Genomic DNA, 288358 nt, shown 5'->3' with positions numbered 1-288358 from the left:
TATCCAAAATAGATTTATATACTTATATATATTAATTATTTTTAGATTTAATATATATAAAAACATCCAGAATATATATGATACTTTTAAGTTCACATAAATGCTCGAAAATATATACAAATAGTTAAATGTAAATATCTTAAATAGTTAAAAAATACTAAAAACTCAAAAAATACTTAAATAATTATTAATTATCTATCCAAATATTTAAACCAAACTTATTTAAATTGGTTATCCAAATCCGAACCAAATCCTCAAAGATCTGAACTGAATACGAAATCCCAAAAAGACCCGAAAACGAACCCGAACGCCCACCCCTAATCACTATTATATATCCTATATGTGTCATCATAGGTTACAAAATATGTGTTATCATATAATTAATTGTATTTTATACGTACCATCAAATAAGTTTTCTTATAATTAATAATATTTTATACGTACAATCATATAAATAATCACATATATTATATTTTAAAATTTAATGTGAAATATAAAAACTATAATTTAAGTTGGTGTTTGAAGTTGAACTTTGTATTGTATTTTTATTATATATATTGAAAACATTTTTATAATAGTTATTGGAAAATATGTTAGTAAAAATCAAATTTTGAATATATATATATATATATATATTTTGAATGAATTTTTTATATAAATTAATTTTAAATTATTATTTTGATTTGAATATATATATCAAGTAACATAGACCCATTACTTTTTAATATAATGGACTTCCAATTTTTTTAGTAGCATAAGCCCATTTTTTTTTCTAACTTAGTGCTATCAATGTTTCTAAATAGTACTATTTTTAGCTACTATTCATATTACCAAACAATCCCAATGTGTACTTCAACTTCAACTTTAATGTTAGCAGGCGCGCGGGTGTATATTTTGAAAAATATGTTGATATTTGTTTTTCATGTAATTATTAGGGTTTTACAAAATGAATCCAAGGAACAGAATCGATACCAATCTGAAAATATAGTACCAAACCCGAACATAAATTGATTAAATATTCAAATTATTCGAAATTTTGTTATTTAGAAAACCAAATCTGATCCGAACCAAAGTATTCGGGTACCCGAATTTATCTAAAAATAGATTTATATACTTATATATATATTAATTATTTTTAGATTTAACGTATATAAAACATTAAGAATGATACTTTTAAATTGGTTTAAAGACTTGAATATATATATATATATAGTAAAAAGTAAATATCTGCAATAGTTAAAGTATACTCAAATCACCAAAAATACTTAAAATAATTATTGATTTCGTATCCAAAATTTTAAATCAAGCCAATTGATATGTTAAGCTTAGGTATTCTGACATATGTTATTCAAATTTATAGGTAATATATTATTTTATTTATAGATTTTGAGAAATTTAAAATAGATAATGATTTAAAACTTTAAAAATAATTTAAATGGGTTATCCAAATGCGAATCAAACCCGCAAAGATCCGTATCAAACTCAAACCAAAATTTATAAACATCCTAACAGGGCTTAAATCTTTGACCCTGAAAACCCTTAACACAAACCGATCAGAACCAAACCCGTATTGGTGCCCGAAATCCCATCCCTATTCATTATTATATATCGTATACTGTCATCATATAATTAATCGTATTTTATACGTACCATCATATAAGTAATCATATAATTAATAGTATTTTATACGTACCATCATATAAATAATTACATTTATCTATCTTATTAAAACTTAATATGAAATATAAAAACCATAATTTGAGTTGGTATTTCAAATTGGGCTTTGTATTGTATTTTTATTATATATACTGACAACATTTTTTTATAATGGTTATTGAAAAATAGTTTAGTAAAAATCCATTTTTGAATTTATGTATTATTTTTTAATCAATTTTTGATATAAATCAAATTTAAATTATTATTTTGATTTGAAATATGTTTATAAATTTTAAATTTTGTTTTATGGTTAGTTTAGAAAAGAAAAAGTTTTAGGCAATTAGATTGATCCGTTTTCGTATATTTTAAATCTGAGCCAGATAGATAGTTTCTTATAATATGATGGACTTTTAATTTTTCTTAATAACATAAGCCCATTGTTTTTTTTCTTAATACTACTATCCTTGTTTTCAAACAAAATTAATTTTTTAAAAGACTACAATTCATGTTTCCAAATACTCCAATTTTTTTTAATAGTCTTATTCAAGTCTCCAAACACTCTAATTTTGTACTTGAGTTTTAATAAGATACTTAAATAGAGATTACCTAGGGGGTTTTAAAAGAGTTACTTCTTTTTTGGTACTAGTGAAATTTGAGAGACTAAAGTTTTCCTCCCACACAGAGCGGTAGCAAAATATAGTGGTAGGATAACTTAATGGTTATTTCATTAAAAATCCTAAAATATTATTATGGTAGGATAGTGGTAATTTTAAAAAATATAACATCAAAATTACATTTTATGAAATTTTAAATAAAAGAAAACAGACAATGATTTTTAAAAAGACCACCCCAAAATAATTTATTTTGAATCTTTGAAGTAATAGCTGAAAACCAATCCATGACAAAACTTACAATAAATTAGTACTGCATTGCATATCATTATAACAAAACTTCTTAAAAATGGTTGAGAAAAGAAAGGTACTTTTTTTAAACAACATACACCATAGCCTTTTTACTTTGAAAGCCTTATTTGATGATTCTCACTTGTGTTTATACCGTCAATCATCTTATTCTCTACATTTTACAGTATTAACTTACATAGACCCATATATGAGTATGTGTAAATGTAGTTGCTCAGTAGTATAAATGTCTCCTCCGAACCCTCTTCTTGCTCATGATTGGCGCCTCACCCCTCCCCGGGAATTCCCATTTAACAAGATCTCCGTCCCATGACGAGCTTATAAGCGTAGGGTAATTTGGATGCCAGTTACAGTCTCTTACAGGTGAACTATGGTGCTTTAGCACTGCCACTTTATCACCACTTACCTAAGAACAGATCAATTGATTCCAAGATTGGTCAAAAAGGATAAAATGCTACATTTTTATGTGATTGTGTTTCTTGAATGTGTTAATGAGGAGGATAAAGCCATTACCAAGTCGTATATGTAGACAGAACTGTCGTTGGATCCTGTGTATATGTACTTTTGGCCAGTACTGGAAAAAGAAAGAATCAGACATGTGTAAAGAAAGTTGTTCTATGTCAAGCTTGCAACATTAGGAAACTTGAGAAGACTGACCTATGTGATGGAGAGAAGTAGCAACGGATCAGAGTACGCAACACTGAGTGGCCTTTATACGTGGCCACTGACTGATCAAAAGGGTGCTTTAGATCTCTTGCCTCTGGAGGGTAATCCATCCATCTATAATCCCATTCATAGTTTCTGATAACGTCATGCCTGTTTAAGAAAATAGAAAAATACAACTTCCATTCTAATAATGAACAAGATGCAACCAAAATAATGTAGAAGATTGTTGTTACTTTGCAGGTGGGGTTGAGGACATTTTTCTAATATCCCATAACTTGATGGTCTGGTCTTTGCCATTAGATATGAAATAGCGACCATCTCCACGGCTATCGATAAATGTAACACCTTCGAGGTGTCCTACTAGAACACCAGCTGCCTTATCTCTCCCAATGAAACAACGCCTATCCCACACCTATTTGAACAAGATACTGTTACAACTTTGCTAATAAACACAAAATAAATGATGTTTTGGAACGTTTTTGATGTTTCAAAAAGCATGGTGTTTCGATATTTTATTATTAATTTCAGTTTTATTGAAATTGTGTGAACAAAGATGTTTTATAATTTTTTTATGATTGGTTGAATTAGTTTTGGTTTATATATTTAATGATACTTTTTAGGAAAATGTATGTTTTAATTCTTGTACCTTCATCCAAAACATCATATAATTTGAAATGAGCAAGTATCATACTTTCTGCAGAAAATTTTACCTTGCAGAGGTTATCATCACCTCCAGATAAAATCAGGTTTCCACTTTCATCGGCGAAACACACAGTATTTACATCAGACTGCAGCAATGGAGGAGTATATGCTATCAGTATTCAAATAGAAGCATGAATGTAGAGCTACAAAACCAAACAAGAAATGGTTTTTACCGTGTGTGCAACAGTCCGGAGTGAAACTTTATTAGCTTCAAGATCATAAACATAAATAGATTCATCACTGCTCCCAGCAACAAGTTCTCGTCCATCTGTTGAAAATTTAACAGAGAATATTCCAAAAGAGTACCCTCCATCTTCATCAGAAGAGAAGTCTAAACCATCATGTATCTCCTGCAAGAGACAAGGACCTCAAATTAATTAAGAAGCAGAGATCACATCTCATTCTAATATTATGGGTCCATACCGTAACATTTGCATGAGACTCGGTTGTACCAGACCCAACATCGACGATGTGAACCATAGGTGACATGCTTGCATACACCTGCCAATATCAAAAATGAGGCAAAAAAAATAGCACTTTAAAATTATATTTGAAACTGTCCTAATCAAACATGAACACAGTAGTTTAAGATACAACAATCTTACCAGGTTTCGCTGATCAGGGGACAGAGAAGTATCAGTAACAGTCCAACGCAAGCTTTTTGCAAGAATATCCTTTTGAACTTTCCAACCCTTCTCAACATTATAAATCCGGATATGGCTTCCCTGAAAGCAACATTTAAACCAAAGTCAATGCAAAAGCATGAAGACACAAGCCTAGAGATGAAGAAATTACCTGAAACCCAGCAATGAAGAGAGATCCATCAGTTGAAAACTGAGAGACATAAGCTCGGCTGTTCATTTGATCTACAAGCCAAGGACCCTTAACAGGCAAATATCTGCTAAGCATATGGCAACAATCAGCTGCGGAGAATCTCCCTCCTCTTCCAGAGAAGTTACTTTCTCGACCAGCTATCATCCTCACAGTGGAAACAGGTAGCTCATGTCTCCCAGGGACTACACGGCTATACCGTTGGTGAGGACTAGACTTCAACTTAGTGATCTGGTTGATCTCATCATGGTCTAAATGCTCACTTGATATGTGACTACCACTACTACTACTACTACCAACTCCAGAAAAGTCTTTTCCAGCATCGGGTTCAGTCTCAAGTCTACTCATTGCATAACCCATGTCATCAACATCAAACTCACTTGGTCCAAAAAACATTACAGCAGGTAACCACCATGGACATTCAGACAGTGGGCGAAACACTCTTGTTAAGAACTAAATCAAAAGATGCCAAAAAAAACCAAAAATAAATCAAATAAAACAATTAGTGATTACTGATTACGATACTAACAATCATCAATTTAACAATCAATCTACTGGAGATAGAGATAGAGAGCAAAACCCTAGTTCAAAATCAATCAAAGTAGTCGTCTTTTATAGCATCAGGACCGTAATTGTTGCAGTATCGAAAGAACCCAGAGACAGAATCACTCAGAGTTGAGAACTTTTGAACAGAAACAAGGTAAGGTCAGATCTTTAGATGATTACGAAGGAGACAACTCGTAACAGTACGCAAAAAGCTTTTCTCTTTTGCCGTTGGATATGTTTTTTTCGCTGACGTGTGTGTGTGGTTGAAGCGTTCAAAGCTGTGTTGCCACGTTTGACTTTGTTACACAACAAATGTCGTGGTCATTCCAAATCATCATGTATTAATAAGTGTATATACATGATTAAGGCTTTGATTAAAAAAAAACATGATTAAGGCTTTGAATTTTTATTTTTGACTCAAAGCTTTTGAATTAAAACATAAACTATTACGAGATAAAACAAAAAGTCTTATAGTTTAAAAAAGTTAGCATGAAACAATGAAAAATAAATCTATGAAGCAACAAAGATAGGTATTAGAAGAACCAACAAAGCAATAAAAGAGATATCTAGCGATAAGAACCACGACCACGTCGGCTATATTTTCCTCTTTCTCGAACCGTCTTCCACTCAATGTCTTGGTATTTGATAGAAAGTTTTGCTTCTCTCCCGCCCCTTATCAAACTAAGAGAGTTACTAAGCTTTGTCTCAATTTCATCCACAACTCATAGCAGTGTGAATCGAGATGGACTCTCAAATCCACTAATTTTAGGTGATGTGATTAAGAGATCAACAACTAACGATCCTTGGACCTCATTGTAGATAATGTTTGATGGAGAAAACTCCATAGCTGGTGTTATAGTGGGAGTAGAATGAGAATCTACTAATATGGGTAAAGTGTTCAATGAATTAGGCGATGCAGCTTGATTCTTCTTTTGGACATGAGATGAAGAAGAGATAGATGTGAACATTGTTACTGGTGTCCCCTGGCAATCCATAGAAGCATTTGAAAGAGTCGAAGGAAGCTCGGGAACAGCCTCCGAAACAGGTTGCAAGCAGCTTCTAAAGGAGAAAGCAAGAGGTTCATGAGCTTTTTGTTCTTTTTGAAGGAGAGCCAGTGGTGATGAGGCAGCATTATCACTTTGTTGTAGGATAAGATCAATATCCACAACAGGGATCACATCACTGGTATCTTTTGTGCAAGGTTGTATCCTGCAAAGGCTTAGAAGATAGGAGACATCTCTTCGCTTTGTGGCCTAGGTTACCACATCTCTCACACGTAGATGGAATCCACGTGTATTCAACATTAACAAGGAATATGCTACCATGTTTATCATCAAGAGCAATAAGCTTTGAAAAATATCTATCCAGTTCCTTCTCAACTAACACCTTTGCTTCTCCCATATTGGTAGGATGAAGTCGAAGCTTATGCGTTAGTATAGGTTCTCCAGGACCTGAGGCAACGCGACTGATTCCTAATTTTGAGTAGAAACAATCATGAATATTCTTCTAATTGACCCAAACCAGAAGCGTATAGATTTCATGAACTTTGAAAGATCCTTTCGGAGTCCACGACAATACAAAGAGTAAACAATCATCAATATGCCATATTCCTCGCTGAATAACCCATTGATGAGTAGGTTGGTGAAGGATATGAAACATAAATGAAGAATCACCAAGCTTCTTGCAAGCAATTTTACAGCTTCTTCCCCAAATTCTATTAACCACAACATGCACAAGACCACATGGAGGTAGAGAACATTTATGGAATTTTCCTACGGTATATTCATCCTTATTCTCAGGGCCAAGTCAAAGCACTTTAGAGGAGACATATACCTCAGGTGTACCATCAAGTATGTAAGTCAGAGTAGCTGCCCGGCAGAGATTCCGTGATTGCGAACCTAACCTTGCAGCCCATCAGAATCGGAGACTTCCATCAGCTTTTAATTAATTCTGGAAGAGGAAGTTTATCAATCAGAGGCTGAAGAGTGCGAGTCGGGTGCTTGCTCTTAGGTTGCTTGTTTAAAATCTCATCATTTAGCGATGGCCAGAGAGTTGATTTCTCACAAACGCAGCAGGATCATAGTCTCGAGGAGTACTCGATTCAGAAGGAGTGACAGGAGGTTTGAAGAAGAGTGGTTTTGCCCATGAACCCAAAGAAGGAACAAATTTGGGTGAAGCTTGAGGAGCATTATCGGATTAGAGAGATGTTGTTTTGTTGACCTCAATATTCATTGTCTCCTGCAACTTAAAGGATTGAAGTAAAGCATTCGGGTCAGATGGTGCGACGTTGACGACAGACGTTGAAACCCTCACAACTCTGTTGCTGCAAGTTATGTACTAATAAGTGTATATAACAATTGTACCAATCTCAATTTGAGATGGCGTATGCTCATTACAGAATACCATTACCATCACATTACATTTAAAATATCAACCTACAAATACTACTAATATATTCAACTTCTTGTCAGTAGCACAAGCATACGATTAATCTAAATATTATTTGTGATTGTTTGTTTCTCCTTTAAGTGTTTTCAGAAAAAAATACAATTTTGCAATTTTGGGGAAAATCTGAGTTGTAACTATTTATTGTCTAAGACTTAGATTAAATGTTTTTTTGGATAACGATAGATTAATCATTTATGATTCTAGACATGTTCATCTTCATCCATCCATATGCACCATTATTGGATGGATTTATTTTAGGCTAAAATTTTAAAACCCATATGTATGAATCATCGGGATGATACTCGTTTTTAACATAAACGAAAATCAATTCTCATTTCTGTCGGACGGTCCATTGGATGGACAAACTAATATACTCTTACTTGTATGAGTTCAAATCTGATTGAAGATAATATGGATGAGGATGTAGGTTATTGGGTCTTAATTGAGCTTTTATGTTTACTTGTGCAAGAAGGATAACAAACAATCAAATACATGAAAAAAAATTGAGTTTAGATGATGCTTTTGGATGAGAAGTTTCACTCGCTGATTTAATACAGTTCGCTCTGAGGCCTTCCTTCTAAGTCTGTAAAATTTATCATAAGCATTTTTAATTATATATATAGGTTAAAAATAGACTATTCTTGTTTTCAACAATAAGTTTTACAAGTAAAGATTTAATATTTGGATTTTTGAAAATTTTTAAAGATTGAAAGAAATATCTATGACCTTTTAGCAAATTCACTGTAATTAAACTTATAAATTTGTAAATTGAGTAGAGGTATACAAACATCTTAATTTCCAAAATAGGTTGTTACTATAGCAAATCACTATTTAAATTACAATTTCCAAAATTTAACTTGATGTAATCAAATAACTAATAACTTCTACTGTTATCAGAAATTAGTTATATTTTAATTAATAAAAAATACTTAAATTTTAAAATGAAAAATTTAAAAGCAAATAAAAAAGTATTTTCGAACTTTAGTATAATTTTTTTGACAAATCGAAAAGTAGTTTCGAGAAAAAATATAAAAAGTTTAAATTTAAAAACGTATAATTTCAAATATACAAAAAATGATTATGTTTATTAAATAATTATTTATATTTATATATCTATAGAATACTAGTAATATTATCTTTTATCCCTTTAATGAAACCTCAAACTTTAAATATTTATAAAAATATCTTTTTAACGAAGGCAAGCATGAATAGTGGTACAAAAATGAGGTAAAAGTAAAATTCCCGCAAATATTTTCATGAAAACTGTAAAACGATCTTTTATTAGATATTCTTTGATTTTAAGCATTATAAATATATTTTGATTCCAAAACTATTATTCAGTTGGTTTTTATTTTTTAGAAGCAATGTAATAATTATAGATATTTTAGAGAATTTTATTTTTGTTTATAAATCAAAAATATTTTTTTTTAATTTCTAATGATATTTTATGAGAATTAAAATTTAATTAAATAATTTTGGAAATAAATTTTAAAAAGATGCCCAAAATATTTTGTTAGATTGTTTTTTTTTATGTTCATTTGTATTTCAAATAAAAAGATAAATATATTGGAAGATATTTTAATTAAATTATGTAAATTTGGATAGAATTTTTTTTTTAAAGGTACAAATGAAAAAATCACACATACAATAATTCAGGACTTCTATTTGAATAGTATAGTTGAGATAATAATTTTTAGACAAAATCATAATGACAAAAAATTAATATTTCAAGAAAGAGTAGGGATAGATCAAAAAAGGATTTCGTTTTAATTGTACTGATTTAGTTTTTAATAATAGAGAATATTCTTAAAGACTGTGTGTGTTCAAAAAATAATATTTTATCAAGAATAGAAACATTATTTATCAAAAATATGTAAACATTTAACAATGACTCCCCAGGAAATAAAAATAAATACATAAAATAGTTTCTTTGCATCAAATTCGATAAACAGTTATAATGGTGCATGTGATATATATATATATATATATATATATATATATATGTGGTGAGGAAGATGAGGTTGTTCAAAAAAAGAAAAAGAATAATATTGAAGAGAGGGGGGAGGGGGGTTCAGCAAAGAGAAAAATGTTACATAAATATGCAGTAGATAAGTTACACATTTAATTTTGTTGTGAAATTAATTCTAGAAATTTATTTATTAATTTCAGAAAAGACATCACTATAAGAAAACAGCGATATACCGAGGGAAAAAATCGTCGGTATACCAACGAAACAAGTCTTCGGAAATAACTCCTCGGAAATTCATTTTTCCTCGGAAATTTCCGACGGAATTCTGAGGAGATGAATTTCCGAGGAAACTCCGAGGACCACCAGTTCGTCAGAAAGGTCCTCGGAATATACCGAAGGAGAACTTCCTCGGGATATTTCGATGGAGTTTCCGATGGTCCAATCTTCGGAAGTTCCGACGAAATGTTCCTCGAAATTTTCATTAGGAATTTCCGAGGAACAGAGCCCTCGGAAAATTTCGAGGAATGAGTCCCTCGGTATATTCCGAGGAAGGAGTCACTCGGTATATTACGAAGAAATGTTCGTCGGAAATTTCCGAGGGTTCATTTCCTCGGAATTTCAAATTTTTTTTTTTTTTAAAAGTAAAATTTTTGAAATTTAAATTCGAAAATATAAAATTAAAATTAAAATTGAAAACATATTAGATAATTTCAAAGTTGTACAAATAAAAATAAAACATTCCGTGTTTTTGAAAAAAAAAACTACGGGTCTTGCACGTTCGGGAACACCTCGTTCGGGTACATCCTCTGCATCATCTCCATCATTTGTTGGTTCAGCCTCTTCTGTGCCTCATAGCCCGCCTGTTGAGCCGCCATCTGGGTCTCCAACAAAGATATGCGATCATCCTTGTCCTTCAACTGAGCCGTAAGTACTTCTGGATCAACAAAGGGCGGTGGTGCAGAAGAAGGAGGAACCGACAGGGTGCGACGACCCAAACCGACCAAACGTCCCTTCTTCTTTGGAACCGACTGAAATAGAAAATAGTCAAATTTAAATAATATAAAAAGATGATAAAATAAAAATCAAGAAATAAATGAATTGAACTTTAAAAAAAGAACTTACCGATTCAAAGATTTTTTTGATTCGAAACCGGGACAAGTTGGTCGAAGCCGTCGAATCGTCATCCTCAGTTTGAAGCTGAGACACTTCATCTTGCACCTGAGTTTAGACCAGGGTGACCACTTCCCTCACAAGACCGTCATCAATCTGACCGGTCTTCTTGTTGGTATACGCCCTCTTCATTAGGGCGAGATCATCAACCGGCTCGCCATCATTTTCTTCCGCCTTGAAAAAAACATAAATTAAACAAACATTAGAAATTAGAAGAAATGCACAAAAAATAAAATTTCAAAACTCAAATAATTGAAGAAAAAGCGGCTGAACTTATCGTGCGATCCCCCAGAAATGCAATAGATTGAGCCACCCAAGTTATGCTTGAAGACGCCATTCCCTTTACGGTCGCTCCTGCGGTTGATGGAGTTGGTGGAAGAAGTTTTTCGTCTCTTCCTTACCCCAATGCGCACACAACTCCGTCCAGACCGTGTTGTTTATCGACTTTGGGACCTTTTAATAAAAAAAAAAGAAAATAGTTTAATAATTAAAAAAATAGTTTAATAAATTAAAAAATTGTTTAATAAATTAAAAAATTGTTTAATAAATTAAAAACAACCTTGTTGATTTCCCACTTCTTCTTCCACTCGTGGATCTGCTTCTCATAGTTGTCCATAACTTTAAGGACGAAGTGGTGATAGATAAAGAGCGTCTCATCGGAATTCTAGTTGAATTCTTACTGAAAAACAAAACACAATTAGTAGAAAATTTATATTAAAAATTAAAAATATAAGTAAAAAATTAGAATACTTACCGCAAACTGACGAAACCACGATGCTGCTTGTCGATAGGGAAGTCAGTGAAAGTCGGATGTCCCTTGTCGACGGCCGAGTACATCATACGGTTGATCCATGCGTTGATCCCGTTCCCGGATCGGTTGAACCTAATAAAAAGAACAAATTATTAATAATGAATCAAATTTTAATGGAAAAAAAAATGTTTAATTACCATGTTTGACCCCATCCATGTGAATACGGAGTGAGATAGGGAAGATGGTCACGACTGGGCTGTCAAACCAACTCCGCAACACTCATCACTCTCGGAGGACCCGGAGGAGCAGGAGCGGATGCAGCAGCGGGAGCGAGAGGAGCAGGAGCGGGTGCAGCAGAGGGAGATGTATGGTAGGAGTTGTGAGGCGAAGAGGAATCCTGAAAATGGCTGGAATCCCGAGACTGGCTCCCCGTACCACCACGACCACGACGATGTCGAGGCCAGGTCTGATCATCATTAGACCTGTAAATTAAATTATTTTTATTAATAAATATAGAAATATATAAATTAAAAAAAATATATATAGAAATATATAAATTAAAAATAAAATAAAAATAAAATAAAATAAAACAAATCACATGTGTCTCTCATAGTTTTTACATAGTTTTTTCAAAGAATTTTTTTTTTTTTACATTTTTTCTTTCTTTCCCACATTTTCTCTTTCTATTTTTATTCTTTTGACTATTTTAATGTTGAGAAATTCTGCGGAATTTTTGATGTTAATGTTTTAAGAGAATTTTTTATAATATAATTTTTAAAAAATAACAATGAATTTTTACTCAAATGCGTTCATCTTTAGTATATGGATGCTATATTTTCTCTACAATAAGGAAATGCTATTTCTTATTTTTAAATATAGAGATAAAAACAGTATTTCTAAAGTATGAAAATATAGCATTTTTTATTATAGAAAAATATATTAGAGTAAAAATTTGTTTCTATTTTTAAAAAAAAAATAGAGATACGTTGAAGATAGTTTTAATTGTTATATGTTTGGTTGGTCTCCTGGCCCCTGTGAATGAGAATAAACATGAGCACGTAAAAGTATGAAATCATAAAATATTAGTTCGTAGAGAAAGAGTGAACGTGAATTTAAATAATATTTTTCTTTTTTTTTTCTTCCACTAATTTAGTTACATTCCATTACTAGAATACTTTCTCTATCCGTAATTCAGTTAGTTTAGATAATCTATATTTTTTTTTTGAAGGCTAGATTCAATGTTCGTGCACAATTATAGCAAAACGTTAAAACTTTTGGACAGATCACAAATCATCAATGTTTTTTTTTTTTTGTCGGCAATCATCAATGTTTAGAAAGCAAATAACATCAAAATCGATAAGGTGTATTTACTTTTGTAACTATGTGCATATCAATTAATATCTGTATGTATAGGCTCTGAATTTCAATAGTTTTCAAATAATACTACATGACAGTAAAAAAGATTTGGCTTGATTAATTTAGAATATTAAAGGGTAAATTATTCCATATAAGTATGTCATAAAATCTTGATTAATATGATGAGTTAATATTTTATGCATGCATGCCATTTAAAAAGGAGTTACCTTACATATAGAGAATCTCCAGCGATAACAACGAAAGAGTTATGAGATGGTTTCAATCTGATCCACTTTTCATCTTTGGTTAACACCTCCAAACCTTCAATCTCATGTTGATAAAGTACTGTCAAAAGGTTTTTATCAGTATGAGAAGGTAAGCCTAATTTCTTCTCCTCAAGATGAGCGCCAACATTAGCATTAGTATCACCATCACCATTCGTACCAACACTGGCATTAGCATTAACATTATCAACGTCGGCGTTAGACTTAACACTAGCACAATCATTAGTATTAGCATCAACACCAGCACCAACGTCGCCATTAGCTTTAGCAACATCATTAGCATCATCATCAATATGAACGTTAGCAATACCAACAACAATATCATTAGTATCAGCACCAGCATTAGCATCATCACTAGCAACAACCTTGTCATTGTCACCAGTACTGGCTGAATCGCCAGCACCAGCATCCGCACCAGTATTACCATTGTTATTCGTATTAGCACCATCACCAGCATCATTAGCACCTGCCGCAACATTAGTATCAACATCACGTGGTGCTGTATACTTCATCAGTCGTAGACGGTAATTCATTGACTTGAGGTTCTCATCAAAGTAATCCTCTATCCCAAAGCTCTCAAATACCATTCTTCTCACCATTACATCCAATTCTGCTAACTTCTCTGAAAACTTATGTATCCTTTCGCTGTTTTCAAGACAGAAATTTCTTTAAGCAATTTTAATAGATACAAGAGAAGAAAACTACAAAACAAAAACGCAAGAACGTATACTAAGAAATTAAAAAAATCAAGTCATTGGTTTCATATCTGAAAACTAGCATTTTATGCATGCATGCCATTTTCTCTACGGAACAATATATAAAAATCAAGTTTTCTATGTAGACAGAAAAAAAAAATTGTCACTTGTCTGAATTACACAAATAATACTATTTTGAGCGGAAAAATATATAACATGCTCTAGCTAGAAGAAATTAACGAAATCTTAGGAACAATATATTCGATAATACAAACAAGAATTTATGTACATTTTACTTTCCAGAAATACCCAAAGATATCACTAAAACATCTTTTTGATAGAAAATAGTAAGGGAGAATTTTTTCAAAATATCATTAATTAAAAGTTTTAGTTTTTTTTATTTTATATTTGTGTTTGGGTTTAGTGATTAGAATTTACAGTTTAGAGTTTAGTTGATTATAGTTTAAGGTTTAATATTTAGAAAATTTGATTAGAGTAAGGGTTTAGGGTGTGGAGTAATTTAGTTATTTTATCTCTTAGTTAGTGCTAGTTTAAGGTTCTCAATGGGTGTTTTTTTGTTACAAACTTTTTTTTTGTTATCTAAGAGATTAATTTTCCCTTTTACTTTATGAAGTAATATTGGGGTTTTTTCACATAACAATACGGACCTGGTACTCTTGTTACCCTCACAATCAGGGCGTAGCAGTTGAGTAAATTCGTTAACTTTCTCCAAAACATTGGCATCCTGGATCCCCAGACTCTCGGAAACACCATTATGAGTCATATATCCAGTGTAGGGTTTGGGAGACACGTTTCTTCTTTTGGCCTCAACAGGTAGCTGGAAAAGCTCTTTCATGGTTTCCAAAACCGATTCCTTAAGCTCCTCTGACACTCTATCATATGACACCTCGAAAGCGCCGTAGTCTTCAAGAGCTTTACGGACATCACTCCTCACTTCAACCCACTTCTCACTTCCTGGTTTTAGGGTTTGGTCCGAGAGATAGATGACTGGAAGTTGAGGAGTACTGTCTGAACCCATTCTTCTTTCCTTTGGTGCAAATCCAAAAAATACATTTACAAATGTAAATTAGCTTTTAATTTAACTCAATTTTTAGTTAGCTCTTTTATATGTAACAACAAATGAAAGCATTCAAAACTTATAAGAGTATTATCGTTGGAGTTTTCTTTATTCTAGGAGACCAAGTTGGTTTTCTTTGCTTAAGGGTTTTTTTGCTTTCCTGGTGAGAAAGTAAGTGATGGAGTGACCCATTTATACTGAAAATTTATATACATTTAAACAAACACATGTTACTTTTCATTTTCTTAGCGTTGTCTTTTGAGAAACGCACGTGGGTTTATTATGAATATACAACGGGAGGAAAGTTGGTGAATTAATTATCACAAAAAAATATCTTTCTAAACGTTGGTGAATGGTTTCCGTCCTTTATAGCGTCTCAACACATGGCGTTTTTTTTTTTGAAAACTAACACATTGCGATATATATATTAAAAGTGAACCATTAGCATTGTCATTTAATGCTTTTCCGTTACATTGGACATGTGGCGGCCTCACTTTACTTTAAAAATAAGGACGCTGATGTGTCGCCTTATAGAGCTTTCACAATAATGTTTCCTATTTTGTTTCCAATTAAACACATCCACGTTTTATCATTTAGATCATGCCGATGGATATGATGGAAAGCTCATTTTGCTCATACCAAGTCACAGATCCGCTTGTGCAAATTGAACTAATTTTTTTTAAGACTTTATTAATTTATTATTGTAAAGGAGACATCTCAATATCGACAAAAATAACGAGAGATGAGAGAAAGTGAGTCTTAAAAAGAGTCTAAACAAAAAGAAACCAGCAACAAATATAAAGTGCTCAAAACAAGAGTGCTCTAAACAAAATAAAATAGAGGCCATTACACTTCAAGACACTTCAAGAGAGTCTGCTACTTTGAAAGGCTTCGAAGAGTTTAGTCTGGTCCACGACTAACAATGCTTCTTCTTGGATTAATTGGTTCAACTACGACGGACCAGCACACACTATATAAGACTGATAACGTTGGTCACGAATAACGCTGAGAGAGATCTCATTAACGCAGCGATTCCCTTCACTATGAAAGAAATCAATGCTCCAGAGTTTGAATCTTTGAAGTTGTCTTCGAATGGAAGTTAGTAGAGCTTCAAACTGAGGAAAAGCTTCTAACGGCAGAATCGCATCACCTATGTCAAGGCGATTCAAAGACCACTTTCTAAATATGGAGTGTTGCGAAGCACTCAACTGCCTAGAAAAAAAACTTAGAAGGTCTGCTAATTAGTAACTAAAGGCAGATAAGAAATCAAGTTCTCGAAAACTATGTGGGATGAGATTTCATCGATGTTATAGCTTATGATCCTACGTGCAAGATTTTGTCAGCTAAGAAATCAATTTCTCGACACAGGGCACAACTTTTGTTTCAGTCATAGCTTGTGATCCTACATGCAAAATTTTGTTGATGTTATAAATTTTGGAGTTCGTTATGTGAGGCTGATTATTAATGCATGCAAGACTTTGTATTTAGGAGACTGAAAATGATCTATTATCGAAGACGAAATTTATATTATTATAGTTAAGACTATTAAACCGAAATAGAAAATTGTTGGTTGTAATACCGAAAGGAACAGCTGTGTGTGTGTTTGGACAATATTTTGCTACATTGAGTGATTGGCAAAGTTGATTAATGATAGGGGATTTGCCTATATTTCACATCTATGGTTTATGGCAATATATAAATCGAATTGTAATGAGCAAGGTACAAATATATGACATTTAATACATCGTGACTTAAATTAGGTTTATCCCACCTATATAAGACTCACTTCGCCCATTCTTTTTAGTCATAACCTAAACGCAAAACCTAAGCAAACTTACCTCATTCATCTATAATGGATGTGATAACTGCTGTGTCTGATTTGAAACCATTCAAGTATATGTGGAAGATTAGAGTGTAGATCATATGTTTGTGGAAGCAGTATTCTGCTACTAGTGGCCTAAATATTGAGATGGTTGTAATCAACTCTAACGTATGCATCTTTTACTCTTCATGTTACTAAACTTACGTATGCTTTATATGTCATTATCTAATATTCATCAGTTTTTATTGGGTTTTTTAGGGTGTTAAGATTAACGCGTCTGTCAAAAAGGATCTGGTGGATCAGTTTGATTTATTTCTTTCACAAGGCATTTCTAAGATTCTTATCAACTTTTCAAACTTAGAAGGTGGTTCTGAAATTCTATTTGATACTGACATCCAGGAGATTCAGTTCTTCAAATTGCAGTAAGCATACCATAATAAGTTTTTCAAATTGCATTTCATATGAATAGTATATATAAAAAAGTTGGTTCTGCCTAATAAATTGAACTTCTCTTATGCAGGATTTCCAACCACCAATTTCTGAAGTCTTGATGAAATATTATCATATTTTTTAGTTTAAAGTTGGTTTTTATAATACCTATTTCTATTTAGATCATTCTTTGTATTAGAAAGGATGAGACATGCATCGTTTTTGTAATGAAATTTAGTTTTCATATTGTTTAAACTACACAAAACCACTATTTCTGATCGTATTCAAGATTTATACATTTGGATACTACTGAATCAAATTGTAAAAAAGAAATATGAGTCGAGAACACTAACCTTAACACACTGTTGTTGATATTTTTCGAATGGTTAAGCTCAGGCCCGGCCCTGAAAAGCTCTACAAAAACAAAGGCTGGAAGCCCAAAAATAAAAAATCGGCCGCCTGGTGGTGTCGAACCCGTCACCTTGTGGGGATTTTCTACCTAGCTTGACCATCTAACCTACTGAGATATTTTATAAATATGCTGAACTTTCTATTAATTATCAAGGGCCGGAATCGGATGCTTCTGATGCTTATGCCCAGGGCCGCTACTGGTTAAGCTTTCGAGGACCTTCCTTTCCGAAATCTCTGTTTCGAGTTTAGAGTATTTGTACTCTAGATGTCTTTTTGAAAGAGGAAATCGAAGCTCCGTTATAACTCGCCACTTGCTGTTTGTACATGAAAAGCAAGAGGCAAAAAGGATAGTCAGAAAATTATTGCAAAAGTTAAAATTTTGAAATAAAAACGAAACAGTATGAATTATAAGTAAACTTATATAATACTAGAAACAAACATATATGAAAATGAAATACTAATTGAGATGAAACCTTTTGTGAAGACTGCATGGTCGAGATTTCTGAAACTTCTCTTAGCTAATCAATCCAATCAAGGTTTTTGGGAGAAATTTCGGTGATGTAGTCGAACGGATCGAGTGAAGAACAATCGGTGATGGAATCGATTGGATCGTCTGATGAGATCGAATTTTGTAACCCTCTTCTCCAAACAAATGATGGAGTGAAGTAATGTATGAACCAGGATAAGACATGCGACTTGCGCAGGGTGAGTTTATTTGTATATATTATCGACAATTTTTTTATATATATTTGATCATTTTATTTATACATATACAATATTTTTGTTGTTATTATATAATTTCTTTTTGATGGACTGGATCAATTTTCATTAAAATTTTTATTAAAAATTGTGGAACTAAACTATAATTAATATATCATGGGTTGATCGGATTAGACATTAAACAAATTATGACACAAAAACCTATTTTTTTCACCGAACACGTTCTTGAAAAAGAGTGACCAGTATTGTTTCCACAGTTAGATTATTTTGACATTTATCTTTCATATGGTTTTCAAAGGTTTCAGATAAACCATCAAATTGATACATGTCATTTTAATATTTTTAGTCGTATGCTTAAGGAAAACTTACATTTTTATAATTAAAAGTCGTTTTAAAAAATTCAAAATATAACATATAAGAAAAAATCTAACATATAAGAAAACTGTAACATATAAGGTTTCCTCATTTTTAATTTAAAGTCATTTTAAAAAATTCAAAATATAACATATAAAAAAATCTAATTTTTTTATTATATGGTTAATGTGATTGTTTAATTTTTTTTTAATAATATAAAATTAAACAAAAATGAAGAAGAATGCAAAAAATGTTATCAATTATTTATTATTCATAGTCATTAATTGTCATATATATGTTAATCATATTAGGTAATTTCGTAACTTTTATTTAATGAAAAATACACGTTTCTTATATTTTGGGTTAATATAATGTTCCCTAGTAATTGATTTGGACCAACATTTTTTCAATTGATTTTTAAACTGCCACATAAGCTAAATTGATATTTTAATTAAATGACACCCAAGCAGAGTCTCTTTTTTTAGTTAGTACAAACTTAAGGTTATAACTTTTTAAATGATTTTCAATTAATATATAGGGGATGTTAAAAATTGATTGGGCCAATGTATAACACAATATAAAAATAAAATTCAACAGGCCCAATTTGTAGATGTGTTAATTTTATTAATTATGTATACAATTTAATTTTCATTATATATAAAAAAAATTTGTAATGACTAAGTCTATTTTATTTTTAGTTATTTTTTTTTAAGAATTTTATCTTTCATTTGTTATATTGAACAAACATTTCTTTTTTTTGAGCAAACATTTCTTTATATTAATTAACGGTATCTTTATATATTTATGAAAAAACTTTTAATTTTTTTTACATACACATACATATGCACTTTGAAGTGAGTACCTATATAACAAAATATTCATCGCAAGTGAGGATTCTAATTCAGATATAATATAGAATATTTTAATTTTTAAATCTTCATTTCACTATTAACTAAATTATAATGAAATGATTTATCTTTATAATTTTCTTTTGTTTTTTTCAACAATGATCTAAATTTGATTTTATTATGAATTCGTTTAGAAATTAAATATGAAACTATTAGTTGACATTAGGATTTTCTAAAATTCATATAACATGAAACCAAACAAATACTAATAGTCTTTGGTTTATCACCAAAAACCTCAACCATTTATCGAACAAAAAAAATATGGATTTAGAATGTAGTTATATAATAGGATATTAAAGCCCGAAAAATCAACTAAAACTGAACTGATATCCAAAGTAAACATAACTAATATTTTGGTATCTTAAAAATAACGAAATTAATAATCTCATTATCATGTGCAAGACGCGGATTACTACAACAACTCAAAAGACTAACTTAACCTGTCTCTTTTAAGATGAAGTTTAGAAACAAGTGTCAAGTTAAATTATTTTAGTTATGGCTTTAGATGGAGTTAAAAGAAAAGTAAATAACAATTATATTTTCATATAATCTCAGAGCATGTTTATCACTAGGATCCCACATAGTTTCTTAAGTACACTTTAGTGATTATTAAATTAATAAATTGTAGTTAAGGATCTTAGTTAAGAATCTCATAATTTTAGAGCTACAATGGTAGTTTCTTAATTTGGGTTTCTTAAGAAAATTAATTTTTTTTTTTAAAGATAAAATTTATTTATAAAATAAAACATAATAAAGATAACATTTTAAACATACATTTTAAAATTAAAACATAAAAACAAGGACTGTGTTTCAAATAATTTGTATAAGGAGAATGAGATAAGAAGACTTGGTGAATACAATGCTTGGTGAATAAAAATTTATAGAGCAAGAGAGAAGAAGACTTGGTGAATGTGACTTCAATAAAACTTCTAAAGCAAGAGAGAAGAAGACTCAGATATTTTTGATCGAGAGGAGTATTTTAAATCTTGTGACTTGAATAAGTTTATATATAGTAAGAGAGAAGACCCAAAACCAACTTGAGACTTACATATACAATCCCATCTCGTGTCACAAACATAAAAAACCAAAACCATCTCGTGACACAAACATGCATAACTAATCATGTTTAATGTTCATAGAAGATTGAAACTCAGGCTGAGAAAAAAAAAGAGTAAGTAACACTCACAATGTCAAAGATGTTGAAGAGAAACACGAAAAACGCATAGACTGAGTAGTAAACCCATGGCGGTGCCTCAACTGTGCTTTCAGGGTTTAATATATCCTTCACGTGTAACAAGAACGGTGAACCCACAATGCTAAAAAACAATAAAATCATCTTATTAGACAACCTTAAGATGGTAAATACACCATACGAAGCAATAATGTTTCAAACATAACGGGTTCTTTACCTTGCAAGAATGCTGGGAAATGCCAAGAGGTAAGTGGTTGTAAGAACAGGCTGCATCCCTGCTGGGTTAATGTTAAAAGGTATGTATGGCTCTACCTCTGTTATTGGAGAACCTTCTCTGCTCTTAAAATTCAGTTCATTGCAAAGCACCTCCATGGAGTGAGCAACCACAGACTGTATAGGTTTACTGGCAGATGGAGAACGCAGATCCCATATAAGAAGGTACTGATCATCTCCAACGGATCCAAACAGGTGTACGGTAAACACATGAATCACACTTAATATCTGTCTATAAACTTTACAATTGCTTCTCCACGAATCAAAGCATTACCTTAAAGATCTGCTGAGCATCAATGACCTTGTTTTTAGGAGTAGCGTTAATATCCCCGCCTTGAACTTACTCAAAGAGAAGCCATACCCCTCAGAGCTGTGACCTCTCAGCCTCAAATCAGGGTTACAAGCTCCATCAAGCGGCGGCTTAGACGGATGCTTGCTGTAATCAAACACATACACCTCCGCGTTAACCGTCTTGGTAGCAATCACAAAAGGGTTCTGAGGCATGTACCGAGCTCGGTTCACCTCCCCTTCGTGGTTTATCTGCTGAATAATTTGCACCTACACACAAAGTAATCGACTTTAAATATTCATTCAACTCAATGGAACAAAGTAATCGACTTTAATATTCACTCAACTCAGCGGAACTCTAAAACTCAATAAAGATCGAACCTTTCCGGTGGCGCAGCCAAACCCACCGAACTCGGACCGTTCGTCGTCGTACTGACGAGCTTCGCTCTCGGTGTCGTCAAGGGGAAGCTGGACCTGAGCTATCATGAGGTAATTGGGTTCATTCTCTGAAGTGTGGGTGCCGAGGATCATCTTCTGGACAGAGTAGTCTTTACCAGGAGGCTCGTCGCAAGCTCCGGCTTCAGCTCCGCGAATCCAGAACCGGTAAACCCACCTGATGATGATGATCAAAGAAGGAGGAGACGAGGGAACGGCGAAGACGAGCGAAGAAGGAGAAAAAAAAACAGGAGTATTTGTGTGCTGACACGTGCAATAAAACCAACCTAAAAACCGATCCCCAAAACTTCTTACTTAAGGATCGATAATTGCTTTTTTATTTTGTTTACATTTAATTAAATCAGTTTATTACCTTAAAAATCCTGTTAAGGATCTGCGATAAACATGGTCTCAATGACAATATAAGAACATGATTCTTGAGGGGTTTTTATGGTGGAGTTCTTAGCGGAATATAATAACCCGTTTCTTAACTTTTTAACTAAAAAATATAAGAACCGGTTCTTAAATAAGAATTTTAAGGGGGGGCACGATTTTGGAATAAACCGTATACAAAGTGTGCACAATAAGAAACGTATGCTGTGTGTTTTTTGTACTGTTCGCGGGCCTCACCGACACGTGGCGGCCCGCGATTAGTGCGCTTTTTATTTATTTTTTTTTTATTTTTAATCAGAAAAAAAAATAAAATAAAAAATAAGAGACTTAGAGATGGAGATGCTCTAATGCTCAAAGTGTTTTATGTTTTTCTTTTCGTCACTTTTTGGAAGTAACACAGAAAAAATTGCCGATATCCCACGAAAGCTTTCTTTTAAAATGGGCCTTGTTCCTTTTTCTCTTCATCAGTCATCATCTTCGACCTCCAATCTTATCTACAGAGAAATCTCCAGAAACATTCCGGAGTCTGTGTGTGGATGCAGTTAAAACGAGAACTTTCTACTCCATACTACCTAAATGAACAGTTGGGTCCAACCAAAATCAATCAATAATAAGATCCTTCTTTAAAAATGGGCCTTGTTCCTTTTTCTCTCCATTATTGCTTTGCTTTACAAAAACCAATCTCTGGCCTCAGAATTCAAATAGTAATAATAGCACGGAATCACGTCAAATATTTTAAACTGGTTAGAATGTAACAGGGCTACGTGATTAGTTAGCTAGCTAAGGTATAAGACTTTGAATGTTTTTAGTTTAGAAGGTAAATTCTTTTTTTTTGGGAAAAAAAATCAATTTTATCAGTTTCCTAAAGATATATTTTGTAACCAATAATTTTTTTTGTCAAGATTGTGAATACGTTACTTAAGTAATGTAAAAGTGATACGAGGAACTTGAATCAAAGACTGCTATCACATAGCAAATTGGTATCTACCAATGCTATACATATATACCAACACATCACAAATGGATTATCAAAAGCTATTTTCTCATTTGAAAAACTCTCTTCTCTTCTTTTTTTCTAAACTCCCTTTTTTCTTTATCTAATTGATGATTGGATATCTATTACAAATATGAATCCATTCTCAGAAGGTTTTATGCATGTCAACGGCCTTGGTTTTATGCTAATTCTCCAGCTTATGATTTTCTATGAAACAGCCGCCCATTGTTTAATAATTTAGTTTTTTTTTCTTTTGGTGAAAGCATTGTTTAATAAGTTGCAAGAAAGATTTGTTCCACGTTAAAGATGTAATGGCCGGTGCTATTAACAAAGGCTGAGATTCTAGAGGATGTCATAAAAATATTTTGCTTCTTTAATAATATTTTGTAATAAATTGAAAAGGATCAAATTTTTGGATGCTATCTTTATTACATTAGTTAAAACTTATTTGTTCTTTTTCATTTCTATCGCAACCAGATGGACTTTACCTAGGCTAAAAATGGATCAACTATTATATATATCTTGGATGGAAATTTCTTTTACTGATTTCCTATGGTAATCTATTATTAACAACTTCTTTCCAACTCTTTTCACTCTAAATTGAAAATCAATCCAAGATATTCATTACTTGTTTTAAACAAGAAAAAGAAACAAAGATCAAATTATTCATAGATAATTACAATATGCTTTCTATGATAATCGGGTTCATGAATTATGGTCAACATACACTACAAGCTGCAAGGTATATTGGTCAGGGCTTCATAATTACCTTATCCCACACAAATCGTTTACATGACCAGTGGTTGTAGTCTATCGGCCCCAAAACTTTTATTTTATTTATTTTATAAACTACATTCATTTTCTATATTAGTTTACTTTCAAAATTTTGTTTTACATTTTTATTATCGTTGTAAAATTATATATTTAAAGTGTCTTTTATATTCATCATTTATAGTTTTAAGTTACACATTAACTCTAACTAATAACCGGTGACTATTAAAAATAAATAAAATGAACAATAAAAGTAAATAAAACATTGTGCAATGAATACTATTTTTCTGAACAAAAAAAATTGAAGTGTTTTGTGACTTAACATGAATATCTTTTAAAAAATTACAAAAAATTAAAATGGTTTTTTGAAAATAATATATAATATAAAATAACTTAAATTATTTGACAGTAAAATCAAATTTAATGGTTTTCTATCTCTTGTAAAAGAATAAATTAAGAAGAATATAATGTAAAATTTCCAAATATTAAACCAAATTTTCTCTTTTTTTTTTGAACACAAAACTGATTTTTTTCTAAACAAGATAAATATTTATATTTTTAATTTTTTAAAAAATTTTTTACAGAAATTGAGGTCCCCATGATTGATGGTATATATAGAATAATTAAAGAAAAATAGCAAAAAAATCTTTATTTAACTAGTAAGGGTTTTATATCCGATTCAGATTTGCGGTCGAATCGACAAACATGCTAACCCAATATATAATCTATTTTGGATTTAAAGAACAATTATTAATTATTAATTCTTAAATATTTTTGTTTTTTAAATTATCAGTTCAGTAACTATGTGACGAAGTAAAATGACTGTTTACCTTTACTAGTTCTATATATTTACTAACCCATCATATATAGAACTAAATCCAATGGTTTAACCCGATCCAAAATTTGACCTGACCCATATTTTAACCTAAATCTTTTTTAGTCTTTTTCTCCATTGAAGCTTCTCCTATTTTTTTTTAATCTCAAACTGAAATTTAAAATAACCTTCAAATCTTTCTCTTTCATATAAGTTGATGACAAAAAAAAATCTTTCTCTTTCTTTCTCTCATCACAAATCGATCAATCTATCATCATTCTTGATCCATTTTCATTCACCAGGAATCAAGTTTCATCATATACATACGAGATTTACAATAAAGAAGAAAACAAAGTATAACTAGTACAACTAGGCTGTATAACTATTATAACTAGTTCAACTATAAATCGTATAACCGATACAATGAAAACTAGTATAAGTGGTACAACTAGAAAAAATATAATGAGTGCTAGTTTGCGTCCACATGCATGGATATGTTGTTTTCTATAATATTTTATTTGGAAAAGATTTTTCTTACTAGTTTTACTATTTTCGAAAAATGCATCTTGGCACCAAGGAAGATTTAGAAGAATATTTTGAAAAGATGATGCATGAACCATCACGAGTCCAATCACGAGTCCAGAAAGAAGGCATAAGCATTCATGGTTGGTGTTTCGGCTACGACAATAATAGTCCAACTTGTATAAATGGTTTAACTACGGTAGTAACATTGGGTGATAGTCTTCTTGCTCCAATGTCCATTTTCTTGATATAGATATGAAAATAAGATAAGAGATAAAAACAAAATTTAAAATTTAAGTGTTAAAAACCATTGTGGTATATGGATTATCTATTTTGAAGTAAGAACAACATTGTCAAGCCAGAATTAGACAGAGATCCTTATCCCTGGATAATCTAGTATTTTTGGAAGGTCCGAAATGACAAGCTCTTTAGGGGGATAGACAGAGATCTGTTAGAACTAGTTAGTTATTCAGAAAATGAGTGTCAAGCCTGGTTTAATGCGAACGAGTTGGTGCCACCTATTCCACCAAATAGCAATATTGAGGAACGGGTAATATCTGCGATTATTACACACAAACATAAAATTAGAATAATTTTTAGGGGGATTTATATTTAAAATCAAAAGCTTAGAAAGTGTAATGAGGTTAATAAAAAAATCATAGTTAGTTGCACACAAAAATATTTTTAATAAATATATTGACTAAAGTATCAAATTTCAAACAAGTTGATTATGAATTTTTTTGAGTTTTTAAAGTTTTATATCTTAAAGTTTTTGAGGCCAACAAACATAACTATAAATAATTTTAAATTGGTTTAATTTTTGTTTTACAAAAACAATTAATACAAAAGTAAACTTTATTAAATTATAAATATTTTAAGAGGTATTATTGGTTATATAAGTTGAAATCAACTTTACTAGATTTAAAATAGAGTAGATTTTAAAAATATTTATTCGTTATACAATCTAAGATATATGACTTATTTATATTTAACTCTGTATCAATGTATTTATAAATTCAACATAATATCATTTGATTTCTATAACAGAATTATAATTTATTTTACGTAGATTTTAATTCGAATTGTAATTTCAGACTATAAAAATCTAAGATTAAATTATATCACACAAAGTTATTTAAGAAAATATAGACATAATTCATATACTCTTCGCTTTAGTCTCCTCCAAATTTGTATGTATGTGAATTTTTTTTTTTTTGATTAAAATAGCTAAAATGTATTCTTATCGAAGCATGAAAAGCTTGTCTTATATGTTGTCGTCATGACCCATTTTGCTTAAAATTAAAAACCCTTTCAACACACACTCTGTTATAGAAGACATGTAAGCAAATGTGGTTTATGGGGAAGCGCCTCTCCCATCATTCCTCACCATCTTCGCCTTCTGCGTCATCGTCTTCATCAGAATCACCTTCTTCCCTCTCATCATCTTCGTCATCAAAATCCTCTTCATCAGCCTCATTGTTGAAGTAGGTGAGAGGGTTAGCCCATAAATCTTCCTTGATGATATCAGCAACCTCGTCGTGTATCTCTACTTCAACGTCTTCTTCCTTGTTTTTCCTTGTATGTGAAAAACAATATTATCAGAATCACCATTAATAGAAAATAAAAAAATATTTTATATTATTATTATGAAAAATGAAAAAGTTGATTTAAGCATATGTAAAGTACCAAAATAAAATAAAATTTGAATTTGGTCAATGTAATGCAAAGAAAATTTGGGTTTGGTCAAAGGATGAAAGTTATTTTCTAGGTTAATTTGATCAAATGACAAATACAAAATTAAAGATGAAAATACGAGATGCTAACTTTATAAAGAAAATAGAAAACACTAATGGGGAGTGACCGGAATGAACTGTAACTTTATATTTTTAACTATAGAAACTATGCTGTAAATTTTGTTGTTGTAAATTGTATTGATGTGCCTTTGTAAAGAACTATTTAATTGCTCTGAAAATAAAGTTTTCTACAGCTATTTTTAATTTTCTTAAAATATTTTTATTGCAAATTTTGTAAAGAAATAAAAGTTTGATTTGTTGACATATATGGTTATAAACTAAATTTTGGCTGTCTAGAACATCTACAACTATTATCAATCGCCCTTATATAACAAAAACTGAATATGATTGAAGTCATAAATTTTACCACTAGATGAACATTCTTTCATTAAATTATATTTTTCCGTTGATTATTGGTTTTAACAGAAACTGATTATAAAATCATAAAGTAATATGTTAAATTTTGACGTATATATTTTACGCATAAAATTGTATCTAAATCCATCAAAATATTTAAATTAAAATGAATTGTAAAACTTTTCAAATATGAATAAAACAAAATATAAAATTTGTATTTAAACACTACAAGAAAACATGCCCATAACAACGAACATTAACGACGAAAATATTTCGTCGTAAATTTACATGGTGTTTACAACGAAATTACGCGGAATCTAACTTTCGTCGTAAACGCCATGTAAATTTACGACGAATCAATTTCGTCGTAAACTCCATGTAAGTTTACGACGAATGTACGTGGAATGAGAAATACGTCGTAATCATTACATCGACATTACAACGAAGCATGTTACCGTTATATTTAGGTGAAAACGTGTATTCAATGTGCTTTAACTTACCTAATTTCGTCGTAAAGTCGTTGTAAATAATATGTTAAAACCATGTAAAATCCATGTAAAATATTCCTTGTAAAATCGTTGTTATATTTCAACTACCCAACTCGAAAATTTCTCTATATATATGTCATTTCCCACAACTCTCTTCCTCACAACACACAAACGGGAGAAAAAAAAATCCGAAAAAATCAGAAAAAAAAGATTTCAAAACAAAATCTAAGGAAAAAATGGCCGGTGGCGGTAGTATTTACGAGTTACGTAGTTGGATGTATTTGCACAAAGATTCCGACGGGAGGGTGACGAACGCATTTCTGAGCGGGCTAGAGACATTCATGCACCAGGCGGGCTGTACACCGATCACACAGGAAAGCGGTAAGATGTTCTGCCCCTGTCGGAAATGCAAGAATTCAAAATTTGCACGTAGTGAAACTGTATGGAAGCATTTAGTAAACAGAGGATTTACACCACAGTACTACATTTGGTATCAACATGGAGAGGGTTATGGGGGAAATGAAGCTAGTAGTAGTAATAATAATTTTGAGGATGGTCATCATAGTGAAGAACCGAATCATTTGCATAATGAATATAATTATCATCAAGATCATGAGCAGATGGTAGATCATGATAGGGTTCAAGATATGATTAGTGATGCATTTTTAGAAACAACTACAACAATAGCTGATGGAACTGGAAATGTAGAAGAACCTAATTTGGATGCAAAAAGGTTTTATGAAATGCTAGATGCTGCAAATCAACCAATCTACACTGGTTGTAGAGAAGGTCTCTCTAAATTGTCTGTAGCAGCTAGGATGATGAATATTAAAACGGATCATAATTTACCTGAGAATTGCATGGATGCATGGGCGGAGTTGTTTAAAGAGTATTTGCCAGAAGACAACGTGTCTGCTGAATCTTATTATGAGATTCAGAAATTGGTTTATATTCTTGGGTTGCCTTCGGAGATGATTGATGTTTGCATCGACAACTGCATGATCTACTGGAAAGAAGATGACAAGTTAGAAGAGTGTCGATTCTGCAAAAAACCACGATTCAAACCGCAAGGCCGTGGGAGGAATAGGGTACCGTACCAAAGGATGTGGTACCTACCAATTACAGAAAGATTGAAAAGATTATATCAATCTGAGAGGACTGCTGCGTCGATGAGGTGGCATGCGGAACATGTCCAGAGAGATGGTGAGGTTGCACATCCATCAGACGCAAGAGCGTGGAAACATTTCAACAAGGTACACACAGATTTTGCTACAAATATTCGGAATGTCTATCTTGGGTTATGCACCGATATGTGCATGGAACAAGAATTTCTATTTTTGACGATATTAATCCCTGGGCCGAAGCATCCAAAACGGTCTCTTGATGTTTTTCTTCAACCGTTGATAGAAGAGCTAAAGCAATTGTGGTCAGAAGGGGTGAGGACGTACGATTGTTCCTTGAAAAACAATTTTACGATGCGAGCAGTTCTGCTGTGGACGATAAGTGATTTCCCTGCTTATGGGATGTTGTCTGGCTGGACAACACATGGAAGATTATCTTGTCCATATTGTCTTGGATCGACGGATGCTTTTCAACTGAAGAATGGTAGTAAAAGTTGTTGGTTTGACTGTCATCGTCGCTTTTTTCCACTTGCCCATCCGTACAGAAGAAATAAGACATTGTTTCGGCACAAAAAAATTGTCAGAGACGGTCCTCCTCCATATCTCACCGGCCAGCAGATCGAAGCAGACATTGATTATTATGGAGCTCAGGAAACAGTTAAAGTTGGAGGAAATTGGCATGTTCCTGGAAATATGCCTGATGGGTATGGTGTGTCTCACAATTGGCATAAGAAGAGTATATTTTGGGAGCTACCCTATTGGAAGGATCTTCTCTTACGCCACAATCTGGATGTCATGCATATTGAGAAGAACTTGTTTGAGAACATCATGAATACATTACTTAACGTCCCGGAGAAGACAAAAGATAACAAAAAGTCAAGGATGGACTTACCTGATATTTGCTCAAGAAGTGAGTTACATATCAAGAGCAATGGAAACGTTCCTGTTCCCATCTTCCGGTTGTCATCAGAAGCCAAAACAACCTTGTTTGACTAGGTTGCATCAGAAGTTAAGTTTCCTGATGGTTATGTTTCAAATATGTCAAGATGTGTTGAACGAGGTCAAAAGTTCTCCGGAATGAAGAGTCATGATTGTCATGTGTTTATGCAACGACTACTTCCATTTGCTTTTGCCGAGCTCCTTCCAGCAAATGTCCATGAAGCACTTGCATGTAATTATAAAACGTTAATATATATACATATGTTATGAAATGTTATTAATTTGATTACTTTTGCAATATACAGCCGTCGGCGTTTTTTTCAGAGATCTCAGCACACGTACGTTCAAGGAAGAAGTCATCGAACAACTTCATCATAACATTCCGATCATATTGTGCAACCTGGAGAAAATATTTCCTCCTTCATTTTTTGACGTCATGGAGCATCTAGTTGTCCACCTACCATATGAAGCATTGCTTCGTGGACCTGTTCACAACGGATGGATGTATCCGTATGAGCGACAGATGAAACATTTGAAGGGGAAAGCAAGAAATCTTGCAAAGGTGGAAGGTTCAATAGTTGCGGAAAGTTTGACAGCCGAAACATCTAACTTCACATCATACTACTTTGCTCCAACTGTTCGTACGAGGAAAAGAGTTCCTAGAAGATATGATGATGGTGGAGTACCGACATCATATCCAATTGATGGTGTTCCTGACATTTTCTTTGAAATTGCACGGTTTGGTGGTAAAACGAAAGAAGTATGGTGGTCATGTGAAGAGGATAAACATAGTGCCCACACTTATATTGTGCTCAACTGCGAGGATGCAGTGACCCGTTACTTTGAAAGGTAAATATTTTTGTGAATGTTAATTATATGAATTGCAGTTAATTATGTATGACTTGATTATTTGTTTAATTTGCAGCATGTTTGTATCTTGCAGAAGATTATTGAAGTGGAATTTCCGGGGTTATTGAAGCTAAAATGCGTCCTCTTCAAATGTGAATGGTTCGATCCTGTTGTGAACCGAGGGATTCGGTATAACAAATTTGGTGTTGTGGATGTCAATTTTGGGAGAAGATACAACAAATTTGAGCCTTTCATTTTAGCTTCACAAGCCGAGCAAGTAAGCTTCCTTCCTTGTCCTCGGCTTCGAACTTCCGGGATAAACTGGTTAGCTGCTATCAAAATTACACCTCGTGGACGCATTGTCGCTGGAGAAGAACCGCCCTTGCAAGAAGAAGACGCTATCAATGAAGTTGAGGTACCAGAACAACCAACTGATGAAATCCTTTTGATTGACCCGCAAAACTTTCAATATGAAGATATTCCCGAAGATGCGACAGATGAAGCACGTGAAGACGAGTTCGAGAGAAGCGACGATGATGATTGTAATGATAGTGATGAGAACGAGATCTTGGAAGGCCACCACGAGATCCCCAAGAGTCCGATCCAACCCGTCAACAGCCGAGCAACCCCACCAACTACTTCGACAATATGTAGTTTTTTTTTATTTTTCTGTTTGTATTTTGAATTTAAATATTATTGTATGACTTTTTAAAATATGTTTTCCAATTTCATATTCGTTTTAAAATTTAAATTATTTTAAATTCTGAATATTAAATATAAATTAAAATCTATTATATACTAATGAATAATAATATAATAAGAAACGATGTAAACTCCTCGTAAACATTACATGGAGTTTACATCGAATGTTTACGAGTGATTAACATCGAAATATTTATGACGGTTTTACATCGAAATGTTTACGAGTGATTTACAACGAAAGTATTTACGTGTGCTTTACATCGAAATAATTACGTGGGCTTTACGACGAAGACTTACATGGCGTTTACGACGAATCCTTTGCGCTTTACGAGGAATATATTTCGTCGTAAACGTAACGAGTCGTTTACGACGAAACCTCCGTTACGACGGACGTTTAACAACGAAACGTCTTTCGACGTTAATTTGTCGTAACACCCCGTTTACGACGAATTTATAACGAATACTGCCCTAGTAAAAAATATGTTTTCTTGTAGTAAAATCTTTAATTGAATAACAATGGATTTCAAATTATTTTAATAAAGAGATTGTAAATACAAGAAACAATAATATTAGATTTCAAAATCTTTTAAATACAATAATCAATAACATAATAATATTAGCGATAACATTTTGACTAATAAAACATAAGGATTAATTAATTACATACATTCACAACCAAGCAGACAGCGTAACAGCTGTCATTATATTTGTCATTACTCATTACTGCCAGCAAACACAATTATTACATAAGTTTTTAATTAATACTCTATTGTGTAAAATGCACACTAACTACTAGTTACAGAACTCGATTCCACGGAAAAAGTTGGTATTAAGAGCATCTTAAAAATTTTATTCCGAGATCGTGGTTAAATTTTATTCGGGTACCCGATTATATCCGAAATTGATTTATATACCTATATATATTAATTATTTTTAGATTTAATATATATTAATAACATCAAAATATATAAGATACTTTTAACTTATCCAAAATACTTATAAATATATACAAATAGTCAAAAGTAACATGGCTAAAATAGCTAAAGTATACTCAAAACACCAACAATACTTATTGATTCTCAATCCAAATATTCAAACCAAACCAATTTATATGTTAATTTTAGGTACTCTGACATATGCTATTCAAATTTATATGTAATATATTGTTTTGTTTATAGATTTTGAGAAATTTAAAGTATATAATGAATTTTAAAAATTTTAAAATAATTTAAATGGGTTATCCGAACCCGAACCGAACCCACAAAGATCCGAACCGAACCCGAACCGAAATTTAGAAATACCCGAATGGGGCTGAAATCTTTGAACCCGAAAATCCGAAACCCGAATAGACCCGAACCGAACCCGAATGGGTACCCGAACGCCCACCCCTAGGTCAAACATTGGTTATCACGGAAAATTTCCATGTAAGTCATCTACCAGAAAACTTACATGTAAGTCGACTAGTTAAAACTAAATATTTAGGTTTTATTTTTCAACTGCAAAAATAATCTTAGACGACTTACATGAAAGTCTTCTAGAAAGATCAAAAATTTAAGTTTTATTTTTCTGGTGGAAGACTTTCATGTAAGTCTTTTAGAAAAAGTCAAATTTCTGACGCAATTCAGTCAATTGCAAAACTGACATGTTTATCCTACAAGACTTTCCTGGAAGTCTTCTGTGTTTTTTCGAGATTTTTCAAAAATAAAATTAAGCCAATATTTACAAAGAAAGACATCCATAGAAGTCTTCTGTTGAGTAGACTTCTCTGGAAGTCTTCCTTTGTAAATTTGTAATTGCAAAAATAATCCATACGGAAGACTTCCTGGAGGTCTTCTGTAGACAACTTACACGGATGTCAATAGAAGACTTCCATGTAAGTTTTCTAGGTAAATTTTTAATAAACTTTCATTTTTTCTAATATTATAAAGAATTTGTAATAATTTCTTGTTAATTCATGTATATTAATCAATATTTGAGATACTTAATGAAACATATAACTTAATTGGTATTAATTACGAGGTTACCAACATTCATGGTTATTAAACTTTCTAGGTAATGCCATAAGACTTCCAGGAAGTCTTTTACGGTTAAGATTTTGAAGTTCATGTTCTATGTTTGCTAATGTGTTTAAATTTTATTTTTTGCAGATGATTCGCCAGTTATCTGTATTCTACGGAGAATGGTTGGTGAAAGATGAATTTTGAAGTTTTGTGGTTGATAATGTCAAGGGAGTGAGAATGTTCTACACATGTCAAACTTGTTGAAATGGCTTAAGAAGATTATAACATGGACATCAATACAAAGGTTGTGGAGTTAACCTACACATTACCAGAAGCAATGATGCAACAGATAGCTCAAGACACTCCTCATATTCATGTTACAAGTGATAGACAAGTTCGGAACTTGATCGAGATAATTAAATCACAAGAAGTACGTCTTTGTGTATCAAGCCGAGGCAATATGAGAACGGTTAATGATGGAATCAAAGAAGCCGAAGATGCTAATGAAGTTTCGGATGAAGGGGAAGAAGATGATGAAGGGGGAGAAAAGATGATAACTTGCCTCAAGATGAAAATGATAATGGGGAGGAGGGAGCTGATTTCCCTGATGTTGCTGAAGAGGTTGATGATGGTGAAGATAACATTGAGTATGGGAAAGTCAAAGAGGAGGATGAAGAAGAAGATGATATATGTTTTGAGGATTTGAAATAGATAAATAGTAGTCAAGGAGGAAGCTCGAATGGCATCATAGTCTTCGTTGTCTTTGCCTTCCAAGCTGAGGGTCTCTTCAAATATATCTACCGCCAGCTTCTCCCTAATAGCCTTCCCATTCTTATCTGAAAAGGCTGCAGGGAATGACATCTCAAGCATATGACATTCAATGTACTTCAAGGCGAACACACTACAGTCACCACATCGTGCCTGAGGTACTCAAGATTTCACCCTTTCATATGTGAATGGCTGTAGTATGTATTTCACACGCACTTCGTTGGAGCCAGCGCACTCAATAAGCAAGTAAGGGATCATGTGAGAAAAGGCTCCATTACCTCATCGAGTACTGCAGGTTTAATATGTTTAAGAATGTTGTCCCACACGATTATGTGTTTGTTGGGGATCAATATCCATATAGCAATCCAGTGATCGTTGTTGTAGTTCACTGGCGCATATAAAACATCCACATCCACATCGCCCCCCCCCCCAAACTTTTTAGATTAGCAAAATGTTTGTACGAGACCTGCATAAAGATCCCACAAACCGCCAGAGAGCCTTCTTCCTAACCCGTTGCTATCTGGTTCTGAGCTCTTAAACTCCCAGTATTTGGCACGCCATACCCGGGAAAATGCATGATCTAGAAAACACATTCTCTCGCTCCTAAAAAGTTGGGGCTTCTTGTCATACCACTGCCTCAGTACATTAATAAAAGCATCCATATGTTACATATAAACAATACAAGTCAGACAGACTAAACAATAGAAGTCAGAAGACTTTCCATTATATATGGGGTTTCCAGAAGACGTACCGAGTCTGTGAGCCATGCTAGGAGGCTTCGGAGGATGTAATACCACAAACTTGGACAAGCTGGAGGTTTTTTTGCAACAGCTGTTTTATAATAATTGCGAACACCAAAAGTAGATCAGTAACCAAAAGTATATTAGTAATAACTGCAATCTTTTTATATCACTTACAGATCAAGTTTCAGCCAGTCAACAAGCACATTCGTCCTCTTCTTGTCAATTGGTGCAAAAGGATCATAGCCATGAACAATCTTCGTGTTTGGAATGATCACTTTGGCTATGCTGCTTCCCTGAAAAGAAGATTGTTGTGAGGCAGCAAGTTTCCTTTCTTGTTCACTCTTTACCCGGAAAAAAACCAAAGCAATATCCTTTTTTGTATGTTTTCTATCTTCCTGCTGTTGTATATTTTACTTGGTTGGTATTCCTTTGTCCAGTAAGACAACACTCGGATCAACAGTCGGTTCAGTCACTTTCGCCTCAGTCATCTTGGGGTCATTCACATTTGCTATTACAAGACTCAACTCTTTGGAAGAACTCGATGTTGTAGACCCACTTTGTTCTTGAGCGTCTTTCTGTCCTGGTTTCGCCCCATTAACACTTTCACTCTGCAATTTTTATGTACAATATGCTGTCAAATCCACACTTATATTTAATAAATAATTTACCAAAGATCCAAGCATCACATGAAACAAAATCCACACATAAACAAAATCCAAGCACACACAAGAAACCAATAAGCAAGCACACATGTTCTGACATACAAACGGAAATCATCCAAGTTTCAGTTTTGTTTCCTAATACTTTTCCTAATGACACGACGTCCAGTGATTTTGGTAGAGGTTTCATTACTAACCCCGGTTTCATGCCCACGTTTATGCTGAGCTGAAGAAGTGAGTTGAAGATCATTAGATGCAGTCGTTTTTTTGGAGATTCCCACCTTCTTTTCCACATCTTCCAGCCTATCTCCAATAAGCTTTATCTCCTAAAGGCACATCTGAAACCCATCCCTCATGGAATCAGCCAGGTCCTTGAAGCCTTGTTCAATCTGTGATTTGCTCATCCCATCCACACCAATAGAAGACTTTGAACGATCCTCAGCCGGAGCTTCTTTACGCTCATCTATCAGAGCCTCTTTACGCTCATCTGCCGGAGGCTCTTTACTAGCTTTCATCTGAGGTCTTCTATTTTATTGTTTCACAGCACTCTCTTACTTCTTCACATACAAAACGGTTTTCAGTGGATTGGTCAACGCCTTAGTACCGGCAGCTTCCCAGCAATCCATGGTCCACTTCCAATTTTTTGGCGCATTAAACATTATTTTAATTATGTTGTCAGCGGCTGTATCTTCTGCTTCATCATCACATTTTGGAAACATTTCATCAAAGTCCTTCTCAATATAGTGGACCACGTGACTCTGCAGTAAATGAAAGATACCAAATTAGATATTTAACGGATTCACAAAGATGTACGACGACTATTCAAGACTTCACAGAAGACGTAACTTTAAGTATTGCAGAAGACTTATACCTAAGCCAATACCATGTTATTTGGGAATAATCCAAATTACATATCTTCTGATAGCCTCTTGAAAACATTTACGTCCTTTGCCACCCCTGTAAGCCAGCAAAGGTGGAGACGGTCTGTTTGGTAAGGGCCTCCCACTATTAACACCCAATTATGGCATTGCAAAGTAGACCCACACCTGGAGAACTTGTATAACCCCATCAACAGTATAGGACCTTGTCAAATCTTTTTTCCACAGAGAGTACATCAACACCTTAAATGCTACTCTCCCCCATGGATAATTCTCAAATACTTCTAAATCCATCACTAGCCTTGCAAGACAAGCCCTTGTAGCGGTTGAGTAATTTCTCCCTTCAATGAATCCAGTGAATATAGCTAGGTATCCCAGCCGCATGCGATCATCCCGAGACCACTCTCCGCATCTCTCACATGATGCTATTATCTGTTCAGTAGTTGGACCAACATCAAAATCAACACCCATCAGCTCCCAGAAGACTTCCATCTCCTTTGTAACCACACACCTCAGATTCTCAATGTCCTCAAAGTAATTGCAGTTCAGACCAGTGAGGTGTTCAAACTTTATCAGTGAAAACCTCACCGGTTCTGGACCAACAAGACACCAAAGCTCATACTTCTTCTTGATGTCCAGCTGGAAACCGAGCATATAATAAGCCAGCATTGATGCCCAATCAAAATTCATCTCCTTGAACTTGATGAAAATTCCCAACTTTGACTCCTTCAACTCTTCATATTCATCGTCATTTAGAGCCTCCCTTAGAGCAGGAAGCAACTTCGAATTATCAGTATATAGGCAATGCTTTTGGCTGCAAATGGCTCTTCCCCTAAGGTATATACCCTCTACGGGAGTTCTAGTAAATCCATTTCAGTCTGCAAAACAATCAAAAAATGAAAACCTCAAACACAAACCAAACAGACGAGGAGTGCTATACTAAATTCATGTACTTGATACTTCACAGAAAAATTCCCGAAAGTCTTCCGAAAGTCTTTTAGTGAATCTTCTGAAGAAGATACACTGGAAGATTTCCCGAAAGTCTTCTTTGAAGTATCCACTGAATCTTCTCGAAGAAGATTCACTGAAAGACTTCCAGAAGACTTCGAGGAAGTCTTCCAGTGAATCTTCGAGAAGATTCAGTGAAGATTCAGTCAGATCTGTAGGCTTAACCCTAATACAACGAACGGTTACAGGTAAGAAGAAAGATTTAAATAAATCGGTGAAGATGATAAACTTACAGTCGGAAGATGAGATGTTATGGTCACCAACGATAACAGCGGTTTCAGATCTGCAAAACTAGACGAGAAATAACAAATCAGACTACGAACTCGGTTTGCCTTAAGTATAACACTGAACTCGACAGCAAAGAGGAAGAAATTACCGGCGAAGGAGTTCGACGAAACAAAACGGTTTCAGATCTGACCAAAAAAAGAAGAAGGTTAGTTTACTACTCAGCCGCAATGAAGGAGAAACGAGATTCGACGTATGGACCGGATTACCAGCGGTGGAACGACGGAAACACACAGATTCACCGGAAAATCGTCTTCTAAATCGCCTCAGAGAAAAATGGGTAGAGTTCGGCGGTTTTAAGAGAAAATAGTGAAAAAAAACTATTTATATGGCCGGCAAAAGATCCGGTTAGGTTAAATGTAACTTGGTAAAATTGAAGGTTCGGTAAGTTTTGGAAGTCTTCCTCAAAGTCTTCTGATATAAAAAAAAATACAAGCAGACATCCAGGAAGTCTTCTACCGCTAAATATACTACTCGCACAGAAGACTTCCAGAAGTCTTATAAACCCTAAATTTATACCCTAAACTCAAATAACTAACAAAATTAAAAAAAAAACACTTCATTAAACTTAAAATAGACTTTAAAAGTGTGATATACACAACACTAAAAACATAGGGGTCAAATTTTAATTTTCCAAAAACAATATTTAGCTCCTAAAATCTAACCCTAAAAATACAAACAATACTACAACATATATTACCAAACCCAAAACCAAAGAATACAATGTCTCACTACATTCACTCATCTGTGTTGAAAACTTTTCAAATTTACTATATCTTAATTTAAATGATTTACAAATATTAATAATTACATGATTTCAATTTTTTCACTATCAAAATATTTTTTAAAAAATTTATAAATTATTTTTAAGATCTAGAGTATGAGAAAACTTCCTCTAAGTCTTCACTCAGAAAACTTCTTGGAAGTCTTATCTCAGAAGACGTCGAGAAGACTTCTAAAAGATTTATAGGGGTATATTCGTAAAAATACATTTTGTTTTTGTTTGGTCAGAAAGAGCTACTTGTAATTTCACTAGTCTTTTGAGTTAGTTTTACATTTGATTCAAGTTGGGGTATACCTTTGTGTTTAAAACCAAATTTTAGATCATATTTGGTAATTTTCCCAAACTTCAAATTTGAAGTTAAAATTTTTTTTTTTTTCAAAGCAAAATTTCAAATTAACTTTCAAAAGCATTTTTATTTTATACTATAGTTTTTTATTTGTTATAATTAACTTACAGCTATTAAATTCTATAAATAATTAGCATAAATATAAAAATAATACAGAATGTTAATTAATAAAAATGTTACACTAAAATATAAAATCTGATATGGCAAGTTATGAGACCGCCAAAGCTGGAGGTGGAATTCTCAATTATTTTGAAATCTTATCTAATAAAATATTTCTATTTTATTTATTGTATATATGATATTGGTGGTGGAGCCAGCTAAATCTTTTAGAGGAGTCAATTTCATTATAAACATATATAAAATGGGTCAACTAGTATTATTATTTTTTTTTTTTTCCAAATACAAGTAAAGAACTGTATTTTGTTTATAAAATTCACATGGGGCATCCGAGTCGCGACCTCCTGTCAAATAATTTACACCACTGTGAGATTTCACTTGAGAAAGGTATTCTAAAAAGGTAATAACGTACGCTTGAGTTTCTCAACTCTCGAAAATCCTTCCAGCCATATGATCGTAAATAGTTTTATTTTCTTAAAAGAATAAAATATAAACATTTAATCAAATATATTAAATAATAAAATTTAAAAATTGAGATAATAAGTTCGCTGCGCTGGATATGCTCTACTACGTACAAATACCACACACACAAGATCTGCAAGAGAATATATGAATCTGATCACTAGGTTTTTTTCTTCCTTTTCTGGGAGTAGCAAAAGTAGGAAGAAACAAAAAAAGAGCACTATACCATTCTTAACTATTGGTAATCACAAACATAATCACCAACTAAGATTGACTTAACCAAAAAAGTTTGGTCGAGTAGTAAGGCAAGCTTGTAAATGTGATAAACAACCGGGTTCAAAACTTGCCATATCAGATACCACATGTGTGGTTATGCAACATAGGTATCTAATTTTTATTGCGAAGATACTAGATCTGCCCGGCGAAGGTAAACAAGTTTCTAGATGATTAGTCCGTTACATTTCGGCCCGCTAGACATCCCCAGTTATTTAAAAGGAATAAAAACTAAGATTGACTTATGAAATATTTACAGACATAGTTCTAGTGTGTTCATGGTAGAAAAATGTTTTTACTTATTCCAGAACTACACGTGTTTTGTGGTTTAGACTCAAAGACAGACACAAATGTTTTTGCTTGCATCCAACTCCAAGCGTCGTCTCCAGAATGTTGTGGAGATAAGAAAGAAGGTGGAAGAGCCGAAGAGGATGAATCAGCTTGGAAACAATCACTAATCCTCTCCCAATCGCCAATATAGCTAGCTTCCGCATTAATTGTTTGCGGTTCTTGTTAGAAAAGTATCACCAAAACGTTTCTATTTGGTTACCTCAAGGCTCAAGCCTATCCAAGCATACAAACATAGATACAAGAAGATGTTTTGACTGATTTTTGTTTCTCCTGACGACAGTAATTTGTGGCCGAAAAAGCGAATTAACTACCCTTGTGCAAATCTTTCGAATCCAGCCATTACACATTTATGGGCCCTTATTATTAGTTTTAATTTATTCTTCTTTCAGAGTTCTGGAACTCTATCAAGCTGCAATATCAAAGCTTATGACCTCAGTGTGGCCCTCAAATAATATCTTTAGAAATTCTAAGATATTCTTTTAATTATTTAAAGCAATAATACAATTTTTGGAGGTACATACACGTGTCGTAATGATTTTAAGCTAAAATTGTTATATTTTGTAGGATTTGTTTTTGAAAGAAAATTGCTTTGGGCCTCTAAAATTACCGGATGTGCATGCATAGGAAAATAAAATGATTCAAATTAATACTGCTCTGCTCTTACTCTTCTTCAGCTAAAAGTGGGTTGAGCGAGGAGCGATGTTCGTGATCTTTAAAAGACTTTATATGGCTGTTTTGAGGCCTCTTTCGGTATATATGCAGAGCCGGTCCTAAAGTTTAGGAGGCTAGAAGTAAAACAAAAAGTGGATACTTTTTCAAAAAAAAAATATATATATGGGTCTCTAAAATTGCTTTGGGCCTCTGAAATGACAGGATGTGCATGCATAGGAAAATAAAATGAATCTTTAAAAGAATCTATATGGCTGTTTTGAGGCTTCTTTTGGTATCTATTATCTATGGAGGAGGTTAAGGAGTCATCGGTTTCCGAAGCCATTGCAGAGCTTTTCAACTATGCCAATTTAGACCAAACAGAGAAACATGTTCTCAAAGGTCAAAACCCTTCCATGGTTTTACCAAAAAGAAAACCTTCCATGGATATATTAATCATAATCAGTCATCGGTTTCCGAAGCCATTGCAGAGCTTTTCAACTATGCCAATTTAGACCAAACAGAGAAACATGTTCTCAAAGGTCAAAACCCTTCCATGGTTTTACCAAAAAGAAAACCTTCCATGGATATATTAATCATAATCAGTCATCGGTTTCCGAAGCCATTGCAGAGCTTTTCAACTATGCCAATTTAGACCAAACAGAGAAACATGTTCTCAAAGGTCACAACCCTTCCATGGTTTTACCAAAAAGAAAACCTTCCATGGATATATTAATCATAATCTCGTCGAGAATTTGGGGATTGATGATGCAGATGATGTTGAGAAAGTCGAAGACTACACCCTACGTACAGCTATGGCCTGAATGCATGATCATGGTAACAAAAGTAGCATGTACTTATTTAGTGGGGATGTTTGTATTACCAAATGCATATCTCGAAAAGGTCAATGGAAACGCAAAATAATATCACTCGGTATTTGAAGATTGCACGTTACTTAATTAACAATAGTATTATTTTGACTAATAAACCAAAAATCAGCAAAGATATTCACGTTTAAAAACATTTTAAATGGGGCCATTACTGTCTCAACAAACACAATTACTACATAATTTTTTAATTCGTAAACAGCTACCATGTGTAAAACGATCATACTACCTAAAAACGACTCCAGAAATCAAATAACAAATTAGTATTTAAGCTAGAATCAAGAAAGGGAAAACACCATCAAAATTCTCAGAATCAAGAAATGGATTCAAACTCTCTTCCTCCTCTTTCAGACTCTATTCAACTCCCAGTTATTGATTTCTCGGATCAAAACCTGACACCAGGAACCTCAAAGTGGGACAAAGTGAAGGCTGATGTCCGTAAAGCTTTAGAAGACTATGGCTGTTTTGAAGCTTTCTTTCACAAAGTGTCTTCTGAGCTTGATAAGTCTGTTTTTGAAGCCATAGAAGAGCTTTTCGGTTTACCGATTCAGACCAAAGAGAGAAACGTGTCGGCAAAACCCTATCATGGATATCTAAACCGAAATCTTTACGAGAGTTTGGGGATAGATGATGCTAATCTTGCGGAGAAAGTCAAGGACTTTACCCAGCAGCTATGGCCTGACCATGGAAACAAGAGAATTAGGTATGATCGTGAAGTCAATAATTTATTAGATTATTTGTATGAATATTTTTTTTGGGACTATATTAAACACTTTGTTTGATCAACGCAACTATTTGTGTTTGAAATTTTTCTTTAAAACCTTCCAAGAAATTCAACTCATATATATTTGATTGATCAGTACAACTATTTGCATTTGAAACGTTCCTTAAAACCTTTCATATATATATATATTTTGTGTTGCAATAGTGAAACGATGCATGGGGTTTCTGAGAAATTAGCAGAACTGGATGTGATGGTGAGAAGAATGATACTGGAGAGTTTCGGGATAAAGAAATACATTAACGAACATCTTGATTCGACAAATTACCTTTTCCGGATGATGAAGTATACACCACCTCCTCCTGTTGTTGATGATGTAGAGACCAAAGTCGGTTTACCTTCTCATACCGACAAGAACATCATGACAATACTTCATCAGTATCAAGTTGAGGGTTTAGAAATTCAGACCAAAGACGAAAAATGGTTCAAAGTGAAACCATCTCATCAATATTCTTTCATCGTCATGGTTGGAGATTCTATGTGTGTAAGTTCTTACAACTTCCTTCTAATGTGTAACATTTTCGATACACACCACATACACTATATGTATAAAACTATCGTCTTCATATATCTCGTTGATGTTACAGGCATTTTTGAATGGTCGATTGTCTTCTACATATCACCGAGTCCTGATGACAGCAAAGAAGACAAGGTATTCGACTGCACTGTTCTCGACTCCAAAAACAGGAGTTATCGTAGATTCACCTCAAGAACTTATCGATGAAGAACATCCACGTGTGTTCAAACCCTTTGAATTCAATGATTACCGTGACTTCTATAACACGGAAGCTGGGTTTGCAGCTCAGTCTACTCTCCATGCTTTCTGTGCTCTCTGAAGCATCATTTAATATATCCGCAGCAAGGAATGTATAATTATGTTTGATTGTTTAAATCCATCCAATAATATTTTTGTGTGTTTAGGTTTGATGTATTTTTCTTTTCGTGTAGCGACCAATCAACTGCTTTTGTTATTTGATATGTTTTCACATAATACATGGTTAATCTGAGGAGTGCTGTTCAAACAAAACCCTCCCATGCAGGACCCAGAATATATTTTAAACGGAGTCATATTTTAAATAAAATATTATGTTATATTTTATATATAACATTAATATATGTATATATATTACCATGTACAGTTTAATATTTTGTTTTCACACTTTAAATGATAGTATAATAACAAAATAAAATACAAAAATAAATTGTCTAAAAGTATTAAAATATATATTTAGTTGTTATTATATAAAATTTTTGTACCCAAAAATGAAAAGAAAATGAAAAATGATAGCTAGTGATAATTAAGAAATAATAAGTTTTTGGATTTTGGTTAGGAGAAAATAAAACAAGATGAAAACAATTATTTATAGAAACATATCTGTAAGAAGTAAAACAGATAACAAGAACAAGAAACAATTGTAAGGGCTTTGTATAAAGGAAAGAGGAAATGCTTGCAAACGGAAATTATATTAATTATTAAAAAGTCATTTATAAACAATGGATATATTAATCTTAATCTCTTCGAGAGTTGCAAAATGACCTATATATGCCCACTAATTCAATTTATTTTACCCTGGGTCAGCTGATCCACCTTAATTTTCTGCATGTGTCTGTCCCTGCTTCCATGGATATATTAATAATCTCTTCGAGAGTTTCGGATTGATGATGCGGATGTTGTTGAGAAAGTCGAAGACTACGGGCTAGCTACAGCTTGGCGTGAATGCTTGGTCACGGCAGTACGTTCATAGGTTAATTTTTTTTAAAATTGTTACAATTTCAATAGTGGATAATTTTAAATATTTATTTATTTTTATTAGTACCAAAATAAAAAATAATTCTACAATCAATTATCTGCAATTTATAGATTTGAATAATGAATACATTATTCATATGTATATAAAAAAAGTTATTTTAATCATATCCAAAAATTTGTTTTTGTCAATTCCTATGAAAAAAACACATAAAGAACAACCAATTTTTTTAAATAAATTTAAAATAAATTAAAAAATCAAAAAATTTAAATAAGACAAATCAACAAATCTGATGTTGTAGGTTATAAAAATCTCCGTTCATTGTCTTGAAATTATAAAAAAAACATTTTTATGGCTAGGATACTTTCGTTATTCACATATTAAAATAAAATAAAAAATAATTCTACAACCAATTATCTGAACCAATTATATTATTGATTCCACGTAAAAAAAATATTTTTAGTGATTTAGATTATATTGTTAAATTATTTTAAATTTGACAGTTTTTCTAAAAAGATATATTGAAATTTTTGATTATCAAATTATCTGAAGTTAAAAATAAAAATTTTAATATTTTTAATTATTAAAAAGTTATAATATAGTACTAGCCTTTGACCCGCGCGCCCGCGCAGGTAATATATTTTTTTCACGTTCACTTTTTATTTGGTTCTTGTTATATATTTTAGATGTTTCAAGTTTCAATATAATATGAATTGCATATTATTATATTTACAAAACATATTTTACAATGTAAATGGTCATATTATTTTGTGTTTATAATTGGCGGTTATATCATATATTCCGCATAATCTATTAGTTATATTGAAAATTTTAATATATAGTATTAAATAATAATATGCAAAAAATTACTGATTTTCAGTGACAAAATCTATATTACTTTAGTGAATTAAATTTTTTTACAGAATTTAAGAAAAAGTGTTTTATTAACAATATGTAATATAAATTCTTAAACGATTTTATAAACGCAAGAAGAAATTCTCAACAAAAAAAAATTAAGATTACAATTATAATTTGGGTTTATGTTGATATCTTGTTTGACAATATGATTCGTATATAAAATATAAAGTTCTGACCATAAGATTACAATTAAAAGTTTAGAAATGATTCACATATAACTGAAATCATAGTATTTTATAAATATGAGACTAATCAAGTTACTCAAAGCTATATGTATGTGTTCTTAGTTGGATATGATTGTTTTCGACTATTATTATTTTTTTAAATGTTGTTGATCTTTTTATACAATCCTCATATAATGATATTATCCTTTTAAAAAAATTTACATGATATTGGACGTTGTGGGAACTAAGTTCCAGTCATTGAACTGCAAAAGAATACAACAACCTTGACAAATAACAAACTTATAAAACGGTTAGTAATTACTTATCTACCATAACAATTTTGTAAGATGAAAGCAAAGTAGGATCATATCTATAATAAGTTATAAGATTGAAAGAACCATGATTTAAGTTTAGATGTTTGGTTTTTACTTGCATGAGTGATGCATAACTTGAACTCGTCAATTTGATTTAAAAGTTATGAGTTTTGAGAGAGGAGTAAAAGTCATCATCTTAGACATTTTAGGATGTTCTGCATCCAATGATATTGTTTATATGTTAGTCTAAATATCAATCATAAATTTTTTTTTTTGTCATCAACAAACAGACTCATATATACTAACCATGATATAAAACCGAGTAACCAATACATACAAGCTTTCTTAATAAAGATATATAATTGATGGGAATTATGTGGTATTGTATTTACACAATATATATTAATCGGGGATTAGTTAAGAATATTATGTATCTACTGATATAAATATTGGTGTCGCGTAGGAACTACAATGTTACGTGATGTCCCAGTTGGTAAATGTCCTATCTGCCTTGTTGTGAGAAAGCAGGTTGACTACCCATCAGTGTTTTTATTTTTTTTATTTTTTCCTTTTAAAGAAGGGCAAAATTGTACTTTTCAATCATCTTCTTCCTAACCTAAAATCTGCAAAAACGACGCCTCCATTTTTTCAAAGCTTTTTTCACCCTTTACACACAACTTTATCCTTTTATTACTTAAGCTTATCAAAGTTATACAGTTCCTACTAAAATACACAGGTTGTTAACACAAAACGAAACAAAAACGATTTTTTTTTGAAAAATTCAATTTTATCAATGATTAGGGCCATTTTGGGTGATTGGCCGCCAACGTAGAACATGGATGTATCTATCAACATCAAATTTACTTAGACGGTTTAGTGATGTATGGTTTAGAAATGGTTCGGTAATAATATGGTTCAGTTATTTCACAAACGGCGGTATTTTAACCCAGTGGCATGAATTGGTAATTATTTAGCAAAAATCAGGGTTAATTACAAAATGTAATTCAATTTTAATAGTGTAGATACATTTTTTCGCTACACAATTACTATAGGTGAAATCACGAACAAACACCTATCAATATTATTTTAACTAATTAAGGATCAATTACAGATATGCACATGCAAGCAGCGGCATAACAGCTGTCACTAAATGGACCATTACTGTCAACAAACACAATTATTACATAATTTTATAATTTATAAACAGCCATGCATGTCAGCCAAGTTACGGCAGCCAAGTTACGCTACCATGTGCGAAACTCGTGCCAAACTCATACTACCTATACCGACAGCCAACGAAAGCGCTAAGAGCTAGTGGGGCGGTCGGGTTGGGTCTAGTGTCTAAAGAGAAAATCGAGAATTAATAAAAAATTATGCGGAGCAGAATTTTTAGATTTTTTACTATGTTATTAAACATGCTAATCTTTAATTATGTATAACATTAATACATTTTCATGTTTAAAATTGTATAAAACACACATATAGAATATATAAATTTAATATAGTGTAATTTTCATCAAAATTATGAATATAAATGATATTTATAAAATTTTAGATCAAATAAATAAATAAAAATATTATTAAAAATAAAATAAAAAATAAAAAAATAATTAAAAAAATAGATTAGACGGCCGCCTAGGCGGTCATTTAGGCGGTCTAGGCGGAGAAAATCGGATATCCGATTTTTTAAACCGATTTGGCATAAATTGGGACGGAAGAGTGATGCGTAGCGTCCAGGCGACCGCCTAGGCGACTATGCGGCCGATTTTTAGAACATGACCTATACCAGTTATAAGAAAATCGACTCCAGAAATAAATAAAAAATTAATATTTACAGTCCGGTAACTACGCTTTTGATAATATAAGCAGACAGCAGCGCAAAATTAAAAAAATGTTATGGTCCAACTGCAATCCAACTGCAATTCATGCAGTTTGCAGGATAATGATGGATTTAATTCGGTTTTGAAAAATGTAAAATAAACATATTAATACAGTTAGAAATTAAATTTATTTGCTTTGTGAAAATGTCATAATAATTTTCTTTTTATAGTTTTAAACATTAAAACTAATTTAAAATTAGAATTCCAATATGTATATATGTATATATATAGGTATATATATATATATAATCTTAAATTAAATATAACTAAAATATTTAGTACATAGTTTATATTTTAAATATTATTTATTAGGTATCTATTAAATTTTTGATTCGGTTAAACAAGTGTGGTATTCATTAATAACTAAATTTATAATACAACACAACATGTAAATTTTAAATTACCTTCAAAATTAATAATCCAAAAATACTAGTATATAAATAGATGAATATATACAAAAATATACATTAAATTAAATATGAGTTATTTATTAATGTCTTACATATTAATTTTAGGTATTCTTGAATTCTTTGAATATTTTAGATGCTTATTTGTGGTATTTATTTTAGGTATTTATTTTACATACTTATTTGTGGTATTTATTTTAGGTATTTATTTTATGTATTTATTTGTGGTATTTATTTAAATATTTTTTTATTTTTTTTTTTGTTTTAATATCCGTTCATGAAATAAAACAAGTGCGGTATTTGAAAAGAAAGAAAAAACAAAAAAACAAACTTTTTTTTTAAAGATTTGACAAATGCTTTATTGCATCTGAAACGCCCGCTAATTCATTTTTTCTGAATGGTGTAAGTTATTTAATTCCGCTCTTACCACTCCAAATAGGCAAATACGCACGCCCTCTGTCTCCAATCATAACTTTAAGCTAGAATCAATAGAGGGAAAACACCATCAAAATTCTCAGAATCAAGAATGGATACAAACTCTCTCGTTCTTCCTCTTTCCGATTCAGTCCAACTCCCAGTTCTTTTTTTTTTTTTGGGATTCAGTTCAACTCCCAGTTATCTATTTCTTGGATGAAACCCTGACACCAGGAACCTCAAAGTGGGACAAAGTAAATGCTGATGTCCGTGAAGCTTTAGAACAGTTTGGCTGTTTTGAAGTTTCTTTGACAAAGTCATGTCAATGGAGCTTGATAAGTCTGTTTTCAAAGCCATGGAAGAGCTTTTCGATTTTCCCATTGAGACCAAACAGAGAAACGTGTTGTGGAAACCCTATCATGAATGTCTAAGCCAAAATATTATTTTAGTTTATTTGTATTGAACAAAAGATTTTTTTTTGTGAAGTTAATAATATAAGCTTAAGTTTATTTGTATTGAACAAATAAATTTAAGTTTAAGTTTATTTGTATCTAACCCTATAAGAGAATCAGGTATGAATGTGGAGTTAATAATTTAAGTTTATTTGTATTGAACAAAAGATTTTTTTTTGTCTATAAAAGCATTTACAGTCTTAGAACAACCTTATCAGTTAGGTTCTTAAACTTAATTTCTCTGACATAAAATAGTTTTATTTTATTACTTTTATTCAATACTTTAATTTTATTTATTTATAGAAAAGAAAAACCAGTTGCAATTTGACAAATGGACAATATAGGTTCTAAGAGTATCGGTGCATAAAACTCATGACACTACCTCTCTTGTACTTTTTTCTATTTTCTCTTTATTTTTCATTTATAATACCATGTTAGAACTCCTTAGAGCATCTACAAAAAAAACTTATATAATTTCGAATATAAAGTTTTTTGCTTTCCAAAAAAAAACTTCAAAACTTCAAATTTAGAGTTTTGAAGACTGAAGTTTCACTATTCAAAACTCTAAATTTGAAGTTTCATCTTTTTATTTGCATTTATCATTTTAATCTTTAAAACTTTTTATATTTTCTCAATTATCATTTATCATTTTAATCTTTAATCTTAAGTATTTTTTCATTTATCATTTTAATCTTTAAAAATTTTGTATATCATATATTTTTCAAATTTATTTTTATAAACTCAAATTTTACACATAAAATTAAATAAAAATTTTAAAATAAGATTTATAATATTTTAAAACTAAAACTGGACAACAAGAATATTTCAAAAGAAAGTTAATAAAAAAACTTTTTAAAAAGATACATGAAGACATAATTATTACACAAATTTAAATATTACAACAACACTAATAGTCTAGTAAATTTGCACCGGAACCTCTAAAATATTGTCCAAAAAACTTTTGTATAACCGAAAATGGAACATTACGGAAATAATTTTATGGAGTAATGTGGTATTTTGCTTGTAGTTTAGTATTTAATTATGTATTTCTATTTATAATTTTTTTTTGGTGTAAAGTTTTATGAATTAATATTACTGTTATGTTTTTACGTATGAGCTAGTTATTTATAATTTTTTTGTCGATTTACATTAATTATGACAAATATAAGGACCATAGCGTAAATTATAAATATTTTTGAAGTTGGATTTGAAGTTTTGCTTACGGAGAAGAACACATTGAAATTTTAAATATAAATTTTTGCAAACTCTAAATTCGAGAGTTTTTTTGAAGATGCTCTCAGTAGAAGTGCTCTTAGATACTGTAAATATCTATGTGGCTATGTGGCATCTAAGTAAATATAATACTATTATCTGTATAATAATTTGATTAGCTAATTAAATTTGAAATAACAAAAAAAGAGATATTTGAAAATTATTTTGAAAATGTTTCTGGGTATCTCATCTTGATCTGAAACATATTAGCTCAATCTCTTTATTCTTTTCTTAATATATTTTTATTTTTTTACTAGGGCCGGCCCGCCCTACGGGCGGAAAGTTAGAAAAAAACTATTTTATATGAATTTACATTAATTTTATAAAGCATTTTTTTAAAAAAATTGTAGATTGAAAACGATATTATAAACAAAAATAAATAAATAGAATTCGGAGATCATGTTGTTATTTTTAATAAATATTTTGGACTGAATTAAAATGACTATAACTTTCATTATTCTATGAAAGAAAAAACTAATATATTAAGATTAATGATGTTCACATACAATTATGAAATGATCATCCGAGAGAAATATGTTAAGGAAAAACTTATATTATCTAAGTCAAAAAGACTTTTTGTTAGTGTGAGTAGCTTGGTCTATATATGTTTTAATTAAAATATGATAGTTTTCTATTAATGAAAGACATACTTCAATTTCCTTGTTACTCTTTAAATTGAATACGGTCTATCGTTATTAAATAAGTTTAGAATTTATTGGATATGTTTTACTATTAATTTAGAAGTTATTAATATTGTAGAAACTTGCGTTATAAATTAAAAATATATTTTAATTAAATGATAATATTGCATGGACGTTTTTTTAATAGAATCTTATGTAATAAAGAGCTTATGCTTCAGATGCGTGTAATTATCTTTCAAAATATATTTTTGCATTGATGTATTAATACTTTGAAATAAAACCGTTTACCGTACAAAAGGAATCATTCAAAATTTTCAAATATCAAAGTGTTCGTTTATTCAAATAACTAAGTAGGAGTAATATATAATAATATGTTTGCGCTATTGTATGGAAAAAAAAGTTAAGAGCACTATTTATCGTGAAATCATGGACCTTAAAAAATAAATTGTTGTAAATGGGCAAAACAAATAATTATAGGAGCACTATTTATCGATTATGGACCTTAAAAAATAAATTGATGTAAATGGGTAAAGCAAATAATTATTCCTATGTTTTTTTTTTGTTAAAACATTATTCATATGTTAAATGCTCAGTATATATATATATATCAATTTAGTAAATTCAATTTAGCATTCACTATATAATATTATACATTTTATATGTACGTTCACTAATATACTATAAACCTATTTGTTCATCTAGTTTTTTTTTTGTTTTTATGGGCTATTTTACAAATTAAAATAAATAAAAACATTTTATTGTATTTTCGACACATGTAAATCTAATTAAAATCATTGTACTCGGTTCTGTTGATTTACATTAATTTGTCATACCGATATGATCAGATTGAATATCAACAATATCGTAAGAGCTGTTTATTGACATATTCATAAGACGAAGAACACGACATTATTTGTTTACTAAAATATAAAAGTATATTGTTAAAAGTATTATTTTTAATTTGATCTAAGACCCACACGACAATATTCCCGCATGTTTATGAGTTATACCAAAAGCCCACACGATCTCCAACTCCAAGTTAATGAACGCCGCGTTTTGAATGCGGACACGTGTCGGTTTCTCAAGACTCGAATTAGTGATGTATCCACCTATGTGGACAGCCTAGGAGTGAAGCAAACTCAATTTTATATATAAAGAGTTATATAAAAAGATATATTGTTGGTTTAGAATGATTTTTTAATATAATTTTACAATTATTTTTATAACTGCTTACAATTGTTTATATAATCTTCTTCAAAAATTATATTTGTAAACCACTGTTTTCATATTTTTTACTATTAAGATTTTATTTATTTTTTAAAAAAATTATAATATTGTTAGAGATATCTTAAGGGTCTTGACTATAAGAATGATATGTTGTTGATTTATTTTTAAGAGGAGTTAAACAATGTAAATTATTGTTCTGATATTTTTAAAATTTAATTTTATGTATGGGTAGATATTCAGGTACCCGACCGAGTTCAGTTTATGTTTTTTCAGATTATGGGTTTTAGGATCTAGAGATTTAAATTTTATTTTGATATTTATTAGTTTTGGTTCGGATTCAGTTCAACGTGCTTGGCTACCCATTTAAATTATGTTTATTTTATTCAAATCCAAATATATTTTAAGATTTTCAAATTCCAAAATAAAAGTAATATACATATATATGTTATAATTATGTATAACTAAATGCATAAAACTATCATGAAAAATGGTTCGTTTGAATATTTGAGTGGGAAACCGTTAAATATTTTAGTGTTTTGAGTTTTTTACTGCTTCAAACATTTTAAACATTTTAAACATTTTAAAATGTTTTAACAGCTCCGAGTATTTTTGAGTATTTTGAATATTATATTTTAAATTAATTATTATATTTAAATATATAATTATAATTTAAAAAAAACTTTAGGTACCTAAAATATTTTATTTGTGTCAGATTCAGTTCCAGTTCTTCGGATAAAAATTCCGAAACCATTCCAATATTTTACTATTTTCGTTCGAGTTCGGTAGATATTTTTTAGGTCGGATGTCGGATATTTTACTAAGCCCTAGTTTAGTGTATACTTTTTATGTTGCTTTTCTCATGACTTATTCTCTTATTTCTTTTAATATTATTCCATCGTAAGCAAAAATATATTAGTGCGCAAAATATTTTGGTATTAGTATAGATTACTTTTCCGATCCGGAGCATTTTGATTTTGTTTACCATCATTGGAGTATCAACAAACCAATACAAAGGTAAAACACCTCAAAAATGAAATTGTAGTCATTGCACTTATAGAAAACAAAGCATATTTTTGTAGATAAAAGAGAGTATCATTTGGTAAAAAAAAAATCCTACATGTTTTGGTATGAGTTTGTGGTCAGAGATTTTTAAGGTTGAAACCAAAATGTGTAATCTTAAATCTCAAACGGAGACAAATATTCTTACAACTATGATAAAAAATACGAAAATCAAATCCTGAAATTTGTTGATACCAATGGCGCATGCTCTTTTTTTTAAACACTGAATGATACCTTTTGATAAATTCAACTGTTTCCATCCAAAATAAAAATAAAGAAAAACGAATTAGGCAATGGCATAAGGGACATGAAAATGGAAATTCACCCTTAATCCCTTGAGCTTCAGTAAGCAGATGATATTGTAGCCAACTTGGGCCAAACCTTGCAATATAAGCTTGGAATCTGTGCTCTCTCGTCATACACTACCTGCAATGTCCATCGCTACTCTGTTTTTGGATACCGGAGTTTGAGCACAGGACCAACTCCGAATGTTACCAAGGTTCCATGACACTTGAATGACACATGCTCTAGTTAAATAGAATAGCGGTGATCCTTAGAATAGTCCCAGATCCATCGACGAACCATTCCACATCTTTTCGATCCCTCGCATTCTTCTTCTTCTCCATGCCGACATGGTCTTCATGACCACCACCACCGCGACCCCCTCCTCTGCCACCGTGATCACCACCGCTTCTGGAAATACTATTTAACTTTTTAGCGAGTAAAACTATCTGCACAATATCATTGGCGAAAGTGTATTTTGTTAATACATAATAAACTCCAGATGTTTCATATGTTTGGAATTTTGTTATCATGTCAACCAATTTATTTGAGCATGATAAAGGCATAGACATACTTGTGAATAAAATCAGACCAATGAATTCAAGAAAGCAGATGAGTTAGAGTAAGACAAAAACTTATTATTTCCAATATTCTCTTTATTATTTCTGTGCGGAAGACAAAAACTTTTGACCAAGATCAAGAGAAATATTTTTCAAGAGACTATCGCTTATGCTTTTTGCGACAATATAGAAGACATAAGGAAAAAACAGGAATGAATAAAAGGAATAGCTTTACTTGGAAGAGCAGTAGCAGTAACCTCTGTTCCAAACAACTAAATATTGTAGGAAGTAGATTGATTGATACTGAAGCAATGAAGTAATGGCTCAAAAGGGATTTGATGAAAACTTACAGTTTTAACATCAGTGATGCGAATGAGCAATATGGCTATCACAACAACACTGGGACCAGCGAAGAAAAAGAAACCAAAGCCATGAGCACAGCCAGTGGAAACTCTGAAAGTACTCTCGATATTCAGTGGTCTTCCAAGATAGCCTGACCGACTAACAGCTTAGATGATTTCATTATATTCCTGCAAAAGCAATTGTTCCCAGAGTATATATACATCTAGTTAACATCTCAATCAGACTGAAAACATCATCTATATTAATAGAAAAAACAGAATCATCTATTCCAGAAATCTGATGGAGAGAATTAGATAGACCCAACCTTTATGGGAACAATTGGATGTACAGATGAATATGAACATTTTGGGTCTTGATGGATCATGTGAACCTATAGAGCTACGATCCTGGATTCCTGCGAACAACAAAAACCCATAAGAGAAAGAGAGAAAATAGCTCACAGCCTTCAAATCAGTAAGAAAGATCGATGAATAAGCCATTAAACAGAAAAATAAGATTCTAGGTTTTTTTAATGAATTGAGAAGATGACGTTTGGGAGATGAGGTCTGACCTTTATATAGGAGGATAAACACCCTGAAGAGGAATACGAACCATTGAATGTTTGATTGTGGTAGTTGTGGGTCAAAGGAGTAAATTGCTTCTTAATGGCGATGAACTGATGAATCCGTAGTTTTGGAGGAAACAAATCTAAGACGAACCGGCTCGAACGAAACTTAATCCAGGCCGTTTCAGTTGAGAGGGAAGAATCGCAGGCGTCACGCGTCGCCGCTGTAGAGAAGAGAGACGAAATGTTTCACGCGTAAGCAAAATTAGGGTTCGAGGCTGCACAACGGCTGTCGGGCCAGCCCAATACGCGAGGAACGAAGTAAGCCCATCAGATTTCTTGGTTTAATGAAACGCTGCGTTGCCACGTGTCGTGCTGTCGATGCTCGACTTATCTATGTGGCATGCCTACGTGGCGCAAGGAGAAGAGATAAAACAGGCCTTTATATATAAAGATTCTGTAGATACACCCCTTCTAGATACTAATGAGCATGCCCTAAAAACATTATGATTAACTTGCGTCTGAACTTTTTTTAAAAGGACTTTCAAAATTTCAACTCATATATTCGATTGATGAAAGCAACTAGTTTTGTTTGGAACATTCTCTAAAAATCGTTCACAAATTCAGTTTAGGTTTAAAAAGCTAGACGATGCATGTGGTTTTGGAAAAATTAACAGAATTGGACATGATGGTGAGAAGAATGATACATGAGTTTAGACCCCAAAAAAAAAAAATCAAAAAAAAAAAAAAAAAAGAATGGTACATGAGAGTTTTGGAATAGAGAAATACATTGAGGAACGTCTTATGTCTACAAATTACCTTTTTCTAATGATTATGTATATAGCACCTCCTGCTGATGATGAAGAGACAACGTTGGGTTTACCTTCTCATACCGATAAGAACATCGTGACAAATTCATCAGTATCAAGTTGATGGTTTGGAAAATAAGACCAAACACGAAAAACGGATCAAAGTGAAACTATCTCATCATCATTATTCTTTCATCGCCGTGGTTGGAGATTCTATGTGTGTAAGTCCTTCCAACTTCCTTCTAATTAATCTCCACCTGTCGTGAAACTTAGGAGAATAGTTTCTTATTCTTCTTAATCATAAACATAAGGAGCCCTTTATATATAGGGAATTACACCGTCATAGAATAATGGAAAGATTAGAAAAGGAAATATAAATATGGAAATAGTACAAATCATAAACCAATAAAAAAAATGGAAACTTGGGTTTGCTGTCTCTCTCTCTAGGCGCCGTCTCTCTCTCTCTCTCATAGTCGCCGGCTGTCTCTCTCTAGTATGGGCTGGTTATGGACATCCACAATATGATTTATAACACTCCCTCTTGGATGTTATAACCATACAGAGTTTGTAATACGCTTTGGATGTTGCCTCATTAAAACTTTACCAGGAAAACCCAGTGGGACAAAACCATGGTGAAGAAAAAAGAGTACAACACGTATTACTCCCCCTGTTCTGAACATCACTGAAGGTCTTTCAACCTACGCATCCCAATCTGATGCGTGAGCTTCCTGAACGTGCAGGTCGGAAGTGATTTGTGAACAGGTCTGCTGAGTTGTCGCTGGAACGCACTTGGACTACTTGGACCTCGCCGATTTTCTGTAGCTCATGCGTGAAGAAGAACTTCGGTAAGATGTGCTTCGTCCGGTCTCCTTTGATGTAGCCATCCTTGAGCTGAGCAATGCATGTTGCATTGTCCTCATACATGATCGTTGGTGTGTCATTCCCTTCGGTCATCACACAATCGACTCGGATATGGTTGGTCATGGACCGTAACCATACACATTCGCGGCTGGCCTCATGAATGGCCAAGATTTCCGAATGATTTTATGAAGTGGCCGCGATCGTCTGCTTCATGGAACGCCATGATATGGCCATTCCACCATGTGTAAACACATAGCCTGTCTGTGATCGTGCATTGTGTGGATCCAAAAGATAACCTGCATCAGCAAAACCAACTAAACCTTCTTTGTTTTGGTTAGTATAAAATAGACCCAAGTCTTTCGTTCCTTGCAGGTAACGAAGAACATGTTTAATCATGTTCCAGTGCTTTTGGGTTGGACAAGAGCTAAATCTAGACAATAGATTCACGGCAAAACATATATATGGTCGTGTGTGACTAGCCAGATACATCAAAGCTCCTATGGCACTGAGATATGGCACTTTGGGACCTAGGACATCTTCATCGTCCATCTTAGGACGGAACGGATCAGTATCCATGCCGAGGGATCTCACGACCATGAGGATCGACAACGGGTGAGACTCGGCCATATTAAATCTCTTGAGTACCTTTTCTGTATATGCCATTTGATGCACAAGGATTCCATCTTTAATGTACTCAAGCTGTAATCTGATATATCGTGTTTTTGGCATCTTGTATATATGTTTTCTAATTGGTTTTCAAGTCTTTATCGAGTCTTCCTAGTCCTTTTCGAGTCATTACAGGTCTGGAGTTGCATTGGATGGGAGATAAACCAGTTGGAGGAAAAGAGGAGAAAAAGAATGCAATTTGGAGTTTTTCACGCAGAGCAGTCTGACGGAGCAATCCGAGTGCCTGCTCCAGCGGCAGAGATTTTTAAGGAAGTTTCCAAATATTTCGAGATTTTACCTAGGGCTTCCCCCTTTTTCTCCTGCAGCCGGCAGAGACCTGCAATATATATTCTCTTATTATTCTCGACATTCTACGTTACTTTAGAGAGATTTTGGAGAGAGAAAACTTGTACTCTTGTTAAGGGAGAAGAATCTCAACATCTTTTGGAGAAGATTTCTAAACCCTCTTTGCTTTTTATTATTAATTCAGACATGTTTTCTTCACCTGTTATCTCTGTGATTTCTCTGTCCATGGCTGAGTAATCCACTTGCTTAGTCTAGGGTGTTAGGGTGTTAGATCCGTGAGTTAAACATAGATAAGTGAATCCCTTGATTGTCTTCATTCATAACTATTTTTAATGCTTGCATTAAACTGGCCACTTAATGTTAGATCCTAGGTTTAACCTGTTTATTAACCGTGTAATAGGTTGCTAGATCTGTTATGAATGAGCATTGCATCCCTAGTCAGCGAGAGTAGATATTAGGGTGTATTGTGAACACATCGGACTCGATTTCTAAAGCTTGCAATCGCGTCTTGATCCAAATGAGAGTTTAGGCATCAAGACCGACTTGCAAAGGAATCAATACCACGAGAGTGGGTTGATTCAACCTGAGTGATCCGAGTTCTGGACTTACTCTTAATTGAACTTGAATAATTGTTTGGCTCACACTTGTTTAACACCCGATCAAACCACCCTAGACTAGCATTCTTAATCATCTGAAAAACCTTAAATCAATCTCTTACTTGCTTGTTACGAAATCAACTTTAAAACCTCCATATTTGTTTAGCTTGATATACATCCTATAGAAATAAAGTGTAATCATTGGTCTCTGTGGATTCGATCCTAAAGTGCTACATCGACATACTATTCGATTATGGTAGTGTGCACATTAGGTTAATTGGTGTGCGTATACACGTAATATCAATTTGGCACCGTTGCCGGGGACCATCTTTTTACCTTTATTTTTCGGTTATTTATTTAGTCTAAGACCTCTAACTTGCTCTATCCTTTTTGTTGCAGCTAATTTTTCAGGTGCATGACCAGTAGACATACTCGGAGAAACGCACAAGGAGAGTTATATTTACCAACCAGGAGCTAGCAAGGTTAGAAAGAACAAATCGTCAAAAGCCAAGGCAAACCGACACCACTATGGGTGATCAAGCCAATCAGGATGATCTTATTGCTGCAATGGCACTCATGCAGCAGCAGATGCAACAGTTGCAGCAGACCATTCAAGCGCAGGAACAAGCTGCTCAGCAGCAGCAGGAACATCAGGCACAAACTGCTTCAATCGGGCAGAGAAACCTTCCTTGCAACATCCCTACTACTCGTTCTGCCATAGTTCCTCCACCCTGCACCAGGCAGGACTTCGAGATCAAGCCTACTTTGATCGGTCTAGTACAGAGAAAGGTGTTCTCTGGTATCTCTACAGAAATTCCAATGGAGCATATTGAGAGCTTCGAAAAAGTCAGCAGTTTCACTCGCGCGAATGGCGTATCACCAGACTACATCAAGTGCATGATATTCCTATTCTCTCTTGATGGAAAAGCTGCACAGTGGTTGAACTCCCTCCCTATTGGCTCTCTCACTTAATGGGAACAAGTCCGATCAGCGTTTCTCAACCATTTCTACTCTAAGGCGAGAACAGCTGCATTGAGGAACAAGATCACCTCTTTCAGACAGCTCACTGATGAGCCTTTCTGCGACGCATGGGAGCGCTTCAATGACTATCGCAGAGAATGTCCTCACCATGGATTTGATGATGACTACCTCTTGGGAATTTTCTATGATGGAGTTGACTGGGAATTTCAGAGTGCTATGAACTCTGCAAGCAATGGAGACTTCATGACTCAGACCACTGATGGAGCGTTTGAGCTGATTGAGAACATGGCTGCCACCTCAGCCAATAAGAACGAGGAGAGTGATTGCTCCAAGAAAGAGAACAGTTCTGACACCCAGAAGATAGATGAGCTGACTGCCAAGGTTGATCAGCTACTGAAAAACAACCAAGGGCACGTCTTCAGCATGGAGCAAGCTACGGCCGGGCAGATTCAGAACCAGAACCAGCGACAACCGCAGAGCAATCGGCAAGCTGTTTCAGCTACCGGGAACAGTCAACCAGATGAGCTGAAGGGTCTGGGTATGATGATGCAACAACTATTGCAGGGCATGCAAATTCAGGGCAAGGCATTGAATCAGGTTTCTACAGACATCAACACTAGGATGGACAACATGTTAAGTGAACTGAATACAAAGTATGATACTGTGAGCAACCACATAAAGAGGATTGATGTTCAACTTGCCCAAACAGCTGAGAGTGTCAAGAGTCAGCAAGCTACCCTTCCTGGAAATAATGTGATGAATCCTAGGGTTAAGCACTGTAATGCAGCAGAGCTGAGATGTGAGAAATCTGAGGGAAAGGAACTGGAGCAACTGTCTGTTAAGACTGTTCTAGACGCAGAAGAGAGAACAGAGCCCTCTGCTAGTTCTAAAGTGACTGCTCCCGACGAACTTGTTGAGACTCCTCCAGTTCGAGTCTATGTTCCTAAGGTTCCATATCCAATTCCACCTAGACATTTGATGGATCCTATTAGTGCAAAGCAGCTAGCTGGGTTTAGGAAGATGGTGGGAAGGCTTCCTCAAAATATCTCATTTGAACATGCTTGGAAGATTTGGCCATTGCATATGTTCTTCAAAAATTGCAGAGAATCCCAGGAGGATATCAATGCACTCTTTACTGAAGCACTGACACCATCGCTGAAGGTACTGCCTAAGGTTGATGACCCTGGAAAGTTTATTTTGCCTTGTTCCATTGCTGGAGTGGAGTTCAAGGAAGATCTTTGTGATTCTGGGTCTAGTGTGAACCTTGTCTCCAAAGCGATTCTAGACGAGCTGGGCATTGTTGATGTTGAGCCTTCTCTGGTGACTCTGGCTTTTGCAAACTCTTCCACGACAGTCCCTTATGGCACAATTCGCAACCTTCCTATCCAAGTTGGAAGCTGTATTCTCCATACCAAATTTCAGGTTGTTGAGATGAGCAAGGATCATGAGATGCCTTTAATATTTGGAAGGTCATTTATGGCTACAGTAGGAGTAGTCGTCAACATGCCTAATAAGAGAGTCTACTTCTCCTACATCAACAAGAAGGTTTTCTACAAGGCTGTCCCAACCAGATCACAAATCCGCTATGCCTCTTGCATCTCAGTGGTTAGTGGAGAACATCTGTAAATTGTTCCTAAGAAGGAACTTGGTAAAAAGGGTGATATCAAAGAAGTCCTGGATGGAGATCCTCACACTGATACCAAGAAACTCAGTGGGAATGCAAGGGTGAAAGAAAAATTCCAGAAGAAAAGGGTCAAGGGTGACCCTATGATGACTTTGATACCTCGCTTGTGTGATGAGAAATCCATTGAGTATGAGGTAAAGTGCAAGGGTACCTCTAAACATTTCTCTAAAGTCAGAGTAATTCTCACACATGAGCTGAAAGAGAAAGGAGAAGCTGCTGTGAAGGGGTTGCTGACCAGAGTTTTGAAGCTGAACATGTCTGATTGTGGAGCTTGTTTTGGAACAAGACCTCATGCTTAACCCGACTAATCCATGTCACTAAGTCAAGCTAGTGACTTAAACCAAACGCTTAGTGGGAGACAACCCACTGGTAAGTGTAAATATAAGTTGGTTTTGCTTTTGTTTACTTATTTTTCGTTTTAGTTTATTGAGTCTCAGGTCAAAAAGCAGAAAAATCCGAGATACTTCAAAAATTCTAGGTTGCAGCAACGGAACAACCTGCCCTCTGGAAAGAGCGGCTGTCCCAGGGGACCATATGACGATAGAACACCCATAATTTTTGTGGAGTGCCCGCTCAACTCAGGTAAGTATCTCAACCAAAAAAAAAATATTTATTCTTGTTTTCACCTTTTCTCTGATTTATTTTCACATCAGGGACGTTGTGAAGTAAGTCTGGGGGAGGGTTTTCGTCGTTTACTAACTTGTTTCTTTCTTTTGTTTTTCTTTTGAGTCAGTTTTTATGATCGAGTCAGTCAAAAATTTGTGGGAATTAGGACCTTATTCCGTGTTGATCACTAACCACCTCGTGCTTTAGTTATCTTATTCAGTGACCTTAGCGGTGGCGAAAGACACACATGTGGACCTGGAACACCCTGACATATCTCACTTGATTCTCCAGAAGTTCTCAGCCGATCAGGTTACACTGGGTAGACTTAAGTCCACCTAACTTGAACTAATCTTGACTGAAATTCTTCTTGTTATGGGCATTAGATAAGGGAAACGAGAACACACTCATGACTTCTTATCCTTTTATCCATCTTGTTGATCCTGAGTGGCTAGCTCATTTTTAGCTAGTTCCCACCCTGCACCTTAGCCTTTATTCCACCTTCATGCATTTGTTTTTCAGTGTCATATGTGCAGATATGTGCAGAAAGGTCAGAAAGGAAAGGATCGACGCAGCCTCTTACTCGTTACTGCTGCAGAAATTCAGTCAAAAAAGAGAATAAGAAAACTAAGGGAGCAACCGCTCCATAACCAATGAACTGCGCAAGAGCAGGCGTGGAGAACCAGAATGGTTGCAAAATCAGAACCACCAGTGACACTCAGAACCATCATGTATTACCTCTTTCTTCGTCACATCACCATATCATTCTTCAAAAAAAAAAAAAAACGAAAATAAGGTGATGGAGAATGGGAAGAAATCAAAGAAACATGAGCCACTGGGAAGGTCAAACAAAAGAGTGGGTACCAAGTTGAAAGATTGGAGAGCAGGCAGATGATATGAGCAGCCAGATTGCTGATCCAAAATGGAGCAGTCGCACCAGATAGAGCAAAAACGAGTAGAGGCTGTGGACATCAATGGATCTATCCTCTCTTTCCATTTTGTGCGATATCCTGCATCCTCTACAATGAAATGGTAGCCCCTAAACACTTTTAACTCCACCATTAAATAGCCTGTTTAACACCTAGCCCGTCTACCCTGAATAGTGCCTGTGACGAGAAGCTCACGCTACTCTTAAATGAATGTAGGGAGTTTTGTCTCGATAGTGTTGCTTTTTCAGGTTTGAGATGTAGAGTATGGAGCTGATTATTGAACAGCAGTCAGTGGGGTTCCGGTAAGGGTGTGTTGTCCTAGTTTTACTGCTTATATGGTTCAGAGATTCGTGGTTAAAGTATAGTTGCTGAGAATAGGAGAGTTCCCACACTTTCAAACCTTTCTCCCTGTTCTTGATACTTGACATTATTTGAGGACAAACAAGGATCTAAGTCTGGGGGAATTGATATATGGTGTTTTTGGCATCTTGTATATATGTTTTCTAATTGGTTTTCAAGTCTTTATCGAGTCTTCCTAGTCCTTTTCGAGTCATTACAGGTCTGGAGTTGCATTGGATGGGAGATAAACCAGTTGGAGGAAAAGAGGAGAAAAAGAGTGCAATTTGGAGTTTTTCACGCAGAGCAGTCTGACGGAGCAACCCGAGTGTCTGCTCCAACGGCAGAGATTTTTAAGGAAGTTTCCAAATATTTCGGGATTTTACCTAGGGCTTCCCCCTTTTTCTCCTGCAGCCGCCAGAGACCTGCAATATATATTCTCTTATTATTCTAGACATTCTACGTTACTTTAGAGAGATTTTGGAGAGAGAAAACTTGTACTCTTGTTAAGGGAGAAGAATCTCAACATCCATTGGAGAAGATTTCTAAACCCTCTTTGCTTTTTATTATTAATTCAGACATGTTTTCTTCATTTGTTATCTCTGTGATTTCTCTGTTCATGACTGAGTAATCCACTTGCTTAGTCTAGGGTGTTAGATCCGTGAGTTAAACATAGATAAGTGAATCCCTTGATTGTCTTCATTCATAACTATTTTTAATGCTTGCATTAAACTGGCCGCTTAATGTTAGATCCTAGGTTTAACCTGTTCATTAACCGTGTAATAGGTTGCTAGATCTGTTATGAATGAGCATTGCATCCCTAGTCAGTGAGAGTAGATATTAGGGTGTATTGTGAACATATCGGACTCGATCTCTAAAGCTTGCTAGCGCGTCTTGATCCAAACGAGAGTTTAGGCATCAAGACCGACTTGCAAATGAATCAATACCACGAGAGTGGGTTGATTTAACCTGAGTGATCCGAGTTCTGGACTTACTCTTAATTAAAATTGAATAATTGTTTGTCTCACATTTGTTTAACACCCGATCAAACCACCCTAGGCTAGCATTCTTAATCATCTGAAAAACCTTAAATCAATCTCTTACTTGCTTGTTACGAAATCAACTTTAAAACCCCCATATTATTTTAGCTTGATATTGATCCTATAGAAATAAAGTGTAATCATTGGTCTCTGTGGATTCGATCCTAAAGTGCTACATCGACATACCATTCGATTGTGGTAGTGTGCACATTAGGTTAATTGGTGTGCGTATACACGTAATATCATAATCCCAAACAGAATTTTGTTTTTCCTAGATCTTTCATCTCGAATTGTTTCTTAAGATATTCAACTGTTTGAGAAATCTCTCCAGAGGTTCATAGGATATTCAGATCATCAACATACACTGCTATGATAACAAATCCTTTATTTTCGAATTTCTTTATGAAAATACATGGACTGATCGGGTCATTCTTATAGCCCTCTTTCACTAGGTACTCACTTAGTCTATTGTACCACATTCGAGCTGATTGTTTCAGTCCATAAAGTGACTTATTCAACTTTATAAAATGTTGTTCTCGAGAATTCGATTTGTCTTTTAATTCAATACCCTCTGGTACTTTCATATATATTTCATTATCCAGTGGACCATATAAGTATGCAGTTACTACATCCATTAACCGAAAGTCTAAGTTCTCTCTTATAGCCAGACTTATAAGGAATCTAAAAGTAGTAGCATCCACCACAGGGGAATATGTTTCCTCATAATCGATTCCTGGTCTCTGTGAGAATATTTGTGCAACAAGCCTTGCTTTATATCTCACGACTTCACCATGTTCGTTTCTTTTCCTCACAAAAACCCATTTGTATCCAACTGGTTTAACATCATATGGTTTTCGGATTATAGGACCGAAAACACCTCTTTTCTTTAAAGAATTTAACTCCACGTTTATAGCTTGTTTCCATTTGATCCAATATGATCGTTGAGTGCACTCATAAATAGACGTGGGTTCATGATCCTCGTTTAAATCCATAAGTTCAAGTGCTACCTTGTATGCAAATATATCATCAATGTCGACATTCTTTCTGTTCCATTGTATTTCAGACAAGACATAATTTATTGAGATCTCATTATTATCAGGACCATCAGTACCATGAAGCTTGGCGTCCCAAGCATCAGTGTTTGGTACATCAGGACCATCGGCCATGTCTAAAGCCTTATGGTCGGACGCGGCCACATCTCGGGTAGGATCGGCCGCGGCCATGTCTGGGGTTCCAACCTCGGATTCAACACCTTTTTTTGTTTTCCGAGGGTTCTTATCTTTGCAACCTATTGGTCTACCACGTTTCAAACGTTGTCTAGACTCTGTAGCGACTTGATTGTGTCCCTCTTGAACATCTATTCTAATTGGTGCATTAGCAGCTGGTATATATGACTTTGTCACTCTTTTCGGGTCAGCAAAGGAATCTGGCAATTGATTAACTAGTTTTTGTAAATGTATTATCTTTTGGACTTCTAAATCACATTCTTGAGTCCGAGGATCTTGCCAAGATAAAGATGTTTGATTCCATGTAATTTCTTTTACCAGCTTATTATTATCTCCCCCTAATGTTGGATTTTCGGATTCATCGAAATGACAATCCGCATACCTGGCCTTAAATAAATCACCCGTAGTTGGCTCAGGGTACTTAATAATCGTGGGAGAATCATATCCAACATATATCTCCATCCTCCTTTGAGGTCCCATCTTTGTTCTCTGTGGTGGAGCAATTGGAACATAAACGGCACAGCCAAATGTCTTAAGATGGGATATGTCTGGATCATGACCCGTAAGCAATTGTGATGGGGAATATTTATGTTCACTAGATGGCCTGATGCGTATGAGTTCATCCGCGTGTAGCACAGCGTGTCCCCAAGCAGAAACCGAAAGTCTCGACCTCATAAGCAATGGTCGAGCTATTAGTTGTATGCGTTTTATAAATGATTCGGCTAAGCCGTTCTGTGTATGTACATGTGCCACGGAGTGTTCCACAGTTACCCCCATGGACGTACACTAATCATTAAACGCTTGAGACGTGAATTCACTAGCATTATCAAGACGTATAGTCTTTAAAGGAAAATCTGGAAAATGAGCTCGTAATCAAATTATCTGAGAAAGCAACCTCGCAAATGCCAAGTTGCGGGTCGACAGGAGACAGACATACGAGCATCTTGTGGACGCATCAATGATGACCATGAAATATCTAAACGTCCCACAAGGTGGGTGTATTGGTCCACAAATGTCTCCTTGTATTCTTTCCAGAAAGTTTATCGTTTCCTTAGTCACTTTAACTGGTGATGGCCTAACAATAAGTTTCCCTTGTGAACATGCTACACACGTTAGGTTCTTAGGAACAACTCGTTTCTCTTTTAATGTATGGTCATTAGTGTTCGAGATCAATTTACGCATCATGGTCGAACCGGGATGGCCAAGCCGGTCATGCCATAGAGTGAAATTTTTGATGGCTATTTTATTAAATGTGGCATTTGCCTCAATCATACTGACTTTGGTATGGTAAAGACCAGTACAGAGTGCATGTATAGATTCTAAAACTTTCTTATTGCCTTGGGCGATTTCAATGATCTGAAGGAACTCTTTGTTTTCTTCGCCCTTAGTCTCAATATGAAAACCATTCATTCGAATGTCTTTAAAACTCAATAGGCTTCTCTTTGAGCTGGGTGAATATAATGCATCTGATATTTCAAGATGTGTACCCATAGGCAACAGAATGTTAGCCTGGCCGTAGCCCTCTATGAGACTGGCTATACCCGCAATAGTGTTTATATTGGCGTTTTTAAGAGTTAGGTTTATGAAATATCTTTTGTCTTTTATGATCGTGTGGCTGACCCACTGTCCACAACGAATACATCCTTGTTTTCGTTCATTACTAAAACAAGATTCATAGGATGATATTTTAGAGACTTCATATAAAATCATTCATTTATTAAGTTTAATAACACAAGTTTAAAGAAATAAAACATAGAAAGCACATAAGTAAATAACACAAAAGTTTAGAACACAAATGTCGAAATCAACTTCAATCTTTTAGACAATCTGAAGTTTCATATTCCATAAGATCGTCTTGGTCATGATTGAAATCATCTTCACCATCTTGATATGTCATGTGGGCTTCAGAATTCTTCCCTTTCAAACTCTCTTGATAGAGATCAACTAGATGTTTGGGAGTCCTACATGTCTTAGCCCAATGATTGCCCATACCACATCTATGGCACACTGCTTTGGTCGAGTGTTGCGGTTTGAATGATGTCCCACGGCCTCGGCCATGACCTCGGCCAAACGAGTGTCCTTGGCCACGGTCTCGACCATGATCTCGACCATACTGATTTCCTCGTCTGCGGCCAAAATAATTTCGACCACGGCCACGTCCATGCCATTTTCCACGACCAGGGCCGTGTTGGCCATTTCCTTGGACGTGGTTAGCTTCTTTCTTGGCCTCTGTGGCCACATGTGCCTCAGGTAATGGGGTTGATACAGGAGGTCTCATTTCACTGTTTCTCATCAATAGTTCATTGTTTTGCTCAGCGAGCAATAGACAAGAAATCAGATTAGCATAAGTCGTGAAGCCTTTTCTCACGGTACTGTTGTTGTAACAACACATTGCTTGTGTGAAAGGTGGAAAAGGTTTTCTCAAGCATATCATTATTCGTTATATCCTCACCACACAGTTTCAATTTCGAAACAATCTTAAATAGTGCTGAGTTATACTCGTCCACGGACTTATAGTCCTGGATCCTAAGATTCCTCCAATCATACATAGCCTTTGGTAAGATCACCGTTCGCTGGTGATCATATCTTGCTTTCAATTCTATCCAAAGGTCTAATGGATTCTCAATGGTCAGATACTGATCTTTGAGACTCTCAGTTAGATGATGGCGAATGATCAAGATGGCTCTGTATCGATCTTTCTCACTAGCATCATTGTCCTCGGTGATACACTCACCGAGTCCCTTGGATTTCAGGATGATCTTAGCATCAAGTGCCCATTGCAAGTAATTATCTCCAGAGAGATTTAGGGCAGCAAAATCCAAGTTGTTGATTTTCGACATCTGAAATCATATGTTTTATAATTTAGATCTTTAAAGATTATAATGTTCTTAGTGTTCTTATGATTATACAAGATAATCAGGTATGTAATGCGAATTGGTCACACGACCAAACGGATATGATGCATTCAGTTCATACGAGTATGATGCAAGATAAGCCGCACGGCCAAGACAAGGTATGAACAATCTTATCAAACGGTTTCTATATGATCTTAATGCAATCGGTTCATACCTCTTAGCAATCGATTTCTAAGTTATCAAGCAATCAAGCAATGCATCAAGGTGTTAATTACTATCAACTTAACGGATCATATTCAATGCGATTAGGGTTTTAAATATATGAACAAAGCCGGTCAGGTTAAGTCTTAAACAAGATGAGAACAATTAACCTAGGCTATTCCTTAATCTCAAAACATTCAATAGGTTCATCAATTCAATCAACCAAATTCAAGTATGGGTTTAGCAATCCTAGCAAACGATTTCTATGTGATCATATTCAATCAATCAAAACAATCAATTTCGATTTCAAAGATTAATTAGGGTTTGGATCGATTAATTAGGGTTTCGATTTTGATCATTAAATCATCGGGGTTTTAGGAAATCGATTTTGATCATTAGATCATTAAGGTTTCGATTCAAAACCATTAAGGTTTCGAATTAGGGTTTATGGTTTCGATTTCAACACATTAAGATTTCGATTTGCTTATTAGTTTCGATTAGGGTTTACGGTTTTATGGTTTCAATTCATATCAAGCAATCAAAATTCGATTTTGGGTTCAATGATTGATCATTAGGGTTTCGAGTTACCTTAACCTCAGATGTGTTGAATGGACCACCAATGAGAAGATACGCGAGCTGGATGTTGCTGATTGGGAACACGAACTAGCTGGAACGAGCTGAGACGTCGTCTGTTGGATCGGGAACGCGATCTGTCCTTCGGGAACGCGAGCTGGCTGAGATCGTCTATCGGACAAGAGAAGGCCGTGAGCTGTTCTTGCTTAGATCAGGACGGGAACATGTTGAAGCTGATATCCGGAACGTTAGCTGTCCAAACCAAGATCGCCGTGAGCTGGAACTGATCGGGACGCGAAGAAGCTTGGATCGGGAAGGTTCGCGATCGGGATGGTTCTCGCGATCGGGATTAGGGTTCGTTGGCTAGGGTTTTAGGGTTTTTCGATTTTGGATTTTTAGCTTAGGGTTCTTAGAGTAATCGTGCTGATAACGTGTTGTGAAACTTAGGAGAATAGTTTCTTATTCTTCTTAATCATAAACATAAGGCACTCTCTATATATAGGGAATTACACCGTCATAGAATATTGTAAAGACTAGAAAAGGAAATACAAATATGGAAAGAGTACAAATCATAAACCAATAAGGAAAATGGAAACTTGGGTTTGCTGTCTCTCTCTCTAGGCGCCGGCTCTCTCTCTCTCTCTCATGGTCGCCGGCTCTCTCTCTCTAGTATGGGCTGGTTATGGACATCCACAATATGATTTATAACACCACCCATTTTTTTGTTGTTTTACACTTATACACAAGAATTAAAAAAAAAACAATTAATTTTGTGTATTTACTAAACAAAACCTCATTAACTATGCATCTAATCATATCTCAACCAACAAAAAATAAACTGCAAAATGTATAAAAAGTAATATAACATATAAAATTAATAAATTTTACTTTAAAATGTGAAAACATTATCTAATTTGAATCAGAAAAAATCTTTAGAACGTCTTCTATTAAAAACAGATAGAGTATGTAACATTTCCGATACACACCCACTGTGTATATATTCTAAGCTAGAGAATACAACTATCTTCATCATGTATTTGCTGGTGTGCTACAAGAATTTTTGAATGGTCGATTATATTCTGCATATCACCGAGTCGTGATGATAGCAAATAAGACAAGGTATTCGAATGCATCGTTCTAAATTCTTAAGTCAAGAGTTACCATATATTCACAATAAGAATTTATAGATGAAGAACATCCATGTGTCAGAGTATGCATATTTCATGGGGGAAAAAAGCACGGTGTGGTACATATTTCATAGGGGAGAAAAGCACATTTTGTGTGGAAGTTTCTAGGTGAGGAGCGTGGTATCTGAACCAGAAGATTGCTGTGCTTGATCGGTACACAAAGCTAAAAGGAGGAGATTGAAGATGTAAGATGTCCGTCCTGAATTAGTCGCTGATGTAGTTGCTGAAGCAGACGTCGTGTTGAGTGGTGAAGACCATGTGGAGTCAAAGTGCTGAGCTGGAATCGTTAGACTTGGAGAGCAAGAGATTATCTAGGATATATGGAAAGATGAATATTATGACTTAAGGAAAGAAGAATAAGTGCATTCCAAGAAAATGAAAGTTGCACTTAATGTTATGGAAGATGTTCATATCCATATTGCCTTGGAGACTAGGGTTTCAGAAACGTGGAGAATAATATAAAATAGCTATGAGTCGTCTGTAGAGAGACAGAGACACATAGGCTGATCTTATAGAGATAAAAAAAGTTCTTGAGAGTGTCTTGATCGTGATGAAACAGTTGCCGAAGTATTTGACGAAAGAGATACATGATTTACCAAATTAGAAATCCTTCAGTAGCAACTGTTAGGGTGTTAACAGACTAAACTGATAAGCAAGTCTTGTAATAGATTGTTTAGACGATTTCTAATAAAGCATAATTGGTTGTTTGTATCTGATTGCCTTTTTAATTTATCTTCTGCGTTACTTTATTGTAGTGTCATATTTGCACTGACACAAAAAATTACCCAATAAAAATACTTCAATTGCACGATAAAGACGATGATATGACTTAGAACGACGTTCTCATCTAAGCCCGATACATGTCATTTAAAGAAAAAATATTTTGATTTTTATTTTTAGCTTTTCATTGGAAATAAAATTAACTATCATAAACTATACTAATAAACAATATCCTTAGATTTTTATTAAACTTACCTCAAACATGCAAAATTTCGTGATAACAAATACAAAATTATTTAAACAAACATGTTAACTTAACTCTTAACATTTTTCACCAAAAAAACATGTTAACTTAATCATATTGTAAAATCACTAACACAATAGTTAACCAATACAACATATGTATTACTCAGTTTCAACTTTAAATTATTAAAAATAAGAAAAAGTCAATCAGAACTGGTTAAGTAAACAAATTATTCTATTTAAATTATTATATATATATATTTATAGATTTACATGAAAATAAAATTTAGTTGTAGAATATTAAATAGTTTATTCAGTTTTATGTATTATAAAAAAAGTATATGAGAAGCTTAATAAAAAAGTTAGAAATATTATCAGATTTTGTTTGGGTCAGGTCACGGATTAATGGTACGTTTTTGGGTGTATCAAAATTTTAATTACCAGGGGTTTTCATTAATCTTAGCAGGATTATATATGGATCATTCGGTTTACCAGTTCGACCGTCAAATATGAAAACAATGCTTATGTCTTACTTCGACTATAAACCGCATATGTAAATGAGTTAAATCATTTGTACAAATATAAACCGCATATGTAAATGAGTTAAATCATTTGTAGATACACTATTACTTAACATTCAGTTTTAGTTCAGGTATTTGATTTTTTTTTGGTTTTTTTTTGTTCTAGAAACTTAGGATCCGTTTACAAATTTTTATTTGGTTTCAGTTCGGTTATTTTGTTTTTTAGTTCGGTTCATGTAATATAGTTGAGAACCGGCAAATATCCAAGAAAAATGGGTTTAATTTGGTCGCGGCTTGATTTTCGGATATTTTGGATAATTTAGGTAAAAACATTATATAATTCAAGTTTTAGGTTTAAATATCATGTAATTTGGATTGTTTGAATAAAAATAATAGATAATTCGTATAATTTTTAAAGTTTCAGCTAAAATATTCGGGTAATTCATTTTTTGGGTAACTCAGTTTATAAATAGTATTTTAGGATATTTGGTTATTTAGAAATTAAATATAATTAATATTTTTTGGTACATAATTTTATTTTAAAAATTTGGATACCTATCCGATCCGCGATATGGTTCCAGTTCGGTTTCGTTTCTTCAGCTCCGTAAATGCATAATTCACTTGGTTATTTATGAATTCGGTTTGGTTTGATTTTGTTTTTGTTCAGATTAATTAATGTTTCCAGATCTATACACTATATAGAAATTTATATTAAAATTTTATTTATTTTAAAAGTAAACCGCGTCTTTGAAACTAATCTTCTATTGACGCATTTGAGCGGTGTCTCATTTTTGCAGTCAATCTCTTTGGAGAATTTATCTACTTTAACTTATGTTATCTTTAAAGTTCAAAAAAAAAAACTTATGTTGTCTTTAAAGTTCTATGTTGTAGTCAAAGAGATTAGATAATTCCCTTTGTTTCTTATAAGTTTGAAGTTTAAGATAACGAAATGAAAGGTTCCTATCAAAAAAAAAAATTCAACAAGCTTACGATTTATACGTTTTGAATCAAAATTTGTGAATTATCAGACTGAAGTAATAGGCGCCGTTTTTTTAAACTCTGAAAAATGGATTCATGGCTATGATTACCCCCTTTTCGACATAGTATTACCACATGACCATTGGACCAGTGGTTATCTGATCAAAAATTAGTCTAATCGGACTAGTTTTCCACCATGATATTAATTATGAGATATTATATTAAATATTTTGAACAAAAATTCTTTAATTAGCAGAAAGAAGACTGGCTTGGTGGACTGATGGCATTTCTAACTACTAGTCAAGAAGAATAGATAGGAAACCATATTTTTTAAATGGGAAAAACTACAAACAAAGATCCCACTAACACATAACTTACATTTTGTACAGACGAGTCATTGTCTCTCATTTTCACTACAGAGATTTTTCTTCAAAAAGTGCAAATTTTTTACGGCAAATTAATTCTCCAATACTTTATTTATGGTTTGTCTCTTGTATCTAACACGTAGTTAATTAAGTTAGATATCCGAGCAATTTTAAGCTATTGCATAGCAGCCTAGCTATACCATCTGTAAAAGCATACTAACTACAAGTTTTCTTTTTCTTTTGAACAACTCATACTAACTACAAGTTATCGAACTCAATTCCACCGAAACAGACTTATCAAGAAAGAAAGAAAAACGCCATCAAGAAATGGATTCAAACTCTCTTCTTCCTCTTTCTGATTGTATTCAACTCCCAGTTATAGATCTCTCGGATCAAACCCTGACACTAGGAACCTCAAAGTGAGAGAAAGTGAAGACTGATGTCCATAAAGCTTTAGAAGACTATGGCTGTTTTGAAGCTTTCTTTGATAAAGTGTCAGTGGAGCTTGATAAGTCTGTTTTTGAATCCATGGAAGAGCTTTTCGACTTACCGATTCAGACCAAACAGAGAAACGTGTCGTCCAAACCCTTTCATGGATATCTAAACCACAATCTTTACCAGAGTTTTGGAATCGATGAGGCTAATCTTGCGGAGAAAGTCAAGGACTTTACTCAACAGCTATGGCCCCGACCATGGAAACCAGGAAATTAGGTATGAATTCGAAGCTATTTGTATTAAACATTTTGATTAATAACGCAACTATATGCGTTTGAAACATTCTTTAAAACCAAACCTTTCAAGAATTCAACTCATACATATGTGTGTTGAAAAAGTGAGACGATGCATGTCTTCTTGAAGTATTTATTGGAACTGGATGTGATGGTGAGAAAAATGATACTGGAGAGTTTTGGGATAGAGAAATATATTGACGAACATCTTAATTCTACAAATTACCTTTTTCGAATGAAGAAGTATTCACCACCTCCTGATAATGATGGTGATGACGAAGAGACAAAGTTAGGTCTACGTTCCCATTCCGATAAGAACATCATCACAATACTTCATCATCTCGTGTTGGAGTAGGCGGTCTCTGGATATTCAGCTCCTGCACACAAATACTTTGGTTTCAGTGTCTAATTCTTAACTACAACAAAACATAATGGCTACATAAACTCTACTAGATCGTCTTGTTCCAGGACCACTAACTAAGATTGATTTGTGAAACAAACACATAATGCTAGTGTACATGGTAGGAAAATGTCTCTCGTCTTGTTCCAGAACTATACATGTCCTGCATCCAAGCGTCGTCTCCAGAATGTTCTGGAGATAAGATAGGAGGTGGAAGAGGATGAATCAGCTTAGGAACAATCACCAATCCTCTGCCAACAACCAATATAGCTCCCGCATTGTTTGCCATTCCTGTTAGAAAAGTATCACCAAAATGTTTTCATTTTGTTACCTCGAAAGCCTATCCAAGAATACAAACATAGATACAAGAAGATATTTTTCACCGCAGTAATTTGTAGCGGAAAATAACGTTATCAACTGTCCTTGCGCAAATCTATCGAGTTCATCCATTACACATTCATGAGCCCTAATATTTGGCTGTAGTTTATTCTTCTTACAGAACTCTGTAACTCTATCAGGCTGGAATACCAAGACTTATGCCCTCAGTGACTGGCCCCCAAAAAGATTATATTAATGAAAAGAGAAGATAAGAGAATGTGATTTTACCCCAAACGTGACAAGACCGGATCCTCTAGCGTTTGGTCTCAAACCTTATGTACTATTGTTCTCTATAGGATCAGTTCTGTACTTCAAAATATTAGTGATGTAAGATATTACCATAATAAATCCATAAGAACAAGGAGGATCCAGCATCCATTGTATAGGCCTTTCGATTTTTTCAATCTGTTCCACTGAACTGATTCACCTCCCAATCCCACCATGCATACATATAATTTTGTTCTCTATGAGTGCAGCGAGAGGAAGATGATTGAATCTTGTCCATGCCCATATCCCATCACTCTCTCCCTGGTAAAAGTAAAAAGCAGGCTTAGTCCAAGCTGATAAGCTAGAGATAAATGTATATTTGCAGAGACAAAGTTACCATTCTTTCTATGCACTCAAGACGGAAACCAAATAGGGCATTGATATCAGCAGCCTCGTGATTTCCACGAAACAAGTGAACATTCTCCGGATATTCAATCTGCAAAGGAACAATCTCAGGACCATAAAGTGATAAAGGATAATACTCCTTTATGATCGATCTAGTGTTCAAGAAACACCAAATCGTAGCGCAAGAGTAATAGATCTATGAAGAAGAAATATCTAAATCCTCAATGAACAAATGAAGAACTTTTTATAGGAATTCCAAATGGATAAGAAGTTTTACAACTCAATTTCTGAATGAATCAATAGAGAGATACACACGCTCTGTTTATACTCTGTTTCTAACCGAAACTAGAACTTCTCCAATGAATTGATGACACCTGTCACACGCGAGTCCGTTGTAACAACTCTCAACGGCTTCCCTTGCTCCTCTAATCGTCTCACACGTGTCACTCATTTCTTCTGTATCAAATCCTTCCCTCCGAAACAACCTTGTCCACAAGGTTAAGTTGAAACTGTGGGAAACGCTTCTGTAGATCATAAAGAAACTCTCAAGTTGCATTCTCTTCACTGTCATCAACCCATTTCATCAAAATCATTGTTGCTGCTATACCCTGGCGTTTCACCATCTTACGGCCAAGACAAGCTTCTGGAACTTTTACTTCCGTTTCCTGAAGAATTGTAGGCAGCTGAGTAGAAGTAGCCGCTTCTCCTACCAACTTCTTGAGCTGAGAGTCATGAAACACAGGATGGATCCTTGAATACTCCGGTAACTCAAGTTTATAAGCGACCTTCCCATGTTTGTCTAGCACCTTACAGGGACCAAAGAACTTTGTTGAAATCTTTTGTGACCCTCTTATCACCACCGATTGTTGTCGGTAAGGTTGAAGCTTCACAAATATCCAATCTCCCACCTCCAAGCTTCTCTCACTCCTGTGTTTATCTGCTTCTTGTTTTATTTGATGTTGAGCTCGTAACAAATGAAATTTAAGAAGTAGAAGCATCTTCTCTCTGTCCTCCAAGCACTTAGCAACAACCTGTACCTTAGACTCGCCTGGTAAGTAAGGTAAGTGAACTGGTGGTGGTTGTCCATACACAATCTCATAAGGAGTAGATTGCGTCGCCGAGTGGAAGTTGGTGTTATACCAATACTCTGCCAACGGTAACCATTTGCTCCACATATGAGGCTTATCACTTGTCATACACCTCAAGTACGTTTCCAAACACCTGTTGACTACTTCAGTCTGTCCGTCACTCTGCGGATGATACGCTGTTGACACGTTAAGAGAACAACCTTCAAGAGCAAATCATTCCTGCCAAAACTTACTGAGGAACACTGAATCTCTATTGCTCACAATTGATCTTGGAAAGCCATGCTGCCTGTAAACTTAATCCAAGAACATCTGAGCCACAGACATAGCGGTATAAGGGTGTTTCAACACCATGAAATGAGACGCTTTGCTTAGACGATCCACTACTACAAAGATGACTGATTTCCCAAAAGAAGTTGGCAAACCATCAATGAAATCCTGTCGATCCATACTGCCTCAGGTATTGGTAAAGGTTGTAATAAACCTGGAGAAGCTGCATTATCATACTTGCATTGTTGACAAATCAAACAACTCCGCAAGTAGGATTGTATGTCCTTAGTTAAACCCTTCTAGTAGAACAAACTTTTCACTCTTTGTACTGTGACATCTCGTCCCAAATGACCTCCTTGACCCGAACAATGAAGCCAATCCAGTATAGAATTTCTCAATGGAACACTCTGAGGGATCACAATCATTCTCCAGAGTACTAGATGACTTCTCGTCTTCAGGTCGCGTATTCTTCCTGCCTCCGGATAAAATGTAAAACTTCTACTAAAAGAGATATTTTTATATTTCAGGATATGAAATTATTTAACCTGAATTCCAACTATAATGGCCTGTAAAAAGAACTCTTAAACCCTAGAAAAAAGAGAGCGACTATTCTACACTTCGAATATAGAAGCAGGCAACTAGAACTAAAGTTTATGGACTAATATGTTGTACTCATGTGCACTATTGATCAATAAAACATTACTTTTGATCTATCCTTATTGGTTTACTGCATAACCTCATGCTGTCGTAGTATCATGAAAACCCATATTTTATTTTATTCCGGTAATAATAACATTTTAATAAAATATTGATTGACTATTAAATTTTAGACATGTGAATTATGGAACTTTTGTGAGTTTTTAAAGTTTTATATCCGAGATTCGGAGAATATATTCTCTCTTACCGTCATCAACAAACACAACTGTACATTATTTATATAGTCAATAAACAACTTTGCACAACAGCAAGTCGAGCTACCCTCTAGAAACGTATGCTAAAACATTTTCATTGGAAGTTCTCATATGAGTTAATTTTTGTAATAGGCACAATTAAGCAAAAAAAATGTTTTAGTTTTTAAATAAGAAAACAAATTCATTGAAATTTTATAACACTTAAAATGTATATATTAGTTTAATTCTTATTTTAAATGAATTTTTAATTATATAATTAAATTTCATTAGATTATTAATACTTTTATTTGAACAAATTTTAAGACCTTTTTTAGTGGATATGCTCTAACTACTAGCTGTAGAACCCAAAATAAATGGTATGTATGCCAAAATCAAGAAAGCAATAAGAACATCATGATAATATATACTTCACGAGTATATATAATGTTGATGGTTTGGAAATCAAGACCAAAGAGGAAAATGGAACTAAGTGGAACATCTTATCAACATTTTTCCTCATCAAGATGGAGTTTTTCTGTGTGCGTGTTCTTCCAACTTTATTTTAATATATAGCATTTCCTATACACACATTATATATATTATTACATTATATTTTTTACACACTAAACTCTAACCCGCATCATGACCATATTTTTTTGTTTGAGAATTCAAAAATTAGATAAAAATAATATATTAAACATGTGATTTTTAGTTTTATTATATTTGTAGTATACTGATTTGTGATCTTTAACTTGTGAATATAAACTAGTCTTATTTGTAGATGTTAAATATAGTCAACATTCGTGCAATAACGTAAATATCTTATTTTCTATTTCTTACAGCACGACATGTATTATATATATATTAAGTAATATATATTTTTAATTATTTTCATAATCAAATTTATAAATTTTTATATAATTAATTATATTGCTGAAAACATATAATATCTGACCTCTCAAGTTCATATTAATGCACTTACAATTAAAATATGTTATCACATCTTTTAAACAATTTTACAGTGGTCTACATTCATTTAAAAAAATTATAATGAAAATAAAACAATTCATTAGCAATATTATCTTGACTGATGCTGTCAAAAAAAAAAAAAATCTTGACTGATAAAGACATTAGGATTTGTCATTACTGTCAACAAACGCTAAATTTGTCATTACTGTCAACAAACGCTAAATTTGTCATTACTGTCAACAAACGCAATTATTGCATAATTGTTAAATTTATAAACAGCTACGCGTAGCAACTACGTCAGCCTACCATGTGTAAAACGCATCTAGTTGCTATAGAACTCGATTTCCACACAAAAAAAGTTGGTATTTAAGCCAGAGACAAGAAACCGAAACACACCATCAAAATTCTATGAATCTTTTTCTAAAAAATAAAAAAAAACATCTAATTAAGAATCAAGAAATGGATTCAGTCTCTCTTCATCTTCTTTCCGATTCTATTCAACTTCCAGTTATCGATTTCTCCGACCAATGCCTAACACCAGGAACCTCAAAGTGGGACAAAGTGAAGACTGATGTCCGCAAAGCTTTAGAAGACTATGGCTGTTTCGAAGCTTTCTTTGACAAAGTGTCAGTGGAGCTTGATAAGTCTGTTTTCGAAGCCATGGAAGAGCTTTTTGATTTGCCCACTCAGACCAAAGAGAGAAACGTGTCTTCAAAACCCTATCATGGATACCTAAGCCAAAATATTTACGAGAGTTTCGGGATCGATGATGCTAATCTTGCGGAGAAAGTCAACGAGTTTACTCAACAGCTATGGCCTGACCATGGAAACAAGAGAATTAGGTATGATCTAGATTAGCTAAAGGACACATTCATTGGAAAAAATGATTTTTATTCAAATAAATTTAACATTTATTCAAAAAATAAAATCTACGTTTATTTGTATTAAAACAAAATATTTTTGTTGGTCTATATAAAACATTTTTTGATTGACCAATCTAACTATTTGCCTTTTAAAAAATCTTTATTGACTCTCAAGAACTCAACTCATATATCTTGATTCTAAACCTGCCTTGGAAACATTCTTTAAAACATTTCAACTATTCAACTCATATTTTGATTGATGAATCATCAACGCATACTATTTGCGTTTTAAACATTCTTCAAAACCTTTCAAGAATTCAACTCACATATATTGTGCGTTGAAAAAGTGAGACGATGCATGGGATTTCGGGGAAATTAGCGGAACTGGACGTGATGGTGAGGAGAATGATAATGGAGAGTTTTGGGATAGAGAAATACATTGACGAACATCTTGATTCTACAAATTACCTTTTTCGCATGATGAAGTATACACCACCTCCTCCTCATGAAGAGAAAAAGTTAGGTTTACCTTCTCATACAGATAAGAACATCATGACAATACTTCATCAGTATCAAGTTGAAGGTTTGGAAATTCAGAACAAAGACAAAAAATGGTTCAAAGTGAAACCATCTCATCAATATTCTTTCATCGTCATGGTTGGAGATTCTATGTGTGTAAGTTCTTCCCACTTCCTTCTAATGTGTAACATTTTTGATAAACACACCACATACACTATATGCATAAAACAATCGTGTTATCTAACTGTTTATGTTACAGGCATTTTTGAATGGTCGATTGGCATCTACATATCACCGAGTCCTAGTGACAGCAAAGAAGACAAGGTATTCGACTGCACTGTTCTCAACTCCAAAAACAGGAGTTATCCTAGATTCACCTGAAGAACTTATCGATGAAGAACATCCACGTGTGTTCAAACCCTTTGAATTCAATGATTACCGTGACTTCTATAACACGGAAGCTGGGTTTGCAGCGCAGTCTACTCTCCATGCTTTCTGTGCTCTCTGAAGCTTCATTTAATCTTTTCGCAGCAAGGAATGTAATAATGGCTTTATGTTTGATTGTTTAAATCCATCCAATAATATGTTGTGTGTTTATGTTTGGTGTTTTTTTCTCGTGTAGCCACCAATTAACTGCTTTTGTTATTGATATATTTTCACATAATACGTAGTTAATCTGACGAGTTCTGTTCAAACCAAACCCTAAAACCAGAAAGCTAAACACTACAAGAAAATAAGTTATTTCTACGGTCAAATCTGTCAGAAATCCGTTGGAGCATTTGGATTTCTGACGGATTTTTGATGGTCAGAAATTTTTTGTTGTCAATCGCAAGAAAGTTTAGACCGTTTTCCGAATAAACCGAACTGTCAAAAACTTCCAACGATGTTTTAAGTGAAAATTTATAATTGGTTGATTTGTCAGAAATATCTGAAGGAATAATTAAACTCTTAGAAATTAAAAAAAAAATATTAAAAAATTGTTATTATTTTAATTCTGTGGCTATTTATAAAAAAATTAAAGAAAATCACTTTTATATAAAAATATATATAAAAAATATATCCATATATACATACATATGTATACATATATGTGCACTGGGAAGGAGCCAGAATCCCTCCGCCTTTCTGGTGCTAACTCCTCCGTGCCTCGGAGCTTTACCGAGTTTCGCATCCTCCAGCACCACACTCGCCTCATGGTCTGCACTCCGGTCCCGCTCTTTTCTCTCTCTTTTAGTTGCCTCTGATGACTCCGTGTTTCTCCGATACTGTCTGCATAAAAGGCGAGCCATACCCTCGTCTCTAGCCCAACTCTGTCTCCTCCCTCCCCTTCTCGCTCAAGCTTCAAACAGATCTGAAAAAAAAAAAAAAATACTGGATTATCTAGCCCTGGGTATCAAATCAAAAACAAAACTAAATCTGAGAGAGAGTGACAGATGAAGACTCGTTTCAGAGACAACATGGCATAAAGAAGAGAAACAGACAAGGTTCGTAGGGGGAGGGGAGAGAGAGAGAGAGAAAAAAAAAGAGTTAATTCTTTCCCATTGGAAGGAATGATATTAAGAGTAGATATCAATTCATATGTGATCCATGCCCTTCAACATTAACAAAGTCTGTTTTATATTATTTTATTGTAGTTTAATTTTATTGAAGTGTATAATTTTATAAAAAGGGTATGATTAACAATTTAATTTCATTTACTTTGATATCTTATTTTACAAAAACTGATTTAGGGTTTAGAGTTTAGAAAATCAAAATGAATAGAGAGTGAGGTTTAAATATAAGGTATGAGATTAAATTTTTAAAAGAAGTTTAAAATTTTATAAATAAGTGTTAAGCGTTGGTTTTATAGATTGAATTTTCAAAAATCAAAAAGAAAAAATTAGAGTTTATGTTTAAGATTTGGAGTTGAAGTTTAAAAATGTGATAGTTGAAGTTTGTAATTAAGATATAGGGTTTGACGTCTGTATTTTAGGGTTTAGATTTAAGATTTAGAATGAAGTTTAAAGAAACCTAAAATTGGAATTTGGGTTTGATATTGGTGTTTAGATTTATAATTTGGTATAGGGTTTAGTTTCAGAGTTTAGAGTTTTGAGTATAGTGTTTGGGATTTATGTTTAAAATTTTGGATTAAGTTTTGACAATAAAATTTCAGTTTAAGATTTGAAGTTATATATGAAAAGTGTTAGATTTTTTCATGGATATAGGGTTTAACTTGTAAATGGTTTTAAAAGGTTGGAAAACCAAAGGAAAGAATTGGTCGGAAATTTCAGACGATTTTTCAACATTTTATCTATTCCTATATTCGGTTGGAAGCCCGTCAATAATTCTCAACGGAGAAAATCAGTTAGAAATTTCTAATGATTTTTCAACGATTTTTTTTTTTTGGATATTCAGTTGGAAACCGTCCAAAAAATTTGACTAATTTTTTTATTAAGGATAATTTAGTCTCTTTTTGTAATGAAGATTATTATTATTTTTTAATCTATTCTATCAAAATAAATTCACTATATTTATTTATTTTTGCCAAGTCATAATATGTCTGTTTAATTAAGACTAAATGTGACATATTTGATTATTTACACTAACCAATCAAATATAACATTTCTACAAAATCTTAATAATCAATAAGTATATTAATAATAAATAAATTTTAACTATAAATTTGAATTCTCTTTTTGGTTATAACAAAATATGTTGGAAAAATCTAACAAAATCCTACTAAAAATTTTAAATATTTTTCTAAAATAATGTATTAATTAATTTCGTGACTAATAATATCAGACATGGCGCGAGAAGAAACACCTTCTCCATTGATTGTGCAAGAAAAGATCATTGATAAGATGGTGAGTAGGCTTTCAACCCTTGGCGCAGTCAAGAAAATTAGTACGAGGAAGGAATACGGAGGAGGTGGCTCTCAACTAATCTTTGACAAGGCTTTTGGCAAAAGTTTACTTTTTAATTTTTTTGTAAAGAAAAAATAAACAGAAGTCACACTCTGATGTAACCCAGTTTTTTTTTTTTTGTCTTTTAATTAATTTCACATTTAATTTAAAAAAAGAAGAAGGAAAAACACCATCAAGAAATGGATTCATACTCTCTTGGATCCAATCTACGTTGACAAGATTATGGTGGGACTCTGAACCTGATAAGCATAAATGTCTTTGGATCTCTTGGAAAAAAAGGTAAAACCAAAATAAAAATGGAGGTCTGGTTTTAAAGATATCATCTTCTCCAATGATGTTCTACTAGAAAAGATAGGATGGTGTATTCTGAAGAACCCAACATGCCTCCTAGCTCGCTACCTCCTAGCTCATTTGGAATCCTTCTTAAAAGTTAAGACAGCCTCATCTTCATCTCTTGGTTGGAGAAGCGTCTTGATAGGCAGGTATCTCCTTGTTGAACAACTAGGCTGGATGGTTGGAACTGGAAACTCGATTAATGTCTGGGATGATTCATGGCTCTCTCACTGTGAACAACTCCGACCCTTTAGACCAGCACCTGAAGCCTATCTATCTCTCAAAGTCTCAGACCTCCTCCTGCCGGGATAATCGGAATGGAATGTAAAATTGAGCTCATTCTCCCCTTCCACAAGGAAAAAAAATACTAAGATTAAATTCGAGCAAACTTCGAGCTCCAGACGAGCTTGTTTGGCTCAAAAATCCATCGGGAGAATGCTCTACAAGATCAGGGTACCTGACTCTAATGGAAGATAAACTCAATGCAACTCCCACAGAATCATCTATCACCCCTGAACATCAAAACATCTGAAAATGCTAAAATCTTCATCTGGAAATCTCTACATGGCGTCCTACCAGTAGGAGAACAGTTTCCTATCCGTAACATCCCAGTTACTACCCTCTGCTTGCGACGTAATGCAGTAGAATCAGTTACGCACCTTCTATTCAACTGCCCCTATGCTACAAAAATCTGGGAGCTAGCACTGGTGACAAGCGCAATCAGAGCCAACGCCTTCACGTCTACTCGAGAAGGCTGGGAAACAGTCAGGAAACTCCACTTGCTACCTCCAGCCGAATCAGGAACCCTAGCAGCTTCGATCTGTTGGACTCTCTGGCTCTCAAGGAATTAACTTATCTTCCAGAAGAGAGATTTCACACCTGAAGAGAATCTACAAAAGGCAATCTCTGACGCTAGAGAATGGGTGTTGGCTCAAGCCCCTCCAAGTACACAGATGCAGCATGGAACTCCTCAACGGGGTTTGCAGGATTTGGTTCGATCATTGATGATCTGGTTTCCTCCTCCCAGCACTCATCGACTTCATAATTTTTTCTGTTGTCCCTTACGGCAGAAGCCTTGGCCGTTTGTACAGCCATAAAATTTTCCCTCTCTCGTGGAATCGATACCATCTGATCTCAGTTCTTTCGGACTCTCAAATTCTCATCAATACCATCAACCAACAAAAGATGAAGCTAGAGCTATAGCATTCTTTGTGATATCTACCTCCTTTCAATTTCATTTAAGTCAATTAAGTTTATCTTTATTCCAAGATCGGCTAATGAATAAGCCGACTCTATTGCCAAACAGGCCATGTGAGCCATGAACCCGGTTTAAGCTCTATTTAATGAAATTTTGTTTTAACAAAAAAAAACTATGTTCTTCCTCTTTCTGATTCTGTTCAACCCAGTTATCGATTTCTCTTATCAAACCCTGAAACCAGGAACCTCAAAGTGGGACAAAGTAAAGGCTGATGTCCGCAAAGCTTTAGAAGACTATGGCTGTTTTGAAGCTTTCTTTGACAGAGTGTCATTGGAGCTTGATAAGTCAGTTTTTGAAGCCATGGATAACCTTTTCGAGTTGCCGATTCAGACCAGACAGAGAAATTGTAACATCCCGAGTTGTGATATATGGAAAGCTTAAGAGAATTGATTTGGCTACCTATGTCACCAAAGTTGACTTACCTTTTCCGTCACATATCCGTTTGAAACTTCAGAGTTAAGTGTGCTTGAGCTGGAGTAGTAAAAGAATGGGTGACCTATCGGGAAGTGATTCGCGATACCGTGCGAGTGAGGCCAAAGCATGGAAAATGTTGGGTGGTGATTGCAGGGTCAGTAAACAATAATTTTGATCCTTCGGAAAATTTACGCACTGACTGTTGGAACAGGATGGGGCCCACGGGCCGAGAGAACGGGCATGGGTGGCCTATTAGCCGTGGGCTGTCGAGGCGTTACAAGTGGTATCAGAGCCAGGTTATCCATCTCGGTTCTGACCCGAGAGGCATCTTGAGACCTCTCGTGAGGCGCAACGAGGACGTTGCGTTCTTTGAGAGAGGGTGAATTGTAACATTCCGAGTTGTGATATATGGAAGGCTTAAGAGAATTGATTTGGCTACCTATGTCACCAAAGTTGACTTATCTTTTCCGTCATACATCCGTTTAGAACTCCAGAGTTAAGCGTGCTTGGGCTGGAGTAGTGAAAAGATGGGTGACCTATCGGAAAGTGATTTGTGATACCGTGTAAGTGAAGCCAAAACACGGAGAAATGTCATGTGGTGATTACATGGTCAGTAAACATGATTTTCGGGGTCACAGCTAATGGGGCCATCCACGCATGTTCTCTCGGTCAGTGGGCCTCATCCCGTTTTAACGGTGGGTGCGTTACAAAACCTGTCGTTCAAACCTTTCATGGATATCTAAACCACAATCTTTACCAGAGTTTTGGGATCGATGATACTAATCTTGCAGGTAAAGTCAAGGACTTTACTCAAAAGCTATGGCCTGACCATGGAATTAAAAGAGTTAGGTTTGAAATAAGGTTTTATTTATACTAAATTGTTAAAAAAAAAATTATCCTATAAAAAGGTTGTTTTTTTTTTTGCGTTATGAAACATTCTTTAAAGCGTTTCAAGAATTCAGCTCATATATATTTTTGTGTTGAAAAAGTGGGTCGATGCATGGGTTCTCGAAGCAATTACCAAAACTGGATGTGATGGTGAGAAGAATGATAACGGAGAGTTTTGGGATAGAAAAATACATTGAGGAACATCTTAATTCTACAAATTATCTTCTTCGAATGATAAGTATTCGCTGCTGACATAAAAAAAGAAAAGAATGATGGAAGTATTCACCACCTCCTGATAATGATGATGGTGATGATGAAGAGACAAAGTTAGGTCTATGTTCTCATACCGATAAGAACACCATCACAGTAGTTCATCAGTATCAAGTTGATGGTTTGGAAATTAAAACAAAAGACGAAAAATGGCTCAAAGTGACACCATCTCATCATTCTTTCATCATCATGGATGGAGATTCTTTGTGTGTAGGTTCTTCAACTTTCTAATATCCTCTGCCTTTATAAAATAAATATTGTGTTTTAGGCCTATTAAAAACTTATTGAATTTGATAATAAATACATTATCTTTTGGGATTAACTATTTTATAGTTTAAATCAATAGTAAACATAAACATGTTTTCATGTAGCAACCAATCAGTTGTTTTTGTCATTTGATATTGTTTTCACATGTATATGCTTAAACATAAACATAATGCGTACACCATCTCACTAGAGCAGCAAAAGAGGGAAGAACAGAACAAACAAAGGTAAGTATTATACCATTCTCATTCTCATTCTCTGGTACAGAATGTGCGTTATTATATTACACATGTCCGGCAGAGTTTATGAACAATGCAAAATTTTAAACATAGATCTTGCTATACTTGTATAGAGTTATACCAAACTTTCAATGTCTTTTGCTTCTACCTTGATGAAGCCAATAAAACACCAATGCAATTTAGATTTAGATGTATGCAAGCGAGCTTCTGTCAAAATCTGGCTGTGGCCTCCCTCGTGTTGGAGTAGGTGGTCTCTGGATATTCAGCTCCTGCATACAGATACTTTGGTTTCAGTGTTCAATTCTTATCTACAACAGAACTTATGGCTACATAAACTCTACTAGATCATCTTATTCCAGGACTATCCTTTTTCTCCAAGCAAGTGAATTGGTATGCACACACATAACTACTAACTAAGATTGACTTGCGAAACAAAGACATGATGCTCCATTGTACACGGTAGGAAAATGTCTCGCTTGTTACAGAACTATATACATGTATTGCGGTTTAGACACGAGTGGTATTACCTGCATCCAAGCGTCATCTCCAGAATGTTCTGGAGAATTCTCTGGAGATAAGATAGGAGGTGGAAGAGGATGAATCAGCTTAGGAACAATCACCAATCCTCTCCCAACAACCAATATAGCTCCCGCATTGTTCGCCGTTCCTGTTAGAAAAGTATCACCAAACATTTTGTTACCTCAAGCCAACCCAAGAAGCTGTTTTTGACTGATTCTTGTTTCTCCTTACCGCAGTAATTTGTAGCCGAAAATAGCGTAATCAACTGTCCTTGCGCAAATCTTTCGAATCCATCCATTACACATTCATGGGCCCTAATAATTAGCTGTAATTTATTCTTCTTACAGAACTCTGTAACTCTATCAGGCTGCAATATCAACATTTGTGCCCTCAGTGTGGCCCCCAAAAAAGATTATAGTAATGAAAAGGGACGATAAGAGAATGTGTTTTTACCCCAAACGTGACAAGACCGGGTCCTCTAGCGTTTGGTCTCAAACCCTCTATACTATCGTTCTCTGTAGGATCAGACCTGTACTTCAAAATATTAGTGATCAATATTTATAGCAGGAGCAGAAAGGACGAATTACCATAATAAATCCATAAGAACAAGGGATCCAGCATCCATTGTTATGGGCCTTTCGATTTTTTCGATCTGTTCCACTGTACTGATTGACCTCCCAATCCCACCATGCATACATATAATTTTATTCTCGATGAGTGCAGCGAGGGGAAGATGATTGAAGAGTTGATTGAATCTTGTCCATGCCCATATCCCATCACTCTCTCCCTTGTATAAGTAAAGAGCAGGCTTAGTCCAAGCAGATAAGCTAAAGATAAAGACAAATAATTGACAGAGACAAAGTTACCATTCTTTCTATGCACTCCAGACGGAAGCCAAATAGGGCATTGATATCAGCAGCCTCGTGATTTCCACGAATCAAGTGAAAATTCTCCGGATATTCTATCTGCAAAGGAACATCTCAGGATCATAAACCCATGACGCAGAATCCAAGTGACACTAGTAATATGAAACCGTCTTGCCTTCAATGCAAGCAGCAAAGTTATAGTCTCCAGGCTGTGTTGCCCACGGTCGACATAATCTCCCAAAAATAAATAATCAATGTACCTGAGGATAATAAGTTTAATGGATTAGTGATTATTTTTTTACTCAAATTATTCAATCGTGTGTTCAGACTTACGTGATATCTCCAGCTGTTGAGGGAAACCCATACTCATCAAACAACCGCATCAAATCTCCGAATTGCCCATGGAGATCACCAAAGACTTTGATAGGAGCTTTTAGCTGAAGAACCGTTTGTTCATGCATAAATATTTGTTCAGCAGCATAACAGAGTTCCCCAACTTCGTACGAATCCAAGAAAAACTTCCTGTTGCCAGGAGGTTTCCAGTTTCTTGGTCTCAACAAAGCAGAAATGACCTGCAAGCAACAAGATATTAGTAGATGTTAGCTGATCATTGTGTCAGAGGTGGACCGCTGGGACGAAACTAATATTACATGGTAACCATACCTTTTTATGCAGGCCTTGAGGAGACTTCTGTCTCGTGAACTTCTTGGTGGGTTGTGGCACATCGCTATTATTCATGGGAACCATCCGCCGGCTCTCATTCTGAAACTGATCCAAGCTTAGCTGTCTTACCATGCCGCCCAGACTTCCGACCGTCTCCTTTGCTACCACAACCTATAAAATGAGGTAGTAAGGCCATTTTGGTGAGCAAATAGATATAACATCCATTTGAATTTTGAAGTAAACAATATGTTGAGAAGTACACCAAACGAAGCAACCAAAGATAATCAAAGGTATGAGAGCAAAATTCTATTTAAAAAAGTATAATAGAACCAATAGAGATATTTAACATACAGCTCTTGGATGAAGCCGGACATCTCCTTCAGTTTCAGGACCGTCACTAGTGGTTTCTACTGTTGGCGAGCTGCCATCAGATGCGGAGGGTTCTTCATCTAGAGAAGTAGAATCTAATTGCGCAGCTCGCCAAACAGAACTAGCCACCTCTGCTTCCGCTGCAGAAGCCTCCGTCAATTTCTCCATGGAATTTTCATCCAATCTGATATTGTCAAAGGAGAAAAGAAAGACATGAAATGATAGAGTTAATCACAAAACCAAAAATAGTATGTGAAACGGGATAAACCTCAGTCCTTCGGATAAGGAAAGTGCTGGTTCAGAGCCTGAAGGAGGTCGTGCGGCATAAGAAAACCTGGGAGTGGAGCTTTGTTGGGTTGCTGACAAAGGAGAACTGATGTCTGACTGGAATGTTGAGTTTTCAGCCACTAGAAAATCGTCAAGCAACACATCTGCCAGGAAATAAAATTACGGCAATTTAGTCATACAAAGAAAGGCATTAACCAAACCTTAGAACTAACATGTATTGCAATAAACATATATGCATCTTGTGTTACCTCCTCTAAGACCACCATGTACATAGATTCGGATGCCAACTGATGCAGCACCATGGCGACAGCGACGCATAAGTTCAAAAGAAGGATCTTGATCGACTTGTCCTTTACTGCCACGAGCAGAAGTCACTTGCCCATTTCTATCCAACCATACACCAGCAGCAGTATCAAGCACTGCAAGAAGAAATATTTCTTAATAATTACCATTACTGAAAATGGCTGCGATTGAGTAAAATCCATACCGCAAAAAAAAAAAAGTTAACCCCATCAAACACAAAATAAAATAAAGAAAAACAGCCGTTGAATACCTGCAACAGTTGCTTCAGCATCTATCATGCGGCCTCCTCTTAGAACACCACCGCTGACATGCAATCTTGCACCTACAAATACCTGATGAGAGAGAAATAAAACAATTAAAGAACGCAGTAATAACGGCTAGGATTAGAGAACTGTGTTGTAATTGAAGTTTAACGCCTAACTAATCCTTTTTTATCTTAAAGCCACGCAAGTGTTGACTTGGTTTCTAAGGCTACAATGTGCAGTCTACTATTAGCCTAAGCTTAAGAACTTATTTTCTATACGTTTCGAAACTTGAGTAAGATTTAGTTTACCGCCGCATGTTGGTATCTTGGAGAAGGAGCTACTCCTGGAGCAAGAGTCCATTCCCACTGACCATTTCTATGCATGAGTAAACCGTAAGCATCTCCCAGTGGCTGCAGATATATTAGGGAATATATAATTGAGATCATATAGCAAAATAAGCCAAGAACCAGTAAGGTAGATGTTCGTAATTATATATCCATATCCTCAAAAGAGAAGTCTACTACTTCCTACACATAAACAAATGCAGTGGATTAAAATAATTATACCGCCCCCAAGGTGTCTCTTCCACCGCAGAGTAAGAACATGCCGTCAGAACGAGCGCTGCCAGAAGCATACCTACACAAAATAATATCAAAATGTGAAAGTTCAGTTGAAGAAACATTTTTTTTTTTACAGTATTCAATTCAAATAAACTAAATTCACTAACATTCTAGCACTTGGTCGGTCCCCATCAGGGTTCAGTCTCTGCCATACATACGGTTTCTGAGCTGTATCCAATGCCCAAGCGTCAGAGAGAGCTCGTTTCCCTGGTTCCAAACACAGATGGAGAAACGATTTCAGGATCTTTAAGAAATAAACAGAGTAACTAATTTCCATGCAAGAACTTGAGTTATTTAGGGGCACGGAAGGTTCTCATAACCATACAATAATATATAAAGTCAGAAAGCAAAATGCATATACATATCTAAGTAGCATTGGCTATTAAATAATGGTCTATCACTAGGATTTTGACTAAGATAGGTACCCTAGTTGTTGATGCCTGTTAGGGTAAGCTAGGCACATGAAATGTCGGATAATAAAGATTTGTTCTTACCATCATTTCCGGTGACTGTAACAAGATACCTCTGAGAAACTAAATCCATAACATGACCATAGCGAGGGCCTGGACCTTCCCCTTGAACCACCACCCTAAACAACACGAATTAAACGCAAGCATATTGACATCCAATTCAACAAATAGCTAAGAGACACAAAACTGAGCAAAATCGAAAAAGAAATCTCTTACCTATGCCACTTGTACTTATCATTAGTCATGTCAAGAACGTAAAGATCATCAGTAGAATGCCCGGCCGGGCCAATGCCACCCTGTTAATCAACCAAAACATAACTACGTGTCAAAAAATATGGACCGTTGCAATTGACTAAAAGCCTGACTAATGTACCTGAAAAACGACCATGGTGCCAACAGCGGCTGCGGCGTGAGCAGCCCTAGGAGACGGAGGCTCACCAGCCGGTTTAAGCCTACACAATTCCGGTTAAAATTCGCAATTCAAGAAAACAAACAAAACCCTAAACCGTAAATTCATTTTACCTTGTCCACTTCCTAGTGAGAACATCATAAGAATGCACCGTGTTGGTCACACCAGCTAACCCTAGAATAACAACAACCCCCAGCAGCACATCAGATCAAAACCCTAGATTCAAGTCTAAATCGAGGGATACTTACTGATCCCAGGTACGGAGGAGTTGCCGCCCTCGATAGCGGTGGCGCCGCCGAAGAGTATGAGACGAGGGCCGTGAGTCTTGGTAGCTGCAACGGCGGTAAGCGTGTGAGCGCATCGAGGACCAGGAGCGTCGTCTTCGTCGTCCCAGAAGGTTTCTAGGGTTTTGTACTGAGGAGCTGGATGTAGCCACGGTTTCGCTGCCATGGCACTTGGTGATATGAACTTTGGTGGAAGGTTCGGATCGGAGGAGTAAGACTTCGCGGGGGCAGTTCACGGCGGACTATGTCGTCTCCCTCTCTGGTCTCTACCTTTCCCAAGTAAACCTCTTTCTTTTATTTTCCGAGACGATTTAGAAAAATGAGAAAAAATAAAACGAAAATGTTGGTCCGGCGGATTTTCGAGGACACGGTTCTGTGAGGGTAGAAAAGGCGTTTGTGTTGAGCTGTACTTTTAGTCCTCTTTCAAAGTCAACGGCTTTTATTGGTTCGTGTAATGTCGATTATAGCCCCCTCAACTTCGGAGATGTAAAACGTAGCATTTGTAATTAAATTACTTATCAGATAGGGTTAATATTAGAAAAGAGAAAAATTAAAGTTGATAAAACTTTTACCTTTATTTGATTGGCATAAATACATTGAATAATTTATTTATGGGAAAATTATGAAAAATGTTATCAACTGAGATTATATTTTGAAAACTACACCATAATTTTGATTTTTTGAAAATTATACTTATTTATAAGTGAAGTCAACGCCAAGAGATTTCAATACTTATTTAGTACTTAAATAAAAATTAATAGAAATAGAACTAATAAAATAAATGGTTTCTTTGTTTTGTTTTAAGTTATACGCCAATAGATTATGGAAGTTGATATTTTTTTGCTTAAGACTTCTAAGTTTTCGTACTTTTTAATCGCTGTACTTTTTCTTTTTGTATATGAGGAGGAAGATACAATCTTGCCAACATGTAACTTTGGAATGATTTTTGTTATAAACTGTACTCTTAAATCCTCTATACGTTATTTGTGAAACATTACAATTTCTTTTTGTAACCACGTGTCTTCACTAGGATGATTCTTAGAATTATTAGAGAAATATGTTGGTACATCTAATTATATAATAAACTTTTTATTAAACTAATCATAAATTCATTATTAATGTCATTTATTATTTCCTTAAATAAAGATTACGGAATTGTCTAATGTGGCTAAAGTATATATGACAATTAATAATTTTGAATAATAAAGATCTAATAAAAAAATAATGTATCTTCTATCAAATTTGTTTAATTTTAAACTATTAAAATAATTTGAAAAAATCACAATAATCATATTATAAAATTTTAGATTTTTCTTTATATGTTATATTTTGGATTTTAAAACACGACTATAAATTACTAAAACTGTTAAAAGTCTCACATTCAAATTTTGCGATCCATAGTTTAAAATTTTTGTTATGACAAAATACAAATGATTACAAAATCATATAAATAAAATTTTAATTTAATTAATCATTAAGATTTAAAATATATATGTATATATATCATTCTAAATTAAACTATAAACCATATTGAATAAATAAATATTTTAATTTCAAAATTTACTTTGAATAATTATTTTTTGATAAAAGTTTTAAACTAACATTGATAAATTTTTTAAAATTATAAATTACTAAAATTATTAATCGCATAGTGAAAATTGTGTTATCAGTAATTTAAAGTTTTTGCTATTAAAGATACACATGATCAAAAAAACATATGAGTAGAAATCATCATTTAAAATATTAAAAATATACTATGTATGTTAATATCATTTAAATTTAATTACATATCCTATCAAATTTTTTAAAAAATTGTTTGGATTAATAAAATTGATTTATACGTTCGCACCAATTTAATTATATATGTAATAGTTACTGACTTTTAATTATTCAATATATATTTATTATTTCATAATATGTAAAAACATATAATACATAAAATAATTTTTATATATAATGTTTATCCCGCGCAAGACGCGGATCTTAATCTAGTAATTCTTATAATCAACATAATTTTCTTATTCATCCGACAAAATAGTTTCCCTTTATGATTCTATGACAAAATTGGCTATATTAAATCTAACATGAGTATAAAGAATTTGGAATACATGTAGCAATAATTATGTTCTCGGCTAGTTATTTTACACCCAACTCTCTTAAACTTCATAATTAAACAACAGGTTTTATAGTTCAAAAGCACTTAATAACAAATACGATACAAGGGGTTTACGAATACTCTTTATATAAAATTATGTTTCAGAGATAAAGTTGAAAATATCAATAGTTATCCATTTATAATTTTATAATTCATTAAATTTATTAAAGTATTATAACTCAATAAAATTATCTATAATTTTTTATATACTAAAACAAAAGTCACATGATCAATAAAATTTTGACATATGGATTAACAGTTTAAAGAAAAGAAATACAAATGTAAAAAAAAAAATACAAAAAATAACAGTTACGTTTAGTAACTGATACATAAAAAAAATTAGATAAAACAAAAGTTCATAATATATCTCCCACTACTTTATGATCACACAATTTTGGAAACTGTTATATGCAAAGGAATTTTGACTCACGATGAGATTTTTATCCCTGCCTGCATTCAAATTCATTTTCTAATTTCTTTGACATGATTCTATTGACTCTCTCTTTGAAAGTGTAATGCAATGCAATTTTAATTTACAAATCAATGACTTGGATTCTCCAAGAAAATTATTTTCAATGGCTAAGAAAAACACAAGTTTTCTATATATGGTGAAGATTAATGCAAAGTTAACCAATGAAGATTAAACTCCAGGTTAGTAAAACTAAATACGCTTAAATTACTCAAATCATAATTTGCATCATGTTAATCTTTACTTCTTCTAACCTATTTATAATATTTACCTTTTAACGTAATACATTTGATCAATATTATTCTAAATAGACTAAATTATTCTCGATTTGCTAGAAATTTTTTATTGGATGTGATGGTAATAATTCGAGGAAAGAAAGTAACAAATTCGCCTTAAAGGTACAAGCCTGCGATAAACTTGAAAAGCACTGCAAGTTAAAAAATGAAGCTTAAGAAACAAGGGCGGATGTTTATTCTCTATATCAAAACTAGGGCGTTCGGGTTCGGTTCGGTTCGGGTCTGTTCAGGTTTCGAGTTTTCGGGTTCAAAGATTTCAGCCTCATCCGGATATTTCTAAATTTCGGTTCAGGTTCGGTTTGGATCTTTACGGGTACGGTTCGGGTTCGGATAACCAATTTAAATTATTTTAAAAATTTTAAAATTCATTATATACTTTAAATTTCTCAAAATCTATAAACAAAACAATATATTACATATAAATTTGAATAGCATATGTCAAAGTACCTAAAATTAACATATAAATTGGTTTGGTTTGAATATTTGGATTGAGAATCAATAGATATTTTAAGTATTGTTGGTGTTTTGAGTATATTTTAGCTATTTTAGACATGTAGTTTTGACTATTTGTATATATTTATAAGTGTTTTGGACAACTTAAAAGTATCTTATATATTTTGATGTTCTTAATATATATTAAATCTAAAATTATTTAATATATATAGGTATATAAATCAATTTCGGATATAATCGGGTATCTGAAATACTTTGGTTCGGATGGGTTCGGTTTCGGTTCTCTAAATACCAAAATTTTGAACCCATTCGAATATTTAATCAATTTTGGTTCGGTTCGATACTACTTTTTTGAATCGGGTTCGGTTTGGTTTTTTGGATCCGGGTTTTTTTGCCCAGCCCTAATCAAAACCAAATCTTAAATTAGTATTCTCTATACTCAACTGGTTTTGTTTGGGTAATCGGTTTAAAATTATTTGGTTAGCATTAAACTAGGGCTGCGCATGAATACTCGTTACTTGCCTTATACCTGCTACTTGAACCGTACTCGCCTCATTTTTTCAAGTACTCGTCGTTGCCAAGTCAAGTATCAAGTCGTTAAGTTTTGCTACTTGCAAGTACAAGGCAAGTAACAAGTATCACAAAAAAGTTACGACTCGCCTTGATATTATTCATTACTTGTTTTACGACTAAAAAATGATAACTAAACCATAAAAACTAAAGCCCTAAACAAATATTTCTTTGTTGTAAGAAGTAAACAATACTTTCTAATTGAATTTCATCTTCTTCTCTTTTTATATTAGGTGCAAATATTTTATTTAAAATAACTCTCGTATTTTTACCAAGTCATGTAAATAAAACAAACTTTCATAACCTTCTCTCTTAAAATATTAAGTTATTTTTAGAAAGTTGGAAATATATCCAAGTAATTTATAAATACTTGTAAGTAGTAAGTAATCGAACAAGGCAAGTAACTTGCAAGTAACATATTTTTGGACAAGTACTCGAAATAACAAGTACTCGTTTCTGATAAGTCAAGTACAAGTCGGAAAATTCATTACTCGTTCAAGGCAAACCAAGTATCAAGTATACATAAAAAAGCAAATACCCGCCTTGCGCCCACCCTTACATTAAACCAGTTTAAACCATGATGTATGTGTGATTAAGTTTTAAATTATTAATTTAGGGAGAAATAAATTTGAAACTTTCAATTCATGGCTAAATAGATTTGAAACTTTTATTCCAGAGAGATCTGACACAAGGTCATAGTTTGGTGGGATCTGATGTTATATCATACTTTTCGTGAGGAAATTGATCGTTCACCTAAATATTTATATGTTTACTTTCATATCAACATACACTTTTGTTTTTTATTTTTCTTACAATCTTAATATTTTAGTAGTATTTGACCAAAAAAAATATTTTAGTTGTATTTTTCAAGAGATATTTTTCCCCTAAACTTTCATATCTAATAATTTTCCATTGTTTAGGAAAGAAAAATCAATATTTTATGTTCATTTTACTTCTATATTGAACATTACATGTCTGTGCAAAGCAGAGGAGATATACTAGTATTAATAATTTTGAGTTTATATTATTAAAAAGTTTTGTTCAAAATTTAAATAAGGGTAAAAATAAGTGTAGTTTTCAAAATATTATTAAAACAGTATATTTTTCAAGTTCACAATCTTAAATAGGGCAGTCTACAAATAATCCCTCTAATTATCTTATTTAAAGAAGTTAGTTATAAATTTGATGATTAAAACTTGAATAGTATTTTATTAAAAATATTGTTGTATAATTTATATTTGTTTGTTAGTTTAAGTTTTATTTATTTTTCTTTTACAATAATATCATACTATTAATTGATAATAATTTTAATTGAAAACGTTATAAACTGATTGTTTAAAATATGATATGGCTAAATGATGTATATTGGTGAGTTAAATGTGACTCAATTCCATATAGAATTTTAATGGTGATTGGACTTATTATAAGACAAAAATGGATTTAAATAAAATATAATACAACTATTTAACTTATTTCATAAATAAACAAATTTATTCATCAAATACTTTAGAATACTCAAATCACTCAACTATTATTATATACAAATCTTATTGCTATTCTTATAACATTTTTAACTTGTATGTATAGTCAAATAACTAAGATATATGATTATATACAATTTAACACATTATAAAATGCATACATGATAAATATAGTAAATTTATATGAACTATGTAGTTTTATGTCAATTTTTTAATCAATAAATTTATATTATAAAGTTTAGTATTACTAATTTATCAATATTTATCATATAATTAATTATATTCTAAATTGCATATAATATATATATATATATATATATATATATTTTTTTTTTATTCTTAAGTGTATGTGTTATCGTTGGCTGCTCGGGATGAAGGTTTGTTCTTTCCTAGCTTCTTGTGTTGAAGAAGTGGTAAGCATATTGGTTGCTCATGGTTCCTGGCTAAGGCAACGGATTTGGGAGATCTTAGTTCAATTCCAATAATGTATGCATGTTTTGTATTCCCAATCAATCATGCTTCTGATTTCGTTCAGCTTCATTTTTCTTGAAGTTTATGTTTGTTCCTCAATATTTATTTAGATACGCTATAACCCGTTTTCATATTGAGAATGTCTAGTCTAATCCGATATGAAATGTTTGTACGATCTCTTTTTCTCCTTTGTTTTTATTTGGCCGTGGATTTGGGTTTAGTTCCATCATTTGTCTCCAGGTGGTACTTGTACCATGCCAGCTTATGGCTGCGGAAAAATGTTATACTTTTGACTGTGTAAGAACTTATGCAAATCGGATTTTAATCTAATAAATGACCAAAGAAAAACTAAATGTCCTCGTATTTTCTACCATTTCTGAATTATTTATTGTGTACATGTACTTAGACTTTTGTGTCTCCTTTTTAATTCAAGGGGAAATTTCATGTTTACCACTTTCATAGTATCATTTTTAGCTCACATATATGTTCAAAAATATCAAAATACAATTTCCACCACTTTTGATTCCTAAACACAGTTATCCCAACTAAACAAAATACTGCTAGTATAGTTTTTTATTTAGCCATTAAGAAATTTTGCTATCTAGCTAATTATCATATCCCTTTTCGTGAGGATAACGAGACCCAATCTCTGACTTTAGGGTTCTGGAGGTGAGATGAGATGTTGTAATTTTTATCGTCGGATCACTCCGAAGAATCTCCGAATGTAGAGGAACGAAAAATGATGAATTTTAAAAGAGAGAACGCATTATCTTGTTTGAGATTGTCGTGGTGATTGGTCTGATTTGATTGAGCGATTGTGTGTGTGTTGCCAAATTCTAATAAAATTTTAAACGAATACAAACAAAATACAAGTTGGCAATACACAACGTTTTTAGTGCAAGTAGAGGAAACGAAATCTTTCCAGATTAGCATTGCCACCTTTATGCCAGCACATGACCTACATTTTTTCACGTGTGATAAGTTACTCTAGATTCTAAAGGTAATTCTTCTCATCCTTTTGCAGTTTTGCTACAGTCCACAGTGTAGTTTCCTAATTAACATGTTTTCTATGGATATTGACCTAATTCACTGTTAATTTTAGGTTTTATTCACAAAAAGGGATCTGAGGCATTTGCCTTTCAGTTTACACCTTACATACGGCTTGGGAGTGGACTTCATTGGATATTAGGTAATCTTATCAGGTTCACTTGATTGGATATTTATTGGTGGCTTTATCAAGACCTTATGATTTGTTCTTGGCTAATGAACGCTTGGATCAAATTCATCAACACATTTTTCTCATGCCTCTAAGTTGGCCGGTGATGACAGAAATGTTTGGCCCCCCCCTCTTAAATTCGATTAGGAGCCTTAGAGCATGTTTATCAGTTTGTCTCTTAGCCTAGGTTGCTTAAAATTTTTCATTTTTTTTTTTGCCGATAAAAAAATAAAAATAAAAAGGACCAATCGCGGCCGCCACGTGTCGTGGGACCCGCAAAACAGTCTAAGCAACGGAACGAAAACGTCCCTTCTTTTGCATACACAAGAAACATCTTTTGTGTCTTCTGTGGGGCCCACAAATTTTCAATTAATTTTTTGGTCATGAAACCAAGGGTAAGCAACCCCTATAAACATGTTCTAGACCAACCGCAACGGTGAGTCTGATATGGCTCGATTTCCTATGTGATTTTTTATTTTTTTATTAGTTTTTATTTTCTAATTAAAAAAAATTAAAAAAATAAATAAACTAATCGTGGGCCGCCACGTATCATGGAGCCTGCGACACAGTAACAATACTCCACTTGGATCAATCCTTAGGTTCGGACTTTTCGATCTCGATCCGGCACAGAAACCAACAAATCAATATTTTAATATTTGTTTTTTTTAAGGATTGTACCTACGGACTCGCGTTGCATGTGCTCTTAGGTTTCACCTTAGGCTAGGATGGAAACGACTAGGATGGAAACGACTTGCACGTTCACGTCTGTTGTTGTCATCTCAGTTTTTTCCTTCTTCCTAACTAGTCACAACAAGTTCTTCAAGGTAATATATTTTTCCTTCTTCCTAACTAATGACCACGTTATACTTATCAATAACTAATGATCATGGAAGGTTTTATTCTTCGACGAATTTATTCAAAGTGTGAAAACACTTGTAGTCATGAAAATTGAGATGAATAAGTTGGATTTAGACTAAGTGTAGAAGTGTTCAATGAGAATTTGAAACGATTCAAAATCAGGCTAAATGACGGTAAACCAAACATACGAAGATCAGAGTATAAGTATGGAAAAAATGGGACCACAAATAAAGCTAATTTAGGAAAATTCAGGTATTGAACACTGCATGATTATATGAAAGAAAGGTTAGGTCTGCGGGAAGCAGTTAGTGGCGGGGTGGTGACGCCCACACTATTGATGTCGCATTCCTTTGTGTGTCAGGATATCGTCTACCATTTGATGTCTAAGATTAGATTTGAGAAGGCATCAGATTGGATCATACAGCAGACGATGATTTTTAAGACGGATATCATTTATCAAGATGTGTCAATATGGTGGAGGACGTGGATATCTTGGGTAGATTGATCGTATTACCAGATAAATGGTACAACAAAATTCTTGGAATGGACTTGTTGGCTCATTTTCGAGCTAACATTGGTTGTGAGAATTGTAGCGTTCACATAAAAAGGGGAGAAGAAAAGTTGGTATTTCAAATAAAAAAAAGAAAAATGATGAAGCAATTTGGGCGTCCAGTAGTATCAATATTAAGGACGGATAAGCTTATGAGAAAATACATATAAAACTTTGTAGATGATTGCCTATGTAATATTCAAAAATGGAGCAAGCCAATCGTAGTTAGCTTACAAGAGAATTAAGTTGCAAAATGGCATAGTTCTGAGAGAATTTGGTTTTCTCGACATTTTTGGTAAAAAGTTGTATATGTATTTTTGTCTTAAGATGCTTCCTTGTTTATGTACGTGCTAGGCTGGGGTAAAAGTTTTATGAATACGCCGATCTTAATTTCTCTTTTCTTTCTTTTTATTTCCCTACTTTCCTTTTTCTAAATAGGCCGATCTTAATTTTAAAAAGCTTTATGAAAAGTGATAAACTCATCTTCCACATGGATATGATATCTTTAGCCCCATATTTTAACCGTTAGTTTTTAATCTTTTTGAGCGGTAGATTTTTGGTTTACATGGTCCATAATTATTTTCGTGGCCTTATTTAGCTACACGCTGGCGAATGAGTGGCGTAGGGAAGTTAGAATATATTATTATTTTTTGTATACGTTTTATAAATGCTTACCTAAACGGGTCTTTTTGTACCTTTGTTTAGATCTAGGTGTTCGGGTACCCGTTCGGGTTCGGGTCGGGTGCTTCGGGTTTTCGGATGAAGAGGTACAGAACCCGTTCGGGTTATTTTATACTTCGGATCGGGTTCGGGTCTTAATCAACAAATGTTCGTATCTACTGGTCTATATAATAAGCAGGGTGTCATCGAGTCTTAATTAACAAATGCCTCTTGTTTCAACAATGATCAACTTCGAGTTCCAAAACTCTTTCATTTTGTTCCTCTTATCCTTCTTCTCCCTCCTCTGTTTCCTTGGCTTCTTTTTCTTCAAGAAACGAAAGGTTGATTTGGAATCGCCTCCGAGCCCTCCTTCTCTGCCAATCATCGGCCATCTTCACCTTTTTCTATCTCCTCTAATCCACAAGTGCTTTCAGAGAATCTCATCCAAGTATGGACCTTACCTCCATCTCCGCATCTTCCACCTCCCCATTGTTCTCGTCTCATCAGCCTCAATGGCCAGCGAGATCTTTAAGGTCCATGACGTGAATATATCGTCCCGTGGCCTCCCTCCAATCGACGAGTCCCTCTTTTTCGGGGAAACTGGATTCTTCTCCGCTCCCCATGGAGATTACTGGAAGTTCATGAAGAAACTTCTCATCACAAAGCTACTTGGACCACACGCAATCGAGCGGTTACGAGCCGTGCGTGCAGAGGAGCTAGAGCGGTTTTACTTTCGTCTGCTCGAGAAAGCGAGGAAGAAGGAGTGCGTTGAGATCCGTAGAGAAGCGATGATATTCACTAACAACAGCACCTGCAAGATGATAGTTGGGAGGACGTGCTCGGAGGAGGATGGTGAAGGTGAGAGAGTCTGGGGACTGATTACAGAATCTATTTCCTTGACAAAGAAGGTTTTGTTTACAACCTTGCTGCGCAAGCCACTTGAAAAGCTTGGAATCTCATTGTTTAAAGAGGAGATAATGGGTATTTCCGGAAGATATGACAAGGTGCTGGAGACGTTTCTTGCGGAACACGAAAACGTAGCAGAGAAGCAAGGTATGAATTTGATGGACGTGTTGTTGGAAGCAAAAGGAGACGAAAAAGCAGAGTATAAGATCACCAGGGACCAGATCAAGGCTTTGTTCGTGGTAAACAAAAAAAGCAACCTAGGATACCATATCATAAATATAGCACACAAGTATTAAAATGATCAAGTTTCATTAAATATATAAAAAAGTTTATACTCTAGAATTAACTATTTGAAAGGAGTCTGGGATTTTTTAAAAAAATAGTATTTAAAAATTAAAATACTGATTTAAAAAATGTTTCCAAATTTATTTTGAGGATTTTAAAATAAAATTTTGAAAAAGCAAATTAAAAAAAAAAGTTAGAATTGAAAAACGTAGTTTTTGAAAATACAAATTTATTATTTATTTAAATAATTACTTATATTTACTTTTTTAATGAAACATTTTTGATCATTTTCATCCTTTTGTGTTTTTTTAGTAAAAAAAAAAATCAATTTAATATCTTTTAAGAAAATTGCCCTATTAAATATAGGTACTTTAAAAGAGTTTATGACTTGCAGGAGCTTTTCCTTGGAGGCACGGACACATCCAAGCAAACAATACAGTGGACAATGGCAGAAATCATTAACAACCCTAGAACTATGGAGAGAGCGAGAGAAGAAATCGATTCCGTCGTAGGGAAATCAAGGTTGATTCATGAAACAGACCTACCAAAACTGCCTTATTTGCAAGCGGTGGTCAAAGAAGGGCTAAGATTGTATCCGCCAATCCCTGTCTTCGGAAGGAGGCTCCAAGAAGGATGTGTGATGGGAGGGTTCTATGTTCCTGAGAAGACAACACTTGTAGTTAATGGTTATGCTGTGATGAGAGATTCGGATTACTGGGAAAATCCTGATGACTTCAAGCCAGAGAGATTTCTAGCTTCTTCAGGATCAGAACAAGAAGATGCCACAAAGGAGAAAGTACTCAAGTACCTTCCTTTTGGTAGCGGAAGGAGAGGATGTCCTGGAACAAATCTAGCTTATATCTTTCTAGGAACAGCGATTGGAATGATGATTCAGTGTTTCGATTGGAAAATAGAAGGAGACAAGGTTAACATGGACGAGACGCTTTCGGGAATGGTCTTGACAATGGCTTATCCCCTTAAGTGTACTCCTATTTCTCGAGGGTTACCTATAAGTAAAGGTCTTTAGCTTGTTAAAGTAACAAATTGTGTACCATTAAAAAGTTGAGTAAAGTAAGTCGAATGGTCCAAGATTAATAAAATTATGTGGTTTTCAGCGTGAAGATAATAATTAAAAAAAAAATCAAAATATTTGATAGTACGTTTATATTGAATAAATTATTATTTTTGATTTTGTTGGAATTTTATTTAGATACATGTATACTATTCAATGTTTAAAAATATGCATTTTATCTACATCACATATATATTATATATTTTTTGTTTGTTTGAAATTTCAAGATTATTTTTTTGAAACACCAATTTGGAATTTTAAGATAGTATATATCCTGATCCATCTTCTCAATCTTCTTGCTCAGTGCTTGATAAAGCTTTTTTCCGTACATATAATTTTCACTTTGCATTCTCCAAAATGCATAATCTGTATCATCAAATTTTCTGATATTGTGCGCCGAACCGCTTTTGCTTCCCATGCTTTCTGGAACCACGAATTAAGACACTTATGTCGACAAACCGACTGACAAAATTTACTATGTACTATTCACGTGATTAGTAACTCAGCAAAAAAATTACTAGTCAACATAATTCAAGCTCTCATACTAGTTGGTGCTCTGATACTAATTGTTAGAAAATACTCGGATCAAATTTGCAGGAATCTAGAGCCTATGGAAGCCGGATGACACACACAAATTGTTAACGAAGTTCGGCCAATCTTGCTTGCCTACGTCTAGACCTGTTACAAAGAAAATTATTATTAATCCAGGAAATCTTACAAGTTCTATCACACCATACTTCAAATATACTAAAAATTAAACTTTTTTCATTTTTTATGATTTTCTCTCTCGTTCACTTTCTTCTCCTCTTGTTGTCTCTCATTTTGGAATTTTGGGATGCAATTTATGCAACAAAAAGCATGTATATTTATATTAGGAGCTTAAAGTGTTGGTGGGTGTAATTGTTGCCAAAAGACACAAGTAAGAACTTCCTTCTTTGACTTTCACTTCTTTCACATTCCAATAACACATATCAAGCCCACTTTTTCTGAGGTGGCTTCCTCTACTCTTTCTTTGGTTTCTTCTTTGAATGAGATTTTGTGAGTGTAACTCTACATGTGTGTCACTGAGTGATTAGGAACTGATTCATCTCTAATCGTATGTGACTTAAAATAATTTGAATTGAACAGACCTTAAAATGATTATTTAACAGATTTCTAATATAGCTTGAATTCACTATTGTTTCTATTTTGGTATGTCTTTGAACTTTCACCTCCATGTTTCAGCATATATAATTTACGTCGTCTGGATATATTCTTTAATTATTATGTTCTTGTATAACTAATGTCCTTTTATTTTCTAAATTATTTATTGTTTACATGTTTTAGACTTTTCTGTCTCCTTTTTTATTCAGTGGACATGTTCATATGCAAATCAAGGTTCAAAACTTATGGAAAACGGATCTTAATTTTTTTTTTGAAACATAGAAAACGGATCTAGACGACTCGGATTCAGAGAAAATTGTCGGCCTCCTCTGCTTATATCTCTACCCAATTATTTATACGCGACAATTTAATGCATTTGTAGATGTACCAAATATATTATATCTGAATTTGAATATTTCAAAACTATCGTTTGTTCTTTTGATGTCGTTACAATAATTCTCATCACATTGATTTCAAGTATCAATTTATATTACATGTATTCTCCGTTTAAGCGGGGCTTCAGGGTTGATATTACTTTCCACAGACACAATAAACAAACAAAGAATTTGTGAAGTCTTGAATCTTAAATACTCTCAAAACAAATATATAGAATGCAAATTTCAAACAAACGAAATATGTAAAACTAAGTGATTTTCTCGTGCTCATGCACGGATATAAATATTTATAAAGTAAATATATTATAATAATTGATTGCTATTTATTTTTAATTTTAAATTAATTTATAATTTATCTGCATAATTTATATTAATAATATTATATTACTTTAGTTAGACATATTATTTTAGATATGTTATATCTAGTCGAGTTACTTTTATAGTCGATTTAGTTATCATTTGAGTATATTCGATTGCATATATTTTTCTAAATTCAACTATTAAATGTTTTATTCTAAATATATTAAAATTTTCATTAATTTTCTAATTTGCATTTAGGTTGGTTGTTATCTTAAATATGTAAATATATTTTAGGAAACTTATGTATACCTTAAGATATATTGTGTTTAGAATAAAATAAAAAATAAACTAAAGTGTTTGATTCCAAATTACATAAATTAATATAACGATAATACTCTAAAGTCTCATGCATATATATATGTACATACATAAGTAACTCATACATTTTTGGAAGTTCATGAACACATAATAAATATTTACAATAATTAAAATATTTTCTAAATTCTAAATAATTTTATGTCTTAGATTTATTGAATGGTAAATTGAAATTTATTTTAAATAATATTAAAATGAGAATTCAGACTTTCTTTGGTATTTTGATTATATATTAAGTTCTACAAAAATTAAAAATTAAAAGCAAATTATATATTAGGAAAACATATAATTTTAATAATGATAAAATATAATATATCTCCCTCGTTAAAATATATAGTGTTATGCTATTTTAAAATATTATGTAAGTATTTGATTTCTATGGTATTCACATTATATACACACACATATATATATACATATATATATATATATATATATATATATATATATATATATATATATATATATTTTCATATAAGAAAATATAGATACTGTATAAAGAAACTATTTTATTACTTCAAAAGTATACTTTATGCTATTTATAAATATTTTTTTTAAATGAAATATTACTATTTTCTGAACTTTCTTTTTTAATGAAATCATATTATATATACATATATTTTCGTTTTTAAATTTACTTTTTAAACTTTAGAAATATTTCTTTTTTATTATATATGTTATTTGAAAATTTTCAGAAAGGAAACTAAATAAAAAATCAGTAATAGTATTTGAATGTAATATTTTAAATTCATTAAGGGTATTAGTGTAATCAACCATCGTGAGAGTTAACGTGAGCGCGACACATAAGAAACTGATTTCTCAAATAATATTATAGAGATAGAGATACGAATGGCAACCAACCCAAATACGTAGAATAAGAACTGCAAACAAACTGGCGCGAAACATCGGGTACCCTAGTGATTTAAAAGGAAGACATTACACAAACCATACGCTTAATAAACACAAAACTCATCTCATCAAACAGCTTAATTTGTCCCCTTATTATTCTTAACTATATGATCCAATTGTTTTCGTGGGTTATCATAATCCACATAGACCATATCTGATCAGAGATTAGTTGGGGACTTACCACTGAAAAAGCAAGCTAGGACATTGCTTTCAAGAACAGCTAAGGCTTCAGAAGAGTTGATGCAAATAGGAGTCTTGTACTGAGATGGGGAAGCACCTTGAGAGATGGCAAGCTCCATAAGCGAATTAAACGTTCCCTGTTGCACAACCCTAATCTCTAGATGCTTCCTTGTTTATATACGTGCTAGGCTGGGGTAAAAGCTTTATGAATAGGCCGATCTTAATTTATCTTTTCTTCCTTTTTATTTCCTTACTTTCCTTTTTCTAAATAGGCCGATCTTAATTTAAAAAAGCTTTTTGAAAAGTGATCAACTCATGTTCCACGTGGATATGGTAATGATATCTTTAGCGGTTTAAAGCATCTTCATCGGGGATCTTTAGGGGAGGATTTTTAAAAAAAAAAAAAAAAAATCAGTATGGACTCCACAGAATAACAATAAACGTTGCTAAAAGTCACAAAATAAAAAACGCTTTTTTAGTTTATTTTTTTAAATCAGGAAAAAAAAAATAAGAACCCCAAATGGGGTTTTAGAGATAAAGACGCTGTTAGACCCATCTTTTAACTGTTAGTTTTTAATCTTTTTGAGCGGTAGATTTTTGGCTTACATGGTCCATAATTATTTTCCGTGGCCTTATTTAGCTACAGTGGTGTAGGGAAGTTAGAATATTATATTATTTTTTGTATACGTTCACCTAAACGGGTCTTTTTGTTGTTCGTATCTACTAGTCAATATAATAAGCAGTGTGTCATCGAGTCTTAATCAACAAATGACTCTTGTTTCAACAATGATCAACTTCGAGTTCCAAAACTCTTTCATTTTTTTCCTCTTATCCTTCTTCTCACTCCTCTGTTTCCTTGGCTTCTTCTTCTTCAAGAAACCAAAGGTTGATTTGGAATCGCCTCCGAGCCCTCCTTCTCTGCCAATCATCGGCCATCTTCACCTTTTTCTATCTCCTCTAATCCACAAATGCTTTCAGAAAATCTCATCCAAGTATGGACCTTACCTCCATCTCCGCATCTTCCACCTCCCCATTGTTCTCGTCTCATCCGCCTCAATGGCCAGCGAGATCTTTAAGGCCCATGATGTGAATATATCGTCCTGTGACCTCCCTCCAATCGACGAGTCCCTCTTTTTCGGGGAAACTGGATTCTTCTCTGCTCCCCATGGAGATTACTGGAAGTTCATGAAGAAACTTCTCGTCACAAAGCCTCTTGGACCACACGCAATCGAGCGGTTATGAGCCGTGCGTGCAGAGGAGCTAGAGCGGTTCTACTTTCATCTCCTCGATAAAGCGAGGAAGAAGGAGTGCATTGAGATCCGTAGAGAAGCGATGATGTTCACTAACAACAGTCAACAGCACATGCAAGATGATAGTTGGGAGGACGTGCTCGGAGGAGGATGGTGAAGGTTAGAGAGTCTGGGGACTGATTACAATGTTGATATGCCTTGAATCTGGACGTTACATCTAGGCGATGGATGTTACATCACGTACATCATACCGACTCGGTTGCATCAGGAGCGTTGCGTCAAGTTATTATGGATGTTACATCTGATCGTGGGCTTAGGCCCATGAGTCCATAAAGTCTAGGATTTTAGATACAAGATGCTACTATATATATCTTGTGTTCGAAGTAACCCTAAACTTGCACTTTGTAAGCTCAATATCGTCTCCAATAATAAGATCTCTCTTTGCCCGTAGACGTACCCCTAGGGGTGAACCACGTTAAATATTCGTGTCGTAGTTACATCACTTTTATTCATCTATTTCCACATCTTTTCCTTCTCACGTCCGTTACAACAAACTGGTATCAGAGCTCGGGGTTGGTGATCTGGTGAGAAGATGTCTAGAATAAACGCGAAGATCGACAAGTTTGATGGGAGAAATAGCTTCAGTCTTTGGCAGATTAAGATGCAGGCGTTGTTGAAGCAACAAGGCATCTGGGGACCATTGTCAGGGAAGAAATCTGAAGCAGCTGATTTGGAGGCTCTGGAAGAGAAAGCGTTCTCAACAATTTTGTTGTGTCTAGCAGACGAGATTATCATCGAAGTGTCGGATGAGAAAACGGCTGCTAGTTTGTGGCAGAAGTTGGAGAGTTTGTACATGACAAAATCTCTAACGAATAAGATACTTCTGAAGCAACACCTCTTCGCCTTGCGTATGCAAGAAGGTATTGAGCTTCGCGATCACCTTGACAAGTTAAATTCGATATTACTGGAGCTGCGTAAGATCGATGTTAAGGTGGAGGATGAAGACGCGACACTAATCATGTTGGTATCTCTGCCGAACTCCTTCGAGAACTCCGTGCAATCGTTCATTGTTGGCAAAGATACAGTGAAACTGGAAGAAGTTAGGTCGGTGCTTCATAGTCGGGAATTGCGCCATAAGGCATCCAGCTCAGAGATAGACAATCAAGCTTCGGGATTGTTTATCAGTGGTGTGAAGGGACATGGGAAAAGAAAGACTTCGAAAGATAGGAATTCGTTTCCAAGAGGTCCTAAGCCATATGATATTTGTAACTATTGCAAAGAGAAGGGACATTGGAAGTCAGACTGTCCCAAGATGAAGCAGCAACAATTTGGGTCTGTTGCAGTAGCCAAGGATGAAACCAAGTCTGACGACGACATTGCTCTTGTTGTGCAAGGACACACACACTCTTCTGATGTGTGGGTTCTTGACACAAGAGCATCCTACCATATGACACCGAGGAGAGAGTGGTTTTCAGAGTACATGGAGGTACTTGACAGCAAGATTAAGATGGCAAACGACTTTGTTTGCAAGATTGCAGTGATCAGCTCAATCAAGCTCAGGACACATGATGGTAGACTCTGCACATTGAACAAGGTGAGGCATGTTCCATCAATGATGAAAAATTTGATATCCGTGAGTCTTCTGGACAGTAGAGGGTTCAAATATTCGGGTGGCGATGGAGTTTTGAATGTCTACAGGGGTTCTGATGTGATTCTGAAGGGTTTCATGAACGGTACTTTGTATTTGCTGAAGGGTACAACGGTTACCGGTTCAGCAAATGTTGCATCGCCAGAGATCCCAGAGGAAGATATGACTAAGCTATGGCATATGAGGCTTGGACATATGGGTGATCGTGGGATGCAACATCTGTCGATGCAAGATCTTCTTCATTCTGATATTGGTTTGGAACTCTGCTCGGAAGAGTTTAAACAGTTTTGTAAGAATGCAACATCTGTGAAGCATCTTACAGACATGAGAAAACCATAGCGGGATGGTGTTACAAAATGGATAAACCAGATAACGCTAGAGAGAGCGAAGTGCATGCTCTCGAGTGCTGGTTTGGAGAAGCGGTTTTGGGCTGAAGCGGTTAACACGGCTTGCTACTTGATAAATTTTGGTCCCCACATAAGCATCGAGTGCATGATACCTTCTGAGGTGTGGTCAGGTAGATCTGCTGAATTTTTCTTTTTAAGAGTGTTTATGGGCTACGGTGATGGAATCAAGGGATACATGGTATGGTCTCCATCAGAAAACCGAGTGGTTCTAAGCAGGAATGTTGTCTTTGATGAAACATCTATGGTTAGAAGCTCAGGGTCCAGTTCAGAAGCAGAAAATGGTAGCACTGATAAACAGGTGGAGCTGCAAGATGATCAAGAAGTGATCGATGTGCAGGAACTCACAGAAAATCAAGAGGAGCGTGTAGAAGATGTTCAGTTGGAGTCTACGGAGACTCAACTGCTTGATGCTACAGAGCGTAGCATCGCGAAGGATCGACCAAGAAGGGTTGATGTCAGGCCACCAGAGAGATATTGCTTTGACGATATGGTGGGTTATACACTTCAGGTTGCAGAGGAAGTGGATGCGTCATCCACCTACATGGAAGCTGTTTCTAGTCCCGAGTCTGAGAAACGGCATGTTGCAACGAGAGACGTGGAGTCTCATCAGAAGAATCATACATGGGATCTGGTTACATTACCATCGGGGAGAAGGGATGTTACATACAAGTGGGTCTTCAAGATTAAGGGTGAAGCATCATCGGCAGAAGAAGTTAAGTATAAATCTTGGGTTGCTGCAAGAGGGTTATGTCAGAGAGAGGGAGTAGACTACAATGAGATGTTCTCACCTGTGGTTAGAGATACTTCCATCAGAGTGTTGCTAGCGCTGGTAGCATGTCAGGACTTGGAGCTTGAGCAATTTGATGTGAAGACAGTGTTTCTTCATGGAGAGCTAGAGGAGATATACATGACTCAGCCGAATGGTTGTCGAGTTCCTGGAAAAGATGACTATGTGTGTACGTTTCAGAAGTCACTTTGTGGATTTAAGCAGTCTCTCAGACGATGGTACAAGAGATTCGACAGCTTTATAATAAAGTTGGGCTACATCAGAAGTCCTTTTGATTGGTGTGTCTACGTGAGTAAGTTTAAGGATGCGACATTCATAAGTTTGGTACTCGACGTGGATGACATGATGATAGCTGAGGAGAAGTGTGACATCGAGAAGCTGGAGCTTCTGGGTTTTGAAGTTGAGATGAAGGACTTGGGTGCAGCAAAGAAGATTCTAGGGATAGAGATCTTCAGAGATAGGGAGAAGGAGTTGTTCTTGTCACAAAAGGCCTATATTAATGAGGTGTTGACAAGGTTCGTGATGTCTTCAGGTGAACCTATCAGTAATTTGTGCACTGCAAATGATCATCTCACCATGTATATGGGATAGCCCGTTGGGGCATCTGGCCCGTTGGGGCGTATGGTCCGTTGGGACATCTGGCCCGTTGGGGCGTCTGGTCCGTTGGGACATCTGGCCCATTGGGGGCATCTGGTCCGTTGGAACATCTGGCTCGTTAGGGCGTCTGGTCTGTTGGGACATCTGGCTCGTTGGGGCGTCTGGTCTGTTGGGACATCTAGCCTGTTGGGGCATCTGGTCCGTTGGGACATCTGGTCCGTTGGAGCATCTGGTCCGTTGGGACATCTGGCCAGTTAGGACGTCTGTTGAGATATCTGGTCCGTTGAGATATCTGGTCCGTTGGGACATCCGGCTGATGACGAACGTCTGGCTCTAGTTGAGCATATGGCCGTTAAAGGGCGCCTGGTTCGTCATAGCAACACATCTGGTCTGAAGGGACATCTGAAGCAAAGAGGGCGATGGTACATTTGGCGTTGAAGAACGCATCTGGTACATTTGGCGTTAATGGTGTATCTGGCATTTGAAAGTGCATCTTGTACATCTGGCGTAGAGAAACGCATCTGGTACATCTGACACTTGAAGGTGCATCTGGTACATCTGTTATTGGGAGGATTCAAATCAAGGTGGAGATTTGTTGATATGCCTTGAATCTGGATGTTACATCTAGGCGATGGATGTTACATCACGTAGATCATACCTACTCGGTTGCATCAGGAGCGTTGCATCAAGTTATTATAGATGTTACATCTGATCGTGGGCTTAGGCCCATGAGTCCATAAAGTCTAGAGTTTTAGATACAAGATGCTACTATATATATCTTGTATTCGAAATAACCATAAACTTGCACTTTGTAAACTCAATATCGCCTCCAATAATAAGATCTCTCTGCCCTTGGACGTAGCCGTAGGAATGAACCACGTTAAATATATATGTCGTTGTTACATTGTTTTTATTCATCAGTTTCCGCATCTGTTTTTTTCACGTCCGATACAACATACATAATCTATTTCCTTGACAAAGAACGTTTTATATACAACCTTGTTGCGCAAGCCGCTTGAAAAGGTTGGAATCTCACTGTTTAAAGAGGAGATAATGGGTATTTCCGGAAGATATGACAAGGTGCTGGAGACGTTTCTTGCGGAACACGAAAACGTAGCAGAGAAGCAAGGTATGAATTTGATGGACGTGTTGCTGGAAGCAAAAGGAGACGAAAAATCAGAGTATAAGATCACCAGGGACCAGATCAAGGCTTTGTTCGTGGTAAACAGAAAAACAACCTAGGATACCATATCATAAATATAGCACACAAGTATTAAAATGATCAAGTTTCATTAAATATAAAAAAACGTTTATACTCTAGAATTAACTATTTGAAAGGAGTCTGGGATTTTTTTTATAAAAATTAGTATTTAAAAATTAAAATACTAATTTAAAAAAATAGTTCCAATTTTTTGAAAATACAATTTTATTATTTATTTAAATAATTACTTATATTTTCTTTTTTAATAAAACATTTTTGATCATTTTCAATCCTTGTGTGTTTTTAGTAAAAAAAACAATCAATCTAATATCTTTTAAGAAAATTTCCCTATTAAATATAGGTATTTTAAAAGAGTTTATAACTTGCAGGAGCTTTTCCTTGGAGGGACGGACACATCCAAACAAATAATATAGTGGACAATGGCTGAAATCATTAACAACCCTAGCACTATGGAGAGAATGAGAGAAGAAATCGATTCTGTCATAGGGAAATCAAGGTTGATTCTGGAAACAGACCTACCAAACCTACCTTATTTGCAAGCGGTGGTCAACGAAGGGCTAAGATTGTACCCGCCAATCCCTGTCTTCGGAAGGAGGCTCCAAGAAGGATGTGTGATGGGAGGGTTCTATGTTCATGAAAAGACAACACTTGTAGTTAATGGTTATGCTGTGATGAGAGATTCTGATTACTGGGAAAATCCTGATGACTTCAAGCCAGAGAGATTTCTAGCTTCTTCAGGATCAGAACAAGAAGATGCCACAAAGGAGAAAGTACTCAAGTACCTCCCATTTGGTAGCGGAAGGAGAGGATGTCCTGGAACAAATCTAGCTTATATCTTTCTAGGAACAGTGATTGGAATTATGATTCAGTGTTTCGATTAGAAAATAGAAGGAGACAAGGTTAACATGGACGAGACTCTTTCAGGAATGGTCTTGACAATGGCTCATCCCCTTAAGTGTACTCCTATTCCTCGAGGGTTACCTATAAGTAAAGGTCTTTAGGCTTGTTAAAGTAACAAATTGTGTACCATTAAAAAGTTGAGTAAAGTAAGTCGAATGGTCCAAGATTCATAGAATTATGTGGTTTTTGGCGTGAAGATAATAATTAAAAAAAAAACAACAAACTCAAAATATTTGATAGTACGTTTATATTGAATAAATTATTATTTTTGATTTTGTTGGAATTTTATCTACATATATGTATACAATTCAATGTTTAAAAATATGCCTTTTATCTACATCACATATATATTATATTTTTTTTTGTTTGTTTGAAATTTCAAGATTTTTTTTTGAAACACCAATTTGGAATTTTAAGATAGTATATATCTTGATCCATCTTCTCTAGCTTCTTGCTCAGTGCCTGATAAAGCTTTTCTCTGTACAGATAATCTTAACTTTACATTCTCCAAAATGCATAATCTGTACCATCAAATTTTCTGATATTGTGCGCCAAACCGTCTTTGCTTCCCTGGAACCACCAAGGATTAAGACACCTATGTTGACAAACCGATATCACCGACAAAATTTACTATTTACTGTTCACATGATTAGTAACTCAGCAAAAAAAATTACCGGTCAACATAATTCAAGCTCTGATATCAATTGGTGCTCTGATACTAATTGTTAAAAAATACTCGTATCAAATTTGCAGGAATCCAGAACCTATATAAGCAGGACGACACACACAAATTGTTAATGAAGTTCGGTTAATCTTGCCTATGTCCAGACCTGCTACAAAGAAAATTATTATTAATCCAGGAAATTTTACAAGTTCTATCACACCGACCTCAAATATACTAAAAAATTAAACTTTTTCACAATTTTTTTTTAATGATTTTCTCTCGTGCTCATTTTCTTCTCCTCTTGTTGTCTCTCATTTTGGGATTTTGGGATGCAATTTCTGCAACAAACCAGCGGGGTTAGCTTAGTGGTACTTGAGGGAGCTTCGGCCCCGATATGGTCCCGGGTTCGATTTCCACTGGCCACACGGATATGAACTATGCTTTCGGTTCATTTGAATGCCCAGGAGAGGGTCTATCCGTGGGCTGTACCTCCACCCGGGGGTTAGGTCTGTGTCTTTAATAGACCCGGGTTTAACCCTTTTGTTAATCAAAAAAAATTTCTGCAACAAAAAGCATGTATATTTATATTAGGAGCTTAAAGTGTTGGTGGGTGTAATTGTTGTCAAAAGACGCAAGTAAGAACTTCCTTCTTTGACTTTCACTTCTTTCACATTCCAATAACACATATCAAGCCCACTTTTTCTGGGTGGCTTCCTCTACTCTTTCTTTGGTTTCTTCTTTGAATGAGATTTTGTGAGTGTAACTTTACATGTGTGTCACTGAGTGATTAGGAATTGATTCATCTCTAATCGTATGTGACTTAAAATAATTTGAATTAAACAGATCTTAAATGATTATTTAACAGATTTCTAATATATACAAGAAAGAGCTTGAATTCACGATTGTTTCTATTTTGGTATGTCTTTGAACTTTCACCTCCATGTTTCAGCATATATAATTTGCGTCGTCTGGATATATTCTTTAATTATTATGTTCTTGTATAACTAATGTCCTTTTATTTTCTAAATTATTTATTGTTTACATGTTTTAGACTTTTCTGTCTCCTTTTTTATTCAGTGGACATGTTCATATGCAAATCAAGGTTCAAAACTTATGGAAAACGGATCTTAATTTTTTTTTTGAAACATAGAAAACGGATCTAGACGATTCGGATTCAGAGAAAATTGTCGGCCTCCTCTGCTTATATCTCTACCCAATTATTTATACGCGACAATTTAATGCATTTGTAGATGTACCAAATATATTTATATCTGAATTTGAATATTTCAAAACTATCGTTTGTTCTTTTGGTGTCGTTAAAATAATTCTCATCACATTGATTTCAAGTATCAATTTATATTACATGTATTCTCCGTTTAAGCGGGGTTTCAGGGTTGATATTACTTTCCACAGACACAATAAACAAACAAGAAATTGTGAAGTCTTCAATCTTAAATACTCTCAAAACAAATACATAGAATACAAATTTCAAACAAACGAAATATGTAGTATACAAATGGCAACCAACCCAAATACGTAGAATACGAACTGCAAACAAACTGGCGCGAAACAACAGGTACCCTAGTGATTTAAAAGGAAGACAGTACACAAACCACACACTTAATAAACACAAAACTCATCTCATCAAACAGCTTTGTCCCTTCATTATTCTTAACTATATGATCCAATTGTTTTCGTGGGTTATCATAATCCACATAGACCATATCTGATCAGAGATTAGTTGGGGACTTATCACTGAAAAAGCAAGCTAGGACATTGCTTTCAAGAACAGCTAAGGCTTCAGAAGAGTTGATGCAAATAGGAGTCTTGTACTGAGATGGGGAAGCGAGATGGCACCTTGAGAGATGGCAAGCTCCATAAGCGAATTAAATGTTCCCTGTTTCACAACCCTAATCTCTAGAGCTCCTATAGACCCATCTTTACTCCTCATCTCTCGATAAAGAGCACATAATGATTCCTCCATTACACAACAACATTCCACCAATACTTTGTTATCAAGTTCAACAATATCACTGATGGTTTTGGCTTTGAGTTCCCAGTAAAAAATGTAGTGACCTGGAAGAGTGGAGATATCAGCATAGCACGTGAATCCCATCAATCCTAAATCTGAATTCTTAAGAACAAGTGTTGCATTATTTAACCCCGTTAAAATGCTTCTTCAGTTGTCACTTCGAGGTTGACGCTTAGAACCATACTTTTCCTGCGAACGAACCTAAATTGAGGTGCACTGTTGTAAAATCCAGATACTTGTAGAATATCTCCCATTCTATATCTGTGCAAGCCTAATATATAACAACATAAGAAAAAAAAAGAAAATAGTTTATTATTAGAGATAAATATTTACTATATGAATACCCACATATACAACTCACCGTAATAATTTGTGATCACGGGCTCATAGTAGGACCCAATCTTGACATTCACAAGATCAACAATTTCACCTTTGTTTCCCTCGTCAGCAAGTATGAACTCAAAGTAAGATATGGTGGGAATACAAGAATAAGATATATCTTGTGGTTTGCAGAAGGGATTCATATTTATACCAAATATTGTTTCAGAAGATCCATAGACCGTGGAGATCAAAGGCACTTTGTTGGAGTAAAACTCTAACATTGGAATGCATTGAGAATTTTGTCCTGTAACAATGCTTTGAATGAATTTTACTTTAGGCCAAAGACGTGTGATTATACCTTCCCAAGATTTTTTGTTGCATTCTTCTTCAATTCGATCTGCTAATTCTGAGTTACATCCTCTTAGGATGTTAGTAACAGCGTCTCTGCAACCAAGGTCGGTGATCCACTCGCTAAGATGACCAGATCGATATTGCTACACATTCCTTTCCAGTGACTTTCAAGAAAAGTGATTGCACCAAGCAAAGAGGAAGCAAAGGTAGCAGACACATTCACAACTTCGTCACTCAGGCAAAGACCGCAAAGAAGATGGCAGTACATAGCCTGCTTGTTATCTGGGCACAACGCCACTACATCTTGGCTTGTAAAACCATTTGAGGGCCGGTTCTTGAAACTGTCACTCAATAAGTAGCCCGTAATCGAAGTAGAAATGGGCAAACCACATGGAGTTGTAGACTTTCGTATTTACATCATCCCTCAAAGTCCATTAAAACAATGAATTAGGTCAAATTTGTTAGGAAACCCTAGATATCTTTCTTCTATAAGAAGTTATCTCCTTATTAGAAATGACTATTTTTTTCATCTAGATCTAGAACACATCCTATAAGGATTTTATACATTTTTTGATTCACTTTACAGTAGAAATCATTCTTGTAATGCAATCTTTGATCAATAAAGAGCTTTGGATGTTCTTTTTCTCATATTGATTCTACGAAGATTTCTCCAAAACCTCAAGAATCTAATACTTAACTTTAGATTCTTTATTATATGATTCCAACAAACATCACCAGCAAATACACCGTTTTTTGGTCAAACAATTACCGCCTTTCCTTTTAAGCCACCTTCGAAATGCCTACATACCAGAATAAAAAGGATGAATCCTTGTATTCAAAGCTACAAATACACTTAAAAAAAGTAAATATTTGTTGTATTAATTAGTGGAAACAAGTTTACTTGTATTATAAAAGTTAGTTGTAAAACATTTCGGTAAAACCTTGAAAGGATAGCATCTTATCAATTAAAAATTTAAAACATAATTCGTGACTTTTTTCGTGAGTGGTTTTTTTTTAGACCAACTTCTATAAAATTTGCTTAGATGAATTGTTATAAACAAACTATATTATTGCCTCCTAACCATGCTATAGACAGATTCCATAAAATATAGAATAAATATCTATTCTATTAAAACACAAGTGTGACCTATTGATGTTAGTTGAGTCCAACAAATATTTTCCATGATACCTACCTTTTGATATGATAACTGTATATAAGAAAAATACAAACTTTATGCGATAACCACCGCATCAGTTAACCTAATAACCACCACATCAGTTCTCACCTAATTGCATCAATATATTTGGGCCATAAACATTTAATTTACAAAAATTATTAAAATTGGGCCATGGACTTTGATTTACATAATTCATTTATAATTGGTATACAAATTATTATGTGTAATAATAATGTAATTATAATTATATACGAAATTAAATCATGTTTAATTTTTATTTTTATTTTATTTATTTAATCAATCTATTTAATTACTATTTTTTTACTAAACAAAACTGTAACAATATTTTGTTATTTTTTAACAAAATAACAGTTTGAAAATAAAGTACCATATTAACGTGTTAAAGGCTATGGCACAAATGTATAATTTAACAATATAATAAATTCAATACAATTATACAAATACTTTACTAATCATTTTTTAAATTACGCAAATACGTTTGTTGATAAAAACACAAGTATGATTACAAAAAATACATATATATTACAAGGAAAGAAACAAATATATAATTTTAATTTTAAATAATATATACAAAACAAATAATATACCCGTCCTCTCTAGTTTATTTTGAAATGGAAGATTATATACCAAAACCTGTTGACAATATATATATACCAAAAGGTCCAAAACCTTAACACCCTATAGCAATTGATTTAAGATTTGCAATATTCTGTGAGCAAAAAATTTAGATTGCAATTGTTTAGATGAATATTATGTGAATAAACACTACAATTAATCGACAACCAATAAATAGGATCACGTTTAAATGAATATTTAGTGAGTAAACCCCACAATTAATCGACTACCTATTATATTACCTTTTTAGTTTTGCCTTAAGATAATTGAAAGATTAGAGTCTAACTCATTTGACTTATATCTTTTTTAGGCCCATATATATAATTTATATCTAATAAACTATTAAAACAGGAGTATAAATAATATTTAGCCCTGAGTTTTCCACAATAATTACAAAAAAATGCAACTGCGCTTTTTGTCATTTAGCTATAAACCATACAAAATCGATTGCTTTGGTTACATCTTCAATCGTTACATAAAACCAAGCTAAACCAAATACATATAACTTAATATATCCATATTTAGAAAACGACAATTACACCTCTCCTTACCAAACCGAACCTCGGTTTCAGTTGGTCCGACAACTTTGATTACATCTTCAATTGTTACATAAAACCATGTTTACATATATAATAAACCAACTCGAGTCAATTGTTCACATAACCACCAATAAATCAATAAATTGTTTAAGTTTCAGCCTAAAGTTTGTTTATGTAATGGAATTTGATCCCGGTTTGCTGTAAAATATTACCAGACCTAAACCTAAGTGTATATATTACACAGGGATCTAAAAATCGGTCTAGGCGGCGCCTAGGCCCCCGCCTAGGTAGCAACTCGGTCCTATCCGAAATGATTTTTTTAAAATCCGATTTATACCGATTTATATGATTCAAATTTGTTTAAACTGTTCTAAATCAGTTAAAATTGGTTAAAATCGATCTAAAATTGTCTATATATGTTAAATAAAGCAATAATATTATTACAAATCTACAAATTTGTCTATTTTCTTCTGTTTTGTATATCTAATTTTGATAACTCATCACAATAATTTTATAATTAAACTTAAAACTAAAATATGTTATACAAATGTATAAAATATATAAAATAAATCAATAATTTTCTAACGCCTAAGCCTCGCCTAGGCCCCGAATAATCCGCCTAGGCGCTAGTCCTCTATAAAGCTCCTAGTTACCGCCTAGCGATTTTTAGAACATTGATATTACATTTGAACCGATAATCACCAACTACATAATCTGAAACTCTGTTTTTCAAAAACAATACTAAAATCAATGATAATCCATAACAGATCCTATGTTTAAGCAATCACCTCCGGTATCAATCTTTGAAATAATATAGATATGCACTTACCTAATTTATGGAATATTCCTTCTCAATATACACTATCAAATAATTGGAAATGAGTCGATTTTTTTCATTAATTACAATTAACTCGGTTTTTCATATTCCACATGCCTATTTGTAAGCAACTCTAAATATATGAATATTCCTTTTATGATACAAATCTAAAAATCTAATCGGAACTAACCAAATAAGTTGAGCTATTAAAACTAAAAGAATGTTTATTAATAACTTCAGAATACATATATTCCTTATACAAAACGTGTTAATCACGTTTGACAATAAATCAGTTAGGATTTTCTATTTAACCTACACACAAGGACCATCGATATATATATATATATAATAGGGCCGGCCCGCCCTACGGGCGGGATGATAATTTAAATAGTTAGAATACATATTTTTAATTTTTGTTTAATATTTTTTTTATTTTCAAATGTTTTTTTTTCTATAAGAGTATGAATCATTATTTTATTGTTTGTTATTTTTTATTCTGTTTTATTATCATTACAATCAACTAAATTTTTCTTTATGATTAAGAAGATTGTGTATTTGAAGTTTTATTCTGTTTTTATTTTGATGGTGTAGAATTGTTGATTTATTTGTTTAATTTGAAGTTATGTAGTTTTATTTATTCTCTTACTTTATTTTATATCGTTTGTCTCTTATTCAACTATATAACTATATATTTTATTTTTACACAGTTGTGGATTTATGTTTATAGTTTCTTTTAGAATCCTTGACATAAATATTTAAAATACATTTTACATTTATTTAATTAGAATAACTTAACATATCTCTTTTATATAGAAAAATTATTCATTTTTGTTTTTATATTTTTTCTTCTGTATTTTATTATTTTTTTCCAAAGAATTATTTTTGATTTTTTTTATTATCTATTAATTTTTTATTGTGGTCTTATTTCCGTAGAAACATTTTTTAATCTATTATGTATTACTATCTCTTAAAATAGTTATTAATTAACTCCAAATCTGAAACCAATGTCTTAAAATTAATAGTTGTTTACATATAATAAGTCAAATGGATAGTTGTTTCCTTAAAAAGATGGAGGAATTAATTGTTTTATATTCTACGAAACTGCCACTTATCTGATATTTGTTAATAAACCGTACGCACAGAGGAATAAATTTTTATTTTAAAATTTATAAATCCTTCGAACTATTGTCTTCTCTGATTTCTTGATCTAGGGTTTTGTTTGTCCACTCTCTCTCTCTCTCTATTTCTCATCTTTTTCACTGTCACGTTCACTGTCACGGCTTAGCAGAATTTTTCTGATTTTGAGAGTTTTAGGGTCATTTTTGTTTAGTTTATATATCATTTTTGTTTAGTTTATAGTTTGACAATATTGCGTGGACAACATATTTATTTAGTTAATGGATTGCCAATATTACCATAGAGAATATAAATATGCAAGGAATATCAAATTCAGACTTGTGTTTTTTTTAACTTATCATTGAGATATCAACGTACTGCTTATTATGCATCCTGTTCACTATCATTTGTATTTTGAGGAGCCTCCTGCATCATGGTAATCAAGTTTGGCTTGAGAAATATAGTGAGTGATATTGTAAGTTAAATGTAGTCCGAGAATATTTTGCTACCAATGTACTTTAGTAAATAGATTTTGTATTAATTTCAAAAATGACACTTTCATGTTCTTTTGGCTTTTTTTGATGATGTTGGAACAACTTGCTTAGCGGCATTTTATGCTGTGGGAAAAGCTTATTTAAAACTGATTTACTGATTGGTATTCCCTTTAGTTGAAGTGAGTCTACGATGAGCAGCACTCGGAACAGAAGCTAAATTCTCCATAGACGTTTCCTCCGTTTTCTTCACCAAATCTTTCACGACGGCTGGAATCTGCCAGTTGCTCACCTGATCCAGAAATTTTGAAGATTCAAGTAGTCTTAACAGAACACCAGGAAAATGTTTTTTTTTTTAAACTAACACATGTAAAATGTTGCCTTCTCTTTACATTTATATACCTTTGTTTTACTGTCGTAGTAGTACTTTTGTCATAATTTATACAACTAAGTATTAACCTTTTGATTGCATACCAAGATATGTACCAATATAATGCATCTCTCCTGCTGAATCAAATTAAACAGTCGACATTTTCTGAAAAAGATCAGAATCTACAAACGATAAATAAAGAAAATTAACTTATTGACCTTGGTGACAAACTTAACTTGCCCAATTGGGCGGATTGAGATATTGACAACACAGCGGGGAGAGCCTTCTTGCATATTCATGTACTCAATCCTAAATACCTTACAATCTATTGCATCTCACTTGCGTATTCACCAGCTTCGACCCGACTTCCCATATGAGGTTCAGTTACAATCTCGAGCAAAGGAGCTCTTGCTCTATTCAGATCTACCTGCACCATAAGAGCAATGAAACATTAAGAAACATAAGTTCTTTTGCAGGTTTTTTAAAACCCCAAAAATCTAAAACCAAGAATCTGATTGCATAGCATCTTTGCTTGAACATTGTTAATACTGTTAACACATGTATAGTATCCTATCAATTCATGTCAATTTTATGCTGTTGCTACAGGAAGACATGTGCACAAAAATAAGCGAAAGTAGAATGAACCAACAACTTGTTTTGTTGTACTATTGTCTTTTATATCTACAGAAAAAAATCATATTCAAACATTCCAAGGACGGCTTTAGTGCTTCATGCAAACATTCCTAGAAAAATCATACTTAAACAACTCCCTCTCGGTCTCGCTAATAGAGCACATAGTAGAACGTGAAATGTAATAAGAGCAGGTAGGCGTTCATCCCTTTCCATTACCCTAAATTTAAGTTTTATATATACAAAAAAAAATCACCCTTTTCCAAGCAAACACTATGCATATATGACTCTTCATCAAGAATGACCATCTGCTCTGAGATAATAAGGCCAGACTAATTAAGCAAGAATGGTACAGAGGAAGAAGTTCAGAAGTGTTAGGTACTTAACTACTTGTTCGCAATGTAGTAACAGCCTGGTTATAAATCGCAAGCAACATGAATATAGAATCCGAGAATTTGAGAGCACGTTGCTGGTGTTTGTAGTTAAGCCTCCGTGTAAGGTTCAGACATCAACTCGCCACCACGATTAACGTCCTTGCTTACCAGAATCGGAACAGTTGCACGGTGGAAGAACAATGGCCAGCCTACAACTCAGAGAGAAACACATATGAAATCACCATTACACTGAAAAGTAAATCTATATCGAGAGTAGTAAAAAATGTAAAGATGATGATTAATGGTAAAGGCCTCACCTTTTTATAGGAGAGAAACACTGCCTCAAGATGAAGTAGTTTAATAGAAAGCGAAATCGTGTTGTACTGGGCAGGGAGAGTTAAAGCGCGGTTAGTGACGATTCATACAACCATTACAGCCATGCTATGAGCACACCCCTTTCTGGTGATTCAATATGCCGTTATGGCCATCAGTCGCCATTACAATGGCACCACTTCTCCACCATGCTCCAACAACTTTGATTACACTCACCACTGCGATAGATCATATCCATAATTGAGATGAACATTTTGACATTGATTCACTTTTGTTGATTGAATTTAGCCAGTTGCACTACCGGATTCTGTTTCTTGAGTTGAAACCAATTAGCAGAGCTTTCTATCTTCCAAAGAGCCATTTGATGGTAGCATAATCTCCTGTGATAATCCTACATATCCTTTCTTCTCTTTTAGTTTCCACTAATATCCAATCTTCTCGGTAATCTTGATCAACGTCGAGCCCAATTCAAATGATTCGACACCAAAAAATGAATCGCTAATCCATGACACAGAACCGTCTTTAACCATCATCGCGTGGATCTGCTTGCCGCCGACCAGCCTCTCTAGAACAACCGTTGCTCCTCCTTAATTGTCGCAAATGTTCCACTGGTACAACGGTTGAAAGACTACCATCAGTCTTCTTATTCCCTCCGCCACCGCCACAGCCTCCATTGCGTAATTGTCTTCGTGCTTGAGGCTCAACGCGTCGATATGATTCTCCAGAGCGCGTTTACTCGTCTAATGTTACCATCTCCTAACGATTCGTTGTGGCAAGGAGGTGCATATCACGTTCTTGTAATCCATGGAAGAGGTGGATGTTAATTCGAATGGCGGTGTTAAAGTTGAAGCTTTGTGATGACGGGGAAGCAAGGGATCGAAGAGGACGGTGGCTGTTGGATGCTAGGGTTGAGTTGACTCACAAACAATACATATTAGCCCAAAGGGATTTGGACGATAAATATCATAAATCCCATGGGTAAAAACAATAACTGACACTGGTTGATTCCTTAGTTAGGAAAGTTAGGAAGAAGATGAATCATCTGGATCAAAAACCCTAGAGTCTCCTCCGATATCGCAGCCGCACAGAAGAAAAAATAGATGAAACAAAAGAAACAAAAACGACGTGTTTTGACTATACTGGCTTACACTCTAAAATAGGTTTTACGAAGTAAGCGAATGCCCACAAACGTAATCGTAAGCCCAAACGTAATCGTAAGCCCAATAAATGAAACGCGGTGTGTAGTCTTAGTGGACACGTGTCAATACCACAGAACACGAATTTGTGACATGGCATCCGAGCTGGACGCTCTAGGAGGGATACAAAGCTTACTTTATATATAAAGAAGATATATATATATATATATCTCATTCCTCTACCGTCAATACTCATTCTTATTCACTCAACAACCTAAACATGTCTGAAATTATCAGTTTTTCAATTTTACTCTTCTCAAAAATGTCAAATCTTTTAAAACCGGATGGAGAGTTCACGTTTAATTGCTTCATTCGTGGAAAAGAAACATGTCATACCGGAGGCAAGACGCTTGAAATGGTGTCAGACGATGAAACTTTAAGATTTTTTCAAAGAATACGTTTTAACACTTTATATGCGAGTTGATCTATTACAAATATCATTATTTCTTTGTAGGGTGTCACTTTAATCTATTCTTATAATCCATGTTTTACGTAGCTGTGTGTTCAATTTTGGAATGTTTCTATGCGTGTTTCATTGTATGTTGTAGAAAGATAATTATAATAAAATATATATTAATTTTGTTCTGTTACATGTAGGTTTCAAATCCCCACACGTAGAGTAGAGGGTATGTGAACAACATTTTGCAAGTCTTATTATCAAACATTTATTTTATACAAGTATGCTTTTCCTATTTTTTTTTGACACACCAAATCATTTCCTTTGGGCTATTTGAAGTGATTTTGCTTTAATTTTTAAGTTATATATAACACAATCATTCACGTATGCATCACTTAATCAATTTAAAACCAAACATATATTGCTAAGGTAATGATTCACTCAACCATTCTTATATGAGTTAAAACCTTAAAATAGAGTACTAACCGTGATTACCATCAAATGTTGCGGAGAAGCGCAGCTCATTTGGGTTATCTCATTTACCATCAATTGTAGTCTGAGATTTGCAAGTGATTCGGGTTGTTTCATCCTCTGACTAGGGATCCGTTTCTGAAAGGAAGCATCAAAGTCACCCAGTTTAATGAACCTGAAACAACAGAAGGATTTTATTATACGTTAAACCACATGATGTTCACATGAAGAAAAGAAACACATTATGAATGGAATCACTTACTCTGCTCCTGGCGCTTGGCAACGTTTTGGAAGAGTTCCCTTGATGCAACTCTTGCCTCAGATTCAGTTTGAATCTTCATGTGAGCCGTTATTTTTTGACCCTTTTCTTCATGCTCCATATCTTTTTTATTCTTTCATCGCAGAACAATTATCTTGATAAGTTTCTTCAAGTGTCAACAAAAACAGACTAAAATTACTCAGAAACAAAGCGTAGCTTAGATTATAACTCACACAGATATTCTAAGGAGAAACAAAATACTTACCTTTTTCTTAGACTTTCAAGTGGGGTTCATCTTCTTTACAGTGATGGATTTGCTCTTCTCTCTCGAGATAACAACTTAATCCGACCACTCTGTCCATTATATCACCGATCTTTGCAATGGACCACCGATCTCCAAATAGTCTTAATTTTGATGTCTTTAATGTCTACTTCTGTTTGTTATATGTCTCAAGTTCTTACATCTGCAAGTAAACCCAATATCAAACAGAGGATCAACCTGGTACAGCTTTCACAACGAAAAATTAAGAAATCAATACCTTGATTCTATTAATTTCACGATTGATAGCATCTTGAAAGTTTGGAAAGAATTTAAATCGTAGATACCGGTGTGGAACTCGCCGAAAAGATGGTTGATGAACATGGAACATCGAAACCCTAGATATCGTTGTTTAGATCGCGATGTGAGTTTTTTTTAATGAACGTTAATCTAACGTTTTTTTTCTTTTTCCTACGCTAAATTAGTTAACTTGGTAATTGGGCTTTGATTTGTTTATTTTACTGTTTTAGCATTTTACCACCAACAAGTGAATGCCCATTTTGTAGATTAATATGTTTTTCTTATTTACATATACCAATTAAAATATATTTTAAATATGTTATATAAATATATTCAACGAAACTGATTATTTTCTATGTAATCTCAGGCTTAGACTATAAACTATCGAATAATGTAATTAGTTTACATTACCTTAGTTTAAAAAAATATTAATATGAAGTTTTTCTCATATAATCTACCCAATTATATTTGAATTATAAGAAAACAAAAAAATAATGTTAATAATTTAGCATTGAAATATTAACTTATTCTTTGCAAAAGTATGTCTATATTATTTTCCAAAACAATTTGTGTTTCAAAAAAATATATTAATATTCATTCTAATTGGTTATATATACAAAAAATACAATATATATTATTTTTATTTACGATTTGGATATTAGGCCTAGGATTATTATATGGGATCCAGATCCGATCCGAGATTCTCTCCAGATCCGCTCGTAAAATAGGATATTTGTGATGTTTGGATCTGAATCTGGATAGTAAAATCTTGGATCCCTCAAATCCAAATCCGGATATCTTAATTTTTAGCTCCAAATATCCGAATCCGGATCCGTATTTTGAAAATATATTAAAATATTAATTTTATTAATATTTATTGATATAATAATATTTATAAATAAATTAATTTTATATTATCATATTTCAATTTTTACAATATTATACACACACACACATATATATATATATATATAATTCTTGTATAAATATTCAATTTAAGTATATTATTTTTTTAAAAATAGTATTTTAAACAAAATATTTTTTTAATTATTTTTATTCGTCCTTATCCGAATCCGGATACCTGCGGATAATATAATATCTAGACGGATATCCAGAATCTGGATATCTGAAAACCACGAGTACGGATCCAGATATTAAATCCGACGGATCCGAATCTCGGTATCATAAATTTTCCGCATATCCGGATCTGTTCCAGGCCTAATGGATATAATAAGAAACAACTAATACTAATTTATCACTTTGATTTGTTTATCAACATAGATACATTATTTACAAGTTCACATATATACAAATATAAAATATATTGTTAAACAATAATAAATATTTGATATTGTAAATTGACAAAACAGCTGCGCGGACGCGCGGGTCAAAGGCTAGTAATGTTTTAATAGGTAAGATGTTTTCTATATATCTATCTGTCTTATTAAAAATGAAGTACAAATAGAAAATAACTCTCACTTAATCTATATATTTACAATCTCTGCCGCTAGTTTAAAAAATACACACATTCATTAATATTAAGACAAAGCCTATCACGTCATATACCAAAACTAATTTCAACACAAATGGCTTGTGTTATTAAATACAACTACATCCTGATCCGCGCGGATATGAATTTTCAGTTTTTAATTATTTATTTTATTAAATGATGTATTTGTAAAATTCATTCATATTATATTCATTAAATAAATATTTTTTTTGCATCTTAAACTATCTATTTTTTTTACGAATGTTTGATCTTATATAAAAATATATAAAAAATGAGTATACATAGTTAATTAAATAATTGTAAAAACATAAATTTTTCTTTCGTTTGCGATATCATATAAATAATGATCCGTCCAGTTAACAAAAATCATGATTTTTTTTATGTGTAATTTTTTTTTAATTTTGACAATTTCCTTAAAACTATATTAAATTTTACATATTTTAATTAGAATATTTTTAATATGTTTACCTTTTTATTTGAAATGCAACTCAATATTTTTTAAAAAATTATAACAAAATATTTAAAAAATAATAATTTTAGAATTTGTTTGAAAAATATGAAAATTACATTTTAAATTAAAATTATCCTAAAGTATGATAAGTTTTGATGTAAACGAAAACTCAAATTATGTCAAAAATAATTATATTCAATGATAATAACAATTTAAATTGATTATTTTTAAAAAAATACATTTACAAAAATATTGTTTGAAAGAAAATTCATTTCTCTTTCAAATATAAAATGAAAATATTATAATTTAATAATAAAAAATATAAATAAAAACCATAAATTTAGCAAATGACAACTGAGTTATATTATGCTAAAATTTTATTTCTAACAATTTAACAAATGACAAATGAGTTATGAGCAAATAATACCATATAATTTTTAAAAACATAGCCATTCTTAAATATTTTTTTGAATAAATAAATATTTTTTAATTTAATCAACTGAAAATAATATCCGTACAATTTTGTGAGTCAAATTCTAGTTTTATTGATGCATATTATATATTAGTGTTGTATGTTTTAGGTAACATTTTAATGATGCACGTTTTTTAAAATCTCCATTATTGAAATTATGCACGTAAGGATAACTCATGAGTTTTTTTTGTTGATTAAATGACATTATGTCCAAATTTATTTAAGAATATTTCATTAAGGTAATTGAAAAAGACAAACAATAAAATAGGAAGTTTAAATTCATTTAAGCATTTTTCATTAATGTAACTGAAAAGACAAGTAATAAATTAGGCAGTTTTATTTGTTTTAGGATATTTCATAAATGCAACTGAAAAAGACAAGCAAAAAAATAGGGAGTTTAATTAATGAAGTAAGAACATTTTCAAATGGGTACTTCTCTTTTAATAATATAGATTTCATTAAGGTAACTGAAAAAGACAAACAAAAAAATAGGAAGTTTAAATTCATTTAAGCATATTTCATTAATGTAACTGAAAAGACAAGTAATAAATTAGACAGTTTTATTCGTTTTAGGATATTTCATAAATGCAACTGAAAAAAACAAACAAAAAAATAGGGAGTTTAATTAATGAAGTAAGAACATTTTCAAATGGATACTTCTCTTTTAATAATATAGATAATGTCACACGTGTCTTTGTCGTGGTTATTAACTTATGAAAGAATTACACTCAGAGGCAGTTTTAAGTTTATTATAACACAATAAGTCATTTTCTTCTACCAAGACACTTTCTTCTAACTGCTTCCCTTCTTCCTAAACAAATTAGTTACTTCGTAACTAACCAACTGAGTAACCAAAGTATTATATTAGCGGGAATTAACCTCAACCACACATCTCTCTTCCCATTCAATGGTTCAGATTAAATCTAACACTTTTGAGAAGACTTATTTCTGTTTCATTTCTTGACCATTGGATTTGCTTTTGTACTTTAACCTTTAACGATTCAAATTTACTCAGCCACATTCATCATCTCCTTTTTTATCGTTGTATTTCTTCTGAAAATAGTAATGGGTGTTCCTCATCATCTCCTTTTTTCACCGGCGTCTCCACCGCTATTCTCGCCGGAGTGGGTCAGTCCTACTAAAGCTAATAGGTGCCTTCCCTTAGACTTCTGTCTTTTCTCTTCGGGTAAGTTATACCCTAGAATAAGATTCAAAATCCTCTCTTTCTATTGATCTCTCTAAGCAAAATGAGTGATTTCTTATTTGTTTTGAGTCAGCAATGAATCTACTACACATCAATCATCAATAACATAGATTTATGTTTTGGATCCAACCCCCACCTTGTTTAAGAGCTTCTGATTGATGTGTGTGTTTTCATGCTATCTTCATGGTAGGTCTTAGCTTGATTAATTTATGTGTGTTTTACATATGTACACTATCATATTTCTCGTACACATATACACCATTTTCTGTACACATGTACGCTATTTCATACACACGTACCGTGAAAATGAATTGAATTTTGTGTTGTGTTCATCAGCTTGTTCTGGACTCATATATTTTGTGTTTTGTTCATCAACTTGTTCACTGGCTCTCCGTTGTCGTCAACGAAGCCGGCAAGAAGTGTGATGTGCAATAACAATGGAGGAGTATCATCTTTTTGCACTTTTGTTCATAATGGTGTACACGTGGATATAATTCATCTAAACGTACATGTGGATAATACATTATATGTACACGTTGATAATTTTTGCATATTCATGTGTTCTAACAGTTTGAAGCATGATGAAGAGTGATGTCACAACAAAGATAACACTTATGTCAAGGTACATATTTAGCTAACAAAAAGATAACACTCAAACATATGTGTACATATAAATATATGAAAATTGTATCTCAAACATGTACACAAGTTTACAACATACTGGACATATAACATGTATCTCAAACATATGTGTACATGTAAATATCTGATAAGATATAATATGTATATTGTACATGTAGCCCTTGTCGATGTCAAAAACATATGTGTACATGTAAATTTCTTTATAAGTATATGTTAAACACACAAACAACTTTAGATGTGTTTACAAATTACTAATCTAATAGTGTACATGCACATTCTTATCCATGTGTACAACCCATGAATATGTACATACTTTGTTTATTTTCAATTTTTTTAATCAGTGGCATTTTAGTAAATATGTCTTCGTATTTTCCAGAATTTTGGGTTTTCTGCAATAAATTTGCGGCCGCTATTGATTTTTTCCACAAAATCTTTCATTCTTTTACGTTTTAATTATAGGTTACACTTCATGATCATAGTTTTATCATTTATAGAATGTTTTTCAAATTCAGATTTTAAAAATAGTGAGTTTTTGTCAAGGGAAATGAGCTGAAGAGGACAAGGGAGATGAATCGAAACACGGCCACTGCGGCGGATTTCGAACATCACAACCACCACGAGCACAAGGGAGATGAAATGAATAGCACGACATGGAGGAAGAATTTGTTTGTGTTGATTTCACGGCGAAGGAGAAGACGAACATGCAGTTTCGCGACCGAGCTCGACGGAGGTTCACCGGCAGTCACAGAGGATGACCAGGAAACACGGCGAGAGGAATTGTGGCATAGATGACCTGAGATCGAGAAGTTGAAGATTGAGATGTGAAGAAGAAGCTTTTTGATTTCATAATTATGTTTGTTTACTCTCGAAAAAGAGAAGAAAAGTAATAAATTTTAGAAAATTGTGGAACCACTTTAGTTAGATAAAAAGAATCTAGTTAACGGTGGTTTGGTTTCTAGTCATAAAAAACTACCTCAATAGTGATAACTGACCTAGAATGTAATAAAAACTTGGAAACTGTCTTATAGTGTAAAATACTCTTAACTTATTATACAGTCTAACATGTGTACCACCAACAATTAAAAAACCAATTTATATATAGCTATCACAAAAAGTTGTTAAATATTTTAGTGATAGATATTGAACCAAACCCATTTATTTTGTATATTCTAATGATTCAACTATAAATTATCTACCCAACTATATTTTATCTATAATTAGAAATAATGTTAATAATTTAACATGAACTTATGCATTTTTCAAAATATAAAAAATATATTTTCTAATACAAATTAATGGATAGAAAAATATTAATATTTATTTTAATTGGTTATAAATACAAACAAACTCTATGATTAACAACCCTATATTTCAAAAAAATTGATATATAAGAAATAACTAATGTAATTTATCATTTTAATTTTTTAAATTAGCATAGACTACATTATTAACCACATCATACTTATATAAAATATAATAAATATTAAAAATTGCAAACCGAAAAAGAACACATGCGCGAGCGCGCGGGTCAAGGTCTAGTATATATATATGTAAAGCCCAATTTAATAGGATAAATGATTGATTTAAATTAGGCATGCGGGTTCGGGTAGTTCGGAATTTGGGTAGTTTGGTTCGACCAAACTCTCGCCAAATTAAACAAAAAAGTTTATTTCGGTTTGGTATTCGGGTAGATTGTTTTTAATTTTTTTTTACAGAAACTAACCAAAGTTTATAGTTTCGATTATGTTTCTGTTAAAATTTGGTTAAATTTGGATAATTTCAGCTATTTTTACCAAAATCTAACCGATTACCGAAGCAAACTGAACCGAAAATTAAAGTTTTTTATAAACTTGACGAACCGAACCAAATTTCTCACCTTTATTTCGGTTTGGTTATGTTCAGCAGGCTTGGTTCTGTTCAACATCTCATACCTAATTTAAATGGTAATTTAAACTTATTTTTTAATAATATAAATAACTAATACTAAATGTTTTGAAATTAGTGTATTTGAATATTTTAGAATTGTCATAAAATGCAAATTTTACTAAACCCATTAATTTTTTTCATTACTTATAATTTTTGATATGATATTTAAATAATGTATGAATTGCATACAAAACAATTTCCAAATTGTTTAATCTTTCAAAGTCATCTAATAATCAAACGCAAATCCAATTAGTACTACCAAATATATAATAAGAAGTTACAAATACTTGTCAGTTTCAAACAATTAATTAAATAACAAACATGTAAAAAAAAGCATATAAACATTTTAAAAGATAGTGTATATATATATATATATATATGTCATTAATAATATAAAAAATTTCTACATATATAAATGTGAAAATAAATAGCCGCGTAGTTACGCGGATTAAGGTCTAGTTTAAGATAAAAGTATACAGTAGAACATCTATAAATTAATACTTGATAAATTAATAATCTCTATAAATTAATAAATTTTGCATGTCCCAACTTGGGCCGGTTCAAAATTTGACACAAATCGATACAATAATATATGGTCCCATTAAAATTATAAATTAATAATTTATATGTATACATAATTTATATAAATAAGCACCTATTATTATATTTTTGTGTTTTATATTCACAGTAAAATTATCTTTATATTTTCTTAACACTTAATATATTTTTGATGAGATTTAGTAATATTATATCTAAAACCATATTGAAGTTCTATGCAATATATATTATATACAACAAATAATATAATAAAACTAATATAAATGTCAAATTTCAAAAAAATAACTATTAATGTCTATACACTAAAATCAAATATTTTTATTATTTTAGAATAAATATATTTTAAAATAAAAATCTAAATAAGGAAACTTTTGTAAATTAATATCTCTATAAATTAATAAAATTTCAATGTCGCAACATTATTAATTTATAGAGGTTTTACTGTACTTTGATATAAGGAATGAGCCTAGAGCAATGACAAATGACATGTCCTCAAAGAACTTGTTGTTAACTGGGAAGATCTTTTGTTTCCCTGCAGTAGTTCCTGAGCTACATATATCAACAATGTCACAAGCATATCACATTTGAGTTTACATATATATATCACCAGCAAGGACATATTTTATACATACTCGGCAATACATACCTCAACAGAAATCGAGTAATGGGTTTTCCAGAAATAACATTTGAAGGTTCTCCATTCACAACGCGTTCGATATAAGGCTTAACATCATCGTAGCTTACTACCGGTACGTTCTTCTTGAATAACTCTTTATCACAGCTTCCATGGAGGTAGCCTCGGAGATACTCTGTATTAGCATTAAGCGTAAGTATCTCCTTTCATACATAATCTTGTATTTGCTTCACATTTGATGTTAACTTCTTTAGATCCATCAGGCCGTTGAATAGATAGTTAACGTTTAATTTTGATATCTGCATGCATCTCCTCAAATCAAAGGGTTATAAATAAAATAAATTTTAAAAGCGTAGGAAACGTGTTTTTTTTGTTTAATAAATAAATATAATTAAAGTCATACTTACAAACTTCATACCTAACTTCAAAATAATTGGAAATGTCCTTGAATCTTATAGATCATAGTTGTTTGAGTTGAGTTTCGCTATCAGGGGAGTCCCATTGTTAATGTGGACCCTGAGCAAATTCTAATTTTGTGGAAACAAATAAATTGGTTTTGCAAAAAGGGCTCTAAGGTTTTGAAAATAAAAATATCTATCTATTTGCTGCCCAATCATCTGTAGATTCGCGGCAACTTAGCAGCCACAACAATGAGATTCCAGCTCTTGGCGCACTGCGATCCTATGCAAAATGCGTTGTTGTGTTATTCAAGATTGGTATCAGTTTTTGCATTCTTGTATTTTGCTATGTTTTGCTTTTCTATTCGGTGTTGTTTAGATGTTTTAACTCTCTTTTTTTGCTACTTGTTTTCATTGTAAAATCTGTCAAAAATGAAAATGGTATAAAATTTAATATTTATACCCAAAAAAATTTCTCTAGTTGCTATACGAAGTTTTGATTTTGTTGGACCTAGTGTAAATATTCCTCTTACACATGTCTAGACAAACCGATCACTATATTATATTTTATTGATAGAAAACTGCAGGAGATCTTGGGATACAAATATTTGTTCTAAAAAGTGCATGTGCGTTTCGCCTCAGTCCCTCCAAAACTTGGATCTTTCCCAAACAAATCTAATTTTCTAAAGTGTTAGCTCATAATCATAAATTTCTTTGTGAAGCTATCATAACTGGGCATAAACATCATAAAAATAAGTGAAAAACAGAATTAGAGTTCTTGGTGCAACAGGTGAAAGGAAGAAGATGGAGGCATTCTAGTAAATTTGTATTCATTAACTAAAAAGGTAAAAATAACAAAACTGACATCTAGTCCAAAAAAAATAACAAAACTGACATTTTGTCGATGGGAACCCGCGTCCTCTGCAGGTTATATAAGCACTTATAATTATACTTATAAAAAAAACATATAATTATATATATAATAAAAGCACATTAAATTTTTTGCATACATAAAACTTAAAGTAAAATGAAAAAATAACATGTTTTTTTAAAAAAATATACTTATTATATTTGCCCCAAAAATTCAATTTATTCATGAAAATTTTATTATTATTTTTTCGAAAATGATTGTTTTACTTTGTTCTTAATTACATTACAAAGATTTGTGACCTTATGTGCCTACAATTGTAGTGTCAGTAACTATGTCAGGTTATAATAGTTTTATATCTTTAGTTTTTTTGTTTGACTGAGTCTTTCGTTTTAAGATGTTACTACACTTTGATCTACGCAACCGCACGGATGTTATGTTTCACAATAATAATTCATATGTTTTAATTGTTTGTAAACTGTACTTTTTGATGACATGTGTTATTAATATTCAAAAAACTAAAATGGCACTCCCTCTGTTTCAATATAGATGATGTTTTAGGTGATTGTTTTTGTTTCACAATAGATGATGTTTTCACATATCTAGATAATTTTAACTTTATCGAAAACTATGTAGCCAATTGTATTTTTATTATTTTTGTTTATGATTAAAAATATTAATTTTAAATTATATTTCAATGATTTTTTATTTAGAAAAGATAATTTCTTAATATGTGTGCAAATGACCAAAACTTCATCTATTATGAAACAGAGGGAGTATATTATATAAGTCATTTGTTATTTATTATTTTTATAAAACTTATAAGTTTCACATATATTGTTTTTATAAAACTGTATTTTTTGATTCATATATGCTAATAAAAACATAATTTTCATAGTTTTAGATTTGATTTTTTTTTATTTATATAGATCGTAATTTATTTCATAGTCTATTTAGTTATAACAATTGTAATATTTGATTAATGAAAAATCATAAATCATAAAAGATAAAATAATATTGTGCTATATTTAAAAAATATTGTAAATATAGTGGTGCTAAAATAAAAAGGGTCTATCTATTTAAGTCATATTGGGCCAGATTTAGTTATTTCTTTTTTAGTTTAATTAGCTGATCCATAGAGATCAAAATGTGTTCATTTACTTAGGAAATGAGACCAATGTGACTTTAACGATTTTCAGTATGATAAACGGAAAATTGCCAAAAATAATATTTTCAAAATACCACTTTTCATGTTTACGCTAACCATTTTTATCTTCATCTTTAATGAAGGGTAAAAGACATATATAATCTTTTGATTAACTTTGACAAAAAAACATATGATTAACTAATCTAAACCCTAAATCAACAACTCTAAACTCTAAATTAACAACTCTAAACTCTAAACCATGAAACATCAACTTTAAACCCTAAACCCCGAAACGTCAACTCTAAACCCGAAACCTTCAAATCTAAACCCTAAAACATCAACTCTAAACCTTAAACGTAAACCCTAAACCCTACATTTTTCTGAAATTCGAACCTTAAACCCTAAAACCCTAAAACCTTCAAATCTAAACCCTAACACATCAACTTTAAACCCTACACGTAACCCCTAAACCCTAAACCCTAAAATTCTAAACCTTTAAATCTAAACCCTAAAACATCAACTCTAGTTTAAGGTTTAGGGTTTAGGGTTTAGAGTTGAAGGTTTAGGGTTTAGAGTGTACTTTTAGGGTTTAGAATTTAGTGTTGATTGTTTAGGGTTTAGTATTGATGGTTTAGGGTTTAGAGTTGAAGTTTAGGGTTTAGGGTTTAGAGTTTATGTTTTAGGGTTTAGAGTTTAGAGTTGATGTTTGGGGGTTTAGTGTTTGGAGTTCATGTTTTAGGGTTTAGGGTTCGTATTTAAAAAAAGGGTTTAGAGTTGAGTTTTAGGGTTTAGGGTTTAAATTTCGAAATAGGATAATTCGAAAAAATTAAAAAAATTATTTTTTATTTTTTTAGATTTTTATTTATTTAAATATTTATTTATTATAGATATAAAGAACAAGGGCATATGAGTCTTTTGCCACTCAATGAAAAAGATATTTTTGAAAAAGTCTATTTAGCAGTGGTAAAAATGAAAGTGGTAGTATAAAAGTGGTAAACATGTAATTTTTTCACGATATATTGAAAAGAAAAATTATCTATAATTTTTTCAGTTTATAAAACTTACCAAATCTCATTGACCATTTTTATACAATTTAGTCTTATCAAATAGTGTTATCAAATGATGATGGAGACCGTTTAATACGTACTAGGTGGTTGCCCGCGAATTCGCGGATATAAGTATTGTATAAAATAAATATTGTACGTATAATTCAATAAAATTTGAATAATAATTATAAATATAAGAAAATTTTAAAGTCAAAAGATTTTGAAAATCTAAAATTTTAATGTTATATTTTTAGAATCGTGAGATATAGTGATAATTCAATAATATTAATTTAAGTAGCTAAAATATTTATTTTAAATGATTTTGATCAAATGATTAACAAATTATGATCAAAGAAAATAATATCTATTTAAAAACATTGTATAATCATAGCAGTATCTTATCTATCACCTCATTAAACTTTAATGTTTATAAACTATAAAACTTTAAAACATTATATAATCATAATATTATCTTATCAATTTTAAAATAATCATAGAATTGTCTTATCTATAACTTCATTATTATAATGTTTGATCAATCAAACTATCAAATTAAAAAAATTTTATTAAAACTTACTTGTGATATAAATGTAAGCTAAAGTCACTTAAGTGACTTCTCGTTTAACATATGATTTTTATTTTATAAATTATATATATGCTTTTATAAAGAATTTTAAACTTCTGATAAGTTGATTTCACAAAATATGATAAATATTTTTTAGTTTTTCAAAAAACATTATTAATAATCTATAAAGCATTTGTAGGCTTTATAAGATTTTAATAGTTATTATAAAATTATATACGAATATAATTCATTATGTAAACTATAAAATTGATGACAAAAAATATTTTAGTTATTTTATATAAAATATTTGGTCATTATATTATATAGTTTATAAATAATAAAAAATAATTGATCAGACTTTACTGATCTTTCTATAATTTCAACAGTTAGTTACCATAAGTTATTATCTACAGTATTCTATAGATTATTTGGTAAGTGATATTAATTGATAATAAACTTACCATTAATTTTAATTCTAATTAAAATAAATAAAAATTATAAATCATCAACCAATCAAATTATAACAATTTTTTGAAACTTCACCAATGATCGACACATAAGCGAAAGTCACTTAAGTGACTTCTTATTTAATATATAGGAGGATGCTCTAATTTATAGAGAAAAGAATAGTGATAATTAGGGAATCAAAAATAAAAAGGAACAATATATACAGATATAACAATCTTGACATTTAGGTTGTTGATTTGTAGTCGTGATTTTTGGTTATTGAAATTAAATGGAAGATTTGAAATGGTTTTAGTTGTGATATTATAAGTTTCCTAAAAAATGATTGCAGTGAAGAAAATATTGGGTGTGTTGTGAAACTAGAGAATAGAAACTGTATATTCTTTTTAATCTTAAACATAAGGAACCCTTTATATATAGGGAATTACACCGTCATAAAATAATGGAAAGACTAGAAAAAAATATTAATCATAAATCAATAAGGAAAATAAAACTAGGGTTTTCTCTCTCTCTCTCTCTCTCTCTCTCTCTCATGGCCGTCGGCTCTCTCTCTCTAGTATGGTCTGTTTATGGACATCCACAATATGATTTATAACACTCCCCCTTGGATGTCATAACCATACAGAGTTTGTAATACGCTTTGGATGTTGCCTCATTAAAATCTTACCAGGAAAACCCAGTGGGACAAAACCATGGTGAAGGAAAAAGAGTACAACACGTATTACTCCCCCTGTTCTGAAGATCTTTCATCCTACGCATCCCAATCTGATGTGTGAGCTTCCTAAACGTGTAGGTCGGAAATGATTTGGTGAACAGATCGGCTGAGTTGTCGCTGGAACGCACTTGGACCACTTGAACCTCGCCGGCTTTCTGAAGTTCATGCTTGAAGAAGAACTTGGGCAGGATGTGCTTCGTCCTATCTCCTTTGATGTAGCCTTCCTTTAGCTGAGCAATGCATGCTGCATTGTCCTCATACATCACGGTTGGTGCGTCTTCGCCTTCGGATATCCCACAATCAACTCGGATATGTTGGGTCATGGACCTCAACAAAACACACTCGCGGCTGGCCTCATGTATTGCCAAGATATCTGAATGGTTTGAAGATGTGGCTGCAATCGTCTGCTTCATGGAACGCCATGATATGGCCGTTCCACCATGTGTAAACACATAGCCTATCAGCAAAACCAACTAAACCTTCTTTGTTTTGGTTATTATAAAATAGACCCAAGTCTTTCGTTCCTTGCAGGTAACGAAAAACATGTTTAATCCCGTTCCAGTGCCTTTGGGTCGGACAAGAGCTAAATCTAGACAATAGATTCAAGGCAAAACATATATCTGGTCGTGTGTGACTAGCCAGATACATCAAAGCTTCTATGGCACTGAGATATGGCACTTCGGGACCAAGGACATCTTCATCGTCCATCTTAGGACGGAACAGATCAGTGTACAGACCGAGGGACCTCACAACCATGGGGCTCGACAACGGGTGAGACTCGGCCATATTAAATCTCTTGAGTACCTTTTCTGTATATGTCATTTGATGCACAAGGATTCTATCTTTAATGTACTCAAGTTGTAATCCCAAACAGAATTTCGTTTTTCCTAGATCTTTCATCTCGAATTCTTTCTTAAGATATTCATCTGTTTGAAAAATCTTTCCAGAGGTTCCTAGGATATTCAGATCATCAACATACACTGCTATGATCACAAATCCTTTATTTTCAAATTTATTTATGAAAATACATGGGCTGATCAGATCATTCTTATATCCTTCTTTTACTAGGTACTCACTTAGCCTATTGTACCACATTCGACCTGATTGTTTTAGTCCATAAAGTGACTTATTCAACTTTATACAATGTTGTTCTCGAGAACTCGATTTGTCTTTCAATTCAATATCCTCTGGTACTTTCATATATATCTCATTATCCACTGGACCATATAAGTATGTAGTTACTACATCCATTAACCACAAGTCTAATTTCTCTCTTATAGCCAGACTTATCAGAAATCTAAAAGTAGTAGCATCCACCACAGGGGAATATGTTTCCTCATAATCGATTCCTGGTCTCTGTGAGAATCCTTGTGCAATAAGCCGTGCTTTATATATCACTACTTCACCATGTTCGTTTATTTTCCTCACAAAGGCCCATTTGTATCCAACTTGTTTAACATCATATGGTGTTTGGATCATAGGACCGAAAACACCTCTTTTCTTTAAAGAATTTAACTCCACGTTTATAGCTTCCTTCCATTCGATCCAATCTGATCGTTGAGTGCACTCATAAATAGACGTGGGTTCATGATCCTCGTTTAAATCTATAAGTTCAAGTGCTACCTTGTATGCAAATATATCATCAATGTCGACATTCTTTATGTTCCATTGTATCCCAGACAAGACATAATTTATTAAGATCTCATTATTATCAGGACCATCAGTACCATGAAGCTTGGCATCCCAAGCATCAGTGTTTGGTACATCAGGACCATCGGCCATGTCTAAAGCCTTATGGTCGGACGCGGCCACATCCCGGGGAGGATCGGTCGCGGCCATGTCTAGTGTTCCAACCTCGAATTCAGCACCTTTCTTTGTTTTCCGAGGGTTCTTATCTTTGGAACCTATTGGTCTACCACGTTTCAAACGTTGTCTAGACTCTGTAGCAACTTGATTGTGTCCCTCTTGAACATCAATTCTAACTGGTGCATTAGCAGCTGGTATATATGACTTTGTCACTCTTTTCGGGTCAGCAAAGGAATCTTGCAATTGATTAGCTAGCTTTTGTAAATGTATTATCTTTTGGACTTCTAAATCACATTCTTGAGTCCGAGGATCTTGCCAAGATAAGGATGTTTGATTCCATGTAATTTCTTTTACCAGCTTATTATTATCTCCCCCTAATGTTGGATGTTCGGATTCATCGAAATGACAATCCGCATACCTGCCCTTAAGTAAATCACCCGTAGTTGGCTCAAGGTACTTAATAATCGTGGGAGAATAATATCCAACATATATCCCCATCCTCCTTTGAGGTCCCATCTTTGTTCTCTCTGGTGGAGTAATTGGAACATAAACGACACATCCAAATGTCTTAAGGTGGGATATGTCTGGCTCATGACCCGTAAGCAATTGTGATGGGGAATATTTATGTTCACTAGATGGCCTGATGCGTATGAGTTCAGCCGCGTGTAGCACGGCATGTCTCCAAGCAGAAACCGGAAGTCTCGACCTCATAAGCAATGGTCGAGCTATTAGCTATATGTGTTTTATAAATGATTCGGCTAAGCCGTTCTGTGTATGTACATGTGCCACGGAATGTTCCACAGTTACCCCCATGGACATACAGTAATCATTAAACGTTTGGAACGTGAATTCACCAGCATTATCAAGACGTATAGTCTTTAAAGGAAAATCTGGAAAATGAGATTGTAATCGAATTATCTGAGCAACCAACCTCGCAAACGCCAAGTTGCGGGTCGACAGGAGACAGACATGCGACCATCTCGTGGACGCATCAATGATGACCATGAAATATCTAAACGTCCCACAAGGTGGGTGTATTGGTCCACATATGTCTCCTTGTATTCTTTCCGGAAAGTTTATCGTTTCCTTAGTCACTTTAACTAGTGATGGCCTAACGATGAGTTTCCCTCGTGAACATGCTACACACGTTATGTTCTTAGGAACAACTCGTTTCTCTTTCAATGTATGGCCATTAGTGTTCGAGATCAATTTATGCATCATGGTCGAACCGGGATGGCCAAGCCGGTCGTGCCATAGAGTGAAATTTTTGGTGTCTATTTTATTAAATGTGGCATTGGCCTCAATCATACTGACTTTGGTATGGTAAAGACCAGTAAAGAGTGCATGTATAGATTCTAAAACTTTCTTATTGCCTTGGGCGATTTCAATAATTTGAAGGAACTCTTTGTTTCCTTCGTCCTTAGTCTCAATATGTAAGTCATTCATTCGAATGTCTTTAAAGCTCAGTAGGCTTCTCTTAGAGTTGGGTGAATACAATGCATCAGATATATCTAGATGCGTATCCTTAGGCAACAGGATGTTAGCCTGGCCGTGGCCTTCAATGAGACTAGCTATACCCGCAATTGTGGAGATATTGGCGTTTTTAAGGGTTAAGTTTATGAAGTATCTTTTGTCTCTTAAGATCGTGTGGCTTGACCCACTGTCCACTACGAATACATCCTTGTTTTCGTTCATTTCTAAAACAAGATTCATAGGATGATACTTAGAGACTTCATATATAAAAATCATTCATTTATTAAGTTTAATAAAACAAGTTCAAAGAAATGACAACATAGAAAAACACCAAAGCAAAGAACAGAAAAGTTTAGAACACAATTGTCGAAATCAACTTCAATCTTTTAGACAATCTGAAGTTTCATAATACATAAGATCGTCTTGGTCATGATTAAAATCATCTTCACTATCTTGATATGTCATGTGGGCTTCAGGATTCTTACCTTTCAAACTCTCTTGATAGAGGTCAACTAGATGTTTGGGAGTCCTACATGCCTTAGCCCAATGATTGCCCATACCACATCTATGGCACACTGATTTGGTCGAGTGTTTCTGTTTGAATGTTGTCCCACGACCTCGGCCATGACCTCGGCCAAACGAGTGTCCTTTGCCACGGTCTCGACCATGATCTCGACCATACTGATTTCCTCGTCCGCGGCCAAAATAATTTCGACAACGGCCACGTCCATGCCATTTTCCACGACCACGGCTGTGTTGGCCATTTCCTTGGACGTGGTTAGCTTCTTTCTTGGCCTCTATGGCCGCGTGTTCTTCAGGTGGTGAGGCTGATCCAGGAGGTCTCATTTCACTGTTTCTCATCAACAATTCATTGTTTTGCTCAGCGAGCAATATACAAGAAATCAGATTAGCATAAGTCGTGAAGCCCTTCTCACGGTACTGTTGTTGTAACAACACATTGCTTGTGTGGAAGGTGGAAAGGTTTTCTCAAACATATCCTTATCCGTTATATCCTCACCACACAGTTTCAATTTCGAAAAAATCTTAAATAGGACTGAGTTATACTTGTCCACGGACTTATAGTCCTGGATCCTGAGATTCCTCCAATCATACATAGCCTTTGGTAAGATCACCGTTCTCTGGTGATCATATCTCGCTTTCAATTCTGTCCAAAGGTCTAATGGATTCCCAATGGTCAGATACTGATCTTTGAGACTCTCAGTTAGATGATGGTGAATGATCAAGATGGCTCTGTATCTATCTTTCTCACTAGCATCATTGTCCTCGGTGATATATTTACAGAGTCCCTTGGATTTCAGGATGATCTTAGCATCAAGTGTCCATTGCAAGTAATTATCTCTAGAGAGATCTAAGGCAGTAAAATTCAAGTTGTTGATTTTCGACATTTGAAATCATATGTTTTATAATTTAGATCTTTAAAGATTATAATGTTCTTAGTGTTCTTATGATTATACAAGACAATCAGGTATGTAATGCGAATTGATCACACGACCAAACGGATATGATGCATTCAGTTCATACGAGTATGATGCAAGATAAGCCGCACGGCTAAGACAAGGTATGAACAATCTTATCAAACGGTTTCTATATGATCTTAATGCAATCGGTTCATACATCTTAGCAATTGGTTTCTAAATGATCAAGCAATGTATCAAGGTGTTAATTACTATCAACTTAACGGATCATATTCAATGCGATTAGGGTTTTAAATATATGAACAAAGCTGGACAGGTTAAGTCTTAAACAGGATGAGAACAATTAACCTAGGCGATTCCTTAATCTCAAAACATTCAATCGGTTCATCAATTCAATCAACCAAATTCAAGTATGGGTTTAGCAATCCTAGCAAACGATTTCTATGTGATCATATTCAATCAATCAAAACAGTCAATTTCGATTTCAAAATTTAATTAGGGTTTGGATCGATTTTATGCATAACATGCATTATGCATGCATGCGGCTAGGGATTAAAAGTATCAGGGTTTCGATTTTGATCATTAGATCATTGGGGTTTAGGAAATCGATTTTGATCATTAGATCATTAAGGCTTTGGGATGGTTCTTTTTAAACGGGACGCGAAGAAGCTTGGATCGGGAAGGTTCGCGATTGGGATGGTTCTGGCGATCGGGATTAGGGTTCGCCGGCTAGGGTTTTAGGGTTTTTCGATTTTGGATTTTAGCTTAGGGTTCTTAGAGTAATCGTGCTGATAACGTGTTGTGAAACTAGAGAATAGAAACCATATATTCTTCTTAATCTTAAACATAAGGAGCCCTTTATATATAGGGAATTACACCGTCATAGAATAATGAAAAGACCAGAAAGGAAATACAAATCATAAACCAATAAGGAAAATGAAACTAGGGTTTTTTTTTTCTCTCTCTCTCTCTCTCATGGCCGCCGGCTCTCTCTCTCTAGTATGGGCTGGTTATGGACATCCACAATATGATTTATAACAGGGTGTGTATGTCACGGAGAATTTAAAAATGAGTTATGTTATATTCTTGTTTGAATTCAAAATATTTGAAAGATATTGTATGATTATGTTATAATATTCAGCTTGCTTTTCAAGAATACACTAAACAGTGTTTTGGGTAAAAGAATATAATCTATTAAAACAAAGTCTTATTTTTTATCTACGGTTTACAACTCATACGAAGACCATCTAAAATATTACTTAATATGACATTTTAGATTATTTACATTAATAATAAACAAACTATAAATTTAAATTTTATTTTTTAATTATAACAAATTCGGTTGAAAAAGAATCTAACAAAATCATACTAACTTTTAAATATTTTTTATAAAATAACACTTAATTAATTTCGTAAATACTAATATAATACTATACATCAATGTTAACTAAAAAATTATTATAAAACAAGAAAATAAAAATTCTATACTATTCCTCATATATTTTTAATTATATTCTGTATTATATTAAAATAGAAGTGCTATATGAATTAAATATGGATAAACTGATCTATTTTGTTTTTTTAAATAGTTTCATTTAAATAAATTATCACTCTTCATTAAAATGTGTTATATTCGTAAATTAAATTATTATTTTTTTACAAAAAATAAATTTCTCAACATAGATTTATTAACATAGGTTAAACTTTTATATTTACAACTACATATTATTTATTTATTTATTTTGAAACTCTCAAAAATATATTGCTTAAATATTTGTATAAAAAGATGTAATAGTTTATAACTAACCTTTAGTTCATATACTATTTAAAAATATGTTATTAGAAAAAAATGAAATTCTAATAATTCATTTAAAATATTAATGACAAATCAAATTTTAATTATTAATTTAATATTTGTATTAATTATCAAAAACATATCTGAGAAATATATAAAAAGTCATACCAAAAGTAAAATTATTTACATAAAATAATGTATTAAATTACAAAAAAATTTGAAATCATATAATCTTCCACCTCAAATATAGTTGTATAATTTTCCAAACAATTTTGACAAAATATGAAAATTTTAAAATAAATATTTGAACTTAAAATGATAATGTTTCAAATTTTTCATAAGATAAAATTATAAATAATAAAACATAACTTTTTGAAATGTAACACAAAAAACAAACTATGTTGTAAAAATTAAAGTAATCTAATATTTTGGGGTCTTAATTTAATAACGAAAAAAAGAAAACTTAATATCATAAAATCCAAAAATATTCTATATCAATAAAATTTACTAAAATAATATGATAGATGCTACTATGTATATAATTTACTAAAATAATAATGTATATAATTTACTAAAATAATAGGTCTATATTCACAATATATAACACTAAAATTAAAATTATATACTTACAACATTTATAATAATATCAAAGTATACATTCATAAAATAAAAAATATCTGCATGAATGTGCGGGTCAGAATCTAGTATACCTTTAATTTGTAACAACTATAAAATATTTTATTTGATATTAACTGAATAGTTAACCAAAAATGGTTACAAAGACCGAAATTCTTGTGATATAATTTATACCCGATTTCTTAATGTAGGCTAAATACTGTTTAAGTTTAGAAGAATATATACATATTATTTTTTTGGTGCAATATATACATATTTTTAATTCAATAATTCTAATTTTTTTTATTGAATAGCCCACCATCTTCATTTTCTCCAAAAGTGCACACTGTGACAAAAGTTTACAAAAGTGTAACCATTATTTACAAAGAGAATACTATTGACTTGTACATGCTAACACAATCTCCAGGAAAGGGACTACTAATACATGACACGAGCAAGATAACTTAAAACAAAACACTATTAATAATATAGAAAGCATGGTCGTTCATGACCACAACATTGATACCATCCTATATTTTCATGTTATATATAGTAAAAATACAGTAAATAATGGATGTAGAAAACTCGTAGGAAAAACACGAATTGAAGACATCTACAATGTATGTGTTGGCAATATAGAAATCACTATATATGTTATATAAAAAGGTTTTATTCCGTCTTTCAAAGATAGATAGTTTTGATTTATGTAAAAGTTTTGATTTATATGAAAATAAATGATAGGACAATGAAATACGATGAGTTTCTAGAAAATGTCCAATTTAAAATATTACGCATTTTGACTTCTATTTTAATAGAATAGACTAGATCTCGACCCGCGCAACCGCGCAAATTTTTGTTTTTATTTATTTTTATATAAATATTTTGTTTTCAATTCTAAATTAGTATATATTATATTATATATGTCTATCAATTTTTAAAACATAATAAGTTTACGGTATATTTTTTTCATTGAATAGATTGGAACCTAACGAGTTAACAAAAAACTAGAGATAAATCGGAAAGTAATCTGAGAATTCTTTTAGAGCTTCAATCGAGTTTTGTAGGTGTGCACATGATATTTCTACGTCGACTGCAAGTTTTACGTTATCATCATCCACCATTAAAATTTTTAGAATCATCTGACATATATTATCTTCATTATAAGTAGGACAAAAAAACAAATAAAAGATTTTCATCTTGAAGTTATTTCCCTGCTGAATGCAATAGAAGTAACTGACAATAAATTATAGTAGATCTGGATAACATGTAACATCTCCCACACACTCTACAGATTCAAACAATATATAAAGAGGTATAGGGAAACAAAAGCGGGGCCAACAAGATTTCATTCTTTGATGGTCAAGAACTAATATTGTCTGATTATATATAATTTTGGGAGGAAAAGAACTTGGTTTGACAGGAAAGAATGTTGGTTCCTGAAATGTTAATATCATCAGTTGTTAATATCATCAGGACAACAACTAGAGAAACAAAAATGGAGTGCGAAGATTCAACTAGAGAAACCAACCATGTCAAATAATTGTCAGTTAGTCAAATAGCCCCAAAATCAAAAGGTAAAAAAAAAAAGTAGTTGTTGTGGTTATATTTTTCCAGTGAAAAGTGAATGAAAATATATATTCAAAAATAGAATTCAATAAATGAAATAAGAACAACCGAGATTTATTGTAGAGTGGCAGTATTGTAGGATTACAAAACATCTCAGGGTAAAGTGTGATTCACATTAAAAGCCAAACATTAGATAATAAATTAAAAATTAAAAAAGCATAGCAGAGGGAGAGAAATTTGAAAACGAGTGGCCGTTGGGTTTCAAATCCGACCAAAAAGACAATATTAAAATCAAATAAAAATAAAAGAAAAAAACCTTTTTGAGAATTTCAAAATCAACTCACTCATCATCTTCCAAAGAGAGAGAAGACGAAGAAGCACAAAGTCTAGAGAGAGAGAGAGACTGTGATCTTTGTCTCTACCACATCCTTTGGTCTCCTTCTTGTTTGATTGAGCAATGACGGGTCTTGTGATGGTGACTAAAGGCGTTGGTTGCGCCGGAAGAAAAGGAGGAGGGAGAGGAAAATCAACGGTGGAGGAAGAAGAGGAAGAGCAGAACCAGCAACTGTCTCTTGTCGAGTTTCTACTAACTGCGCTGCGTAAATCGGTGGTCTCTTGCCGTGTGGATAACCGCCTAGACGACGTCGGAGTCGGAGGGATCTCCTCAGCCGTTCATCAGATGGAGATCGGATGGCCAACAAACGTTCGGCACATCACTCACGTGACATTCGATAGGTTCCGTGGCTTTCTCGGTCTCCCGCACGAGCTTCAGGTCGAGATCCCGTGTCGTGTTCCCAGTGCTAGGTAACTGTTTGGATTGTTACTTATTAAATCTCTAGAGTTATCTTTATTACATTAAAAGCTTTGAATTTTGAATCTGGATCTGCAATTTGTTGTTTAATTAGCTTAATTAATACTTCTTAACTGGATTGTTTTAGGAACATTTTATCAGCAAAATCTACATTTCTCTTGCTATAATTTGAAATTTTCTTAATTTAAAAATTAAACTAACATCTGTAGTAGAGTTTACCGTTTCTTATCATCGATATCAATGATAAATTACAAACTTTTAAACCCGTATATATAATTTTTAAATCCGATTTCTTATTTGACTTAGAATATGTCTTCCAAATGTGGTATTTTCCTAGTTAAAATTAATACTTGAATTCTACATTTCTATGGCTATAATTTGAAAGTTTCTTAATGTTGAGAATAGCTATGAATTAAACTCGGAAAACAAGAAAACACTAGGAGAAACTCACTGAAGCAAACATCTTTATCAGAGTTTTTAAAAATTAATGATGAGAATAATAAATAATAAATTATTAGACTTATATTTATAAGCTTCAAAACTTGATTTCCTATTTTGACTAGAATATGTTTCTTAACATTTTTTTACTGGTACATCGAGACTTAAGTCACGGTTAAGATTAACACCGAAGTTATAAAGACTCTTGATTCTCTTTGATAAATGCAGCGTGAGCGTGTTTGGTGTCTCTGCGGAATCAATGCAATGTTCTTATGACGAGAAAGGAATCAGTGTCCCAACTATTCTATTACTAATGCAACAAAGACTATACTCTCAACAAGGTCTCAAGGTAAGGACATTCCACAATCCAAATTGAATTGATTTGCCTTTCTTGTTAATATTCTTGTGTGGATTAAATAGGCTGAAGGGATCTTTAGGATAAACCCTGAGAACAGCCAAGAGGAACATGTAAGAGACCAACTTAACAGAGGTATTGTACCTGAGAACATTGATGTGCATTGCTTGGCTGGTCTTATCAAAGCTTGGTTTAGAGAGTTGCCTTGCGGAGTGCTCGACGGTCTTTCTCCTGAGGAAGTTCTCAACTGCAACACCGAGGAAGAATCTGTTCAACTTATAAAGCAGCTGAAGCCTACTGAGTCTGCTTTGCTCAGTTGGGCTGTTGATCTTATGGCTGATGTGGTTGAGGAAGAAGAGTCTAACAAGATGAATGCGAGGAACATAGCCATGGTCTTTGCTCCTAACATGACTCAGGTAAAAACACAAACAAACATAACCTTAGTTGCTTTTTTAAGATTCGCTGACGTTACTGATTCTTGTAAATGTAGATGACAGATCCATTAACGGCTCTTATGCATGCGGTTCAAGTGATGAACTTGCTTAAAACTCTTATTACTAGAACACTAGCTGAACGTGAGGGAACCTCAAGTGGATCAGAAGGGTATTCACCATCCCACTCGTCAAATTCCCAAACTGATTCTGACTCTGACAATGCACAAGACATGGAAGTCAGCTGTGAATCACAAGGCACAGATTCTGAATCAGGAGGAGAAGAACAAGAAGGACAACAACAGCAACAACAAGAAGAAGAACATCTCAGCCGCCGGTCTACTCAAGAAGATGAAAACGATATTGGATCACTAAGCTCGGTAGAGAAATGTTTCTTGAGTCAGCTCAACACCAACGCTAGAGTTTCAAACGTCAGTATCTCTGAAGACTCGAGCCCAAAATGCTCTCCACTGGTATCATTCACAGACGATAAAAATGACACTTTAGGGTCAAGCACAAGCGACTAAGATGAAGCCTTGACCTGTCTGCTTAATGACACTTACATCTGTTTGGAGCTTTTCTTATTTCTGCTTAATCTGCTGCAGAGAACAAACAAGAAGGAGGAGAAGTGGTTGTGTTTGTAAATCAATACAGAGATTATTGTCCAATTTGTTAGGGTCTTTAGGGATTGTTGGGTGTTGAGTCTGATTAGGGTTCAACAAGGGCTGAACCTGTCTGTTGACTGTTGTTGTAGTCCTTCTCCATGTGTGTGTTTGTTTTGTTTTGTGCTGTGCTGTTTGGTTTTGTTGTAGCAAAGATAATCTGACCTCTCTTTTTTTTTTTAATATTTGAAACACTAAATCTTTCTTCCAAACACAGAATCAGATCATGAATTTTAATGTTAATAAATCATTAAATGTCTGCATGAAATAAACAAGTTATTTTTAAATTTTTTTTGTCACAAAAATAGTTTTCAATAAAAAAATAATCAATTTTTTTTATTAAATAGTAAAAATACATTTATACCTTAGAATTAACTAATATAGACTTATGGTTTAGAATTAAGGGGTGTGGTTTTGAGATATGTTTTAAATTAAAAAAAATGAAAAAGAAAAATAAAAATTTTTAAAATAAAAAAAAAGTTATTTTGGTCAATTTTCTTATTGAATGTTATTTAAAAATGACTATTTAAGATAATTGTCCGATAAACAGCAAAATTGTTAATTGTAATTTTGCATTACTAAAAAAATGAGAAAGAAGAAAAAAAGATTATCCATTTGCAGAGGAAGTTACATCTTTTGATTTCATGGGGAAATCTTCAACCACCAATGAGATTTGGATTTGTACACAAATGATTTTTTTTCTGTAGTTGTAGAGGGAAAAAATGGTTTAGAGAAGTCTAATGGGGTTCTGAGCGGCTGCTTGTGAGTCGTAACTAACAAAACCTACAGCCAAAAGAAGATGCATTCACACAACCATTTCTTTGGCCGACATGCCGAGAAATGGTATGTGCTCAAAATTTCACTCCTGTCAAGCGAAACGACGTCGCTTCGATGGAGATACTTCTCCGGTTATTAACATCCGTTAGATATGAATTCATATGAAAGACAGATCTGTACCGTCGGATTAAAATCATCCTTATTGAAAAATTAAGCAAACAGTGAAATCGTCTCTCTGCATTTTCTTCTTCTTCCTCCTCTCTCTCGCTGCTCCTCCCGAAGCTCTGAACGATGCCGAGGTATAGGGTTCTTCTAGATCCTAAGTATAATAAACTTAGATAATTATGTAAGTTCGATCTTAGGTTTTAGTTTACTTTTTAATGTTGATTTTTCGCAGGTATTACTGTGATTATTGCGATACTTATCTCACCCACGATTCCGTAAGTCCAAATCCACTTCCCACTTTCTTCCTTTCTTTACTTGTGTAATGATCGATGACTCGCCGTCATTGTTCGATTGTATTGAAAATTGATCTACGGCGGTACCGATTAGGTCTCCGGTTTAGATTCCATTTATAAAAGCAGTAGGTTATCAACTTGGTTCATTGGTTTGAGTTCTGATCACCTATCAAACTGATAAGCTATCATGTTTCCCGAATTGTGTACATCAGTCAATTTTCTTTTTTTTGTCAGCCATCGGTGAGGAAGCAGCACAACGCCGGTTACAAACACAAGGTTACATAAACGAGTTTTTTTTTTTTTTAATTTTATTAAAGATTTGTTAAGAGTTTTGATGATGTTTTTCAGGCGAATGTGAGGATATACTATCAGCAGTTTGAGGAACAGCAAACTCAAAGTCTGATTGATCAGAGAATTAAAGAGCATCTTGGCCAAGCTGCTGCGTACAATCAGGTTGGTGGTGCGTTTAACCAGCATATGCTCGCTAGACCTCGCCTTCCTATGATGCCTATGCCTATGGGGATGCGCCCTCCTCTTCTCCCTAGACCCATGATACCTGGTCAAGGTAGTCTCTGTTACTAGAATCATTGACATGGTTCATATCTTCTTTGCATTTAATATTTTGTTTTTAGTTGGAATGTAATATTTTACCTTTTTGCAGGTTACATGCCTCCTCCGGGAGTACCACAGATGATGGCACCGCCTGGTGCTCCTCTACCTCCGCCTCCACAAAACGGTATGCTTAGGCCACCAGGAATGGCTTCACTACCTGGTCAAGGTGGTGGACCGCCTCCCAATTATAATGGACTTCCTCTTCCTCCGCCTCCTCCTTATCAAACAAATCCAGCTGCTGCTGCTCCGCCGAGCGGTGGTGGCTTCAACAATCCTAACCCTGGTGCTGAATCTCCTGAAAGCAATGAGTAGAGTTTACGTCTGATGAGTGTCATTTCTCCCCTACTTCCAAAAATTCCCAGGGCTCTTGTTTAGCATTACTTTTTCTAGTTAATGTATGTGAAGTGCATAATTTTTATGTGCTATATTTTTCTTTTTGTAGAATGTTGAAAGGTCTACTATAACAAACATCAGTCAGGTTTATGAAAGATTTTGATAATATGGCTTTCATTCATTGCTTGCTATGATTGTTCCATCTGATGTTTAGCAAAACTATTCTGCATAAATCTTGGAATGACACAGGTCCATAGATCATTTCTTCACTCCAGGATCATCTTCTGTTAACATGATCTTCTCTTGAAGCATGTAATATTTGCCCCTCTCAAGTCACAACACACTAATCAATATCCCAATAGAAGACTCGTTTTCTTGGTTGGACTCATTATCGTACTAGTTTCCAGGAGATTCACTGGTGACAAATTTAGATCATTTTCCATCAAAAATTGGTTCACAGAAACTTCCGCTTGTGTTGCCTCTCCTAGTTCCTGAGGTTTCCATTGAGCACATTGGCGGGAGAGACGAGACGAGAGCTATGTCTAATGGTCTTGAAGAGTTTTGAACGCAGCCGTATTATATTGAAGTATAACAAAAACACCAACAAGGGCGTTTGGTCTAGTGGTATGATTCTCGCTTAGGGTGCGAGAGGTCCCGAGTTCAATTCTCGGAACGCCCCATTTTCTCTGTTTTCTTCTCCTTTTTGCCACCGTATTTTTTCCTCAAAGGCTCCGTTGTTCTCCTTTAATCTTCCCTTGGATCTTCAGCTATACTTTTGTTCATACCTTCTAGAAGGAAACAATTAAAAAAAATATTTATAAGTTCACATAAATGTCAGTTTGCAAAATCTGTAGTATGATGCAAAGAATTTTTGTATACTGTGAAACTATTTTCTTAATATCTACAAAAAGTACGTCTTATCTTTGGGAAGAAATCAACACATACTTGGCTTTTATAAGATGTTTTTGTCTTCTTTACAAAAAAATTTATGGATCTTACTTTTTATAACCTACACTTGTATGCTAGAATCCTACTAGTTCAACCACGGCCCCCATTAGATTCTCTTTTCTTTCTCTCCACTTTACCCTTCAAAGAAAGGTACACCAAGACACCTTTCGTACTGGGTCAACCTCTCTTTCCAATACTTTTTTCTATCCATTTCTGCAGATTTATCAAGGAACACTATTTGTATGCTACATTTTCTTTTAGATATATATATATATATATATATATATATATATGAAAATATAACAATGCATTAATCAAGAGATTGTAAGTGGGCAAACACTTCGTCATTAAGGGAATCAACTCATCAACATCATCTCCTTCAAGTTCAGAGCAAGTACAACTATATTTTATAACAAGAACTTAATTATATATTCATTGTAAGTTGTGTGTTTGTGAATCTAGCTAACAGAGGCCATAATGTTAATCTATATATGTGCCTTAATTTGTGAATGTCATATACGTAAACTATTTTTATAAGAGAACAGTTGATATAATATGAAGTATCTAGTTTATAATATTTTAAAATCAAATCAAAGGTATCTAAAAGGAGAAATCTTTTATGAGTCCTATTAAAACAAAAATGCACCCAACCTACAGTAGAATCATAAGAACACAAGTAAATTAACTTCATACTTTTTAGTTGAAGTTCTCAAACAACCACTGCTTCTCCTTTTTCTACACATATTAATTTTTATTTCATTTTGTAATATTTAATATGGTAACACTCGCATTTGTAGTTTTTCAAATTGAGTATTAAAAATATAAATATAAGAAAATCATTCAAAAACCGGAGAAACACATGTTCAATTTATTAAATTAATATAAATTGTAAAAAATTTAACTTAAAAAATATTTTCTAACAATGGTTTTATTGTGGATGCCGTAAGAAACCGATTTGTTATGGGTTTAATTTTTTGTACGTAAAAGAAAAAGCTCAAGGAGGTGGAGCGTGAAGTTCGCATACAGACCGAGAAATGTTAGTAATGGAGAAAGTGGTGTTCTTGTGTTTCGGAACACTATCTCCATTACTTCACCATATAAAACTTCTGATAAAAAAAAGCTTAAAACGAAGTTAGAACTAAACATACGTTAAAGAATGTTCATGCACATATAGAGAGATTGAAGTTGTGTTTGTTTCTTGAATCGAGCAAAGAAAGTTGCACATACATATATTGATCTGTAACGTCTAAACCGTTAAGATAATGACTTGGACCGGCGTATTCAGTCGGTTTAGAACCCACACATTATTTTGGACCTCGAGACAACGGTTCCGACCAAAAGAGGCCTGCCTATCGCCATTCTTGAGTTCGGGGCTATCTTAGTTTGCCCTAAGTCGCTAGTGGAGCGCTACAGTTACTCCACGTTGGTTCGACCCACTGATCTTTCTCTCATCTCCACACTCTCTAAGCGGCGAAGTGGCATCACGCCCGCCGGAGTCTTGGCTGCACCTACATTCCCTGAAATCGCACCAGATTTCTACGACATTCTCAACGGTAATAGCTTCTCTCTTGTCTCTCTCTGTCTATCTGTATATTCTCGGGTCCTATACCATTTAGTAACGATTTCAACAGTTTAGAGTCTAAAATTTTTATTTTATAAATTTGAAGATCTATTTACATATAAAAAATTTCAATTTTTTTAAAAAAATTTGCGTATACGGCCCGTATACTCTCTCAGTTTAAAAAGTATAAAATATTTTAGATAACAAATATTTTGTTTAATCTAATAATATCAATGAAACATGACCTATTGATATAGGTGTGGTCCAACTATTTTAACACAATTATTAAAAAGAATTATTAATTATTTAAGAGAAATATTATACAAAGAAAAACATACTAAAAACATAAATATAAAAATTAAATTTCTAAACATATGTAAAACAAAAAATTTACATGCCCTTTTAAGAAAGGATCAGAATCTTAATATTAATTAAAATTAACCCAACCAATTATAAAAACATGCTATAAACAATAACTGATTACACAGATTTTAATAAATTTGAAAAGTATCTAAAAATTATAATTATTTTATACTTGAAGCATACAAAACTCAATTAAACATCTTACATATTGAAACAGATGGAATATATATATATATATATATATATATATATATATATATATATATGATATATCTCTTGTGTCTCTTTCTCTCTCTGAGCACCGCATGCTTTGGTGTTTTCTGTAGGACGAGTCTGGGCTGGACATAACATAAAGCGATTTGATTGTCCGAGGATCAGAGATGCATATGCAGAGATCGTCAAACTCCACCAGAGCCGAAAGCTATTATCGATACGCTTCCATATTAGTTTAGGGTTTGCGTATAAACTCAAATAAAGAACTCTCTTTATTTAACTCTCTCTTAAGGAAACACTCAAAAACCTTAACCTTCACCAAAACACAAACTCTCTAAAACTCTTAAAGGTATGCAACACTCTTGCAACTCTTTATATAAATATCATATTTCCTAAACTCATTAGGAAACTATCCTAATCCTAAACTCATTAGAATTGGTATAACTTAAGGTTCAAGTTAACTTCATGTTTATCTCCAACATTCTCCCCTTTAAACTTGAAGTTAACTATGTCTTGAACTCCAACTAACTCTCTCATCTCCTTGAACTTGATTCTCCCAAGTGCCTTAGTTAAAATGTCTGTTTTTTGCTCCACGCCTGGTACATGTTGAACTTCCACTTGCTCATTCTCCGCACATTCCCTTATGAAGTGATAACGCTTGTGAATGTGCTTGCTGCGTCCATGAAACACTGGATTCTTTGTGAGTGCTATTGCTGACTTATTGTCTATGCAGATCATGACTCTCTTGTTCGATGTCTCCATGATCTCATCCAAGAGCTCTTGAAGCCATATTGCTTGCTTAGCGGCCTCGGTTGCTGCCATAAACTCAGCTTCACATGATGATAGAGCTACTGTCTCTTGTTTCTGGGAGCACCAAGTGATAGGACAATTATTCAAGTAAAGCACGTGACCTGTGGTGCTCCTTCCGTCATTTTCATCTATATTGTGGCTACTGTCACAGTACCCAACTAGCTCCATCTTATTAGCACGCGACAACAAGAGTCCGTGAGATGTGGTTCCCTTCAGATATCTTAGCACCTGTTTTAACGCAGCCGCATGTGATGTCTTCGGGTTGTGCATGTACCGGCTGAGAAGACCGACGCTGAACGCAAGGTCAGGTCGTGTATGCAATAGGTACCGTAGGCACCCTATGTTTCTCCTAAATTCTTTTTCATCCACGCTTTCTTCTCCTTGTGCTTTTGATAGCACTAAACCCATGTCCATTGGTACCTGACTCGAGTTGCACCCCTCCATACCTGTTTCTTGAAGTATCCTCGTCGCGTATCTCCCTTGATAATATAGTTATTCCCGCTTCATGTTGTACGACCTCGATTCCAAGATAATATGTTAATAGCCCTAAATCACTCATCTCGAAGATAGTAGACATCTCTCTCTTGAAATCGATTATCTGAGTCTTGTTTGAGCCTGTTACGAGTAAGTCATCCACGTATACTGCCACCAACAGAAGAGAATCCTTTCCTCATCTGCAATATAGCGAAGGTTCCTTCGAACACTTGGTGAATCCAAGATCTTCTAGAACTTTGTTTAGCTTCTCGTTCCAAGCTCTTGGAGCTTGTCTCAATCCATATAGTGCCTTTCTCAGTTTGTATACTTTAGTCTCGCTTCCACTAACCACAAAACCTTCAGGTTGCGTGACATATACATCTTCTTTCAAGTCCCCGTGGAGAAAAGCCGTCTTGACATCCAAGTGGTGCACTTCCCATCCCTTGCTAGCTGCGATAGAGATAATGAGTCTAATAGTCTCGATGCGTGCAACTGGTGCAAACACTTCCTCGAAGTCTATCCCATGTCTCTGAATATAGCCTTTAGATACTAATCTCGATTTGTGCTTGTTTATAGTCCCATCTGAGTTGCGCTTGATCTTAAATATCCACTTTAGTCCAATTGGTTTTGCTCCTTTGGGTAGATCTACCAATTCCCATGTTTTGTTCTTAATGATAGATGATATCTCATCTTCACAAGCATCTCTCCACACCTTTTCTTCCATAGCTTCCTCAAAGTCATATGGCTCCTCGTTTATAAGAAGAAGAAGACGTTCTCCTTCAGCTTCCGCTAGATACACGTAATCGCTCAGATAGCTTGGTGGCTTGGTGATTCTTGTTGATCGTCGAAGGTTTGTGTCCTCATTGTTCGCAGTCTCAAGCTCATCGAGATCATTAGTACCCTCGACCACTTCATTATCTTCTGTCCCATTGTGATCGCCATGTTCCTCTGTTTCTTCTTCACCCTCGTTGTCTCTTAAACCTTGATTCCCAAAAACACCAAACTCAACTCTGAACTCCCCTGGTTCCTCTGTTTCTGTAGTAGATTTATTCCACTTCCATGTTTTGTGCTCGTCAAACACAACATCCCTGCTGACTATTATTTTTCTACTCTTTGGATCAAGCAGTCTATAAGCTTTGGAACCGGGTTCTGTTCCGAGGTGAACAAGGGTCCTTGATCTATCGTCCAGTTTCCGGAGGTGTGGTGCGTCAACCTTTACATAGCCTATACAACCAAAGATTCTCAGATGCTTTACACTTGGTTTTTGACCTTTGAACACCTCGTATGGTGTCTGAGAATTCAGTGTCCGTGTTGCAACCCTATTGATGAGATACGTAGCGTGCCTTGTCGCCTCACCCCAGAGATAGTTAGGTATGCTCATGTGCTTTAGGATACTCCTTGTCATCTCCAACAAGGTTCTATTACGTCGTTCTACTACTCCGTTCTGCTGTGGCGTGTAAGGAGCAGTTAAGTGTCTTTGAATTCCTGCAGCCTCACAGAAAATATAAAAATCCTTAGATGTGAATTCTCCACCTCTGTCCGTTCGAAACGTCTTGATGCTTGTCTTCGCCTCCTTTTCCACCATTGCCTTAAAGCTCTTGAATTTTTCAAAGGCATCACTCTTTTCTTTCAAAATAATTCTCCACATATAGCGAGAGTTATCATCCACAAGTACGAATATGTACCTACTCCCTGCTGCTGTAGCTGGCGAGATTGGTCCACATAGGTCTCCATGAACGAGTTCTAGGTTTTCTTCTGCTCGATAAGTGGTTGCTTGGGGAAAGGTTTGACGTATGTGTTTTGCTAACAAGCAAGATTCGCATGTTTCCTTTTCCACTGCGATTTTAGGTATTCCTAGGACCAGTTCCTTTCGTATCATCAGCTTCATTGACTCGAGACCAATGTGACCTAACCTCGCATGCCATCTCGCGGAATCACTCTGCACCTCCATCTTCAAGCACTTTGTGTTGCCTACCTCCATAAGTACCTTGTAGAGCCGATTTGTTGATCTATTTTCTCTTACAATCAACTTGCCCCCTTTATCATGTAATGTTAGATAGTCTTCTCTCATCCTTATATCGCAACCTACTTCTGTAGCTTGGCCAAGACTGATAATATTGCTCTTTAGATTCGGTATGTAGTAGACATTAGATAGTAACTTCTTCTCTCCGGTAAACAAGATAGAAACCCTGCCTTCGATGTTGATTCTTGAGTCATCACCAAACCTTACCTTCCCTGTAATGGTTTCATCAATACTCTTGAAGTAGCTTTTGTTTCCTGTCATGTGATTGCTGGCGCCGTTATCGAGATACCAAATTCTGTCCCCATCCATGCTCGACTCAAACACCTTAGGTTGCACGTTTTGTTCATTGAGATATACTACTTCGTGCATCATTAAACCATCAGCTTCTTGTGTCTCATCCTCTCTGGTTTCTTGCGTCTCATGCAACTTGAGCAATCTGTCGGGGCAAGTGGCTGCAAAGTGACCAATTTTGTCACACCTGAAGCATGTAACCTTGGTCAGATCCCTGCTATCCCAATACAATCTGCCACCACGTCCCCGTCCTCTGTAATAACCTTGTCCTCCTCGTCCTCTTCCTCTGTACTCACCATGGTAATCACGATTTGACTGTGTTTCCATGTTAGCGTACATCAGTTTGCTTTGATTGTTGTCTTCGTTCTCTCCTTCTTCTTCTCGTATACGTTCTTCATAGGTCTTTAAGCGGCCTATGATATCTTCAAAGCTAGTTGATTTTAGGTCAAGGATTTGTTTGAGTGATGCAACGATATGTATATACTTCTTTCTCGGTAGACTTGTCAAAAACTTCTTAACAAGCTTACTCTCTTCCATGTTTTCTCCTAGTGCTGCAGATTTTGACGAGATCTCAGATAACTTCCCAACAAAGTCATCGATGCTTTCGTTCTCCTTCATCTTGATCCGATCAAATTCAGCCATAAGGGTTTGTAGTCTTGCTTCTCTAACCCTCTCTGCTCCTAAGTGTCGAGCCTTAATGGCATCCCATACCTTCTTTGCACTCTCCAGCTCACCGACTTGCAGAATAAGGGCTTCTGGAACAGATTGAAACAGAAGCGCCGTTGCCATGTCGTTCTTGTCCACTGCGTCTGTTTCATTCTCCACAACCTCCCATACTTTATGAACTTTGAGAAGGAGTTTCATCCTCATAGCCCACACCGTATAGTTCGTTGTGTTTAACATAGGGCAAGAGATCGACGATGGCCCTCGTTCCTCTTTTGTCTTGACCGCTACTATATCTCCCATGATCGACGATGGCCCTCGTTGTAGCTCTGATACCAAATATTAGTTTAGGGTTTGCGTATAAACTCAAATAAAGAACTCTCTTTATTTAACTCTCTCTTAAGGAAACACTCAAAAACCTTAAGCTTCACCAAAACACAAACTCTCTAAAACTCTTAAAGGTATGCAACACTCTTGCAACTCTTTATATAGATATCATATTTCCTAAACTCATTAGAAAACTATCCTAATCCTAAACTCATTAGAATTGGTATAACTTAAGGTCCAAGTTAACTTCATGTTTATCTCCAACATTCCATTGCTGACTCACAAGTTTGGGAAGAGAGCTGGCGACATGAAGGTCTCTCTCTATCGTCTTCTCAAGCATGTAGCTTCTTTTGTAACCTAACAAAGTTTTTCCTGTTTTAACCAATGTAGATGTCATCACTTGCTAGATACTTCGGGTTAGGAGATCAAACACATAGGTAAAAATATCTCTTGTTTTCACCTCTTGTTTTAGGACTAAACGTTGGATATGATTCACCAGGAGCTTAGATGATGCTCGGATGACTCTTGAAGTTCTTAAGTCATGTGCAACCGTCTCGTTGCTGGTAATGTTGATATTCTCCTTTCCGTAACTTCAATGATCAGAAACTCACATAATAATGGCTTAAAAGTCCACACTTGGTTGCAGGATGACATCCTTAAAGAAACAAGCAGGCTTACCCCAAGTGACACATCTTGTGGTGAATCAGATCCATCTGATATAACCACTTTGATAAGTAAAACACACATTGGAACAGATGAAGCAAAAACTGGAAGACATCAGGATGAGTCAACTCCTCCACCTGATCCGCACTACAAGAAATATCGGTATTAATAGCACCCGATAAACGCTATCATATCGTTTTCATAGCGTTTCGAAGAACGCCGTGACAGCCGCAGCTATAATAGACCCCCCCTAGCGTAGCGTTTTTCGCGTGCTGTAACAATATACAGATATTATAGCGTTGGTCCTGTGTTATATTATACCTATTTATAGCGATTTCTTTTCGCTATTTAAATATTTTATGTGGCACTTTTCGTGTGCCATAAAATATTTTGTTATGACATTTGTTTTTTGTCATAGAATACCTTTTTGTAACTCAGTTTTTTTTTGGATTTTTGAACATTTAATAGCAATTTTTTGTGCCATTGAATATTATAATACAGCGTTTTACTTGTGCTATGACGTTTATATTCTAGGTAATACTGAATAGCTAATATTTTAAACCGGTTTATAAATGATTTTGGTTTATATTAAAATTTTGGTTTACAATCGGTTTATAAATTAAACCAGATTACAAAAAATTTCGGTTTACAAACTAAACCAGTTTATATACAAACCAGGTTTAAAAACAAAATCTAAAAAAACCCTAACTCCTTCCCTCCGCCCCCTCCGCCTCCTCCGCGGAACCCATATTTCAAAACACAAACATAAAAAAGATTCAAACTATTAATAAATAAAATCGGTTTAGCATACTAAACCAAATTAAAAATATACCTAACCCTAATCTAAACCTAATGTATATTCTCCGCCGCCTGCCGCCTCCTCACCGAGCTTCTTCGTCTTCAACATTCAAGCCGGCTCTGCTCGCGACCCACCACTGCTACCTCCTCCATCAATCTCCTGTGCCTCATTCATCAATCCTGTGCCTCCTCCACTTTCCTTTACCAAGAACAAAAAAAAATCAGATTCAAAACAGAGAGAGAGAGAGAGAGAGAGAGACGTGACTGGTGGTGGTGTTGACGAGCGTGCGGTGGTGGTGGTGGTGAAGGGCGAAACCGAATAGAAAGGAGCATGGTGGTGAGAAGCATGACGGTGGTAATCCTCTTCGTTCAGATCCATTTGCTTGAAAGAAGAAAAGTAAATGAAAGATGAGCAGAGGAGAAAGAGAGATGGGAAGAGGATAAGAGAGATGAGATTAGATGAGGAGATCGAAGAGGTACAGAAGAAGAAAATAAGAAGTATAGAATCGTGTGGAGGAAGAAGAAAGGAAGAAAGAGATAAAAGAAACATAAAATATTAATAGTGAATTAATCTGAGCCGTAAGATTAATATTACCAACGGCAGAGATTCGAAAAATGGTGATCCACGCCTCACTTTTTGGTCCAATCAGAATTAAGCTGTTAATTCTTTTTCTTTGGTCATCAAATAAGCTTCTAATTCACTTAAATATGAATGGGTTTATATGGGGTTTAAACAAATGAATTTAAATTTAAATAATAGATTTATAATATAGGATTTGATTAATGACTATGATTAAAGTTAAAAGTTTAGTCTAATTTAAAAGTTTTAAATATAAGGTTAATGTTCATGATTAAAGTTTATTTGGAGTCTTAGGTTTGGGGTTTAGAGTAAAATTTGAGGATACAATTTGAAATTTTTTTATTAGTATCTATGTTTAGGTTTTGGTGTTTAAATTTGAAAAGGTTAAATTTGATGTTTGGATTTTATGATTGGTGTATAAGATTTAGAGTTATTGTATATGGTTTGGAATATATACTCAAAGTCTAAATTCCAAAACCTATATTTAAATTTTTGAAATTTGTAAATTAGGATTTATGATGTAGGTTAGTATGAAGTATGTGGTTTAGGGTTTAGGGTTAAGATTTATAATTAAGTATATGGTTTGAGTTTTAGAATATATTTGGAGTCTAAGTTTAAAATTTATATTATAAATTAAAAAAATAGATTTATGACTTTGTATGTAAGATTTAAGTTTGGGGTTTAGGGTATTATATTTAGGGTATAGATTTAAGATTTAATGTTTGAGGGTTATAATTTAAATTTGAGATTCTATTTTTAAAATTATTAAACTTTAAATTTAAATTTAAGATCGAAATTATATTATGAAAATATTGAAATTTTAATGTTTATGTTTAGGGTAAGGGTTTAAACCCCAAATTAATCATATACCCAAATCTAACTAAAAATCTTAAAACTCTACTGTTCATTATTTAAGTTCAAATATTAAATTTAATCTAAATGTTTAATTATTATTTATACATTGCAATTTAATCATATACCCCAAATTAGATTTTTTTTTTTCTTTTTTTTGTCACCAATTGAGATACATTGCAATTGAGTTTTTATAAATCAAAATTCGTTTACAAAACTGTAACCGTTTTATCAAACTAATATATATATAGCAACAGTTTAATGTAAAGTACCAGAGACATCAAAGATACCACCACCAAGATCAAAGACAATAATTATTTAATTGCTTCTCCTTTCAAAAGCATAAACCAAAGAAGTAGCAGTAGGCTTATTGATAATACGAAGAACATCAATCACATTGTTTTGTTGTTGTTTTTTATTCTTTTTTTCTTGGAACACTATTTTTTCTTGGAATTATGGTATGTTTAGGGTTTAGAACTTGAAGCAAAAAAAAATTTCTAGTTTATTATTAGTGTTAGATTTTAATTATATCATATTATTTGTTGGTATCTTTGGATTTTATGATGAAATATTAAAAATTAAGGGTTTAGAGTATGATTAATAGTATTTTAGATATACATTTATATATCTTGTATGTTCTTGGATAATTAATAAACTAAACCATCTCAAGTGCTGTAGACTGCACCAAAATATACATAAACCTCCCCAACGTGTAATACATTACTCCCATCCGTGAATCAGTTGTGAATGTTTAAGATTCCTAATGCTTATAAAAGATATTACATATAAGAACCAACTGCATGACATATTCAGCTAGAGTCTTTAGCCTTCTGGCTCTTCTCACTGTTGCAAACCCAAATCTGATACGACAAAAAGTGATGATGTCAATAGCAATCTTGCAAAGATAGACTTTAGACACAATATAAAATCAGTTTAAGAACTACCTTGAAGTCCCCACCAAACGATGTACTGACTGCCATGGAACGGGTAAGGTGGGAAGCAATGGCTGAGACACCAGCATCCCTGAACACAAGGGGCAATTCAATTAAACAGAACAAAGAGTAATGGAGTCAAAACTCCAAAGTAACCTCAGCATTGCTATCAGCATTCTTTAGAATATCAAGTACACACTGAATAGATTTAACAAGCCAATGACCTTGATTGTTTGGACCCTGCAGGTAAACTACAAACATTCCCACAGCAAAGATATGATTGAATATATCAAAGACAAATCATCTTGTTATCAATGTATATACCTTCACCGAGTCTGGGGCATCAAGAAAGAACTCCTTATATCCATCACCGAGTCTCCATGGTTCAATAATCTACGAATCCTTAATCAAGAGAGCAAAAGAAGAGATCTTTCGAGAGTTATAGAATCAGAACAACAAACCCTTCATCTAAAATCTCAATCAGAGATTATACAAACCGGAGAAAGGTTTACGCTTGAGTCAAGGGTCAAGCTGACTACAATCTCAATCTGAGACAGAGATTACACATGGTTACGGTTAACCCGAGCTTCTTAGCATCCTTTGCCTTCTTGGTGCTCCTTAACCTTTATAAGGAACTTGTGGTTATGCTTCAAGGTCACCTTTTCATACTTGCTCTCTGCAAAATAACAAATCAATAAAGATCTTCGATTAAGGGCTTATCGAGAGAAAAGGGACGAGAGAGAGAGAGGGATTACGACTGTTACAGTCGGATACTTTGGGAACTTCGAGACGGCTCACGAATCCGGTGCGAGCGCGGTTAGATCCGTCGAATTCGTCGAACTTTCTGCAACATACCAGTGCTCGAACAAGATGAAGACGAGACTAGGAGAGTGAAACAGAGAGAGATGTCTATGTTGAGAAATCGTGTGGGTGTGAGTGAGGTTAGGAGAGTAAGATAGAGAGACAGATGATTAAGAACAGAGGGGAGATGAGATCTGAAAATAGAAAGAACAGAAGATCGATGAGAGATTGATGAGAATATTTTTTTTTTTTGGTGGGTGATGAATGGAAAAATGACTTTAGCAAAAAAAAAGTGTAGATCCGCCAAAATCAGAAAATTTCGCTAAGTGTTTTGGCTCCAACATAAATATCCCGCTATAAAAGTCATTTTTGGGTCTCAGCTTAATGAAAATCTTTGCTAGCACGAATTTAGTGCTACCATAGAATTATGATCCAATTTTGACTGTATTAGTAGCACTTCGTGAATTCGTGCTACGGTGAACTGCTACCAATACTCATATTTGTTGTAGTGCCGGTTACCAAAGATGAAGAAGCTTTATTGACTCAAGTTGTGCTGACATTTGATTTTTTTTTAGTCGTAGTTTATCGTGACAGGTAGAAGGATTAACATTGAATATCCGTAGGTCTTGCTCTTAATTAGGATCAATACTAATTAGATACTCCATTATCATCACGAGCAGGATTGAAATGATGTTGTGATTGCATGCTTTACTTTTCTAAGACAAATGTGATCATCAGTCTATGCATAATTTTAGGATATGTCAGTTTGCTACAACTTGCAATCCCTTAATACAATCAGTGCTCATTCATTTCTAGGGAAGAAAGTTTCTGATATGGTGATTTAGACAATCACAAGTCTCTTCTTAACATCATGCACAGCCACAGAGAACTTACATGAGCTTGTTCATTGAACCCGATTTGTAGTTATATATTTAAATTTTGATTAAAAATAAAACAATTGTAAATAGAAAAGCCTCTCTATGAGTTACTCATAACATTTTCATATTCTTTTTTCATATTTTTTTATTATTTATCTTATTATAAATTCGTGAGTCTATTAGTTGGGCATATGTAAAATAATAGAGAAACAATAGGGGTCTCGCAGTAATTTTCCTCAGCTCGCAGCCGATTACAATTAGGGTTCATAATTTTCTTCTCCTTTTTTGTAACTCCTCGCTCTGCTGTTCAAAACTCTAGAACAAATTCGACAGTGGAGATTTGTAGCTTGGATACTCACGCGAAGATGAACTTATATGAAAGAGATGGACATAATGAGCCTTCTGATACAAGCAATAGCTCGAGGAAGAAGAACATGAAGAGATTGGGAGGCGGTGGTCTTTCTCTCCAAACGTTCGCCAATTTGAAGTCGAAGAACAGTCACTACAACCCTGCTTTCATCAGTAAGTGACTCTTCTCACTTACATGTATCTTTTTCACTAAAACTTTTAATTAGTCCTCGTGATAGAGCTAGCTGCTTTTTGCTGATGTGAGTATTAGGAGGAACGTTAGCTCTAGGATGATATTATATTTCATACAGTGTGCATGTAGTATGTGTGATGATTAGAAGAAAGTAGAGGGTATCTAATTAGTAACTGAGTATGATTCTGGTGTTAAGCATCAGAAGAGAACTATTTGGAGTTCCTTGTGCATTCAGACTAGGAGTGAAGTAAAGCTTGAAGCTTGGTTTTAAATGTCGTGTGGCGAGGATTGGCGAAAGGAGGCTCGACACTCGCCACTCGCCATGGCGTTTCATGGCGATCGCATCGCCTATCAGCCGCTCAAAGGTACCTTCTATTCCTAATACCATAAATTATATGAAACTTTGAAAAAAAACATAGTAAACATAATTTAAAAAGAATGTTAAGCTACGTATATAATACAAACTAGGTACATAAACTTATAAGGTTCTTAACACAAGCTAAGAAAATAACCTCTAACAAACAAAATGAATGATGCGTGATATATAAGAGGTTTGCGTGAATAAAGAAGGTATGTGATAAAGAAGATATGACACTATGAGCCTTATATGTGATCAACATGATGTGGTAAACACTAAAACTTTAACTAACAAAACAAACCGATAAAGTAAAGAAGAGCTTATGCCGTCAGTAGCTTAGAGAAAGCAAGAGAACTTGTGAAAAAGTAAAGGGGACGTATTACTATTATATAGTACATTCACTTAGGGTTTTTACTTTTTAGATGGATTAGGGCCTTGGTTCGAAAAAGCGAGAGTTTTTGTCGCCATGGCGCTAAGGCGCCCAAGGCGATGCCCTCAACGCTTAGGGACACCCTTGCCAGGCGAGGTACATAGATCCCTAGCTTTTCTCGCTTTTTCCTCGCTTTTGCAATATCCATAGAGCGCTAAAAGCGGCGTTTAGTTGTGCCTACACAAAAAAAGAAGATTTGCTTAAAAATATACACTTAACAAAACGGTTTTGTCAGAATATTTAGTATATCTAAAAGTATATACTCTTCCCACGTATTAGGCGTGTAGAGGAGGGTATCCACAACCCCACTAACCTAGGATGCAATCCCACTAACCCTAATGTCTTCTCCTATATAAGAACCATACAAACCTGAAAGTAAAACTCATTAGCTTTTCCTCTCTACAACTTACGGCAGTAGCTTATCATTTGCAAGGAAGATGGTAGCTTCTGGAAGGATTTGGGATTGGAGTATGAGGAGAGTGGTTCTGAATCTGAGTAGAGATTCTACTTGGATTGGTGTTTTTATTTGCTTTTGATTTGGTGTTTTATTTGCTTTTGAATTTGGTGTTTGCATTTGGTATTTTCAGTGTTTTGCTATTTGAACCTTTCTGTTTTATTATATGAAGTTGGTGTTTTTTATTTCTTACTTGTCTTTCTTAAGTTTTACGTAATATACTAATATATATATAAAAAAGTGGTTTTGCAGGTTACCTTGTTCTGTTGCAGGTAGACAAAGCGCTCGCTTTGTACCGCCATGGCGCTAGGCGCTAAGCTCCCACCTCCTCGCTTCTTGTCGCCACCCGCAATTTCGAACCAAGATTAGGGCATTCGGTTAGAGTATATTTAGCGTATATTTAGAGTATATTTAGAGGATATTTAGAGTATAATACACTTATATGCTATTTTACTTATTTTGAAACCAAAATTTTGTTAACGGTTTGATTATCAACAACGTAGCGATGCAATGATCGACTCAGTGTATACAGGTGTAGCGAGGAAAGGCGGTCGACTCTCGTACCTCGCTTAGCATTGGGGTCCTGAGTCATTTTGGAGGTCGCCTCAGGTCGCTACTCGCCATGGCGAGCGAAGCGGTCGCCTTTTAAAACCAAGGCTTGAAGGGGTTCTATTTCTTTTGCGATGAACTCTAACTTTTATCTTTTCAGAAAAGCAAAAAGAGTTCTACAAGAATGCCAAGTATGTGAGCAAGTTCAGGAAGTCTATGAAGCAGCACGACAAAGAGGTGAAGCTGCAGAGCTTTCGTGAAGAGGATGAGACTGGAGATAGTAGTAGGGTGGTAGGTGATGATGATAAGCGCAAGGGTAAATCTCACAAGAGAATTGGTGTAGATGAGGTGTACAAGCAGACACGTGAAGTTATGGAGAAAGCAAGGATGGAGAGAGAAGCTGCGCTTCAGGCGAAGAGAGAAGCCAAAGAAGAGGCTGAATCGCTGAGGAGAGTAGCAAAGGGGAAAATGATGAGAAAGACCCGACATGGTCAGCCGGTAATGAAATACAGAATAGAGCATCTTCTTGAATCAATCAAGAAATCTGCTGAAAACGATGGTAGCAGAACCGCATGACCCCCTCATGTTCAAGACAGCCTTGCTTTCAGTTTTGGTATGTTGTGTTGTTTTGAGGTAAACATTTGTTGTTTTTGGATAGGCTTTGCAGGTATCAGCACATTGGTGTTTGCTTTTTCTTTTCATAAACTTTGATTTGCAGTTATATTTAAGTTTAGTTAAAAATAAAATTATACTATTTGTAAATAGACAAGTGTTTCTAATAAGTTTTTCAAAAACTCTTATCTAATATAAATTTTTAATATTCATGAGACAATTATATGAGATACTAGGGGCATTGCTCCAAGCGCGGGATTGTGGACATAATTCTTGTTTTATCTCAATATTTATTAGAGTTATTGTAGCTGTGAATTTTGCGTTTTGGGTTAATCATTGTTTTTCAAGTTTTTTTATTGTTAAAGGGTTAGAGTTGTGATGATGAACTGTGTATGCACTGTTCTCCGCTCATGAAAGACTAAACTCTGTTAGTAATGTGATTGATATAATTCGTGGTGTTGTTTGCTGTGTCACTGAGACTTCTTATTGTTTGTTTGTCTTTCTAATTTGTTACTTGTACTGTTGAGATTACATTAATTATATTAAGGTTGTTGAGATTACTATTTGTTTTTGAATATTTTTTTTTCCAGTTTAGTTGTGTGTAGTAAGTAATAATTTTTTTTTATTATATTGGTTATATGTTTTTATTTATTTTTAAACTTGTTGATTTTACCGTACCTTTAAAACAAATACATGAAGACTTGTAAAAATAACTATAAAATGAGTGACAATTACTATTTAGGTCTTAATGAGTTTTAAATGAATATATGTATTTCTCATAAGAAGACAATATCATTGGCCTGTTGACATTGAGCATGTAAACTATTTTCATAAGACAAGAAGAGTGAGCAGGTGGAGATGTTGTTGCCGCCTTTCTGTCTGTTGGGATTGTCTCTTGTATATCCTGGTGTGGTTGTGTTTGTTTCTCTTTTATTTGATGGTAATATGTAAACAAAAATCATTGTTAGTTGTATTTATCAGAGTTTGTAACTTACTCAGCTTTTTTGTTTAGGTAATTTCACTGATCTTGGTTGTCGTCTTCGTCTTCTTCGTAAGCATCTGCGAAAGTAAGTTTGTAAATTGTTAAATAGTTGGTTGTGTAGTTTGTATTTGTTTAGCTGGCTCGATGTATGTGTCGTTGAGTTTTAGGTGAGTTGATTGGTTTGGTATATATTTGTTTTGAAGTTTATTTGTAAGATTAGACAAAAAGAGATGTGATCACTAATGATTCGTCTTTTTTGGGATTCTAATTTTTGGTGTTTTGATTCTTTGGATTATTGTGGTTTCTTTTAAGCTGTAAAATAAATATTTGTGTAAAATTAGATTGATAAGTAAGAGAGATAAATAGACGACCACAAATTTTGGGTAGAAAATATTTTTGATTATTGATGTTAGCACAATATAGACAGTAATATAAGAGAATTGTGTGTTGATTGTTTCTTATGGATCAATGAGGAGATGGATAACGACTTGAGTTGTTTCTTTGGTGAGGTCAGAGCCCTGGACATAACGGATTTGCCCAACCACATTTGCGAGTTTAAATATCAGTTATGATATCGAAACATAATATAAACCCAGATGCAATATGATAATATACCTGGGAATTCTAGGTTTGTGTTCGCAATCACTTGGAGATTGTCAAAGAGTCTAATCTTGACTGGAGATTGATCTCAGAAGCACACGTGATGACTTCATCAATAATGGTTAGTGAGATGAAACGAATGAGGAATGGATGATCAGTTATCTTGTACATTCTTGAGCACCTAGCAACCTCAAAACGATAGACTTTCACAATGGAACCTGCTTTCAAAGATGGCCTGTAATGATTAGCATGTCCGACGGGAGTAAATCCATGAATCACGGAATATGCAAATAATATTATTCAACAAAAAATCATGTAATCAATTAAAACAATTATGTTAAATAAGTGTGATAGATCGAAGATTTAACTTACCTTTTCATCAAAGAAGAGAACCGTGATTCACACAAACTCCATGTCTTTCTTGAAGTTCAGGGAATCCTAGAAGCGGAGGAAGCTAGAGGTTATGCCCTGACTATTATGTCCAAGACTCGAAGGTTGAGTGACAAACGCCGGAACACCGTCTTGAGGAACTGGAGAGGCAGAGAGAAACATTTTCTAGAAGATATTTAAAGCTAAGAGGAATCAATGAGTTTTGTGGAGATGCAGATTGGGTTCATCCAATATGAGAATAATATATATAGGGCTTACAGAGGGCTACAAATCAGGAACATTTATGATCAAGCGATTTAAGATGGGGACATGGAGAGTTCACCAGTGAAAAAATAAATTACGAACAGACACGCGGCGCAACTATGTAACTCAGACTTGTTTGAGACAATGATGAAAAGAACTCAAACTCATGTTAAACGACAACAGTGTACAATATGGGAAAACTATAATTGTTGCAAACTTGAGTTTTTTTCATATAACGTGATGAATCTCATTTAAAAATGAAACCCATAACACTTGTAGGTCCAACCTTCAGAGGAAGCCGAAGAAGCAAGGGCTTATGACCTTCATAAATATATTAGGTTCGGCCATCAATGTACAAAGTACCATTTAGCTTAGTGGTATAAATGTTGGTGTTTATATCCCAATAACCCGGGTTCGAACCATGAGCTTGACACTTTTTCACACATTTTAAAAGTGTGCCCCACAAAACGCTGACGTGGCGCACTGAAGAATGAGCAAAAACTCAACTATTATAATATATAGATTATTTCCAATAGAAATAGAGGTGCTTCTATATATTAAACAACTATTGTGGTGGGTGCTTTTAGTAATCACAATAAGGGTCGGGATAACAACATACAAAATAATTGTGGTGCAGTCTTAATAGTAACTAAAATATATAAATACATCGGTGTATGTAAAGACTTTTATTATTATTAGTATTGACTCCATGCCATGCATGAAATCTTTTTTATGTTACATGTATAATATAACTTTGATTTATTAGGGGAAGATGAATATAAATAAACGGTAAACCATTCCTCGGAGAAAAAATATGAAAAGCCCTGGTGGTCACGCGTGTGGAAATCTGGTGTAGTGCGGATTCGAATTCGGGTCCCTTGGGGATCCACCGAACACCTTGACCAATCGACCACAGACGCGTGGTTAAAAAGGTGGTTTCACCTCTTTGTCGGGAACCCAACCATTATAAATAGTCACTACAAGAAAACACACCGAATTCCGACGGAGGTTCCGACGGACACCAAGGTCGTCGGACATTTGTGACGGAATACTGACAACTTTCCGACGAAATCCAAAAAAATTAAGTCGTCGGAATTCCGTCGGCCATTTCCGACGGAATTCCGACGAAATATGGGTCGTCGGAATATTCCGACGACTTTTCGACGACATTCTGATAAAAAATGTAACCGTTGTAGTCGTCGGAAGTTCGTCGGTATATTCCGACGAATTTCCGACGACATTCCGATTAACAGCAAAGACGTCGGAATTCCGTCGGTATTTTCCGACGGAATTCCGACGAACCATGTGACCGTTGCTGACAAATAGATATGACCGTTGTATAGCCGTTTGGGATTGGACAACTCCGACGGAATTCCGACGGACTGCTTTACATCCGTCGGAATTTCATCGGAAAGTCGTCGGAGGTACGTAAGCAATTTCCTATAAGTACAACCCCTCCTCATTCAACTCATTCACACTTCATTCTCTCTTCATTCTCTTTAGTCATAACAATTCCGTGAAAATCATGTCTTCAGAAGTTTATTATCGTTCGTGGATGGATAAACCTCATTTGGATCCGAACACCAATTTGCTTACGGAAGAATACGTTCAAGGGATAGGAGAATTCATGAGGCTTGTTCAACAGCAACCGGATGCAAAAAGTGGTATGTTAAGATGTCCCTGCTCTTCTTGCAATAATAATAAGGTTATAAAAGAATTTGATGTTTGGACTCATTTGTATATGAAAGGGTTTTCACGTAATTATAAAGTTTGGTACCTTCATGGGGAAACTGGTTATGAATATGGTGAATGATGGTTTGGCCAGAGGTCTTGTGTTCGATGATTGGATACGCGAATTTGTGCAGGGACCAAACTATGTGGTCAAATCATATCCTAAATTTTGTACGCGAGGATATGCATTCACAAGGAAAGGTCATTCTAAGACAACATATGATGCTGGTGTTTCATCTTCTTCTGGTGACGATGTCTACTACGGCAACATAAAAGAAATATTGGAAATCCAATTTCCTGGAATGGTTGGATTGCGTTGTGTAGTATTCTATTGTGATTGGTATGACACCACCCCAGATAGAGGAGTGAAGATTGATGCGTTTGGTGTTACATCAGTTCATTCGCGGCGGAAACTTCAATATTATGATCCCTTCATTCTTGGTTCGCAAGCTGATCAGGTATGTCAATATATTCATAATTTTTTACCAATATAATTAATTAATGTTATATATTGAACTAATACTTTGTATAATTGATATGTATAGGTGTGCTACATCAGTTACCCTCGGGTGACGTACAGAGACGATCCATGGGTTACTGTAACGCAAATCAACCCAAGAGGACGAGTGGATGGAACTTCTGATGATGATGAACCATTGCAACCAGAGTCTACCAGCAACGCCCAGGCAGTTGAAGATTTGGAAAATGTTCAACTCGTTGAGAATTTGACTGTGTTTGGACATGATGCTGTCGTACATTCAGAGCCGGAAGCCGAGGTTGGGGAGTTTGATGAAGATTCAGAAGATTCTGATTAGTTTTTTTTTTTTATTTTATTTTAATGGTCCGTCGGAAATCCCTCGCAATATACCGACGACATAGCGACGGCAACGGGTTTCATTGAAAATTGGAAAGTCGTCGGTATTTCGTCGGAAAATACCGACGACATTCCGACGAACTTGTCGAGTTCGTCGGAATGTCGTCGGTATTTTCCGACGAAATACCGACGACATGTTTTTCTATAAAGTTTCAATCATAAAAATCTATAAATTGAGATGCCAAAACTATGAAAATAACACATAATAAGTGTTTAGTATAGTATTAGATCGCAACCGTTCAAATATAACAACTCATTAAAATATTTATGTATGCATATCATTGTTTTCATAACATCTCATCTTAACATTATGTACTTATACAATCATATTTATATAAGCTTACACTACAAAAAATATTGTTGTGTAAAATCGTGTTATAAAACATTTTTATTGTTAAATCTTTATGCAAATACTATATATATTATCAAAGGTTTGGATTTTGCATTTAGAAACTTGAAAAGAACACCCTAAACACTAAGTCGTCGGAATTCCGTCGGAATATACCGATGGAATGTGTCCGTCGGAAAATACTGACGGACACATTCCGTCGGAATTTCAATTAGCCCGGGAGAACCAAACCGCTTGAAAATTTTCGTGAATCGGCATTTGGTATATTTTAAATATACCGACGGAATACCGACGAACCCGTGTCCGTCGGAATCCACGGAAATAAAAACCCTTCTCCTTTCTTCTTCGTTATCTCCGCGCGGCCTCTCTCTCTCCGAAAACTCTCCGGCGATTTCGGCGATTTCGGCGACTCTCCGGCGATTCCGGCCTCTCTTCACCGGCGAATCCTCTCCTCACCCTCCTATCTCTTCCCCAAACCCCAAATCATGTAAGAATCATACCAAACCCTTTTTTTCAATTGTTTAGGGTTTTGGAAATTGATCTCGGATTTTAGGTTGTTTGATTGAACATTTTAGGATTGAATGGATAGTTTAGGATATATAAGTTAGGATTGTTGTTTTAGTTTTTTTGGAACATTTTTTGATTTTTAAAAACGTTTTTTGATTTTTTAAAACGTTTTTTTTTTTTTTTAAAAACGTTTTTTGATTTTTAAAAACGTTTTTTTTTATTTTTAAAAACGTTTTTTGATTTTTAAAAACGTTTTTTGATTTTTAAAAACGTTTTTTTGAAAAAAATATAAATATTTAACACCATTTTTCTTCATTTATAAATTTTAACAACATTTTTCTATATTTATAAATTTTTTATAATTTTGTATACATATATATATATATATATGTAAATCATGTATAGTAAAAATTTTAAAATTTTAAAATTTTTTATATTTTTTTTAAGTTTCCACTAATAAATATTTAACAACATTTTTTTTTTAAAATATAAATATTTAACAACATTTTTCTTCATTTATAAATTTTTAACAACATTTTTCTATATTTATAAATTTTTTATAATTTTGTATACATATATATATATATATAAAAGGTTTAATAGTTTTTTTTAAAACGTTTATAAAACCTTTTGTAAATATATAAATGAAAATATGTTTGATGGGTTAATTTTTTTTTTAGGGCCGAGGATGAAGCCCGCCCCGCAGCCCGTCTTCGACGTAGTTCGGTGAGCGGTTCCCGTGCATCGGTATCGTCTCATGACTCGGTTCCCGCATATATTCCCGCTCCAGCTCCCTCTGCCCCTCACGCTGCCCCTCACGCTGCTGCTCAACAGGATCCGGGGGTCATGCCGGTTCATCTATTGGTTCAACAACCAGGTCGAGAGCATCTCCCGTTTCTCCAACTCAACCCACGACGAGGCCATAGCACTTGGTTAGTATTTTTTTTATTTGTACCGTTATATTTTTTCCTTTAATTAACTTGCTAACTTGTATTTTTTTTTAAAGGTTCACCAAGTCGAAAAATGGCATTAGCCGGAGCATCAACCAGATGATGTACTCCATGCTCCGTTTTGGATATCCAAAGTGGAGTGTGATCCCTTCCGACGAACGAGAGTTGTGGTTTCGTCAGTTTGCGGTATAGTAACCCTTCATTTTTTTTTAAAGTTTTTACATTTTTTTACATATATTTACTTATTAAATTGTGTTTGTTTTGTAGCAAGAGTTCAACTGGCACTCCGATCTTACGGAAACAGTCCGTAAGAAATTCAACGAAAAGGCCATGGACTCTTACACAAAGCAGATAAACGCGTGGAAGACAGTTTGGCAGAAGAACAAGAAGCCACGGTTCATCAACGGGGGGGTGTGGGAGCAGTTGATAGCTCATTGGGAGAGGGAAGACACTGCAGAGACGTCTTCTAGGAACTCCAGGAACCGGAAGAGCGATCGTGGCGGGAAAGGTATGTATGTGCACAACCTCGGCGCTTGCTCCATGTCTACTAAGGAGGATGAACTTGTAAGTTTTTTATTATTATTTATCTTTATATTTTTTAAATAAATATTTTATATATTTTTTGGCTAATAATGGCGGTTTTTTTAGATCGAAGCAAATGACGGTAATCCCGTTGATCGTCTCCAACTCATTAAGGTGGCTCACACTAACAAGACGACGGGTCAAATTCAGGACCCCGGGATCAGAGGTGTAGTTGATTTGGTGGAAGCTGAGATAGTTTCTCAATCTCAGCCTCTCTCTGATGACGGCGACTCCACGGGAGCTTCAACCAACCTGTCTCTATTGCAAATAAATGAGATGGTTGAAAAGGTAATTTTTTTTATTAATATATTTTTTTTATAATGTCGATTACTTACTTGTCCATATTTACTTACTTCAAATATTTTTGTAGGCGGTTCCTAAAAGAAAAGGAGGCCGTTTAGTTGGGTTGGCCCGTCGTGCTTCTTCGTATCCGGCATCTTCTTCGCAAGCTCCGTATGCCGATCCCATGATTCTCGAGGAGCTACATGACAAAGATGAACGGATTGGGGCATTGGAGGAGCAGAACACCACTATCCTTTCGGAGAATGCCACTATCCGTTCGGAGAATGCCACTATCCTTGCTGAGTTGGCATCCCAGAAGAAGTTCAACACCGAGATTATGCAGAAGCTAGATCGTTTGATGTCTTCGAGTTCATCTTAGTTTATTTCGGTTTTATAAAACTTTCGGAATGTTTTTTTTTGCTATTTCGGTTTGTATGAATTTTAAACTTTATGAATGTTTTTTCCTATTTCGGTTTTTATGAATTTAAATTTTATAATATTATTAGTTTTAAATTTCCAATTTTTTAAATTTATTAATATCAAAAAATATATAAAAATGCAAAATTAATTTGTAAAAAAAAAGGGTATATACCGACGGACAACGGTCGTCGGAATATACCGACGGACATATATCCGTCGGAATTTACCGACAAACTCATTTCCGTCGGAATATACCGACGAACGTGGTTCGTCGGTATATTCCGACGACCGATGTCCGTCGGTAAATTCCGACGCCCAAAGTTCGTCGGAATAAACCGAGGAACTACGTTCGTCGGAATTGTAGTTTTCCGATGAACTCTGGTCTCGTGTAGCCGCATCGTAATATCGTCGGAAGTTCGTCAGAATGACGTTTCTCGGTATTCGTCAGAAAGTCATCGGAATTTCTGACGAAATTCCGACGAATTTTTTTTTTCCGACGAAACGATACCGACGGACCGGTTCGTCGGAAATTCGTCGGAATAGACCGATTCCGACGAATTTCCGACGATTTCGGCCATCAGAATCCCCCTGTTTTCTTGTAGTGAGTGCTTCATACCGTGAATTGAATCTGAGTAGCGGTAGTTACAACCGTAACCCCTTTACCACTAAGCCAACTCAAAGTTGGTTAAAGAAAACAAACTATTAACACACATTCATCAGTGTTAAAAAAACACATTTATCATTGGTTAACCACAAACATATAAAATTATACATGATTAATTTGGAAAAGTGATTAACATCCGGAATGTCATTTCATAGTCAAAAGATGGCTTGAACTGAATTTTTTTTAGCTTGTTTCATTAAAAAGAAAACTGTTTTCTTGAATTATTATTTACATGTTTGCTGGAAAAGTTTGTTATCCAAAAATATTAACTATTTTTTTTGTCTTTAGATAGTTATTAAAACAACCATGGAAATTTGTAAAAAAAACAAAACTTGAGAATTTTCAAATTCAATTATAGAAAGCTATTAGAAATTAATGTTTTCAAAACTGTAAAGGCTAAAATAATCAAAATTATTGTTTACCTCAATTATGAATGGTCAAATATTATGCAACTCTTCCAATCGTCCTTAGTTGGAAATTAATGTTTGCGAACTTTACTCAGAACATAGCTCATCCGCCCTTTTCTTTGATTGCTCATTATTTCTTCTTCTTCTTCTTCTTCTTCTTCTTCTTCTTCTTCTTCTTCTTCTTCTTCTTCTTCTTCTTCTACCTTTGATTTCCTATACACGTCTATAGCAAACTTAAATAGTTTTAAAAAGTGAATAATACAAAGATGAGTAATTGGTAAGAATGCACCCAAAAGCCCATATAATTTGACATATATCCTTGTTTCTTTTAATATTTTTTATGACTATAATACCCTTATCTCTATCTTTCTCTCTCTTTTCCCTTTTATGTGTTCTAATCTCTTTATCTCTCGTATAGATTCTTCAAATCATCTTCTAATTCAACACAAATCTTTATTTTTTATTTTGATTCTTTTGATATCCATAATGCTAATCTTATTATCTCACTCCAATTCCAATGCTTCTAATTTCGACTCACAATCAACTTTTAGATAATATATACATTAGTAGGTATTTTATTACTTACCTGCTATTATTTAGATTTTAATGGATTCTTAATCGATACATGAAGTGTTAGCTGTTACAAATAGATTTGGGGCTATTTAAAAGATAACTAATTAATTGTTAATAGTTTCATTAACTGATATATGATTTGTTAGTCGATACATTTGTTTGATACATAGATTGTTAGATGATACTGAAATTATTAGTTGATATGTTAGTTGGTATATAGATTGTTACCTGCTATGTAAATATTTAGCTGATAAATCTAGAGTTACTTGTTTTCGATAAAGTATGAAGGTATTTTCGTCCACACAGTGTCAAAAAATTACTCCTTTTTGGATTATCCATAATTATGGACATTCACCTGGACCTTAATTGGATATATTCCACGCATTCACTCTACAAAGATTTTCTTTGATGTCTTAATGTTTTTGTTTATTCAGATTTTGCAAATTCTTTATGAAACTTAGTGAAACCCATCATACAAAGCGATCAAGGCAATCAATGATGAAAGTTTTGCAGAAAAAGAAAGAAGATATTAATTAACGGTCAGAACTCATAAAGAAGACTTGTTTGTAAAAAAGAATATTTGTTGAAATAATTTTAAAGTTTGATGCAGAAAAAGAAATCATTTAGGTGAAAATGGTGGAGATCGTGCCATCGTGGCTTTGATTGGGGAACTGTTTAGAGAGACCTATGCTAGCTTTTATGGTTTCATGGGAGGAAATCTTAATTGTATTAGTGTTGCATTTAATTTTTATTTTAAAATTATATTGAAGTACAAACCATCTCTCAAAATTTAATTGGTCATGAGACTTGTGCTTTATTATATAAATGATTAAATGATATACGGTTTGTAAAATTTTGGAATTGTGTATTCAATTGGAAGTTTTAGTTGATTTGCAATAAAATGACAAATCTAATGTTATTAAACTTGACATTTTATAAACTACTCTCAAATCCAATTTTATTGAAAATATTTTAAATTGTAAAGTTTTCAAGTTTTCAAGTTATTTTAAAGTGTTTGTGTGGAGTTTTTTAGTTAAAAAATTTAAAACTCAAATTCTATGGGTTTAGGTAATATTCTAAGATGGTTTAACAAAAATCTTTTTAATCTCTGCAATTCAGTGAAATCATCTTAAACCTCATTAAAAATTAAATCAGCTCAAATTTTAGGGTTGAATACACCTTCCCTAAGTTTATTAATTGGACTATCTATAATAATAGATAATATAAGGATATCACAGTAATTTAAATATACTCGCAATTTTCGGGGTTAAGAGGGAGAGTAACCTTTTATGCCCTTATGGCTAAAAGAATATTCTGAATACTAATCGTATATTCTGAATACCTTATCATCTTGTTTGTTCTTTTCCTTGCTGTCCTTTCTGTATTTTATTTTGCCTTTTTATCTGATCTTTTTATTTTTTCTTGCGGAGTTACCCTTTTTAGTGTTAATTTTGAGGATATAATGGCCATTTTACATAAATATATCGTGAATTATACCTAATTAGGTAAAACAGTTAGATTTTGAATTATAATTTTTTTTGTTGGTTATATAGTCAAATTTCTCTTAAACTATTTTGTTTTAAACAAATAGCTCTAGTAATTTTCATTTTCTTCATTTAGTTATAAGAAAATATTTAGATATATTATTTTGTTAGTTTATTTTTTCTTCTAAATGATATCCTTATTAAAAATGTATAATTTATTTATGGTATATTAGGCATAGGCATTTGGATGTCAAGTCGAGTTTAATTCTGTTCAATTATATAGGTTTCATCTTTTCAGAGGTATGAAATGTATCTCTATTTAGTTATTCTTAAATTTCGGTTTGAGTTTCTTTGGTCCAGTTCAGATATATTAGTTGAAACCCGTTTTAAATTTGGATGATGTTCTAATTTTAATTTCAGTTATCCAAACACTTGTTTGTGATTCGAAAGTACACATTTTAATTCACAAATTTAAAAAAAGTTTTTAAAAAATTCACTAACAAATGTTTGGTGGCATGAATAAGAAATGATTGTTAGGTGAAGAGAAATCTACAATTTACCTTTAAAACAAGGTCCATTCAGATATGAGATATTATGTCGGATTAAATTTGTATTAGATACATTTTTCGGATCGGATTTGGGATTTGTTTTTTTCCCTCACCCCTATACAATATTATCAAATAAAATATATTTATTTATTAATGACGGAAGCATATTCATAGATTATAACCATCTGTCTTATTTATTTAAGATATATAATAATTCGATTGGAATATATAACTCTAATAACCAGCCTTCTAATCCACTTTGGTATCTTCTGAGAATTGAACCTCACATCCCTGTGGAAACATAAGCATATAGCTTTGAGTTACGGTGGTCTCCACCTTCATTGACCACCTGCAAGCCATAGGTATATATGTAAGTGAAGACTTTGATTGTAGTGAAAAATGAATTGAATTATGATTCATTAGGTGATAAAACAAAAGAAAACCTGTATCTACACAAATTGTGGATGAAAATGGCCGTGAGCAGCTTAGCAAAGTAAGCCCCTACACAGAGTCTCGGACCAGCGCCAAAGGGGACGTAATTCTTGGATACCAAAGCACTAAGGTCTTTCCCCTGTGAGTTTTTTTAATAGATGTTAAAAGTTTATGGACTTGACTAGTGGAATAAAGAGTATAACGTAACAGATGAAGACCAAACTTAAATCACCTTCCAGCGCCATGGATTAAATACAAAAGGGTCCTCATACTTTTCTGGGTTAAAATGGACATTAGGATATCCCATGAAGGTCCAACCCGCCGGAATTGTATAATCACCGACTTGGATATCATGATCAGGTTTTCTAAGCACTACAGGCACAGTCGTCGTGATCCTAAGAGACTCATTGATCACCTGAAACAGAACACCATGCTTTTGTGAGCTACTAGGATATGTCAATACATGATGAAGCAAAATGGTAGATATTCTGTATATATGATTTGTGCAGTGTCGTTGGTATATACATGATTTTTGCAAGTACTGACCATATGGGTGAAAGTCATGGATTTGTAGTCTTCCCATGTTAAGGCTGCATCCTTCTCACTCCTATCTCCGACTATTCTCGCATGCTCTCTCTGTAGCTCTTGCATGACTCTAGGCTTTTCGCTTATGAGCTTTACTGTTGCAGCAAGAATACGTGGCGTTGTTTCGTTAGCAATCAGAAAAAATGTATATATGTAATTGATCGCATTCTCCACGCTCATCTTTTCTTTTCCTCTTTCATTTTCTCCAAATATGATTTTGAAGAACTCCCCAAACTCCTCTCCTGATGCTCTCTTCTTCAACACTACCTCCTTTAGTAAATTCATCATTCTCTTTCTTGCCTGCACGAGAAATATCACTATATCACGACCTCTATCGTTTTAAAAAGGAGCTAATGCATATATAAGGCTAGCAAGATTTTTGAAAATAATTACTTTCATCATATCATAGACACCCATCCCAGGAATTTTGAAAGGGAAGCGAAACCAGCCACTCGGAAATTTTCTCCAGCAAATTGCGAGTTCTTTCGCCGTCTCTGGCTCCATGTCGCCCATAACTTTCTTTGCAAGGCATTCAATTAATATCTGTAACGATCGATAATATGAAGACTTTTGAGATAGTCTATTATTCTATATTCCTTGTCTAGTGGAATGTAAATGTTGCCAACAGATAAGGACACTGCGATATGATTGACATTTTTTTTTACCTTGCTTGCTGCTTCCTTGACGTCAAGGAACCCGTTCCTAGCTCCTTCCTCCATGTGTTTGCGAGCCAAGAGATCGATGTCCTCAATAACTCTCAATTTTAAACCCTGTGGACCCAACAACTGGAACGTCAAGCTTCGGACATGTTTATGGGACTCTATGCTCTGCACGAATAACTTGTTATTGCCAAATAGCCTTGTTATGCTCTTCGGGACACCAATAGTACGATTTGTCTTTGCTATCTCCATATTCAATTCATTGTCCATTGAGATTATAACTTTGCCTCCAAATAAGTTTGTCCGAAAAACTAGTCCATGTCTATATTTTTGTTCCCCAAAAATGACAAAGCAAAGTGAGTTAGGATACTTATATAGCCAAAAACAAAATAAGAGAATTTGGGCTGAGTAAGAAAAATATTTCCAAACATGCATGATAGCGTCAAGGATTGATTCTTTTGTGTCCTGGATTCAACCTTTCTTTAGTACATATTGTTATTTTTAAACCCAATTTTTTTTCAAAAATTAACTCCAAGTTGGGAAGAGACTATATAGACCTAAGCCTCAAAAATATTAATGCATGGCATAGAAAGAATCAAAATAACCTAATGATTCTCTTCCTGACAAATGATGGAAACTGAAGAGCATCATGAGGCTTCATAAACTCAAAAGTCTCCCCGATGATTGGAAACCCCATTGATCCTGGAGGAAGTTTTTCATTACATTTTGGATTTCTCCATTGATAAATCCAATGACATAGCTTTAACACTAAGAGTGAAACTATCACAATCCATAACTCATAAACATTCAACATGTTGATTTATTTATTTCTCTCTTAATTATTTTGCATATGATTGTTTGTGTCTGACGGATGAGCTCCTTCTCTCTCGTTTTATACTGGTAGAAGAACCTTCCAAAGTTTTTTTTTTCAAGAACCTTTTCTAAAATTAAATAAAGTGAAATCTTTTCAGCTCTTTTACGCTTGTTGCCAAAATTGATCATCGGAGTATTTGTATAGAGACTCTTCTAAACCATTAACATATTTACTTAAGAAAACATTTTAATGAAAAGGATCTCTCTTTAAATTGGCAGAACAACCTTCCAAGGTTTTTAATTTTTGAAAAAGATTCTTTAAACTAAATGAACTGGGATTTTATCTACTCTTTTAAACATGTGGCGAAAGGTTCATCCAAGCTTTTTGTCTAATGGATTCATCTTAATAATTAATATATTTTACTTATAATGTGCCTTAATATCAAAATAAATTAAATCGTAATTTAAGCACTTAAAATGCTAAACTAGATGAGCCCTCCAAATAATGGTATTTTTACCCAATTCATACTAAATCCATATCTGTATAACGAACATAAAATTGAATAAAGATAAATATTTACATCCAAAATACTATTTATTATGTGATTTTTTCGTGTTCTTGCACATCTATAAATATAACTAAAATAAATATGTTATAATAATTTATTAATATTTTATCTTTATTTTAGTTATATTGTAATATCTATTGTAATTAATATAACAATCGATAGTCTTATAAAACCTCAAGCATATATAAATTATACAGAAGAACGTAATTTTGAATCAATTGTGATAAACAAATTAGTTTTACACGAAACCAAATATGCAAGATAGAAGACCATTTAGATTATAATCACAATTTATTTAAGTCTGTATTCATCTTCCCTTTGCCTCACATTCCATCTATATATTTGGATGTTAAAAAACCAACAAATTTTGGGTTTTGATCATGAATTATATTTTTATGATTATAATATGTATACATAAATCTATTATAATAATTAGGTTTAACATAATAAAATTAACCACAATTATATTATACTGATAAAATTATTTTTACTTATTTTCTTTCCTACAAGGTTAAAAAATATTAAATATTAAAATAAGTCTGTGTATATATTTATCTAATAAATGAAGTAACATTTGTTAAATAATAAGATAAATATGTGTATATATTTATCGAATATACATAGTAAATATTATCATTATCTAAATTTTATCTTTTAATGTTTTTTTTAGTTAATACAAAAATATATTTATGAAATGTTTTTCTTCTCCGGGATCTCACATTAAAAGTTAAACTGGTTAAAATTGTTAATACTCTTAATAGTGATTAAGTTTATCATTATATAAGTAACTACAAATGTATTATAGTAACAAAATTATCATCACTATATTTCTTTCAAAAAAGATTAAAACTTATAGATATAATATAAAAATGTGTATATATATTTATCAAGTAAAGCAAAAAAACCATTATCATTATTTCAATTCGTTCTTCTTTTAAGTTATCATAAAATTTAGCTTTTAATTTTATCTTTTAAATATGTATAATTAAAAATTAATTTAATTCAAAAATTAATATTTTAAGTTATACTCAACCACCGCAAATCTATCAAAGAACTCAACCATCTTTGTCAATCTACACATGAAAACTATGACAATAACACATATTTTTATGGTATTTTAATATTGTGCATAAGCAATTTCGAAGAGGGAAAATAATAGCTGGACAACTTATCCTGAGAAAATAGTCAATTCCGGTGCAATCAATGTTGGATCATGATTAAGAATTCAATTACTGGATTAGAATCATTTTGAAGACAGCGTATGTAACCAATACGTCTACAACAAGCTCCTAATAAATTGTCACATCGACATTCAAAGCATGCGAGGGTTGTTACTATTTTAAGAGGATGAACGGATTTATTATCTTTCTTCGAACAAGATAATCACAAAACAAACACATGCATTTAAATTTATATCTTTTGGATCATCAACCTTATTTATGTTTTGAGTTGAACTATATTTATTTTGGTGCAACTATCAGTTATTTATTCTGTTTTTGTTGAATCGATCGGTGAAAACTACTTATACTACTGTCACTAACCACTATCAAATGGATCCAATTTTTTTTTTTGAATTCATTGGATAATAAAACATACGAACCCGGCGTGTAGCGCCGGAATACCACTAGTTAATAAATAAAGATATTTTATTAGATAATATTATATAGGGGTGAGAAAAAAATCAGAATTCGGAAATCCGATCCAATGAAATGTAAATCCGAACAAAATTGAATCCGCATAATATCTGAATGGATCTTGTTTTAAATTGAAATATTAAGGTTTTCTCCACTTTACAATCATTTCATATTCATGTCACCAAATTATACATATAAAATTGGATCCAAATTTAAAACAGGTTCAACCGAATTTTTGATGTGTTATGATATCTGAACTGGACATTAAATTGCATCAAGTTATAAAAATTTTAATATAATATTATGTACAAATAAAAAAATTATTATCAAATATATATATTATAATATAATATATTATATTCTATATGTCAATTACAAAATATAAAAAATATACACGTGATTTTTTTAATAAAACTATCACTTTATGAATTTACGTTGTTCAACTTAAATCAAACGTAAGCGCGAAGGCGCGGAGCAAGTTATAGTTTGACGTTAAATGAATATCATCATTTTTTATAAAGACTCTATTTTCTATCACTCTTATCTTCCTCAGAAAGCGATATGGAATTTTTATTTTTATTCAATTATTCGGATTCATCTCTGGTGAATTTGAGATTGATACTATATTTTAATCTTTTGTGTGTTACTTTGGTTCTAATATATTGGGTTAGAATGTCTGGTTTATTCGGTTCTTCTTTTATTTTTCACCTTTTGTATGCTCAACTCCATTTCTTCAGTGAAAGTTTGGATCTGTCAATAATGCAGCTTTTGCTCGATCTTTCTAGCATGCGAGAAAAATCTCACATGCACTTGATTTAGACTTATTTGGACAAATATCTCCATGTCGAATTAAAAACAAATAATCAGGCTTGAGGAAGAGGAGTCTTTGAAACATGTGTCTCGATCTGCTTGAGGAAGAAAGTCCAGAAGAATACAAGTGTAGCATGATGATCAAATTTTATATATTTAAATAGAAGTCATGACTTTGATGTGTGATTTAAAGTGTGTAAAAAGTGCACAAGCAGACAAGTGAAAAGATGGAGAGAGAAGGTGCATTCCAAGCAAAAAAAGAAGCCAAAGAAAAGGCTGAATCCCGGAGGAAAGTAGCAAAAGAGAAAATGATGAAAAAGACGCGACATGGTCAGCCTATAATGAAATACAGAAGAGAGCATCTTCTTGAATCAATCGAGAAATCTGCTGAAAATTATGGAAGCAGAACCTCATGGCCACCTCATGTTCAAGACAACCTGCTTTCAGTTCTGGTATGTTGTGTCGATTTGAGGTAAGAATTTGTAGTTTTTGGATAGGGTTTGCAAGTATCAGCCCATTGGTGTTCACAGTTTCTTTCATAAACTGATGAATATAAATCTTATAAAGTGAGAAATTTCTATTCCAAACTTTAGTACAAAGACACAAGATTTGCTTAACATATTACAAAGCTATTGAAATGCTTATATTGCTGATGATTCCAACAATTTTAGTGAAGACAATATGAAAGACAACAAACATACATGGAAGGTGAAACTCCAAAAACAGCAAGTTTACTTTATGGCTAGATGTGAAACACCAATCTCTGGATTCTTTTGTATTGTCCACACAAATTCAGGCATGTCCAATCTCGGTCCTGCGAGTGTCCTGTATATGTATATCCTCTCAACTGGAGAGCTGTCAGGTCTCGTCTCTAGAGGATGTTCATCAATGACTTCAACATTTAGCTTTGGCATTTTTGGACTCAGGAGCTTGCAAGCACCAAAACTAACACAGCAAGATGACATCCAAAGGGACCGCATGGTTTCTAGTTTGGCCGCGTTCTCCAGTAAAGCAGTGTCTCCAAAAGGGCAATCCCTAATCTCAAGCTTGTTTAAACTCTCACAGCCTGACAACAAGTGGTGTAGCATCAAGTCACTGTCCCCAGCAAATGCTATTGATAGCATCCTAAGCTTCTTGCCATGTGTCCCAATGTATTCAAAGGCCTTGTCAGTGAGGAGACCAGAGACAGAGAGGCGTTGAAGATCCTTGCATCTTTCAACTATGGCTTTGAATCCTTCATCAAGTGGCTGCTGTGTTTTGTGATCAGGAGCAAATGGCTCCATTACACAGAGGCGGAAGCATGTGAGATTTGGACGGTTTCTTGCTATGGTAACCATAGCTGCGTTTGTAAACTGGACACAAAAGTAGAGAACAGACTCGAGATTTGGACAGCCTTCAGACACGGAGACCAGACCTTGTTCAGTCATAGCTACATTTGTATCGTTAAGACCTTCTGCTCCAGATGGAAACACCCTTAGTTCTCGCAGTTCCTTACAAGACGAGGCAACAACTTCGAGACCTTTGTCCTCTATCAAGTCCATTACCTGTGAGAAAACGTCTCATTTAGTAGTAAGAAACCAACATAGTAAATAGGCCTGAGCATATTTCTCCGAAAAATGAAGCTCGATTGGCTTTTGGATCCTATCAATTATCTAACTGGATCCTATATTTCTAGAATAAATATTCAAATTTCTATAATATAGTTTGTATACTTATAAATGTTAACTATATTCAATTTTACTATAATCAAATAATTTATAAACCAAAATAGCCAAAAAAAAAATTACAAATAACAAGAATGCATGATACTCACCCATAGCTTCTGCAAGTTGGAGCATCCAGTAATAAGCTCGACAAGATCAGACATTTGGACAGTGGCATAGCTCAAGTTCAACGAGGTAAGACCAGGACAAACAGAGTAAAGAAGTGGAATATACTCAGGGAGGACATCCCAGAGACCAGATAAGCTCTTAAGCTCCTTCAACTCTGAAAAAGCTTGTGATAACTTTGCAACCGCTTCTTGATCTAGCTTATCTGAGAAAGAACCTGTGCCAAGCTCAACCAGCTGTGGAGCTAGACGAAGCAAGCTCCCCAGAGCGTCTAGACTCACAGCTCGATTCAACTTGAGAGACTTGAGGTTTGGAGACCTGCTCAAGAGACGCTCCAAGTCTGAAAGTTTAACCTCTGAGTCTAAACAAGAGAAGTCAAGAGAGACAAGAGAAGTCAAAGTTTCAGGGAAATAGCTAAGCCAGTCTCCTCCAATATCCTCAACTATGCACTCTCGCAATTCCAGCTCTCTCAGGTTCCTGTTTTTGAAAAATCAGACAAGGAACCAAAGTTGTTACTTGTGATACTTGTAACTAGGCCTGAAAAAAAAAACTCGATCCAATAACCCGAACCAGAATCAAACCGAAATCATCAAAATACCCTAATGGTTCCTATATTTCTATATCTAAAATAATGGAACTGAAATGAACCGGAAACCAAATATATATATATATATATATATAAATTTTAAAAATCTTTTAAAAGTATTTGAAAACAAATATTAAAAAATAACTGAATTAATTAAAATTATCTTAAATTATCCGGATATTTTTATCCAAAAATAACTAAAATAATTAGAAGCTATTCTAATTAACCGATATTTTACTTAAAATAACCGAACCAGAAATGGGAACCAATTTTTTCGGGATAAGACGTTTCCAAAATTTACTATCTCAATTCGACCGGATCCGAGCCGAAAATTTGCAAGTTCTTATATGGATCCTCTAACCCCTACCGACTACCAATATCCGAAATACCCGACTACCACCAATACCGAAATACCAAGGCCTAATTGTAACCTTAACAAAGAAAGGTTTAGTATTTTGTTCAGAACCGAACCTGCAAGCTACTGCAATGGCTGCAAGACCATCAGTAGAAAAACCTTCACAAGAAGTCAACACAAGAACCTTAAAATCCTTAAACGAAGCAGCAATCTTCTCCAAGCACTCATCAGTCACCACCATTCTCTTCAACCTCAACTCTTCAAGAGACGGGCATTTCGCTGCCATAGCCTCAATCCACGGCCAAGCATAACCACCCCAACCGTCAGGAACCAAGTTGTAGTCAGCGAAGTGAGGCTTCCCTTTCAGAGTCAGAGACCTCGTCTCCGGGAACCGCCGTGCAACCGCCTCAGGAGTAACCGCGTAACAGTTTCTGACAAATACCCTTTTCCGAGTTCGCCGCTCGGTCTCGAACCATGACTTGCAGACCAGAGAAACAGAGTTTCGATCCTCGTTGGAGTCGACGAAGGAGAGGATATGCTCAAGAACCTTAGATGGTAATCGGAGATCCATCGAGAGGTTTGAGATATGATTCGAAGTGAGTGATCTGAGTCGAAAGGATGAAGGTTTTGGTATAATATATATAAACTGTGGGAGTGGAGAGACAAAGACTAGTGTGACAAGACAGGAGAAACAAAGGAGACAGTGTCCATGTGAGACTTTTAATAAAGTTGCCCATGTGAGGACGCCGGCTATGTCTGTGTAGGTCACTAATTTAGTTTAGTGGTCTTAATCATAATTACACCAACAGTTACACCACCAAACCTTTGGATCATTACATGTAGTCTGTGTGCATATGATCTATAATCATTTATGGAATTACCCAGATCACACACATGATTTCAAATTTTTTAATTATTAGTTTACTTATTCTTAGCTGTTAATCATTACATGTAGTCTGTGTGCATATGATCTATAGTCATTTATGGAATTACCCAGATCACACACATGATTTCAAACTTTTTAATTAGTAGTTTACTTATTCTTAGCTGTTAAAGATTCAACATCTATACAGTGGAGACACCATTTGCTAACGTATACCTATCATCTTTTATTTGACATCTCTTACCATGTTATTATTCTTTGGTGCTGAAAAGTCGGATTCCAATATCCACCACTTTGTATTGCTGTCGGGAACCAATAATGTTCATCTTCTTGTCTTATCTACACGTGTCACATTTTAAAGATTTCTAACAAGTGAAAGATGACTAATCTGACCAAACCCACAAAACGTTGTCGTTTAATTAGCAAATATTGCTGATGAAAAGTCTTCACTTGTTCTCTTCCTCGAACCTCAATACTCCACCGATTTGCTTCTCGCAGCATGTTTTGTTTTCAATTAATTAAAGTTATAATTGGTTAAATAGATTGTAGATTCATTAATAACCGGTTCTTAACTCAAGAGCATCAATCTTTTTTCCCTTTTTTCTGGCTTGATTGGTATTAGAATTCGAAATGGGCCAGTGAACTTAAATGAGCCATTGAATTTTAAGAGACCCAATTAAGTGAGATCCTTGGTAGCTCAATTTCTATCGGTGTATTTGATTATGGCGGCTATAAAAGTGAAAGACATTTTAGGATGAGTTAAACTTATATCTCTCGACCAAGGAGGAGCCTACTTCAGTACTCAAGGACAAGAGTCATCTGTTATTCCCCGTGTAAAAGAAGATCATGATGGTGCAGGGGCTTCAGGAAGCTCTGTTTCTGCTATCAACCTTGTGAGATTATAGATTACACAGTCTCCTGCCACTCCTGGTAAACAACAAACAACTAATTCCATTAGCTATTCGTTTTTACGCATTGGTGCTCTTTAACTAAAGACTCTCGTGTCTCTTTGGTGTTGTTTTTTTTCGCAGGCAGTCTTCGAGTTTTGGTAAAGAGATAGCGGTGCCGTTGATTTGCTGCTCCTCAGATACTATCTTTGTTCCGTCGAAAAAACAAGTTGTATTGCTCGGTTCTTGGTCTTCTCTAGCGATCAACGACATGCTTTCCGCCGCATACTAAGTCTATGATCTCCAAGGCCGGTCTTAGGCAAAACCGAATGGTTTCATTCGGTTATGGTTCCCAAAATTTTCTTAAAAAATTACATAGATATAGGTCTCTAAATTTGTAAAAAAAAATGAAATATTTACTAAGTCTTCCAAAATCTCTTGGCAGGCCCTGATGATCTTAATAAAACAGTTAGAGGCTTAAACTGACTCTAGTTTTCAGCCCAACGGGCAGTAAATTTGTGATCTTTTTGGGTGTTTTTGATGAGAAGGTGATTGAACTCTGTTCAGAAACTCGGCAGGCGCTACGCTGCGGTTGGGTATAGCCTAGCACCGAATCAATTAATCGGAGATTAATCGGGAATTACTCAGCGATTCGTTTTAGGTTATATATCATATATTTTTACCAAAAGACAATGAGGTGCAGTGGTAATGTGTCTTTTACTTAACTAAGCAACCCGACTTCGAGTACCAATAAGTGTATTTTAAGTAATTTTTAAGTTTTTCTTTAATGAAGGGTAAAACTGTCATTTACATATCATCTTATTTTTTTAGGTTTCTGGTTCTGCAACTGTAAAAACGCGACGGCTATCAGACTTTGACGCTTTTTATAGCAATTTTTTTCATTTTTTCTATTGGTTTTGCCAAAACTTCACAAATATAAAGTAAATTACTAGATCTACGGGTTCAAATAAGTAAAAAATGTAGTTTTTTTTCTAAAACCAATTTTCTGAGTGCATAGTTCCAATTCACCACGGTTGCTCAGCCTATAGCGATTTTTCGACCGCTAAATCGGCTAGGCAGTCGAGTTTTAGAACATGGGTTCAAATAGATCCTTGAATAGATGAGATGGGAGTCTAGAAAGAGTACAAGAGTAATGTAGCTGAGATAGCGAAGGGAAACAAATGATAGAACTGTATTATATAAATTACGGAGAACTGACTATTATAAAGAATAAAAATGATAAGATTATACCAAAAATTAAGAAAATGATGATACAATCACAGAGTCAAGATATTATCGTTTTCCTTAACTTTAAATACGTTCTGTAGTGCGACGGTTCGATAACGTAATGAGTCATATGATATAACTGCAAAAAATCTTTTGATCTGCGTCACTGTAACAGAAATCTAGAGAAACTAGTTTTATGTATACTCTCGAACTCAAAAGAAACATCAAAGAGAAAAAGAAAAAAAATAATGTGAGGAATTGTTAAACAATGATTTTCTTTCCAATGTGTCTCATGAATGAGTTTCACGTATTGATATATAACTTCAAAGTCAAAACGTATGTCATGTTATCATGGAGTAAACTATCGTAATAACGAGAATTGAATTTCCATTACTCACGTTAGTGGGCAAAGTAATAAATGGTTTTGACCAAACAAATCAAAGACAACAATACTTTATATGGGTTTGCATTTTTATGTTCAAATAAAACATAAAAGATCATCATAAATATAATTAGAAAGATTAAGTTAATTGACAGATTGTCCGACTAACAAAATCATTTTTTAAATTTTGGATAATTCATTTGCTAAAAATTTATACTTAGCCAAATTAAAAGTTTTATAAGTTTTGCATATGTCATTCATTTTGGACCTCTATTTCTCATTTAACACAATTCTGATTTTGACAAGCAAATACACTAACTTATAGTGTTCACGGTGACGATTAAATCATGTCCAAGTTCTTGTTCTTCCGACATACGTCTCTGTCGAAAAATCCATCGATCGGAAAATTGGTCCACATCCCTTTGTCAAAAATGAGTTCCAACAGCAAAAACTCCGAGAAAGTTGTCTCTTGCTTGTCAACACTACTGTCTTCGATTCTTCTTCTCTTACCCGCTTACTCTCCAAGTAATAAAGAGATTCCATGTTTTAATTGTTGCTTGTGTTGTAAGGAACATGATCAACGTTTTGGTTTCTGTAAATTTAATAAATAAAGGAGGCGTCTTCTGGTAATGGCAATGTGGAAACTTAACCGTGTTTTGTATGTGATTTGCTTTGTGGTTTACATGATCATACAGCCTTCTTTGTTTTGGTAGGTTCAAAAATCAAAAGCAAGCATGCGACATATTCGACCGTTCCTTCTACCCTCTTTTTAAGAAATGGTATGATGATTACTTTTACATTAAGTTCTGCGGTTAATTTAACACCATTCCAATGGTTTTTGTGAGATCTTAGCATGTTCTGAAACTAAAGACTTTAATAGTCATGTGTAGGAATAGATTTAAGAGTCTCAAGGTGTGGTTAGGTTGATGCAGTAATAAAAAAGCTTTTGTCCTGTGTGGTTTGAAAACTCTAGAAAAACTAAATGGTTTGCGACACTAACAAAGCTTGGAGGGATATACTTTGATGATCTGAATGACTATGGTCAGAGATGTTTCTGTCATTTGCAACGGCAACAAAGCTTCTGACAGTTTGTCTTTAAAAACTTCCTAGTTAGCTAATTTGAGTTCTGAGACTACTTCTGAAGAAGTGCAAGCTCAGTAATACAAGCTTATATATACCATAAATACATTCAGTGAGCAACACAAGGCATGTCAACAGGTATCAAGGTGGAGATAATTTGAATTCAACTTGGTAAGATTAGATATTTGCTTTGTTTATAAAATCTCTTTTCTCTCTTATAGAAACCTCTCGTGCCACATATATGTTATACTCTTTCTGTTTCATAATATATGATGTTTTATAATTGGTTCAATCACTTTGAATTGATATTACTAAAGCTGCTTTTAGATAAAAAAAAATATTTTTTAGTCTTTATGTTTTAGGCACAGGGAAAATTCCATAAAAATATCTTAACTAAATTTCGTTAAGTTTTTTAATACCCAAATTTTTTGGCTAGCCACTTTATTACTTCAACTAATTTTTTTGCCTATTTTAATACACAACTTTTAAAACGGTGCTCATTTTAATACCAAAACTGTGTTTATCTTAATCAAAACTATTAATAAATTTTAAATAAAATTTAAAAATCTCTAAAATTCACAAAATAATCTTAAAAATTATAATTTTATTTTAAGTCTTGTAAATAAAAGTAACTGAATTGTGGATAATCTTAAATTGTGTAATAAATGTTTTATGTTTTAAATATCAAATTTAGTTTGTTTTGGAAATAAAAACAAATTTATTTATTTCTCATAAAATAGGTTTTTATATATTTAAAATTTCTCCATAATTTAGTTATTTTCTTTCTTATAAGTTAAAATAAAATTAGAAATTTTAAAGTTTTTTCTCAAATTTTGGAGATTTTTTAAATTTCGTTTGAAACTTATTAATATTTTTGATTAAAAGAAATAAAGTTTGAGTATTAAAATGGACACAATTTTAAAAGTATCTATATTATTAAAAGAGAAGTATTCATTTGAAAATGTTCTTACTTCATTAATTAAACTTCCTATTTTTTTGCTTGTCTTTTTCAGTTGCATTTATGAAATATCCTAAAACGAATAAAACTGCATAATTTATTACTTGTCTTTTCAGTTACATAAACGAAATATGCTTAAATGAATTTAAACTTCCCATTTTATTGTTTGTCCTTTTCGGTTACCTTAATGAAATATCCTTAAATAAATTTGGACATAATGTCATTTAATCAACAAAAAAAAACTTGTGAGTTATCCTTACGTGCATAATTTTAATAATGGAAATTTTAATAAACGTGCATCATTAAAATGTTACCTAAAACATACAGCACTAATATATAACATGCATCAATAAAACTAGAATTTGACTCACACAATTGTACGGATATTATTTTCAGTTGATTAAATTAAAAAATATTTATTTATTCAAAAAATATTTAAGAATGACTATGTTTTTAAAAATTATATGGTATTATTTGCACATAACTCATTTGTCATTTGCTAAATTGTTAGAAAAACAATTTTAGCATAATATAACTCAGTTGTCATTTGCTAAATTTATGGTTTTATTTATATTTTTTATTATTTAATTATAATATTTTCATTTTATATTTGAAAGAGAAATGAATTTTCTTTCAAACAATATTTTTGTAAATGTATTTTTTAAAAATAATCAATTTAAATTGTTATTATCATTGAATATAATTATTTTTGAGATAATTTGAGTTTTCGTTTACAGCAAAACTTATCACATTTTAGGATAATTTTAATTTAAAATGTAATTTTCATATTTTTCAAACAAATTCTTAAAATATTTTTAAAATATTTTGTTATAATTTTTTAAAAAAATATTGAGTTGCATTTCAAATAAAAAGGTAAAGATATTAAAAATATTCTAATTAAAATATGTAAAATTTAATATAGTTTTAAGGAAATGTCAAAAAAAAAATATTACACATAAAAAAATCATGATTTTTGTTAACTGGACGGATCATTATTTATATGATATTGCAAACGAAAGAAAAAATGATATTTTTACAATTATCTAATTAACTATGTATACTCATTTTTTATATTTTTTTATATATATCACACATTCGTAAAAAATAGATAGTTTGAGATGCAAAAAAGAAAATATTTACTTAATGAATATAATATGAATGAATTTTACAAATACATCATTTAATAAAATAAATAATGAAAAACTGAAAATTCATATACGCGCTGGCGTGCGGATCATGATCTAGTGTGTATTAAAATGAGTAAAATAATTAGTTAAGGTATTAAATTGAGTAGGGAAAAAATTTGGGTATTCAACAACTTAATAGAAATTAGTTGGTGTATTTTTATGGAATTTTCTCTTAGGCATAGCAAATATCTTATAATTTAAAATAGATGGAGTATATTTTTTTTAAAGGTGTATGATCGCGGATATAACTGTGCACTTTTTTTCTTTTTTTGGCTTAATTAACCATGCAAAGTTCCTGATATGTTATCAAAATCAAGAAAGTATATCTTTGTTCAATCTAGCTGAATACTATTGACTTTTTCTGGAGTTGTGGATGCAGAAGTCATGAGGAATGGACACGCTATTAGATGCTTGTGTCAATCCAGAAGAGTGTATTTTGTTAATCGTGGTTATTATCATATTATGCTCATAGGCTCTTTGTTAATTTTGAGCAAAAACCCTTAAAAGGGTAAGAGTCTAATGAAGAATGAGAAAGTAGACATGCAATAAAAAGGCCCCTTTACTATTTGTGTAATTTGGCGTCATCTCATCATAGTTACTGACTGAAGGAAGGCCATGACGATGATGATGGAGTGTACAAAACCATTTATGACGGTTATAAGAGTATTAAACTTTTTTTGGTGCTATTGATAATGGCTGTAGCTTTAAAATAGATTTTTTTGTTGTGGTTTTAAATTTTATTGCTGTAGAATTTTATGGAAAACACTAAAAAATTACTTTGGATATTTGTCTGCAGAACACTTGTACAGCTGTAGGTTATTTTAAAAGTTGTGGTTTAAAAAAAAAAATTAAAATTTGATTGCTCTGAATTTGATGCTTTATAAATAAATAGGGCTGTGGATAGCACCTACAGCAACTACCAACAAATTTACTGACACAGTAAAATAGATGAGTCTCAGGTTAAGAGTTATTGGCTCAAAGAAACAAGCATTAGAACACCTTTATCACCGTATATAAACAAAAGTTTTTAAGACATGAATCCTGCATAATTTTTTTAAAACGTATACAAAAGTAGTAAAATAGGAGACGTCTTTGGTGTGTCTTTAGTGCTGTTTGCGGACTCTACTAACATGTGACGGTCTGCGATTAATTTTTTCTTTAAAAAAATAAAAAATAAAAAAATAAGAAAAATGGTGCTCTTATATTTGAGTTTAAAGCCCTACCCAAAATGGATCACAGTCAATTGAAGAGTGAGAAAAGAAACGTGTAATAAAGAGGCCTTTAGCGTCATCTCATCATAACTTACTGACAGGGAGATGGAGTATAGTAATTAGTACCATCGTGATGGTGATGATGATGATGGTGATACGATAAAGTTAAACTTTACCAACCTACTGACACAGTTAAAAGGCATGAGTCTGAGTTAACAAGCCATTCGGTGCATGCACGCGCGTTATTAAGTAAACCTTAGAGCAGCATTAACGCAAGCTCTTAACTGGATTTTTAACCTATTTAAAATTTAAAAAAATGGATTTTTAACCTATTTAAAATTTAAAAAAAAATGAAAAATAGAAGTAAATAGAAGATACGTCGCTTAATTAGGAGAAGAAAGAAACATATGTTACGAGACAGGTGTCAAAATTTAGTGAATTTCAGACCTTTCTTTGGTTCTTTGCTTTCTCTCTCGAAACATAAACGACAATTCTCTGCCTCTAGTTGATTCTTCAACCATCTCGCGATCTTTGATCAATCTCTGAAGAATCTCGTGAGGAGGAAATTGGATAAAGCTTCACTCTTTCGAGTCAATCACATCTCCCAAAACAAAACCCATCTCCTCAATTTTTAATCTCACTTCCCTAGCCATAGATTTCGTCAGATCTTTGCTTCTCTTCTCTGTTTCTAAAATTTAGGGTTTTTAACTGACTCGCCATCTTCTGGAATGAAATTAGGGGGTTCGGGATTAAGCATAGAAGAAAGCTTATGGAGAGGCTGAACAGAGGGAAAGGGATGTTGATATGGCTTCTCCTTGCTTCTTTCTCTGTTGCTGGATTGGTTTTATTCATGGTTCAGCACTGTCATCAACAACAAGATCCATCTCAGCTAACACTTGTACGTCTTCCTCTCTGGTCTTTATTCAAAGTTTTTTTTTTTTAGTTTCTTAAAAGCAATGTATTGATTGGTGAGATTGAGTTTTGCTCTAATGATCATCTGGTCATGAAAAAAGTGTTGATCTTTGTAGTTTGGGCTGACAAAAGATTGGTGTCATTGTAACCTAATGTTTTTTTAAGCTGAGAATGGTTTATTAGGTTGGTCTCTGTATCTATGGAATCAGTGTAAGATGATCGGAGACTTGTATAGATGTGAACTGTGATGATTTTTTTGCAGTGTTTTGACCTTTCCCTTTGTATTACTTCCGTTTGTTCAGGTTCTTTGCTGAATGAAAGCCTAGGTGGTTTGGAATTCGTTTAGTGAAGTTGCAGCACACCAAGATTCATTTGACAGGAGCCAACCATGTCTTGTGATCTTAGTTTGATATGGTAAAGTGTGTTCTTGCGTTTTTCTTCTTTAGTATAAAACAATGTCTTTGTTTATATTAACTGCAAAGTGAATTAAAATAACAAATGTTTACTCATATGGACCAATGGAATTGAACATCTTGGATGCAGTATCTCTTTTGCTTCATATATTACATCTTGGATGAACACATTGTGGGTATTCATTGCTATGCTTATTTGCATTGTTTGGTCTCGTTTTTTTGACCAATAAAAAACAACATTTTTTTAAGAACCCTTAAATAAGAAACTACCATTGAAGAGTATGAATCAAGGTGTTTCTTAAACAAGGTTCTTAATTACATTTATTTAGTAAAATATTTATTAAGAGACCCAATGGAGTTTGTGGGTTAATCATGCTCTTAGCCACTTGCTCGGCAAATGTTCACGAGAACAAAACTTGATAAGTGAGATAACTTTTTTTTTTTTGGAACAAAACTTGATAAGTGAGATAACATTTTTTTTTTGTGAACTGAGATAACATTGAATCTGATGATTTGATTTACTATTTTATATGAATGACATTTCAAACATTTTAACCAATCGTTTAATGTTCTTAAATCATCTTCAGATTCACCATACGTCAGTGTCTCATTTTGTCTTGATTCAAGAAACGCCCGTGATTTTCATTTCAATTCTCCATAGTGTCCAGAAAAACCCCGTCGTTCTCGTTTTTGTTGTCGTTGTCTCGAATGGCCGACAGGAAGAAAAAACGACTTCGTCCCCGGATATACCACACACACACATACATACGTAAATGTTGTAATTACTATGGTTTTTTTTTTTTTTTTGCTAAATTGTAAATATCATTAAAATGAAAAAAAGATTTTACAAGAGCAAGATCTTAAGTTTGTTCCATCTTGGCAAAAAAAGAATAAAAACGAGAAGAATCACCGTTTGACAATAACATTAACACCTAAATGATCATTTCAACCAGAAAGCCATGAGCGATTGGAATTGCTTCCTATGCTTCTTAGCTGAAATAATGTTTTTCATCTCCTTATCAACAAAATAGAACACTGATGCAGGCGGGAGTGAGATTTGGTTATGGATTTAATTGTTTCTTTGTTTCCAAAGATGAAAGATGAATGTTTGAGTAGCAAGCTTCCGCATGAGCTTCAGCTTCGCAGGCCCAACAGCTCTTATCCAAGATAGGAGTTCTGACCAATCCATAAAGGTTGACACCAGAGGATGACATCTGATGAAAACCTCTCTCCAAACATCAAGGTTGTACTCGCATCGCAGGAACAAGTAATCTCTGGTTTCTATGCTCCTCGAACAGAAGGGGCAGTCAGTAGTGATGGCCATTCCCCAAGCCGCTAGCCTGCTCCTAGTAGGCAGTCTGTCGTAGTTGGCCACCTACATCGTGAAAGAGTGCTTGGGTATCGCTCCCTTGAACCATACAACATCATGCCAATCCACTTCCTCTTGTCTTGGCCTTAAAATCCCCCATGTCGTTGAGGACCTGAAAACACGCAAAGGAGAATCACCAGCAATCCATTCATAGATATCATCAATACCAGGGGACAGAGGCAGAGAAATGGTTGTAAGATAAGAGTGAAGGTCCACTTCCTGTTGTGATCTTGGATGTGGAAGAATCCAAGTTGAGTCTTGAAGCGCATCTGCTACTACAGCGTCCCGTCTCAACCGTAGAGCTCTAGGGCCTTGCGGCCCGATGTGTGTAATGAGCTGACCGAGAGGAGACCAAGCATCGAACCAAAAACTTGCACCCTTCCCATTACCTAGCGACACTTTGCAAAACTGAAGGGCCAGATGGCAGAGCTTCAGTAGTCTTCTCTAAGCCCAAGAGTCAGTAGTTGATGGTTCGATGGTCCAAAAGGAGCGTTCCTGCAGGTGCTTGTTCCAGTGCCAATCAGACCAAAGAGAAGGGGGTTTTGACAGGAGGATCCAGATGAACTTTAAGCACAAGACTTTTTTCCACTCCAACAAGCTTCTTACGCCTAAGCCTCCTTCTATTTTTGGCAAGCAAACCGTGGTCCAAGCAATTTTTGTTAATCCGCTCCAATTGTTGTTGGATTAGTAAGCATGGCTGATTGAGCCCCCAAAAGAATCTCGTGCGCAGCAGCTGTCTTTTTTTCAATACCAGAGAAGTTTTGATGACTATAGGTTCTGATGCTTTGCTTTAGTAGTTTGAGCTTTCTAGAGACTCTGAACATCGCATAACCTATGACGTTGAAAGAGTACCAGTTCTCAACGATCATGTCGAGGAAGTCCGGGCTCTGGATGAGAAAGTTGTAGAATCTAAACGGCTTCTTAGCCCTTTGCTGACCAGGCTCAAGAGAGACTATAATGACTGCATGGTCCGAGAAATCATGATTACAGAAGAGAGCAACCGAAGCAGGGAAAACTGAGTGCCACTCTCCATTTACAAGGCAGCGGTCTAGCTTCTTAGATATTGGAGAGCTCTTGCGTTTATTCCACCAAGTGAAAGTGTTTCCTCTGAAGTTCAGGTCCTCCACATTTATATCAAACAAGCATTGGTTGAAATCTCTTATCCTCTTATCCATATCTAGAGTCGCAGGGATCGAGTGGTCAAGAGGGTCTCTTATCTAGTTAAAATCCCCAAGAATTAACCATGCCTTGGAGCCCAATCCATGGGTAGTAGGGAGATCCAGAAGTTCAGACCATAGCAAGGTCCTTTCCGCCGCATCATTCGAAGCATAGATGATCGAAATGATGAGGTTTGATTGAGGAGAGGGCCATGTAACATCAACAGTGACCATCTGAAGAGATTTCGAAATAACCGTGACCAAAATAGACGGGTGCCAGATTAGCCAAATTTTAACCAGAGGCGAAAAAACGTAGTTATCAACAGAAGACCACCCCGGGCAGATATCTGAAACAAATTTTTGCTTTTTAGGCTGCTTGACATGAGTCTCGAGCAGACCACCAAAAAAAGGATTATTTTTCCGAAATCATTTACGTAATCCGCTGCGGTGATTGAATTTATTAAGACCGCGTACATTCCAGCAAAAAATGTCCGTCGACATAAAATTAATTGATTTTGGGGCCTCTGCCTCGTTTCCCCTTCTGACCTGAGAATCTTTTCCTGTTCTGCACGACTTCAAAATCCGGTTCATGCTTGCTGAACTCGCCTTCTTCAAGTTCAGAGTCAGAGGACTCCACGTCCGAGGAGTCTGGTTGGACGTCAGACTGATCAGAGCGGGAGCTACTCCTTGGCAGCTCTCTTTGCGCAATCGGAATAGTGCCGCTAGTCTCGCCACTTACCCTATCAGTTGTTGTTCTGAGCTTGGAGTTTGTAGCAACCTCAACCTGTAGAGAACCTGAAGTAATGGCTTGGTTGGCAGGGGAGGTTGTTGGGATCCACTTGAGTTCCCCTCCATCAGCCAAAGACTTCTGAACTCGAGGATGCTCCTGATCTTTTGTAGGGGTAGAACGAGGCGAAATAGAGTTGTAACTAACACCTGCCTCAGTCCTTCTTTGATCTTCCACGCCTAGTCTTTTTTCCTTGGCCCTCCTGCCTAACCTTCTTTGGACAGTGAGGTAGAGCATGATTAGGGGACTTGCAGTACGCACAGGTCTTGGGGATTTTTGGACAGCGCTTGGAAATGTGGCTAATCTCCTTGCAAAGGTCACAAACCGGAGGCATCCAAGGACTTGATACCAACACTCTACAGATTTCTTCGGAGTCAAACTGAACATTTACCACCTCCGGGAGAGGCTTTCTGGGATCAATGACAGTAAAAACTTTGGCAACTTCTTGATTATTCTTGTTAGCAGTCGCTGGATGAAGGAACTCAGGGTGACCATCCAGTCCCGCAATCCGTTCCAATCCGTCTTTATTGAAGAACTGAAAGGGGACCTTCCTTAGCTCGAGCCAAATGGGAGCTGAGGTGAGCTCTGGCTTGACAAGTACCACTCCAGGTTCCCATTTGTCTACAAACATTGTATGGCCTTCTATTTGCCATAATTTTTGTTTTATGACTCTATTTGTCGCATCCCCGATCCTGAATAGGATCGTTGGGACGGCCATGGATCGAGGAACCGTACTAGCCAGTCTTGAGACATAAAGGCAGGTGTTCCATGGCCAAGAAAGAAGGTTAAGAACATAAGGAGACTTAGACTTAACCTTATAAGAGCAAAGAGACAGCTAGGATGAGTAAGACGGTAGCTGGAAAAATTATTCGAGTAGCTCGACCAGCTCAACGGAGCTAGGTTAAGTTCACTCCAGCTCAACCACTACTAAGTCAGCTTCAATAGCTGGACTACTAGCTCACTCAGCTGGTGCAGCTGGGAGTCAGCTCATCTCAGCTATACAGACTGTTCAGGTTTCGGGCCGATGGTCCGAGTCCGGGCCAGTGGTGGGCTGTGAGGTCCAGCCATGAGGCCATGGTCTGTTGGGTCTTTGGACAAGGCCGTGGGCTAAGCCTAGAGGGATTGGGTAGTGGGTTGGGCTTGTGACCGACCCCAAACCCAATCAGAAAGGGCGATGAGGTGCTAGTTGCCGAGGAGGCACAACTCTTGGCCGATGGTGCCCATCCGCTAGCAAGTCGTGCCTGTTCGTGGGGCAAGACTTACCCCCTCATTTTCTATAAATATGGGGGCCCTCCGGTTGATTTCATTATCCAATTCCAGAGTTAAATACTCAGAGAAAAACGTAGAGAGAGAGAAAGAGAGAGAGGGAGAGAGTTCCGGCCAAGGAAAGGCCGAGTTTAGGGTGGTTAGGTTTCCGGCGACTCTGATCGTTTGTGAAGCAACCTCCGATCAAGATGGGGGACCAAGACAAGGAGAAGAACGTGGAGAACCCAGAGGTGGTTCAGAAGGTATGTGATGGGCCGTGGCTCCATCAGGCCGAACAGACGGTCCATGCGATCGCACCGCGGCTCTGTCGGTTCCTAAGTCCCATCCGGCTTCTCTTACTTGTGTTCTATCCGATCTCTTTCTGTTCTTTCTGTTTATACACTAAGGGTTGTGTTGGTTCAGTCCAAGGGACACGTCCCTAGACTTGGCCATTCATAACCGAACCGCTAGCCTTGACACGGGTCGGCTATGCGGATGGTTCGAATCGCACCATGGACTGGGCGGTCGGGATAAACGGTTGGACATGTCCCAAAAGGCACGAGTTGCCAAAGATCACGAGTTACCAAGGGTTGTGAGTTACCAAAGGTCACGAGTTACCAAAGGTTGTGAGTTGCCAAAGGGTGTAAGTAACCAAAGGGTACAAGTTGCCAAGGGTTACGAACATCAAGAGGTACGAGGACCAAGAGGTACCAAGGACCGAAGGGGTGAATGTTCCAAACGGAGTTTGTTGAGACAGGTTGTGTCCGATCCTTATGGATCAGTCTATGACTTGCTAAGTCAAGACATGGTTCACGGTTTGTCTAAGCCATGAAAGAGTCGCATGGTCTGATCGGTTGCTAAGCCTACCGGATTGGGCTTGAGGCTTACTCGGCTATTTGGATCCAGGCCCAAGGCCGGATCAGGTAAGGAAGTCCGTTGGGCCATTGAGCCGGACTTCATGGACTGGTCGCACCTAGATTCTATCCGGTTAGACGGATTGGTCTTTGGGACGATCCAGACCTGTTCGTGTGTTCTGTTTATCTATTTTGGACCGTCTATCTGATTCTAAGTCAAGAGGTGGTTGGTTGAATGACTTAGGATACTGTAGATGGGTTCACATCTTTTTATCATTATATTGTCTGAGGTTTATCTATGTTCTAGGAACTAAGCCAAGCATTGTAGAATCATCCAGTTCTATTCTCGGTTATGATTAATGCTTATCTGGTTGTAGTTTCAGGAACTAAGGATGGTTCTGGTCAAGCCAAGGAGCCGTGAAGGCTCGGTCAGTGAGAGGCTGTGTAACGCGTGGTTAGATGATGCTAGGGATGAACTAGTGATTGTCTATGAAACTGTTAAGAAGTTGAGTATCGGATCTCATGTTTCTAAGTAATACAATTTATACACATTTATGTTCCGCTGTGCTATCTGTTTATTTGTTTTAGAACCTCATATTCGAATATGACTTAATAAATAAAAGACTTAAAATGAATCAAACAAGCAAGAAATTAATAAGTAAGCCCGCGGATTCCGTTGGGTTGAAAGGCCAGGGTTCGGGTCTTACACTATTCCTCGTCGCCGCATTAGGAATGCGAAACAGAAAAGAGAAGCCTTCCATTTTCGACACCACAATGTCCCTATGGTGTTTACTCCAGATATCATTGACGACGTTATGTAGAGTGCCTTGGGAGGGAGGGTCAGAGTAAAATTGTCCAATGACAAACGGCTCCCAAGACTTCCTGTTCTTTTCAATGACGGAGTTCGGAATCCTGATACACGCTTCACCTGAGGGTAGAATGTAAGCTTCACCTTTCTTTGAAAGACTCTTTCCAATACCTTTGGCGTGGGCGCACCAGTCGGGTTTTGGTGGGTCGATGGCTTTACCGGGCTCCTGGAGAACCACATTCAGTGGCGGTTGAAGCGCACCGACATCAACACTAACACCTTTCGCTGGCTTATCCCTGGCAGAGTGGCTCTCAGTTTCGGTTTCACCAGAAGCTCACTGCGAGCTCGAACCATCGTTGGCATCAGCAGTAGCTAGAGGTAAGGGAGAGGAGGGAGCCGTTTTATCGTCGCCGATAGGTAGCTCAACCGGTGCTACGGCAGAGGAGGTGTTTGGAGAGGCAGGGCTTGACTCGACAGTAGCTGATTCGTGGGGGTTTAAAGGAGCCACTTTGCACGCAATGCTTGCTGTCTCTTCCTGATCTGTGGCAGAGGTGCTCTGTGGCGAAGCGGAGCTCGACTCAGGCACAATTACAGAGACTTCGTTTGCAGAAGAAGGATCGGTCGGGGAGGCGACGATCACTGTCTGATTGGACGAAGCATCAGCGGAGGTATCAGCTAGATCTGCAGCTCCTTCGGATTGTTGAGCAACCGCACCAGCGGGGAGGCCAGATTGGGCATCAGAAACAATCAGATCGGAGTGAATTACCAGATCTACCGCATCAGACAACGGGGGTGGGGACGATTTCGCCGGAGAGGGCCTCTTAGGAGGGGATTTCCCCAGAGACTTCTTGGGTTTCTTCTTCTTCATCTTCGCCGCTAGAGAAGGGGGCGTAGATGAGTAGAGGGTGAGGAGCCGACGCCTAATAAGACGCCGATGAGCGGCGAGAAGGGACGACACGGTGGAGAACGGAGGAATCGTCTTGGGAGTCGCCTAGGAGAGAGAAAAGTTACTGTTTCTCGATAATATTGTCATTTCACACTGGGTTTTTCAATCTCATAAAACCAAACCAATTAAAACCAAACATAACTGAATATATCGAATGGATGTTATTTAAAAAAAACAACAGAATATGGATATTGTTCAGTATACGAACTGATCAAACCAAATAATTCGAAGAAGCCGATTAATTAAAACATATTAGTATATTTATATGTGAATTTTATATAAAATTAAAAAATATATACATAATTTATTTTATTAATATAATATTCATATTTAAAACATTTATTTTAATATTTTCATTTTCATCAAATTAAATAAACTATTTTTGAAAATTTTATTGGTAAATATTTGTATAAAAGATAGTTATTTAATAATATTATAATATTACTATTTTCTTACATTTATTTTTAATAGTTAAAAAAAACAGATAATATTTTATTTAGAAGTTTGAGTACTGGGTGGGATATATAAAAATCTGATTTCTAATCATATAAACTAAAATTTGTTATAGCAGATAAATAAAATTATGGTTTTTAATATAAAACTGAATAAATCGAAATTTTAAGTATATAAACCGAATCAAACTAAAGTAGATTTTTTTGTGTGATCCAAAGTAAAATAGATATGATAGTAATATGGTAACTACTTCGTCCGTTTTTATTTACATGACGTTTTAGAACTTTTGTTTTTTGTTTTGAAATAGTTGTCGTTTTTTCAGAAATAATGCAAAATGTAATGGTAAATGACTTTACTTATCCTTGCATTGTTATTATACATTTCGGTCAACAATCTCAAGTGGAACAACACAACACGTACTCTATGTGTTTTATGAGAGATGGAAATTTAAAGCCAATTAACAATTTAATATTGAAGAAACAAATTAATAGTATTAGCACAATTGTTATTTTTATTCCTTCGAACCACGAAATAATTAAGAAATAGAAATTGGAATCAGTTAAATTTGACTAAATAGTGATGATGATAATAATGATTTACAATAAATTGTCAGCATTGAAAATATAACGAAAAGGATAGAAAAGGTATTGTATCAACTGTCCTAATCTACGTGAAATGTTCTAAAACGTCATATATAATCGAACGGAGGGAATAATATTTATAAACCGAAATATAAAAAAAATTAAAAAATCGAATAGAAATCTAGATTGAACACCTTTAGACTATGGTTATGAATGGAAGGACAGGAGGATCAGTGCAGTTCTCCTGCACGTGTAGTTCTCCCGCAATATATTTACCATTCACGTTTTTCTGTTTTTAAAAGCAATTTAAGCGGGAGATCTGCATGCAATTCAATATTTTTGTCTTTTTGTGAAAAAGGGAGATCTGCACGAAGATCTTATCCGCTAACATTTGGTGGTGTTGATCTGCTTTTTTTTTCTTTTTGATAATAAATAATTTTGTTATAGACATTTAACTTTAAATATATATTTATCTAATTTAATAAATAATGTACAATGATTAGCTCAAACTATATAGTTTACACTAATATTGTTTGTGTTGTTTTAAAATTATAAGTATGACGTTCAATCGCCGACAAAACGTAACATTTTCAAATGAAGAATATATAAATCTCCTACATAAATATCAACAAGGGTAACTAGTTAATATTTTTTTTTATGTTTTAAAATAGTTAATATATAGGTAAATGATTGAAATTTTGTAAATCTATTGAGAGAAGACAATTTTAAATAAAATCTTAACCGAGAACGTGTATTTATTGAGTTGTACGATCAAATAATTTTCATGACTAATTACCGTTTCAAATATCTTACACCCACTGGTAGAGAGTTTTCCGGTGGTAAATTTAACCAAAAGTTCAATATTAGTGTAACCTACCGGTTCTCTCAAGAAAATCTTGATCACCTAAATAATAAATAAAAAAAATATAAGTATCTTATAAAATATTTACATGCATTTCGGTTGATCCTATAACATCAAAGATATTTGTTTAGATATCTAGGTGTAATTTTTATTGTTTTAATATATGATCTATAATTTAAACTGATTTTATTATTCATAAGTTATAATAAATTATTTGATCGGTTTGATCTGTTTCTCTCCTGCATGATCCGCTTGTTCTGCTTGTATTTGTCCTATTTGATCTGTATGATCTATTTAATTTATCCCGTTTGAACTGGTTTTACGAACAATACAATTAGGCCCAACTTGACAATGTCTTAAACTCCCACCAAACCAAGGCAAGATACTTTTTCTTTTCTATTCATAAAATAACGTCACACCTGCCATATCTAATCCATGTCTGCAACACAAACAAAAAATTTGAATTCCCCCATAAAGTGAGGAGAGAGAGAGAGCGCAAGTAAAATACTGTATACCAATCAATTCCTTTCTTTTGATGCATGAAAAAAGATCTAGATTGGTGACAAAAAAAAAAAGAAAAAAGATCTAGATATGACTTCAAAAGAGCCAAATGCACAGCTGGATGCAATCCAAATCCAATGCAATGAAAACATGTTAGCTGTAAAAATGGTCCTACTCTTTGTTTTCTTTCATTATTACACTCAGAATCAATTATATTCACTTATTATCTCTCTCTCTCTCTCTCTCAAACCAATAAAGTCTCTGTTTTTCTACTCAAAGAGAGGTTTTTTGTAGACAGAGAAGAATAAATTCTTGTCCTGAGTGTAGTACAAAGTGGAGCCCCACTGAGTGATGCCCTCACAGCAACGGCTTCATTCCCCAAACTCTCTTTTATCTCTTCTCTTGTTTTGAGTGATCCATCTTTACGAAGATGGGTGTTTTTGTCTACTTATTATTGTCCTGAAATCACACGTAGAATCCAACGTGGCATCTCTCTGCACTGTATGCCAGCTCACTCACACTCCCTCCCCTCTCTCGCATTTTATAAATGTCCTCCTCTCTCACTTGTTTCCTCCACCGAGTCAAGTCTGTGAGACCGTAGAGTGAAAAAGAGAGACATTTAAATACAAAATGGTGGGGATGGGTTGGTTCATGTGTATGATGATGATGGTGTGTGTGATTTCTTGTGGTGAAGCTGCTCCTGGAGCTAAGTTCGAGGACCTTTACCGTTCAAGCTGGGCTATGGATCATTGTGTCAACGATGGAGAAGTCACAAAACTCAAGCTTGACAACTCCTCTGGTACATAATCTATAACCAATCCCTTTCTTCTCTCTGTTCTGTTTCCTCTGTTTTGTTTTCCTCTGTTTCTTCTGGTGTTTATGTAAACTCATGTTTGATTCATTGTTTCAGGAGCTGGGTTCGAATCGAGGAGCAAGTATTTGTTCGGTAAAGTCTCTATCCAGATTAAGCTCGTCGAGGGTGACTCAGCAGGAACCGTCACTGCTTTCTACGTACGGAACAAACAAAAAACACTTTTTCGCTCGGTTTCTTGGGACTCAAATCTTCTTACCATGTTTTCTCCTTTCTTACAGATGTCTTCAGAAGGCTCGAACCACAACGAGTTTGACTTCGAGTTCTTAGGTAACACAACGGGTGAGCCTTACATAGTCCAAACAAACGTCTACGTGAACGGAGTTGGAAACAGAGAGCAAAGACTCAACCTTTGGTTCGATCCCACCACTGACTTCCACACTTACTCTATCCTCTGGAGTAAACGCAGTGTTGTGTAAGTCTTCTTTATACCAAAGTTTTTCTCTTTTTGCTTAGACCCATTTTTAATGATTCTTTCTTTTTATTTAATCACAGGTTTATGGTGGATGAGACACCTATTCGTGTCCACAAGAACCTTGAAGATAAAGGCATCCCATTTGCTAAAGACCAAGCGATGGGAGTGTACAGCTCCATATGGAACGCAGATGATTGGGCAACACAAGGAGGTCTTGTGAAAACGGACTGGAGTCACGCTCCTTTCATTGCTTCTTACAAAGATTTCAAGATTGATGCTTGTGAGGTTCCGACAACAACTGACCTAAGCAAGTGTAATGGAGAAGACCAGAGATTCTGGTGGGATGAGCCAACTGTGTCTGAGTTGAGTCTTCATCAGAATCATCAGCTTATTTGGGTTCGAGCTAACCATATGATCTATGATTATTGCTATGATGCTGCGAGGTTTCCTGTTACTCCTCTTGAGTGCCAGCACCATCGCCATTTGTAGTTTAATGTTCAATCTTGTGTTTTAAGTTGGGCAAGAAGTTATTGTGGTCAAGAAGAGTACATGTGGCTCTTTGATGGTTCTGTTTATGTATAAATAATCAAATTTCTATTGATTTTGCTGAATTTTAAATTTGGGTTTAAATAGAAAATGCCATATTTGTGGAATCAGCCTCAAACACACTTAACGTTATAACTTTTAGGGTTTTTTTTTAATGTTTCAAACCCTAATCTCGAGGAAAACAAAAGCTTGATTATGTATTATTGCTTTCTTTATCAATGGAGACAGATCTTTAACAATGGTTTAAGATCTTTGACATTGAAGGCACTACCAATTACTACTTCAACTTCCCTCATTGGATTGTAACATCTCAAAAGTTAAGAGCCTTGAAGCACAAGTCATCTCACCTTGGTTTTGATTACCTCCTTAATCATCAATCCTTGGAAGTTTTCAAAAACTTACTCCACCCTCTTAATCTCTTGTGATTCTGTACAACCAACCTCATCTCTCAGATTTCTTCACAGATCCAAACTTTCCTCTTTTAGAGTAATTAGCTCTAGAAATTTTGCTTAGGACTCAAGGAACTTAGGGTTAGTTGCCTCTTCTCCAAGAATTTACTTGAAAGAACTTTTTGCAGCTTGATAGATTTAGAGGTTTTTGGTGATAAGCTCCAGAGACTTAAAAGGTTGGGAGTTGTTTCCTTTTATACTCAGAAGAGGCCATTATGAAGATTAACACACCAAATCCCAAAACTTTCCTATGGAACTCAAACGCAGTCACTTCATTCCTTAGACAAGTTAAGCAAAGAAAAAAAAAGGGGAAAAGTGGGTCGACTACCTATTTCCCCACGAGAACTATCGTATAGTGCTATATGTCTCCGAAACTATTGTCTCTATCTATATCTCCCCGAGAATAAAATTGCATTCCTATTTCTCCCCGAATATATAGATCGAAACCTATTTCCCCTCAACCATCGAATTAGACGGTTTAATATCGATTGATTGTTTTAAGTTGAACCGTAAACTACTTAAGGTTAATAGTTAACCAAATAAGATCCGATTAAGATCTATATAAACCTAATTATAACCGATTAAAGACCCATCCACGTTAAAAAAAAAGACCCGAGTTTAATCTATCGAAACCTAAAATCCCAAATTGTAGAGGCATAGAAGGAAATCTCCTTTGGTTTGGAAGCTAAGTCGACAAGAGATCAATGGCGCCAGTCTCTAAAGCTGTTCAAAACGTGGAAGATGAGTTCGACGAAGAAGCTGTGGAGAGAGACAAATTTGAAATTGATCAATTGGTTGAGGACTTCGTCAACGAGCCTTCAATTCGACACGATGAAGTTCCAGAAAGTGACACAGCTGACAGCGATAATGAGGGTAACGAGGATGAGAAATTTTCGAAACAAAAGTCGACGAACTATTTGAGGCGTGGTAATGGGATATTGTACAAGGATCAGATATTCTTCAATGGAATGGCTTCCAAATCCATGGAGATTTCCTTCTACGGCTCTACAATTTGGGATTTTAGGTTTCGATAGATTAAACTCAGGTCTGTTTTTTTAATGTGGATGGGTCTTTAATTGGGTTATAATTAGGTTTATATAGATCTTAATCGGATCTTACTTGGTTAACTATTAACCTTAAGTGGTTTACGGTTCAACTTAAAACAATAAACCGATATTAAACCGTCTAATTCGATGGTTGAGAGGAAATAGGTTTCGATCTATATATTCGGGGGGAAATAGGAATGCAATTTTATTCTCAGGGAGATATAGATAGAGGCAATAGTTTCGGAGGCATATAACACTATACGATAGTTCTCGGGCGGAAATAGGTAGTCGACCCGGGAAAAGTAGGGTTATGCAACCAAATTTTACTCAAACTATTATGTAACATTATATATACAAATATGTATACAATTTGCCGGTATCTCTTGGGCTTCATCTTTCTTTTCCAATTTTTCTTTCCATAAAATAATCATGTTTTTTTTTTGTCGACAACATTACAGACTCATATTGACTCTGTAAACCACACCGGGAGATATTGATCCATGTGAACGACGAATGGCGTTTGTTTCCTGACACTGCGTGCTAGGTTATCCGCCTTTATATTTTGCGTCCTTGGTACATGTATAATCTCTGATCATGTGAAGCTCTGTTTCAGACTCTTGATACCTTCCAAATAACTTGCAAAAGCTGGCCACTCTTCTGATTCCGAAACCATCTTCACCAATTGAGAACAATCTGTTGCAAACGTAACCTGGAATTGACATAAATTCTTCATACATTCCATAGCCCATAGTAGCGCCTCCATCTCTGCATGCAAGGGAGTTAAAGAAGCCCTTACATTCCTTGCTCCCATTAGACCCTCAAATCCTTCTAAATTACTGAACCAACCCTGACCAGAGAACATATCCCCTTCTTTCCATGATCCATCTGTAAAACACCATCTTTCAGGAATTGACGACAGAGTCGATGCCTGAACCTGTGTTCCCGTCTTCTGGTCATTCAAAATATGTGCCTCTGCCCAGAGTGTGGATTTTGTTTCTGCCAAATTAAGAGTGTCCCTAGGGTCCATATCCAGATTACTAAAAAAATATTATTTCTTCTTTTCCAAATGTACCAAAGTATCCAAGCAAATTGATGCTCCATCGGTAGAGCAACTCTCGAGAAAAGGTGATCCATATTTGTAAATAGAGAGCTTGTTGGAAAAATAGTTGGATTTGTTGATATCTTTGACAGAGCCCTCCAATCATGTTTTTCATTTAATACATTAAATGACCAAACATCAAAAAAAAAATTTAATGATTATTTATTTCCATATTCGAATTTAATGATATATAATAAAGTATTAAGTGGTTTATTTAATGTTATTTTCTTAATAATTCTATCAAGACCGGTCCAATTAAAACAAAAAGGGTTGAAGAACGCTCTTAACTTGACACGTAAGCATGTTTCTCAAGGTTGTCATTTAAACAACGTTACACGATTAATATATAGGAGATAGTACCATTTCTGGCGTAATCTCCTTAAACTCGGAGCCAGCCTTTACTAATACAGTTTATGGCGTAAAACACTTTCACTACAAGAAAACACATGCTTAACGACGAAATTTAACGAGGAAAAACAATCCTCGTAAATTTACGTCGAGTTTACGAGGAATTTAAGTGAAAAACTAAAGTCATCGTTATTTCCTCGTAACGTAACGACAAAAGTGTTTCGTCATAAAGTGGATGTAATTTTACGAGTATTTTACGAGGAAAATCTATTTCCTCGTAAATACGACGTAAACTTTGCGTGTTATTTACGAGGAAATAGTTTACGTGTATTTAGCGAGGAAATTTTTGAATCCACCAACTTTGTAGGTGTTACACGTTTTTTTGGCCACCTAATTAATTTTCGTCGTAAATTCATAGGAAACTTGCAACTACCAGATTCGAAATTTCCTATAAATATGGATGTTTGAACATCATTTTAAACACACCAACAACAAAAAACGTGAAAGAAAAAAAATGGCTGGCTCCGGGACTATTTACGAGTTACGGAAGTGGATGTATATGCATAGAGATGCTAACGGGAGAGTGACGAAAGAATACCTTGCGGGTCTGGAGACATTTATGCATCAAGCAGATTCAACACCGCTCGCCCAAGAAAGTGGTAAGATGTTCTGTCCTTGTCGGAAATGCAACAATTCGAAACTGGCAAACCGTGAAAATATTTGGAAGCATTTAATAAATAGAGGTTTCACGTCAAATTACTATATCTGGTTTCAACATGGAGAAGGTTTTAATTATGATCAGAACGAAGCTAGTAGTAGTAATAGCAATTTTCAGGAAAAAGAACCGGTTGATCATCATTTGCATAATGAACATAGTTACCATCAGGAGGAGATGGTAGATTATGATAGGGTTCATGATATGGTAGCTGATGCATTCGTAGCTCATGATGAAGATGAAGAACCTAATATAGATGCAAAAAAGTTTTACGAAATGTTAAACGCGGCGAATCAACCACTTTACAGTGGTTGTAGAGAAGGTCTCTCTAAATTGTCGTTAGCTGCTAGAATGATGAATATTAAAACTGATCACAATCTACCTGAAAGTTGCATGAACGAATGGGCGGACTTGTTTAAAGAGTATTTGCCGGAAGACAATGTGTCTGCTGATTCTTATTATGAGATTCAGAAACTGGTTTATAGTCTTGGGTTGCCTTCGGAGATGATAGATGTTTGCATCGACAACTGCATGATCTATTGGGGAGATGATGAGAAGCTAGAAGAATGTCGATTCTGCAAGAAGCCACGATTCAAGCCGCAAGGACGGGGACGTAATAAGGTACCGTACCAAAGGATGTGGTACCTACCAATTACAGACAGATTGAAAAGATTGTATCAATCAGAGCAGACTGCTGGAAAGATGAGATGGCATGCCGAGCATACTCAGACGGATGGTGAGATGACTCATCCATCAGATGCAAGAGCCTGGAAACATTTCAACAAAGTACATCCGGATTTCGCTAGCAATATCCGGAATGTGTATCTCGGATTATGCACAGATGGATTTAGTCCGTTCGGAATGTCAGGGAGACAATATTCATTGTGGCCAGTCTTTCTTACTCCATACAACCTGCCACCGGAGATGTGCATGCAACGGGAGTTACTATTCTTGACCATATTAATACCTGGTCCGAACCATCCAAAAAGGTCCCTGGATGTTTTCCTACAACCACTGATAAAAGAGTTGAAGGATTTGTGGTCAACAGGGGTGAGAACGTATGACTGTTCAACGAAGACGAATTTTACGATGCGAGCGATGCTTTTGTGGACCATAAGTGATTTTCCTGCCTATGGGATGTTGTCTGGATGGACTACACATGGGAGATTAGCTTGTCCATATTGTAATGGAACGACAGATGCGTTTCAACTGAAGAATGGTAGGAAGACAAGTTGGTTTGATTGTCACCGTCGATTTCTTCCCATTGGCCATCCTTACCGAAGAAACAAGAATTTGTTTAGACACAAAAGAGTTGTGAGAGACACTCCTCCTCCATATCTAACTGGAGAAAAAATTGAAGCGCAAATCGACTACTACGGAGCTAACGAAACAGTTCGTTGGGGTGGTAATTGGCATGTCCCTCGTAATATGCCAGATTCTTACGGTGTTCATCACAACTGGCACAAGAAGAGTATATTTTGGGAGTTGCCATATTGGAAGGATCTTCTTCTGCGCCACAACCTCGATGTGATGCATATAGAGAAGAATTTCTTTGAGAACATCATGAATACAATATTGAATGTCCCAGGGAAGACAAAAGACAACATAAAATCGAGGTTGGACTTGCCGGATATTTGCTCAAGAAGCGAGTTACATATTAAAAGCAATGGACAAGTTCCCGTTCCGATATTCAGATTATCTTCAGAAAAAAAGTCGGTGTTGTTCAACTGGGTGGCATCAGAAGTGAAGTTCCCCGATGGGTATGTTTCGAATCTCTCTAGATGTGTTGAAAAGGGTCAAAAGTTCTCGGGATGAAGAGTCATGATTGTCATGTCTTTATGCAACGACTACTGCCCTTTGCATTTGCGGAGCTACTTCCAACAAACGTACATGAAGCACTTGCAGGTACGTAGTGTATTATATCACAATAATTTACAAAATAATATATGACTAACAATGTGTTTAATTTTTTTTTGAATATAAAAGGCATTGGAGCATTTTTCAGGGATCTGAGCACACGCACTCTTAAAGAAGAAGTTGTGGAACAGCTTCAGGAGAACATTCCCATCTTATTGTGCAACTTGGAGAAGATATTTCCTCCACGATTTTTTGACGTCATGGAGCATCTAGCTGTCCACCTCCCATATGAGGCATTGCTTCGTGGACCTGTACATTACGGATGGATGTATCAGTATGAGCGAGCCATGAAATATTTGAAGGGAAAAGCAAAGAACCTCGCCAAAGTTGAAGGTTCTATAATTGCTGGAAGTTTGACGGAAGAAGTTTCTCACTTCACATCGTACTACTTTGCGTCAAAAGTACGTACCCGGAGAAGAGCTCCAAGAAGATATGATGATGGTGGTGTTGCGCCAACATATGCAGTTGCTGGTGTTCCAGACATCTTTAGCCAGATTGGGCGACTCGGTGGGAAGTCTAAAGAGGTTTGGTGGTCGAGTGAACAAGACGCTCATAGTGCACACACCTATATTCTACTCAATTGCGAAGATCCATTGATGCGTTATTTTGAAAGGTAACATATATTGACACTTCGAAACACATATAAGTATAATTAATTGTATAATTGCGAGAGATTCATTCCTATAAAATGTGATTTTACAGCCTATTTGTTTCTCAAGTCGAAGAAACATTTCCTGGTATATCCACAAGTGACGTAGACAAAAGGAAAGATCAACACTTCATTAAGTGGTTGCGGAATCAGGTATTAACTCAAACTCTTTTTTCATACATGATCTGTATTTCATTAACATTCTCTTTATTTTTGCAGGTTGATTATGACGACGACGATGCAGATTATCCTAAGTGGTTACACGAAGTAATTCAATCTCCACTTGTAAAGGTCACCACATCACAGATGTATTTCACACGAGGCTATACTTTTCATACATATGACTATGGTAGACAGCGGGCGACCAGTAACTATGGAATATGTGTGAAAGGGGAAACATATTTCTACGGGATCTTGACGGAGATTATTGAAGTCGAATTTCCAGGGATACTGAAGCTGAAATGCGTCCTCTTCAAATGTGAATGGTTCGACCCCGTCGTCAACAGAGGTGTTTGGTCTAACAAATTCGGTGTAGTTGATGTCAACGGTGGACGAAGGTACAACAAATTCGAGCCTTTCATCTTAGCTTCACAAGCAGACCAAGTTAGCTTCCTTCCATACCCTCGGATGAGAGATTCATGTATAAATTGGTTAGCAGTGATCAAAGTTACACCTCGAGGATGAATCATCAGTGGAGAAGAACCACCATTGCAAGAAGAACAGATAAATGAAGTCGAGGAACCTGAACAAGAAATTGATGACATCCTTCTCATTGATCCGCATAATCACGAGTACGAAGATCTTACCGATGATGCCACAGACGAAGCTGTTGAAGACGAGTTTAATGAAAATGATGATGTTTCTAGTGATGACGAGAATGTCGATGTATCCGATTGATGTATTTGTTTTATGAATAAGATGAGGGAGTTTGTTTTATGAATAAGATAATGTGGGGTTTGTTTTATGAATAAGGTAATGTGGGAGTTTGTTTTATGAATAAGCAAATGTGGGAATTGTGGTTTGGAATGGAAATAAAGATGGGGTTTGGAATATATGAAGTAGAAAATAAGGAATATGGGGTTTGGGGTTTGGGGTTTCGGATTCTAGGGATTTAAATATAACACTCGTTAATTCCACGTAAGCAATCGTCGTAAAGTTCTCGTAGATCAACGATGACATAACGACGAAATATAAAAATAAAGAATGCGGGACTCGTTAATTCCACGTAGGATGAAATCGTCGTAAATACCACGTAGGATGAAATCGTCGTAAATACCACGTAGGATGAAATCGTCGTAAATACCATGTAGGATAAAATCGTCGTAAATACCACGTATGGTGAAATCGTCGTAAATACCACGTAGGATGAAATCGTCGTACATATCACGTAAGACAATGAGAAAATAACGACGAAACTTAAAAATAAAGATGGGGTTTGGAATATATGAAGTAGAAAATAAGGAATATGGGGTTTCAGGTTTGGGGTTTGGGGTTTCGGGTTTCGGGTTTTGGGTTTTGGGTTTCGGGTTTCGGGTTTGGGGTTTAGGGGTTTAGGGTTTGGGGTTCTAGGGATTTAAACATAACACTCGTTAAAAATAACGACGAAACTTAAAAATAAAGATGGGGTTTGGAATATATGAAGTAGAAAATAAGGAATATGGGGTTTCAGGTTTGGGGTTTTGGGTTTCGGGTTTCGGGTTTCGGGTTTCGGGTTTCGGGTTTCGGGTTTTGGGTTTGGGGTTGTAGGGATTTAAACATAACACTCGTTAAAAATAACGACGAAACTTAAAAATAAAGATGGGGTTTGGAATATATGAAGTAGAAAATAAGGAATATGGGGTTTCGGGTTTGGGGTTTCGGGTTTCGGGTTTCGGGTTTCTGGTTTGGGGTTTGGGGTTTCGGGTTTCGGGTTCTAGGGATTTAAACATAACACTCGTTAAAAATAACGACGAAACTTAAAAATAAAGATGGGGTTTGCAATATATGAAGTAGAAAATAAAAATAAAGATGGGGTTTTGGGTTTCGGGTTTCGGGTTTAGGGTTTCGGGTTTAGGGTTTCGGATTCTAGGGATTTAAACATAACACTCGTTAATTCCACGTAAGCACAAATCGTCGTAAAGTCCTCGTATGATGAAATCGTCGTAAATACCACGTAGGATGAAATCGTCGTAAATAACCACGTAAAAAGATTTAAACAAAACACTCGTTAATTCCACGTAAGCAGAAATCGTCGTAAACACCACGTAAAAGGATTTAAACATAAAACCCGTTAATTCCATGTAAGTACAAATCGTCGTAAATATCTCGTAGTGTAAAAACTAGAAAAAAAAAACGAAAATGAGAGAAATACCAGATTAACATGTGGCAAGACTTCCAGTAATTATAATACGTAAGTCTCGCCCACATTAATTCTAATATCTTCTCTTTTTCCTATTTTTTTCAAATATTATAATTTGAATAGGATTTTGCTGAGGAATGTGATTTGAGATAAGGTGTGATTTGAGAGTTTGTGTGTGGTTTGAGAATGAGAGTTGTGGGTATATTTATAGGAAAGCAAGCCTCGTTAATTCCTCGTAAGCTAAATCGTCGTTATTACCTCGTATAAAAAAACACGGGCCTTTGTGATTCCTCGCAATTTCCTCGTAAAAAAAACACGGGCCTTTGTAACTGCTCGCGAATTCGTCGTAAACTTACGAAGAATTTGCGACGATATGTAATCTTATATATACACCCGAGCGCTCACTCTTTCTTTCCTCTCTACTTCCTCTCCATTTCGTAGCAATGATAAGCCTCTCTGATTCCTCTCTAATTTGGTTAGTTTAGGATAGATTAGGTGGTTACTATAGGGAATTTAGATAGGTTTGCGGATTTTATGTTATTTAGTTTTGATTAGGTGGATAATGTTGGGAAATATATTGTTGATGTTAATTTTAAAATTTTTTTTTTCCCACGTTCGAAAAGGAAGACTTACTGCCCATTACAGAGAGATCTTCGGTGAGCCGGGTAGTCGTTTAGACCCGGCCTCTTCTTCCGCTCCCGGTTCTTCGGGTCAGGAGACTGTCCCCGAGACTCAGTACACTCAGAGAGTCTCTGGGTCTACTTCTTCTAGTGCACCATCGGCTCCTCATGTGCCTTCCTCGATGGCTCATCCGACGATGCCTCCTCCTGTGCCTCCTCTGATGGCACCTCCGATGGCCGCCGATATTCATCCTGATTTGATGGTGCATCCGAGTGCTCCTTACTCGCAGTACACTGTAGAGGACATTCTCAGTCTGCGAGGCAGAGAAGGTTTACCAGTCATCGACCCAGACCGACCGGACGGAACTTTGTGGTATGTTGCATTAATTTTTTTTTTAATTCGTTTAAATTTCTTTTATAACATTAAAAAATAATTTATATTTTAAATTTGTATTTTCCAGGTGGGGGGTTGACGGATGTCTTGCATCGGACGTAACCGACACGATCAAGGGTTACTTCTCCATGCCACATCCAAACTGGAGTAAGACGCCTCACTACGTCAGAAAGACGTGGTTCAAAATTTACGCTGTAAGTTTCTATTAATTAATTATATATACTTTAATTTTTTCATGATTAATACATATACTTTCTAAAAAACTAATTGTTAATTTATTTTTTCCAACAACAAAAATATAATTGGGCCTTGGGGATCACTGAGAGGGTGAGGAAGAAGTTTAACGCGAAGGCGAAAGCTCGCTTGTTGGACACGGTCTCCGACTGGAAGGGTGACTGGATCGTGAAGGGGTATGCGTGTGGCAAACCCGTTGAGCTCACCACGGATGTGTGGGATGGCCTCATCCGTTATTGGTGCCTTCCTGATTCCATTAGAATCGCCCAGGCTTGCTCTAACTCCCGTAACACGGTCGATGAGCACAGAAATGGGCGGATGCTTCACACTACGGGCCAAAAACTCCACGCCGGTGTCCGTTTGGAAATGGTAATTAAATATTTTATTAAATAATTTTTTTAATACATATATTTTATTCTAACTTTCTTAAATGTTTTTTAGGCCAAAGAGACGGGACATCTCCCGTCTCTTATGGAACTTTACGAGAGGACCCACAAGAACAAGGCGGGCGTATTTGTAGATGGCAAGTCCGAGCAAATCTACAACGACGTAGTTGCTCGGGTTGAAGACCGCCAGACTCAGCTGACCCAGCAGTCTACCGACAGATTACCCGTCACCTTATCCACACTTGAAGTGGATAAGATTTACGAGGAGGTAAATTTTCAAAAAATTTAATTTTTTATTATTCATTTAATATAACTTTAAATTTTTACTTACAATATTTATTTTTTGTTTTTAAGGTTGTCCCTAAAAAAAGGGACGGACGTTGGGGATTGGTTCCGTCAACGATGTTCCGAGAGCGACATCGTCTTATGGTCAGCGACGGGATGATGAAGTCACTGAGCTGCGTAGAGAGTCCGCTCAGCTGCGTAACGAGTTGACCGCGACAAAATCTCGTATGGGTAGAGTCGAGGGCTTCTTGGACGTTATTGCGGCCACAAATCCGGAATGAGAGTCCATGTTGAGGAACATGCGACAACAACATCCCATTCAAGGCGAGTCATCCGACGTACATAACGAGGCGGATGTTACGAGGAGGAGTGATGAATTCTACCAGGCGATGAACGACTCTTAGTTTTTTTTTCGGTTGTTGTATTATATAAATTCAAAACTTATTTATATATAAAATATTTTCATATTAATTTATTTTTATTTTAAATTTTAATTTATTATTAAATTAAATAATTTTAATTATTTTTTAATTATATTTTTAAATTCTGTAAAATAATAAAAACGAAGTAAATTCGTAGCTAATGTACGACCTCTTTACGTGGAAACCTTACGAGGAAATGACGAGAAATAGTAAACGAGTATTTTACGAGGAAACATTTACGAGAAAATAACGAGGAAAGATAAACGAGTATTGTACGAGGAAATCCTTTCGTGGTTGTTACGTGTATTTTGCGAGGAAACACTTTCAAGGTATTTACGTGTAGATTACGAGGAACTCGTTTCGAGGTATTTACGAGGAAATATAGCGACGTCCTGACGTGGAATATTGACGTGGTCTTTACGACGAAAAGCTCTACTTCGTCTTTACGACGAAATATATTCCTCGCTAAGTTACGACGAATTAGCGAGGAAATATGTGTTACGACAGATGAATAACGAGCAAACGCGCTTCCTCGCTAATTCGTCGTAAAGCCTCTTTTACGACGAACTAACGAGGAAAACCGCCCTCGTTAAGATTATATTTTCTTGTAGTGTTTTCTCACAGTGGATCGAATTTAGGAGCACAACAACACTAACAGCTGCGCTTAAACTAATTGGGCTGTCATATCCGTGATCTCATTTGATAAGTATTTGCAATCTAAAATTTCACTTTTCTAATTTATATGATGTAGATAAAAAAAGCATAAAAATTAACATTGAATAGAATACCTGTATCTAGATAAAATTCCAACAAAAATCAAAAATAAGAATTTATGCAATATAAACCTAATATCAAATTTGGAATATTTTTATTATTATTACTATCTTCACATCGAAAACAATACGATTCTATGAATGTTCTAGAGAATAAACAGTGGTCCATTCGACTGACTTTACTCAACTTGAAATGATAGACAATTTATTACTTTAACAAGCCTAATGACCTTTAATTATAGGTAATTCTCGGGGAATAGGAGTACACTTAAGGGGATGAGCCATTGTCAAGACCATTCCCGAAAGTGTCTCTTCCATGTTAACCTTGTCTCCTTCTATCTTCCAACCGAAACACTGAATCATCATTCCAATCGCTGTTCCTAAAGAGATATAAGCTAGATTTTTTTGCAGGACATGCTCTCCTTCCGCTACCGAAAGGAAGGTACTTGAGTACTACTTTCTCCTTTGTGGCATCTTCTTGTTCTGAAGCTAGAAACCTCTCTGGCTTGAAGTCAACAGGATATTCCCAGTAATCAGAATCTCTCATCACAGCATAACCATTAACTACAAGTGTTGTCTTGTCAGAGACATAGAACCCTCCCATCACACATCCTTCTTGGAGCCTCCTTCCGAAGACAGGGATTGGCGGGTACAATCTTAGCCCTTCTTTGACCACCGCTTGCAAATAAGGCAGTTTTGGTAGGTCTGTTTCCAGAATCAACTTTGATTTCCCTACGACAGAATCGATTTCTTCTCCCATTCTCTCCATAGTGCTAGGGTTGTTAATGATTTCTGCCATTGTCCACTGTATTGTTTGCTTCGACGTGTCCGTGCCTCCACTTAAAAGCTCCTGCAAGTTATAAACTCCTTTTAAATCAGCAAAATTAAAAAAGAAATAGCCAAATTAGTGTGATGTGATGATATTTTTTTGTTTACCACGAACAAAGACTTGATGTGGTCCCTGGTGATGTTATACTCTGATTTTCCGTCTCCTTTTGCTTCCAACAACACGTCCATCAAATTCATACCTTGCTTCTCTGCTACGTTTTCGTGTTCCTCAAGAAACGTCTTCAGCACCTTGTCATATCTTCCGGAAAGACCCATTATTTCCTTTTTTAAAAAGAGAGATTCCAACCTTTTCAAGCGGCTTGCGCAGCAAGGTTGTAAATAAAACCTTCTTCGTGAAGGAAATAGCTTCTGTAATCAGTCCCCAGACTCTCTCAGCCTCACCATCCTCCTCCGAGCACGTCCTCCAAAGTATCATCATCTTGCATGTGCTGTTGTTAATGCTGTAGTTTCTTCCTCTTTATGCTGTAGATTCCGTGGAAAACATAAACTTTGACGAGAATAATCACCAGTATCTGGAAGTGAATCATGTTCTCTGTCTGAACCACATAAAAATTCATTGTCATCCACATCATTCAACTGATTCAAGGAGTCTCTTTCTTTCAAGTGTAGCTTCATCACAAACCTTAGCACCCATCATCAAACCATCAGTTTCTTGGATTAAGTTGGTGTTCTGGGGGTGCGAACTAACATTAGAAAAGCCAATTCCTCCATCACCTAACCGTGTCTTACCGAAAGAAGAGAGCTTTAGAGTTGGTCCCAAGCTAAAATTGTCAAAATCAGAGTCCAAGGAATCGTGAAATGGGCCTGTGGAGCCGCACACACGTGGCGTTCCCACAGGAGGAGTAATGTAACGATGAACACGGAGAGGCATCGCGTTCTTCTCCGACTCTCCAGGATTCCTCTCCGTTGTTCATCTGAAACCACCGATCAAATTCGAAAACCAGATCGATCCAGGAAGGGAAGAGTAACGAATTCGATTGAAGGACTCACACCAATCGAAGCAGATCCAACCACGGCGCGGAAGCAACTTTGTGGGAACTGAGATTCGAGCTCTGAGGATTAGTTTCGTTTTGTTTCTGCGTCGACTTTCTAAAGCCAAACGAGACAGGGCATCCAAGCTGACAGTTTCCACAATTTGTTTTAAAGATTACTATAATAACATCAAATTATGTTATTATTACTAGAATAAATTATAAAATTTTTTAATTACTAAAATATTTTTTATGCCTACAATGCCTTTATTTTTTTCATTAACAAAAAAAAATTATTGTATGTCATCAAAATTTTTTTTTTAAACAAAACAATAAAATAAGTATGCTATAAAAAAAACTTTAATACTTGATAGCAGTTTTAATAAACTGTTGCAGATTTATTTTTTACCGAAAACTTAGTGGGGCTTATTGGAATATGGATTTCACAAAATTTTAGGTTTTTGCCAAATCCTCCCTTATTGGACAAGGTATTTATAAAAAGTTTTACAAATTCCCTCTTATTGAATATAGCATTTATAAAAATCTTATTAAATCACCCCTTACTGGAAAATATGGATTTCATCAATGAGATTCATCAAAAGTTATTTTGGATATTAAAAACTATCATTTACCCTTCAAATTCAATAAAATCAAATACCACCTACAGAGATGGAATTTAAATAAAAAAAGTTATTCATCTTTTACGACAGAAGAAACGTAACTGAGATGGGAAGAGAATGAATTCAAACTGTTCTCACCATCATACATCTGAGAATGGTTCATATGATGAGCTAACAACGGAGGTTTCAGCGAGAAGATGATGATGTGCACATGTCACCTTCTTAAGCCTACTTGCAGAAATCCAGTTTGTAGCAAATCAAAGGTATGATTTTTACACTGAAGAATCTGAGTTCAGTAGAGGAATAGTTGATTATATGTATTGTTTTAGATCTGTCTAGCAATGGTTTAAGTGGTGTTATCCCATCAGAGCTTGGAGAACTTTCGAAACTAGCCATGAACTTATGGGACTATACAAGAGAGACTATCTATGTTATTTACGTTTGTTTGAGATTTTCTTTCTAGAAAAATATCTTTTTAAATCATATGTTAGCTATGATATTGATAATATGATATTTTTGTTTTGATATGGATTGTTTGAGTTTATCTTTTCATTAGTTAATTTAAAATATATTCATATATATATATAGATGTGTATCAAAGCCGAGAATCATACGTGAACAATAGAAAGTGGAGAAGTGGGCAGCTTCTTTGGAAAAAGAAAGGTTAAAGTTTTATCTTTACTATTGTTTATGTTGCTTTTTCCACATAATCATGAATGGTTTTGTGATAAAACTTGCTTGAATTATACGGTTGCGTTGTTCTTCTTGGTTTTCTGTAATGTTTTATGTTTCTTTTAACAATTTGAGTAGATATCTCCTGCACTAAAATTGGAGATCAAGAAGGAAAAATTAAAAATCAATATATTTCTTGGTCGCCCGAAGAAACCAAAACATTGTTGCGCTTGTTGGTCGATGGCGTTAATCAGAATTGGACTGATGCGAGTGGTAAATTCAATAAACTTACCGTGGAACAACGAATATTACCGGAGTTAAACAAAATTTGTGGATCTAAGAAAACCTTTTCCCAATACAAAAACAAAACAAAGATTCTGAAGAAAAAACACAAGGGTTTTGTAGATCTTCTTCGTTTTAGTTTAGGATTTGGTTGGGATAAGGACACGAAGAAATTTAGTGCTCCAAATGAAGTATGGAATGAATACCTCCAGGTAGATAATTTGTTAAAAGTTATGATGCATGATTTGCTTACGCAAATATTTTTGTTTTATATGATAACAACATTTTTTATTCATAACAGGGACACAAGAAAGATACGTATTTACGTGATGATACGTTTGAAGATTTTGAAGACCTAGAGAAGGTCTATGGACAAAACATTGCAAAAGGAAATAATACAGTGGGGTTAGGAGATACCACAGGTGCTCGTACTTATATAGCAAGAGATAATGATGGTGATGATGAGAATGATGGTGATGCTGATGCTGATGATGATGGTGATGATGATGATGGTGTAGAACAAACTTCATCTTTGAGACGTTCGAATGCGATTGAAAAGCTCCCAGTAAGAAAGAGAGCTAGAACTGACGTATATAATGTGGAGAAAATTTCAGATGAAATAAGTGCTGTCACTGGGACTACCAATCAGATTGTCAGTATGATTCAACAAAGATGGCAAAAGAAAGCCGAAGAGAAAGAAGCTGAAGAAAAAGTTAATAACGTATGAGACGTAATTAAAGAAATTCCTGATTTAGAAGAAAATGAATGTTTTGATGCAATGAATTTAGTTCACCAGCTTGGTATGAAAGCTGGATTCATGAGTATGACTAGGAGGGAACGTTTTAGATGGATCAAACGTTCCGTACGTAAGCCGTGAAATTTGTGGTGGAGTAATTAGGTGCTTTTGATAGTTTTATTGGTGTTAGTTTAGTTTTCTTAATGACTTTTATGCTTTTTCACGAGGGTTTTTAGTTTATTTCTTGTTTGGTACTTCCTCTTGTAGTTGCTTTCAAATAATAAAATACAGTTTCTTATGGACTTTTTATTTTCTTGTAGGTTATAATTTCTTTGATCACTTTCTACGTGTAGAGACGTCCCACGCCACAATTGGTAATGCTTGTTTTTCTATATAACACAATTTCTAATCAAAGAATCAAATCAAATGTTAGCGTCACAATAAATTATCAAACACAGTCCGGTTTACTATGGTCATGTTTTGTTGTTGATATTATCTAAAAGAAATGACAATGTGTTTTAAATTTCAGATTCTTCTTCCATGGAACAAGCAGTTAATGAGAATGAAGAACTACAGTTAAGAAAATGTAGAAAAAGGAAAAAGAGATCTCAATCAGACGTGGATATACTTCAGTTGATGTCAACTATCAATGTGAGAGTTTGCTTTCTAGCACATTGTCTAGTTTCACAAATTCAACGTCCGATTAAGAAGCCAACCACAGGACTTGGAAATGAATATATACAAAATGTTTTAACTGAAGACCCAGAACATTTTAGAGGTTTATATCGTATGTATCCAGATGTTTTCTTGGATTTGTGTACTCTTATCCGAGAAAAAACATCTTTAAGAGATACAAGATGGATTTCAGTTGAGGAAATGCTTGCCACATTTTTGCTTATTGTTGGCCAGAGTACGAGATATATTCTTCCTCGGGATGTATTCAAGAGATCGAGTTTCACAATTAGTCAGAGCTTTAATAAAATATTAAGGGCGTTAAACAGTATTGGTCCAAGTTTGATGGCGAAACCAGGAAATGGTGTGCCTTCAAAAATAAGATAAAGCACAAGATTTTATCCGTACTTTAAGGTATGTAAAAATTATAATTTTTTGTTTATTTTTATCCATCAATAATTTTATTTGTATTTTTAGGATTGTATCGGAGCAATTGATGGAACACATATTCCTGCTATGGTAGTAGGAAATGAAAGTCCTAGTTATCGAAATCGAAAAGGAATCTTATCCCAAAATGTTTTAGCTGCATGCAATTTCGATTTGCAATTCATCTATGTCCTTACTGGTTGGGAAGGTTCAGCTCATGATGCAAAAGTGTTAAATGATGCTCTGACTAGAAGTAACAATAGATTTGAAGTCCCCGAAGGTACATACATTATTCCATACCAAAAGATGTTATGTATGTTTAAGATACATTATTTTATTTATAATCTTATGTTTTTTATTTATATTGTACTTTAGAAATATTTCAGGAAAATTTTATCTGGTTGACTGTGGATATGCCAACCGAAAAAAATTCCTAACTCCATTTCGAAGTACCCGATATCATATAAAGGAATTTACTGGAGGAGATAGTGATCCCAAAAATAAAGAAGAATTATTCAACCATCGTCATGCTGGATTAAGAAACGTCATCGAAAGGATCTTTGGTATTTTCAAATCAAGATTTCTGATCTTTAAATCTGCACCTAGTTTTCCATATAAGACACAAGCAGAACTAGTACTTGCATGTGCTGCATTGCATAACTATCTCCGTCAGAAGTGTCGTTCAGATGAATTTCCTCCAGAAGAAATGAACAAAGTGTTACCCAAAGTACTAGTGGTCCTCAATTTCTTGGCACACAAGAACAACATAGAGAACTTGCTAATGAATGGAGAACAACAATTGCTTCAAATATATGGAATGATGCTATTATTAGTGGATCTCAACGGTGATATGCGCATAAAGTAAGTTATAACTCTTTCTTTGTCTAAATATTTATGGTTGACAATGGCACTGATATATCACAATGTGTTACTTGGTTGATATGTGTGAGGTTATTTATTGCATTGTTGGCAGGACGTATAAGAAGACACTCACAATGAAGCTACGTTGTTTCGAAGTGAAATGGTTGTAAACTTTTATTTTGGTTTTTTTAGGAAAATGAGACTTGGACTTTTGTTTGAATTCTCCAATCTATTATAAGAACGTTCTAAATTTATAATCATATTTACAAATTTCTCATTACATACGTATATTTCTTTATATCATATAAATAGTTTTATTGGTATATCCCTATTATATATGTATTTAATATAAACCTAACAACCGAGTACGTATTTTGTAGTTAATGGTGAAAATGATTATTAAAATATTTAAAAAGATCTTACCAAATCCTACCAAATTTCCCTTTTAAATCTCTATCAAAATTCTGGAATTCAACAAAACTCTCTAAATTTCACTACATTTTAAAATCCCCGAAACCTTCTCAAACCCCAACTCCAATAAGCCCCCTTTTAGTATCGTAGACTTATACCATCACATATTTTCAAAAACAAATCTACCTCACATGATGGTAAATTTGATTACATTCGCAGATTTATTTTACATTGGCAGACTTTTAGTGGCAGATTTTATTCCTATGACAGGAGATTTTGTAATATGTCAAAAGTTTTGTATTGGCATGCAGATTTATCTCGTAGACTTTTTTATAATTTAGCAGATTTTCTTTTCATGTTATGGCAGATTTATACTTTTTACGTTTACAAACAACAAACTTTTAGAATAAGTATGCTTCTAGTTACGGCATACTTAAGTGAAACGACTTGGTTTATCACCTTTTTCACGATTTTGAACTAAGAATCACAAAAATCTGCAAACTTAGTAACCCTAGAACCCTAGAATTGATCTGAAGAAGATGAACTTATTTACCATTATGCCATTAATAAATTAACAAATGCAAAAAAAATAAAAACACTCTATGCTGGGCTTGAACCCGTGAAGTGATGGGCAAAAAACCACCCAAATACCACCAGACAACGACACAACTTATGTTTTGACCTGCATCAATAATAATATTTTTCTGAAGCCACAAAAGAACACAGTTTTGAAGCTAATTTAGAAGCGTGTTTTCAAAACCAAACCAAACCACGAAAATGTTACACATCCGAAAAATGAAAATACTACATATCCATAACGTTCAAAACATAAAAATACTACATATCTGAAACATAAAATGCTACATATTCTAAAACATTAAAATACTACAGACCCGAAACCTCATCATAGATCTCAGCAGCTAACTTAATACGCATTGCCGGAATGCACTGATCAGAAAGTCCTTCAAAACCACAACCAATCGCCTTACACTCTATATACTTCAGAGCGTAAACACCACAATCACCAGACTCTTCATTTTGCGGAACATTTTTTAAGTCTTGAAATCCTGAACTGCTGTGAACTCTTCCTTTCTGGAACCATTTCTGTCAACAATAAAGGAATCATCTTCGTGAAATGACCATATCTCATGGATATTATTAACCACCAATTGGTTTGTAAGTAAATGGTGAACCGCCTTGGCTGACCAGGTATAATTCAGCTCTTTCAGCCTCAGAATAACTCCAACAGATGATGTTTTAATGGATTCCCACGCATCTAAACCAACTACTTCTTCCACCATCTGGAAATTAGCCAAATGACAGTTATGATTCATGCTTCCACTTTGCAATGGACATTTCCCCTCTTCATAAAGTCTTGGTGGATATTTTTTTTCCACTTTTTGATGTAGTCATCCGTCTGCAAAATTGTAAAATGTAGTAAGTATTAGAAAATTTAATTTTTCCAAAAACATACAAACGACCAAGACTGAAGAACACAAACGACCCAGACGATACCCAAACTGATATCAACAAATGTACAAACGAAAAACACGTCTATCTACTCTGTATCAAAACAAAATCGAATTCATTTGATACTCAATATTAAAAAAATCGTTTGACGGAGACTAACCTTTGATGGCAAAAATAGGTGAATTAAACTGATTGATGTGGAGAGGAGCTTGTAAGAGTGTCGAAATCAACGAGAATAAGTGATGAAAGCCTTGAGATTCGACGCAGCTGAAAATTTTAGAAAGGGGGTTTAGGGTTCGTCGCTTGGGTTTTGGATTCACTTTTCCTATGTGAATCGAAGGTTTTAGTGGTTGATTAGGGTGTGAAGATGAAGAAATCGATGAGAAATCATGATGGAAACTAAAGAGAGTCAAGAGTTTGAGGATTTCACAATTTGGGGATTTAGGGTTTTTGGGGTCATGGAAGAGAAAAGTATCGTGGAGGTGTTTTTTTTTCTAAGAGGTTTTACCTTTTTTGGTCAAGTAAGAGTAATTTTGCCTTAATTTATTTTTACTGGGAACTAATTTTTTTTAACCGATGGGGCATTTCAGTCTTAATTATACATTTTCTATCCTTTTTTGTGTGTTAGTCTAGTCATTAGTCATAAAATATGAGTTATTAGAGGTAATTTCCTTTTAATTAATTTAAGGCCAATTTAGCTGAATAACCAAAATATTGGACAAAAATCTATTATAGACCAAATGGTCAAAAAAAAATTTACAACCACTTGAAAAAAGAAAATACTCTAGGATAGGACTAAAAAATTTATGTCACAAATATAGATTCTAAAGATCAAAATGACCAAAATGTTTTATTAAAAAGGTAAATATACACTTATATTTACTCTCGTCTAGTACGAGATTATCAACTCCGCATGTGACCACCGTCAATTAACATGGGGTGAAATCGGCGGCCCTAAAAAATGTTGAATGAATAAAATATTACATACTAGGCCTTTAAATAATCGGATGTGGATAGAAATAAATATACCAGTCAAACCTAGAAATTATAAAACTCATAAATCCATGAAGATTTGACTAGGAATATTGACTTGACCAAAGACCAAGACTTTTGACCGAATTTTGAAATTGTGCTCGCACAACTCCTTGGCTGGTCGTGTCCTTCTGCATGGTCGATGATTTCTGAATTGCCATCAGATTAATATATTATTCGGTCATGGCTTGTGTTTTTTTGTTGGGTCTTTCTTCTTTTATTGAAGCATGATCATAAGCACATTTTAAGTAAATCTTCGAGCCCATGTCGTTAATAACAGACCCCTAAGCCAAACCCTTAATTGATTTGTTTGTTGCTAAATAGGGTTGCATCAATATGATCGGCAAGGGGTGTGCTGAAGATGAGAATATCATCAAAATACACCACAACAAACTTTTCGATAAAGGGTCGAAGAGCTTGATTCATTACACGCATGAAGGCGCTTGGTGCATTAGACAAACCAAAAGGCATGACATCCATTCGATAAGACCCTCACGTGCCTTGAATGCCGTCTTTCATTCGAACCTTAAATAAACAATAGAAATCAAATATAGAAACAAGTATGAAATTTCAATTTGAGATTTAAAATTTTTGTAAGAGTCCCCATAAAAAAAACTAAAATATTCCAAAACTATTTAAATTTCTTATGAGTTTTTCTTCGACATAGACTTTAATCTTTAAAAACAGAATATCCATTAGGGAAGACTAATTTGATCTTTATTTTTGAAATATCCTCTTTACTTGGTTGGATTCGAACTATTTTCACTTCCTTGACTTCATAGAAACAAAATTATATATAGGTACTCTTGGCAAACGTATTATATACTATCCTGTTTCATTTTCCTACACAAGTTAATGGGATATTAATTGACAAAAAGAGGAAACCCCATTCAGTATCTCGTTCTTGAAGTGGTGAATGCTCCCAATAATTATAACTATACTAATTTACATATGTATTTGAATTAGTGCTATAGAAATACTCCTTTCTTTTGCTTGATGAAAAAAATAATAATAAAACAAAAAAAAAATGAAACCATTTTGACCCCCTTGCCCAGACACAAAAAGGGGGTATCCGCTTTTGAGATTCGTTCCAATTTGATCGAGCAAATCATCAAGACGAGGAATGAGAAGCGGTAACAAACAGAAATCTTGTTAATCGCTCTACTGTCCATGCACATTATCCACGAACCGTTCTTCTCAGGAATGATCAAGGCGGATACCGCACAAGGAGATAAGCTCTCTGTAAACCCTTAGCGACGAGGTCCTCCACTTGCCTGCGTATTTCTTCTTGTTGACTTGGGCTCCTACGGTAATGGGAATACTAGGTAGCAATTTTTCTGGTAGAAAGTCAATGCGTTGTTGAATGCTTCCATGATTTGTCCTTGTTGAAACAAGTCATCTGTTTCATAATGAGAATCACTACCATGCCAACGTCATGCATGGCAGAAATAAATGGTGTCTTTTGCAAAAATAACAACGGATTTGTTGAGTTGATGGTTGTGTCTAGTGGAGAAGGTTTCAAGATGTATTTGCAATTTTCAAAGGTGATCTGTAAGTGTTGAGTAAACCGGCATGAATGACGCATCTATCAAACTCACATAGCCGTCAAGGAGGATGTGACAAGCATCCATAGGAACTATGTCACAATAGACTTGACCCTTGTAAGATTGGCCGACAGAGAAGGATACTAATGCACGTCGGGTAACGAAGAGGTCGTGATTTTAGTGGAGCCATGCGAGTCTGTAAGGGGCAGGTGTGGCTCATCCTTTAGTTGGAATTTACTAATAGCATATGCAGCGATGATGTTCTCGCAGCTACCTGAATCGATCACGAAAGATCCGACTTTTCTGTTAATCGTGCATCGAGATTGAAAAAGCTTGTTACGTTTTGGAGATTGAGTTGTGGCATTTGGAGCAAGACACGAGCAGCGTACAACGAGGAGATGATCCGTATCAGGATAAAGCTCTTCTTCATCGCCATCTGGCTTTTCACCATAGATGGGGTCTTGATCATCTTGTCGTTCTTCTAAAAAGTAAACCATGACGATTCCTTGGGGACAAGCAGACTGGCGGTGACCCGCTTCAACGCATGTATAACATCGCAAACCTCTGGTACGAGGTTGTTGAGTGATGTTAACGGGCACAATTGCTGTCTCTGGTTTTGAAGGAGTCGACTGGCTGATTTATTCACCAAGACACTACCCACTGCTACTTTCAAGAAGCTAATTCACCTTATCGGATTACGCTATTTCAAAGATCTCGAAGTATATACACATGAGGGGAAGTCACTGCGTGCTGCACTCTTTTTTCCTTAACCTTGGTTTTCTCCGTTAAGTTTTTCTGGTGAGGGTTTAAACGAGGCAGCATCTTACGTGCATGATGGGTTATTAAAAAAAAATTTATGAATATTGTGGTGATGTCTTTTATGAAAAGTCATAGATATGCTTGTTTTCTAAGCTTTATTTATTCTCCTTGTTAGACTTTGTCAATAAGCTATTGTATACCTATGTATATGGCTTATTATCAATGGAATTAGGCACACTAATTCATTTACGTCTCTTCTTACTTATAATAATATGGATAAAAAAATTGCTTATTGGAGGGATTTGAGAGTATATCATTTTTTTCAAATTTTCATAGTATATTTAGAATTTATAAAAATGATATAAAATTCAAGATTATTGATTTAATCATTTATATAACTTTTCAAAATATCACCTCTTATGGTAGTATATGAATTTTAAATAGACTATTCAATTCTTTTTACTTGATCACCAAAGATACTACTGAAAGAAGAAAATACAAATAATACATGGAATTTAAATAATCTCTTAATGTTAAAATGTAACTTCAAATGACTTTAAAGTTTAAAACAATAATTTTGCAAAACTACTCAATTCTCATATTTCATTGAATTTATTATGTACTAGGTGTTTTCCTGCACAATGTGCAAAAATAAAATTTAAAAAATATATTTATAAATAAATTTTTGTTATTTTTTTGGTTTTATTATTTGTGTAAAATATTTTAATTCTATATAAATTTAAAGATAAAATAAATATTTTTATTTACATTTATATTTAATAATATATATCTTGGAAATATTTTTATTTATTTATTTTGGTTAATATCTATTAAATAAAATTCTATAAAATTAAGGGAAAGTTTTTTTATGTATAATTAATAAAACATAAAATTAAATAATATTTCTAAAATTTGTAAATATTAAAAAGAAATAATCATAATATGATTAGAATTTTTTTTTTGAAAATGCATAAATTTTTTAAGATTTTTTTGTAGTAAAAATTATAAAATTATTTAAATAAAATTAAATAATATTTTCGAAAATTATAATATATTTCTATATTTCTATATTTCTAACTTTACTATTTATTGTTATATTAATGATGATTTATAAGTTATTACCTTATTCTAAAAACTTACCAAAATTATAAAATAACATTAAATATAATTGTCCATGTCATAATTAGTCCAATCCATGTCATCTTTATTAATATGTCATGTCATCATTTTGGTTTCAAAATTAATGTGGTGATGACATGTATCAAAATCACTCGATAAATAATGTACAGGGGATTCAAGTTCTCAACTCCCTGGTCCAAATAATTACTCCTAAGTTCTCATATTTAGATCTCCTTTTGTTATTAAATGCATATATGTTACCAAATTTAGGTAAACGAGTTACATATTGCATATGCAAAAAGTCGTTGTATGTAAGAAAATTGGTCAAAGCAATAAAAGTAATAAAGACCATATATGTTTGAATATAATTAAGACCATATATTTTCTTATGTGTATATATATTCATACATTCTTCTTAATAATCATATATGCACATAAGAAAAAGTTTAAGAAAGATGAATATGAAGAAATACATTTTATCGATGATGATGGTATCAATAATAATTGTGACCATGGAAAGAAAAGTAGAAGGAAATCCATGCATGGACAAATGTTTGTTCTTGTGCGGATTTTTCTTTCAAGATCCAGTAGCATGCCCAGACAAATGTGAGCTCAAATGTCATCCACCTAGTCTTTCATCTCAATCATCACAGTGATGGTCTCTTCCCTTATTCTATTGAGTTTGATTACCTTTTTGTTGTGTGTTGGTCAGTTCCTGTTTAAAATTGTTTTTTTTATTACTAATTGTTCAGAATTGTTTATTGTTAAACTATTATGATTGTTTTTAAGTGATTGAAAGAGAAACAATTATTATTATTTTTAAGAGATTTTTCTATCTCCCAGTTTTTAAAATTCAACATATATGCTATATGTATAACAGTCATGAATGTTTTTTTGTGTTTTTACGCAATCATTAATCATCAACAAGTAAATATAAATACAAACTTAAATAATTGCATTTAGTAACCATACAATATGCATGTATTTTATTATGTTGTGTCATGTGTGCATAGAAAAGCTGACATCTTTTATATAGGGAAATTGCAGGATGGAGACTATGAATGAGAAACATAAGAGGATAAATATATCAAACTAATAATTATGATATTTGTAAGATCGTTTATGTTTATTTACGCTCGCTGCTATGTTCTTAACTCTATAATAAACATATTAATAAAAGGACAGTGCTGGTGATAGCGGATCTCAAAAAAATAAATTGTTGGGTACCAATATATTAAATTTTTAACTAATAAATTTAAAAACAAAAGTTTTTGGATCCCATTAATATTGTTTAGGTGGTGTTATTCAATGATTTATTTTAATAGAATGTAAATCTAAACACAATCCACTGTTATTATTCAAATGATGATTATAAATTTTATTTTAAAATTTAGTGTTATTCAATTAATGATTTAAATCCGTTTTTTTTGTCGTCATACTGACTCTGTAAATTAAATATGGTTTTTAAAATCTAGTGTTATTCAACTTTTAAGGATTTTAAAATTCTTTGTATTTTGAAATGATTTCAAATTATTGCTTATGAAGTCTCATGAATAAAAGATTTAATTAAAAATCGAATGCATACCGTAGAGATTTTAGAATCCGTCAACTTAAATTTATCTTAAAATTTTAAAATTTGATAGATTACAAATAATTAATAATTGGTTTTGAATCACTAACCAAATAACACCCCTTAAAAGTATTTGCATTGCATAACAATTAAAAATATAATTTTATATATATACACAAAACAAAACCATGGTTAGAATATTGTGTAATATTACAAATCCTATCCATCGATTCATTTCATCTTCATCTCTCTCTTTCTTCTTTTGCTTATTTTTTCCCGTCATATTTTATTTAATCTATGATTTCAATATAAATATGATTAACTGAAAAAATATATTAAAAAACTACACAAATGACTCAAAACTTGATTTTGAATACAAAAATGTACCTCAAATTCAATTAAATGCAAAAGTAACCCAAAATGCTAGTGAAATTAAAACAACATCCTTATGACCAAACAAAAAAAATGTATTGAATTTTACTATTATAACCCTCCGCGTGAGAATACTTACAAAGAATAATTTAAATTTTTTATAAAAAATATTTTGATAGGAAAAAAATTGAAATCATGTAATAATAAACATTTCTAGATGATGTAAATTTAGTTTTACTAAAATTGAATTATTTTCAAATAGATGAGTGAATGTACATTAATTCATGATAGTCCTTGGTTTAGGGTTTGGTAACATATGTTATAGTATTGTTGGTATTATTAGGGTTAGATTTTGAAATTTTTTTTTACCTATATGTGTTTAATGACTATCTAATGACTTTATTTAAACACTTTCTAAGTATCTTAAAAGTTGAAGGAAGTGTTTTTGCTTAGTTATTTGATTATAGGGTCTGGAATACTCACAGAGGACTTCCGAAGAAGTCTGACACATCCCGCCTAAATTTTAGTAGAATTTAGGGTTTTCATCTAAATTTTAGAAGAATTTAGGTTTCCCACCTAAATCGAAGTTTCAAGAAGTCTTCTAGAAGTCTTCTAGGGGAAGTCTTCCCATGTAGTAGATCATGTATTAATAAACATTTCTAAATGATTGAAATTTAGTTTTACTAAAATTGAATTATTTTTAACATAGATGAGTGAATGTAGATTGAGTCATGATAGCCTTTGGTTTAGGGTTTGGTAACATATGTTATAATATTGTTGGTGTTTTAGGGTTACATTTTGAAATTTTATCCTTTTTTTTAGTTTGACCTATATGTGTTTAGTGACTATCTAATAACTTGATTTAAACACTTTCTAAGTATCTTTTAAGTTTAAGGACGGGTTTTTGCTTAGTTATTTGATTATAAGGTCTGGAAAACTCCGAGAAGACTTTGGTTTAGGGTTGAGTAACATATGCTATAGTATTGTTTGTATTTTTTTTTAACGCTGATTTATTATGATAAAGATTACATAGACAATCCGACAACCGACAATATTATCTACCTTATAAAGATCTACGCCTAACTGCACCACATGAGCCCTCCTACGAAGATCATGCCTGACCGAGTTTACTTGCACCATGTTGAAGATCCCTTGTAAATTTTTCCTCTGTCGCCTGCATAATTGTTTAATAAATCGTTTTCTCTGGGAATTGAAACCTGGACCTGCTGGTGTAGAAGTATTGTTTGTATTTAGAATTAGATTTTGGAATCTTAACTTAAAAAAAAAATTGACCTACATGTGTTAAGTTTTGTGTATATTAAATATTTTATAAGTTGATTTTAACTTTAATGAATTGTTATTTACTATTTAGTTAGTTATTTGATTAGGTTATGGTTTCTAATACTTCTAGAAGACTTTCCAAGAAGACTTCCAGAAGACTTTGACTTCCTAGAAGTCTTCTGACATATTCCCGCCTAAAGTTTAGTAGAATTTATGTCTTCCGCCTAAACCGAAGTCTTCTGATGCAGTGTGCCTCATCCTTTCCTTTTTGGCTTTAGTATGGTTTTCCTTTATTGTTATGGTTTTCATCAAACAACTTAAGGATAAATTGTTAGATCATAAACCATAGGGACTTCAACAAGGTGGATAGGAACGAGACAGGTATCGAGTTCTTGTTGGCATGTGTGTCGGGAGGAGACCAACGATTACTTCGAGGACGACTCGTTGTTTCTGTTAATGCAGTGAGGCCACGAAAAACAAGTGCAGAAAGTAAAACACACAAAATTTGCTAACGGGGTTCGTTTCCTACATCTCCGGGACCTCGTCCAGATTTCATTGACTTAGAACAAGGAGCAACCTACAATTGCTATATGATACAACACACACACACTAGTGTTTACCACTCTTTTCTAAGTAGCAATCTACAAAGATTAGGAATCAAGCACGCATGCATAGATCACCATCCGGCTCACCGGAGCACACTGTCTTCTACAGCTGCAATCTTCACAGATCTCTTCAATGAAACCGCCATTGTTAAACTCCCCCTGAGTCTAGGCTTCAATCTTCCACTTCTCGGAAGTACGTCACCAAGTACGTCAGCATCCAACGCACACCAGTAACACCAAAACGCTTGATCACCCAAGCACACACAAAGCTCACACGAGCTACACAGGATGGCTAACTCCACCACACAAAGCGCCAACTCAAACGCCACCAAACTAAGTCCACATCGGACTCCATCAGACATTGCTTCAGAATGTCTTTAGACACCAAGCAGTACCACACACCAAGGAAACCTCTCTTTCTCTTCTATGAGGTCTATCTGTCTCATAAGGCACGTCCCTCCTTATATAGCGACCAGAACTTGCTCTCCACGTCTTCAACTTGCTCTCCAAGTCTTCCAAATACACTTAAGACAACTTTCCATTTTCTTTAATGGAAAACTTCATCTTCAAGTAACTCTCTTTTGCTTTATGGAAAACGTCCATATGTCTTCAAACATATATCCTCTTTCTTTTTCCAAGCTCAGCAAGCTCACGCAATCACAAAACCCAAACTCCCATTCAGCTTCATCTTCATGACACATACCTGTACTACCTTCTGTAGTACTTTACGAACTGAAACAGAACATCTCAGCAGACTGCATCTTCAGTTTCTTCTGCAGATCCGAATCAACACACTCCTTCTTCCTAGCTTTATCGAGGAGACGGAAGTAGAACCGCTCAAGCTCCTCTGCACGCACAGCTGGTAACCGCTCGATCCGCCCCTGCCGTTTAGGTAATTAAGCATCTATAAACGAATACAAAAAAAAAAATACTATTCTAATTTCCCGAGGCGTTTAGCTAAATATGGCCACAAAAACAATATGGACCATGTTAAACCAAAAATCTACCGCGCAAAAAGATTAAAAAAAAAAAAGAATGGGCTAAAGATAACATTGCCAGAATACACGTCAAACTGGTCTGAGATAGTAAGGGTCACAGTGGATGTGAGAAGCAAGACAAGCTTCAGCTCTTCTATCAGATATTTGCTCCAAGTATCATTTCATGGCATTTGGAGAGAAAGAAATAGAAGAAAGCATGGTGAGACAGCCTCCCTAATTTGAAATTTGCCTTTAAATAGAAAATGTGAAATTTGTGAAAACTAACTCAACACACTTGACCTTATGACTTTTTTGTTTGGAATGTTTCAAACCCTAATCTCTAACCTTTTAGGCTTGGAGGTTTTCAAAAACTTATTTCACTCTCTTTATCTCTTGTGATTGTATTCAACCAACCTTGTCTCTGAGATTTATTCACAGATCCGAACTTTCCTCTTTTAGAAAAATGTGTTCAAGAAAATTGCTTAGGACTCAAGGAACTTAGGGTTAGTTGCCTTCTTCTGCAAGAGTTTACATTAAAGAACTCTTTGCAACTTGATAGCTTAGAGGTTTCTAGTAATAAGCCCCAAACACTTGAGGTTGTGAATTGCTTCCATATATACTCAGAAGATAGCGTTATGAAGATTAATAAACCGAATTTCAAAACTTTTACCATGGAACTCAAATACAGTCACTACAAGTGTTTATTTCTTAAACAAGTTAGTTTGTATGGGAAAAGCTTTCGTTGGAGTGCTTTTGCTTCATCAACATATCACTTCTCAGACACAGAGCTTATTCACTCTCTTGTCTGATCTTTGTCACTCCTATAAAGTATAAACTACAACTTGGAAACCAATTCGCAGGGGTAATATATATATAGAGAGAGATTCAGTACTGGGAATTTCAAACCTATGAAGTCGAATCTTTCTTGAACAAGCTGGAATCTGTAGAGATTCATGGATACTTAAAGAGTGCGAAAATGAAAAGAGCCTTGCAATCTTTCTGCTGAGACATAGGAAGGTTTTGATCAAGATGACTCTAAGATCTAGTTTCCTATGTAGAGACTCTCCAGAGACAAAAGGTTAAGGTCACAGTTAATGGGATTCTCCATGGCTTCTTCAAAAGCCAAAATCTCATTCCATTGAAAGTTCCTCCACAATATAACTGTTTCAGGTCTCAGGTTGATTAGCTACTAAAAGTTTTCTTTCGGGTGAAATCTTATATGATTATTGAAAAAAACTACAGAAAAGTTAGCTAATGGCTCAAGTGATTATAAATAGTTTTACTCTGAAAAATGTTGATATAAAACGCATAAAAGCAGCTTCAGCTCTAGTTAAACGTGCAAATGCTGAAACAACTTTTTCTTCTTGTTTCTAGTTTGTTTATTCCTCTGAATGTTTCCTAGATACCACTTTTGATGGGCATAGATAGCAGTTCCAAGTTCCTCCTATAGATAAACTCACAAATATTGTTTTAAGGCTTTTTCTCATGAGAGTTGAATTGGTTCGCCACATAGACTCTCTAACTCCTCTTCCAACAGTTTATGCAACTTCGCCTCTGTCCTCCGATAAATCCACGCATTTGCATCACGATCCCAGTCGAATCTAGACGGGCCACTGTGCCAATGAAAAAAGAAGAAGAACAAAGATGAGATCAATGTGAACCCAAGCTGTGTAAGCACAGAGTCAACTCCACATGATGATCCAGACAAGAAAATCTATACCTGACAGGTGAAGACATCCAGATTTGCCGATTAGGAGTTTGCTTATTGAGCACATATGTGCCCAAAGATCCAAGCTTTAGTGTGAGAACTTCATTCTGTTTGAAACAAAAACAAAAGGCAATGACTTATGGATTCAAAAAACAGAAACAAGATAGTAAATGATAATAAAGAGTCTATCTTTTACCCCATAATCTATGTCGAAACCATCAATCTGGACATTATCACCATAATCCTGAACATTGAACCATGTAAGTAAAGTAAGGACAAAGTATAAACCTTTTTGCAATCTAAAGGCTCTACCTTTACATACATACCTCAATCTTCTCAAGAAGGTGATTAATAGTGACATTGGCTAATTTATGAAACTCATCCTCTTGCAGAATCGAACTGACGCAAATTAAAACGATAGAGAAGATTAGCGGGAGGAGAGATTAGGATTATCCCATCTCATGATTAAAGATTGAGTTACCTGTAATCGATAGGAGCAGGGCCTTCTTGAGAAGAGAAGCTTCTTGTAGCGATAGAATCATGTCGGAGAAGACGAGATCCTATTCGCCGTAATGAATCTGAAGGATCGGTGGTTTGATGAGTCGAAGAGCTTAAAACCCTTGTGATGTTGCTACGAACAAGGGTTTGAGGGAGCTTGAGAGACCTCGGTAGTTTCTGGAGAAACCTTGAAGCTGTAGAAGCCATGGCGGTTCTGTTGCGAAAACAGTCGTCGCCTCATCTCTCTGTCTGTCTTATTCGTCGGTCTCCAATAAGGCCCATATTGAGGCCCAATAGTTAAGTTTAGCCGGTTCGAGTGTTTCTGATGTTTCGGTTAACTAAAAATCCTTCCGGTTCACAAGAATTTAAATTGAGCCGGTTTGAATCATTGCCCGCTAGTTCCGTAGGCGAGAAGTACTATTTGTTTGTGCGTTTATTGGAGGAAGTATCTAGAAGTCCCCAAGGTTTCTTTAAAAATCAAGTTTGAAACCAAATCCGGTTCTGAGCCTTATGCTCTGTTTTTACTGGTTTACCTGGTTTGATTTGTTGAAAGATTCTTGACTTATTAAACCAGAAACTTAACCAAAATCGAATGAAAAACCGAACGTTCGAGGCTAATTATATACTACGGTTGTAGGTATGGTGTTGAGTTTCTCTCTAGTTTCAGTAGAGAGGAGGGGGAAAATCTAGCTCTTCTAAGAGGTACAAATAGGGATGTCAAAATGAGATATAACTAATTTAATAAATGAATTTAACGATCAAGTTTAAATTAAATCACGAGTTATATGAACGATCTATAATGAATATGAGTCAGTTCATGAACTTGATCGTTTTTATACTTACAATTATATGTGAATATATATTGGATAACTTCTATTTTTCTTAGGTAAAAAAACTAATTTCTATATTAATCATATTTATCTTCCAAAAATTTAAATGTAAAATATATATAAGTAACATAGAAATTAAACTTTTAAAATTATCTTTAACTTAAAAAAAAAAAGTAGACTCTCGCGAGGAATATGGATTTTGGATCATTGTTTCACCTTTAATTTAATTTAATTTATTTTAGATGTTTATTTTATTTAATATTTAATGTTTGGATTTTTAATATTTAAATTTAAAATAATGTTATAGAATTTATTTTGATATTTTATTTTATAATTATTTTAAAATAATTAGTTTTATATAAGATCGCGAATGAGCTCATTTAATTCATGATCTATGTGATCTGAATTCGAATTTACATATTGAAGCTCATATTATAAATGAGCTGAACTGAAGTAGGTCATGAAAGATCCGAACTCACTATGAACTGAGTAGGCTAGCTCATTTTGGCATCCGTAGGTACAAAAGAAGATTAGGAATTCTCGGTTTGTAGACATAATGAAACCGGTTTAGGATGTGAATAAGGTACATGGGTGTAACAGGTAAAATGAGAGCTTTCTACTACACTTTGGTATCATATTATAAGGTACTAAAGTGATGCAATGAAATAACTATTGTATGTAATAGCCTCTGTGTTTTGGTTTTGCTTCTAAACCGTTTCTGGTTATCGATTTTGGTGGAGGGGAAGATCGCCGGGTTAGTACATGCCGTCCGGTTTATTATAACACGCAAATAAAAATCTAATTAAAAATGTTGTGTGGAAATAAGATTTCTTCACGTGTGAAAAAATCAGAGCCGTTGACAACTTGTCGTAAAAAGTTGTGTGGTCGTACAATTTTTTTTTGATTCGGTCCAAAAAGGTGTCGTTTAGGGTTAGCGTAGCTGTACCTCAAAGTCTCTCCTTATGAAGATAATCGTTATCTGGAGCTGATGACTTCGAATCTTCTCGCTCTAATCCTCCTCTCGATTTCAAATCTAGCTCTGCGCTCTGGTGAGATTACCTCTCCTCGTCTCTCCTCTCTCTTTCGATTCTTTGTGATCTCCGATTCGTTCTTACGCGTTTCAGTGGTGTTTTTACAAACCTGTGTTCGTGTCTTGTTGTTATTGCGGTTGTTGGATCATTTCTTGTTCGATTCTATTTTGACCGTCGGTGGATATCTTTGTTCTGTTTGCTCTGTAACACTTTGTTCTTTTCTTTTGGTCCGAATTGCAAGCTGTTTGCTAGCTTAGGTCTTTTAAGATTAGCTCTCTTTCTGTAATTATCTGAACAGCAAGCTCTTTTTTTTTTGTCTGAAGTGGTAATGATCTGAACTGAAAGCTTCTTACTTTTTTCTGGATCTTGTTGTAATTGTCTGAACTGCTAGCTTTTTGCTTCTTCTTTTTGGCTGAAGTTGTAATGATTTGAACTGCAGGTGCAAGGTTCTATCATATATACCCTCTTTAGTTAAAAAAAAAAAAAGATTTGAACTGCAAGCTTTTTGCCTTTTTGGGTCGTATCCGAGTGATAGCTTTATTTTTGTAACGGTCTGAAGTGAAAAGTTTTATGCTTTATTTGGGTCTGAAATTGTAATGACCTGAACTGCAAGCTTTTTGCTTTTTTGGGTCGTGTCAGATTGTAAAGATAGCTCTCTTGTTGTAATGATCTGAACTGCAAGCTTTTTTGCTTTTTTTCTTGGGTCGTGTCCGAGTGTGTAGATAGCTCTCTTGCTGTAATAATCTGAAGTGCAAGCTTTTTTTTCCCCTTTAATTATGGTCTGAAGTTGTAATGATCTGATTTGCAAGCTTTTTGCTTTAGCAGGTCGTGTCCGAGAGTTAGTTAATATAGCTCTCTTGTTTAATTTTTTTTGTTTTCGTTCTGTCCATCAGGTGATCAACTTATTGGGATTTGAGGAAGATACTGGGCTTTCTTAAGCTCTAAACCAAATCTTCTTCACTCTGGCCGCTTCTGCAAAGACGTGTGCTTCTCGCACCTCTGCGCAGGTGTGGGGTGGCCTTCAACTCCTGCCTTCACTTTCTCTTCCAAGCATTTCTCTAGCTTCAATCATCTGGAGGCTACGCCGTGTCTCCGAGGGTCTAACCCTTGATTACGGCTAACATTCGTTCATCAACCTCCAAAACTTTCCTTTTCCTTGCAAAAAAATCTAATCGTTTCTACTTGGTGTTGTATATTAAGTTTAAACAGTTTTTTAGTTTTTAGTTTCCTCTTTTCTTCAAGTGGGTGATGTACTCTATGTTATTGAGTTTGACACAATGGTAAGGTTTTCATGCTTCTACCCCAATAGACCTAAGGTAACTTGAAACATCATTGACTCTTGTCTTCTAAGAGGACACTAACTAACTTGTTGCTATGTTCCCGATGATGCAGAAATCTGAGGAAGGGGTGATTAGAAAAGATGGGTCTAAATCAAAAGGGTTGAGCTCAATCATATTTGGAAAAAACATTCCTTCTGTTAGTGAAAACAGCAAACCATCCGGCTCTACAGGTGTTGAGCGTGTCTGGAAATCCGAGGAGATTAAACCCAGTGGCGTTCTTGAGCATGATCCTGGGACACATGAGGCACGTCACCTCAAGAAAAGCCAGTCTCATGGAGACGAGCTTTACTTGGATGTGAGGGAAACCACAGATAATGGAACAGATCAGATCACTTCTGCAGAAAGCTGCAGCAAGCGTGTAGAAGGAAGTCCTCCTAATCTGGTTCAGAAAGATTCAGTTTCTGCTTACCAGGAGGGTTCTGAACAAGCACTCTATGGGTCTATCTTCTCGGTTGGAGATCTTCATCATGCTGATGAAGACAGCCGTCAGCTCGATGAAACCTCGTTGTTATCCGGTGAAGAACAGATGGACAACTCAAACAGCCAAACGCCGTATGATTCACCGTTGCTTGTGAGGTCAAACTCAATGCCTAACATTGCTGACTCTGCATCAGAGAAATCTTCACCTTCTCACCACTCTAGATCCTCTGATGACCTTCACGTTCTAGACACGCACCAAACAGATAAGCTGAAGCAGGAGCAAGGTCAAGATCGGGACTATGATGATGATGGATATGACTATTCTTCCCTGGCAAAAGATTGGATAGTACCACCTACAGATGAGCTCAAGTTAACAACCTTCCTCGAAGGGGAAACATCAAACAAGGCAGCAGAGTTTCCAGGAAAGGATTCTAAGTTCAAGCGTATTGAGGATTGGGTCAATGACCTTCAGCATGTAGACTTTTCAGAGGAAGCTGATGAAATAAACGATGACGAGTTACCAAGAGAGCCTGAGCCGACAACAGCTCCTGCTAAAGTAGATGTCATGAAGTCAAGTCCTGGAATGGAAGCTGCTAAAAAGTATATATCCTCTATGAGTGCTTCTGCTACCACAGTCCAGCTGGTTAGTTATGGTCTGGTTGAGATACCGTTCCTAAGTGCATATGCTGGCCTGAGAGTTCTCAATCTCTCGGGAAATGCAATAGGTAAGGCTACATTTGCCCCATTTTTGGTAATTTAATACACAACTCTTTGTTTTATTTAGTCTTCATTCATATGTTCCAGTGAGGATAACCCCTGGTGCTCTTCCTAGAGGACTACATGCATTGAACTTGTCAAAGAACAGCATCTCTGTGATTGAGGGACTACGCGAACTCACTCGTCTTCGAGTGCTAGACTTGAGATACAACAAAATACTGAGAATTGGTCATGGTATGACACCTTTTGCTCTGCTACATTCTTTAGTTATCTCCTTATTATATGTAAACCAGTGCTCTAAAAATCCGCCTAGTCGGCAAATCGGGTCTAAACGAAACAATTTTTCTATTCCAAAAAAAATCGGTTTAGATGTTCAAAATATCAATCTATGCGTCCGCTTAAACAATAATATTCTATAAGGCATCTCACCACCGCCTAGCAATTTTTTGAACATTGATGTAAACCATCTTGTTGTGTTTGATGTGTTTTTTACTTTTTATTGTTGTTGTTGGGTCAGGTTTGGCTTCTTGCTCCTCTCTGAAAGAACTATACCTAGCTGGGAACAAAATCAGTGAAATCGAGGGTCTTCATCGTCTCTTGAAACTAACTGTCTTGGACTTACGCTTCAACAAGTTTTCAACCACCAAATCTCTCGGTCTGCTCGCTGCGAATTACAGTTCTCTTCAGGCTATAAGCTTGGAAGGCAACCCTGCACAGAAGAATGTTGGTGATGAACAACTTAGAAAGTACCTCTTGGGACTCTTGCCGCATTTGGTGTACTATAACAGACAAGGCGCTAAAGATGCTCGGCTCGGGACGAGCACACTACAGTTGGAACGAGGTCTCAGATCATCAGAGATGAAAAACAGTGGCCGGAAGAGTAGCCTTGGTGCGTCCAACACCCATAAAGGTGGATCATCTACAGCTCGTAAAGGTTCGGGTTTGCAGAAAAGATCTAAGGAGAGAAGCAGCCGTCTTCCGCCTGTGGGACACAGAGTATCGCCAGCTGCTTACGAGAATTATCATGTTGCTGCTGGTGATAGGTTGTCTAGTTTGAGATCTGAGCTCTCTATGAGAAGAAGTCGAAGTGAAGGAACTCTTGGACCTGTCTGATCTCTGTCTCCCTCTTGTTTCCTGAGAGAATTCCTCTGCGAGGTACTGATGAAGATACTTTCCTTTATACACTATACGTCATCCCTATCTTCATGTTTCATCTTTGTGTTTTTGTTGTTGTGCATTAAAAATTACTTCAGAGAAGCTTTGTTTCTTCCTTCTAGCTTCTCAATAAGGTCTGAAATTGGAAACAGTGTTATATGCATTCTTTTCAGCGCAGTTTGAGTTATACTATATTGCAAAGAGACTTTGAATCTCTTGTCTCTTTAAATGTTTGTCTGAATCCAATACGGTTTTTTAGTTTGGTTATAGTAAACCGGATGGTCATTTCTAACTGTCAATAGTGCAGTGATGGCAAGTGAATTATTCAAAACTGTAAAGTGGTCCAAAGAGTATCATAACTGGGATAACGAAGTCTCATGAGACAATCTTATTCCTGGAAATCAAATTCAATAGTTTTCTCATTTTCTTCTCGTGACCACATTGTTGCTCAGAGAGTAACATAACCATACTTATATATACATACAAGAACAAATGTACATTGATTATTCCCCCTCAAGTGATACAACTTAACTGCAGAAAAAATACTGTAAATACAGAACATAGTAAAAATAACCACAGTTTTTTTTTTAAAAAGTTTTGTGATATGGTCTTTGGTCATTCACCACTCCCCTGTCTTCCAATGAAGAGAGTAATGGCTTATTTTGAAGCAGAGAAGATTGATGGAAAAGGGGACCAGCATAAGTTGGTTTTGAAGTAGCAAAGTGATTGCATTGGTTGGAGACTATGTCTGCCCATTAACTGTTTACCATACTGGAGATGAAAGTAAGATCAGTAGCTTGAGATTTGAGTGAATGTTTTAGTAGTAAAGGATCTTCTTTGAGATCAAAGAGACAACTAAGGAAGAAGGAAAAGAAGGAGAAAGGAGTAACAGAGCGCATCAGCCATTTAAGAGCTCCTAAGATCACATTCTCCATCCTCTGTCTATCATCTGAGCACCAAACATCTCACCTTCCACCTGCAAACTATTCAATTTGTTCATACACTTGAAACATACACATTCACAGTGTACACATTCACAGTGCAATAATGATTCAGTATTTTAGTCACTGGAAGATGACAGAGATATATCTCTGGCTTTCTCATTCTGGCAGACAAAGAGACACAAGAAAGTGAGATAAGCTTGAGTATCCAAGGCCTTGCTTGCTGCCCAAGAAACAATTATTTATTTATCTGAATTTGCTTCAATGGACTACCTGTTTCCTCTGTAATCAAAATAATAATATGGGCTGAGATCAAATAAGCAGCCCATTTAAAGCCCATTTATGATTACGTCATCAGGAAATCCAAAAATCCGAAAAGTATGTGGTATATCGAACCAGAGGCTGGCGCGTGCCTTATCTGCTTCTCTCTCTCTCTTCAGTGGTCTTAAAAGCTCTCTGTCTGATCCCACTTGTCTTCCTCCTCCTCCATAACATCAAAAGTTCCATCACCAAAACCCTTTCATATTTTCAGCTAAAGTTTTCAATGACTTCATCAATGGCATCCTCCTCCCTTTCTCCTGCTACTCAGGTTCACACTCGATCATTGAACAGTTTCATTCTTGTTTCATATGTTTCTGATCTCTACTTTTTTTTTTATTTGGTGCAGCTTGGTTCGAGTAGAAACTCTATGTTGGCGATGTCTCGTGTGATGTTTGTGAAGCCAACGAATCATCAGATGGTGAGAAAGGAGAAGATTGGTCTGAGAATTGCTTGTCAAGCGACGAGTATACCAGCAGACAATGTTCCAGATATGGAGAAGAGGAAGCTTTTGAATCTTCTTCTTGTCGGAGCTCTTTCTCTTCCTACTGGCTTCATGCTTGTCCCTTACGCTACCTTCTTTGCTCCTCCTGGGTCCGTCTCCTTTTAATCCCTCTATGTCACGATTTGTGATTGTTTTTAGGAATAAGGTTATTTTGAATTTAATAAGAAATTTTACAAAATAAAATAAAATGTAGAATTGAATTTTTTTTTTTTAGCAATTTGGGGCCTATATAGAGTTTCTTGTAATCCAATTTTATTGGTTTCAATCTCTACATTTTTTTTTTGAAAATGCAGATCCGGAGGTGGAGGTGGTGGTACTCCAGCCAAGGATGCACTTGGAAACGATGTCGTTGCAGCAGAATGGCTTAAGACTCATGGTCCCGGTGATCGAACCCTGACCCAAGGATTAAAGGTAAAATATTCCATTAGTACTGTAAAAAGGTTCTTGCATCTCAATGGTGTGGAACTTTATGTTGTTAATAGGGAGATCCAACTTACCTAGTTGTGGAGAACGACAAAACTCTAGCGACCTACGGTATAAACGCAGTGTGCACTCATCTTGGATGTGTTGTGCCATGGAACAAAGCTGAGAACAAGTTCCTATGCCCTTGCCATGGTTCCCAATACAACGCCCAAGGCAGAGTCGTTAGAGGTCCAGCACCATTGGTAAGTCAAATACATTATAGCAAAAGATCTAGGGTATCTCTCATGTAAATATTCTGAAACAAAACTTAATTTGATGGAACAGTCGCTTGCCTTGGCTCACGCGGATATTGACGACAGTGGAAAGGTTCTATTTGTTCCATGGGTTGAAACTGATTTCAGGACTGGTGATGCCCCATGGTGGTCTTAAGACTGTGCAACAACTCTTTTGTGTAATACTTGTATGAATGTTCTTATAATGTAAAAGCTATGTGTAATCATACATTTCATGGCATTACTCTGTGAATTCTTCCCTCTATATGAATTTTATGTTCATTCACTTGCCATCTCTTGTGTTTAGTTTCACATAGTTTTTTCTTTAGAGTCTTTTGGTGTAATTAGATTTGGTTTGTTCACTAGGGGTGGGTATATCGGTTTAGTTTCGGGTTCAGTTTCGGGTTCGGTTTGGTTTGGTTAATTTTTGGTTTTATAAAACTCAACCCAACTAAAACCAAAGTAGCTTTGGTTTGGGTTCGGTTTGGGTTTAGTTTGGTTCGGTTTGGTTTAAATTTAGTTTGGTTTTCTTTAAAAATCTATGAAACAAAAAACAAGCTCGATGACAAAACTCTTAACCACGTCAAAGGAAGAAATAGATAATAAGCAAAGAGCAGACTAGTTGTAATCTAATTAGCGTAACAAAGACCTAGTTGTAATCTAATTAGCGTAACAAAGACCTGTAAGCATTCCAAAACCTATTAACTAAAAGACTATTTGCATCAATCTTTTTGTTTTTATTGATCCTATAATAACTGTTACATAATTTAGAGAATGAAAATTGGAGAAGATGAACAAAACGAGATGGCTACGATTTAGATGCTTATAGTTTTTAGGTTTTGTTTTCAGTACAATCTTTGTAATTAGGATTATTTGAATAATATTTGGATTTTTAAAAAAATATATGGAAGTTAAGAAAAAAATGGAAAAAAAAACTTTAACTAAAATTTACAATATGTTTATATATATATATATATATATTTATTTATTTATTTAGAGATAAAATATATTGGATTATTGGTTTGGTTCGGTTTAGTTCGGTTTGAACACAAACCAAACCAAACCATTCCGGTTGAGTAAAACATGAACCAAATGGGTTATGTAAAGAGCACGGTTTGGTTTGGATCGGTTTAACTTCGGTTGGTTTGGTTTGGATCGGTTCGGTTTGGGTTTTTTGCCCAACCTATTGTTCACAGAACAGTCAAAAATGTAAGAATAGTGAATTTAAGAATAACATAACAAAAGGCCCGTATAGCTCAGTGGTAGAGCGTCAGTCTTGTAAACTGAAGGTCCGTAGTTCGATCCTGCGTGTGGGCACTTTTTAAACACTTTCTGGCACTTTTTACCCATTTCTGTTTTCTTATATGTTATTAATATCTCCTACATAGCACCCTTTATTTTATTCCCTTTTCAGTTTCACAACTGTTTAACTTTCACACACCTTTCTCCGTGACAAAGTAATTTCCCATAACACAAGCGATTATTAAAATGAGAATGTAACAAATATCATTACAAAACAAACGAATTATTAACAAAGTATTATCTCTGTTGACATATTTTGTTTATTGTTTTATTAGAAAAGTGAATTTAAAGACTTCACATAGTTGGGACAGTATAACGAAGTGGTTCACCACTCCAATGGATTTGATCTTTAACCGCCGGCAAACAGATTAGTTAGTTAATTACATTATAAGCAATTATAATGTTAAACACTATATTGATATTTTAGTATATTGTTCACCTAATATAATATTATTTTATTATTAAATTCTGATAAAAATATGAATCAACTGAAAATATGAAGTATTTTGGTCTGCAATTTATAGAACCGATCAACTTTTATAAGACTTGGATACAAAGCCACAAGTCCTCTTTAAAAGACCAACATTTCCTCTCCACCAACAGTAATCCAACCCTAAGACAATCTCTCTTTATCTCTTCTATTTTTGTCCGTATTTACAAGTTTTTTTTTTTTTTTACAAGTTATTACCTCGACTTTTTGGCTAAAATTTTCAATCGCATTTATTTAAACATTCTTCTTAGTTTCTGAAACTCCCCTTGCCGGGGTCTCCGAGGGGCCAAGAAAGTACTGCTTTCTGGCTTCACGGAGTCTCATCATTCTCTGTTTTCACGCTTACTTCATCCACAGGCAAACTCAAATCCAAACCTAACCCTAAAAATGAATACCACGGAACTAAAACGTGTGTTCCAAATGTTCGACAAGGACGGAGACGGCCGGATCACTAAGAAGGAGCTAAACGATTCATTGAAAAACCTCGGGATCATAATACCAGAAAAGGAGCTCGGGCAGATGATCGACAAGATCGATGTGAACGGCGATGGTTGTGTCGACATTGAAGAGTTTGGAGAGCTTTACAAGACGATAATGGTGGAAGACGAGGACGAGATAGGAGAAGAAGATATGAAGGAAGCGTTCAACGTTTTCGATAGGAATGGAGATGGGTTTATTACAGTGGATGAATTGAAAGCGGTTTTGTCTTCCTTGGGACTCAAGCAAGGTAAGACCTTGGAAGAATGTAGGAAGATGTTAATACAAGTGGATGTTGATGGTGATGGTAGAGTTGATTACAAGGAGTTTAGACAAAATGATGAAGAAGGGTCGGTTTTTTAGCTCTTTGAGCTGATAAATAATTAATGATCTTTTTTTCTTACTTTTGTTTATTTTATTTTTCTGATTAGCCATTTTTCTCTCGCATTCTAGAAGGAAAAATCACATGATTGGTAAATGAAGTGTTTAATAGTCTAAGATTTGCGAGAGCACATTGTAAAAATTGTAGACCTGTTTGTTTATTAATTAATTATAATGTGATTGTGATGCTTTTTTTTATAAACTGAGAAAAGGCGAAAGAACTGCATGGAGTTTCAAAAAGCACGCGACACACAGGTTGAGGATACTAAGGCAGCATTGACTATTAATCACAAACCGATATAAATTGACATATCCACAGAAATTCAATGTTCTTCTACATAAAGCACAAACACCTAATTCTATCTGGAAATTACAGTAGACAACAATGGAGGTTGCCCCAAGACGGCTACGCCAATGAACCAACATTGAGCCAAAACCCGCTCTCATTTGGAAAAGCCACAACCATCAGAAGCTGCACAATAAAAAGAAACTTAATCCTCAAAAATTTGATTCCTAAGAACCTAAACCCCCTATGATGTGGATAGGAACACACTGTACCGAGATTGCAGAACAAGGTCTCCTACACCAGAGGATGGGTTTGCACCATGAAGAGAAGCTAAAAGACACCACTTCACCAACCCCTATATAAACTCGCTTCACCAAACCACCACTTCTGACTCGCTAAAAGACACAACTCAGAGCTCGACATAAACATTGAAGGTTCCAGGTGATCAAATACCAATATGCCAAAAGTATTATCTATTTGATGAATTGGTTCAAGATTTAATTTAGGAGATGTAGTGCTTGTGTTACTATTAGTTTCACCTTTACTTTGGTTATTGCATTTCAATAGTTTAAATTTTAGAAAATAATATGTACCGATTACTTTGGTTAGAAGAATCCTTTCATGTTAGCTTATTGCTTTCCTTTGTTTCTTCATGAATAAGGGTTTCATTATGCTATAAAATGGACAACAAAAGACACTTTGTATGTTTATTCACATGTGTCGTCCTTTCTAATATTGGTCACCATCAATCCCTTCCATTCCACACCATATAGTGCGTTCCATCTCGCTTATAAAAACCTCAAAATTGGAAACCAACATAAAATCGTTCGAGTATCACTTATCAGTACAAAATTGGGTAACAGGACGAAATTATGTTTCTCTCATTGCCATCCAACGCCAAACAATACGAATAGTTGTAAAACCCATAAAGATAGTTAATTCGCTAAATAATATAGTGTTCTAGTTTAACTAATATCCCAAGGCCGAAGCAGAGATAAAGCTGATGTAAACACTATCAATTTCTGAGTTATTCAGACTACGAGCACATTGGCTTATGCTAGTGTATAGTTAAACTCAGACAATGAATCGAACAATAGATTAAAAAACAGATAAAAAAAAAAGACAAAACGCCTCAGTTAGTCCAATAGCTTCATAGAAATTGCAGTTTCTGCCAAGGGGTTCTCCCTGAAAACAGGGTCTCAGCTCCACTGCACCTCACATAATTGGATTTCCTCATAGGCAACCAAAAAAAAAAACAAACATTCATAAAACTAAAAAAGGCTCAGATTTTATACAGCTTCTTCGATCAAGAATTTTCTGAAGCAGAACTGGCGTAAAGCTGTTAGTTTTAATCATCACTGCCGGAAAATAAAACTAATATATTGAATCAAGGAGAGGCTCATATTAAGAAATTCAACCATTGTTTTCCGATTACTTCACAGAATAAATCTCAGAAGCGCGGATAATTTTGTAATCATAGCCAAATCACCTTTGATTATCAAACTAAATAAACAATAAAAACAATCACTAACACGAAATCTAGACATTGCTTTGACACAGTTAAGCCAGGAGAAATTTAGACAGAACTGCAACACGAATGTCACCAATCTAGCAGGAGCTTTGGGGCTTAATTCCTCAAATTATTATTTTCAGACTAGCCCGGGAGGCTCCTGCGAACCTTATAATAATTTACCAATAACCCTATATTAATTACCTAACCCTAAATCTCAGAAAAATAAAAGAGCTAAACTACAGAGAATGAATCTTGAGATGAGATGGTTAGCAATTGTTTCATGCGGCTATTTTTATACAGGGGGAGCATATGCGTTCGACTAAAAACCCTAGCTAACCCTTAAAACACCGACATTCGAATTGTCTAGAATACCCCCCCCCCCCATTGGGCCTTTGTAAAACGCCCAATATGAATAAGAAAGCTCAATAACTTCTTTGTAGATATAGTTTTCATAATATTTTAAATTTTTATTTATTTTCTACACAATGTTGTTTATATATTTTAATTTATACTGGTATTTGTTTAAAAAGTAAACAATTTATTATTTATATATTATATTTTTTACAAAGATTTTGATATAATACTTCGGATGATATATTTGAGAAGTAATTTTACTGATTTTCATGTTCTCTATCATTTTAGTTAATTTTGCTTATTTTCATATTATTAATATTTTATAGCTGCCTCACTAATTTATTAGTTAAGATAATATTATTATTTTAAAGTTTATTAAATAAGTAGAAATAAGAGTTAGGCTATAATCTATACTTTCTGCTCGAGCCAATCTTTAAAATATGTATTTAATCCGACACGCTAAAAACATATTTGGCTTCTCAATAATATATGTAGATTTCCTCCCAGTTAATTAGAATTCAAATATTTTATCAGCATAACATAAAATGTTTTTTTGGGGGCCAAATTGCTATCAACCTATTGATTCATTTCTTTCGAAACATCACTTAAAACCTACATCCTTGGATAGATTATATGTTTAAAATAGTTTTGTTGCTGATTCGTCATTTTCTCTATGATTTTAGGTTACGTCATTGGTTTTAATAAATAATTTTAGTGATTTATCTTTATTTTTGAGATAATTAATTAACAAATGGATATTAACAAATTTTTAATCATAATGTAATATTTAAGTTTATCTTACATTTATTTTATTAATATTAATACTCTATTTCATATATATATATATATATATATATTTTTTTTTTATTTTTTTGCCATTGTGTTATCTATAATCAATGTATAACAGTTTTCCGCAAAAATAATAAGTTTATTCTAGCTATATGTCTTTTTTTGAAGAGGAAGTTCTCTTACTTATTTCTATTAAAAATATTGATCCGTTAGATATTGTTAAAATATTAAAGTTAAGGTGTTGACATTTTTAAAAACATGAAAAATACACACAATGATTTTCTTGAATTGGTGTTGGTGACATAATGTAGGTTTTATTGAGTGTTTAATTTTATAGTGTTACTTTTTGCTACATAATGTTGATTTGAATTTTGATACTCAGTTATATGCATCTAACATGTATGTTGTACTCTAATTATGCAAAGAAAGTATCATCTTTCTTTAATTATGATGACGTGGGATCGATTTTCTTGTGTGTGAGAATTCAAAGGTAATATTTTATATATTACTTTTTTTTTTGTCACAATTTCTAAAATCTGAATTGTTGATAATATATGATATTTATAGGCACTTTTGTATTTTTGTTGATTTTTAATGAGATGTGATTATTTCTAATACTTTCAGTGATTTTTTGACCTATAACTATAAGAAGTGCTTGATTTCGATTTCAAATTGCCTAATGATGCTTTGGTTATTACTAGAAATTTTTCAATCCAAAATCTACATCCTCTAAATAAGAAGATGAAACTAAAAAAAAAACAGAATTTAATAAATCAATTGTCAATATAGATACTGAATTTTGATAATTTATAATGTTAATTTAAAATATGTACCTAATTTAATAATTTTAATTTAAATAAATAGTTACATTAATAGTATAATTTATTGGATGTGTATTTTTTCCGCACAAGGGTGTGCAAACGCTCACCTAGTTGACATTCTAGAGAGAGTGATAGAGAGAGGTACCTTCGTTCAATAAGAGCATCGTTAAAAAAAGAGTCAATCTTTTCCTTTTTTCCTCTAATTTACCGACATATCCATCGATTTTAGACAGTTTTGAATGTTGTATTTGATCATTGACACTTCGTTGTTCCATTGAGACAATGGTTTTGTCAAAGAGTACATAGATAGATTCAAATAAAGACTCATCCCATTTGTTTTGCTTCGAACATTATTTTAAAAAGGGAAAGCCCATGTCAATTAATTAGTTGGAAGAAAGGAGGGAATGAGGGTAATTTATGTTCTCATTTTGTTTGTAATGTCGATATAATTGTTCTTAAAGCAGAAATATTCCTACTATATATAATATAAAAGAAAAATCTTCAACACTGTATATTACTCAAAAATGAAAGATGTTCTTATATTAATGAAAATAGTCTTTTTTATAGATTGCAAGTTGATCATTTTTTTTTTCAATGATACAACTTGAAGAAAATATTAGACAAAGAAAAGTTAATGGTTGTTATTTTTGCAATTAACAACTGATTGGAAAATATTCAAACCATATTATTATCTGTTTAAAAGATATTTTATGGATTATTGGAAAATATTCAAACCATATTATTATCTGTTTAAAAGTCAATATAGATAACTTGGATTGTCATTACTATGCTAACTAAAGAGCTGGGATGATTAGTGTAATTTTTGAAGATTATATATGTTGGCTTGATATAAGAAAGCATGGTATAAACATTTTGTTTGAGTAGATAATTTTCTGGCACATCCAAAAAAATTGAACGATCGGAAAATGTTGTGCTGATATTCTTGCCACTAAATATGACATAAAAAAACCAACCTTATGATGTTGGAATCATGAGATCTTTTAAGATGCATTATCACAAGAGATTTTATTGTGAAATTTTAGAAAACTATAAGTCGGGACCATCTGATTCATGTAAGATCAATGTTTAGATGCTATCAATTATGCAGTTTTGGCTTGGAATGTTAGTGTTCATCTAAAGATAATATGCAAATTTTGTTCAGAAGATATTGTATCAATGAATTTGGAAGATGAGACAATCAACATTAATAAACTTGAAGTTTTAATCAATAATCTCAACTATCATAATAAATGGATGTCAATAACATACTCGACTATCCATGTGAAATTGATACATACTTAGAAGTTCAGAGTTTAGAAGAAATAATGGCTACTGTTCTTAACATTGATGATAAAATTGAAGATGATAATATGAAACTTTTGATAGTAATTACTAATTAGTAATTACACATCATGAAACTTCTATTGCTTCTAGGACTCTTCAAAAAAATGGATGCAGACCGAGAAGGCAATATCATGAATTATTGAGGCAATAAGGAAGATTAGAGATGAAATCTAGAGAGAATCCAACTTTAAGAAAAAAAAAACTAAAATGGACTCATATTTTACTAAATTTTCTTAATTGTATATTCTTAGATTGATGCATCTATTTATGTATGTCTAGATTTATAAGTATTAGTTATGTTATTATTGGGACTATATATTTACATAGAACTTCTAAAAACATTTATCTTATCGAGTTTTGTTAAATTTTTATATTGGTCCGACTCGAAACCGACAAAAATATTGATTATTAATTTATTGAGTATTAGTTTATAAATGTTCTAATATTAGGGCAAATTATTAGGATGTCGCCTCCAATCTCTTTTGTACATTTTACACTTAATCCGTTTGGGTTTATATTGTATATATATTTAATGTTTTCCTAAATTTGAATAAACAGAAAGCTAAAATACTTGAATATTCTTATTAAAAACATCAAAAATTATCATTATTATTCTATATTTTTATTTGAACAAACCAAAATATGTGATATTTTATCCGAACAACTTGAATTACTCGATATGACTATGCAAATTATTCAAATTTATCCCAAAAAATCCAAACCAAAACAAAATATAATCCAATTGTTTATATTAACCTGTTTTGATTCTTATTATCATAAATAATACTGACAGTTTTTGTTGATATGCATTGAATCTGCTCTAACCCGATAGGATTAGACAATATAGTCTTTTTAGACAATGCAGTCTAAATGAGTCTATATGGATTGCAGTATTCTACTTGGTCATTTTTATTGGGCACAAGTCCAGAAGTTTTTCAGCGATATTTTGCAACTATAATAATTACACACTGAAATCACTCTAAATCTTTCTTTGCTCGTTGATGGAAGCCAATTTAGTAAACTAAGTTAAATCTATGTGCTTTTTACTTATCGCTTTTTATCATCAGTTTTTGCATTGTCTTTCTCGCATTTGGTGCAACAGTTTTTATATATCTATATCAAAAGAACAGAAACTAAAAAAACTGAACCGAAAACCAAAGCCAGTGTCTCATGGGTTAATTACACTGATTTCTTTGGGATAAGTGAGCTCCATGTTTTCACAGAACTAAAAAGGTGATTAATAATTAGTGGAGACCACGTCCAAATCACAATGTCATAGTTAAATTCCATCTACATCAAAACGTCTTCCTTGGTCTTTAACCCTTGACTGGTTCCTAAATACAGCTCACACAATATCTGTTTAGTAATTTACACATTTGTTTCAAACCAGCTCTTAAAAGGTTTCTCTAGATACATGTCAATCATCTAACCACCACTAATGGTCTATTGTCTCAAAAACAAACTATTTTCTCTGATCTCTGGACTTGTTGACATGAACGACCTAATCTCAAGCTCGTTCAAGAGATACAACTCTACATAAACCTTGATCAATCTGAGCTGAAATTTGTAGCTTTCTACTGTTCTTGCTTTCTTTAGAATATTTTTAAGATACAGTGATCGTTTTGTATAACAGAACCTACAAATCTATTGAGTAAAACAAAAACAATGTACAGTTTTGAGTTTTGTTTATAATCATTACCTCTCATCATGAACACTGTTTACTTCTGAACTCATCAGATAAAAGCGTCTGAACAAGCTCCTTTAACCTCTCAGCACCAGGTCCTGGTCTCAAAACCGAGTCATCACCCCTTACAGAGCACGGATCAGAGCCATTCTCCGAGCCCCCAACGCACCAAGCTCCTGAGGAGAACCTGTGAGTGCGTCCCAAGAGCTCTCTATCGATCTTATCTAACACAGGATCATTCTTGTGGAACTTTCGAGCAAAGGGGGCTTTGCTTTTGACCATCTTGTCGAAATCCTTCATTGATAGAGAGTTAGGGTGTTGCTTTGGAGGATAGTCCCAAGAAATGTAGTGCAGGTCATGCCCTATAGCCGTGCTTTTAAACTCTTCAGTGTTGCATATGACTGTGTGGAAGTATCCTTCCGGTGAAGATACAAAGTTGGTGTAGTACATCAAGATCGTCCTAGGGAAGTTATCCCATCCCAAGATTGAATATTCAAGAAAAGACCGAGTCAGAACCACCCATGCTGAGCCTGCAAGATGAAAAGACAAGACATAAGGACACATGCTTATGTAATGTGGAGTTGAAGATGCTAAGTTACTTACCTGTGAACAGCTTAAAAGAAGTGGGGATTGATCTGTGCTGTGTAGTCCAAGCTATTTCAGTTTTCTTTGATAGGTACAAGCCAGGATCAACAATGATTGATTTAGCCCTCTGGTTCCTGCAAGATCACCATGGGAAGCAAATTTTTATTTCAATACTTTAGATGCAGGTGTGGTCTTGGACATAGCGAAGTAAAACATTGGGGTATAGTCCCCAAAATTTTAAAAATAATTTACATGAACAAAGGCTCCTAAATTTGCAAAAAAAAAAAGAAAAAATATTAAAATCTTACTAAATTGTTTATAGCCCCTAAAATTTCAGGTCAGCCCTAAACAGATGTAATCAATCAATCAGTTGTCACTTTAGTGGTTTCTACTTACAGTTTCCACCCGGTGAGCTTCATATGTTCAATGAAGTTCACACTCCTAGACAAGTTGGAGAAGACATACAACATATCTGCAAGTTCAGTAACAAACAAGAGTCACCACCACTATGTAACAAAAAGATCAAAGATGTCATTTTGAGTTTTAACTAACCATCTTGTGTCACAAGAGGATAATCTGATGCACTAAGGTTGATGAACCAATCCCAATCCAAGCTCTCCCTAAGCAAAACCGCTACGGCCTGAAGCGTACAAGCGATCATCGTAGGGCCTTTATAAGTAACAAGATTAGACTGAGACATAACACGGACGTTTGCAACTTCAAGGAAAGTAGGATCATTCTTCACAGACATAGCAAGCTCTAGCCTCTCCTTAGGTGGAGCTTCGAGGTCTAAATGGAGAACGTACTGGTTTCTTGGATGGTACACAGCTTGCAAAGTCCTCATCATCCTATGGCTATCTCCTTTGGTCCCCGAGATCAGATAAGCTAACCTAGGAATCTCTGAAGAGTTTGAATCCCGGTTTGAGTTCATAGACTTTCTCAAATGTGATTCTACAAAGTATTCTTCTGAGAGATTATCAAAAGGTAGTAATAATGGTTCTTCTTCCACATAAGAAGTCTCAAATCCAGCATACATGAGAGACATTAAGAGAGTAACCGACAAGAGCAAGCTTGCAAGAAACGGGAACATCCATTTCTTGTCTCTGAAAACCCTAAACCCTGAATGTCTGATCCAAGTCACCTTCCGATACACTTTCTTCATTCCCTATTCAATGAATGATAAACCTGATTCAGACAAAACTAACCAAAGTCTTAATCTTTTTGTACAAATAAAGACAAGGGTTGATATAATTAACTTACCAGAAGAACACAAACCCAGTAGAGATTCTGCTGCGGAGTTTTGTGTCCGAAGCTCCCCTCAAAAGCTAATTAATAGAAGACGCAGAAGTTGATAAGAACACCAACAACCAATGCACCAACCGAACAATAAGAAAAGGGTTTTTAGTACTGTCGATTGCTTTTGGCATGGCAAAGCGAGAAAAAGCTTTGTTTAGTCCTGAGCTGACTCAGATCTAATTTAACTAAATCGAGTTCAAGAAACCCAAACAATGCTTAAAGTTTAAGTTTTTGCATCCTTTGAGAAAAACATAACAAGACAAAGACTGATGCTGCAGATGAAAACCAAGGGAGAAGCTTCTTCCGAATAAGAATCCTGTATGAAGGGATGATCTTTTGTATTTAGATTCGCAGTGGTCTGAAGAAGGGAATGAGTAACCGACGCGATGGTAATAAACAAAGGTTTTTTTTTTAAGATTAGTGAGAGATAACTTAAATTGTTGGCAAAACCAATCTGATTTTAATGTTATTTTTCTTATGGGATTAGCTTAATTAATGTTGACAACAACCTCTTAAAGTAATACAGTACGTTGAAACTGAAGTTCTCTCGCACCAACACGCGCGACATGAGCGAGAAGGCGCGTGACCAATGTTCATTTGACCAGCTCAAAGCGCGTGTAAAAAGGAACCTTTTAAGAGGACAAGATTGAAATGAAAAGTATTGAAACTGAATCCATCTAAAGCTATTCAAAACTACACGAGTAAACTCTTCCTTGACCAACAAGTCACTAACATATCACAACTTACATTTATCAAAATCTATTCGAGCGAGAGAGAGAGATTTAGTGAAAACGCAAAACTTGACAAATCATGTTAAGTTTGATGCTGATGTTGACCTTGGTGAGAAGATGGTCCATCGTTGAACCTCTGAGACTGCGTTTGAGGCTGAAGTTGCTGCGTCTGTTGATGATTCAGCTCATGCCGTGGTGCTGCTGCTGCATTGGGAGAAGAAGCTTGGTGGGGAATCATATCTAGTGGGTAGACAAAGTGTTGTCCTTGGTAGAACCTCTGCTGTGCATTAGGAGAATCTTGGCTACAAATCATATCTATGGGGAAGTCAAGATGCTCTCTCTTCTGCTACGTTTCTGGATGGTCCATCTCAAGAATTGGTCCATACACTAGTGCATTATCCAAGGACAATACAAACCTTTGGCGTGGGTTGAACTGGTCATGCAGCAACACAAAGGATCTAGGCTGTCCACTTGGTGATGTCAGAGTAAACATCTGATTATTCCTGAAGTGCGGCATCCTCAGGTTCAAATGATTAGCCTCAGGTCTCATGTAAGGGTACATTGACAAAGCTATGTCAAAGAGATGAGGCTGTTCAACGAAATGGGTCTGAGCTGGAAGAAACAAAGGCCTTGGAACAAACGTCTGGTTCAGCAATCCCTCTATATCAGCCAGCTGGTTAACCCATTGGGTGCTGATGATGATCTACAGATGGCGTTAGAATCTGAGGACTCCAAGAAGATGCAGAGCTGTGGTCTCTTATGGACCATCCTGGTTGCTTTGTGGTCAACATCGTAAAGACTGTTTCTGATCAGTTGTTAATCGCTGCTGCTGCTGAAATGGTGACTGAGTAACAAGACTATCACTTGAAAACGTTGTTGAGCCATGGTTCGCAGTTTGAGAATCAGCCCTAGGAATCTGATTTTATAGATTAGTGATGAGAGTGAGACTAAAGCTATAACTCAAACCAGCATCAATGGCAGAACAAAAAACAGAGCAAAACAGAGAAGGTAGGCAAGAACCTGTTCTTTAATAGGCATCATCACTTGTGGAGTGAGACGACGGTTCTGATCAGTTGTAAACGTTGGTGAGCCACGGTTCACAGTTTGATCAATCCTATGAATCTGATTAAGGCTTGACTGATTAGTAAGACACTAAGGCTAACCTCAGAGCCGTGCGAGCACTAATCACTGCCCGAAGCGACCAAAATTTTTTTTATGAAACTATGTCTACAATCGCTAATAGTTTATTGTAATAGAACTACAGAACAATTTTTTTGGTCATCTGAAATGTATAGAGAAAATTATCAGTAAAAATGTATAGAGAAAATATTTTTATTTAGTTATTTACCCAGATTTTTAGGAAAAACAAAACAATTGTTTCCGTATTTTGTTTGGTTTCTTAAACAAACCATGTTTTCAATCTTATATCAGTTTTTGCTTATCCATATAAATATTAAAGAGGCTATGTTTTATAGTTGTTTAAGATAAGATCTAGTTAATGAAAATTAATCATAATTTCTTTTTTTTTTAAAATGTGCTAGGCCAATGAAGCAATGATTATTTCTTTCTCCTGTGAGCACATATGTTATAAACTTAGGGCATGATTATTGGGGGTCCTTGTTCTTAGATTCTTAATACACATATATTTATATGTATATATTATATACGTATATATAATATATATATACAAATATATGTGTATTAATGATCCAAGAGTAAAGAACCCAGTAATCATGCCCTTAGTTACTAAAGATATGATACCATAGCTTTTTTTTATATAAAAATGATGCCGTAAGCGACAGTTTCTTTTTCCCTCATGTGGGCACGGCTCTGGCTAACCTGAACCAACATTAATGGCAGAACAAGAAACAGAGCAAAACAGAGACAATAGGGGCTAAACCTGCTCTTCTGAGGAGCGAGAGGACGGCTCTGATCACATGCAAACGATGTAAAGCCACGTTCCATCGTTTGGTAACTCCTTTGCATCTGATTAAGCCTTGGATCATTAGTATGGAACAAGAAACAGAGGAAAACAGAGACGATAGGCTTTAATCATTTGTGGTTCTTGATCATCACCACCAAGTTTGAAGATTTTACCATTGTCGATTCTTCTTGAGGTTTCTCACTCTCAGCTCCTTTGTCGGACTCTTCGTCTTCCACAATGAGACTAAGACGAGAATAGACTGAATCGAAATCAAGAAGGCTCTCTGCTCATCTGTTCGCCCTTCTTCTTCCGTGGTTTCGGCGGGATCAGCCTCCTCTGTTTGCACGTCTTCTTCTTTGGCGGGCTTATCAGATGGAAACGTAGCCATGGCCAGAGATCAGAAAGATTGAGAGAAGTTTGGAAAGTGAAAGAAACTTATAAAGGCGCGAGGATTTAACCGAATAATGGGTCGTTCATCAACCGTCAAGAAATGTTGGTTTGGTTAGATCGTTAAGGGTTGAAGCATTGGATCTGCTTGGTTTGTTCAAACCCGGTTTATTAAACCTACTTCTAATTAGAAAATACAATTAATTATTTTAGATGAAAATGTCATTGTTACAAGCACAATACACAGCTTAAAGAATATACAATCACATAATGACAAGTTCTATGAATTTTCACAAGAATCAACGCCTCATTTTTAAGTAAAAGTAACAATTACAGATCCCTCTTGGTTTGGTACGGTTTAGTTTGGTTTATTAGACCTCCATTAATATGTAGCAAGTGTAGTTAGTTTCAGATAAATATGTTATGTAAACAAAAGTTGTATGATTCATAACTAGTAACTGTACAATGTTTCACACCAAGAATGCAGCACAAAGCAACTTCTATGAGCTTATCATTGATCAATTTACATGAAAAGGGACTCTTGTTGGCTGCATAATTCTTCTTCCTAAATGAGAGACGATCTTTTTTTTAAATATCTTTCTCTAAAACAGTCAAAAAGCTCTTCGTCTCTTCACACAACTAGTCCTCCTAGGTCCTACCATCATTATCCTCTCCGGATACCAATTTCTTTAAGATTGTTCTTGTTTCGTTCGTTGAAGCTTCTAGATTTAATAACTTGCTAACACAAAATCTGTGTGTTCTATATTGGAATTGTTTTTATCGATTTTTTCTAGTTATGAATAACTAACTTCATACAACAAAACTCACTTGAAATCCTATTAAAACATAATAATTTCTAAGAAGGGACCGGAAACTGTAGCGCAAGAAGAAATGGATGATCTAGACAGTGGTAGCAAGAGAAAGGTAGTTGATGATATCGAACCCTCCAACAAGAAAATGAAGACGGTTCTCTTGTACGATAATAATAAAGATGAGGTTGATGAGACATATGTCAGGAATGGGACTTTAACTCGGGAATGGAAGCATATAGTGACGACGATGACTTTAAGAAAATATCCCGATTGCATGATGGGGAGGTCATCGCCAAGGTTATAGAGTATCACATGATCCACAAGTGGACCACAACCGACGATGATCTCCTGGCTTGGGATTGATTGTTTAATCATCCACATGCGGCTTCTTTTTTAAATGTAAGCGGCTTAGATGACGTCTGTTCCCAAAAGCTTGTGAATGTGATGATAAGCAAAAATGCGGTTGAGCTCCGCAACACCTTCAAGTTCAAGAATCACTTCACAATCAAAGAGCTATGGATGGTGGTACAGTTGAATTTACTTATTGAACCTTGAATCTTGAATTTGGAGTTTTGGGTTCTTTTGTTGGGGTCTTGATTTGATCATTATTGTACATTTTCATCTGTTTATTAGGCTTTATCAGTCAAACAATATGAATTTATTTTCATGGACTGTAGTTTTTAACAAAAACAAATTATTCATAATCGCTAATAATAGTAATTAAGAAGAAAATATAGTATATTGAATGATGGGAGGCCTTGAATGATTTTTTCAATGGCAATTTTTCCATTAAAAAAAAACTATATACTCCAATGGTAATTTATTTGGTAAAATATATGTTGTTGTTTTGTGATTAACTGGATCTTGAGTGTATGTCGAAAGTCTTCATGGAATTAGGTGCCATGCATCGTGTTCTGTTCTTCTTAATGGAGATATACACATGTTGGTCGTCGCTGTTGGAGAGGTCAAAGTTTCTTTTGATTTCCGCCTGAGGAAAGAATGTTTTTCGTTCAGTTGCAGAGTATTAGCTTTAGAAATGAATTTCAGCCCAACCATGAAGCGGCATTCTCCAGAATCAATCACGGATTTCAATATGGATTTCTCATCTTTCCAGAAAGCCCGAAATTAGGAGAATTGGCCAAGAAAAAACTAAGATGCAATCAATTTCCCAAAACCGGTCAAACCGACATCAATTTGGGAAAGTTGCCAACCACTTCCATTTGGTTCGAACCAAACCTTTCTATGGAAGCCAGGAGATCATCTCAACCATCCAGAAGACATCCAAGACGTCCTTAGCTGCAACAGCACCCAGGAGATCAGGCGGATCTTCATTTACACCAACCTTCCATATTTGGATACATTCATACCATTTACTTGCAAGGAAAGACTTCAACAAGAATATGGCAAGGAACAACTGCCATATTCTCCATCAGATCATTTCAGGAGCATATCAAGGAGACTTCTAAACCGTGGCTACATCCATAAGTTGTCCAGATACAAAGGCTCCACAAGTTTCCTTTTGGCTCAAGAGCAAATCAAACCTAACGGCTATATTCCATGGAGTCATCAAAGCTTTGATTTCCTTTCTTTTATTTCGAGTTTATTTGTTTCCTTTAGTCAATTTTAGACTGTAAGAAAGTCCTAAGGTCGAACCTATATTAGCTCAATTAGTTTGTCTTTGTAGATCACCCTTGAACTTTTATGAATGAAAATCCAGTTTTCTAGTTTTCTTAAAACTATTCAGTCTTTAGAGTGTGTGAAAAGCAGCTCCAGAGCATAAGTCTCTTGACTTATCAAGGCTACAATCATAGAGTCTTGTGGCGTCCTCAGTCCACCCATCCTTCCATCCTTTTTGTTTGCCAAGCTTGAGAGTGATACACATCCAACAAGCAAAGCACCATCTCGATCTACTTCGATCATCTTCTGATCAAGCTGAGAGTGACACACGTCCATCAGCCTGATTCCATCCTATCCTTTGTTTATTTCTCTTGTTTTATTATCGTTATCATCCTCATATTTTTCATACTCATATTGCTTCTGTTTGCATCTTAAAAACTCATAAAAATCTATTCTCCTTGTTTGTTTGCAATCTTCAGAGACTAGATCCTAGCAATCGGTTCCAAAAGTTGTTAACATATAGTAAACAAAATTCGATTTAAAAAACTCTCAACTTGTGAAAATGTTAGTTTTCAAAATCTCTGAGTTTTAAACCGACTTTAGCCAAATCGAAGCAGCCTTAACCCGTTAAGTGTCTACTCTCAGCAGAGACGGACGCCGAAGTGGTCGTAACTAATCTCAGAGAGAATATGCTCAACTCATCACTATTGATGTATTTGTTGAGGAAAGAAGAAAAAAGGAAATTCTTTCTCGAGTATTTTTTTTTTAATTAAATCACAAGAAGAAGAAAAGAAATGACTTGTTACAAAACACATAGGTAAACAGATACATACGGTGCAAACAAGAAGCAAAACAAACAAGGATTAGGCAACGAGTATCCCAATCCACTTGGGGAAATAAGGGAAATTGAAATAGAAACTGAAACAAAAGCGCTCCCATAATCGGTGCTCGAGAGCGCACAGTGGTTGGTCACAGAATGTTGCACCCAGCGTCCTCCCTCCTCATCTGCTCTTCCATATTCCTACGCATTTGCTCGTTCATCTGATTTAAATGTTCCTGCATTTCCCTTTTTTCACGGTTGCTCTGCTCCAGCGATTTTTCTCTTTGCTCAAAGAGCTGCTGCTGCGATTTCTCTTTCAGCTCAAAGAGCTTCTCCTGTGCTTCCGCAGCCATTTTGATTTGTTTCTCCATCTGAAAATACAAAAAAAAAAGAAGTTGATGTAGCAGTTATCTATGTAGGTATACATTCATGAATAGGAGTTCATACCATCTCTGTCATTGCCTTGAAGTTCTGTTCTCTTGTTAGCTCTAACTCCTTCCTTAGAGCTTCGATTTCTTCTTCGGAATGACCTTTCGCTTCAAGCTCCTCTTGTTCTTTCTTGTGTCTATCATTCTCTTCCTGATGAGTGATACCATTTGGTTCCGGAGATTAAACAACACTAGATATGAATGCATATAAATTTTTTTTTTTTAAATGGGAAATTATGCAACCTTTATCTTATGGTACATCTCATCGGTATACGGCTTATTACTGTTCTGCTTTCTGACCAGGTCGATCAGGTTGAGAAGCTCGTGGACTTGTTTCGTCTGCTTGGCAGGGTCCTTGGTTCTGTTATCGAACAGGGTCATTCGTTGGCCGCACAATATGAGAACTCTCTGCAATGAATAATTCGTAAGTCCCAACATGAAACCTCTGTTTTCCAAAAATGGGATCAAAACACCGACCTTTAGGTAATCGGGACAATCTTCCAAATATTCCTCCAGTGTCACACCATCGTAGTCTAGCACATCCCCCGCAGAGAAAATGATGATAAGATAATCAACAATCTTGCTCCCGAAAAGAACCTGCAAGGTACTAAGTACCATCTCTTCCTCTTTTGAAAACCGAGTCCTAGCTGACAAAACTAAAACTGCAGCATGTATCCCTCCTTCCGCTAGAGTTAGGCATCTAACGATTTCTCTGCTTATAACGTCAGCCGCCACCGACATATCAAATAGACCTGCAACCCCCAAGAGTCAACATTAGATAAGTATTTCTTCCATACAATTTGACGCCATAAACATCAACTATGCAATGGCACAACGTACCAGGAGTGTCTATTATATTGAGTATTGGGCCTTCCGGTGTCACAGCTCTAAAAGTCTGGCATTCCATTGTTACACCTGCTGCGTGTGGTTTCGAGATGAACACCTTTTGTCTGGCGATGCTGTTCCCCGTGGCACTTTTTCCGTTCCCAGTACGCCCAAGCAAGACTATGTTTTCAATTGGATGTGATTCCGGTGCGGCAGCTTCCTTCTCATGATCATTCGTAGCTGGAGGTGCAATATCTTCCTTCTTTTGATCATTCGTCGTTGGTGCTGCAATATCTTCCTTCTTCTGATCTTCCTCCACTGGAAAAGACTCAGCATTCTTCTGATCGTTGGCCATTTGGGGAGATTCTTCAACCTCAATTTATCACGACAAAAAATTGGTTAATTATCAGCTAACCCTTCAAAGTAACAACACATTTATCACTACGATTTATGAGATACACGTAAATATTAACGGATCTATTTCCTTTTTCATTCAACACGAGAAAGCTGCGACAGCTTGTAGGAATTGATTGATGCAAAGATATAGTAAAAGAAAAGAAAAAGAAAACGGTGAGGAAAGGACAAACTTGATTTTATTGCACAGAGTCTTTCGCAGATAGATGCTTGATAGTTGTGGTTAATCTACGAAGCTGGTTTCCAAGTTTAAATAGAACTAAAATAACTGCTGAAAATCTTTTTTTTTTTATTTATAATTTTTAGAAAAGAAAAGTTCTATGAACAAGCACCAAGTTTTGCCGCCCAGTTATTTTTATCCTCTATCATATTTCGCGTCTTTGTTTAAGTCGAGTTATATAATGAAGTATTTCCTTTTGTTTTCCTTTTTTTTTCCCCCAACAAAAGGAATCTTTCAAGTCTTATTAGAATTCAGTCTTTTATTTATTTTTTATCTTTTTTTTTCATGGATATTATTAGCACGTACTGTAACCCATCTACTTTCGAGATTTTTTTTTTAACACTGCTTAGTTTAAACCATAAAAAGGTAAAGTTCAAACAACCGATTTTAAAAAAACTAAATAAATAAAAAAAATCACCAGTACGTGACATAAAAAGCTCAAAAAGCATAGATAGAACCCGTCAAAGATAAGTGCACAAAAAAAACTCCGCCAAAGATTGAGATAGTACCAATCAATAGACTAGTTTTTGTACTAATTCTCAAAGCTTTACTGACCAGCCTCCTCGCTAAGTAGTTGTTGTAGCCAAGGGGAAAATGACGAGTCAGAGGACTATGTTTGCCATCGATATGGAAGATCCAAAATTAGAGGCCAAATTGTAAAAACATAAGCTCTGATCCTTGAAACTAACTCTTTTTTATCCGTAATAGCGGCTTGAGAAGAACTCAAATTTTTGGAATCCGTTTCTATAAGATAATTCCTGTCAATTCTGACCTATGATAGCTTAATAGTGGCTAATAACTTATTAACAAAGAAAAAAAACAACCTGCCACTGAAACATCAAGAAGGTTAAGTAAATCAACAAAACACCAAAACCGTCACTCCACAAGGATCTGAAACTTAAAGAGAAGACAGTCGCTTAACCATGAACCAGAACTCTTAAAAACTCTGGTCAAAATCTATATAGAAACTCGAGTAGACAAACACACAGTACTACACCGTTGTAGTACTCATAAAAAATCATCGGATCTGTTCGCCAGCTACAAGATCTGATCCAAAAAATAGATCACCGCGACTACAAAACGTAGACAAAAAAATATAAGAAGATATCAGAAAAGAGCAGAAAACATGAGAAGAACAGAGAAAAAAACCGGCTGATTTTCGGTGACGACTGCATGCGCGAGACGGCAACCGCCAGAGAGAGAAGGGAGATTAACCGTAACTTTCTTATTGTGTTTCTTTTGTCAACTTAATTATTTTACACTTGAAACATTTAGGATCTACTTTCGAGATTAAGCTATGCGTAACGTGTATTCGGTCAAGTAGAGTTTATCACCAAATCAATTAATCGGAAACTAAAATTATTTAATAATTCCATATAATGCACGTCTAAGAATAAAGGCGTTAGTATTCTGAATATGTAAGACAGTACCTTAAAATAGAGACTACTTGTAATACAACAACGTAAAAATATTTTTTGTATTCGAGAAAACATATTTTAGTAATATTTTACATAAAAGAAAGACTTTATATAATATATCTAAAAGTCCATGTTATAATATAAGTGTACAAATATTTGTTTTGTCCGTGATATTCAACATAAAAGAAAGACTTCTTAAAGTAAATATAAAAGTAGATCAACATGAGATAATAATTCATTTTGATTTTAGTATGTGAAATGACATATGCATAAATGATGATTGACAATCTAGCAAATGAAATTAAAAGACTTCATAAACTAGTTCCGAAGACTTTCTTTATAATTTTGTTTTAACTATGATAGGTGAGGTGCCACATATATAAATATAACCATTGACCATTTTGATTACGCGTTTAAGCACACACCAATTAACCTAATGTGCCAACAATACCACAATCGAATGGTATGTCATTGTAGCATTTTAGGATCGAATCCACAGAGAACTAGAGACTTATAACACCAAGAATACACAAACCTTCCTAATCTAAGCAAACAAGAAGATAGATGATTTGTAACAAACTAATATCCTAGAAATATAAACAAGGTGATCTCAAATCCAATCAAGAAATAAGTGCAAGAATTCAATCAAATACTAAGGATGGATCCATGGTAAGGATAATTGATATAAGGTGATCAAGGTTCAATCTAAAGGTGGCAACTTTCAATCAAAGTAATCTCTTAAGTCTAAACACAATTCTAGACAAGTCCTATGTCTAGGTAAATGTCCATTTGCTTAGAAATCATTAAACATCAAATGTCTTTGGCTTAATTCAATCAAGCAATCTTTAAGTTCAAGTTTAATAACTATCTAGCAATTTTAACATCAAGTGTCCTTGGCTAATCTCACTAGAGCTTAGTTGAGTTGATTCAAACACTTCATCTAATCATGTCTGATGAGAAGTGTTTAGAAATCAGGTTTAGAGTGATCAAGACTAAACAAGCATTAAAAATACTCAACAAGCAAGTTCATACAAGGATCTACAATAAAACACCCTAAATCTACACTTAATCACCCTAATCTACCTTAACCATGAATCCAAGGAGTGTCTACTCTCTAATCTCCATGAGAAACCTCAAACCCATGATGGATTCAAGGCTCACCATGTTTATGAGAAGGAGAAACAAGATATAGAATTAAAAACTTCCTTAGATTATGATGTAAAGATTCAAGCTTTTTTTTTTACAAAGGGAGGCAAGTTCTTGAGAGAAAAATGAGATGAGATTAGGTTTTTAGGTTTAAAACTATATATAAGAGATGCCAAACTCGAGCTGGTTTAGTGAATTAAACCGGGTCAAACCGGAATAAACCGGTCAATCATTTCCCTTCTTCTCCACAGCGACGTTTGCACCTCGCTCCACCAAGTCGCTCTGGTGATTGATCTTCGATGTGGAATTTGCCGAGCGAGTTCATCACGTCGCTTCAATCACTCGCTCCAGCACACGCTCATGATGCGGCGACCTCACTAACTCGTTTTGCCAAGTCGCTGTGAACTTCTTCGAGCTTGAGCTCCGATTCGCTCTTCTTTGTCTCGAGACCCGAGCTTCCTCGTCTCCAGCTTCAGCCGTCGTCTCCTTCATCGTCACTGGCTCACGGCCTCTCTATCTCCCGTGGCCCTGCTCATTCTCGTCGTCGGGATCATCCCTCACCGCGACCGGATGCCATCGACGTGAGGTCTCATGTCCACGACCTCTCCATTTCTCGAGCTATCCTCCTCCAGGTCGTGCTCTCAGGTGCTCGAGTCCCATCGTCGTCGAGCTTTGCCGTGGTTGGAATCAGCCTCGCCGTCGTTCGCGTTGAAACCAAACTCTCGATCTCCTCCAATGGAGACTTCTTCATTATTTTCAAAACCAGTCCCTGTCCTTTTGATTCTTTACAAAACGGACCCAGCCTTTGGAATGTGCAAAAATGCCCTTGCGAATCAAACCCAAAGTTTCCAATGCGCGATTTAGCCCAAGCGAATATTTCGAATTTGCAACCTTGGTCCCTGGATTCTTGTTAACATCACAGTGGACCCAAAACTTCCAAACTTTGCAGTATAACCCTTGAATTTCGCCCCAAACTTCCAAATAAGCATTCCAACCCCTATGATATGCAAATGAGTATGCAAATACAACACAAAGACCTAAATGCAACCTAAAATGATCATAATAAGCTAAAATATGAATCTAAAACTTATAAAAATCATGAGATATCAACTCCCCCACACTAGTCCTTTACTTGTCCTCAAGTAAACTTTCAAGAACATGGGAAGTGATGTTTCAATACACAAATGGAAATTCATGACCTTAAGAAACTCTTCAATGCCATCGTTGTGATATCCTTACAAAATCATACCAAATAGCAAGAACAATTTGTTTTTATTAGCTCTAACTTCTCTCGGCCTATCAATTCCTTTGATATTTTAACTCATTATCATGAATCCTCAAATCAACCAACTCTCACATTCAATAAGAAATATCATAAGTGAATTCTCGCAAATTGCCAATTGGTCCAAATCATTTGGTTTGGTGAGAAAAATGGCTTAATGTGAAGAATGAGAAGGGTCCAAATACATTTTGCTATGGTGACTTACACTCAAGAATAGGTGTTTGATCATTATGCAAAATTTATCTAAGAAAAGGAGCAATTAATGCATACATAAATCGGTTCTCATCATTGTACCCTTTTCCTAGACAATTTTTAAGTTCTACCCTTTCTTTTCTTCATCTCAAATCCCAAATGTACACCCATTTTCATCTCTTACCCAATGAACACTTTTTTTTTTCTTTTTGGGGTTTTCATTGACACAATCTGAGCTATATATATATATATATATATATATATTTTTAGACACACTCTTTTTTTTTTTTTTTTTTTTTTTTTGATTCATTTCCTTTACATAATCTTTCCCAATTCAATCCTCAAGATCAAAATAATTAAAGCACATCATTCCAACCACCATCCTAGATTCTAGCCCAAAAGAGGTCCTAATGCTAGCAAGAGATGAGAACAAATCAATGTCGCTCCTAATACTCTCAAGATTTTGCACATGACAAGCTTTCACAAAAAGACTTCACTCAACAATTAATGATGGTTTGAAAGAAGGGAAGGGTTTAGGGTATGGACTACCACTTGAGTTGTCAAAAAGATTGGTAAAATGGTTTATACAAGCTCAAGTGTGTGTAAAGCCATGATTTAGTACTCAAGAGACCATAAGCAAGAAGCATTAAGTTCATTTTAGTCAATTAAGATCGGAGTTGGTTTCAAAGAGTAAGATTCAATGAGTCTTAAGAGGAGTTTTCAAGGTTCGAAGTCTACAAGAAATTCAGAAGAAGCTCAAGCTACTTATTATGATTCAAAAGGATATCAACAATGAGTTCATTGCATGAGTCCTACATAGGAAATTTACTTATGCATTCTATATGATCTAGACTCAAACCTAAAGATGCAAATGTTTTTTTTTTTTTTTTTTTTTTTTTTTTTTTTTTTTATGGATTTTCTATGCAAATGGATATGCAATGCTTATGACAAGTAAACAAAACAGAAAACATGTGAGATAAGTAGACTCTCCCCCCACACTTACTTCACACAGTCTCTTGTGTGAGAGCAAGGTGAAAGAAGAGGTCTAGAGGAAACAAACAAGAAGACTATGTATTTACAATGGTTGTAGAGACACTTAGCTTGGAGTTGCTAGATGGAGTTGAATAATTTTAACACTTGTAGCTTTGCTGGATGGCCATCTTTCTCTTTGATTAAGAGGAGAATCACCTAAAAATTTTAAACACACTTATTAAACACACAAAAGAAAAACCACACAAGTAAAACAATAATATATATATAGGGATAGACATGGGACTTCCTCCCAAGTGAGCTTGTTTTAAGTCTCTAGCTTGACTTTGTGTGCCTGCTAATCATAAGTATCAAAAGGCTGAGCCAATGCACCTTTGGTCTTTCTCCTACAAGAACAAGAAACCAAGTGTGCAAAGAAACACACTACTGTCAATAGAAAATAGACAGATTTTTCCTCAAAGAGCTTCACTAAAGATATGATATGAGTTATGAAATGCTTCTTGAGGTTCAGATGATCATGAGAATCAAAAGCAATAGGTGGAAACACAAAATCAACTACAGGTTCAAACGAGGTTTTAACAAAGTAGTCAACTCTATCTCCATCAATCAAATAATTCACAACGTTCACATTCTCATGATAGTTTTCAGCATAGGGGTTTTCTATCTCAAGCAAGAGCTTATCCACATCAAGTTCATCCCCTAAATCAGCAAGTTCAAGAAGAGGTCTATGTTCATTAAGAATGAAAAACTCAGATTCAAGATCAAATGAAGCACATAGATAGCTCTTGTCAAAACAAACTTCAATATGATCTCTAACAAGCTTTTCTACTCTCAATTCATCTAGTTTCCTAGTTTCACATATCAGATCAAGACATTCATTTATGAGCACAAGAGAATTAAGGTCAGGGGCGTTATCCTCACCACAAGGCAAGCAAATTTCCTCAAGTTTAAGTTCTAAAGTGGAAATGCTTATACCTTCCAGCTGGGGTGGTGGAACCCAATACATTACCTCATCAAGGGCACAAGCAGCATCAAACTCATACTGGTTAACATCTCTTCCTTCAAACTCTGCTCTATCCCTAATAAGGTTTATCCGGACCATTTGTGCTAGGTGTCTTATTGGCTTACCCCAATACTCTTTCGTTCTCTGAAGCCGATGTAACTCCACTCTTTGATCTGGTGTGAGTATGCGTATATCAAAGGGTGGTGGCTTCACATATGGCTGATTTTCAACGCGATCTTCAAATGTCTCTTCTTCTTCTTGTGGCTTCTCAGAGTAGCTTGAAGCCATCTCTACAAATAACAAAAGCTAGGAGAAGAAGTTAGTAGCTATACAAAAGCAAAACAAAGCATAAGAAAATAAAGCTTAATCTCAAGAAAGTTTGAAATCTTAATGACAAATCTACTTAGTTCCCCGGCAACGGCGCCAAATTGATTACGCGTTTAAGCACACACCAATTAACCTAATGTGCCAACAATACCACAATCGAATGGTATGTCATTGTAGCATTTTAGGATCGAATCCACAGAGAACTAGAGACTTATAACACCAAGAATACACAAACCTTCCTAATCTAAGCAAACAAGAAGATAGATGATTTGTAACAAACTAATATCCTAGAAATATAAACAAGGTGATCTCAAATCCAATCAAGAAATAAGTGCAAGAATTCAATCAAATACTAAGGATGGATCCATGGTAAGGATAATTGATATAAGGTGATCAAGGTTCAATCTAAAGGTGGCAACTTTCAATCAAAGTAATCTCTTAAGTCTAAACACAATTCTAGACAAGTCCTATGTCTAGGTAAATGTCCATTTGCTTAGAAATCATTAAACATCAAATGTCTTTGGCTTAATTCAATCAAGCAATCTTTAAGTTCAAGTTTAATAACTATCTAGCAATTTTAACATCAAGTGTCCTTGGCTAATCTCACTAGAGCTTAGTTGAGTTGATTCAAACACTTCATCTAATCATGTCTGATGAGAAGTGTTTAGAAATCAGGTTTAGAGTGATCAAGACTAAACAAGCATTAAAAATACTCAACAAGCAAGTTCATACAAGGATCTACAATAAAACACCCTAAATCTACACTTAATCACCCTAATCTACCTTAACCATGAATCCAAGGAGTGTCTACTCTCTAATCTCCATGAGAAACCTCAAACCCATGATGGATTCAAGGCTCACCATGTTTATGAGAAGGAGAAACAAGATATAGAATTAAAAACTTCCTTAGATTATGATGTAAAGATTCAAGCTTTTTTTTTACAAAGGGAGGCAAGTTCTTGAGAGAAAAATGAGATGAGATTAGGTTTTTAGGTTTAAAACTATATATAAGAGATGCCAAACTCGAGCTGGTTTAGTGAATTAAACCGGGTCAAACCGGAATAAACCGGTCAATCATTTCCCTTCTTCTCCACAGCGACGTTTGCACCTCGCTCCACCAAGTCGCTCTGGTGATTGATCTTCGATGTGGAATTTGCCGAGCGAGTTCATCACGTCGCTTCAATCACTCGCTCCAGCACACGCTCATGATGCGGCGACCTCACTAACTCGTTTTGCCAAGTCGCTGTGAACTTCTTCGAGCTTGAGCTCCGATTCGCTCTTCTTTGTCTCGAGACCCGAGCTTCCTCGTCTCCAGCTTCAGCCGTCGTCTCCTTCATCGTCACTGGCTCACGGCCTCTCTATCTCCCGTGGCCGTGCTCATTCTCGTCGTCGGGATCATCCCTCACCGCGACCGGATGCCATCGACGTGAGGTCTCATGTCCACGACCTCTCCATTTCTCGAGCTATCCTCCTCCAGGTCGTGCTCTCAGGTGCTCGAGTCCCATCGTCGTCGAGCTTTGCCGTGGTTGGAATCAGCCTCGCCGTCGTTCGCGTTGAAACCAAACTCTCGATCTCCTCCAATGGAGACTTCTTCATTATTTTCAAAACCAGTCCCTGTCCTTTTGATTCTTTACAAAACGGACCCAGCCTTTGGAATGTGCAAAAATGCCCTTGCGAATCAAACCCAAAGTTTCCAATGCGCGATTTAGCCCAAGCGAATATTACGAATTTGCAACCTTGGTCCCTGGATTCTTGTTAACATCACAGTGGACCCAAAACTTCCAAACTTTGCAGTATAACCCTTGAATTTCGCCCCAAACTTCCAAATAAGCATTCCAACCCCTATGATATGCAAATGAGTATGCAAATACAACACAAAGACCTAAATGCAACCTAAAATGATCATAATAAGCTAAAATATGAATCTAAAACTTATAAAAATCATGAGATATCACATTTAACCTATAAAGTTAAAGAATAAGCTACAGAGATTGAATTAATAAATATTTTATTATACTATCGTATGCATCATTCCCATAATTCATCATTCTTTTGGCAATAATATTAAGGACCACTGAGAGAGAATTTTTTAATGTAGAAAAGAAATAATTGATTTGGTCAAAAATTAATAAAAGTATTTTAATGATATTATTATATCATGTATCACATAAATATTATTTTGTCTGAAATTAAGTAATTTTTAATAATATTCAGCATAAAATAAATATATTGTAAAATAAATACTCCAACAGTAGCTGGACATGAGACAATGACTTTATTTTTGATTATGGTATGTGCGCTGACGTATGAATAGATGACGATTGATAATCTAAGCTAATGAACTTAAATAAAAGACTTCATAGATTAGATCAAAAGTCTTTATTTATAACTGCATATACATCATATTAAAGAAAAATCATCCTTCTAATATATTAGAAAAACACATAGAGCAGAGACTATTCATACAACAAAGAAAATAGTAAATTTGTCATAAACTAAAAAATATCTTAATACATTTATAAACAAACTTAAACTTATATTATCTTACATTGTATACCATTTACTTGAACATGTTATTATGGTTAGTTTATATAAATACTTGTATAAAATGATTATTTTGACTGAAATTGTTTATATATGGGTAGTTTATATAAAGACTGAAATTGTAAAACACTTAAGCAAATACTACTTACTGTGCAATGCTAAAAATGTTCCTTGTGTAAGTTTCAATTTAATAATTTTCAACGTAAGAGAATTTATATAACTATCAGATGGCTTACATGCATTAATACATATAAAAGTATTTTAATACTTTAATATTTCAAAAATATAACTTAAGAAAAAAATACTTATAACGAAATGTGAAAAACAGTTATTTTTGTATGAAACTTAGGAAAATAATTGAAGATATTCAACATAAAAGAAAGACTTCAGAAAATAAATCTTACTTTGTTTTGATCTTGATAGCTAATGTGGTATATGAATTTGTAATGATTGGCCATTTAAAAAATCATACACCTCACATGTTAAACCATTAAAAACTTCATTTTTAATTTAAATTCATATACCTCTCATTTAACAATGACTTTTCTTCTTCTTTTTTGAATTAATGACTTTTCCTCGTAAAATATTAAAATATCATAAAGAGATACTAATTCTAATGTAACACTGAAATAGCATTATATTTTATGAAATTGGAGAAACAAATCTTCATGATGGACATAAAGGGAAGACTTCATACAATATGTTCAAATTATAATAATTAAAAACTAATTTTAACCTACAATTAAAATACACATCACTGAGTTAAATATATAATTATTCTATTTAGGTCAAATATTAATAAATGTAAAATTTATTTTTTCACTATTTTTAAAAATTAAACTAAGACAGAAACTACTTATAATGGAATGTGGGAAAAAAGATTATTGTAGTCTAAAATAATGGGAAAACTAAAAAATATAAAATAAAATAGAAAACTTCATATAATGAAACTAGATAATTGAGGAACATAAGATAACAATTTTTCTTTGATCATGATAGGTGAGAAGGCTAATAACGATACGAAGTTGACCATTTAGTCATTCCCTCGGATATTATTTGCAAAGTGATTTTTACACATTTATTCTTTACAATTATTTCACTAAATAAATATGACATACATAATATAATATAATTGATAACATAGCTTATAACTAATGTGACATAGATATTACATTTAATTCTTATTTATATTTTTGGTAAACTTTTCAGAAAACGGTTGTAAATTATACATCATCATTAAAAATAAATCTATTCAATATGACATTAAATCTATACTATATAAAATTTGAGGCTATAAACCATCGACATCGTCCATATTAAAATGACCAATCGTATTATGACAAATAAGCATTTTAATTTGTTATTTTTAAATATGTCAATGTTTCCAAGAAACTGTTTATTTCATAAAAAAAAAATTAATATCGAATAAAGCAAACTAACAAAAGTAAAAAATTATACATATATTAACTTAATATATACATATATATATATATATATATATAATTTCAAAATTTAACATAAATTAGATAAAAAATAATAATTAATTTTAAAATGAAATAGTTCAAACAATGATAACTATAAATTTAACTCATGATTTTCAAAATTTAGGCTATATTCTATTCATAATATTCATAAATAACATACATTATATATAAACTAAGACTATAAATCAGTGAGAAACAATTCATTATATTTTGATTAGGATTTAAAATGTTCCATAAAATTATTTAAAATAAAATAGAAACCAATAACAAATAAGGTAAGTTAACAAAAGTAAAACATTATAAATAAATTTACTTAATATAAAATATTTCTCGAAATGTAACATTAAAATAAAATATAAAATAAGAATTAATATTAAAATCTATATACTGTATAAAAGTTGAGGATATAAAATGACCAATCGTATTATGACAAATAAATATTTTAGTTTGTTATTTTTAAATATGTCGATGTTTCCAAAAACTGTTTATTTCATAATAAAAAGAAATCAATATCGAATAAGGAAAACTAAGAAAAGTAAAAAAATTATATATATATATATATATATATATATAATTTCGAAATTTAACACAAATTAAGTAAAAATAATAATTAATTTTAAAATGCAATAATTCAAACAATTATAACTATAAATTTAACTCATGATTTTAAAAATTTAGGCTATATGCTATTGAAAATATTCATAAATAACATACATTATATATAAGGTAAGACTATAAATCAGTGAGAAACAATTCATTATATTTTGATTAGGATTTAAAATATTTCATAAAATTATTTAAAATAAAATAGAAACCAATATCAAACAAGATAAGTTAACAAAGGTAAAACATTATAAATAAATTTACTTAATATATAATATTTCTCGAAATGTAACATTAAAATAAAATACAAAATAAGAATTAATATTAAAAATAAAAGCTTTCAACCAATTATAATTAAATTAATTTAACTCATGGTTATCAATATAAGAAATATATAATATTCTTGAAATGTAACATTTAAATAAAATACAAAATAATATTTAATATTAATACAAGACTTTCAAAATATGAAAAATCATAATTATAGTTTACTGTTTTTAAAATGTTAAATTTTCCAAAACTGATGATACAAAATCGAATTCAACATCAAATAAGGTAAACTACTAAATAAAATTAGAGGCTTTAATTTTTTGAATTATCTTATTTGATATTGATTTCTACTATTTTGGTCATTTTTCTTATTAAATGCTATTTTTATGACAAAACTTAGCTTGAACAATCAAAATATGAAAAATCATAATTATAGTTTACTATTTTTAAAATGTTAAATTTCCAAAATTGATAATACAAAATGGAATTCAACATCAAATAAGGTAAACTATTAAATAAATCATTAAAATTAAATTGATATATATATATATATATATATATATATATATATATATAAATATTTGGAAATTTTACAAACAAATTAACCAAAAATAATATAAAATATTAAGATACAATATTTTTTCCTTCCAAGAACACAAAATAAAATAAAATCTTCAAAATAAAATTTCAAAAAGTGTTTTTTTTAAAAAAAAAATTATAAATCAGTATCAAAAGTGTTTTCTTTAATAATATCCATATCGAAAAACCAAACATAATCTTCATGAACAAGGAATGCGTCAAGAATATATGATTTGAAGTGAATGAACAATAACAGTGAACGAGAAATAGTACAAATAAAAATGTAAAACATCCTAAAGCGTGTTTGGACGAGATTGAGAGTTTGTGCAGTGCGATCTTATGGTCGGGATCTCCAAATCAGACTCATAAGGCCAAGGTGGCATGGGAGGATCTTTGCTACCCGAAAGAAGAAGGAGGGCTTGGTATTCGTAAGCTTCGGGACTCGTCTACTGTTTTTGCGCTGAATCTTATATGGAGGTTGTTTACTCAGGCTCGTTCCTTGTGGGTTTCTTGGATTCAAGAATATTTGCTTAGACAGAACTCTTTTTGGGATATCAAGGAGGACAACAAGGGGTCTTGGATGTGGAGAAAGATTCTGAAGTTGAGGCCGCTGGCTTATCAGTTCATCCGGTTTGAGGCTAGGGATGGTAACACTGCTTTCTTCTGGTTTGATGATTGGTTACAAATGGGGAGGCTAATCGATATCACAGGTCCTGTTGGTACATGCCATCTTGGCATTGCGCGAAATGCTCGGCTTAAAGGTGCTGTTCTACACTCTCGATGGAACATAAGAGGGCTTAGAAACCGTTATTTTCATGCTCTCTATGATCGCATACAAACTGAGCCAGTTCCGAATGATTGTTCTGGAAATGATGTAATCCTTTGGAAGCATGATGATGATACATACAGGCCCTGTTTCTCATCGCGGCGAACGTGGGATCAGATCAGGTCAAGAAAGGCCACAGCTTTTTGGAGCAAAACTGTCTGGTTCACGCAAGGCGTTCCGCGATTCTCATTTATTGTTTGGCTGGCCGTGCTAAATAGACTATCCACAGGCGACAGAATGAGAGTGTGGGGACTTCAGCAGGGGTGTGTACTGTGTGGTGAGCGGGATGAGACTCGAGACCATATTTTCTTTGCTTGCCCCTACTCTTTTACAGTATGGGATAAGCTGGTAAATTGTTTAACTGGATCTAGGACTGATCCCAACTGGATGTGCACTTTGCAGTTTGTGAGTACTAACTCTCTCTGCAATATGGACAAAATTCTGTTAAAGATGGTGTTTCAGAGCTGCATCTATCACCTGTGGAGGGAGCGGAACGAGAGGAGACATCACACAGGTTTTCGGACAGTGGACCAAGTATATCAGATCATTGACAAGTCTATACGTAATAGGATCACGTCTCTGCGTTATAGGGTGAACCACAAGTTGGCTGGTATAATGCAAAGGTGGTTTGCAGTAACAGCATAGGCTAGGAGGTTTACAAATTCATTCTTTTGCATTGTATAGATTTTGCTTTATCCTTCATAGTCTTTCATAGCTGATGTAAATGCCCATTCATTCTACTTTGATTAATAAATTTCACCTTTCATCAAAAAAAAGTAAAACATCCGCGACGTAAAGTAGACATACAAAGCTGAAGACAAGATCCAATAGACGAAAAATGTATCACACCAAAAAATCGGATAGAGTAGAGAATAATTCCAATATAAGAAAACGATTTGAAATTTTCATTCGCTCTCTCTGAAAGATGTTAAGTAAGAGAACAAAGAGAGAGAGTCACAAGCCACAATTTATTTATGAGTTTCAAATTATTTTTAATCAACAAAAAACTAGCGAATTTATTTTTCCATTAAAATTTTAAATATTAATCAACACTATTATTTTATGTTTTTACAAATATTCTTTTAGTCAGTCACAGTCAAAATCTTCATAGAAACTAAACAAATAAGCTATAGTGAAATAAATCGAACACGTTGTGATCTACAAGATTTTTTTTAAATTATTGTTATTAAAGCAAACTAAATGATAGAATTCTTATAATCATTAGTTAGATTCACCTCATATAACATATAAATTTTAAGATGCTCCATGTTGGATTATGTCGAAGAAAATATTTAGAGAACAATGTTTACAAGTTAGATTTTTTTTTTTGACAACATGTTTACAAGTTAGGTAAAAAATAAAGAGTCTAAAAAAGCATGTCAAACAAGTTAGTTAAGATTTTGAATAAAATTTATAAGGACGGCCAGCAAAAATTATCACGAAGGATAACATAAAAAGAATGATAGAAGAAATAATCAATATGAATTCATCATCAACAAACTAAAAACATAAAAATTTACAAACTTATAACATTTAAAAAATCTCAAGATTACAATGAGTACGCTATCTAAAACATTCGTTATCATATCACCAACATTTAGAAATTAGAAATATTTTTTTATCAAATTATATGATAGTTTTTAAAGGATCTAAAAAATACTCATGGAAACTCCGAAAAACATATATTATCTATCGTACAAAAATAATATTTTTCATAAAAAAAATAAATTATGATATATTATAATGCATTATACAATCATACAACTAAATAATTAGATCAAGTACCCATAAATATTATACTTTAGAATCTGTTTATTATTAATTAAATATATAAAATGTTACTTAACATTTGTTTAATTCATTATATTTACTATAAATTTATATTATCTTACAAAGATTATTTAATATTAATTAATGTTCATCAAAATATTTGTTGCGTTTAAATTTTAAATATAAAGATTATACTATTACATATATGTATATATATGTATAATAATCACACATTAATAATAAAGTTTTTCTCAATATCAAACAAAATTAGATATTATGCAGATAGTTTAATCACTTATGTTATTCATATATAAATTTCTGATAAAATATTATAATGTATTAACAGTTTACATGCATTGAGTAATCACATAATATTTTAAAACATAATTTAGTATCAAAAACTATGAATATTTTTATAGACATAATTATTGCATTTATAAATACAAATAAGTGAATAACTAAATAGCTAATAATATGTTATAATTATAAATAAACATAAATATTAAAATCAACAAATCATGTTTCAAATAAGAAAATTATATCAATTGATTAAATTGTTAGCTTAAAAGTTATTATAAAACTAAAGTAAATTATTAATATAGACTCGCGAAGTATAAAATCTAGTAACATAATAATTCCTTAGAAATTATTTGCAAAGTAATTTTAACACATGTCATTTTTACAATCATTTTCACCAAATATATGACATGGCATAAAAGAATTGATGACATGGCTTATGATTAAATGTGACATGGACAATTATATTTAATGACATGGTTTATGACTAAATGTGACATGGACAATTATATTTAATGCTTATTTATACTTTTGGTAAACTTTTTAGAATATAGTTGTAAATTATATATCATCATTAAAGTAAATCTATTCAAATATGACATTAAATAACATAATATTAAAAATAAAATAATACTTTACAAAATTTGAAATATTATTTATTTCCATTTTTTATAATTATACAATTTTATTACTGAAAAGGATTTTCGATTTTTTTACAATTTAAAAAAGAAATTAAGCGTAATACTATTAGCTTCTTTTATATATCTGCAAATATTAGAAATATTGTTTAGTTATACTATTTGATAATTATACAACTTTTATCAATTTCTTTTAATTTTATCCAAGTTGATATAATATATTTTATCCAAAATAAATAGATAAAAATCTATATAATATTATAATTTTCAAAATATACATATCTATTTTTTAAATATAATTTAAAATAAAACAATTATTTATTTTATTTTAATTTTATTTTCTATTAAATTAACATTTATATTAAAATATTAAAAAGATAATAATAAAATAGAAAATAATAATAAAATTTGTTTTTAAATATAATTTAAATTTAAAACTTTATCACTGCATGTGGTGCATGAAAAAACCTAGTGACTTATATAAAAGACTGCACACCGTGAAATAATATGTCTTTATTATAATATTATATACCTCAAACACCTAGAGTTTGTTGATTTTAAAAATTGAAAAGTTTTTTTAGTTTGTAAAAAAGATGTAGAGAGTTTTGTATATTGTAAAATTCTGTGAAAATAAATTGATATAATGATTCGAAGAATCCAAAGTAAATATGTAATATTCTCAAAATCTTTTGTTGTGTGTTAAATAGTGAAGAATACAACTCTCAATAACAAAAACTTTCATTAACAATAGATTCTATAAATTCTAACAATCATTATAAATTCAATTCCTAATAGTAATATAAATACCTCTTAAAAAAGACTACTTCTAATGTAATAAAGAAAAATTTGATCAGTTCAAAATTAGAGAAAAATATTATTGATGTTCGATATAAAGGAAATACTTCACATAATACATTAAAAATTGAAGTTACAATGCATCTAAAAACTAGTGTAAACCTAAACTATATCCAAACACATATGAGAAAATAACTTTACTTTGATCATGCTAGTTGAGATGGCATATTAATATATGAATATTGATTAATATATGATTATTGACTCTTTCGACAATTAATTTAAATAAAAAGTTAACAAAAATTTGTTTCATTAAAAGTTAACAGTTTGAAACAAAAAATTATTTATAATAACTTCATGTACATCACATCTAAGAATTCTTCTAAATATATTAGAAAATTTCATAGCCCGAGATTATTTTTAAAGAATGCATATGTAATATTTCCATTACCAAATTAAATATTGTACTATTGCTCGAATAATGTAGACTTGGTTGAATGGGTTATTACCTTAGGATACTTTAGTTGTTCATTAAACCATTTAATATACAATACAAATATTTTAGATGCTTATTAAAGAGTGAATTGGCTTAAAACCCAAAAAAGACGATGAAATTAGCAAACTATCTTTTATGGGACAAGTTTTATGTCTATCAACAAAGGCACATTGGTGTGGAATTTATGATATTGATTTAATTAGGGAAAAAAATTGTGTATACATGATGCAGTTTCACTTTATTAAACCACACTTAATTTACAATACAAATACTTTCGAATGCATATCTATTGACAAGAAATTTCATATACAACACAAATACCTTAGATGTTCATTATACCAATTAACAGTTTAATACAATATATATACTCCACATATAATAGTAAAAATTATTGTATTCTTGATTAACAAACTTACGTAAATAGAGTATGCTATTATGAAACACATACTGTATACTAAATTTATTTAAGCAAGCACATGATAATTTCATAATCATGCATAATATTTCACATGCATATAATATATGATAGGTCGGACATAATATAATATAGATAATAATATATAACCATAAAATCTATTTAATTAATGTGTTGATTTAAAAATTTTGTAATTGGTTAAATATAACGTCTTTACATTCCACATCATGCATATATTTATTATATACATATACATATATAATATATGATTTGCTTTACATATATAATAATGCATATTTGCATATAGTTCAGGTTTAAGTTAGTTTGTGTCCGCACAGTGGCGGAGCTCGATTTCGGCATCGTTGTTGAGGTTGAGTGTCGATCGATGACCAGCTTGTCATGTCGGTCGATGGTGCATTTCTTTTCCAAGAGGAATGATGTAAGAGTTTATCTTCCTTATCAAGGATGGTTCTGTACTCAGTGGCTCGTTCCTCCTCATAGTCTTCATCATACTAGTCTGTATGCATATTACGTCTGGTGTAAGCGGCAATAGTAAGGTTGTAGTAGTCACTCTCCCAATCATCTGGACGACTATCGACCGATTCGTCATGTGGTATGTCGGTCGATTTCTGGTGGCCACTGTCGATCGACCGGGATGAGTGTCGATCGATCCTGAGTAGTCAGTTTCGTACTCGGCTCCACAGTGGCAAGCTGCAATGATTCCTAGATCATTGATTCTTCTGGAGATCGTCTGTGGCGTCTTGACTGGTATAGGGTCGTAGTGGGCATTAGGATCGATGAGTGTTAAACACAACTGGTTGGTTTGCAAGTTGCACATTACTCCCACTTTTGACAAGAAAGCTCTCCCAAGTAGTAGAGAAGAGTTCCAGTTTAACTTGATGTCCAAGACATGAAAATCAACTGGAACTAGGGCATTACCAATCTGCACCTTTAGGTCTCTCACTATTCTTCCAGAGTTTTTCTGAGAACAATCCACAAAAGTGAACAATTCCTGCGAAGGCTCCACCTGCAGACCCAACTCTAAGTAGAATTCAATACCCTCACTACAAGAAAAAATGGCTTTTATTATCGGACGAAAAACGCTATGTATCAATTCGATAGCGGTTTATGAAGCGCTGTATCATCGCCCGTCATAATAGGTCAAATACTTTAGATAGCGGTTTTTTGCGATGCTATCTTATTGTCATATATTATAGCGGTTTTTTATATGCAATTAAAGAGTCTTTAATAGAATGAATTTTTTGTTATTATTTACATTAAAATTTATTTATTTTAGAATTATTTATTTTAGAATTATTTTTATTTAATTATTTAAAAATAAAAATTAATTAAAATTTAAAATTATTCATAGAATCAAATTTTCTTTATTTCTTAAATTTATCTATAATTAAATTGGTTTACAAAAATACAAAAAAAAATCTAATTAAATAATAAACCAACAAACTAAATAAACCAAAAACTAAACCAGGCTTTAACCTAATTACTAACTAAACACACCACCACTTCGTTGTCTTCTTCATCTACCGGCCGCACCACCACCTTCGTCTTCGTGTTTTTCCATGACCTTCATCAGCCATGATTCTTCTTCTTCATCATGGGATTTGAGAGGCAAATTGCAGAGAGGAGGCAAACGTCACATCCATCTAGACCTAATCTCGTCGCCTCCTAACCAACTCGCCGTCAGCTTCCTCTTCCTGAATCTGAAGCCGTCATCTTCCTCCTCCAGCCGTCATACCTGCCTTGCCTTGCTTCCTCCATCCCTAAAAAAAATAATACAGTTCAAAACAGAGAGAGAGAGAGAGAGAGAGAGAGAGAGAGAGAGAGTTCTAACCGTGGTTGTGTGGTGGTGGTGATGCTGGGATGGCGAACGAACGGTCGTGTGGTGGAAAACAAACGGGTGGTCGTGTGGTGGTCGTCGTGTGGTGGTGGTGATTGAGGAAGATAGAGATCCAAAGAATTAAAAAAGATTTAGATCAGATCAGATTTAGATATGTAACAAAAAAGAAAGAGAGAGATAACGTGAGACAAGGAAGGAAGAAAGAGATTGAAATATGAGATGTGTGATTTCTAGCCATAGGATCAAAAATACTCAGTGGTCAAGATTGCTATCCTTGTGTTTAAGATATTGACCAATGAGAAAGAAGGAAAAAGATAAACCAAACATATTTGTGGCCATTGGATTGAAATCAATCAAAGGCCAAAATTAATCCATTAGAAACTCTTTTCATTTAATATAATAATGAAGTTAAATATTTATATATAATTTCGAACAAAAAATATATAATTAATGTAATTATAGTTTGGTTCAATGTTTCAAATAATAGACTGAAATTTTAAAATTATTTATAAGTTATGATTTACTTTAAATGTAAAATTAAATTAGTTTAAAGGTTTAAAATACAAGAGTATAGTAAATAAAATTAGTTTAAAGGTTTAAAATTTAAACATATTAAAATTTTAAAAATGTGTGCTCAAAGTTTGGTGTTTAACTTTGAGAATATTAGATTTGTGATTTATGATTTAGTTTAATAACTAAAAGTATAAATTGAAGGTTTGAGGTTTATTATGATATATAAGATTTGAGTATATAAGGTTTAGAGTTCAAAGTTAAGATTTTAAGTTAAAATTCGAAAATAAATTTGAATTTATTTGAAGAATTAAGTTTAAGTTTGATTTTTTTTTGGATTTAGATTTTAGATTTAAAGTTATGAGTTTAGAATAAAGGTTTGAGTATAGGGTTTGGGGGTAAAACGTTTAGGGTATTGGGATTTAAGATTAATTATTGAAAAAGAAATAGTTTTTGAGTTTGTATTTAATATTTGAGGTTAAATTTAAGATTTGATATTAAAATAGTTAGATTTTGAAGTTATGTTTAAAGTTTAGGGTTTAAAACTTGTTAAGGGTTTAGAGATTTAAAAAGTCAAAGATAACGTTTTTAATAATGCGCTATTAAAAATACGCTATCATAGCATTTTTAAATATACAGTTCTATCATAGTGTTTCTAAATATACAAACGCTATCTAAAACTAACGGGTATGTCAACCATGGCAGAAATGCATAAAACGTTATCTTTCACTGCTATCAAATCCCATTTTTCGTGTAGTGCCTTCACCGTGCATGATATTGCAAATTTCCCAGGATCACTCTTCTTCTTGAATGTAATCCTCATCCTCATCTTTTCTCTAACTTCACAGAACATTCTCCTGATGTCATCTTCTTTCTCTCTGGTTTCTCTGAAGAACATCCACAATCTGTGGGTATAATAAGCATCCTCGAATGGTTATCTATAGGAATCCTGAAGACTCTCTTCCGGAAAATTTCCTTTTCCTTATCATTGGCCCCCCTCTTCAGATGTTTCACCACTTTTTCCTTTCTTCTCCTTAGGGTTCTTCCAGTAGGAACCATATCCTCTTCCATAGGATCTTCTCCATCATCTGAAGGTGTCCTGACGGGCTCTGGTGGGTATTCTGAAGGTTTGGGTTTGGGCCTGAGTGAATTAAGTCGTGCAACATCTATCTTCGGCATCTGCACTCGGTAGGTAATAGGTGCTCATCGATCGATATGCACTGGAGGTTGTCGATCGATGGCGGCTTCTGAGTGTCGATCGATGTTGTTGTTGGCATGTCGATCGATTCGGGCGTTAAAGGGCTGGGCGGATGTGGGTGTTTTGCCGCGAACTCCTCGTGAGTTAGAATCTTCACGGCATTGCAAGACGCGGTTGACTCTGTAGGCATCGTCGATCGATGCTCTGGAGTTCCTATCGATCGATTTGGACTGGTGTATGTCGATCGATTTGGACTGGTGTATGTCGATCGATGTTCGAGGTCTGGCGTCGATCGACACCATTGCGATCCGCCGAAACTCATCAAACTTTCTACCTCGAAATCTCCTTCTTGCACCTTCTCTTCCTTCACCACTTGCCAAAAATCATCCTCAGTGATGGCATTCACGTGGTGTTTCATCACATCATCCCCTACTCCTCTTGTCGAAGCTTCATGCCTCTTAACAGCATCTTCTTCTGTCTGCACAACCTGCATCTCCAGCTTCTTTACATGAGTGCTCAAAGTCTCAAACTTTGTGTTCAGGTTGGTGTAGACAGAATCTATCTTCCCATTGAAGTCAATTGTCATTCGCTGCTGTGCCTCAAGAACCCTATCGAGCATCTCTTCAATCTTGCTCTCTTGAGTAGGCGGCGGTGGCTTCTGGTAGTAGGAACTTCCATAATTCTTGTTGTTGTTGTAGCTGTTGTTGTAGGGTTTCTGGTACTATGGATTTTGGTTGAAGTTACTCCTATTTCCATAGGAGTTTCTGTTTCCATCCTGGTTTCCAGAACCTTGGAATCCAGTTCCACCAATGTAGTTCACCTCTTCTTCATCTGCTCTACCCTCTACAGCTTCTGCATCTTCAACAAAGCTAACTTGCTTCATGAGAAGCTTATGAACACTATCCAGTTTTGCCTTCACCTCATCCATCTGATCATTCCCAAGGATGGTGGCAGATCGTTTCCTCTCAAAATTAGTGTTCTTGGTGATGTTGCTGGATGCTAGGTTTTCAATAACCTTGACTGCCTCCTTTGGATTCCTGGTGTTGAATTTTCCATTGCTGGAAGCATCAAGAGCCATCTGGTACTGCACCGTGATGCCTCTGTAAAAAGTATTGAGCAGTTGTACTTCATTGAATCCATGGTGTGGACAGTCTCTCTGATAGGACTTGAATCTGATCCAGGAACCCCTGAATGATTCTGCAGGCTACTGAGTGAATGTGGCAATCTTGCTCCTCAAGTCTTCAGCACGAGCTTCATCAAAGAATTGCATAAGAATGCATTCTTGATGTCGCTCCAGGATTT

General features: G+C 34.2%; 21 protein-coding genes, 9 long non-coding RNA genes, 8 other non-coding genes and 3 pseudogenes across 43 annotated transcripts; 19 read left to right on the top strand and 22 right to left on the bottom strand.

The window, feature by feature from the left end:
- Window positions 1–2592: 2592 nt before the first annotated feature.
- LOC106421377 (LEC14B protein-like) lies at window positions 2593–5594 on the bottom strand. The gene is made up of 10 exons (XM_013862224.3): window positions 5356–5594; window positions 4740–5228; window positions 4550–4669; window positions 4368–4445; window positions 4118–4294; window positions 3953–4030; window positions 3476–3654; window positions 3234–3392; window positions 3090–3150; window positions 2593–2982 (listed from the first exon to the last, which is right to left on the bottom strand). The coding sequence occupies exons 2-10, from the start codon at window positions 5169–5171 to the stop codon at window positions 2791–2793; spliced, it is 1476 nt and encodes a 491-aa protein (XP_013717678.2). The 5' UTR covers window positions 5172–5228; window positions 5356–5594; the 3' UTR covers window positions 2593–2790.
- Window positions 5595–10982: 5388 nt separating this feature from the next.
- Window positions 10983–11558, bottom strand: LOC125583681. Its single transcript, XR_007320720.1, has 3 exons — window positions 11468–11558; window positions 11182–11361; window positions 10983–11082 (listed from the first exon to the last, which is right to left on the bottom strand). It is a non-coding gene; the product is annotated as an uncharacterized LOC125583681 (long non-coding RNA).
- Window positions 11559–11852: 294 nt separating this feature from the next.
- On the bottom strand, window positions 11853–15534 carry LOC106443023 (probable 2-oxoglutarate-dependent dioxygenase AOP1). The gene is made up of 5 exons (XM_048749461.1): window positions 15167–15534; window positions 14663–15042; window positions 13243–13944; window positions 12015–12141; window positions 11853–11915 (listed from the first exon to the last, which is right to left on the bottom strand). Exons 2-5 carry the CDS (start codon window positions 15031–15033, stop codon window positions 11853–11855), a joined length of 1263 nt encoding a protein of 420 aa, XP_048605418.1. The 5' UTR covers window positions 15034–15042; window positions 15167–15534.
- Window positions 15535–42109: 26575 nt separating this feature from the next.
- LOC106443024 (probable 2-oxoglutarate-dependent dioxygenase AOP1) lies at window positions 42110–43710 on the top strand. Its single transcript, XM_048751048.1, has 3 exons — window positions 42110–42559; window positions 42785–43121; window positions 43225–43710. Exons 1-3 carry the CDS (start codon window positions 42177–42179, stop codon window positions 43471–43473), a joined length of 969 nt encoding a protein of 322 aa, XP_048607005.1. The 5' UTR covers window positions 42110–42176; the 3' UTR covers window positions 43474–43710.
- A 9519-nt stretch (window positions 43711–53229) lies between these two features.
- LOC106411921 lies at window positions 53230–55197 on the bottom strand. The gene is made up of 4 exons (XR_007320719.1): window positions 54889–55197; window positions 54643–54732; window positions 54326–54505; window positions 53230–53864 (listed from the first exon to the last, which is right to left on the bottom strand). It is a non-coding gene; the product is annotated as an uncharacterized LOC106411921 (long non-coding RNA).
- A 3952-nt stretch (window positions 55198–59149) lies between these two features.
- Window positions 59150–59256, bottom strand: LOC125584779. Its single transcript, XR_007321688.1, has one exon. It is a non-coding gene; the product is annotated as a small nucleolar RNA R71 (small nucleolar RNA).
- Window positions 59257–72450: 13194 nt separating this feature from the next.
- On the top strand, window positions 72451–73645 carry LOC106414290 (annotated as a pseudogene).
- Window positions 73646–74002: 357 nt separating this feature from the next.
- LOC106415557 (serine/threonine-protein phosphatase BSL1) lies at window positions 74003–91259 on the bottom strand. 2 transcript variants are annotated; one of them, XM_013856306.3, is made up of 21 exons: window positions 90846–91259; window positions 90711–90771; window positions 90562–90640; window positions 90405–90484; window positions 90213–90307; window positions 89826–89925; window positions 89665–89734; window positions 89407–89508; window positions 89104–89185; window positions 88799–88969; window positions 88531–88693; window positions 88245–88446; window positions 87894–88064; window positions 87564–87802; window positions 87406–87490; window positions 87231–87329; window positions 86952–87151; window positions 86818–86893; window positions 86596–86731; window positions 86373–86512; window positions 85818–86114 (listed from the first exon to the last, which is right to left on the bottom strand). In XM_013856306.3, the coding sequence occupies exons 1-21, from the start codon at window positions 91045–91047 to the stop codon at window positions 86031–86033; spliced, it is 2637 nt and encodes an 878-aa protein (XP_013711760.2). In that variant the 5' UTR covers window positions 91048–91259; the 3' UTR covers window positions 85818–86030. The 2 variants fall into 2 exon arrangements, with proteins under 2 accessions (XP_048607003.1, XP_013711760.2); XM_048751046.1 differs by lacking the exons at window positions 85818–86114; window positions 86373–86512; window positions 86596–86731 and adding an exon at window positions 74003–74209 and having other exon boundaries at window positions 90846–91257.
- LOC106412398 (probable 2-oxoglutarate-dependent dioxygenase AOP1) lies at window positions 78264–79881 on the top strand. Its single transcript, XM_048751047.1, has 3 exons — window positions 78264–78736; window positions 79105–79432; window positions 79536–79881. The coding sequence occupies exons 1-3, from the start codon at window positions 78303–78305 to the stop codon at window positions 79782–79784; spliced, it is 1011 nt and encodes a 336-aa protein (XP_048607004.1). The 5' UTR covers window positions 78264–78302; the 3' UTR covers window positions 79785–79881.
- A 9009-nt stretch (window positions 91260–100268) lies between the features above and the next one.
- LOC106431490 (cytochrome P450 705A22-like) lies at window positions 100269–102372 on the top strand. Its single transcript, XM_048751045.1, has 2 exons — window positions 100269–101205; window positions 101646–102372. The coding sequence occupies exons 1-2, from the start codon at window positions 100285–100287 to the stop codon at window positions 102276–102278; spliced, it is 1554 nt and encodes a 517-aa protein (XP_048607002.1). The 5' UTR covers window positions 100269–100284; the 3' UTR covers window positions 102279–102372.
- Window positions 102373–106393: 4021 nt separating this feature from the next.
- Window positions 106394–106867, top strand: LOC125582971 (cytochrome P450 705A22-like). The gene has a single exon (XM_048749459.1). It carries the CDS (start codon window positions 106394–106396, stop codon window positions 106865–106867), a length of 474 nt encoding a protein of 157 aa, XP_048605416.1.
- Window positions 106868–111289: 4422 nt separating this feature from the next.
- Window positions 111290–112708, top strand: LOC106381211 (annotated as a pseudogene).
- A 1811-nt stretch (window positions 112709–114519) lies between these two features.
- On the bottom strand, window positions 114520–118392 carry LOC106431500. Its single transcript, XR_007320718.1, has 2 exons — window positions 115494–118392; window positions 114520–115403 (listed from the first exon to the last, which is right to left on the bottom strand). It is a non-coding gene; the product is annotated as an uncharacterized LOC106431500 (long non-coding RNA).
- A 2288-nt stretch (window positions 118393–120680) lies between these two features.
- LOC106385381 lies at window positions 120681–126008 on the bottom strand. Of its 2 annotated transcripts, none has more exons than XR_007320716.1 (7): window positions 125151–126008; window positions 124877–125075; window positions 124615–124777; window positions 122273–124527; window positions 121969–122164; window positions 120984–121378; window positions 120681–120873 (listed from the first exon to the last, which is right to left on the bottom strand). It is a non-coding gene; the product is annotated as an uncharacterized LOC106385381 (long non-coding RNA). The 2 variants fall into 2 exon arrangements; XR_007320715.1 differs by lacking the exon at window positions 120681–120873 and having other exon boundaries at window positions 121034–121378; window positions 122273–122506; window positions 122590–124527; window positions 125151–126003.
- Window positions 126009–128103: 2095 nt separating this feature from the next.
- Window positions 128104–130761, top strand: LOC111204481. Its single transcript, XR_002656940.2, has 3 exons — window positions 128104–128993; window positions 129378–129429; window positions 129990–130761. It is a non-coding gene; the product is annotated as an uncharacterized LOC111204481 (long non-coding RNA).
- On the bottom strand, window positions 129235–133917 carry LOC125583680. The gene is made up of 2 exons (XR_007320717.1): window positions 132580–133917; window positions 129235–132482 (listed from the first exon to the last, which is right to left on the bottom strand). It is a non-coding gene; the product is annotated as an uncharacterized LOC125583680 (long non-coding RNA).
- A 12842-nt stretch (window positions 133918–146759) lies between these two features.
- On the top strand, window positions 146760–149354 carry LOC106431496 (rho GTPase-activating protein 2-like). Its single transcript, XM_013872297.3, has 4 exons — window positions 146760–147266; window positions 147940–148060; window positions 148132–148482; window positions 148557–149354. The coding sequence occupies exons 1-4, from the start codon at window positions 146920–146922 to the stop codon at window positions 149022–149024; spliced, it is 1287 nt and encodes a 428-aa protein (XP_013727751.2). The 5' UTR covers window positions 146760–146919; the 3' UTR covers window positions 149025–149354.
- A 686-nt stretch (window positions 149355–150040) lies between these two features.
- On the top strand, window positions 150041–151507 carry LOC106431495 (U1 small nuclear ribonucleoprotein C-like). The gene is made up of 5 exons (XM_013872296.3): window positions 150041–150235; window positions 150334–150376; window positions 150629–150670; window positions 150743–150959; window positions 151056–151507. Exons 1-5 carry the CDS (start codon window positions 150228–150230, stop codon window positions 151316–151318), a joined length of 573 nt encoding a protein of 190 aa, XP_013727750.2. The 5' UTR covers window positions 150041–150227; the 3' UTR covers window positions 151319–151507.
- A 439-nt stretch (window positions 151508–151946) lies between these two features.
- TRNAP-AGG lies at window positions 151947–152018 on the top strand. The gene has a single exon. It is a non-coding gene; the product is annotated as a tRNA-Pro (tRNA).
- An 8226-nt stretch (window positions 152019–160244) lies between these two features.
- LOC106430384 lies at window positions 160245–161004 on the bottom strand. The gene is made up of 2 exons (XR_002661935.2): window positions 160734–161004; window positions 160245–160672 (listed from the first exon to the last, which is right to left on the bottom strand). It is a non-coding gene; the product is annotated as an uncharacterized LOC106430384 (long non-coding RNA).
- A 2963-nt stretch (window positions 161005–163967) lies between these two features.
- On the top strand, window positions 163968–167672 carry LOC125583679. Its single transcript, XM_048751044.1, has 2 exons — window positions 163968–165038; window positions 167009–167672. The coding sequence occupies exons 1-2, from the start codon at window positions 164882–164884 to the stop codon at window positions 167422–167424; spliced, it is 573 nt and encodes a 190-aa protein (XP_048607001.1). The 5' UTR covers window positions 163968–164881; the 3' UTR covers window positions 167425–167672.
- Window positions 167673–179171: 11499 nt separating this feature from the next.
- LOC106431523 (cytochrome P450 708A2-like) lies at window positions 179172–181598 on the bottom strand. The gene is made up of 7 exons (XM_048751043.1): window positions 181328–181598; window positions 180729–181044; window positions 180457–180606; window positions 180025–180363; window positions 179711–179893; window positions 179490–179617; window positions 179172–179395 (listed from the first exon to the last, which is right to left on the bottom strand). The coding sequence occupies exons 1-7, from the start codon at window positions 181534–181536 to the stop codon at window positions 179296–179298; spliced, it is 1425 nt and encodes a 474-aa protein (XP_048607000.1). The 5' UTR covers window positions 181537–181598; the 3' UTR covers window positions 179172–179295.
- Window positions 181599–185105: 3507 nt separating this feature from the next.
- On the bottom strand, window positions 185106–187999 carry LOC106431491 (GRR1-like protein 1). Its single transcript, XM_013872293.3, has 3 exons — window positions 187435–187999; window positions 186362–186854; window positions 185106–186092 (listed from the first exon to the last, which is right to left on the bottom strand). Exons 1-3 carry the CDS (start codon window positions 187887–187889, stop codon window positions 185280–185282), a joined length of 1761 nt encoding a protein of 586 aa, XP_013727747.2. The 5' UTR covers window positions 187890–187999; the 3' UTR covers window positions 185106–185279.
- A 512-nt stretch (window positions 188000–188511) lies between these two features.
- On the top strand, window positions 188512–189583 carry LOC125583678. The gene is made up of 2 exons (XR_007320714.1): window positions 188512–189131; window positions 189233–189583. It is a non-coding gene; the product is annotated as an uncharacterized LOC125583678 (long non-coding RNA).
- A 16802-nt stretch (window positions 189584–206385) lies between these two features.
- On the top strand, window positions 206386–207918 carry LOC125575226 (xyloglucan endotransglucosylase/hydrolase protein 9). Its single transcript, XM_048751042.1, has 4 exons — window positions 206386–206820; window positions 206932–207032; window positions 207114–207307; window positions 207388–207918. The coding sequence occupies exons 1-4, from the start codon at window positions 206652–206654 to the stop codon at window positions 207794–207796; spliced, it is 873 nt and encodes a 290-aa protein (XP_048606999.1). The 5' UTR covers window positions 206386–206651; the 3' UTR covers window positions 207797–207918.
- An 11341-nt stretch (window positions 207919–219259) lies between these two features.
- LOC125583677 lies at window positions 219260–224614 on the bottom strand (annotated as a pseudogene).
- LOC125582969 (uncharacterized protein At2g29880-like) lies at window positions 222881–223649 on the top strand. The gene is made up of 3 exons (XM_048749458.1): window positions 222881–222913; window positions 223224–223350; window positions 223441–223649. The coding sequence occupies exons 1-3, from the start codon at window positions 222881–222883 to the stop codon at window positions 223647–223649; spliced, it is 369 nt and encodes a 122-aa protein (XP_048605415.1).
- A 13398-nt stretch (window positions 224615–238012) lies between the features above and the next one.
- LOC106431493 (frataxin, mitochondrial) lies at window positions 238013–239200 on the bottom strand. The gene is made up of 5 exons (XM_013872295.3): window positions 238947–239200; window positions 238792–238864; window positions 238662–238709; window positions 238478–238572; window positions 238013–238370 (listed from the first exon to the last, which is right to left on the bottom strand). The coding sequence occupies exons 1-5, from the start codon at window positions 239168–239170 to the stop codon at window positions 238241–238243; spliced, it is 570 nt and encodes a 189-aa protein (XP_013727749.2). The 5' UTR covers window positions 239171–239200; the 3' UTR covers window positions 238013–238240.
- Window positions 239201–240635: 1435 nt separating this feature from the next.
- LOC106431525 lies at window positions 240636–244648 on the top strand. The gene is made up of 5 exons (XM_013872317.3): window positions 240636–240842; window positions 241718–242140; window positions 242217–243309; window positions 243389–243535; window positions 243819–244648. Exons 2-5 carry the CDS (start codon window positions 242102–242104, stop codon window positions 244412–244414), a joined length of 1875 nt encoding a protein of 624 aa, XP_013727771.2. The 5' UTR covers window positions 240636–240842; window positions 241718–242101; the 3' UTR covers window positions 244415–244648.
- A 1120-nt stretch (window positions 244649–245768) lies between these two features.
- Window positions 245769–247201, top strand: LOC106431526 (cytochrome b6-f complex iron-sulfur subunit, chloroplastic). Its single transcript, XM_013872318.2, has 5 exons — window positions 245769–245986; window positions 246065–246309; window positions 246514–246631; window positions 246703–246885; window positions 246968–247201. The coding sequence occupies exons 1-5, from the start codon at window positions 245942–245944 to the stop codon at window positions 247070–247072; spliced, it is 696 nt and encodes a 231-aa protein (XP_013727772.2). The 5' UTR covers window positions 245769–245941; the 3' UTR covers window positions 247073–247201.
- Window positions 247202–248160: 959 nt separating this feature from the next.
- TRNAT-UGU lies at window positions 248161–248232 on the top strand. The gene has a single exon. It is a non-coding gene; the product is annotated as a tRNA-Thr (tRNA).
- A 689-nt stretch (window positions 248233–248921) lies between these two features.
- On the top strand, window positions 248922–249765 carry LOC106431522 (calmodulin-like protein 6). The gene has a single exon (XM_013872316.3). It carries the CDS (start codon window positions 249095–249097, stop codon window positions 249545–249547), a length of 453 nt encoding a protein of 150 aa, XP_013727770.2. The 5' UTR covers window positions 248922–249094; the 3' UTR covers window positions 249548–249765.
- A 1034-nt stretch (window positions 249766–250799) lies between these two features.
- Window positions 250800–250907, bottom strand: LOC125584933. Its single transcript, XR_007321831.1, has one exon. It is a non-coding gene; the product is annotated as a small nucleolar RNA snoR97 (small nucleolar RNA).
- A 73-nt stretch (window positions 250908–250980) lies between these two features.
- On the bottom strand, window positions 250981–251092 carry LOC125584889. The gene has a single exon (XR_007321796.1). It is a non-coding gene; the product is annotated as a small nucleolar RNA Z278 (small nucleolar RNA).
- A 34-nt stretch (window positions 251093–251126) lies between these two features.
- On the bottom strand, window positions 251127–251218 carry LOC125584864. Its single transcript, XR_007321771.1, has one exon. It is a non-coding gene; the product is annotated as a small nucleolar RNA Z223 (small nucleolar RNA).
- A 28-nt stretch (window positions 251219–251246) lies between these two features.
- LOC125584958 lies at window positions 251247–251334 on the bottom strand. The gene has a single exon (XR_007321851.1). It is a non-coding gene; the product is annotated as a small nucleolar RNA U36a (small nucleolar RNA).
- Window positions 251335–251386: 52 nt separating this feature from the next.
- On the bottom strand, window positions 251387–251527 carry LOC125584966. The gene has a single exon (XR_007321859.1). It is a non-coding gene; the product is annotated as a small nucleolar RNA snoR134 (small nucleolar RNA).
- Window positions 251528–255806: 4279 nt separating this feature from the next.
- Window positions 255807–258668, bottom strand: LOC106431498 (beta-glucuronosyltransferase GlcAT14A-like). 3 transcript variants are annotated; one of them, XM_048751041.1, is made up of 6 exons: window positions 258202–258668; window positions 257494–258106; window positions 257338–257413; window positions 256960–257075; window positions 256372–256886; window positions 255807–256006 (listed from the first exon to the last, which is right to left on the bottom strand). In XM_048751041.1, the coding sequence occupies exons 2-5, from the start codon at window positions 258101–258103 to the stop codon at window positions 256378–256380; spliced, it is 1311 nt and encodes a 436-aa protein (XP_048606998.1). In that variant the 5' UTR covers window positions 258104–258106; window positions 258202–258668; the 3' UTR covers window positions 255807–256006; window positions 256372–256377. The 3 variants fall into 3 exon arrangements, with proteins under 3 accessions (XP_048606998.1, XP_048606997.1, XP_013727752.2); XM_048751040.1 differs by lacking the exon at window positions 255807–256006 and having other exon boundaries at window positions 256226–256886; window positions 257494–258126; XM_013872298.3 differs by lacking the exon at window positions 255807–256006 and having other exon boundaries at window positions 256226–256886; window positions 258202–258667.
- Window positions 258669–264438: 5770 nt separating this feature from the next.
- Window positions 264439–267764, bottom strand: LOC125583676 (immune-associated nucleotide-binding protein 8). Of its 2 annotated transcripts, XM_048751038.1 has the most exons (7): window positions 267565–267764; window positions 266925–267488; window positions 265797–266154; window positions 265434–265708; window positions 265200–265364; window positions 264976–265107; window positions 264439–264899 (listed from the first exon to the last, which is right to left on the bottom strand). In XM_048751038.1, exons 3-7 carry the CDS (start codon window positions 266134–266136, stop codon window positions 264678–264680), a joined length of 1134 nt encoding a protein of 377 aa, XP_048606995.1. In that variant the 5' UTR covers window positions 266137–266154; window positions 266925–267488; window positions 267565–267764; the 3' UTR covers window positions 264439–264677. The 2 variants fall into 2 exon arrangements, with proteins under 2 accessions (XP_048606995.1, XP_048606996.1); XM_048751039.1 differs by lacking the exons at window positions 266925–267488; window positions 267565–267764 and adding an exon at window positions 266369–266706.
- A 6153-nt stretch (window positions 267765–273917) lies between these two features.
- Window positions 273918–279724, top strand: LOC125582968. The gene is made up of 4 exons (XM_048749457.1): window positions 273918–274018; window positions 274067–274325; window positions 278615–279342; window positions 279451–279724. Exons 1-4 carry the CDS (start codon window positions 273918–273920, stop codon window positions 279722–279724), a joined length of 1362 nt encoding a protein of 453 aa, XP_048605414.1.
- Window positions 279725–284859: 5135 nt separating this feature from the next.
- On the bottom strand, window positions 284860–287042 carry LOC125583675. Its single transcript, XR_007320713.1, has 2 exons — window positions 285343–287042; window positions 284860–285271 (listed from the first exon to the last, which is right to left on the bottom strand). It is a non-coding gene; the product is annotated as an uncharacterized LOC125583675 (long non-coding RNA).
- Between the last annotated feature and the right edge of the window lie 1316 nt (window positions 287043–288358).

This window comes from Brassica napus, chromosome C3 (genome assembly GCF_020379485.1).
Source record: "Brassica napus cultivar Da-Ae chromosome C3, Da-Ae, whole genome shotgun sequence".
NCBI classification, from domain to species: Eukaryota; Viridiplantae; Streptophyta; class Magnoliopsida; order Brassicales; family Brassicaceae; genus Brassica; species Brassica napus.
The sequence above is the reverse complement of the archived record's forward strand: the minus strand, read 5'-3'. Positions and strand labels throughout refer to the sequence as shown.

Excerpts from the sequence above, each read along its gene's own strand:
- LOC106421377 (XM_013862224.3), bottom strand. The coding sequence starts at position 5,171 with ATGTTTTTTGGACCAAGTGAGTTTGATGTTGATGACATGGGTTATGCA. Across the intron at positions 4,031-4,117 it reads TCCGGACTGTTGCACACACG|TCTGATGTAAATACTGTGTG; the intron begins GTAAAAACCATT and ends CCATTGCTGCAG. Across the intron at positions 3,151-3,233 it reads TACTTCTCTCCATCACATAG|TACTGGCCAAAAGTACATAT; the intron begins GTCAGTCTTCTC and ends TTCTTTTTCCAG.
- LOC106443023 (XM_048749461.1), bottom strand. The coding sequence starts at position 15,033 with ATGGGTTCAGACAGTACTCCTCAACTTCCAGTCATCTATCTCTCGGAC. Across the intron at positions 13,945-14,662 it reads GAGGGTAACAAGAGTACCAG|CGAAAGGATACATAAGTTTT; the intron begins GTCCGTATTGTT and ends TCTTGAAAACAG. Across the intron at positions 12,142-13,242 it reads GGAGATTCTCTATATGTAAG|GTCTAATGATGATCAGACCT; the intron begins GTAACTCCTTTT and ends TTTAATTTACAG.
- LOC106443024 (XM_048751048.1), top strand. The coding sequence starts at position 42,177 with ATGGATTCAAACTCTCTTCCTCCTCTTTCAGACTCTATTCAACTCCCA. Across the intron at positions 42,560-42,784 it reads CATGGAAACAAGAGAATTAG|TGAAACGATGCATGGGGTTT; the intron begins GTATGATCGTGA and ends GTGTTGCAATAG. Across the intron at positions 43,122-43,224 it reads TGGTTGGAGATTCTATGTGT|GCATTTTTGAATGGTCGATT; the intron begins GTAAGTTCTTAC and ends TTGATGTTACAG.
- LOC106412398 (XM_048751047.1), top strand. The coding sequence starts at position 78,303 with ATGAATCTTTTTCTAAAAAATAAAAAAAAACATCTAATTAAGAATCAA. Across the intron at positions 78,737-79,104 it reads CATGGAAACAAGAGAATTAG|TGAGACGATGCATGGGATTT; the intron begins GTATGATCTAGA and ends GCGTTGAAAAAG. Across the intron at positions 79,433-79,535 it reads TGGTTGGAGATTCTATGTGT|GCATTTTTGAATGGTCGATT; the intron begins GTAAGTTCTTCC and ends TTTATGTTACAG.
- LOC106415557 (XM_013856306.3), bottom strand. The coding sequence starts at position 91,047 with ATGGCAGCGAAACCGTGGCTACATCCAGCTCCTCAGTACAAAACCCTA. Across the intron at positions 90,772-90,845 it reads CTCCTCCGTACCTGGGATCA|GGTTAGCTGGTGTGACCAAC; the intron begins GTAAGTATCCCT and ends TTGTTATTCTAG. Across the intron at positions 86,115-86,372 it reads GAGATGACGCTTGGATGCAG|GAGCTGAATATCCAGAGACC; the intron begins GTAATACCACTC and ends ATCTGTATGCAG.
- LOC106431490 (XM_048751045.1), top strand. The coding sequence starts at position 100,285 with ATGCCTCTTGTTTCAACAATGATCAACTTCGAGTTCCAAAACTCTTTC. Across the intron at positions 101,206-101,645 it reads AGATCAAGGCTTTGTTCGTG|GAGCTTTTCCTTGGAGGCAC; the intron begins GTAAACAAAAAA and ends TATGACTTGCAG.
- LOC125582971 (XM_048749459.1), top strand. The coding sequence starts at position 106,394 with ATGACTCTTGTTTCAACAATGATCAACTTCGAGTTCCAAAACTCTTTC.
- LOC106431496 (XM_013872297.3), top strand. The coding sequence starts at position 146,920 with ATGACGGGTCTTGTGATGGTGACTAAAGGCGTTGGTTGCGCCGGAAGA. Across the intron at positions 147,267-147,939 it reads TGTCGTGTTCCCAGTGCTAG|CGTGAGCGTGTTTGGTGTCT; the intron begins GTAACTGTTTGG and ends TGATAAATGCAG. Across the intron at positions 148,483-148,556 it reads TTGCTCCTAACATGACTCAG|ATGACAGATCCATTAACGGC; the intron begins GTAAAAACACAA and ends TTGTAAATGTAG.
- LOC106431495 (XM_013872296.3), top strand. Across the intron at positions 150,377-150,628 it reads CTTATCTCACCCACGATTCC|CCATCGGTGAGGAAGCAGCA; the intron begins GTAAGTCCAAAT and ends TTTTTTTGTCAG. Across the intron at positions 150,671-150,742 it reads ACGCCGGTTACAAACACAAG|GCGAATGTGAGGATATACTA; the intron begins GTTACATAAACG and ends GATGTTTTTCAG.
- LOC125583679 (XM_048751044.1), top strand. The coding sequence starts at position 164,882 with ATGAACTTATATGAAAGAGATGGACATAATGAGCCTTCTGATACAAGC. Across the intron at positions 165,039-167,008 it reads CTACAACCCTGCTTTCATCA|AAAAGCAAAAAGAGTTCTAC; the intron begins GTAAGTGACTCT and ends TTATCTTTTCAG.
- LOC106431523 (XM_048751043.1), bottom strand. The coding sequence starts at position 181,536 with ATGTTGAATGTTTATGAGTTATGGATTGTGATAGTTTCACTCTTAGTG. Across the intron at positions 180,364-180,456 it reads GTGTCTATGATATGATGAAA|GCAAGAAAGAGAATGATGAA; the intron begins GTAATTATTTTC and ends TTTCTCGTGCAG. Across the intron at positions 179,396-179,489 it reads CACAATTTGTGTAGATACAG|GTGGTCAATGAAGGTGGAGA; the intron begins GTTTTCTTTTGT and ends TATGGCTTGCAG.
- LOC106431491 (XM_013872293.3), bottom strand. The coding sequence starts at position 187,889 with ATGGATCTCCGATTACCATCTAAGGTTCTTGAGCATATCCTCTCCTTC. Across the intron at positions 186,855-187,434 it reads GCCATTGCAGTAGCTTGCAG|GAACCTGAGAGAGCTGGAAT; the intron begins GTTCGGTTCTGA and ends TTTCAAAAACAG. Across the intron at positions 186,093-186,361 it reads CCAACTTGCAGAAGCTATGG|GTAATGGACTTGATAGAGGA; the intron begins GTGAGTATCATG and ends GTTTTCTCACAG.
- LOC125575226 (XM_048751042.1), top strand. The coding sequence starts at position 206,652 with ATGGTGGGGATGGGTTGGTTCATGTGTATGATGATGATGGTGTGTGTG. Across the intron at positions 206,821-206,931 it reads CAAGCTTGACAACTCCTCTG|GAGCTGGGTTCGAATCGAGG; the intron begins GTACATAATCTA and ends TCATTGTTTCAG. Across the intron at positions 207,308-207,387 it reads TGGAGTAAACGCAGTGTTGT|GTTTATGGTGGATGAGACAC; the intron begins GTAAGTCTTCTT and ends ATTTAATCACAG.
- LOC125582969 (XM_048749458.1), top strand. The coding sequence starts at position 222,881 with ATGGCGTTAATCAGAATTGGACTGATGCGAGTG. Across the intron at positions 222,914-223,223 it reads GAATTGGACTGATGCGAGTG|GGACACAAGAAAGATACGTA; the intron begins GTAAATTCAATA and ends TATTCATAACAG. Across the intron at positions 223,351-223,440 it reads AGGAGATACCACAGGTGCTC|AACAAACTTCATCTTTGAGA; the intron begins GTACTTATATAG and ends ATGATGGTGTAG.
- LOC106431493 (XM_013872295.3), bottom strand. The coding sequence starts at position 239,170 with ATGGCTTCTACAGCTTCAAGGTTTCTCCAGAAACTACCGAGGTCTCTC. Across the intron at positions 238,865-238,946 it reads CCTGCTCCTATCGATTACAG|TTCGATTCTGCAAGAGGATG; the intron begins GTAACTCAATCT and ends AATTTGCGTCAG. Across the intron at positions 238,710-238,791 it reads ACCTTCTTGAGAAGATTGAG|GATTATGGTGATAATGTCCA; the intron begins GTATGTATGTAA and ends TTCAATGTTCAG.
- LOC106431525 (XM_013872317.3), top strand. The coding sequence starts at position 242,102 with ATGGTAAGGTTTTCATGCTTCTACCCCAATAGACCTAAG. Across the intron at positions 243,310-243,388 it reads TCTCTCGGGAAATGCAATAG|TGAGGATAACCCCTGGTGCT; the intron begins GTAAGGCTACAT and ends CATATGTTCCAG. Across the intron at positions 243,536-243,818 it reads AATACTGAGAATTGGTCATG|GTTTGGCTTCTTGCTCCTCT; the intron begins GTATGACACCTT and ends TTGTTGGGTCAG.
- LOC106431526 (XM_013872318.2), top strand. The coding sequence starts at position 245,942 with ATGACTTCATCAATGGCATCCTCCTCCCTTTCTCCTGCTACTCAG. Across the intron at positions 245,987-246,064 it reads CCCTTTCTCCTGCTACTCAG|CTTGGTTCGAGTAGAAACTC; the intron begins GTTCACACTCGA and ends TATTTGGTGCAG. Across the intron at positions 246,886-246,967 it reads TTAGAGGTCCAGCACCATTG|TCGCTTGCCTTGGCTCACGC; the intron begins GTAAGTCAAATA and ends TTGATGGAACAG.
- LOC106431522 (XM_013872316.3), top strand. The coding sequence starts at position 249,095 with ATGAATACCACGGAACTAAAACGTGTGTTCCAAATGTTCGACAAGGAC.
- LOC106431498 (XM_048751041.1), bottom strand. The coding sequence starts at position 258,103 with ATGAAGAAAGTGTATCGGAAGGTGACTTGGATCAGACATTCAGGGTTT. Across the intron at positions 257,414-257,493 it reads TCCTCTTGTGACACAAGATG|ATATGTTGTATGTCTTCTCC; the intron begins GTTAGTTAAAAC and ends CTGAACTTGCAG. Across the intron at positions 256,887-256,959 it reads TTCTTTTAAGCTGTTCACAG|GCTCAGCATGGGTGGTTCTG; the intron begins GTAAGTAACTTA and ends TTCATCTTGCAG.
- LOC125583676 (XM_048751038.1), bottom strand. The coding sequence starts at position 266,136 with ATGGCCAACGATCAGAAGAATGCTGAGTCTTTTCCAGTGGAGGAAGAT. Across the intron at positions 265,108-265,199 it reads AGATGTACCATAAGATAAAG|GAAGAGAATGATAGACACAA; the intron begins GTTGCATAATTT and ends ATCACTCATCAG. Across the intron at positions 264,900-264,975 it reads TCAAGGCAATGACAGAGATG|ATGGAGAAACAAATCAAAAT; the intron begins GTATGAACTCCT and ends TTGTATTTTCAG.
- LOC125582968 (XM_048749457.1), top strand. The coding sequence starts at position 273,918 with ATGTGGAATTTGCCGAGCGAGTTCATCACGTCGCTTCAATCACTCGCT. Across the intron at positions 274,019-274,066 it reads ACTCGTTTTGCCAAGTCGCT|ACCCGAGCTTCCTCGTCTCC; the intron begins GTGAACTTCTTC and ends CTTTGTCTCGAG. Across the intron at positions 279,343-279,450 it reads GTGTGGGGACTTCAGCAGGG|GACTGATCCCAACTGGATGT; the intron begins GTGTGTACTGTG and ends AACTGGATCTAG.